The 237,840-nt window shown below is 42.0% G+C and overlaps 11 protein-coding genes and 1 long non-coding RNA gene across 14 annotated transcripts; 8 read left to right on the top strand and 4 right to left on the bottom strand.

Moving 5' to 3' along the window:
- The first annotated feature begins 22,465 nt into the window (after window positions 1–22,465).
- mrpl51 (mitochondrial ribosomal protein L51) lies at window positions 22,466–25,368 on the top strand. Its single transcript, XM_080858635.1, has 4 exons — window positions 22,466–22,588; window positions 23,016–23,105; window positions 23,191–23,298; window positions 25,036–25,368. The coding sequence occupies exons 2-4, from the start codon at window positions 23,021–23,023 to the stop codon at window positions 25,230–25,232; spliced, it is 390 nt and encodes a 129-aa protein (XP_080714761.1). The 5' UTR covers window positions 22,466–22,588; window positions 23,016–23,020; the 3' UTR covers window positions 25,233–25,368.
- A 158-nt stretch (window positions 25,369–25,526) lies between these two features.
- On the bottom strand, window positions 25,527–27,808 carry tfpt (TCF3 (E2A) fusion partner). The gene is made up of 6 exons (XM_080858634.1): window positions 27,595–27,808; window positions 27,266–27,490; window positions 26,950–27,020; window positions 26,771–26,840; window positions 26,258–26,410; window positions 25,527–26,115 (listed from the first exon to the last, which is right to left on the bottom strand). Exons 2-6 carry the CDS (start codon window positions 27,488–27,490, stop codon window positions 26,041–26,043), a joined length of 594 nt encoding a protein of 197 aa, XP_080714760.1. The 5' UTR covers window positions 27,595–27,808; the 3' UTR covers window positions 25,527–26,040.
- Window positions 27,809–27,842: 34 nt separating this feature from the next.
- On the top strand, window positions 27,843–29,424 carry ndufa3 (NADH:ubiquinone oxidoreductase subunit A3). The gene is made up of 4 exons (XM_080858636.1): window positions 27,843–27,892; window positions 28,308–28,379; window positions 28,571–28,648; window positions 29,226–29,424. Exons 1-4 carry the CDS (start codon window positions 27,883–27,885, stop codon window positions 29,315–29,317), a joined length of 252 nt encoding a protein of 83 aa, XP_080714762.1. The 5' UTR covers window positions 27,843–27,882; the 3' UTR covers window positions 29,318–29,424.
- A 3,302-nt stretch (window positions 29,425–32,726) lies between these two features.
- On the bottom strand, window positions 32,727–49,841 carry LOC308380990 (BAR/IMD domain-containing adapter protein 2). Its single transcript, XM_080858472.1, has 11 exons — window positions 49,782–49,841; window positions 39,744–39,815; window positions 38,439–38,576; window positions 37,047–37,199; window positions 36,479–36,658; window positions 35,788–36,373; window positions 35,376–35,598; window positions 34,764–34,829; window positions 33,906–34,089; window positions 32,963–33,003; window positions 32,727–32,864 (listed from the first exon to the last, which is right to left on the bottom strand). Exons 1-11 carry the CDS (start codon window positions 49,824–49,826, stop codon window positions 32,792–32,794), a joined length of 1,761 nt encoding a protein of 586 aa, XP_080714598.1. The 5' UTR covers window positions 49,827–49,841; the 3' UTR covers window positions 32,727–32,791.
- A 13,702-nt stretch (window positions 49,842–63,543) lies between these two features.
- Window positions 63,544–68,622, top strand: LOC308380327 (neuronal pentraxin-2; the record flags this gene model as incomplete). Its single annotated transcript, XM_080857628.1, has 5 exons — window positions 63,544–64,233; window positions 66,428–66,824; window positions 67,327–67,577; window positions 67,786–67,965; window positions 68,413–68,622. The coding sequence occupies 5 exons, from the start codon at window positions 63,544–63,546 to the stop codon at window positions 68,620–68,622; spliced, it is 1,728 nt and encodes a 575-aa protein (XP_080713754.1).
- Window positions 68,623–86,270: 17,648 nt separating this feature from the next.
- LOC308380130 (C-C chemokine receptor type 5-like) lies at window positions 86,271–132,405 on the top strand (the record flags this gene model as incomplete). Its single annotated transcript, XM_080857400.1, is given in 6 exon segments — window positions 86,271–86,276; window positions 91,467–91,709; window positions 131,423–131,911; window positions 131,915–132,054; window positions 132,056–132,334; window positions 132,336–132,405. Coding segments are annotated over 6 exon segments (1,227 nt in total).
- An 8,382-nt stretch (window positions 132,406–140,787) lies between these two features.
- Window positions 140,788–145,951, top strand: ubxn11 (UBX domain protein 11; the record flags this gene model as incomplete). Its single annotated transcript, XM_080857401.1, has 13 exons — window positions 140,788–140,855; window positions 140,954–140,991; window positions 142,219–142,319; window positions 142,662–142,713; window positions 142,865–142,929; window positions 143,411–143,537; window positions 143,758–143,975; window positions 144,368–144,445; window positions 144,587–144,731; window positions 144,825–144,928; window positions 145,041–145,114; window positions 145,345–145,494; window positions 145,825–145,951. The coding sequence occupies 13 exons, from the start codon at window positions 140,788–140,790 to the stop codon at window positions 145,949–145,951; spliced, it is 1,347 nt and encodes a 448-aa protein (XP_080713527.1).
- Window positions 145,952–146,140: 189 nt separating this feature from the next.
- Window positions 146,141–164,267, bottom strand: cep85 (centrosomal protein 85). 2 transcript variants are annotated; one of them, XM_080857834.1, is made up of 14 exons: window positions 164,172–164,267; window positions 162,805–162,873; window positions 162,500–162,631; window positions 157,707–158,464; window positions 157,086–157,216; window positions 156,231–156,348; window positions 153,765–153,950; window positions 152,800–152,952; window positions 150,798–150,952; window positions 150,491–150,608; window positions 150,200–150,250; window positions 149,892–149,999; window positions 148,869–149,124; window positions 146,141–148,344 (listed from the first exon to the last, which is right to left on the bottom strand). In XM_080857834.1, exons 2-14 carry the CDS (start codon window positions 162,842–162,844, stop codon window positions 148,181–148,183), a joined length of 2,370 nt encoding a protein of 789 aa, XP_080713960.1. In that variant the 5' UTR covers window positions 162,845–162,873; window positions 164,172–164,267; the 3' UTR covers window positions 146,141–148,180. The 2 variants fall into 2 exon arrangements, with proteins under 2 accessions (XP_080713960.1, XP_080713961.1); XM_080857835.1 differs by lacking the exons at window positions 162,500–162,631; window positions 162,805–162,873; window positions 164,172–164,267 and adding an exon at window positions 160,273–160,598.
- Window positions 159,732–167,184, top strand: LOC308380477. The gene is made up of 3 exons (XR_013969015.1): window positions 159,732–160,097; window positions 166,179–166,205; window positions 166,893–167,184. It is a non-coding gene; the product is annotated as an uncharacterized lncRNA (long non-coding RNA).
- Window positions 167,185–171,321: 4,137 nt separating this feature from the next.
- Window positions 171,322–182,859, top strand: aldh5a1 (aldehyde dehydrogenase 5 family, member A1 (succinate-semialdehyde dehydrogenase)). Its single transcript, XM_080857470.1, has 10 exons — window positions 171,322–171,722; window positions 176,628–176,711; window positions 177,511–177,681; window positions 177,942–178,058; window positions 178,538–178,681; window positions 179,444–179,587; window positions 179,773–179,931; window positions 180,329–180,492; window positions 180,743–180,801; window positions 180,889–182,859. The coding sequence occupies exons 1-10, from the start codon at window positions 171,435–171,437 to the stop codon at window positions 181,098–181,100; spliced, it is 1,542 nt and encodes a 513-aa protein (XP_080713596.1). The 5' UTR covers window positions 171,322–171,434; the 3' UTR covers window positions 181,101–182,859.
- Window positions 182,860–183,256: 397 nt separating this feature from the next.
- On the bottom strand, window positions 183,257–194,247 carry kiaa0319 (KIAA0319; the record flags this gene model as incomplete). Its single annotated transcript, XM_080857618.1, has 20 exons — window positions 183,257–183,946; window positions 184,380–184,471; window positions 184,596–184,686; window positions 184,911–185,033; window positions 185,296–185,432; window positions 185,921–186,080; window positions 186,657–186,795; window positions 187,086–187,237; window positions 187,574–187,722; window positions 188,004–188,133; window positions 188,391–188,514; window positions 189,855–190,086; window positions 190,427–190,562; window positions 190,918–191,007; window positions 191,089–191,176; window positions 191,424–191,521; window positions 191,723–191,821; window positions 191,982–192,150; window positions 192,772–193,493; window positions 194,196–194,247. The coding sequence occupies 20 exons, from the start codon at window positions 194,245–194,247 to the stop codon at window positions 183,774–183,776; spliced, it is 3,156 nt and encodes a 1,051-aa protein (XP_080713744.1). The 3' UTR covers window positions 183,257–183,773.
- A 4,108-nt stretch (window positions 194,248–198,355) lies between these two features.
- tdp2a (tyrosyl-DNA phosphodiesterase 2a) lies at window positions 198,356–202,772 on the top strand. 2 transcript variants are annotated; one of them, XM_080857432.1, is made up of 7 exons: window positions 198,356–198,489; window positions 199,016–199,061; window positions 199,195–199,737; window positions 199,926–200,017; window positions 200,147–200,265; window positions 200,562–200,732; window positions 201,135–202,772. In XM_080857432.1, the coding sequence occupies exons 2-7, from the start codon at window positions 199,030–199,032 to the stop codon at window positions 201,414–201,416; spliced, it is 1,239 nt and encodes a 412-aa protein (XP_080713558.1). In that variant the 5' UTR covers window positions 198,356–198,489; window positions 199,016–199,029; the 3' UTR covers window positions 201,417–202,772. The 2 variants fall into 2 exon arrangements, with proteins under 2 accessions (XP_080713558.1, XP_080713559.1); XM_080857433.1 differs by having other exon boundaries at window positions 200,171–200,265.
- Window positions 202,773–237,840: the final 35,068 nt, after the last annotated feature.

The following is a 237,840-nucleotide window of genomic DNA, read 5'->3' on the forward strand; positions in this document are numbered from 1 at the left end:
TAAATATGATTACAAATATGATGACTCTCTCTCTCTCTCTCTCTCTCTCTCTCTTTCTCTCTCTTTCTCTCTATTTCTCTCTCTCTCTCTCTCTCTCTCTCTCTCTAGACTCGTTTGTCCTGGTGGATGTGAGTGATCTGAGTTGTGCTGTGAGTGTGTATGCTGTCTCCACCTCCAGCCCCGAGTGCTGCTCAATTTGGGTTTCTGCAATACAAAGTGCCCAGGTAAGCACCACCACATAACAAACACTAAATACCTTAACAATATCCTGCAGGTTTCACCGAATACTGATGCAGGAAAGAAGCATGTTTAATCACTGAGACACTTTCACATTGAATTTTACAATAAAAAATGAAACACTACCTCAAACCACTCATGGGGCAAAGCATGTGATGATTAGACACAGGTTTGTTTTTTACTGACAGGAATCTTTAAGGATACTGCGAGGGAGAAGAGTGAGTGAAGGCCCAGAGGTTGTTCAGATGGACACATTGGAGTCAGACTCCATGGTGCAGCAGGAGCAATCGCAGGCCAGTCCCAGCCCTGCATTGGATAAAATTGCTGTCAGTCCAATAGAGAGCCAATCAGAGGAAATGATAACACCTCAGCAGTTAACAGAGGAAGTTACATCAGTAAAAAACACAGATACAGTGTTTCCGGGAAAACGGTTTGGTGACTCACGCAGCCAATCAGTATATGCCAATCTTGGACAGCCAGTGAGAAAGGGACAAATTAATCCAAGGGCAGGGATGCTGACACATCCAGGCACACGGAAGAACAGCGAGGGCCAGCTGGCGGGCTTGACTGAGATTTTCGTGCCTGGCATTCAGGAGAGGAGGGTCACCTGGAGTCAGTCACGTCAAACAGCGTCAAACACCCCCCATACTTTGCTGTTGAGTGGATACCCTGAAGAGGCCATCATACCCAGTGAATCAGTGCCCAGCACTTTCTCAGTGATCACTGAATATGTCAGTGTTGAGCCTGACCTCAGCCAGTCAGACAACCTCCGGGTGAAGTCAACTCAGAGATCAGTCAGATCCGACCAATCAGACCAGTCGGAGGAACAATCAAGCCGCGACTCATGGTACAGCCAATCAGGTGAGGATGAGTCTTTGATTGAGTTGCGGAGGTTTTCGCGTAAACTGAAGTCTCCACGGCTACGAAGGAGGAGGCCAATAAGCATCGAGCCGAATGTCCCAGATGAGACATCACGGCGTGAATCAGAGGACTCTGGCCGTGCTCCAAAACACAAGAACACAAACTCCTCATCCAACTCGGACTCGGACAGCAGCCACTGTCAGCCTGGAAAACCCTCCCACCGCGTGCTCAAGCTGAGCTCCCTCAATAAGAACCGAGGTGTGTTCTGGAACGTGGAGGAACAGCCCAGGCTGTCCCCTGAACTGCACACGTTCTCAGACCCAGAACTGCCCAAGAGAGTGCCTGATCAAAAACCTCATAAACTTCCACTGAAGACCCAGAGGAGCTTGTCCACCCCGGATATGATGTACCACGGACCTCCACTCCAGTATCCACCTCAAAAGCACCCTAGGCCACCGCCCGCCCCCTCCCCGCCATCTGGCGACTTCCAGCTCAAGGACTCTCCTCTGCAGAGCCTCCTGGAGCGTGCCAAAGGGCGAGGGAAGGAGCGAGAGGGTGTGAAAAAAGGTGACAGGAGGAAAGAAAAGCCCACTGCACCTCCCTGCTCCCTCTCCACCACCCCCTCTCCGTTGCTCAGCGATGGGGGCCGAGAGAAAGAGGGGGAGGAGGTGGACTTCACCAGGCTTCAGGTGACCAGGCTCTCCCACGGGTGGCGGGAGGGAAATGTAGACGGAAGTGATGACGAGAGGAAGAGCAGGTGAGATCAGATCAACATAGTATAGAGCTTTATGAATGAACAGGATATGTAATATATGAATGATGTGAAACTACCAGAATGAACATATGGAACTACATGAATGAATATGATATAGAACTGTGAGACAGTTGGAGTCTTCAGTTGGACTCTGTAGGATTTGTACTTGCAGGTTTCTATGGGTAACATAAGTCAGTTTCGGTAAGCTGCAAGATGTAAGCTGCATAAATCATCGGTAGACCAATATATGTCAGTATCCAGTACAGGCTAGGAAAGGTAAGCTGCAGAAATCATGGGCAAAAAAATGTATCTGTCTCTGAAATTATAATAAAATGTAGAAATGTTCTTGATATCTGCAGTGTACTGGCAATGACAGGATATGCAGTTATATGGAAACACAGAGACGGTGTCACAGTTACTCAGTTATATGTATATTCATGAAGGGAAACTATTATGTCAGGAATGGAAATCATCTTGAAATAGCTCTCAGATCACATTGTCTGCCTGTTCCACTGGTGATAATATGACTCTAACAATACCGGTTTTAATGGACAGTGGAAGTAATTTTTTTTGTTAAGATGTACCCTTATTAAAACTGTCACGCCTTGAAGACATCTGTAGACATTTTGTCTTTTGTTAAATGTCACGTTGATGGAACCTAAACTGAACACCCCCCTTTCTCTCATCTTGTTTTTTCCTCTTTCAGCCCCGCGGGGGCTAGCGTCGACTGGCCGGGTTGGTGCTTCGATGATAAAGAAATCATTCACTTGTCCCCAGATAACGACGATGGTTGGGGCGACTTAGAGAGAACGTTGACCTCCATGGACGTCAGCTACAAAGTAGAACCGGAAGAGGTCCAATGCAGTGAGGTCTAGATGGTATAGACCTCGTAGTTCAAGAAGTAGAAGAAGGAGAAGAAGAAGAGGTTGTTTAAATTACAAAAGCACTTTGTCTAGCCCGGGTTAACATTTGACCATTGTCAATTTTTCCATAAATGTTCAGAGAAAAATTATTTTCAAATCTGTTTGTCTTCAGAAAGATGTGTTATATCAAAGCGTGTTTTTAGAGTGTATCTTCAGCTGTCTTTCACTTTTAATGTGCATTAACACCTTCTGCAATTTCCTTGTATATATTAAGATGTTTGTAAATATTCTGAGTGGCTCTATTTTTGTAATATAATGTTGTACATCTTGGATGTCAAATAAAACATGTTGTATATATCTGTGGATGTTTTTTTATGCATCTAATACAGCAGGAACTTATAGGAGTGTAAGTGATGCCATTGTATAAAGTTATTTCGCACACTTTCAGAATAAATGAACATATTGGTCATTAACTGCACATGAATATGAACGGCCTTTATGACTAAGAGGGATGTCAGAGCGCAATATTTCACCACGGGTGCCCTTTCAGCATACTTATAATGATGGTTCACACACACACACACCTCTTTCAGCATACTTATAATGATGGTTCACACACACACACCTCTTTCAGCATACTTATAATGATGGTTCTCACACACACACACACATGAATGTCATTTTTAACCCTTTTCGAGGATAAACCTCAAGATTTTCAAATTATATTGACTTTGAAAACAGAAAATGTAGTTACTCTCAGTGTGATGCTTACATACTATGTCTACCCTAATTTATTTAGGGATCATCCTTACAATTACCTTTGATTAGAAAAATAAGAAAAGAATGCAGGCTGTTTGATAAAGTATGATAACGACATTATATAAATCTCATGAAAATTATATATTTATTTAATTAATATATGTACAGGTGTTATAAGATATAAAACAATACATACAAATAATATCCTCATAAATGTTCACTGTTATTCGATTTTCAAAAAAAATAAAATGTATATACATAACAACATTTCTGGAGTGAACATGTATTAAACCGTTAGAGACAAGGTATAAAATACATGCCTGCTACATTTGTTTGAGCTTTATGTTTCAGGATACTAATAATGAGCAAAGACCGCATGCATGTTCGCTCAAACACACACACACACACACACACACACACACACACACACACACACTCTCTCACACTCACACACACACACACACACACACACACACACACACAGACACACATATACATATGGTTATGTGATATATATAACAACGCATTGGGTAGATAAACTTGATATAAATGTTTTGTAACGCTGAAGCTGGTGTGAGGTTATCTACTTCACGGCTGTTATTGCATTGGCTCAGTGCTCTTCTTCTCGTTCATTCGCCGCCTCTCTCTCTCTTCTCGTTTGTTGGCGAGTGAATGAGCAATGTTCTCCAGGGCTGGGTAGGGAAGGATCATTTTCCTCTGAAGACACACAATGAACACAAATTAGACTAGCCATCTAATTTGTTTAACTAGCTTGAATGAATTTTAAGATAAAAATGAATATTAAGATAAAAATAAACTAAATGAACAAAGCGTAATGTGTATAATGTCACATATCATCAACATATGTCAACATCTTTAAAAACTATTCCCAACAATTGTAATGTAATTATGTTCTGTTTAAGGTCATTTGTAGGTCCAATTGCACAAAGGATTAACAAAAAAAAAGATTTTTCTGTTTATTAATTAAAGATTAAGATCAATGTGAGTATTTTGTGATGGTCAATTCAACTTTAATTGAGTCATTATGAGAGATTTTTTAAACTTTCCCAGCATATGCCCTCCTTAAACATACAACTGCATTAGTGTAAGACAAAGATAAAGAGGAGAAAGGTGTAGGGACAGGATGGAATCACTCACCCTGCGGTGGTTCCTGTACATCTGGAGTGCGATGAGGAGCACCAGAAGCACCAGGAGCACGGAGCCGATGGCCAGCGCCGGTCTGTTGGAGGTCTGCTCCTCAGACCTTGCTGACTTCAGACCACCTACGGAAGCCCAGAGTTAGTGAGCAGACTCCCGAGTACACAGTCTGAAACTAGTAATCTATCTAGGCCCTCATAAAGGCAGTAAGGATCTTCTAATGAGAAATTATTTGTGGTTCTATGGAATATCATTTAAATTTCATTTTCTTTGAACTATATTTTGCACATATTGACAGTGTTTTTACAGTGACATTATTTTAAAGTTTTTCTTTATTTAATGTCAAATAAGAAATGCTATTTTGTCCCCACATTATGTTATGTGTCTGTAACTGATGCACTTAATACTTAATTAATTGATTCAAGTACACATGTCCATGCCATTACAAAATGTACCTCAACCTAGGGTTTGGATTAGGTTTGGGGTAAATAATATACATATGCTAAATATAAGTATGCCTACTATAATAATCATTTAAATTATTATTTTTGCAATACTATGCACTATTTCATTTTTGTGAACTGCATTGCCATGACCGAAAATTAAGTGGGCCTGCTGTCCTTACCCATGATCTGTACGTGGTAGGTGACGTTCCCCAGTGGTCCTCTATCTCCATGGTAACGGCAGACCCACTCGCCCATGTTGTCCTCTGTCAGTTTGGTCAGCTTCAGAGTTCTCCCCTCTTCCACAGTGGTCTCTTTGGCAACCGAGCCGTTGTCATAGGTGACACGGACCCATTCATACCTGGTCACTTCTTTGTCATTGCTCAGCTGACATGTCAGAGTCAGTGGAGTGGTCCTCTTAGATTGGGAGGAAGTCAGCACTGGGGTCCAAAAGAACATAAGATAATGTTTAGTTAATCTTGTCCAGTATAGGGAACTGTGTATTTTCTATTAACTGTCCATTGTTTTTCAACTGTAAATGAATAGCCTAGCATTTATCTAACGGGTTTAATTTATGTAACAGGCTTGCTGATAGTATTTTTCCCTCTCTCACCTCGAGCAGTCACCAGCTCCATCTCTCTCTCCACCAGCTTCCCCTCCACCTCTCCTGAACACCTGTAACTCCCCTCATCACCCACCTCCACCCTCTCCAGCCACGCGGACTGATCCCAGTGAGAGAGGGAAGATGATGACGGACGAATGAAGGAGAGTGGAAGAGGGAGAGACAGATGACGTGAAAGACCACGAGGACGAGAAGAAGAGGGAGATGAGGAGGAGGAGGACCCCTTGGAAAGCCTCTTCCAGGATGAGTTGAGGGTCACGCCCTGTGTGAACACGCAGGGCAGGGTGGCGTTGGAGCCAATGCCAGCGTACACAAGGGCTTTGTCAAATGGTGGGTTCTCTATGCCTGTGGGGAGAGAGAGTGGAGAGGTAGAGGAGAGAATGGAATAGGGAGAGAATGAAAAGGGAATGGAGCAGAGAGGACGTCACATTAGAAGAGAAAGACAAGTTCAAAATGTATCAAGCAAACTCTTAAGAGTCAGACACTATGCAAAATGCAATTAAAGATAAAACACATGCTCTCATAGTTCATCGGATGTGATCGCCACGGTACCTTTTACTCTGAGGGACTGCGTCACTTCAGCGGTGGTGGCCCCGTAGCGGATGAGGCACGTCCAGTTCCCCTGGTGCCTCTGAGATACCCTGCTCTCTCTGTTGGTCCGGAGGAAGCCAGGCCGTATCTTGCTATCCACACCGTTGAGCTTCCAGCTGATAATCAGTGCGTCTGGTTCAGGAGTAACGCTGCAGGCCATCACCAGCGAACCTCCTTCTATGGCCTCAGGAGGTGAGAAAGACACTAGAGGGAGAAACAGAAACACTCACTATATTTGCAGGTGCATACATTTCAGGTGCATCATATATTTAGTTGGGAAAATAATATAACTATGTTTAGTCAGGAATGCTACAGGTTTTGAACTCCATATTCAGTTCTCAAGATTTCTCCTTTGTTAAGTGTATTCATTATTAAAAATGGCCTACATAAAACCCTAAACCCTTTTTGAAATTCTAATCTGCACTTACGTTCTATAAAGCATACAGAACATTGTGTGTATTTAGGTTCTTTGAATTATGTTTTATATTACGTGCTAGACTGACACAGTCTATAGGAGGGGAAACTAAAATGGTGAATAGTGTTGCTGCCTCTGGGTTGACTGTGTCCCAGATCTTGAGGAGATCAAGTAGAGCAGTGGCAGGTCCACTCCAGTGCCAGCTGCTGGGTGTAATTATAATGACTGGACCTCTCACCGAAGCTCACCTTTTATGATCCTTAGAATGACGCCAGTCCTGCCTCTGCCCGGCGAGCTGCAAACGTATTCTCCCGCGTCCTCCTCCCTGACAGCATCAATGTGCAGACTGTAGTCCCCGACCTGTGAGTCCGGGCAGTGGCTGCGCTGGCCGAGCTCCGTGTTGCGGTAGATCAGGCCACTCTTCCTCCGATGCAACACCGTTCTCTCTGCTCTGAGGGGACAGAGGGATAGGATCACAGCGGTCAAGTCTGCCGTGAGGGGCTGGAGGGGTTATGGGTTATTATCGAATGGATGAGTGGAGAAAGAAAAGAATCATAGGGAGAGTCAAGTCGGGGCATGGTATTTGTTGGGAAAGAGAGAGAGAGCGAGAGAGAGAGAGAGAGAGAGAGAAAGAGAGAGAGAGAGAGAGAGAGAGAGAGAGAGGGATTTAGAGAGAATTACCTCTCACGTATCCTGATCCAGTGGAAGGCAGCAAAATGTGACTGTGGTGAGAGTGACATGACACAGGGCAGCACAGCCTGCGACCCCTCCTGTGCCACGACCTCAAGCAGTGCTTGTTCCATGTATGCACAGTTCCCACCTGTTCTCCACACACACACACACAATGGAAGAATTATGATTAATTATTTTAATGAAGGGAATATCAGTCACTGCAGGGGATTCCCCACATCAGCAACCACTATTTCTGAGCAATTCTGTGAATTACTTCAAATTAGTTTGAGTTTGAGTTTAAACATTTAGAACAAGAAGTACAAACATTATTTTTTATTAAGTATTTTTTTAAGTATGTTTCAAAAATATTTTTAAATAAAAAAATTCAAATTATATTTCAGCTTACAATTTATATTTATTTCTTGTCATTAGTGACCATCTCACCTGTCATAGCGAGTGCAACACCCAGAAGTATTAACAGCATCTTTAAAGACTGCACTTTGTCTCTCAGTAACTCAGTTGTTAAGTCCTATATTTTTCCTTTTTAATTCACCGTAATCCGACCCTTTGCATCTGTTTTCCTCTCTGAACTCTTTCTCTCCTCTCGTGTGTGTGCGTGTGTTCTCTCTGGGGACTGTTTTCAGTTGAGAACCGTATTTTATATTTGCGACTGTGGGTGGCGGCAAGGTTGAAGGTAGTTCCTCTGTGTGAGTCACATGACTTCTGCTTCTATGCGCCTGATGTGGTTTGAGAATCTCTCACTGACGCAACTCGGAAAACTAGAGGGTAGCAGAGAGGGTGACCCACACTCTCCCACGGAATCCCTCCTTCTCTCAGGCTTCTCATAATAACATGTGCGCACAGCCTGTCACTTTTGGTAATGGACGTACACACATTTGAGTGCATTACTTGTTTGTTTGTTTTTTGCACACTTTGCACAAGTCTAAAAGTATCTATTCAGTCAATGGACAAAGTCACATGTCTATGACAGCAGGTTAACAAGGATGTTTTTCGTGAATTTTGAGATTAGAATTAGAATGTAGAATTAGAACTATTTTCCTTTATGTATTGATTTAGGATTGCTTCTCTTGTTGTCTTAGAGAAGCCTCATATTCACCATAGTGCATAGATTTACTAACGTGCTTTCAGCATGAATAGTAGCACCTGTTCCAGGAAAGCATGGCGTGAAGGGGTGCTCTGCTTTGCTGCTTCCTTGGAGTATGCAGATGAGAATGACTCAAGTTCTCTCCTCCCTTCTCTTCTTTTTGCTCATATTTAATTTGTTTTCTCTCAATGCATCTGCATACTGGTGTGGGTACTCTAGATCTCTAAATCTTATAACAATAATCTCACATGCATCATATAACAAGCATGGTGCACTCTGTGTGCGAAGTGACTCCATTTAAAATGAAGACAGACAGATATACTGATAGTCAAATAACTACACAGACAGTGCTAGATGGATAGCTAGATAAACAGACCAGCAGCTTTAAGACTCTAGAATCTGGTAAACATTTCCCCAGAACACCTCTTTCACTTCCTTGCTTGTTTTGATTCTTCTCTGACCCCTTTACATCTCCTCTCTCCTCCTCTCTTCCCTCTGATGAGGTTTCAGTGGTGGAGGGGGAGGAGGGGCACAGTGAGCTGTTACAATGATGGGGTCTTTCCTACAGCTGATCTTTTGTTGAATTTGAATTTAAAGTGAGGTGGGCTACCAGGGTGGCCCCCGGGGAGAGATCTCCCTATTATGGAAAAACATGAATGTGCGTGTAGAAGAATGTATGAATAACAAAGATATTTAAAAAGCGCCTTGGACGGAAAATATCAGCCAACATTGAACATTGAGAAGCACTATGTCACTCACTGACTAGCTCTTCTCTTACTTCCCGTCTTTCTGATCATTTTCTTTCTAACTATAACATTGGTCTTGCAGACTAACTGTAACACTGGTCTTGCAATAAATCTCATCTCTAGATGTTTCTGTAGAGCAGGGTGGAAAACTGTGGGACTGTGTTATCTCGATGACTCGATAAGGACATGGCCTCGGTGTGTGCACAAGCAGACGTTCCAGCCTGGTCAGCAGAATTCTCCTACGTTTACTGGTGACGCTTACCGCACGCAGCCTCATTTCTACACCACTTGCAGCGCACGCATAACTGAAACATCAACATGGAAAATGCATTCAGGCTTTTGTACGTGGCATAAACAAGAAAACACACATTACTCTCCAAGAGGCTAAATATGTCAGCAGGCAAAACAATACCCTGGGAGATCTTTCAGTGCCATTTGTGTCACGGAACAAACATTTGATATGAGCTTTCATCAAATCACCAGAAAGACCACATCGCTGATAGTGCTATTTGTTTGACATAACAGATTATGTCAAAATATGTCAGATTATTGTCTCAGTCTATCAGCACTGTGTGTGTGTCTGTGCATGATGTTGTCTGAGAGGATATTATAATTTCATGCATCAAACATACAACCACAATGGGGACTCCGAATGTATGGTTCTGACTCAGCCTCAACAAAGACAAAAAGAATGGAAAAAATAATGACTCAGAAGTAGATGTTTTGATGGAAAGCAGATAATTTAAATAAATAGTATACAAATGATATGCTGCTTATACCTAGGATATCTTTTACTTAGGAAACCTAAGTATAAATACCAGATTTGCAGCATGATACACTAGTCTATATTGCTGTGAAAGCATCCATCATTCAAAGTAGTTTAACAAGGCCACAATATGCTTTTCTTTGAATAACCCTCTGATCTGATTTATAAATTGTGTTGTTTTAATATATTTTCGTTCTGGGCATCCCAGCAAGTCATTTTAGTTATACACACAATGTTAAATTCCTTGTGGTATTGGTAACCAACCAAATATCCTGAGAAGCAAGATACAACAATGCACAACTGGCTGGTGACAGCCGCAATACGAGCTGCTACGTATGCTGTCTGTGGCCCAAAACTTTTAAACTCAATAACGTGATTGCCCAACCACAGAACCTGAGCAGCAGGATGCAACAACAACAAAGCTGCCTTTGTGAGCATTTCACTGGGGTTTTCAAACAGGCCCCTTCCTTCATCAGTGTTTCATTGAATTAGGCCCATGACACCTCCAGAAGGCTCAACAGTGGTGTCTGGCATCCCAGAGCCGACCCGCTCCATACTCACGATGATTAAGGACGCATGCCACTCCTCAACTCAACCTCAACTTCATTATTCTCAAACAAACACACAAATGATTTTAAAAATTGGAAGAAAAAGGGATCATGTTCTACTGTTGCAATGCAAATCATTACAGTCTCAGCAAACATTGCAAGTTGCCTCGGATGGACCATCCGAGGCAACTTGCAAAGGCATTACTACATGTGAAACTTAATTTAAACAAAGTATTTCGGCTTCGTGCAAAGACCCAAGCTATGGATTTTGATTTCATTTGATCAGGGAATCGGAAGGATCTGTAAGCATGTGTGGCAGAGTGGGCTATGCCTCCACAGTCCATCCATGGAGTGTAATTAGGAACACTGATTACTGGGTGGGCTTGTATTTTGATACAAGCCCAGCATAGCTCACCGGGAGGTTCTTTATCTGGACCTTGTTTGCTTCCGGGTTGCCCATGCGTTAGTATGGTGGTGTGGGCTGGCAAGGTGCACTGTTTGGACTAACACTGATAACGACGCCGAATGCTCGTGGGAATCAGCTGGAGCCGAGCTAACAAAGCTCCGTTCGTTCCGTGGCATGCTCAATCTTCGTTTATGTGTTTTTTGGATTTCCTGCATGCATGGGGCTATGCTGGGTATGCTACCTCTCATCTCCGCTTGCACTGCCTGATTGTTTTTTTTGTTTCATTAGATTTTGATGCATGGGGCTATGCAGTGGGCTGCTGCTTTACCTCTCCGCGTGGCCTGCATGTTTTGTTGTTTTGTTCTAGTGCTATGCTAACTACGGTGGTGGTGATTCTGAATGTGACTGTTACTAGCCTGACCGTGTCATTGCTGAATTACGTTCCTGTGTATCTGTGTGTGTGCATGTAGCTAAGGTAACCCAGATTACTGTGACCAGGGCTGCTACTCCCGCTGACCGTCGGAGCTACCAGACCTAAGTCCCTCCGTTAAAGCTAAGTAGCCTCAGTAGGATAGCCACACTATTAAATCCTCTCCTTGCCCATTTACTGTCAAGGGTTTTGCTAACCCCAGTGCCTCTATCTCTCTCCCTGAACAGTTGTAGAGGGTTTCACTTGAGCGACAGGCTGACCCCCAGGTGGTGGAGCACCACCCACCCTCACTTTTTCTTGCTGTGTGCATAGCGGTTGCCCTATTTTGGAGTGCAGTGCTTATTTGTTTTATGCACGTGTGTTGCGTGTGTGAGTGTGTTTTCTGGGCCTCTCCTGTCCCCCCTCTCGGAAAGTCCTGCTTGCTGCGGTAAGCCTCTGCCCTACTAGTCCTGATCACTGGTCCATCTCAGTAAGGCTTCGGCCATCCCACATGCTCATATTAGGGTCATAGCCCACTGGCTACCATTGTATGTGTCTATGGTATGTGTTATTGTACTGTGTATACTGGAAATAACTCTGTTTGGTTGATGTGTGAGAGGCAACAGCCTGTACTAGAATTGACCTGGACCTCTTTTACTACTGTTTGTATTCTTGTAATAAAATGTATTTATGGAACTCATGTATCTGGCCTAATAGTGTTACGACCTTGTGTTTGCCTTGTTAGAGCAGTAGTAAAGCTTAGTCTATATCTGTCCTAGGGTGACTACCTAGGTGGCGTAGTCGACAATTAAACTTGTACTAACAATTTACCTCGCCACCTTCACATTTGGCGTAGTCGGCAGGATTTCACTCAATACAGGCAGGGACGTGAGTTCCCTTATTGGTGCTGTTTACGTGTAATTGTTTTGTGATTTTCACCCAGGCTGAAATTCCCTTTATTGGCAGCAACAGAACAGCAGTCTCTCTTTTCAGGGGCCCCATACAACTCGGGGGTAGGCTACATTTGGTTTGTATTGGGTGGTAGCACAGCCTTCCTGGTTAGCATGGAGGAGCAAGTGCAACAGTTGAAGGATTTAGTCACACAGCTTATGGCGGATAATGAGCGCCTTCGTCAAGAACGCCCTCTGCTTGGGGGGTCTGCGTCTGATTCTGAGTCTCATCCCCCGCCTGAGCCCGAGCCCAGGGCTGCACCCTCTGTCTCTGAGCGTCTTTTGGTCATTCCTCGTAATCGGAAATGTCCAATGTTCAATGGCCTTGACATAGCAGAATGGATAGAGGAAGTGCAGGCCTGTATGCATGCTAGCCATCTTTCTGCTATAGATCAGGCCTTCTTTATTTTTGACCATTTAGAAGGCGAGGCAAGGAAGGAGATTAAGTATCGCTCCAGTGCAGAACGATCAGATCCCACTAAGGTTCTGGCTATTTTAAAGGAGTTGTATGGGTGTAGTCAATCTTATGTGACCCTCCAGCAAGCTTTCTATTCTAGACGGCAACAGGAAGGGGAGACACTGCAAGAATTTTCCCTAGCTCTGATGGCTTTGATGGAACAGGTTAAACAGCGTGCCCCCAGTGGTGTGCCTAATGCTGATGTTCTCCTTCATGACCAATTCATTGAGCATGTCATGGACAGTGCTCTCCGTAGAGAGCTGCAACAGCTTGTACGCCGTCAGCCACTCGCTACTTTGCTGTACGTTCATAGGGAGGCCATTAGATGGGAACAAGAGGGATTTCCGGGTGGGGCTAGGGCGCGTAGTTGCTCTCTTCCCACGGCCTATGGCTTACAGTATGGTGTGCAAGGCCGTTCTCGCCCAGTTTCTCCTGTATCTCCACGGGGTGGTGAGTGGGGAGAGTTGAAAGAGCAGCAGGAGCAGCTTAACCAGCTCACCCAGACTGTCACCTCAATGCAGAACCCCCCATTATATAACAGGGCCCCACGCAATGCTCCCTTGATGTCGACGGTTGATGCTGACCCTTCTAGGGAGGAGGACCTATGGCTCAGGGTTCTGGACTCACCCCCAGTCTCCTCGGCTGGCCCCAGCTCATCTGCCCCTGATGGGGCCATTGAGCCGTTACCTTTGGGAGATCTGACGATTTCCGAGGACTGTTTCATACAGGAGGGGAGCCTAACATTGCTTGCCCCTGAAACCCCTCTGGAAACTCCTAGCCCCGCCCAACCGGTCCTGCGTCGGACTGTGCTTTCCACTGCCAGTCAGCACTCGAATGCTCATCATCTCCCAAAGCCCGCTGCAAATAATGATGTAGAGTAGGTACCTTCACCATTGGACCCAGTGGTAGCCAGGCGATTTCATGGTTCACAGATTGTCGTTGGGGCGACGACTCAAAAAGGGGAGGGTAGAATGTGGCAGAGTGGGCTACGCCTCCACAGTCCATCCATCAAGTGTAATTAGGAAAACTGATTAATGGGTGGGCTTGTATTTTGATATAAGCCCAGCATAGGTCACCGGGAGGTACTTTCTCCGGACCTTGTTTTGCTTCCGGGTTGCCCATCCGTTAGTATGGTGGTGTGGGCTGGCAAGGTGCACTGTTTGGACTAACGCTGATAACGAAGCGTGATAGTTTCATTGTGGCTGCCTAAGCCAGTGTATCTGTTTCTCTGACGCCGAGTGCTTGTGGGAATCAGCTGGAGCCGAGCTAACAAAGCTCTGTTCGTGCTTCGCTGTTCCTGGGCATGCATCAATGCGGCTCGGTGAGGAATCGCCAAATACCTTTACACCAAGGAAGGCTGCTGTTCTGTTGTACGGTCAAAATGCATATTAAGGTATGCTACCTCTCATCTCGGCTTGCACTGCCTGATTGTTTTGTTTCCATGTCTCTGGCCTAATAGTGTTACGAACTTGTGTTTGCCTTGTTAGAGCAGTAGCAAAGCTTAGTCTTTATCTGTCCTAGGGTGACTACCTAGGTGGCGTAGTCGACAATTAAACCTATACTAACAATTTACCTTGCCACTGTCACACATGCTCCAAGTGCTAGAATGGCAACATTTTGCAGCCCAGTACCCAGTCCCATACTTCTGCCATGAAATTCCTCGCATACACAGCCTCTCAGGTTTTAACTTGGACTTAAATACATCATTGAGCTGCTATGATGATTAGGCATGGACAGTTGCCAATGGCCTTCCCACGACACTATTAGATAATATGGCAAACGACCAAGTCGGGACCAGGGGTGTCACTCTTTCACCAAAGGGAAAATGCCTGGTTAAGGGGAATCCATACAGTATAGACTGCATCTCTTAATATATATTACAGGGAAACTAGGGCATTTAATCAGTCGAGGAGTTTAACAGTTGAGCCACACAACATAAACCATTTTTATTTTTTTATTTTACAGAAGCATTAACCATTTTTAATATGCAATGCATATTTTTTGCATGTCTGGTGAGCATAACATTGATTCAAATGAACAGTGTAATTTGCAGTGCTCCTTGAATTTCCATTGACGTCAACGGTTGAGTGAGAACTGACATAGACAAGATTTCATTTTCTTTAACTTGAAGATAAATTCCGTTCAGCTGATCTGCAGAACATAACAAACACTGTTTACAGTAAGACTGAAACCATCATTTTTTTCTCTCTTTCTCTATCTCTCTTTCTCTCTCTCTCTCTCTCTCTCTCTCTCTCTCTCTCTCTCTCTCTTTCTCTCTCGCTCTCTCTCTTTGTGAGTGATACTGTTTTAGCATGCACCCAGTCTTCCATTCTCGCTCCTTCATTCTTAGTTTTAAGCAGATGTGAGTAGTAACGAGCTACTTTTACTCTGGTACATGTAGGCCCACTTAAGTTTTTCCACTTTTTTTGCCATAAATTGTACTTATATGAGTACATTTATTGCAGAATCCTTTTCACTCTTACTCGAGAACATTTACGATTTAAAAATGTGCTTATACTTTAGGCTTCACAGGTCTCGCTACTTTTATATACTTTTAAAATAATTTCTACTCACACCTGCACAACTTCCAGCCTACAACATATACGTAGACGCCACATTGGCCTCTGAACCAGGGAACTTTGTTTAGTGTAGCACATTCTTTAATAGTAGCTTATTAGGTTCAGCTAACTTAAACTATGTTCCAGCCAAAATCAGCAAGTCCTCCCATTTATAATCTTGGTAAGAGTCCAAATATGAGAACCTATTTAGGGTACCTAAACCAATTTACACCATAAATCAACATATCATCAAACAGCATCAAGTTGGTAACTTTTATTTTTTAACTGAATATAAAAAAGATGCACAGTATGCATAGGATCTAAGGATTAGCTAAATATGTTATTGACATATCAACAGAATAAAGAAGAGAATATCTGTACAGCCTTTCGGTATATGCCTTTTATTTGCTTTAGTTGTTTGCATTAACATTCGTGTGACATTCATTTTTTGTGTTATTGTTTACATATTACGTATGCTAAGAGATAGCATAACTACCCTAACTATAATAATAACAATTTTTATTTTTATTTATGTATCTGTTGGGGTTGGCACCCAAACGGCAAGAAGCAGCCCCAGCTTCAGCCTACAATTACATTTTATTTTTCTAAATGTGATTTACTTGAACCTGCAGGTGGCTATGCTACATTGTGTTTATTAGACAGATGTTTTAAAATTTTATATTTTGGGCATCTCCCCACATTTTAATGTAATAAATATGCCTCAATGGTGTAAAAATATAATCATAGGAAGTTACTCACTACTTGAGTACTAATTTTATGAGATACATTTTTACTCTTACCAAGTTATTACATCGATCGGTACTTTTACTTCTACTTGAATCACTATTATAATAAAGTAACAATACTTTTACTTGAGTACAGCTTTTGCTTACTCAAGCCACCTCTATTTAGCAGCCTGCTAATTATGACTGCTGCTTGGTGGTCTTATAATGTTTGTCGAAGTTTTAAACAATTCCCACCGATTTTTGGTTGACGATATTATATACTTCGACTTCACCAATCTACACGAAACTTGGCATGATTGTAGCCACACATGGTTGATACGGAGGCTTGTGTCCCTAGGTGGGTGTATCCCTTCGTGCCAGCGCCCCTAGAAGTGGGATAGGCTCAAAGCACTTTTTGGGCAATAGCAGGAATAGCAAGACTGTTTCATTGAAAAGTTGGAACTTTTCATGGCAACTTGGCTTCTTGGAGGCCTCACCTTAGCGACCATTACAACTCATTTCATTAGCAATGCCACCTAGGGAATAATGTCCAATGCGAAAATGTAGCAGTTGGCCAATATGTTGGATATAAAGGTCCAAAGCTCACAGAATTTGACAAGCAGCATAACAACCACATTCTTTGGATGCCAAATTTTGTAAAATTTCGTTCACAGGGGCACTGCAACTTGACAGATGTTTTGCCAAAAATTACAAAACTTTTAGGGCAGGCTGGCCTTTAGAAGGTGCATTATCCTAGCTAATTACGACTTATTTGTGGAGAAGGCGCCACCTAGTGAATAATGTTCAATGCAATAAACTACCACTTAACTAGCCAATATCTTGTGAATTTCATCTATAGCAGGTGATTAAACTGACAAGTTTCAGTATCTAAAGAATGTCGTGAGAAATGTGGATGCTTATGCTTGGCTACACTCTTTTGATGCACACCAATTGTTACATTTTGTTCATGTGCAACTTACACATTTGAATATCTCAGGAACCCCTTAAGCTTAAATTTGGAAATGTGGTATTCTTATGTTTAGCTACATTTGCTCACATCTCCTAAAGTTCCATTTGGCTTGCTAAATAAAATGGTTGCCTGAAATTCAGCAGCTAAAACATGGACAATTTTTATGAAATTTTTTGGGCTCATTAATAATGGCATGTAGAAGCTATTTATCCAATTTAAACATTTACAAAATCATTCAATATTTGCTACTTGGTGCAGTTTGCACGTTATACTTGGACCCAGATCATTGCTGCTTGCGGCTATTTTTCTTATTTATGATAATATGTACCCCTGTTCTGAGTGTGCACAAACAAATAGTGTAATTACTTCACATATAGTGTACAACTAACACAGTAACAAAGTGTAGTTCCTTAAATTATATAAGCTAAAAACTTTACAAGGTGAAATAGAAAAAGAACCGACCCACATGAAATTCCAAAATGTTTCAAGGTCGTATTATTACGAAATTCCAAAATGCTTCAAATGTGATGAACAATATGTTTTTTGTGATCAATAAATTGACATCAAGGCCAGGGGCCGTATTCACAAAGAGCTAAAAGTAGGTCATAAGTGGCGAATTTAGGAGAAACTCCTAAAAATAATGGCCGTGTCAGTCTTAAATGTAGGACTCCTAATTGTTTTTACTAAGAGCAATTCACAAAATATTTTATCCCTAAAAGTAGCACCTAAGTCTAGGACAGCTTAAAACTCCTCATGAGGACTCCTAAATCACTAAGACCTATTCACAAAAAATCGTAAGATGGCTGCAGCCGACTTGGAATTGATAAAAGACATTGCTTAAACCGTGAAGGTATTAATATTGTCGTAGAATTAGCGCGGGATGCAATGACGCCTTTAAACAACGATGTGTCCTGAAGTGAACTGTTTGGAAACATAAAGATAGCCTATTTGGCTTCGCGGAAAACGCAAATGACGACACTGGGAATCATAGGTCAGCCGTTTAATTCATCAAACTATCAACGCACTGTAGACCCCACATCATCCAACAGTTTATCCAGTTGCTTTTGGACAATCGCCTATTACACAATATCAAAGTAAATTCCATGGCGATCGCAGGAATGTCCAGTGACGGGACACACATTACAATAATTTGTCCACCGTGGCCTGGATGTACCGATGACTCGTGCATTTCAACGGAGAGCGGTCGCAGGTTTTTGAGAACTTACCAGCTGGATGCCGCTGGGGTGACAGTGGCTATTGGTCCTGGGACCAGTAGGCTTTCGCCTAGGCTACGGTTCACGTTCGTTTCGCTTTGATCAATTACGATTGGAGGGCTTGAAGGGCCGTATGTGCTGATATTTGAAGTGGTCAAGGGCTGGAAATATAATAGCCTAACAGTTTGCTTGGTGCTTTAATTATTACTGCCTTGATTACATGCAATTGCCATATTATATATTGATCGCTTTCTATTTATCTTATCGTGCAAATTGTCATTCCCGTTGGATGCACAAACTTGTCATCATGCGTGTGCATTCTGCTAACTGCACTGTCCATAACTATTTAATATGACTTAATTTGAAGCCTAGGTTATTCTCTTATTTTCAGTTGATATAGTGGGATTGTTAGAGGGACGTCACAAATGAGTTTTTAATGAGAGAGCCTGTCAACAACCAATCACCGTCCTCACCCCTTCTAAACTCGTGCATGAGAATCGTCGTCATCCATAGCAACGGAGTTTTTATCTTAAGCTTAGGAGTTGGTATTATCCTTAGTATGAGTAGGTCTCAGAGCCGTTGTGAATCACTTTTAAGAAATTACTCCTACGTAAAAGGTTTTAGCGTGAGTTAGGAGCACTCCTAGTGGTTAGATAAAAGGCTTTGTGAATACGGCCCCTGATGTATCAAATATGATACAATAAAACATCATGGGCCGTATTCACAAAGCTTTTTATCTTACCACTAAGAGTGCTCCTAACTCGCGCTAAAACCTTTTTAAGCTTAAGATAAAAGCACCGTTGCTATGGATGACGTCGATTCTCATGCACGAGTTTAGAAGGGGTGAGGACGGTGATTGGTTGTTGACAGGCTCTCTCATTAAAAACTAATTTGTGACGTCCCTCTAACAATCCCACTTTATCAACTGAAAATAAGAGAATAACCTAGGCTTCAAATTAAGTCATATTAAATAGTTATGGACAGTGCAGTTAGCAGAATGCACACGCATGATGACAAGTTTGTGCATCCAACGGGAATGACACTTTGCACGTTAAGAGAAATAGAAAGCGATCAATATAAAATATGGCAATCAAGGCAGTAATAATTAAAGCACCCAGCAAACTGTTAGGCTATTATATTTCCAGCCCTTGACCACTTCAAATATCAGCACATACGGCCCTTCAAGCCCTCCAATCTTAATTGATCAAAGTGAAACGAACGTGAAACGTAGACTAAGCGAAAGCCTACTGGTCCCAGGACCAATAGCCACTGTCACCCCAGCGGCATCCAGCTGGTAAGTTCTCAAAAACCTGCTGCAGACCGCTCTCCGTTGAAATGCACGAGTCATCGGTACATCCAGGCCACGGTAGACGAAAACGTCCTCATCTTTTGATGGGGCAATTATTGTAATGTGTGTCCCGTCACTGGACATTCCTGCGATCGCCATGGAATTTACTTTGATCTTGTGTAATAGGCAATTGTCCAAAGGCAACTGGATAAACTGTTGGATGATGTGGGGTCTACTGTGCTTTGATAGTTTGATGAATTAAACGTCTGACTGATGATTCCCAGTGTCGTCATTTGCGTTTTCCGCGAAGCCAAATAGGCTATCTTTATGTTTCCAAACATTTCACTTCGGGACACATCGTTGTTTAAAGGCGTCATTGCATCCCGCGCTAATTCTACGACAATATTAATACCTTCACTGTTTAAGCAATGTCTTTTATCAATTCCAAGTCGGCTGCAGCCATCTTACGATTTTTTGTGAATAAGTCTTAGTGACTTAGGAGTCCTCATGAGGAGTTTTAAGCTGTCTTAGACTTAGGTGCTACTTTTAGGGATAAAATACTTTGTGAATTGCTCTTAGTAAAAAAAAAATAGGAGTCCTAAATTTAAGACTGACACGCCCATTATTTTTGAGTTTCTCCTAAATTCGCCACTTATGAGCTACTTTTAGCCCTAAGATTCTTTGTGAATACGGCCCCAGATCTCTAAACTACTATGTTTTCTTTTTCGTGTATTGTCAAAAGGTCCCGTAAACACTGAAATATTTTAATATTCTTGCTATCATTGGATGTGTCAGTCTTTACAGGGTTAGATTACTCACATATATATAAATATAGATGATTCTGCCTTTTTATGTATTTTTCAATACTGTTTTTAATTCCTAGTTTCACGTCATTCCTGCTCATTCATTCACTGTCATGTGAGTCATATTTCACACCACTACACTTAATGGGCAATGTGCTCTAGAAAGCTCTGACCAATAATACGATTTTCTAAGTAATTGGGTAGTCCTTGATAATCATCCTTCACACCATTCCTCAAATTAAGTGAAATTCTCCTCACCATCCTCTAGCTGTCCAGTGTGTGTGCTAAAAAGAGCCAGTATTTGTGTACAATCCTGTCTCTGTAAACGGGAAACAAACAAAGTGGCTTAGAACAAGCCATAAACTATTCCAGCCAATAAAAGACAAGGGGAAATTGTGCTCCAACGTTACTTCTGGCACTGGGAAGGATGGGTATATTGATTGGATGTTGAGCTCAGATACCAACAACCTTTTGCTAGGATCGAGGACCTCAACTTTAATGTGTTGACAATTTATTTTGTTGACGTCCCATGCACCGGGTCCAAAAAGAGAAGGTATTTCTAGTGGATCACACTGCTTCACTTTCAGTGGCCAGAGAGCCTGTTGACTGACCTACACATTGACCTGACAATAACAGATGGTTGTACCATAGCAGAGTGAAGTTTATGGGTAGGTAGCTGGATCTGAAGTTGATTTTGTCACATTCATCAATTAGGTCCTTGTCAAAGAAACTGATGTAGCTGCGTAGGCCCTCTGTTATTTATCAGGCAAACTGAGGAAAAGAGAAAATTGTTTCAAATCACGCATGTTTTTCAAAAGTTAAATGAACTCTTCACAGCCAGTGATAGTAAAAGTCTGGCCAGATTTGCATTATTTAATGCTTTCATGTTTTTCCCCTGACGTAGATGTAGGCGTAGTTTCTTGAGGTTGGCATCTCAAGATGAAGAGGACAACAGATGATCTGTACCATGTTGTGGGTGGACTGACTGAGACAGATAGTGGCACCATAGGAATTAATTCAAGACAAATTCATCACATTTTCCCTTTACACTGGGTATTTAAACAATTTGTTGAGTTACATTTTCAGTATACTCAATTCAGAATATTTCTGGAAGCTTAACTGTCCAACATATTGATTTATTCTCCTATCAATGTGGGTAGCCTTCTAGACAACTGTTCTGTCTTAGGATCTGTAGACTGCCTCGGGTTTAGTTTCATAATAAAGGGACAGCTGTAGCTGCTGTTTTACACACTTAAAATCATCAAACATCACGTACAATATTCAATTCAATTGTATTTATATATAGCCAAAACAATAAACTAGTTTAAAGAAGCTTTTATAATATATAAATATTACAGAAAATTATGTATTTCTATGCTTGCTTTCCGACAACAGTCATGCATTTACCTCCTTGCAGTACACAAGACGCGAAAAGTAAAGGTGACGGAAGTGGTTAACCACTAGCACACACACTCGGTATAGTCGCCCCATAGACATGTATAGATAGACGCCGCCTCCACTGCTTCAGCCCGTTGCCAATTGCACTGTTCAAGGTTTCTTAATGCACATACTTGAAAAGGAACTATTAAACTATGAAAAACACACTGACTGCCAGTTTCTCACTATTTGATGTATGCTCTTTCTCTTAATGATGGTCAATACGTAGTAACTAAAGAAGCACTATTTCGATAGTTTATAGATCTTCTCAGTATTTTCAAAATGCACGAGCTTTGCAAGAAAAGTGAGCGTTTATCATAGACCCATGCACATGTATGACTGGCGATTTAACTAGCGAGATTCAAAGTAACGTAGAGGCAAATCTTTTTCACACACTTCACGTAGAGCATAAACCATTGAATACTCCATGAAATTGGTTGCGAAATGTAAAAGGTTATCGTGATTTTTATCCAGATAAACCGCAGCTCCTGGCAACTTGAGCTTGTTTGACGCGTCTGACAGACCTCTGACGGCAGAGAGCTCCTTTCCCAAAATGGCGGCGACGCGTTTCGCCGAGAAGCATTGGAGGCGGCGTCTACCTATACACGTCTATGAGTCGCCCACCCACTTATCCCTCACCCGACCAGCATTTTTACAGATCTGCTTTTAGCAAAGTTACGGTAGTTCGCAATGCATTCTGGACATTAAACTACATGCCCTTGCTAAATCGTCTTGAAGCTAATTTCTGTTGTCAACTATGTCTGTGCTGGTGATATCAATGTAGTTGTATGCAAAACCTTGTATATATTACCCTTGCTCTGAGGTCCTGAGGTAGGTTTAGTTTTATATCGTGTTTCAAACATAATGGGCAGAGATAGCTCGCTCAGATACATTACTTAGACGTGCATAGATGACATCTTGGGGACATGCTTGACAGAGATGTTAGCATTTTAGCTGGTAGGCTAAATGGCTAGGTTATATGTGGTTTTAACATGTACATGCATCTGGTGTAGCCTAGATATGTCATACATTTAGTAAGTTAATAAACCTCTCTTCATATTCATATGTAATACATGTTGTGTGGATTGTTCCGTTTAATTCATTAATTGATTGGTTAATTGAGGACGATTCAGTGTTCTGTTTTCATGAATGAATTTAATATCAGAGATAAAGTAGTCTTACATGATTTGATGTCTGTAGTAGGTATGCGATTGGATTGCTAGCCAGCATTTATTTAACTCCGTTAACAATGTCACAGGAACGATGTCTGTCTGGGCGGCCTTGGTCAGAGGTGGACTCACCGTCTGCCAGTCATCAGTACAACAGTGCGCTAGACAGTTCTCAACAAGTAAGACCTTAAACGTTCTTTGGCGTAGACTGTGTGGACTAGGTCCTAGCTGGGTGACTAACTTTCTGTAATTGCTGCTATACAGGTATGTGTGCTAGAATACGGATGCATGCCATCCCCACGCCAAAGGTGGTCGACCGATGGACAGAAAAAAGAAGCATGTTTGGAATTTATGACAACATTGGGATTCTGGGTAGGTGCACTTGTGTTCATTTCCTTCAGTCAATAATTTCATTCATTGGTGTAAGGCTATTAAGTTAACCTCGTCAGATAAGACATTATTATATCAGCTTGAAGCTGCTCTACAGTGCTACTTGTGTGTAAATGTGACCTTAGAAATTATCACCTAAAAACTGATCAGTTGTCGGTTCTCGCCGCTAGATGGCACTGTTTACCCGATTTCCCGAGCTATGTTTCATTATTGCTGAAGAAGGCAAGCGGTCTGTCGTACAAAAATCGTGGAAATACTGTACACACTAAGCCACCGTGGTAGGATTGTTTGTTAACCAGTCATTATCACATTATCAGGAAAAAACTGCACCTTTATTTACTTAACAAATAATAATAATAACAAACAATTAAGAAATATATGCAAATTTGCTTTAAACTTATAACTTGTAAAATATGTTGCATGTGTTAAATTACCAATATATAATATACAAAATAAATAAATAAATAGTACAAATGAACTTTCTCTCACGGACTATTTACATTCCACTCCCTATCATCACACTTCATGGGTTACAGTGCAATCCTTCTGGCCTTCCTTGCTGCAAAGTCATCAATCACATAATCGTTCATGTTCATTCCCATAAACCAACCTTTCCCATAGGGTAGCGTTTCATAAACCCACCCGGTTTCGCAAGAAGGAAAGTGCAAGTCGGCAGCGCTCTGGTTTAGTTGTCTTTTTGTCCGCTTACTTTTGTCTTACTATGGCCCATCTAATATTACATTTTATTTCCAGTGACATCTGTAAAAGCAATAGGGATAATTGGCTAATAATACTCAAGTACTGAAAAACAACTACATTTTGTATGTCTCTCTGTTCAATTGTTTTACTTGTGTTTCTCATTGTTTGCCCATCCCAAAAAACATCCATTGTCTTAACCATAAAACCCACGGTCTGCCACTGTCCTCAAACAATTCCCAAAAGATTGTCTGGCATGGCACATAATCTTCCTGAAAGAGCCAACTGTTATGGGAGAACACTCCCTAACATGAATGGGTGTAGTGGTCAGCAACAATGTTTAGGATCCAGGTTTTCTAGCAGAACATTGCCCAGAACATCACACTCCCAGCTTGTCTTCTCCCCAGTTTCCTTTTCTTGGTGCTAAAATTAAACAATGCACACTAAAAAAAACGTACGCTTCATATTTTACTGCAACATTAAGCCTTTAGTCAGTTCAGACCAAGGATAGACTATGTTGCCATGGCAGCCAATTGACCCATCTACAGGATGTTGCCTGTTCCCCCATTTGTGTTGGTAGGTGTACGCCATTGCTGAAAGGGAGTCCCTCACAAGCGCTTTCAGTAATGGTCTGACCTCGTTTTGTGGCCCTGACGATTTAGCCTGTCAGTCACGCAGGTCCTTACCACTTTTCTTACAGTCTAATATATCCGTGGCCTTGACAGACATTATAACATACAAATCAACAATAGTTGGTACACTTGTGACTGGTTATACCGTTTTGGCTTATCTGTGTGTTAGGTTATTTAACCTGTCCAATTATTTTCATGCTGCTGGATCCTGGAATAGGGATATCTAATACTAATAAATGATGTCTAATACTGAACAGATTGTAGGAAGTACCTAGTGCCATGTTTTACGTGCCACAAGGTGTACTATAAACTTGCTTCATTTTGTTCACTGTGCTCAGGAGGAAAACCTCACTATTCTGATCAGTTATTGAATGGATTTGTGTTGATACAGGAGATTTCAAAGTGCACCCCAAGGACACCGTAAGGGCACCTGTCTGGCTTAAAGGTTTCCGTGGTATTGAACTGGAACGGTTGATTCGGAAGAAAAAGATGGTTGGAGACCGGATGATGACAGACGATCGGCACAGCCTGGAAAAACGCATCCGTCACCTGTACCGTCACTTCAACCGTTATGGGAAGCACCGTTAATGTTATTAAAGGATGTGGTTATGAATTGGACTGATATTTTTTTTTTTCAAGTTTATTACAGAATGTTCTTGCATGTTTTGCAATTAAGATTCTGATGTACATGTCCTTTATATTTGTCTTGTAAATAAAATCACAGCCATTGTTAGAAGTGTCAGTATTTCATTATACTTGTACAATGTCAAAACAATTTCTACAAATGCAAAGTTTATAAATTACAACAGGGTTATTACAAGTCAATCTGATCCATATTTATTCTATTATTGGAGACTGACAGAAAAATATTGCATTTAATCCTCAGTTTTGTTAACAGAAGTGTCAATGCTATCTATGCTTCTTGTTGGGTTGTGTCATGTTATGTGGCTACATGCTTACATAGTACAAAAACAGTGAAAAGAAAAAAAAAACCTTTGTTAGTGCTCAACAGCTAAAACAATACTGCAAACGCCACTGTAGAAGCACTGGTCACTAACAGGTGGATAACAAACAATACCAACTCAGATGAGTACAAAAGACTCATTTTTGTTTCAAAATTCATAGAACCACTGGCAAGCCTGGACATCAGTCACAGTTCAGAAAGTAGTTTTATCCTGGATACAGCTTTTGATGTCCTCACTTGTCCTGCTGGTCAAAACTAGTTTAAATACACTAAACGTGAAAAAATAGACTTTCTGTACTGGTTATTCTAGCACATCTTAATCTAAATCACAGACACACACACACACAAGATGTTCAGCAATGCATTAAGTGTCCATGCGTTTTGCAGGAAGATTTGAAGGTGGCACATCGGGTCTAACTTGTCCTAAGGAGGTCAGTGCGAAAGTGAGTTTGGGCTGGGGAACCCTGTAAATTGAGAATCAGCAAGCATGGAGAGATCTGTGTCCGCCTGTCGGTGGGGGGGGGGGGGATAATCATCATCAATAATCCACAGTAATAATCATCCACAGTAGTTTGATTACAAATCTGGTTATTAATAATAATAATTAATAATGAAGACAATGTTACGCCTGATGTTATTTTATAATCACCTGTGCCTCTTTCTCTTTCTCCTTGGGAATGCGATGCCTCTTCTTCTTTGTCCCCGCAGTGCATTGTGGCAGAGAAGGAGAGGAACTAGCGTGGCCGTTTGGCTTGTCATCCTCTGCTCCTGGCAGGCACTCTAATGTGGCTCCAACATCATCCTGTAAATCACAAAAGTCGTAGTTCATAGTTCTAACATTCAATACGCATGCCTGGCTGTAGCAAAGCTTAAAAAGTTAATGTATGTAACAAATGGGCAATCTCACACCATCAAATGTTTGTATTATAACATCCAACATCACTTAAATCAGTATTCAACCTCTTTTTAAGACATGAACAGTGATCCATACTGCAGATTGTAAGTCAACAAGTTATCATAAGTACTTCATTTACATACATTATTTGCAAAAATACGGCTTTAAAATTCAGGGTATTGGAAAGGGGATATTGTTTTCAAGCTTTTTTGTTTTAAGACTAAGGTTAGGGTTGTGTTGGTTGCTCAGTGGTCTGATAAGTCTCACCTCGAGGAGAATGGTTAGCTGTGCATTCCTATAGTCGTCTCCATACGAGTCCAGGGTTTTCATCAAATACCTGTGAAGAGGCAAATAACTGAGACCAGCAGATTCTTAAAGTAGTGACTGAAGAACACAGTATTCAAGGATGAGTTAAAGCATATTCCTTTCAAAAAAATCTGGAGCACCTCCTTTCTTTCTTCAGTCGCCGATTTATTCTTTGTACCTGGTGGAGGCGTCCGAGAATTTTCTCGTTCACCTGCAATCAGGAGTAAATTCAGACTGTGAGTGGCCAACAACGCTTGCCAGTATGTTAACATCATACACCACAACAAATAATTGCATGCTTTTAAAGACTACTCCCTCTCCTACTATAAAATTGCAAAAAGTTGTTATGTGATCCTCAGGGATGAGACACCGTTGCAACGCCTTATGTCTCTTCATTTGATCACTATCAAACACTTTAGGTCTGGTTTTCAATAAAAGAAAGTTATTGTCACTTACCTGCTCTATCTCTTTGCATCTCTTGCTGAGTACAAGGTATTTCCTCTTGTCAAGCTCTCTTCTTTCCTCTTCGTCTGGCCCTGGCTCTCCACTATCTAAGAGCTCTCCTCCAGGTCCCAGCTCTACCTCCCCTGGTCCGAGCTCTACTTCGTCAGGCAACTCCGCTTCGAGAATGTGGCCCCCAAAAAGAGGGGGCAAAGCCAGTCCAGAGAAGTCTTCCATCATCTACGTGAAAATTAATATTAAGTTGAGAACATTATTGACCGTTACCCACAATTTGATATACATATAATAAATACACGAATATGAAATATTATTATTTTGCCTACCTTTACCGAGCTAACGTGACTAACGTTACCGCTAACCACTTCGTCCTTTCACAATATGTTCAAAACAATGCCATTCTCCACACTTTAGGATGTCATAATGAGCAGATAAATGAACGTGAATGCGTTCAACTAACAAATTAAAAGATTAGATTAGATTAAAATTAGCTTCCTTTTATTTCCCAAGACGTGGAAATGTTCATTTTGATCATTTACACACACTTCGCGTCGAATACACACGACCTATCTGACTGACGCTTTGTTTATACGTCATCACCAACCTGAAGAAACATGGCGGCCAGTGAGTATAAGCTCGGAAGTTAGCTTCAGTAAAGTTGACATTTGTGTGAATAGACAGTGTTCAGTTGCTGAAAATACAGAGTGATGGAACTCACTACGCTTGGATAATAAGATTGAACTATTCAGGTCGAACAGAATTCTGTGAGATCTAAATGTTTTGACTGGTGACCTTGGGCTAGTTCTCGTTGGTTGACGTAAACGTTACCTTATGTCGGCTGATTAAATAGTACTTGCAGTTTTGCTCTTTATATTGTCATTAATATACTTTATGGGCAAATTAAACGTGTAAAATCAAGACAGACGAGATACTACAATAGTAATGAACGGTCTATTTAATGTTGATTAGAGAGGACCCGAATGCTAGCTGCCACTGCAGTACTTCATTGGCTAACCAAGCTATCTAACGTTACTTTCAGTCGGAGCTTTCCTTAAAAATGCCTGGAATAAGGAACCTGTTATCACAGCCTCCTGTGGGATCGGATTATTAGGTGAGTTGCCATTGGAAACATCTGTTATTAGGATTAACGGACCGTTATTTAGTAGTAGACCAGGTCCCTTTGGTATATTCTCTGTGTAGTGTGATATTGCATTGGCTCGGACATTGGTGTCCAGGCAGCATAGCAAGGAAATAATTTCTCAACGATTGAAAATTAAAACAGTGTTTTTCTTCATTCCTCAGCGATTATATTTCCATTCGTGAGCCCCTGGACTAAGTATTCTGGCATGATAAACAGAGCAACGCCATACAACTATCCAGGTATGTTTCCAGCTACCTAAAATGCACACACATAACACGGTGTAAGCGCTGTCATCCATGCACCAAGTGTTTACACAAAGCTAATGGTTAGAACATTATCTTAGAACATCTCAGAACATTAACACCTGGAACGGTGTCCTCTAAAGAAATACCATGTATTTAATTTGTACAATGACTTTGATTTGGTAAGTGGCTGCCACTACTTACACTATTTTGTAAATTATGTCTCTTGTATAACAAGTAAAGCAATGCACACCTGATGTAGTGTTTAGTTTATAAAACATTGCACAGTACCCTTGTTGCTAAGAAGAATATGTGAGGTGTATATAGCATGTTGACATCAACCTCATTAACCTCAAGTGGTTAAGGTAATGTTAACAGTAAAAGAGGAAAGCCTCTCAGCGTCCAGCTCGTGTATATGAATCAGTGGAGCACTCGTTATGTGCTTTATCCTGTGATCCAAATGCGTTGTGTGTTCCCTTTATTGGGCCATACTTCATGTGTAAAACTTGACTCAGAAAACATTGCATGATATCTGTGGCTGATTCAACTGTCTTTCACCCATGTCCCTGTGCAGTCCCAGTCCGAGACGACGGAAACATGCCAGATGTCCCCAGTCACCCGACTGATGCTCAGGGCCCTAACCTGGATTGGCTGAAGAACTTTTAAGGTTCCTGACATACTGACTCTGTATAGACCACATGCCCTTCCCCCCCGCCCCCGCTAAATGTTTGTGACTGGGTGATGCTGAATAAAGTTCCTGTTATTTAAATACATTCACTGGGTTTGAGTTCTTGACACTGAGTCCTCACGTAAATTCACAACAAAACTTCAGTAACTGTAGTGATTAACATACTTTATTTGAGTTCATTTAAAAAAAAAAAAGAAAAAACATACAGAAATAATGGAATAAAACAATCGGTTTCCGACTCTTGGGTTAGAGTGCTTATAGTATCTGTGTGACCCAGTGCAGAAAATAACGAAGCCTTGTGCTCTAGAGTGCACTGCATAGCTTATCATACGTCAGTTTTTTTTTATGTCACCTTTACATTGCATTAAAAAACTGACAAGAAATGTGTACGTTAAAATGGTAAAGTTCAGATCCTGTTTAACTAAAGGCATGCTTTTGCAAAGGGTTCTTAATCCAAATGCATGTACTTACAGGGTGTATACAAGGCGTGTTATTTTGCTCAACTTAAAGATAGAATGTTTCTTACACTCTGTTAGTGTTTTCATACAGGCAAATCTTTAGTAAATTAGGGACAGAAAGTTCACACCATGATAAAAACTCTGTAAAGAAACCTTTGATATTAAGAAAAATCCAGCATTCAGGGTTCTACACAGAGGGAGCTGAGTAATCACAGAGAAAAATGCAAATAGGTATTCCCATACAATTTAAGAGCAATAAAAAATAATCGGCTAAATGTCATCTTGACCGGTAATCTACACTAAATATACTCTGTAACATGGACCTGGATAGATATAGGTATGGTGTTTTTAACCTACAAATTCAAACAGATGCAAAGCACAGAATTATGCAAACTCCCAAATTATGCATCTTGAGGAAAATCCGTATTGTCTGACTTTGATTGTTTGCAGCTCAGGATTTCCTTGAAGAGATGGAGAAAATGGGCAAAATGACATTGCTGGATTGCTGGTTAAAAGAACCCATCCGTTTGTAGGACCCATTTTCATTAAATGCCCTTGTAATTGTAATTTCAGTTAAAAGCCCTGTAAGCAATAAAATATATTTGTTAACATTATCGAGCCCAGCATCTAAACCATTCTTTAGAAACTTCAACAGCTTAAGTTGAAAGACACACAGCAAGAATAATAAAAATCTATTGGCCTTTCTTGAAAACATAATGTATATAGGTTGTCTGTATCCAAGTCAATTTCTTGGCATTAAATACAAACTCTGAAATGACCTCTAGTAGTTTTGTTACATTTTTAACTGTTAAATAAATGACTTTGTTGACTGTTAAGGCAAAATGATCAGTTACATGAATTATTCACCTGTCTGCTTTTGACACTGTCATATCAGCTTAAACACACAACACTTATATTTAAACATTTGTTTTCTTATGAGTCATGAGAGCTCCAGCAACAAGCCCAAGGTGGCTGTCCATCCAAAAGAAAACGGTAAATAGACTGTACATATTTAAGAGTCTCAGAGAAGCTCTTTCAAAATCAACGGGACGGATTGTACATTTCACTCGCATAAACTCTTAACCTGCCGAGAAGGCTTGCACACTACATCATAAAACAGTACATTTACCTTACTCATGAATGTTACTTAGCTTTCTCATTGGACAGGAGAGAAGAACACTGACAATGAAGGGAGAATAAGAATGCATATACATCCTACTAGTGACTCTAATCTGAACTCTACTTAACCTTATACACTTACGTCTACACTTTTCAACATTCCAGAACATTCCACACTTTCTGAGTTACATTCCATTTATTACACATCTCCAACCTTAGCCCTCTTACCACTAGCTTTTGACCATGGTCTACCTTCAGATAGCCACATGTGATATACAGTTGTACATCGGAAGATAGAATATGGTCTGTAGTTTCTGTTCAGTCCACACAGTTGATGATCTATCAGGTCTGACCTATGATAGTGATCTGAAAACAAGCTAAGAATCAACAACAGAGACAGTGGGGGGGGGGGGGGGGGGGGGGGGAATCATAAAGACTAGTGCTGATATCCATCTTATTTCTTGCTTTCATTTTCAACACCACAACCAATAAAAATGTCCAAACGTCCCTTTCCAGCCAGATAAACTGCATCCTTCCACATCCATCAACTTGCTTCTTCCCAGTCCATCAACCATACAAGACAATAATTAATTTAAAAAAATTGGTTGGCCACTTTTAACAAATTCAACACATTTAAACCATTTAGTCTCTTTTCTACTTGTGTGGGTAATAAAAATCATTATTGTTAAATTGAAGTCAACACTAAAAAGCATGAGGAAATTAGCAGAAGATATTAGCCTACCATTGGCCTATGAATTCTGACATCTATGCTTTAAAAAAACAAAACTATTAGCGCCTTATGCTGAAACATTTCAAAGAACATAATTATGACAAAAAAGTAATAATGCATATGTTATGAAAACTGCTCAACAATTTCATATCTATCTCCAATACTGTCCACTTAAGCTAAATATATGTGCTACATTTAAACAAACCTTATAGGGGATTGATATATTTATAATTTACCCAGTATGAGGCTATACGTAGTGGACATAAACAAGATAAGTACATTTCATATGCAACACTTCAGGGGTGTATTCCAAGTATGTGGTTTAGAGACAAACCTGAGAAAGTTAACTCAGAGTAAGTGGGAAACTGCCAAAAAAAGAAAAGCCCTATAGCTTTGTTTTGGTTTACCACTAACTCTGAGTTAACTTACCTAGGTTTGTCGCTGACCCATGTACTTCGAAAAAGAAAAACCCAGAGGGCAAAAGCCTCGTTTATGAAAGTGTCTCAAAAACAAAAACATATATTTACTTTCAACAGCTCACCAGCCTTAGTGCTATGCTATACACTGGCTCTTAAGCTTGACAAACTGCTCAGTGCTCCATTCAGGGCCTGGTCCCCGAGCTGACAGGCTTCAGGCCCCTCCACAATATCTACTGTTCCATGGAAATAAGAAATGTTAATGAAACAGCCATACAGTAAGATTAGGCCAAAAAAGTGTGATGTCTATTGCTAATTCCAGTGTGACAGTAAAGAATTAAGTAAAGATATTATGCTTCTATAGCAAATACTGTTAGCCATTATTAAATATGGTTCCTAATAGCAATTTAGTTTTGTCTTTTCTTTTCTTGTACAATTGCTTGATTTGTTTAATTTTCAAAACATTTTCCCAGTTTGGGAAAGAAAGTAACTTCAACTTGAGCTAAGTTTGGAGATTAAAATCAACTCTTCTGATACTTGATTCCTTTCTCTACCAAAGTTAGAGTATTTGACTGACACTGTCAGTATTGGACTTGAGCATGAGAAGCTCTTACCACATCTCAAAGCACTCTAGTCACAGAACAAGCATTTAGAGTGTATTAGTCTTAATTATTTTGTGGCAGTTTCTTCTAAAGATTTCTCAAGCCTGGCGATCTGATCCCTCTCCTCCTACTCAATGACAGGTGCAGAACGGTCGTTGGTCACAGTCTTCCTGAGGCGGACGTGTGCAAAGGGATTGGTCCTGTGTACAGGAGGATATGTGCGTTACAGGAGAAATGAGAGACAGTGACCAGAATGGCAAGTTTAACGAAAGTGTGTGTAACTGCTGTGTAACTATACCTGGTTGGTGAGGGAGGTGGTGAGGCAAACTCAGAGGAGATCTATGGTGAGAGGAAGGGAGAGATAGATTTGGACAAAGGCTTAGATTACCTCTTGGTTTGTTCATGTTAATGTAGGATACTGCAGCAAGAATTCTGGTGACCATTAGTGGTATGCTAGGGAATAGAGTTGGGCAATATACTGGATTAACATTTTAAAAAGCATTACACACACACACACACACACACACACTTATCCCACCATTTTGCTGACAGTAAATCATACAAAAGATGCAAATCAAATATCTGCTGTTCTTCCAAAGCGCTGATACATAATGGTATCACCTTCTACTCTTACTTGGCCCATCTGTAGTCTGTGGGCTGCTTTAGCAGTTGTTGCTGTTGGGCAAAAGTGAAGGGAGAGAAAGCAGAGAGAGAATATGCTACCAGGGTTTCCTTCAGCCTCTGGCAAAGATAATCCCACAGAATTAAGGACATGCATAAAAAAATGGGACTACAGTGCAATGAGTTTAATCATGAATAATTCTGTTAGGGGTAACTTGTTTAATCCTGAATACATCTGATGGTGGCTCTGTTTACACTATGCATATCTACCTCTAAAATAGATCAAGATGGTCTGTGGGACTCTTAGGTTCTTTAGCACTTAAACGTTTCGGCCTAATGTGCATGCATCAACTAATCAGAACACTTCCAAAGGGAACCTTTCCAAAATCCCTGCATCCTTTACTTTGCACGAGTGCAGCACATGGAGGGTCACATCAATGTCTGTCTACCAGGTGTGAGCAGAAACACATTAAGAGAAATTACTTACTGCATCTTAAAGTGTTTAAAGGAGACGGTAATGCAAACTGTAGTTCAATCCAGTCATATAAGAGGATTGAGTTTGAAAAATTCACATTGCCCAGCCCTGGATGGGTGATTTAGAACGTGGTGCGGGCGCATACCTGGTTGGTGTCTGGGTTGACCATGCTGTAGGGCCGGGGCCTGAAGCTGCTGATCCGCTGGGAGGAGACGGAGCCCTCGTCCTCCGAGTCTGGGCTCAGCTGCATCGGGCCGGACGGAATCAGCTTCTCCAGTTTATCCAGCTGCCCGGTGCTGGTGCTGTTCACCTTGGACAGCAGGAGAGAGCTGGGGGGAGCGCATGAGGGGAGAGGAGATGGGAGGAGAGATGGGAGTTTTGAGCAGAGGTTTTATACAGTGGTTAGCTTTACAAAACAAAAACAGGCGATACGTAAATAAGGGAAGAAAAAGCCTAGGGAGAATCTTTCGCCCCTGGCCTAGAAAATCATGTATCAAAATAAACCTACGGGGCAAGGAGCTTTATCGCTTCCGTAAGTAGTAACTTTTTTTTCCATGCTAACATTTTCTTTAATTGATTTTCTGCATCACAGGGAATGATAATGTGGTTTATTTTGCCTTGGCCCTATCCCCTGATAGCCAAGTACTGCTGCGTTGCTAGAAAGCCTTGTGCAGCAGAAGAGAGCTGAGGTATCCAGAGAGGACACAGGTGGTTAAAGCAGTCCTCTGATAACAACAATAAATTAGTAATACAGTGCAGTATTTAGGTACTGTATGAGACTGAAACCACCATACTCCTGGTCCACGAAATTAAAACTGTTTCAGCAGAGATCACTGAGAAGGACCTACAGATTTCTCAACTATTTTCCCATGGATGGAAATGACAAAATACAGTGATTTATCCAGCTGTGTTATTGTCTCCATAAAGAATGCTGCTCACCATCCCTTGTTTTACCCTCTAAAACCAGACACAGTAATGCACACATACTTACGTATTTCCGTACCTTTGCTCCTGCTGATCAGCTGAGCTTGACAAAAGTCGAGTGTAAGAGAAGGGAAACCAGCCTTTCCTGCAGGTGAGATTAGTAAACAAAACAACAGCATTTCAAAACGTGTCAACTGAAACACAAAAAAGCTCTTGAATAACTTTGGATATACATTTTCTTTTCACTAATCACACTGGTTTCCCTGACTGGGGTGAGGGATTAGGTTTGGGGAGAGGGATTGGGTTTGGGGTGAGGGATTGGCAGTCGTATCCACTAAAGGCCTCTTAAAAGTACTGAACCGGACCTAAATTGGCTCAAGTTATCAAATGGTCCAAAATCTACAACCAACTGATTCAAATCTATGGTATCTACACAACATCCATGCTGTGTGATTATGTATGTGTGAACCAAAACATTTATCATATTAAATATTGATACTTGGAGTAGGTGCATATAACTGCACAAACTCTCAAGCATATATTTATGGTAGTATGTGCTTGAATGAACATATATTCTATGCTTGTGTTTACATGTGATAGCTGTTTGGGTGTATATTGTATGTGTCTAAGTTAGCTGATATTTGTATATGGTGTGTGTGTCTTTGTGTGGTTAAGGGAAGGGGCCCTGTACCGTCCTGTCCTCTCATTCTGGCCGTAGTGCCAGCCCTCCCTGGGCTCGCTGATGAGAAGGATGAGCATGTCTCCTGGGAGGAAGGGCAGCAGACACGAGCCCCCACCCCCAACTCCTCTTCCTCCTCCTGGTCCGGCCCCGATGGTGGTGGAGGGGGCGTGGGCGAACAGGGCCTCCACTCGGGCAGGGGGCGACAGAGGAAGCACTCTGGGAAGGGTAGAGCCTGAGAGAGAGAGAGAGAGCGAGAGAGAGGGAGAAAATGAGGAAGAAAGACACATTTACGTTAACAGGATGAAAAACAAAAGAACAGTATTCTTGTTAAATGAGAATGCTTTGCCAGGATAACCCTCAGGATTTCACAACCTGCTCCCTGTTTTAAAGATACATGTGGATATTTAGAGAATTCCCTTACCCAGTCCTCCCATTCGTGCTTCACTAATGGGTCTTCTGGGCAGAGGCAGTGTGGAGGTGGCGTACATCTCCCCCTTCATCACCTGGGGGTTACTGATGGGCAGAGAGCTTCCGATGCCATGGTGCCCAGAGGGCACTGGGGTCATGGCCCTGGAGAGAGGGGCACTATGAGGCAGCGGAGGACTGTGGGGGGCGGAGGTGAGTGACAGGCCCTGCAGGGAGCTGTGTGAGGATGGGGGTCCGGGGCTCAGGGTCAGGACGGTAGACATAGACGTCAGCGGACACTGCAGGCTGGAGCTGCAGGAGGTGGTGATGTGCAGAGGGACATGCTGGGATATGCTGGGTCCTCCAGAGCTGCTGGGGCTGGTACTGGCGGTCGTGCTGCTGCCATTGCTGTTGCTGTAGGGGGTGTGGAGTGGGCTGCTGCTGGACGGTGCTGTCAGGGCACGGAAGGACTGGGGCCCAGGGGAATGCTGGGAAGGACTCTCGCTCTGGGAGGACTGGGTGGTACGCTGTTGCTGTTGTTGCTGAGAGCGATTGCTGCTATCACCATTGAGTAGAGGTGGGACTTCCTGCACAGATAGTCTCTAAGAAGGAATGTGCAGGTGAGGGAAACATCATTCAAATATGGTATGATCAGTTTTTAAAACCTAAATTAAACAGGAAATGAAGAGAACTGATTGGCATCTCACCTGCTCCCCTGGTTGTGCTGCCCCCAACTTAGCATGCCGGAGGACCTCAGCTATCCCAGAAGCCCCAGGGGTCTGATGGGCGGTGTGACGAAGCAGGTTCAGCGCTCTCTCTGGAAGCTTTGTGGGCTGAGAGCATGACTGTTGCCATGATGACAGTTTCTGAGAAAGGAGCTCTTTCACCTGGTGGGAGTTAAGCAATACCAGAAAGGGCTGAGTGCAGAATGCTGGGAAATCTTTGGCAGTAAAGTTTCACATTGAAACATTGACCAGGTCAACTGACCTCCAAAGAGGATGTGCAATCTTTCTGCATTTTGAATAAGTCCTACTTGACCTTTCACCCTGCTGCCAATCTACATTACCAAACATCATGTTACATATAGAGGTAGCCAGCCAGAGGTTTTCTGCCTTGAAGTGAAAAGTTAGTATCTAGTATTGGAGACTTCTCAAATGATGAACAAATAGTGAATAGTGAGCCTTAAATTCTATAGAAGTAGTTATTTGGTTCTTTAGGTTTCTGACAGTGCCTGTGTGTGCAGTGTGTGGTGGTTCCCGTGGTTCCTTTCCTCACCTTACAGTGATAATTCATGAGCAGCTTGGTGACAGCACACTGCCGGTCCACCAGGAAGCAGTACCTCCGCCTCTCCTCTGTCAGAGCGGAGCGGTAACCCACGGCAACCAGAGTGTCTAGCTCCCCCTGTCGTCTGCTCATCAGCTCAACATACTGACAGAGTAAGGGGAAAGACAGAGAGAAGGAAGGAAGGTAAGAACGAAAGATAAAAAGGCTGTACTTATTGATTATACATTTACTATTAGCACATATAATTAGATGTACCTACAGGACCATAAGAACTTCCATAGAGCTGAAACAGATATGCCTGTTCTTTTTCACTAAACATTTACACTGAGGGCTGGAATATACTCTTTTACAGATGGGGACCTAAATAGGAACTGATTAAGGGGAACATATGACATCACATCCTGTCTGTTTAGCAATGATACCAGAATTTCTATTACAACCAACCCCCCCCAACGTAACCTTTTCTTACAGGGTTAACTCCCTCTCCCAGTCCTTTCTTTCCTGCACAAACTATTGTTCTCTTTGTTTCTTTTCTTCTTTCTTCTTCTGTCCATTTTGTCATGAACACACACACTCTTACTCCTTCTAAATCTCAGCTTTTCACTCTTTGGCCTCAAATCAGCTGAGCTAGATTTCTGGTTAATCTCATCCTCTTTGCTTTGTCTGCCTTTGTCACACACACACACACACACACACACACACACACACACACACACACACACACACACACACACACACACACACACACACACACACACAGAATAAGTCATACCATATATAAACTTGCCAACCTGCAACCTCAAAACTATAAACACTCTTGGCAACAGTTTGAGAGAGAGTTTACAAATATTACAGACTTTTATAGGGAGTTGGCATAGTTTTTGGCAAATACATCTGGCCAAGAAAGTAAAGCCTTTGCTCATAATGCAAGAAAAAAGAGACTGTTCTTAGCTCCAGAGCTTAGAGGTTTACTCAAGAATTAAGAAAGGGATATCTGCTATTACACGGCATACAATGCAGTTCAACAGGTAACCACCTCTAGCCTGAATACCCTTTAACCTTCCGTCAACACACAGGTGAATCACATTTGAGTGAAAGTACACTGCCCTTATCTGGACGCTTATGCAGACACTTGTAAAATGTTCCATTCAGATCATCCCCAAAACATGTGTCCTGTTCCGATTATCTTCTCATGCCCCAGTGAAAGGTTGGAATAATGTTGGCCTTCATTTTAAAACCCTGCAGCTGACTTCTGTCTGAGAGCTAGGATAAGTCCAGGCTTAACAACATCTAAACATCTATGGATAAAACGTCTCAGTGGCAAACTGCTGACTTAAACTTGTGACAAAACCACTTTGGGTTCCCACAATGTCTTGCATGTACCTGCATCTCTCTGTCTCCATATTTGTTGGGGTGTCTGCTTCCCTGGCTCTTCCTGCGCAGTTTCTTCAGCTGTGATTGGCAGCGCTCGATGGACTCCACCTTGGACTTCCTCTCGCTCTGGTACTTCTTCAGCGTCGCCTGGAAATGGACATTTTTCATTTGTTTAACCTCTCCTTTATTTTCCCAGGAAGACCCTTGAAATGATACTGAGTCTTTGGCAAGGCCGTACAATTCAGTGGGGAACGCTAAAATGTCACTGTAAGGAGATAACCAAACTTCAGGAAATGTCAGTTTGAAAGCCACTGTTGAAGTAAGGCAAGGAAAACACGACTGGTTGTTTTTGAGTGAACATTCATAAATGTTTCACCACGTTCCGCCACCCACTCCAACATCAAAGTGTAACTGACCATCTGAGAACAACGAGAAGAAAAACAACTAGACTACAACAGCAAGTTCAAACGGACATTTGTTTAAGTACAATGTCTGTGTCTGTGACCTTTCTGCCTTTCTGTTTAGGATTATAAGCAACTGTTGTGTAGAACAGACCTATTACATACCCCTGTTATATAAACATTTACTCTTATACTTGACACTAGGGCTGGGCGATAATTTTACAAAATGTATGATAATTTCACAATCATTTTTGTTGTATTGGCAAATTTCAGAAAAACACTATAATTCATGCCTTTGGGATGAGTGTGATATGGTAGATATCTCTAGTACTCAAAACTATTATGAAATTTGTGCTGTAATTTCTATTTTGTATGTGTTATAATTGTACTTCTATTCACAACCTGCCATCCCTGATTTCATAATTTTGATTGGTAAGGGGTCAGAAATGATCAATATCAGTAAATGTTTAGTTCAAGAGTCAGTCAACAGCCAATAATATTACAACAACCCCTTCCATGCTCCTGAAGCAACGTTTTGATTGGCTACAATTGTTTATGGCTCAATGTGATTCACTATGTTTGATTCTCATTTACAGAGCCAAGACTGTGTCCAAACACCAGAGTTTTTTTGACAGCTGGAGGACCTTAAGGAGCAATTCGCTGACTTTGACAAAAAAGAGGATTGGATTACAATTGCGGACCGTAGCTCTACGTGACACATATCTGAGTAGCACTACAGAAGAGCAAAACAGTACAATATCTATCCGCAGGTCATGTGGTCAGTCTTTATTCGTTCCAATTTCTTATAATAGTGTTACATCACAATGAAGAGCCTCTTTTTTTTCTTTTCAGAAGTGTGTGACCTACTGGTGTGAGGAGCTGGACTAGTATTCATTGATTCAGGCACACTTACAGTCAAGTATTTGATGTCCAAGTCTAACTTCTGCTCCAGCTGAGAGAGGAGTTCCGAATGAAAGAGCTTCAGCTGGCAAAAGACACAAAATGCAAAATGATGGCCTAATAATATGGGCACATTAACACACGCACGCACGCGCACGCGCACGCGCATGCACACGCTCACACACACACACACACACACACACACACACACACACACACACACACACACACACACACACACACACACACACACACACAGGGATAGAGGAAAACAGAGACTTGGACAGTACACTGCATAAACTCATGAAAGATTTGGCTTATGGATTGGAAAGTCTTTGCAGTTTTCCCAGTAGATCTGATAACTTGAAACATGAGTCACCCCGCATGTGTGAACAAATTATACAGCACCAAATGCAATGCCAACTTACATGGCATATTGGGATTACTCACCTCAAGATAATATATAGCAACCCTGCTGCACACGCTTCAAAAATGATATTCAAAATATATGAATATGATATGAATATTTTAGTTGAATATAACTGCTAATATATATATATGTGGGTAAAATGGGTACCATTCTCATTTGGGAGTACCAGATTATGAAGGTATCTGACCCAGTGAGCAGGCGCCGGGTGAATGTGGGTGCAATTTGTATGAATTGTGATATTGTCTCCACGAGGGCCACCAAGACACACTGGTGCTGTCCTTGCAACAGCAACAATATGTTGGTAATCTCACCCGATTGGACAGGGATCAACCATTCAACACAAAGGCAGATCAATTAAGTTGATAATCCACAAATCAGTCTCATTAAATATATCAGTCTCATAAAATATATTATACTATCAATTTGGAACTCTGATTAATAATTACATTAATAACTACAAACAAAGTTACCTTATTAATAGTATGGTTGAAGGTCATTGGAGTTCTGAATAGAAGAGGTTGACAACGTCCATTCTTGTGTAACATTAATTAAACCAGCGTATATAAATCAAAGTATTTATTTACACAATGATAAGAAAATAACACACAATATGTAATCTAGCTAAATGTATCTAACTAATGAATTGAAGAAGTATATGTATGTGTAAGGGAGAGGGAGTGTGTGTGTGAGCGAGCTTGTAAACTCGGTGTTGCGCTTTTAGGAGCGCGCCTGAAAGTATGTGCGTGTGTCCCTTTGTCCTGACTACCGTAGTTCCGCGTGCATGTGTATGCACGTTCGTGAACATACAAGTGTGGTATGTAAGGGACGAGCCTATGCACCGCGAAATTCGAGATAGTGCTTCGCGTGTGTGGCTATATGAAGGCCAATGTATTTGTAATCGTATGTGATTTAAGATGCCATATTAGAAGAGGGAAGTGGTTAGTAACGCATGCAAGTCCCGATGTATATGAGAAGCAATCATAACGTTAACCCTTAGATGGTGTGGCGAAGCCAACTACCAACTAACAATGAAAGTATATAACAGTTATGTTCGGTAAACAAAACAGATACAATACATGAACAATGGCATATGTAAACAGTCCTATGCTAAGCCAGGTTGTGAATAGCTAAATGATAGCTAGCTGCCCAGTCGATGATTTTACCAGTCCTTTGGAAACGTGTTGTGCTGGCGTATCCGACGCTGAGGAGGCAGAGAAGAGATGATGCTGTCCGGAGATGGAGAAGTTGTCCTTGCTGTGATGTCGTCGGTATTACACTGCAGCTTAGATCGGAGGATTTTGATCGCTCGGAATGTTGCAGTTTCCGCGAGGTCTCTGTTGTGCTTTGTTCCCGTTGCAGAGTTAGCTGGCAGATCTAATGTTAGCTGCCTTGCTAAATTTACTTTGTCTCAGTTAGCGGGCAGTGTTTGGCTAACGAGAGATTGTCTTTGTTGAGAACATAAGAGTAGGCCTTCACCAGATGACGGTGGAAGGACAGATGTGGGCCTGGCCAAAGCCAGTGGAGAGAGAGTGCGCAAAGAGAAAATGAATGTATCATTTCAACGCAGTTTATAGTGAGAAAGTGCGTCACGGTTTGTAACACCTTGGTTGCAGCCAATGCTGTCTTGCAGAATGCAGATTAGAAAGTTTAGGTGATAAGGGAATTGTGGGTAATGAAGTCTTTGGTTGGACTACCACCGACATCCCCCCTGTGGTCAGTTGATTGCACCGGATGTGTGATCCAGTGAGCACAACTGTGCATAGTCCATTTGTGGAAAGTGTTCATTGGTGAGACAGTCAAAGTTGTAACATCAGTACTGGGCATTTGTTGATACTATCTATTCTGGCTAAGCAGGTACAAGGTCATCAAGTTACAAAGATAAAATCTAAATAAACAGTAATGACAATGACATAGCATACAACAAATAAACCAGTGGGTCTTCTACTCATCAGGGTTAGTGAGAATAGGAAAAGTTAGTGATGTCAACTTGTTAGGCTGAAATGCAGAGATAGTGGCACCTGATACAATGATAAAACCATTTCTTGAGAATCCAAGAGTGTGTTTGTTGAATCACTCAATAGATTGGATGACAATACTGACTAGTAGATGACTAGTGACTGACTAGTCTTGGCAGCCTTTGCTGTTTTTGTCCTTCAGGCATGTTCTGCTGCGGAAGGGTGTCATCATGATCTCAAAATCTTAAAGCTCAAATGGCTGTATCAAGGTTTGTGTGGCAGTATGGTAATGTCCTAAACTTGTGTTTGATGTGGACATGTGCATGACTAGCTTTGTCTGCGATGTATGAAGCTAGTGTGCTACTGCGGTAGTTTAAATGAAGTACCAGTTCAGAATAATGGAAGTTGCTGCTGTTGCTAACAAATCCAAGTTTGGCCTATACAACTACAAGAAAAGTGAGATCCCTGAGCAAGCATTTGTCTTACTGTCAGTGCAGGGTGGCTTGTGTTGTTTGGCTCAACAGACAGTTTAGTGGCGAACTCTGGAGTTCATGCGCTTGTAGTGTCGGCTGACTCGTGGCTCAGGGCTATAACGCTCGGGGTAACCATAGTCAGAGGGACAGTCAGAGGCACTATCACTGTCTGTAGCCTTGCGGCCATGGTCTGAGTGTCGGTCAGTGTACCGGTAGTCATCGTCCGTCGAATCTAGGGGCAGGTCATGTTTCTGGGCCATGATTTCGGAATATGGCCTTCTGCTGCTTCTAGGGGATGTATTTCCATTACGACGCTGATGATGGACATGGCGGTTACGCTCAGTGTCCCTATGAGGCCGTTTGTCACCCCCCTTTGGTCTGTTGTGAGGGTGAACTTGTGAGGCCGTGAATTTGGGAGACGCTTTAGTATCTGAGCAGGTAGGCTCAGTTGTTTTCCCCCTTTCTTTGGAATTGACAACAGTTTCCCAAGCCATCTGTGTCATCTTCCTGATCTCATTCATTGAGGGGTTACCTTCATGCGTCATTAGGGAAACGTGAGTGCGCACACATGGGTGCAGGTTGCGCAAGAACAGAGACTTGAAGGTGGAACTCTCTTCTAAGCCTGGTGCATTCTTGCCCTGGAAGTATGCATGTCTCAAACGTTTATAAAAATCCCTAGGGTGTTCTCGACGGGTGTGTTTGACTTGGGAGGCAGCAACCAATGATGTGATCTCGTCAGCAGGAGAAGAGTATTCTTCTTTTAAAGCATGACAGAGCTCGGCGTAATCATTTCTGATACGGGGAGGTTGTGCCTGAATAAACTTGTGGACTGCTTTAGAGCTGGTTTTCCACATGAGTTTAATTTTCTCCCTTTGGTTTGCATTGGGTAGGTCAGTCATGTTAATGTCTAGTTCCCTAAAGTAATCGTCAATGTGTTGATCACGATGGTCTGGGTCAAACATTTTAATGTCCTTAGCTATGAGCTCAAGCTCTTCTAGACGGGGAGTCTGTAAGGTCTTTTCTGAAGAAGGCGAGACTAATCTAGCATGGGAACGGACATGTCTATCACATTCTAATGTGCTTCTCTCTGGGTGAGAGGCAGATGCTGGACAGCGGTACTCACTCTCGTGGATGTATGGAGAGGAGGCTGAACAGTCTGTACATGACCTAGTCCTGCCTTCGGAGGGAAGGGCACGGAAGAAAGTGTTATTTAACAGGGGCTGAGAAGAAGGATGGGCAGTATATCTACTGGGGAATAAACTACCTGTTTCTTCTGTATCTGTTAGGGGCAAATGGGAAGTCAGGCTGTTAACTCGGTCTCTCAGTGGAGGTTGAGGAGCTGACTTCATTCCCAAGGACTGATGGTCAGTTGGGAAGTGTTCCCATCTGAATGAAGGAGGGGTAGACCTTTCGCCAAGGGAGGAGTGTGAATCAGAGTAACCAGACTCACATCGGCTGAACGACTGTGGTGGGGCAGGGTGTTCTGACCTAACCTTCAGTAGCTCCTCCTTGTGTGAACAGAGTTCTAACTCTGTTGAGTGTAGGTCTCCTAGGTAGCGCATAGCTTTCTTGTTAGCTGTCTGTACCTCTTGGAGGAGACTAGCATTCTGCGCTTCTAATGCTGCATTGTTCTGAAAGGCAAGGCTGGTTTGCCTGTGAAGGTTCAGTAGCAAGCATATTAACAATGGGTCTTTGGATGCAGTCTGCGCATCATACCTGTTATTTAGTAGAGAGTCTATCTCCTTCCTGCATTCACTGAAACTCAAACTGTTAATGAGTTCAGGGTAGCCGGGTTTTAGGCTTTGTGCTACGGAAGAGATAAACTGATCTACACAGGGGTTATCCATTGTTATGTTTAGCTAGAGGGGTAAGCTAAAGTAATGTAAAAATAGGGTAGGTTATGAATTTAACTTAGGTACTTGGCTATGGTGTTGCAGTGGCAGACACCTTGTAGTGTAACTTGGGCAGTACACTAGCCTAACCTAGAAGTGTAGTTACCTACGCTATGAGGAGTAGCTTCCTGTGAATGAGATGTAGCTACAGCACCATCTAGTGGGTCTAGTGGGCATAAAAGTTTGGGCACACTAACTGTTTGCAGGGCAATTACAGTCAGGGTCAGTCACAGTTACCTAAATTCAAGCTGGAACACGTGGTGGTAACAGCTAGGTACACAAGTGTTTCACAGGGCCGGTAGCTCGCTGTGGCTCTCTCTCAGTCTCTATTCCGATTACTGGCTGGAATGCGTGGCAGTAACAGTCAGGTACAAGCTCTCTTTCACAGGGCCGGTGGCACGCTGTGAATTAATTAAAAATAAGGGAAACAGTTTGATTAAGCACAGTTACAGCTGACAGCTTGACAATGTTGCATTGAATACGTGGTATTCAAATGCTGGACAGAAATTCACAATTCCTACAGAGTAGGTTTAACCTGAATGGCTAGCAGCAATAGCAAGTTCTAAGATTTCCAAGGTTTGGAAAAAATGATAATTCACTAATAAAATATCAAAGAGCTTGTAAGCTCAATTTGATATATAAAGCTTTGCACTTATTTGTAAGTACAGCTAGGGCTTAGTCCTATGACAGACTAGTGGCGGTGAGTGTTCCGACTTTTAGACTAGTTTAACACTAGAATATCAAATTCTGAATTCGGCCTGAAATTAAGCGGTCATTAATATTACACAAATAATGAATGATTGCCAACAGTACTATCCTCACGCAGGGGCGCCATATTATGTGGGTAAAATGGGTACCATTCTCATTTGGGAGTACCAGATTATGAAGGTATCTGACCCAGTGAGCAGGCGCCGGGTGAATGTGGGTGCAATTTGTATGAATTGTGATATTGTCTCCACGAGGGCCACCAAGACACACTGGTGCTGTCCTTGCAACAGCAACAATATGTTGGTAATCTCACCCGATTGGACAGGGATCAACCATTCAACACAAAGGCAGATCAATTAAGTTGATAATCCACAAATCAGTCTCATTAAATATATCAGTCTCATAAAATATATTATACTATCAATTTGGAACTCTGATTAATAATTACATTAATAACTACAAACAAAGTTACCTTATTAATAGTATGGTTGAAGGTCATTGGAGTTCTGAATAGAAGAGGTTGACAACGTCCATTCTTGTGTAACATTAATTAAACCAGCGTATATAAATCAAAGTATTTATTTACACAATGATAAGAAAATAACACACAATATGTAATCTAGCTAAATGTATCTAACTAATGAATTGAAGAAGTATATGTATGTGTAAGGGAGAGGGAGTGTGTGTGTGAGCGAGCTTGTAAACTCGGTGTTGCGCTTTTAGGAGCGCGCCTGAAAGTATGTGCGTGTGTCCCTTTGTCCTGACTACCGTAGTTCCGCGTGCATGTGTATGCACGTTCGTGAACATACAAGTGTGGTATGTAAGGGACGAGCCTATGCACCGCGAAATTCGAGATAGTGCTTCGCGTGTGTGGCTATATGAAGGCCAATGTATTTGTAATCGTATGTGATTTAAGATGCCATATTAGAAGAGGGAAGTGGTTAGTAACGCATGCAAGTCCCGATGTATATGAGAAGCAATCATAACGTTAACCCTTAGATGGTGTGGCGAAGCCAACTACCAACTAACAATGAAAGTATATAACAGTTATGTTCGGTAAACAAAACAGATACAATACATGAACAATGGCATATGTAAACAGTCCTATGCTAAGCCAGGTTGTGAATAGCTAAATGATAGCTAGCTGCCCAGTCGATGATTTTACCAGTCCTTTGGAAACGTGTTGTGCTGGCGTATCCGACGCTGAGGAGGCAGAGAAGAGATGATGCTGTCCGGAGATGGAGAAGTTGTCCTTGCTGTGATGTCGTCGGTATTACACTGCAGCTTAGATCGGAGGATTTTGATCGCTCGGAATGTTGCAGTTTCCGCGAGGTCTCTGTTGTGCTTTGTTCCCGTTGCAGAGTTAGCTGGCAGATCTAATGTTAGCTGCCTTGCTAAATTTACTTTGTCTCAGTTAGCGGGCAGTGTTTGGCTAACGAGAGATTGTCTTTGTTGAGAACATAAGAGTAGGCCTTCACCAGATGACGGTGGAAGGACAGATGTGGGCCTGGCCAAAGCCAGTGGAGAGAGAGTGCGCAAAGAGAAAATGAATGTATCATTTCAACGCAGTTTATAGTGAGAAAGTGCGTCACGGTTTGTAACACCTTGGTTGCAGCCAATGCTGTCTTGCAGAATGCAGATTAGAAAGTTTAGGTGATAAGGGAATTGTGGGTAATGAAGTCTTTGGTTGGACTACCACCGACATATATATAATATATATATATATAATATACCTTTTATAGAACCATATTACCCAGATGGAAATCACATAGCAGCTGTACTACACATGATCCCTTAAGAAACGACCAACTAAAAATACATATTTGGATTTAAGTTCTAATCTATTCGAAGCTACACTATCCTGTCATCACTTTTTACTACCCAGAATGCAGCTGATTTTGTATTACCCAGAATGCAGTTGATTTTGACTCCAGCCCTGCTATGGGCTTTGTCTTTTCCCGGGTGAGCAGCTGTGTCAGGTATCATCTGTTACTTAGGCCGGCCTGTCTCAGACAGGCCTTCTCCGTGGACTTAACACTTCCAACCCAGAGGGCTTTTTTTGACTCTGTTAGGTAGTCTGCCATGCCTGATATTTGTGTATATTTCACCTAACTAAAAACCATTAGGCAAAAGTGGAATTTATGATTATATTCTAGAACAACTCAGCAATAATAAAATGAGAGTAAAAGAAATGTAGTAAAAAAAGTTTTTTATTAAAATTAAATCTAAAGACACTAAAATTAACTCTAGCTTTAGAGGTGCTCAGACTTTTTACAAAAAACACATTGTAAATATTTTGGAAGTTTTCTTTTTTACTCTGAACCTTGTAAACATATGTGTTTGCTCCACATAGGTGAGTTTAGCATTCAGAAAGTGTGTGTGATTTCTACACTTATTATAAGAATTTTACAAGGTGACACTTTTTTCCACCTAGACCACTATGCATATTGATGAAAGAGGTGTAAACTGCCCTGTGAGTGCCCCTCCCCAGTATGGCTCACCTGTCAGTGGCCCACTTGTCAATGGCCCTGGACTGTCATTGTGGCTATCTCTCCCCCACAACCATCAGCTTTGAAAGTAGATACAAGAAATTGCAAACAAGCTTGGTGCATAAGAAGGTGAATTTAATAAGGTGCATAAAAGTAAAGGCATAGTAGGTACATAAAATCAGGTGCATAAAAGTAGGTACATAAAGGTAGGCATCATTCACCATGTCCTCGCTTGGGTCACTCATGTGCACATTCCATGATATGGTTTGGTACCTGTCTCTTACCATCACATCTGCCACAAAAGGGATGGAGAAGTTGGTGTTTCTCCTCCAGTAGTCAGAAATGTGATCCAGCTTGATCATGCACATGCAGAAACCAGTCCAATGTATCTGTAGAATTCAGCAACTCCAACATCAACCCATTTGTACTTTACACCTCTGGCAATGCTCCCAGCAGCTTGCTTGTTGGTGTTCTGGCAGAGGGTTTCCACAGCATCCTCTGAAAAGAACAACTTGAAGAGGTCTAGAGGAGTGTGGTTGTCTGCTGCATTCAGCTGCACACCAGGCTCCCTTGCAGGAAAAAACCTCAGTGCTGATGGAGTTGCATCATTGTCACCCTCTGACTTCCATGACGACAGATCTGGGTTAGGCTGACAGCGTGATCTCTTCCTTGGCGGTGTAGGTGCAATGTTCTACAAGTTTCTGTAATAAAGTAAAATAAAATTAACTGTTGCTCTTTCATTTTATGTTCGGGCATTGTAACACATATCACTTTAGCGCTCAAACGACTACAGTTTCGATCACAAACACCTCCTAGTTTTGATTCACACCTACCATACGCGTCATAATTACACTAACGACTACCCACAGTAGTAAGACACGTTTTTAGCGATTTCAATTTACATCATCCGCTGCAATATAGTCACCATGTAGTTCTATGTTTTAATAATCTCAGAACAGACAACAATCGTTTATATGTGCAGCCTGTTATCATTTACCCAACTCTGTTAATTAAATATGTTTTCTACTATACAATAGTCTTAGCGACATAAAGTGATTTAATCGCTCTGCAAATAGTAGCATAGGCTACTAAACATTCCATTCAACTCATAGCATACCGACGTGCATTTTACTCGCTATAACAGTAAGACACGTTTGCATTTTTACATCAATGGCTGCAATATAGTCACCAAGTATGTTTTACTTACTGTATATCAGCACAGACAACCAACTCGAAACGTCAACAACAATCGTTGATATAGCCTAACATCATTAACGCAACTCTGAGAATTATATTCTACCACAATAGTCTTAGAAGCATAAAGTAATGTATTCACTATGCAAACAGTAGCATACTAAAATATTTCGTTCAACTCAGAGGAGCATTTTACTCCCTATAAGTTAATCAACAGCATTCATTACAAGAGCTAGGTGAACAAATAAACAAATAAAACTTACTCAACAGGGATATCCTCAACGGGGTAAAGACGAAGCTCAAAGTGCATGTGTTCATCTTCCATATCGTCATCGCTCTCATCCGAGGATGTGGTTTCCTCCTCGCTGACTAGGTCTTCTTGAATTTGGCGCAAGGCTTCGGCAGCAGAGAAGGAGTTCGCCATCGTGTATCTCTTCAGTCCAAATGTAAACATCCTAACATGCTGCCTTGTTTATACGGAAAAATGGGGCGTTTTCTCACGTTTTACTGCAACGTCATTACCCAATAGCGATCGGAGATTTACCATGATCTTATCATATGAATAGCCCTAATCCGCTAATGGGTGGGCAATCACAGGTTGCTTATACACTCTGAGAGAGAAATATGCAAGGCTTTACCTGTATTCTCCTTACAAAGTGCTCATTCATTTGTTTGTTTCGAACTGGATATATTTGAAAACTAGAAGATTCAAGCTTTCTCAGGGTGTTGGTTTTATGTTTGGAGGACAAAAACTCGCGGAGATTTTACATTCTATTAATAGAAATACCACCAAACGCCCCACGGGCGCAGATCGTTTTGGAAGGGTTAAACCTGACATGACCACGACTGAGGCCTGAGTGTGAGTGTGAGTCTGTTAAAGACATAAGACAGATCATCAGATGATACTCACCACGTCCTCCAGCTGGACTTGGATTTGTCTGTGCACCTCTGCCATTTGGAACAGTGTATCACCTGGAGCACACACACACACACACACACACACACACACACACAAGAAAAAAATAACATGCAAAACAGAAATTAACTCAGACAGGGAGAGACGTACGAGTGAGCCATTGGAATTATTACATGCAGGCCAACAGTGAAGCATTAGAAAGCAACAGTCCCTCTTTGCTCTGCATTGTTTAGCATTGATTGGCTAAGCACTATTTTGGGGAGCACAGTGATGGTGGACTGGCATGAAAACAGCCTGCTGCGCTTGCAGTGGAAATGATGATTTCACCATAGCTCCAATGTTACTGTCCTAACTTGTGTCTCAAACATCTGCTTATAGCGTGGCTGACTGCTCTAACCAGATAGCTGAGTTTACACCACAGAGCATGTGAGTGTGTGTCTAGCCACGACTAGGAGAGCTGAAGTACTATAAAATCCCTGCCTGTAAAGGGGCATGGTATGTAAGCAACCTGTCAGGACTTCAAAGAAAGCCAAACAAATTGAACGGCAAAGCCAGTAATTTGCTTGCTTCAAACCACTTGTTGTTTGCGGATAATTTGTGAACAATATTAAATTAACCTTAACTTAGTCAGGACTCTGTCACTGGTCCAACTCTAACTAACCTTCATAAGAAGGAAAGGTTTTTGGCAGAGGCATTATTTTCCCCCCAATTTGTATTTGCTTCTTGATTTAGAGCACTCAGAGGCCTCCATATGGAAGTAGCTCTCTCCATGGGATCCAGAGTTATAGCCCCAGTCTGGAGGGTGCTGTGTGCATTGACTGGGACCCCAGGCTGTCTGAGCGTTCATTTGTAGGCCAGTTTGTTTTGGGTGTCATCCTGCTGGGCTGGACGGTTAGCTGGGAGCTCCGAGCAGCGAGGCTCCCACTGAACTGGCTGTGTGTGGGGTTTGGCATGTCTCCCTTTCTTTCTTTCTTTCTTTCTTTCTCTCCCTCCCTCCCTCCCTCTCTTACTCCCTCTCTCCCTCCCCCACTGTTTAGAGCAGTACAATGAGATCATGTGGTGTTGTTAATCTCTCAACAATGTCCCCTCTCTCTCTCTCTCTCTTTCTCCCTCTCTTTCATTCCCTCACTCTCACTCTCTGTTTTCTTCCTTGGTTTTTCATTCACTCTCTTCCCTTATCTATAGAGACCTCTTTCTTCTCATATTCTTCCATTATTTTCACCTATTTACCACTTGTTAATTTCTCTCACTTTTATTTTCTTTCCTTCCTCGCTTGTTATCTCACCCCTCCCTCTCGCTCCCTCTCTCTCCCTCTGTCTCTCTCTGTCTCTCTGTCTCTCTCTCTCTCTCTCTCTCTCTCTCTCTCTCTCTCTCTCTCTGTCTCTCTTTTTCTTACCTAGCTCCTTTGATCCTTGGCTGTCACTGGACAGTTCTCCTAGTTTGACCAGTGCATCAAAGTAGCCCTTGGCAGCCACAGTCACTCCTGTAAGGAAGGCAAAGGAGAGAGTTTAGGACACTCTGTGACTAACGCTTCAATAAAACCACTTGTTCATGCAATGTTTGTTTTTTTCTGTTTCCAACATTTTTTTTTCTTCTTATCTTTTCATAGAACATCAAGGGCACCATTAATTTCAAACCACAGTAAACAACATCAACAATAACAGCAATTAAGCCTCTGTCTGAATGAACAACAACAAAAGCTTCCTCAACGAAACAAACAGTGCAACCAGCTATACATTAATTCCACAATGGCTCAAACACCATTCTGAGCGTATAATGAGAATGCATACTGATCGTGGAATATATACTGTATGAACATTTAAAATACAGTACATATAACACAGTATTCTGCAGTGACCTGGAACCCCCGACCCATATGTTTAAATAGTTCCCACTGACTCATCACACTTCTCTTGTGTGCAAGTGCTGTATAGGCTGGAGTCTCTTCAGGATGTTAATAGATTGTGACGAAGAGTAACTGAACTGAAACTGAAGGAATCCCAACATGATAGTGTCCAGATCAAAGAGACAAGTTCCTAGTGTTCCTGAGTTGAGTTATCTCTACTGAGGAGTGACATGAAGGAATGATATCTGCTATGGTTTGGAATATGCTGTTTCCTGATTAGCTGTCCGATACTTGCACATTCGGGACTTTATATCCGTGTTATGGGGTTCTTGCCTCCAATGCACCTAGTGTTTTTGTAAAACAGACCACCTTGGCAGCCACTGTCACTTTACATGCTGCAAACTACTATAACTCTAATATAGCGATGTACAGTAAAGCTTTTGTAAGGTGATGAGGCCCTTACCTGCAAGGGCTTTTTCATAATGCTTCCCCATGGCAACAAAGTTCTTCAGACTGGGATTGAATTGGTCAAGGATCCCCTGTACACACAAAATTGAACTAACATGATTAGTTTATAAATTACCAAGAGGATAAAGCTATTTGCTTCCACTGTTATAAATCTCAAATAAGGCAAAACACCTCTTTGGAGGATTTGTTTCTAAGAGCTTTGGCTGTACTATAATGCCAACTGGAGTCTCTTTTGAGGAGAGTAAGGTTTTACTGAAATAACATGATGCTACAGAACATATTTCACTTGTTTCATTTTTTTGAACGGCAGTGATTTCTGTACTTTTACTACATTAAATCAGTCATTCAAACCCTCATGCAGGTCATCAGACAGGACATCAGACATCTGTACCTTGTAAACGTTTTCAGTCATCTTGTTGACCTCGTCAGAGCGAGACATGGTGTTTCCCCTGTTGTGCCCCCAGCAGCCTCTCAGACAATTAAATTAGACGTTATGGTAGTGGACTGTGCAACCCTTAAATAGGACATACAGACAGAGAACAGTCAGATCGCTTAATTTCAAAATCTGATGCAGTGATTATTTGCTAGATACCATTAACCAATCAACCAATTTAGTATGACACATTCATGGACCTTTTTAAGCAACCCATAGGAAAGCAGAAATCTGCCATCCAATCAATCAATCAATCAATCAGAAATCAACTTGCAGATAGTTCTTATGATGCTGTGTCTCTGTGCAATGAACATTGACAATCACTAACAAATGCACTTGACTGGAAAAGTCCCATTCAGAGTGACAAAACCAGCAGAGCCTGACAAAAGCCTTTCAACAAGCAAATTCTTGATAGCACTCCACATAAACCAGACAGTTTCCCAGACGCCTCTTGTCCTGATAGCACAAGTATCACAGTCTTTCACCTTTCTGAGCAAATGATTGGAGTCTGTAACGTTTTAATTTCACTCACAGTTTCAAACATTTAATGTTTCAGCCCCTCATATAAAATTAAAGACAGACATTTAAACATTACATGTGCGATGTCACAACGACACCATTTCCTTGTGATCGGCTTATTATCAACAATTACCAGCACAGCATCATGGGAACTGTCAAATATCACAAATTTGAGAGAAAGTTAGATTTTTTAAAAGGACATAAAAAAAAGAAACATATTACAAAAGGAAGAAAGTTTTAGCAAATGTTATACTCATTAAAAACAAGTATACTTTTCAAGTAAAAGTATTCAAGGTCACTAAATAACGAACATGATATGTTCAGTAATCATTTCTGCTTACATTACTATGGAAGGTTATCTTCATTTAAGATTAGATGACCCAGCCAGTATTATCAGTGAGCTTTAATGCTGTTATTTATTATACTTTGTCAGACAAGTCCTAGAGTCTCTGATGAGAACAATGGCCATGAAAACACCGGCACAAGTGTCAAACTCCTGAACAAACAGCCCAGCATGTCACACCGTTTTCCTTTGGAAAGATCTGCTGGAATATGCCAGCCAAAGCCGAAATTCCAGCCGGGATTACACGATCGGATCTCACACAACCTCTCCTCCTTGGGTTCACACATCTGGCACAGTTGGTGTGTGTGTGTGCGTGTTATCTAAGTGAGATTACGGGGAAACTTTTGCCCGCACCGTAATAGAGCAAGGCCGAAAGAAAACATTCCCACTACTCAGCTTTCTCTCAGTCACCCTGACTCCCTCTCCAGTGCTATCTCTCTCCCTGTTTATTTCACTCACTTAGACACAGACAATCCATCCCCACACCCCCACCCCCACCCCTGCACACACTCACACAGAGCGTACTGTTCTCCCCCAAACTTAACAGGATGCTCACCAACATTCTCTGTGGTAGAACCCTTTCAGTCGCTTCATTAGCAGGCACTGATTCTTACATCTACCCTGAGCAGTTCCAAGGTTTTAGAACAGGGCTCCATTTGGCCCTGGTGTTTGGGTTAAAGCTCCTCTTTCCCTTGAACTGAACCACAGTTATTTTGGTGCTTGGTGGACTGCAATAAATCTCTGTGACTCAGTACAGGTATGCAACCAACATAAATATTTGGGGAACACGGGGGCTTTTGCAAGAAAACATGCTTTGTGCACTCTGGACGCTGAAAGTGCTGATGAAACTGCAGGACAAAAAAAAACACATGCCTTAAATCACTGATTGGAGTGTAAGCTACTCCTGGGTGTGAGTCTTTCAGCTGTTAGTCTTGCACAGAAAAAGTCACAAACCCATGGTTGAGCAGATATACTATACAATTTCACACATGACTTACATTTTAAATCAGTCTAGTCGGTATGTTTACATAAGTAATTTAGCCTTTCTCCTGGTTTTGATCTTGCACTTTTCATGGACTAAATGCAGAGGCCTTTTGCATCAGCATTTTGGACATTCTGCAGCAAGATCAGTCAAGAAGACAGACAAAATCTGATTTAAATGTCATTATGGAAACAAGAAAATAGTCTAAGATCAAAGATTTGCTGCAAGCCTATGTAGCACGTTAGAAAACTTTGAACATGGGCACTGGAAACAAATCCAGATACTAGCTCTGACACCACCTGTTGATTTGTATCAAACTGCCTACCGAATCAACTCACAGCCACTACTGATGGTTGCAATCCGACTTTCAATGAGTGCTTACCGTCTCTCTGATCATCGTAGAAAAAGACGATTCGTTATAACTCCGTTCGGCTTTGTCTACTTTTTTTCACTCGACTCTCTAGCCTTCCACTTTCCCCCGTCGTTTGTGGGGGGTGGATGGTTGAACCCACCACAGCACTAAATCTCAATTCCCCCCCTTCAGTGCCCTCGTTCGCTTCACCCTCTCTCTTTCTCTCGCTCTCTCTCTCTCTCAAGCCTTATTGACTCAAATTGAGGTCAGATTTTTGGTGCCGTTCTGTACCTCTCTTCATTGTTGGCCAGATTAAACTCATGCCTCCACGTTCACACAGCCCGGTCAAAAGATTGAAGAGAAATCGCGGTTAAATCCCAAGATTTACATTCCCACTTTAACTAGTAATCTGTAGAAAACGATCATTAACGGGCAAAACCTCTGCTATGCATTTTACCTCTCTCCCTCTTCCCGGACAATGTCTTCTCTCTCTTCCCCCCTCACTATCCCTCTCTCTCTCCCTCGCTCACTCTCTCGGGTTGAATAACAATGAGCTAACGGGACTGCGGTCTGAATAGCGGTGCTGAGAATAATGACTTGAACTTTTTAACGCAGAGCCGCCCGGACTTGTAGCAGCTCATCATTGGACCAAATCCACCGCCCCTCTCCCACTCTTTCATTCACGAACAGAATGAGCTAGTTCTGGATACAACAACTCTCACGGGGTCATTATTAACAATGTTATGTTTCTATCGGATGCCAAGAGCAAGCTTTATTTCACTGGTTCCCAAAGCATGCCACACTGAGTGTCGTTATAATATAATATAAATATATATGTATTAAATATATAAATATACAGTATATGAAATGTCGAAAACTGTAGGCATAGTTTAAATAAATACAATGCATAATAATGCAAGGAACAGTTTTTTAATCCAAATTATTTTCAGCCTGGTCCTAAACCAGTGAGGCCATCAGCATTCTGGCAAAATAGGCCTGTTGCATGTTGCTACAGCCTGGCCCATTGTCAAACAGCGCTCTTCATGGAGCCCACCAATTAGTAGGCCCTGAATACTTCCATTGAAGTTCTCAAAAACAATATTTAGTGTACAAAACTTAATTATTATTATTTTGTAAATGGATTTCCATCATATCTTACGATAAGCAAATAAAGCATCTGACACTAATGCCCATGGCTTTCCGTATTATGTCTTACATCTCACAAACAGCAAATAAAGCATGCAACACTCATGCTAAGATACATCTTATCAAAGGATACCACATAGTAAGGTGTTTTCCAACTGTAGGCCTCCTGTGGCAACGGAGTACTACCTTACCTACTTACTTACTTACCATGTGGCCGACTGATCTATCAAACCTGATAGAACTCATTAGCTAACACAAATGTCCCCAGTTAGCCATGAACACACACTCCTAATGACCTTAACACGTCTGATAAGGTTAAACGAGGGCATCAAAGTTATCTGATGTGTTTAATCAGACATCAAAGCATTCAGTTACAGGATTGCTAAATTGAAAGGAATTGCAAACCTTAAATAGAATAATCAATGGATTCATTAAAAGTTCATCAGGTTGAAAAGTTTGTTCTTGTATTCCAGACCTGATCTTTTAGTATTGTCCCCTTTCTTGGCAGAGGCAATGTGGCTTTGGCAAAGATAGATTCATAAATAAAAAGCGTAATAAATAAAAGACATATGTCAACTTTCTGTAATGAACGACTAGCCGATGTAATTTACAAAGTGGTTAACAGCAATGCCGGCTATGTATGGAATAAATCCAATCCCGGATAGGGCATAAGTCTAATAACATGCAGTCTTTAAGACCTCAATAATGACATTCCCATCTCGATTAAACAAATGTTTTTGTTGTTGATGAGTTCTCTATTAAAAACCACCAACCTTACTGGTCACCACATTGATAATGACAAACATACCGTAAATCCATGTGCACATTTATGTACATGTATTGTGTGAGATTGCTTGGAAGGTGTTTCCCCCCTGTGGCAGACTGGATTTACAATCCTAAATTGTTTGTGGGTCATTAAGATTGCAGGAGCAGTTCAGCATTTGTCCAGAGGGTTGCGTGTGCTCTCAGCACAGAGACACCAACCACATTACATGCAGACGCCAAATTCAGAGAGTAGACAGAGGAAACACTATGTCTTGTAAATTACGTCAGGAATTAAGATTAAGAGCTGCATGTCTCACATTTAGCAGCTGTAACTTAATAAAAGTCATTGTAACGCCATTCAAACACTGTGAATGAAGAGAATGAAAGCAGTTTACAGAGGCCCAAAATTATTCTGAGAACCAAGATTTGTTGTAAAATGGTTGTGAGGAGATTGTATCACACTGTAGTTTTTAGACCCAGGGAAATATTTTTAGTTTGTATTCTTGTTTAGTTAACGGACTCACCTCACACAGTCCCTGTTTATGGGCCACTAAACGCCTGGTTCTTAATGTGGAACAATCAAGAGTAGATTAGAGTAAATTAAGAGTAGGTCAATTGTGTATGAATACCCCTGTGAAGATGGATTATAGTGAATGTTTTACCTAATTTGAAGGTTCCACCAGAAAGAATGTTCTGAGAGGACCTCTGTGAAGTGTGTGTGTGTGTGTGTGTGTGTGTGTCACAGCCACCTGTTGTTGTACTTCCTGTAATGAATTAAGGCACAAACTAAGGGGATTGCATGAAAGCATCCCTCTGTCTGTGCCCTACTACTTATTCTCTGTGTGTGTCTGTCTGTCATTTTATCCTCTTCTTGGAATTAGATCTTGGCTTCCTCTGTGTTTCCGTGCCTCTACATGTGTAGTCTCTATCATTCATGACACATGTCACGGTCGGTCGGTCGGTCGGTCGGTCGGTCGGTCTGTCTGTCTGTCTGTCTGTCTGTCTGTCTGTCTGTCTGTCTGTCTGTCTGTCTGTCTGTCTGTCTGTCTGTCTGTCTGTCTGTCTGTCTGTCTGTCTGTCTGTCTGTCTCTGTCTGTCTGTCTGTGGGAAAGATATTAGAGTGTTTGGGTTAACATGTGTAGTGTCTCTTCACATACATTTTGTGATACGTAGAGATTTGGCCACTTGGCGTCGACCCAAAAGGTTCACCCTCCAACTGATCTCTACCATCAGTGTGTTTGCATGAGATTAAGTGTAAAGAAATCACACACAAACACACAAACCCACAAACACACAAACAACACAAACACACCTGCAAAAACACCTTAGCACACACACACACACATACAGTGCAGTTCACACAAAAACATGTCTCTTTGTCTACATCAAATTAATGAATGACAGTCCTCATTGGACAGTGTTTAATTTATGCATTGCTTGTGTCATACAGCTCTGATGAAGACTGCCTCAACATTGCTCATCGGTTAAATAAGTGCCACATTGTGCTTTGTGCGGTTCGAGAGTATCCTTCATTTTGCACTGTCTGTATCTTCTACATCGGTGTAATATGGTTTTGTCTGAGAACTGTACAATGCAGCTGCATAAACATGTTTCTTTTGTCACCAGCTTCTCGGTAAAAAAATCAAAGTCGGGCTGGTAGAGACTGTTGAAGGTTTCTATTTCCTTCAACAGTATGGTGTTCTGTTGAGGCTGAACTAATGGCAGATTATCCTTACACCTACAAACCCTATTCTAAAGAGGTTGAGCAACAAGGGCCACTGCATATAGAAATGATCTGTGAAGTATAAGTATAGAATAAAGTAGAATATAGACATTTCGGAAGTGATCAAGCATACACTGTATTGCTGATCTGTGGAAATGTCAGTGTCTGCGAGTACCAGCCAATAAAAAGCAGTCTTAGCGTGACATGGATCACTGCACTATGACCTCCTACTCCAGTGCCACAGACATCTGAGGAACTGTGTCATGGAGTTCTGCCAAGGGGCAAAGGGTGATTAAAATGACGGCTACCTTGGTGCTCGGAGACATATGTGCTTCACTGATCCCTGAACCAAAGAGCCGTTATTGGGAAGACGGATGAGGAGCGTGTTATTTTTCATGAAACATCTGAAAATGTGTCTGTACAACCTTTCCCATAAAATGGATACTGTAGACGGATTAGTGTGTGCAGTATCTCAGGTACAAGCCGATATAAAAAGTATTTCTTTTTTTCCCTTTATATGTGATTTTATATGTGATTTTATTGCTGTTCTTTAAATCCTTTTCATAATGTATTGAAAGTAAGACTACCATATCTTCTAGAAAGCCCAGTGTCTATATTTGTCTACTCTTTTCCTGACTTATTGTAAGTCTGACCTGTAACAGTATTGAATAGGGCATATGTGTTTTATGTTCATTCTGTATGTTCTCTGCATTATAATGAGTAAATAACCAAGATGTAATAAGTATAATATAAGTTATTATTATTAAGTGTCTTTGAGTTTTTGAACATGCTGTGCTGTTCTCTTGTTCTGTGTGCAGTCCACCTCATTGGCAGGAATAACACTGGCCCGCAGTGTAAAGGCTACCAATGGAGTGTAATCAAAGCGATTAAAGTGCTGTTGGCCTAGTCTGATACCTGTGTTGTTCTGTAAATACTTTATTGTGAGTTACTAACTCTGACAATCTGCACACCATTTTATTATTTGTAAATAAGTCTGACCTGTCACAGTATTTAGCTGGACACACACACATGCGTGTTAAACAAGCTGAGGGCCAGGAGTGCATGGATGACTGTGACCTGAATAGGGGTCCATCTGTCGCTGTAGTGACAGAGGCTGGATTAGTGCGTGGATAATTGGGCCAATTATCTTGTTAAGTTGCACATGCGAGTATGCTATACTGCGTCAAGAAAAAATAAAGTGCTGCAGTTCATTACGTTGGCAATATATGGTATTATTATAATTAATGGTGATATTTTAATAGCTTTTTACATATCACCGTGCTGCACTGGACAGTAAATCCTCTATGGTAGAACAATAAAATTGTAGAATCAACTTTTGTTTGACATTACATTTTTCAGTCTTCAGTAATAGTTAAAAGAACTTCTTCCTCTGTTCCAGCTGTACTCTGCATTTGTAAAATCATTGTAAAAAAAATGTGATGGTTAATGATGATAAACATTCACAGCGCAGTTAGAATACAGGGCAACAACCATAATGACTGAAGAAATATGATTATGTCTTACTTCTCTAGAAGTGTCATGTGCCAGTAGTAACTATTGTAAACACAGAGGAAGAGGGCAGGGGGAGGGGGAGGGGGAGGAGGAGGAGGAGAGGGAGAGGGAGAGGTAGGAGGAGGAAGAGGAATAGAAGGAGGGAGAGAGGAGTTAAATGATTCCACAGTAGTAAGGCTCCCTCAACGACATCAGTCACACAGGTGGACTAACTTCTTAACTCAGCTTTGGAGAGGCACTGAAATATTTCCCGCCGGACCATTTACAGGTAATTGCCCATCCTGCCATTTCTGACTGTGTGATTATTCTCCAGTATTCTCCTCAGATATGTGTCATTCCTGTTCTTCATTAGAATGTTTGGAGTGCAATGATTAGCATTTGTAGAAGTTCAGCTAATGTAGCTTTGGCATTGACATGAGATAATCAAATCAGACTGGCTACATAGTAACCCACACTCCTAAAGAAAGTTCCCTGTCAATTGTAACGTGTGGTGACCTGTTGATTTTGAAGGCGCATTGCGAAAGTTTGAAGGACGTGGACATTTTATATCACAGGATTTAGTTTTTTTAGTTTCTGTGGAATCTTAAGCTCTGGGCAGGGATCTACAGAGGAACTGGGAAGTGTGGTCTAGATGAATGGTACGAACATGGGATGACAGGTATACTTCGCATGTGGAGAAAGATCAGTGGACTAAGACTCAGAATATCCTCATGGTAGCGATCAATATGGGATGGGATGCTGGATACAAGACATTTTCATAGTGCAACTAAAGAACATTATTGTCCAATGGAATTTGTTAATTTGTCTAATTCTACATCCCTGCACCCCTCTCTCTCTCTCTCTCTCTCTCTCTCTCTCTCTCTGTTTCTCTCTTTCTTTCTATCTCTCTGTCCCTGTACCTACAGAGACAGTTTGTGTAAACATGTTTTCTCAAGACCCCCAGTGGGTTATTTAATTGCTTTAGTCAAATTGCTACACTAATTCTATGACCTCTTTATCCACTTTTAATTAGCAACACAAATCTTAAGCATACGTCTCCAGGACTTTAATTAAGATTGTACACTTTCAACAGAACGGGCTACAGATATAAGGGAAGATCTGTAAGTCATAAAGCCCTCATCAGGCAGACTAATGACTTGGCCTCACCAGTCTCAGTAATTAGGTAAACTGGTTGGATGAACAGGGGATAACATTTAACGTCAGACTAGAAGGATGGAGGGGAAGAGTGCGGATTGACACTCTCAAACGCAGAGGCCATCTGTGCTGGCTTTAAGCCTGAGGGGAACAACAATGTGAGGTGGTGGCACGGACACACACACACACACACACACACACATTGACATACATAAGCACACGTTCATAATAAAACACATACACGCTGACACAAACACACATATATGCTGACATCAGCCATGCACCATACACAGCATGGAATTGTGTGAGTGACAGACATAACCTGTGTGTGTGACTGGTATGACCACTGTAGCTGGATGTATATTGGCAAGAGGTGTTTGGTGTTGTAGTAAGTAATATTTCAGTAAATTGTGGGGTTAGTAAATCATATATGGCATTGAGTTACACTTTGAATGACAGCACATGCATTCAGGTAAAACCAATAACAATACCAAGGCATATGATTACAATTACAAACCAAGCAGTCCTTGAGTCGGAGCATCAGAGTTTAGTGACAGCTACTGTCACATGAGCTCAGATATGACCAGACGGTGTTTGAATGGGTCAGAATCTCTTGACGTGTGACCTGATTATTATTATGCGACCATCGAGGCAGACAAATACCATAGAGGCAGAATGGACTGGCTTTTGGTCAACAGTAAAGGACGCCACCTGAGCTTGTCTGCAGACACTCTTTCTTTAATCTCAAGGTCAGCCACAGGAAGCACTTCGCACCAAATGAGGCGCTGGCACACTGACCCAGGGTCACCCGTAGTCTGACTGTGACAGCAGCAGGTGGTGGCACGAGCCAAAACAACTAACAATGCCATGTAATCTGCACATTCTTAAATAAAGTGACCTCCCAATTAATCTATCGGTGATTAAAGGTGTCTGGTCACTTGAGAGAGAGACGGTGATGCCAGGTTGTGGAAACAGGGGAGTGGTGGTAAGGCAGGGCAGTGGTTTAAGGCCAGGACATGCCAGCTGTCCATGCGAGACTTGGAGGAAATAGGAAGGGGGGTGGGAGATCGTGTAGGAGACTGGCACAAGTATCCTCTGCCAAAAAAAAAGAGGACAAGCTGTGAACGAGACTCTGTGAGCATTTGTACTGTATTTCGTCAAGAAACCATCAGTATCCATGAGCCTGAGTTAAGATTTTAAAGTTTACAAGGTAACTTCAGCTGATGTATTCATAATGTTAGCCTAATGTTGAGGCATGTTATATTTTTTTAGGAAACTAAAGTTACTAAAAAAGGGAAACATTTGCTGAATGAAACATGCCAAAAACATTAGTTAACACAAAATATTCATGATGGGAACAAAGTGGTTTTTGATGTTTGCATTGCAGATACTCAGGTTGTGTGCACATCTACAAACCTTTAGATTCCCTGCTGGTGCAAGGCCAGTTCCTCAAGCAATTAATCCCCTAAACCAATTGACACATCACTTTGTGAAGAAGGATTGAAAGCCTACGGGACTACTCTGTTTGAGTCTGTAAGACAGGATCGGATTTGTGCCACAACGTAGCAGTCTGCTTCTTAAGCTCTGGACTGTTTCCCAGCGCTTTTGCCAAGGAGATCAAGGTTGTGAAGATGGGACAGTAGCCATGGGAATTACACACAAAGTTACAGCGCTGAAATAGCCATAGTGAAACAATACACATTGAAAGTCAAGGTCAATGAAACACAAAACAAAGACATTAGGCACTCTTTAATCCTGGATTGGTGAGGGGTCCATGCACATCAAACACATGTACACCACAATCCTCTAAAGGCCTTGATTAATGTATAAATGGATTGGTTAGTGGATTTAATGATTGATTGCTTGGCATAGGTTTATGTGTCTTCTTTATGCACAGTATATTGGTATAATCAGTATAATCTGCTGGTATTATCTCTGGCCAATAATAACTCTGTCAATCAGCAGAAATGCACATGTTGAGTTAGAGTAGCTCTTTGAGTGAACGTCCTGGTTGTGAGCTTGCATGACAAAGGAGACAGCAGTATGGTAGTTTAAGGTTAAGAGCAACAGCTGTGCATATCTAATGTATGTATGCTATAAGAAATAAATAATAAGTAAACGCACAGGTAAATAATAAATGTCGTTAAATTAAAACCTCAAAAATTATGTTTTCTACGGGTGTCGAGTTCAGGGATTTACATGAATGATATTGTTTCTTGTCATGAACTTTATTCTGACACGTGTCTTTGCGTTTCTTTGAAGAATCTGGTGGTGGAGACTCCAGGAGTGTACTGCCTCATCACTGGACTGGATTCCACTGTGTGAGGGTTTCTGCCTCATTTCTTTCGAGACGCACACGGATAGGATCAGGTCTTTGAAGACATTAAAGATCACCTGGACTGGTCCCACACCCTAAGCAAACCAGTGACATGACATCTGAAAGGTAAACAAACTAATATCACGAAAGAAACCATCACACCCATCAATTAACCAGCAGCTGCACATAGAACCTGTGTCACTGCAGCCGGTCCAAATGCCAGGACTCGTGAGAGGCCTAAACCCCGGAGGACTCTTCCCAGTCTTCCTTAAGACTCTCCTGCTGGTGGCTCTGTTCTGCGGCAGTGATGCCAGTGGGCCAGAGTATGAGTACGTCACTCAGCCACGCTTCCTGTGCACTCCCATCCCCCCAGACGCCGACCCCGGCTGCTTCCCCATGGCGGCGGGGCCTCTGGGGTCCAGCACTGGGGCTCCGGGGGGTGGGCACCACAGCGGGGGCCATGGCAGCAGCGGGAGCCACGGCAGCAGCGGGGGAGGCGGGGGAGGCAGTGGAGGCGGCTGGTGGGGGCTGCCAGAGGAGGCCAAAGCCACCATCCTCCACCTGCGGGAGAGCCTGGTCCAGCAGAAGGAGACCATCCTGGACCAGAGGGACAAGATCAGGGAGCTGACGTCCAAACTGGCCCTGTGCGAGGGCTTCGGCCGGGGCATGGGTCACCACGACCTGGGGCCCTCGCCTCACCTGACGCACCACACGCTGCCTTACCCCGAGAGCAGTCACCACGGGGACCCCGAGGAGCATTACCCGTCCATGGGCCTGGGGGGCCACCACGGGACGGCAGCCCTCGGGGAGAAGCACGTCAGCGAAATGACGCCCTCGTCATCGTCATCGCCAGATCAGCTGGAGAGGATGCTGCACGCACTGAAGGAACGTCTGGAGAGTCTGCAGGTGAGAGCAGGGGACGACCAATCACACAACCAATTACACACAACCAATAACACACAACCAGTAATAACCAGGGAAGTAATGTGTCTGATCTAAAGGTTACAAAATGACCCTTTCTAAGTTCCTTGTGTGGGGGGAGTTCAACCCCACCCCTGTTTATAGTGGAAGACAGGGGGGATATGAGATAACAAAGACAACAAAGGATGAAGCAGGCAAAATAAAGCTCAAAAAGCTCCATGAAAACCGGGTTATAATGTTAAGTCTGAGTCCTTGACCCATCAGAGGCAGATATGTCCCAGGGCCAGCCGCTCTCTGACCAGGAGCCAATTCTTCTGTCTTTAGGGTTTGGACAGATGGGTTGCCAGGTTCAGCATGTCACATTAAGTTTAGGCTTTGTGGCAACTATGTCAAGTATAAATCTTTAATCTAGCCATTAACATAGTAACACTAACACCTGTGAGAGGCCCGGCCACGATAGTGTCAAACCATCACATGGGAGGAACTGAACACAATTTAAATACAAAGTCCCTAATTTTTCTTATGATATTCTTGCATTCATCTCAATTTACCTTGACATCATACAATATCCCTTGAGTGTTGAGGCCTTAATAAGGGAAAAGACAGTATCATATTTTCTTCTTAATCTCACGCTTACTGTAAGCCAACACCGTTACTATACCTGACTTAATACACAAAACGTATTGTCTTGTGAAAACTGCCTAGAAAATTAGGGGTTTCATTGTCATAGTGGGGAAAGTAGTATGATATCCACTTTGTAGAAAAGTCAATTGCAGTTTTCCTCATAACTTGACAAAATAATGGAAAAAAAATGTGGGCTCTGTAGATGATTCTAATGAGAGTCAGACGGAGAGAGAGAGAGAAAAAAAAAAGAGAGAGAAAGACAGGGAGAGGGAGAGAGAGATAGGAAGAAAGAGAGATCTTTCATTTCCTTTTTCTCCAGTCCTCTGCCTTTTTCTTCACCTTTCAATGCCCCTCTTTCTTTTCGTTCTCCTTCATCCCTCCTTCCGTGTAGGCTCGTGAGCTGCACAAAGATGTCAGGGACAGCAGGAGGTGGCTCCGTGACATCACAGTTGATTAGGGTGATCTCTCCTGACGTACAGTAAGCAGGGCAGCCGCTGAGCAGGAGCAAAGCAGGATTTACCTAGAGAGAGTGATGGGTAGTGAGCGAGAGAGAGGGGGAAAGACAGAGATAGAGACTGAGGGAGAGACCGGGACAGAGAGAGAGAGAGATGCACGGGTTATGAGAGACAGTGACAGAGAGAGAGAGAGGGATAGAGAGAGTGAGAGAGAGAAACAAAGAAATCATTATTGGGAGAGAACTAATGGCAGACAGGAGTGGAAAAAAAGAAAATAAATGGATACAGAAAAAGAGCCCACCAATCCAACGTTCACAGTGATCAAAAGACAGAGTGGTTCCCCTCAAGGTTGGATCCCATCACGCTCCTGTCTGTGTCAGGTGTCCAGAAGTTGAAGGGATCTTGACATTTTAAATATTTAAATATGTACTTGAATGGTGCCCTTGTTGTGACCTATTGCCATTCTAATAGACTGTAATGAAAATAACTCCCCCACCTCCCCCCAATACTGGGTCCTGATATGCAATGAGTTTAGAGGGGTGCCTCAGCTTTCTTAGGTCCAGTAGTACTTGGACTTTGGATCTATTCCAGGTTCTGCTCAAGCAACACAGGCCCTCTATGAATAAACAACCCCCACTCCTGTGTTCAAACAACACAGTTATCAGCAGAGTATAGAGGCAGCTACCGAATCACTCTAGCTTGTTCCATCGGAGGTCCAAACTTATTCAGGCTCTCAGCAGTGCTCAGTACAGACACAATGGGTTGGAGGATCAGCGCTGGCACAGACAGAGCAGTTGGCATAGGCTGAGATGGTCAGTTCTGCAAAGGGTGCCTAGATCTTCTGGCAGCGGCACAGACGTCATTCATTCTGAGAAGGGTGGGCAGTGATTACAGATTTCCTTTCTTTTGGTGGAGAGAGCTATCTCATGGCCCAGGAAATCCAGAGTGTTTAATTGACAGCCATTTGTTGCCTCCCACGTTGTGGTTCCAGAATGGTATAGCCTAGTTTAATTCAAGGACCCCTGCAGGTGTGCTGCAGCATGTATTGGCAGAGTGAATAGTGTATGAGGTGCTGAAACTGTTTGTGTTTTTGTTTGCAGACCCGTAACACCTCCACCACCTACTCAAATTCACTGAAAGACCTCCTGCAACGGAAGATTCAGGCTCTCGAGCAGCAACTCAGCCATCACACCACCTTGCACATCAGGGGCCGTGATGATGATGGACATCCTGACAACAGTCGCTATGATGGCAATAGTGACACTGACGACGACATACCTCATGACCTTGGACACTATGACGCGCACCGTGCTGACGGGAGTCACGACGACGGACGCCTCGGTGGAGAAGAAGATGAGGGTGATGACAGTGTGGAAAACGACAATGAGACGGATGGTGCATACCCCTATCACACACAAGGACAAAGGACACCCAACAGCCACAGCAGCAAGCTGGAGGCAGTTCTGAACCACCTTCAGCACAGACTCACAGACACAGGTAGATAGAATACACATCCCTCCTCGACCTGTGTCATGACTTATGCATTTATTAGCTACAGGGCACCATGGTTTACAGCAAATGAGGCTTAGAACTGTTCCAGAATCAGTCTGAAATTGACATAGAGACAGAAGTGTGTTTTGTATGGCTGCATTTGAACAGGAAGCATCTGGGTCCATTAAAAGCAACACTAGGCAAACAAACTCAGACTCTGACATATGTTATTCTGTAATCACTTGCTCATGTGGATTTCCTAAGAGTTACTTTCCCGGGACCAAACAGCCAAATTCAAGATGCTTTCAGTTAAACAGTGACTGGTGCTATCATTGTAGTTTGGACTCTTAGTTCATACTGTAGTGAACCTACTTTGTGCTCACAGTCTTTGTCAAAAGACCTCCGCCTGACAGAACACAACCAAATTATACGTTTTTAAAAAGAAAATTATCTCTTGGATAAAACTGATCCCTTAACAAATAAATAAATGCTTTATCGCTTCTACCAGGTTCCCGCAAAAAGACCAATGTCCCGGACGGCTTCCAGATTGGGTTCCCCATGCGCACAGACTACATGTATGGACGTGTGAAGCACACCCTCCAACATGAGATCTTCGCCCTCACCCTGTGCCTGTGGCTGAAGGGAGGGGCAGGGCAAGGGCTGGGGACCCCCTTCTCCTACTCAGTAGCCGCCCAGGCCAACGAGCTGGTGCTGATCGAGTGGGGCAACAACCCCATGGAGCTGCTGGTCAACGACAGGGTGAGTGAGGGTGTGTGTGTGTGTGTGTGTGTGTGTGTGTGTGTGTGTGTGTGTGTGTGTGTGTGTGTGTGTGTGTGTGTGTGTGTGTGTCATGTAGGGAGAGCCAGGAATTAAAAGAATCTTTGAGATGCACAGAGAAGCAACACATTGGGTAAACTATGGACACTGAAAATAACTGTTTATGTCTGTGTGTGTGTGGTGTGTGTAGGCGGTCACCCTGCCCCTCTCACTGAGTGACGGCAAGTGGCACCATGTGTGTGTGACGTGGACTACTCGTGATGGGCTGTGGGAGGCGTACCAGGATGGTGTGAAGAGGGGATCAGGGGAAAACCTCTCTGCATGGCATCCCATCAAGGCAGGAGGAGTCTTCATCCTGGGACAGGAACAGGTGCGTCTGAGTGTGACTTGACAACTAACATGACAAAACACATATTCATATCTAAGTAATGTAGAGACTCAATGTCCGACTCATGTAGAAAATGTTACTCAGGAACATCCAAAGAAACTGATGTAATCGCATCAGTATAGTAGCAGAGAGCAGTTATAGTAATTGTAAACCGAAAGCTATACTGATTATACTGATATACAAACTATTATCCTACTTATTGGTAAATACATAATTTCAGTATTTTCGATTAACATTAACTTTACAAGAACAGAACATTGATGTCTTCATTGATCAAAAGAAATCATCATGTCTACATTGAACACAGTGATATTAGTGTTTCTAAATCTTTGTGGCCACAATATTCAGTCAACTCACCAGATCAGGTCTCCCTAGTGGTTCTCAAAATCCAGCAGTGATTAGAAATAACACGTCCTGCTCTCCCCTTAGGACACACTTGGCGGTCGCTTCGACGCCACCCAGGCGTTCGTGGGCGAGATCTCCGACCTGCAGATGTGGTCCCACATCCTCACCGGCCACGACATCTACAGTCTGGCCTCCTGCAGCGGTCACATGGCCGGTGACATCATCGCATGGTCAGAGTCTGCCCTGGAGCTGCATGGCGGAGTCACCAGCTACCCCTTTGACCCCTGTCACTAAGTTCATGGGTCAGAGGTCATCACACATAGGCTCCTGAGCTGATGACAGTAGTGAATCTCATGCCAGGAGACTGAGCTGGTAAAGGTGGCACATGAGGTCTTTCGTATCTATATGCCCATTATCCACAATCAAATCAAACGATGGCCTTCTGAAGCTTTTAACATTATCCAACTGTCTGATGTGTGTGTGTGTGTGTGTGTGTGTGTGTGTGTGTGTGTGTGTGTGTGTGTGTGTGTGTGTGTGTGTGTGTGTGTGTGTGTGTTGTGTGTGTGTGTGTGTGTGTGTGTGTGTGTCTTTGTGAGAGTGCGTGTCTACATATGTGTTTTTACTGAGTTGTTTTCTTGCACATATCTTGTCTTTGTAGTTTTGGAGCATCTAAGATAGAAGTATCGTTGCTAAGTGTTTTAGTAACACATGGAAGAATATATGACATATTGTCATTACAAAAGGAGTAGCCTCTAAATATCACTGTATGCTACCCATTAAAACTTTTTTTAATATACATCTCTTGAAAGTAGTAGGCTGCAGTGAAAAGTGGGTAGATATGAAAAACTGATCATTCTTAATGATTACTTAAAGAGAAAGAAAAGATTTTTAAATAAAGTCTTCAAAGAATACAGCAATACCAAAGAAGTTAGTTAATTTTGTTATTTAAATTGTTAAATGACACCTATGAACTCCCTCCCCTTGTGTGTAGTTGCCATTCAACCAATTGAATCCACTGCACCTAGTGTAGACCTAACAAGCAACTGGATGTGTGACCATATCTAGTGGCTCCACACATAAAATGTTCTGGATAGAACTTAAATCAAATTGTGTATAGATATGATTTGCAAATCTACTTTGGGTAATAGCTGCTCAAGGATAATAATTGTGTATACACTACTGATATACCCAGAAGGATGTGGGAAAAGTGTTGGACCAGTGGTGTCTTTATGTCAGACTTGCAACTCAAATCACGTGTGTGCATGTTTCTATGTGTTTATGTTCACAGAAGGTTATGGAACACATATGTTCTTCTTCAACCTTTTATTTGTGTTTCCTTTTTCTCTTTTTTTTGTCATGACAGGTTCTCTGTCTGTCTGTGTTTCATTTCCCCTTCATGTTCCTTTGAGTGGGGGAAATGGCCATTACAGTTAAATTCACTTAGGACGATTAAGCCATTGCAGTCAAATTATGTTTTAAGACAATTAAGTAATTTCTTCTTGTTAGGGACTGTTAACATAATAGATATTTTTGTACTTCTTTTCATGTCTTTGGCAGTGATTAGATTCTACATGCTATTTTAATATACAATCCTTGTACATCTATGTATAATTGAGTGTTTTATTTCTCGAACTTATTGTGGGGTTGGTTTTTGTTGGTTTAAATGTTTGGTGTCAAATTATTGTGTTAGTGTCCCTTCATTTGGGTTTCTTTTTGTTTTGTCTTTCTTTCTGTCATTGTGGTGAATTGTGTGAGAATGCTGCGAGGTCCTCTGTGCTGATAAATGTTGGAAAAATATTATTTTGCATTTTGTAAACAGTTGTAAATAAAGGTTTTCAGTAATAAAAATATTGGAGTATTTGCCTTTAATTGAATTGTTCGAATTCTAATGTGATTCAAAACCTTTATCTGGCATGCTGGTTAAAAATTAACACTTACATCCAATGGCGTCTTTTCCCTTTCCATATAAAGCTACACACCTTTTAATCCAACAGGTGGTTGTGTGCCTTGCACAGGGTTACAGCCCCACCACTATCATTAATCGCATTAAGTATTAAAGCCCCTGGCGTGAGACTGTCCTCATCTGACATGCCCTGTCTGAGGATTTCCTGATGAAGAGTTTCTCAGCTCGGCCTGAGCCTGTGCTCATCATCTCCAACACAGCTGTACCGTTTTCAATGCTACACCAGATACATTGGCATGTTCCTCATGGCTGCCACCTAGTGGTCACATTCAGACCTGCTCAATAGTTCAAGGAGACAAAAACAGCTTCACATATCATCTACTGACTTCCAACTGTATGAGGAGCAGTGTCAAATGTTGCTAATGTCAAATGTTGCTTTTGGACAAAGACATGTATTTTAAAATGTCATTTTAAAAATGTATTAAAAACACAGAGCTAAATTACCATACATCAAATCTAAAATGCTGATGCTGAGTTTATTATTTCCTTTTCCACCAGGTGGTTACTCCACAACCCAATTAAAGTCCTAGGGAGGATGTCTGTCCTAAACAGAGAACCAAGAGTAAGGAATGGAAACGAAACAAAAAACCTTAATACCAAAAAAACATGCGTCTCACCAAATGTTTCAGTTTCTCTTTAAACAATGGCTGTCTTTGTAGTGGTGGAGGATACAGGCTGAGATTGCTTCAGTGCAAGTTACTGTGTATAAGAGGGTCAGTGTCTTCTTTCTGACTTGATTTTTTCAACCTGATTCATTTTTAATAATCATGACCAATATTATAAAAATACTGGTATGGGAGGCACTATTATACATTTTATATTTAATCATCTAGATGTACAGATTTGCATTTACATGCATATGTTGAAATAGCATTCCTATGTATCATAGGCTTTTAAAATGGCACGATTCCCTTACTGGTGGATTCTGGATTTCTATTCTGTTCTTGAAATTCTCATTCTCAATAGATACATTTACAAATGCAAAGGATCTTCCTTATAGCGGAGAAAGTGTATACCTCAGACTTAGCAAGGCCAATTAGAATAACAAACCCTTGTTTGCATTTTAAGGGCTCAGAGGGACATCACAACAAAGTGACTTTGGCTCCATGGGCTAAATTCAAATGTCATAACATACCGACTCAACCGACACACACACTGGGATACATGTCAGACAGTAAGGACTCAAGACACACTGGGATACATGTCAGAGAGTAAAGACTCAAGACACAGGAGGGGCAATTAAATTATATAGCGGCAAAACAATAAAAAAGTCTCAAGGTGCTTTTCAGTGTCCCGGCACTAGGCACAGAGTACAGGAGTAGAGGTGATGACAAGTCTAATGTGTGCCAGTGATTGTGTTCCTGGCACATGATAGAGATTATATGGGGGGGCGTTAAAGCAGAAATGATTCCTTCATGATGCTCAGTAACAGCACATTTCAATTCCTCTACCTGAACCACATCTCCATAATTTAGGTTTCTATGCCCTGTGGAAGCGAAAAAAGAATGTCTGTGGAGGCTATCCTATAAGCCTCGGAGTGGACGGCAAATTGTTCTCAACTCGTAGCAAATTTACTTTGTCCAGGCATGAGCTCTCTTTGGGTGGTGTTCCCCTTTATTATAAAGTTAGAGATATGTACATAAAATTGGTCCTTTTCACCCAGTGCTATTTGCATATTAAAACAAGATTCTGTGGGTGAAGTGGGTTTCAGGCTACGGTAAGAACCGTGTGTTCCCAGCCATCCACACCTTTCCCTAATTGGGTAATCACACCTGTAGAGATACCCAATTCCCAGTGACGTGCCACACCCAGTGCAATACTCCCCCAAGTGGCTAAAATAAGTAACACTAAAATAAAACTAAAAGGTGGATAGAAATGGCTCCTACAATGTCTTATAAGTGACCTGGTATAAATAATTTAGAGTGGGCACATCCGGGGTACATCAGATACTACTTCTGTTGGTCCAGCTTGGGGCTAGTCTGGCATTCATTCTGTGAACCTGACAAGCAAATGCTGTCTGGGTGTCTGAACGTGGCCACTCAACAATGCCATCCTTAGAGGAATATGGCTGTAATGCATTTGAGTTCCTGTGTCTACACACTAAAACAATCTCATCTTTGCCTAGGTTTAAAGTTAATCCCTTTCGAGTGGGTGAGGCATAGGGTGGCCCCTCTGTGCGTGTGTGTGACTTTGATAAGCACTGTGTGCATGGAACTTGTAAAGTTACTGAGTAAATAATGTATCACAGCTAGTTCAAGCCTTGAAATGTATGGGGTTTAATTTCACTGTGTAGATATAGTTTCTATTAATTTATCTGGCACCTGAAACCGTTGGTGAAATAACACCTCCACACCTTCAGCTCTTTACTTCCCATAGTTGCAGAAAGAGAGGAGATCATGTCTGAAGAATGGACTCAATACCACTGGGTGTCATAGAAACTCATAGGCTGTATAAATAAGCTTGTGTTTGCACACATTCTGGGCTTTGTAAATGGGTAACAGAGAAGGTGGCTCTTACTGTCACTGTACTCTTACTGTGGCTCTTACTACAGAATCACAGACTGCACCTTTAAGTTTCAAGCTATTCATGTGTATTTGCTGAGGTATGTTTTGAATCTTATACTCTTTGTTTCCCGAACTCAAACTGAGAGGGTAGGTTCATGAGCGCACAAGACACACACACATACACACACACACACACACACACACACACACACACACACACACACACACACACACACACACACACACACACACACACACACACACACACACACACACACCTTAGACAAACACATACTAACACACATATACTCTAGGCGCTCGCACACACACACACACACACACACACACACACACACACACCTTAGACAAACACATACTTACACACATATACTCTAGGCGCTCGCACACACACACACACACACACACACACACACCTTAGACAAACACATACTTACACACATATACTCTAGGCGCTCGCACACACACACACACACACACACACACACACACACACACACACACACACCTAAGACAAACACATACTTACACACATATACTCTAGGCGCTCGCGCGCGCACACACACACACACACACACACACACACACACACACACACACACACACACACAAAAATAAATAATACACGTAGAACACAAACACACTCAACCTATAGTCAATAGTTTGGAGAGGTTATTACACCACTAAAACGTCACCACACCATCATATATTTGTCAACTATAAACCTCTATATACACAACAATGGCAACTGGTGCTTTCAAACACTGAAAGACAACTGTGCTGTTAATTTTCCAATGAGAAAACTATTACAGAAATAGCTATTGGAACAGAGGCCCCTACACAACCAATGTAGTCTTGAGAGAATATTCCAAACTCCACATGGAGCATGGTTCCAAAACATTCTCTTCCCAACAGGCATCAGATCACACTACCCAGGTGTGTGAACATGTGCTAATTCACAGTGATCTATCTCATAACCCCTCAGTTAAGTGTGTGTGCACTGGAGACAGGAAGAGCCTTTAACACGAAACAAAACAAGAGAAATGGGAAATGTCTCTAGGTTACGCAAACCCAACTGGGAACGGCTAAAAGAAAAACACCTGGCAGTCACAGTGTGAAGTGCGGATGGAACCAAGTCCACTAATACAGCAAGAGTTACTGATAGGGAAATATGAACCTCTGGCTTTAATCAATGATTGTGTGTAAAATCATACGCCTTAGTTAGCTGAAACATGACCTTTCTGTTTCTGCATATCTTTGACTCTTAACTGTCTAAGGTCTATATCCCTCGTACGGGATATTTTTATTTTTTTGTCAAAAAAAATGTAAAGCTCCGCGAGTTTTCGTCTTAGAGACATAAAAAGAACAACCACGGAAACATTGAACCCTTTTCTTTTATAATATATACAGTTCAAAATTTTAAAATAAATAAGCACTTTGTCAGGGGAATAGAACTGATGTGGTGCACTTTCTAGTATCTGAGTGGGGTTTCTGCTGCTAAGGACCCACCCATTAGCAAATGACAGCTATTCATATGATAAGGAGATGGTGATTCAGTGATCTCCATTGGGTCATGATGTGGCAAGATTCACTCCGGGGGGTTTGGGCCACAAAGACATTCTAGGGCCATTAGGATATGGCCTTTGTCTTTGCGAGAGGTGTCACAGGTTTGTTCACACCAACTCATCAATATGCATTTGTAGGGGCACAGATTTAGGAATGGTACAGGACACTCTGAAATTATAAATATGTGGTAGTGAAACAAGACATACTTTCTGAATGCTAAACTAACATGTGTTTAGCCAACACCTATGTTTACAAGGCTCAGAAATAAAAAGTCTTGTGAATAAATCTTTACAATGTGTTTATGTACAAAGTCTGAGCACCTCTGAAACAAGGATTTTCCAAGGGTATGTTTACATTTGATTTAAATTAAACTTTTTTTTACTACATTCCTTTTACTTACATGATATTATTGCTGAGGTCGTCTAGAATAGAATCATATATTCCATTTGTGCATCAATGTTTTAAGTTAAGCAAAATGTACAAAAACATCAAGGCATGTCAGACAACTTAGAAAAGTCTAAAAGGCCTTGGACCTTAGAGTGTTAAGTGCTGACCTTTCTAACTCTGTTTATGTGTTTAAATGTGTACCTTCTGTGTGTGAGTAATCAAGCGCTGATAAGAAAAACTGCTTTTCTGCCTTGCTGATGTATAACGTTGCAAAAAGTAAGATGACCTTGGACACCAGAGACCCACCACGTGATTATCCCTGCTGACAATGTGTTTTGCCGTCAGACAACTTCCTATAGAAACCTTGCGTGATGTGTTTAATTTGCTTCTCTCATCTGCTGGAGCCTGGGAGTGAGCACAGGCTCTCTCTCTTCCACTCTCTAAGAGTGGGCCTGTGCCTCTCTCTGGCCTTCTGTCCCATTGGTGAGCCTGACAGGCTTGTTGTTGTTGTTGATAAATAAATATACTTATATACAACTCAAGAGTCCTGAGGTTACTTGAGTGAATTTTCACCTTATAGTTACGGTGTTCACACAAGATGCATTTCCACCCAAAAAAAAAAAAACTATGTCATTACCACAGTTGTTGCAAACCAACACAACCATGCAAACCATGTTCCTACCAAGTCATGGCCAAACATGTTCCTAGTAATGGCCAAACATGTTCCTAGCAAGTAATGGCGAAACAATGTTGTTAACAAGTGATGGCCAAACAATGTTGTTACCAAAAAAAGGGCCCAACCATGCCTGGAATGCACAATGTAACTGATCTATGGCTGACTGGTCAAACACAACAAAATGTCAATGACTACACCTCAATAACCTAAAAAAACAACCTTGGCTAACAGCTGGCATTTACAAAGGTGATCTGATCTGATGCTGGACTGTATTGAGGAAAGAGGAAGGAGGAAGGAAAAAGGAGGAACAAGGAAGGTGGGCACATACAAACCACAAACTGCCTAAGACTGCCTCTGGGTGCGGACTGTATGTTTCAATACCCGGTTGCAATGTTTAGTCGGTCTACATGTATAGACATGTTAAGTATCTGTTTGTTTAGTGTACTAACACACCACTATCTACCTGAGGCATGATCAAAATGTGGACGGGTACATTCTGTGGCGGGGGGCGGCGCCTCCATAAAGATGTTATGCAGATAGGTTGACACTGCACTGTCTACACATGTTACACATGAACACACAGGCTAATCCAGATCCTGTCACACTACAATCACAAGGGCTTACATTTCTGTGTGTCTGTGTGTGCACAAGTCTATGGCATCAGGTCACCACAGCTACATTATGCAGCTCTGCAAAGCTGCTCAGCCGTTGATGACCTCAGTTGACAATTTGGTAATACTGTCATCAACGGAGAAGGCCAATCTGACTTCAATTTGGAAATACAGGATTGGTGGTCTTCCTGCCGGGCATTTCTGCCTGACGCACCTCCTCCGGTGCCATTGGAACTCAGGTGTACCTGAACATCATTTTGGGCATCAGCTGGGGACCACCGGTCATTGATGTTTCGCTCCTTTAACCCCAGGACATAGACCGGTGGCGGAGCGATGGCTGGGAATTCTCCCTGCCAACCCCTCTGATGCCCTAGGTGTTACTCGACCCCCAGCTCCTATACTTCCTCCACAGCCACAGCCAGAAGCTGCCCTTCTCGGCCTCCTCCGCCAGCTTCTTTGTCGCTCTCCGATGGCCAGCTACTGTGCACCCCAGGTCTCGGAGCAGGCGAGAGGTTGAAGAGCCAACAAAGCCCCTACACCCCACCTCTACAGGGCATATAGTGGCTTTCCAGCCAGCCTCCCTGCACTCAGCTGCCAGGTCCGAGTACTTTGCCTGTTTCCTCTCATATGCAGCTTCCTGTCCCCCCTCCCATGGAACAGTGAGCTCCACCAAGGGGACCGTTTTGATGGCCACGGACCACGGCACCATGTCTGGCCGTAGCAATGTTTCAGTGATCTCCCTGGGGAACTGCAGCTGCTTTCCGAGGTCGACTTTCATACTCCACTCGCTGCCGGGTGCAAGGAGCCTTCCCATGTTTAATGGGCGGGGGGCTTTGATGTTCTCGCCAGCCCTTGCAAACTGGATGGTGTGCCTTGCTGGGGCAGCTGCCCGGCTGTTTGCTTCCCGCCTGCATGACTCGGCCACCTCTGCCAGCTTCTTCAGGTCAGTATTGTGCCGCCATCTGTAGCGACCTTGGGACAGTGCTGTCTTGTAGCCCGACAGGATGTGCTGGAGGCTAGCATTGATGAGATTGCAGAGGGGGCAGATTTTGGGGACAAGGTAGGGTGTTGTAGGTTGCTCGGATCCAGAAGCTGATCCTGGCTTGGGGCATCTTCCACAGGTCGGGCCATGACATCGGCCTGTCCAAGATGCCTTCCCATGATGACCAGCCCCCCTGCCGGCTCTGAGACACCGCTTTGATGGTATAGTGTTCCTGCTCAGACCTTGCCACTTCCAACACCACCATGGCTTTCCTCTGTTGCTTGGAAGCCTTTGACCAGAAGAGGGGGGTCTCGCTCCGGCCAAGACCTGCTCGACCCACTTGGACTCGGCCAACCACCTTGCGATGGTTTAGCCTCCCGATTGCCTTGTCGACCTCTTCCTCTGCCTTCCACTTCCTTCCTGTTCGTACTTGGGTGCCCGCTGCCCTGACCATAGGGTCGGAGGATTCTCTCAGCTCCAAGACCATCCGAGCCTTCTCCTGTTTGTATCCCAGGCTGATGGAGTGGAGCGGCAGTTGGAGTGTGTTCCGACCAAAGAGGCCCAGATCTGAGAGGCATCTTGCTTGCCATTGAGGAAGGGACCTCACTCAACTTCAGCGGCCACATCACCCGGTGGTAGAGTATGTGCTGGTAGCACCACACCTTGTACTTGCCCGGGAGCTGGCTCCGGTGGATCCTGGCAAGGCCGTCTGCAAGCTGGTTCCTCACGGCCTCTCCCACCTGCTTGTCAGAGAGCTCCGCTGAGTAGGATCGCCCCAGGCTGCGGATGGGTTGTTTCGAGAGCAAAGGGATCTCTTCTCCCCCTGCAGTGAAGATGGTGTGGTCATTTCTGACCCCTTTCCTGAGGGACAGGCTTCGTGACTTGGACGGCTTTATCTTCATCCTCACCCAGCCTACAAGCTCATCCATCCTATTCAGCAGTCTTGTTGTACATGCTGCTGTCTGGAGGATGGTGGTGACGTCGTCCATAAAGCCTCTCAGCGGTGGTAGCCTTTGACTGGATGGCAGTTTCATTCCTCCGACCACCTTCCTCGCCCCAATGAGGATGATCTCGAAGGCTGCGATGAACAGGATGGGAGATATTGAACATCCCATTGCTATGCCCAATTCATGCTGCTGCCAGCCTGTGGTGAAGTCCTGATGGGCACAGCACATCTGTAGGTCAGCAAAGTACTTGGTCACCAGGTCTTTGATGCAGTTGGGGGTGTGGAAGAACTCCAGGGCGAAGTCGATCAGTTGGTGTGGAACGGACCCATATGCGTTGGCAAGCTCCAGCCACACAATGTGCAGGTCGCTCTTCTCTCTCCTTGCCCTCTGGGTTTGCTCCCAAATGACGGCTGAGTGCTCCACGCACCCTGGGAATCCTGGGACGCCGGCCTTCTGACAGCTGGTGTCTATGTAGCTGTTACTTGTGAGGTAGCTGGTCAACCTCTTGATTTTCCCTTCTACGTTCAATAGCGCGATGCTCCTGAATTGGCCGATCGAGTTGGAGTTCTTCTCCTTCGGAATAAGGACTGAGAACGCTCTCTGCCATTCTGAAGTGAGATGTTCTTTTCCCACGCCACTTTCTGGAGTTTCCACAGGATCTTTAGAACCCCTGGGCAGTACTTTTACAGCTTGTACGGTACGCCATTGGGGCCAGGGGCTGAGGCTGCTCTTGCCTTCCGAACCACATCTGCAACCTCACTGAGTTTGGGGGGAGCAGTGTTGAACGGGATGACTGGAGGGGCTGGGCGAGGAACATAACCTGAGGATCCCAGCGGGGTGGTTTTTGCGGGGTCGCTGTATTGATCCCTTATATGCTTCTCGAGCTCTAGCTTTGTGATCTCCAGTTTCCCACTCCTCTTGTCCTCCAGCAGTTGTTTTGCGTGCTTGAAGGGGTTCTTGAAGAAGTTGCTCCTCTCTTTCTCCTTCCTCCTCCTGCGCTGGCGAATCCGCTCTGCCCTCCTCAGGTTGGAGAGGCTCATCCTCACCTCCTCCCACAGTGGCTTCAATCCCTCTTTCTCCTCCTGGCTTGCCTTCCTCCACTGCTTTCGGAGCTGGCGCCGCCTCCACACCAACTGCTCAATCTCTTGTTCCCTCCTTCCTTTCTGCTTGGGGGCTGCTTTTCGCCTCTCTGCTACCACTCCAAATCGGCTCTTATACTCCTCGTACAGGATGGCTCCCAAGAAGTTAAGCTTGGATTCCACCCGGCCGCGGAGAGAATGCTCCAGGAGGACCGTGATGTCGTCGTCCAGCTTCTGCCAGACTGCGGACTCGTTGGCTTTTAGCCACTTGATTGCCTGCCTCCACCCGGGTTCTTTCTTCTCCCTTCTCTGGCATACTTGTTGGTAGTTGACCCTTGATGTTCCTGGTGTGTTTCCGGTGCCACTCTGTAAGGGACTGCTCTCCACCACCGGCCCTTCTGCCTCCTGCCTTCTGTCAGCAGAGTTGGATCCTTCTGGTCTGCAGTGCTGGACAGTAACGAAGTAAATGTAATTCGTTCCTGTACTTAAGTAACATATCTATGTATCTGTACTTTACTCAAGTATTTCTATTTGGTGAGACTTTATACTTTCACTCCACTACATTTCAAACTGAAAATTCTTACTTTTTACTCCATTACATTTAGTAAAACCTCTCGTTCCTTTTTACCAAAGCGAATCAAATAATGATAGGTCAAAGTGAGTTCACAATCACACCAATCAGGGATTAGCGCTATTTGCTCTGGAGTATTTTCGGTTTTGTCAGTTTCGTTCGTTCGTTCGTTGAGCGCGAGCTACGTTGAATTCTGCAGCATTTTGAAGCTGTTTTATGCTCAAGCTTAGCCTATGTAACGCTACATAAATGATAGAAGAAACATACACAATCAACTGTGTTTCTGCTCAGGCTCACATTTAAAAATGCTTGCCTTTTATCAGGGCACACGATGTCGCAAACGTTTATCATGCAGTTCTTGACAAGCGCCCTCGGTAATTTTGTGCAATTTATGCAAAAACTAGTTCCTGTAATTAATTTTTTTTTCTTCACGTTTGATCTGAGGTCAAGTGTTTTGTTTTGTACCTAGGGCTGTGTCTGTAGGGAATATCACTGCTAACAATAGTCTTCAGCACAAACTAGTACAAAACCACATTATCTGATTTTGTGGAACTAGTTCCTGTAATATATCATACTTTGAAACATAAATCAGGATTTATGAGTTTAAGGGTAGCACAGACAGACAGATGTGATATAGTAAAGGAGCTTATGTTTAACTCCACATTTTTTTATAATTAAATGTGCAACTTAGTTACAAATAAATGTAAAATGTACTAATTGTTCTCTTGTATTTCATAACCACTTTGTCTTACCTAATGGCAATAGATAGCTTTCAATGTTTTGTGCTTATACACTTTGTAATAGACAAATTTAAGACACTATTTAAAGATTGGCATTAGAATTTTCATCTTATATCAGTTGATTGAGCCGGAGCGTTGATGTGAAAATGATAAAAGGCCATTAGAACCATAATTCATTAAGGTAATTTTACTTTTAATACTTAAGTATATTAGCCTGACGATGTCATACTCATAATTCTAGTCAGAATATGAGTCTGAGATCGGACAATTGGGCTGTGATTATGGGGCGTGTTTCAACGAACCAGGAAAGAAAATTCCTCTTCGCTGAATTGGATACCTAGAACCAATCAGCGCAACGTAGTATTACCATCTGACAGATTAAACTTTTACCTGCTCCCGTAGGAAGGACGGCAAAAACATCTTTTCAATCGACAAATGCCTTGATCGCGTTTCTCTGTTCCTCTTTCAAAATGAATGCGCTGTCAATATCTGCTGAGATATGCCTGCTCACGTTACTTAATTAGCACTCAAGGCTAGAAGCTACCATTAGTTTCAACGATTAATTTGGCCAACGCATTAGCATAACCGATCAATAATGGTCTAGAGTGCTTTAGTTAGGACCTAAAATCCTCGGCAACACTCGTTTTGCGTATACACAACTAACCGAGTCAATGTAGACATAAAAAAGTCGTGTAGATAGCTTAAATCATATAAAATATGTCCCACTAAGCTCCCGAGACGGCGCCATCTTTGTTCGATGTATATTCCGGTATATTCTATCTATATCTGTCCATCAACGTATAAAGCCCGCCCTTACAATTTGATTGGTTTAGATTGCGTTTCAACCTTTTTGAAACGTTAAATCTCTCCCAACTAACTCGATTCCAGACTGAATCTCCCAGCCCAAAAATTTTGTGGGCGGAGTTCAGGCTGGTATCCAGGCTATAAGTATATATGAAGGCAAATACTTTTATACTTCTACTTAAGTGGAAATTCAAAGTGCATACTTCCACTTTTACTGGAGTAATATTTTACACCAGGTATCTATACTTTCACTTAAGTACGTAGTTAGTGTACTTCATCCACCACTGCTGGTCTGTGGTTTGAGACCTGGCTTCTGGTTCCTAGTGTCTGACCTGCGGTTGCAGCGCACTGTTGCTGCTGACCCTTGCTATGCACCCCTTCTTTCCTTGGTGGATTCGCAGTCCCCTGAAGGTTGTCACCTTCTCCCACCCACACCTGCATTTCCTCGTTATTCTAGAATCTTTGTCCGGTTCCGTTCCAGTCGTTGCTGTGAGGTCTGTCCGTTTTGGCCCTTCTTCCACCCCGCCTCTTGGAGGGCCGTCAGGTTGTTTTTCATTATTTGCCTTCGTAGTAAGTTAGGGTGTCCTTTGCAGGACAAGTGGGTTGGCGAACTAGCCCGCCACTCCCGGAGCAGACTTTCCTGCGGTCATCCAGTCTTTCCTGGACGTCTGAGAAAAATACAATCCAGAATCAAATAACCACCATGACATAAAATGTATTTCCATATTATTTAGTTTATATTATTTTTATATATATAATATCATTTTGCACCTAATCATATTATCTTAAAATTAGTTCTTTCAGTTTAACGCGTTATTAACGGCGTTAACGCAAACCCATTTTAACGGCGTTAATTTATTTATCGTGCGATTAACGCGTTATAAACAAAACAAAACAAAATTAATTAATTTTTTAATTAACTTTTTGCCCTCCCAAACTGTGTAGTAGGCTAACGTCCCGTTTGAGTGAATGATGAGCGCGATACGGCGAAATGGATGATAAAAGTTGTGTTGTGCAAAAGCAGCGAGCTTCACTGTTGTCTGAAAATGTCAACAGGCAGCTGGTTGAAAGCACAGAAGTAGTTGGCTTACCTTTTATTGGTAACCTAACTGTTAGGGTTTATTGTTTTTGAAATAAGCGGCCTGACTTCTATGTTCACAGCAAACTTGAAAAAAAAAAAAATATTAAGCCATGGTTTAACTGGAGTCCTTGTTTATTTTAAATGTGCACTTTATAATTTTATTTTGTACCGGCCTGTTTGGCAATGTTGTTTTTCAATCAAATAAAACATTGCTTAAAGGAAGCCAATCCACTTTTCCATGTTGATAAGAGCATTAAAATAAAATTGATGGAAAAAAATTATTGAAGGGACATTTAGAATAGATAAAAATTTGCGATTGCGATTCATTTTGATTAATTTAATCGCGATTAATTTTGAGTTTACTGTGACAAAAATGCGATTAATTGCGATTAAATATTTTAATCGTTTGACAGCACTACTTAAAATATATGAATACAACCAAATCATATTATCTTACATGGTTTAGAGCAAAAAAACTTAACCTTGTGATTGTCAGCTCTTGATATTCGTGTAAAAAAAAAAAACTTAAAAAAAAAAGAATCAATAACCACATCAACATTCTCTTGTTATTTAGAGGCTTCTGCACTGAAAAGAAAGAAAAACCTGAAGCCCTGCTATGGGTTGCTGCTGATTACTGATATGGGTTTTGTCTCTTAACGCCTGCTTGTGTAACAGTAACTATTATAACAGCGACCTTAGGACTTTAATAAACTACAGTAAGGTATTAATGGGATTGTAAATCATTTAGCAAGGCAAGCTGAGCTCTTGTATTTGCTGAATCCTACTGACTTACCTTTTCTCACAATGACATTCATGAGTTTGGTAAGGTTGCCATTGACATGCTATGCCTTAAAGGCATCGACTACTAATATGTTTTGAACAAGCAGTCGCTCCAATCCAGCACAGGGTGGGTGGAGTTGGTGCTGCTGTTGCTGGTGCAAGTTGCCGGAACACATTCAAGCAAAACACAGCTATATGCAAGGAACTTACTGCAAATGCTGCCTAATGTACGACAGGTAGGCATATAATATTTTTTCTGCTTATGATTTGCTGGTTATGATGTGGTCACATTGCCTTGACTGTTTTGACTCCTACCCTTGCAAAACTTCCTTCTGTGTTGTATGATGTATCCTAGAGAAAGTCAGGATTTGCAGAGCAGTAAAAAGTAAAAGTAGATTGTCCTGTTGATCTGACAGGACACAACTGATCTGCAGGGATGTGTATTAATGGAGAATTCTCAGCAGAATTTGCATTTCCGGTGCATATGCTAAAAACCTTAACCAAAACCATATTTACCCATACAATCATTGCTGTGTCTGGGTATGTAATATGTAAACAGGAATAAGCATGTGCATGTAAACAGGAAGAAGAAGCAGTTGAAGGTTTTTCTTGCACTACCTCCTATACTGTACTTTGTGTCCAGGAATAGCACAGCATTTGCCTATAGAATGTCAACTAGACTGTAAATGGTCAATGTTGGCAAGGGAGAGTGATTGTATGTATTTAAATGTACACATGTGTATGTATGTATGTACGCATGTATGTGTGTATGTATGTATGTGTGTATGTATCAGTGTTGGGAAAGTTTTCTTTCTACATGAACTAGTTCAGTTCATAGTTCACAAATTTAAAAATTAACTAGTTCAGTTCTTAGTTCATTATTCAAAATTTTGAATTAAGTTCACAGCTCCAAAAAATGAACTAGTTCAGTTCTTTTTTTCAATATGTTGCGAGCTAAATACATTATAAACCTCTATATGTCTGCAATACCGCTCTCGGCCTCTATACAACTTTGGCGCTCTCACACTTGCCAGGAATAGACAGTAGGCCTATAGCAAGCACACACGCAGCGATTGGATACAGGGCTGTTAACGGTGTATTTTTCACCAGGAAGTCTCTAGAAATCTGGCACCTTATGAACGAAATTAAAAAGAGTGAACGTGCCGTTCACAGAAACCAGAATGAACGCGTTCACAGTATCGTTCATCAGGCAATAATACAGAACGTTCAGTTCACGTTCACCAAAATTATGAACGAGTTCATGAACTTTCGTTCAATGAACGCGTTCAGGTACAACAGTAGCCTATGCATGTATGTGTGTGTGTGTGTGTATGTATGTACACATGAGACGGTTGCGTTGTTATTCATGAAGTAGTTTAAGCCTGAAGAGCAGGTGGATCCCGAAAAACCAGTTGTAGGCCTACGTGGCGTTGAAAGAACCACATCAGTCCCCTAGGGTGTCACGCTAAATATCATAAAGTTGCAGTGGAATGAGAGAGTGCACTCTGTACTAGTACAGTGTGCTGTCTCTGTTCTGATCAAATCAAAGTACACTGGGTTACTTTGACAGTTACGTGAACTAAATGCACTGCTAACTGCACCACGCAAACATCATTGTGTAGGTGTTAAGGCTTCCCCATCAAACGGCCGTGTTAAAGCAATCTAATGTCAAAATGAAATGAAACAAAGCATGGAAGTTTGAGATACACATACTGAAACACTGGTAACTGAATGAAAAGGACTGTAAAAGGTGAGGTTCGAGTACAGTATGTTGTTGTTGTCCTAGTGTGTCGGTAAAAGCACCTCTGTAGTTAGAATGCCGTTTATGGGTTTAATTCAAGAATGCAGGCAGCACAATAATGCACAGGACTCAAATCAGGCATAGCCAACAAAACACAGACACGTTTTGTATGTTTGTGGTCTAGAAAAAAGGAAATAACTGACAAATTATACATTGGTTTAGATAAATAACCTAAAAACAACAATAATACATCACATTGTTAATAAAAACAACAATAATACATCACATTGTTTATATATATATATATATATATATATATATATATAGGCCTATATATATATGCACAGATCAAAAACTAACACAAGATTTTGACAACAGTACAATTGTAGTGGTTACTGTGTGACTACACTGCCATCTACAGGTTAATCACGTCCATTTTCGTAGTCGGGAATAATTCAACAGTGATACCACGCTAATGTGTACGTACGGAGCCCCTAAAGGGACATGGAGGGAAACTTTTTTTTTTGCGAGATCTTGCAAAACTATTGAGAGATCTCGCAAAACTATTGCAAGATCTTGCAAAAAGTATTGCGAGCTCTCGCAAAAACTATTGCGAGATCTTGCAAAAAGTATTGCGAGCTCTCGCAAAAACTATTGCGAGATCTCGCAAAGTTCTGTCCTACTTCAGTAAACCGAAAGTAAAACAGCCACACAGCGTAGCCATCATCATCCATGCAGTGTGCTCTATTGTGGGACCAGAATGGTAGAGCACTGACGTACGTTTGTTTGATAAAAGTGATGGATAGACACATAGCACTTTATTTTGGGATGGGGCTCAAATACGATGACATTCAGTCGGCCTTAGACATGAGGCATGGTTACCGCATAAGCCTCAGACACCTTAAGAGGCGGATCGCCGGACTGAGGCTCACCCGCAGGACAGGCTACTAGACTTTGGGTGTCTCATTCGTCTTATGTCCTCTTTTGGGACTTCTCTAGAGTCCATAAAGCGCTCCAAATCCTCTTCCATGGTTGCAACTACGGTCCCACAACAGAGCACACTGCATGGATGATGGCTACGCTGTGTGTCTGTTTTACTTTCGGTTTACTGAAGTAGGACAGAACTTTGCGAGATCTCGCAATAGTTTTTGCGAGATATCGCAATAGTTTTGCGAGATCTCGCAAAAAAAATGTTTCCATCCATGTCCCTTTAGGGGCTCCGTAAATGTGCAACATCACGTTCTAAATGGAATCCTTACTCACGTTGTAAATAATAAACGGAAGTTGACAATCATCAAACAGCACATCAAACAGTTTTAACATACTCACTAACATCATTAACAATTAACCTCAACTGTAATCAAAGTAGCCAGGAATACACTACTATTATCTCCACATACTAACACCTACGACGTTATAACAGTACGGAATTCATTTGTACGTTCATCCAACAAAGAAAACAAACTTAGTTTGCCAGTGACGCAAAAACGTGATGCAAGTAAGTAAAAATGCAGTCCAACATCCACCGCTAAAGGGGCCAGCATGCTTCTGCTAAGACTCTGCCATGCTGACTCATCAGGTGATTTCACCCTACTCACCGAGCTAAGGTCTTGTCTGCGAATTGGTACATTTCGCATGTGCGAGAGTCGCCATTCGCTTGGCACAATTCGCTTCACGCGAGAGTCGCCACTTTGTGAATGAAGCGCGCTTCACTTAGGACGCGAACTACAAACAAATAGCTACACGTAACCTATAAACGTTGTTGAGACTTTTATTAAAGATAACAATAACAAAACAGAGACAAATAGCCACACGGTCAAGCAATGTAATTTATTACGTTCTACGAATCCAACTGATACAAACATGTAGCCTACTGTTCGGGTAGTAATCTACAGCAACTCTTGACTTCTATTGAAAGAGATTTTGAAATCCTCAAAACCTGGTTTGATGTTAATAGATTCTAATTCATGGTCTTTGGAAATCGAAAAAGGAAATAGGTAAGGACATTCAATTAAAAATAAGTGATGCTGAACGAGTGACCGAGATAACATTTCTAGGAGTGGTCATTGACCATAAATTAACATGGAAACCACATGTTTATTATATCAAAGGAAAGATCTCTTAGATGATAGCAATTTTGTACAAATCAAGAAGCATGTTAAACGATAAGGCCTTACATATTATTTACTGTTCACTTATACTTCCCTAGTACATATCATATTGTGTGGAAGTCTGGGGATTGACATATAAAACAACTGTCAATGAAATCATTATTTTACAAAAACGAGCCATAAGGATAATAAATAAGGTTGATTATTATGCACCCACTAACCCATTGTTTATGAAATCATTTGTTATGAAATTTAATGATCTGGTATATTATAAAATAATGCAAATAATGTATCGAGCTAAATCAAACCAACTCCCAGTCAGCATACAAAGGTTTTTCTCATTTCAAGAGACAAAATATAATCTCAGAGATGTCTGTAAATTTAGTGTACCAAATGCCAAAAAATTAATTAAAAGGAGATGTATATCTGTTGTTGGAATTTCATTATGGAATGATGCTAACATAATCTTAAGAAAGTGTAAGACATTCTTTGTTTTCAAAGGGATGGTAGCTAAAGCAATTTTTGAGGGCTACAAGTGTCCATAATGTATGCAGGATTTTGTGCTGTTTATTTGGGATCTTGCTTCATTGCTCTTCTTGTGACTAACTTTTTGGAGGCAATTCTTTTGTTTGTTTTTTATTTCCATTACATGTATTACTTGTAAAAAATAAAATAAAAATGCATATGTTGATGGGTAGCTTAAATTGGTCAAACAGGACAGGCTTAAATACAAGCATTATGCTTCAGCTTGTGCCTTTTCAGTCACTTTGAATGTATTATTATTTGTGTTGAACTTGTTTGTTGTTACTGTGGGTGACTGAATAAAAACATAATCAATATCAACTTACATTACCACTGCACACTCACAACCTTACAGATAATGTATTGTATAGCATTTGTATTCAGTATGATATGACAGCGCAAGATATATGGGGTATGAGTAGTTGTAACATTGGCAGCAATAGTTGGTCATTAGCGCAGATATGATACAGGTACAAGTCAAGTCAAGTCAAGTCAACTCTTTTATTGTCAGATACACAGAACAACAGAGTTGGACTGGGCACTGGAATGCTTAAGACAGGACACCATACCACACTACCATAGATACTAAACATAAATACACATATTAAACAGATACTAAACAGATAAACAATCTACATGAGCTAAACTGAACATGAGCTGGACTGAGAAAGTAGTGCAAACAGCAGTAAAAGTGAGCCAGTGAAGAGTAAAGTGGCAAGTGTAAAGTGAGGAGTGCATTATTGTTCATTTAGGAGTCTGATGGCCTTAGGGTAGAAACTGTTCTCCAGTCTGCGGGTGCGAGACCGGACACTTCGGAACCGCCTACCAGAAGGCAGCAGGGTGAACAGTCTGAAGGATGGGTGATGACAGTCTTTTAGGATCCTGCCAGCTCTTCGGAGGCATCTTTTAAGGTAGATGTCCTGAAGGGATGGGAGTTTCCTGCCGATGATGAACTCAACGGATCTGACCACACTGCGTAGGGCCTTACGGTCCATGGCTGTGCAGCTTCCAAACCACACTGAGATGCTAATAGTCAAGATGCTTTCTATAGTGCATCTATAGAAGTTGGTGAGGATGTCTGGATTCATGCCAAACTTCCTGAGTCTCCTCAGGAAGAAGAGGCGTTTTCGGGCAGCTTTGACCACCTTGTCAGTGTGGGCAGACCAGGTGAGATCATTGCTGATGTTGATATGATATAAGTACAATGCAACGGAATCTAACCAAAGGAACCATAGCAGAAGAGTGCAGAGTATTCTGCATAGTGGTAATATAAAAATAAATAGATGGGATGTATACAGTATGATATGACAGTACAAGATATATGGGGTATGAGCAGTAGTAACATTGGCAGCAATAGTTGGTCATTAGTGCAGATATGATACAGGTACAGGTGAAGGTAGCAATAGAGGTTATGAATGAGGTAAGACATGATAAGATATATAGGCCTAAGTACAATGAATATGAGGTAAGAGTCATGAGGCATGATATGACATAAATAGATATGAATACACTATAAAATGTTAAGTGGCTGAACAAAAAAAATACCAATTCAACACCCACAAGCTAGTTTACACAGCACCAGGTTACAACCATCAAGGCGGCTCCTGGCCTATTGTTTAGGTTGATGGGCCATCAGACCTGGTTCCTGGCTTTTTTGTGTCTTGGAACCAGAGCTCTTACACTCTGATTGTTTGTTTTTGAAATAAATGACATGAAATGACATTGCTTGAACGTGTAGCTATTTGTCTCTGTTTTGTTACCGACTTTCAACCACGAGAATGAGTAAAATCTTGTTTTGTTACCGACTTTCAACCACGAGAATGAGTAAAATCTTTAATAAGAGTCTCAACAACGTTTATAGGCTACGTGTATTAGTTTTGTCTTTGTGAGTCAACAACGTATATGTCTCATATGCGCCCGTCTCTGTGCAATTCTGTACCGACTTTCAACCACGAGAATGAGTAAAATCTTTAAAAAGAGTCTCAACAACGTTTATAGGCTACGTGTAGCTATTTGTTTTGTCTTTGTGAGTCAACAACGTATATGTCTCATATGCGCCCGTCTCTGTGCAATTCAGATCGCGTGTCTTTGTGAGAATTGTCAACAACGTAGCCTATACTGTATGTCTCATATGCGCCATACTGTATGTCTCATATGCGCCCAAAGTGTCGACTCTCGCCCACTCGAATTGTGCCTGATTCGCGTGAAGCGAATGGCGACTCTCGCACATGCGAATTGTACATGCGAATTGTACCAATTCTGAAGCGAATGGCGACTCTCGCACATGCGAAATGTACCAATTCGCAGACTTGGCCTTACCTGACTCACCAGATGCACGGCGAAACAGATCTACACGCATGCAAACAGGGCAATCTACTACGGTCACTGGCCTTTCTAATACATACACTTACATCACAGAATGCGATGTCTATATGCAATGACTAGAATCTGGAGGCATGTTTTTTTTCTCAACATGAGACGGTAGGAGTAAGGGTTAAGTGGACGACAACATCCAAATTTGTGGCAAATATTTTCAGATAGTTGGAGCCTGTATATTGGTCCTTAGCGTTGAAACCAGGCCATGACACATCAATGAAACAACCCCTACAATCTGCTAGGTTACTTCCAACCTTGTAACATTGACAGACAGGGTGGTGTATTTTTAGAGATGGAAAAAGAAAACCGATGCATGGCAGATCTTCTTGTTGAGTCTTCTTGCGACACAGCCGCACTAATGGAAAAAATATGAGGAAGTTTGTATCTTCTCTGTGTGTGTTTCCACTGAATCCCTATAGCCTACAAGATACAGATCTGCACTGTCTTCCCCCTTGAAATGTTTTCAGCGTTATACATAGTGGGCCCCTCTTGGATGGATCCGTATACTTTCCTTAGACAATTCTATTTACACTGACTCTTACAGATTGGTGTTTCAGGTCTCAATGACTTTTTGATTGTTGGAAGTTATTGTGGCATAAAAGGATCAGTCCAAGCATTCAAAGCATGAGTTGGAGCCTGACAAACCCAATACTCCATCTAACATTTTTAGGCATTCTTCCAACTTAGACAAATGGTTCAGAATACAATGGTTTAATGGTTCAGAATAGACCAGGCAACTGAAAGCAGCACTAGTTTATTACCATCTAAAATATGTTGTGGGAATTTGTGAACTGTGCTGTCAATATTTCACATGACTGCTCACTCAATTCAGACATATTAATTTGACTATTTAAATATGATTTTGAGGTTGTTCCAAGGCTTCTACCTTAGCAAGTGAAACACTCACGTTTAGTCATATCAGTGTGTGACATTTCACCATAGACATTGAATGACAGGAAGAACATTGCAGTTGTCGCCAACAACATACAATTCAGCCCACTGAAACACTTGAAGCAAAAGTCACCATATTCAGACATGCTTTAGCAGTCTGTTTTTGGGAAACTTCTTATTTCGGGGAACTTTTTTGTCCACTAGATAGCAATTGTGTTACAGTGGATGACATTTTATTCAAGCTGCTTTGTAAAGCCTTGGGGGCTCATTAGTTTGGTTGGAGATTGATGAGCATTCCTGCTGTATTGTACGGACAGCAGACCATTTTTTGTCATTTCCCTGTCAGTGCCCCTGCTCACCTTCCACGCAGACAAGCTGTGATTGTGAAAAATTACAACATCTCATCTTCTATGCTACACTAAATAAGTCTGTAGTCAAGATAGCATACATGTAGACTTGCATGCAATGGTCTGTACCAGGGTTATAGTGCTCTAACTCAATACTGGACCGATTGTTTTTGTCCCTGGTACAAATTTGGACACAGAAAATCTCAAAAAATATCCCAAAGTTTATTTTAATAAAAATAAATTAGGTAAGTCTTGAAAATGGAATATAATTAAAAAAAAATACATTTCACAGTCTAAAAAACTGCAAGAAGAGCTCCGATCATGTAACAGTAGAATGAAAATGTCTCTCCCGAAACCATCAACACCGGTTGCCCTCAAGGCTGTGTTCTTTCCCCTCTACTCTTCTCCCTGTACACCAACAGCTGCACCTCCCGTCACTAGTCCTTCAAAGTCCTTAAGTTCGCGGACGACACAACTCTCATCTCTGGTGGGGATGAGACAACCTACAGGTGGGAGATTGACCATCTGTTGACCTGGTGTGGACAGAACAACCTGGAGGTCAACGCTCTGAAAACAGTGGAGATGATTGTAGAATTCAGAAAGAACCCAGCCCCACCCACCATCATCACAGTCGAGACTGTGGAGTTCTTCCGCTTCCTGGGCACCATCATCTTCCCGTCTGCAGTTGGCCTCATCATCAAGGGGTCTCAATGTTACAAAAAATAAATAAGAACACTATGCACTTATGATGCTTGAATTTTTCAGCATTGCAGTTCAATTTCTTAAAATACAATCATTATTCAGCAAGTAAAATACAGCAATGTTTTGCCCTAACAGAAACAAATTAAGGTGCTGTTATACCTTCATACAGAGTAGCAAACAGCCATCTTTAAGACAGGCCTGTGCAGCCTTGTCACTATTCGCTGTGGCTTCGTAACATGGTTATGGCCTTGACTGTACTGACTGATACCAAAGCAGTTTGAGGGTGACACTCGATAGATGAAAGAGTCGCCTCTCTAAACAGACATGGGACCATGTTTGTCTTCAGTCTCTGCACAACTTAAGGTAACTGGTTAAATAGCATTGAAGCACCCGTTTTACTCCAAACTGTATTTTATGTGTAAAACTAAGGGGTACTCACTGCCCTGGATCAGTAGACATCTCAGTGGGTACCCTATGATGTTCCTCACGCTGTCTGAAATAACAGCATGAGATCAAATTAAATCTGTAAAATCTGTAGTCATCTATATCCTGACGTACAGTCAAATCACTGAAACACATGATATGAAAAAATCTGGATTCACAAATTAAAAAAGAATGAGACAATTTCTTTATAATGCAAGCATTTGTATTTTATGTATTTTTATTATTTATATATTTATATTATTTGGTACACACATTTAATATAAACATATAAAATACACTCACCCATCAAAATATGGGTAACAGAAATAAGCCACAGCACAAAGACCAGCCACCAAGAACACGACTGCCAGAGAGATGCCTACAATGGCTGTCCATGCAAAATACAGAGAACATAAAAAAGGGTGATTAGGGTGTGTTTAAATGACCCAATGTAAGATATGAAGATATGACAGAAAGACACGCAAATATTATAGATCAGACTAGAGTAAAAAGAAGTTAAATGACTAAATCATGACCATGGCAATGTATGTCAAAAGCTTTATCACACTAAAAGGCCTGTAGCCTCCCTATCCCTTTATGGTCGTCTGTTGACGGAGAACCAGAAACACAGGAGAGCCCTCTCCGACGTTGCAAACCCTCTCTGAGCACCTGTCCGTGGCCTGACGATTTTCAGCCTACTTGATTCACCCATTGGCCTAGTTACATGCCTTGGGTGAAGCAACCCGAAAACCATGCGTTTCTTTTTTAAACACAATTTAGTAGTCTGCTCTTATCGGCGCACTTTTCAGCTACGCACTTCGGAGGGCTGTACAAATTCAAGCACCACTACAAGGCGAAACACCATATTGCATTTGAAGTCGGCAGTAGGCCTAGCTCTAACATTATTGTAAGTGTACAAATTAAAATGACAAAGTTTGTCAAATTTGGATCTGTCCTTGCTTCTGGTTCATTTCAGTGGGTGGCTGGTATGATGCACATATTTTAGGTCACTTTCAGTGGGAAGGTGTTTAATGACTAAAGTTAATTAACAGCGCCTTGAGACAGTTTTATTGTTTGGGCTCTATACATATAAAATGGAATTGAATTAACAGGCCGTGCAGCATGATCCCAAACTGAGAAATTGAAGCATACATTCCGATGTAGCCTACCTTCTCAACGGTGAGTTTTTAAATCATGAATACACCTCAAACACGTCTTTAAATTGGCCTCGCAAATGGGTAACGGTCAGTTAACTTATGTGTTAGTTTTATGTTCATAAGTTTTAATTTGTGGTTATTTGTAATACAAATCTCTCCTTGCTTTAATTTTCAAAATAAATGTTTTTGATTTTGTTTTCCATGGATTTTAATGAGATTTCCAAGACTAATGCGAAAATCAAATATTCCATGTGATTCCGACAGCCAATAAAAACAAGGTTGAGACTCAGTTTATGTCTACTTCAAATAAATCACAACTTTTTAATGGGCCCGCTTTCATTATGAAGAGAATATGTGTAACTGAAATGTGTTTAACTGGCTGCACACAAAAAGGACTTTCAAGCACTAATGAGAGAATACGGCCCTTATTTCGCTCATCACCCCCTTACTGCAATATCAAAGAGTGAGGGAGCCAGCTAGTCAGGGAACCAAGTCAGCCATAGTGCTGATACACAAATCACTCATTAGGCATCACTAATTTCTATGTGAAGTGTTTAAGTGCACTGTGTCACTCTGTGGTGTGGTTGTCCATATGGTGGAAGCATTTTGTGAAGGCAAGGTCTTGCAGTTCTTCTCCCATTCAGTGATTTGGTCATCTCTGTATTTTATTTACATCTAATAACTCCATTAGTAAACAACACCTTGATGCCAACACCATGCATTCCTGTTGCTCAGCTCTCAACTGGCAGCACAGGGTCCTAACAACACCAAGGTCATGGGCTTAATGTTTTTGCTAGATGTGCTTAAAGTCACTTTGGATAAAAGTAACAGCTAAATGTTAATGTGTCCATGGCTCTCTATGTTCAGCAGAAGATGCTGGAGCTCAATTCCATGGATGCTCCTAACAATTACATACTTCCATCACACACTAACAGCACAAACAGCCTGGCTCAAACCAACTCTTGTCTTAGCCATTTATAGAAGTTTAATAAAAAGTTAATGTTGACAGCAAACGTACAGCGTATGTACCGGTATGTACACATGTGGCTCTACTACATCATCAAAACTTACCAGCTGTCGTCAATTTACTCTGAGAGGCGGTTTCTCCAGGTGAGGTAGGGCCAACTGCAGAAACAGACAAATATACACAAAAACTTACACCCTGAAAGAGAATTCGTTAGAGGGCAGTAGCATGATGAATTTAGTGAAATTTTGATGAAATCTTGTCGGATAGGCTACCTTTCTTATACTTTCTATCAAGACTCTGAATTTTAAATTCTGAAGGGAAAGGTAACAAAAGGGGAGGCATAGCCAATTTGTTTATCTTCTCTTCTAAACTTCTCTTTAGTACACCATTTCACAAGTTAGAGTTCCAAATATGCCTTAAATATGCAAGCAGGAAGCATGTTAGCAACAACTTGCAGACAGAAATTGAAGGCTACAACAAGACAACAACACCCCCAAAGATGCAAGCAGTTGAGACAGACATGTATCATGGTTTAGTTAAATATCTAATAAAGTCCCAGATTTAAGGCGTTTCAGGATTAAAAGCTAAGTAAAAGTGCTTTAACAAACAATTTGATGTGATGGAGAAGCTGACAGCTTGTTGAAACTCAGTTCAGTCGGTGTTAACTGGTACAGGTTACCCATGAAATAAGCAGGTGGCTTAGATGTGCAGTCAAATTAAGGAAAGGAAAAATATCTAAGCAATGTAAATACTATGTGTGCTCCTACCAGATGTAGTGGAATTAGTCTGTGAAGCGCTTCCACCTGGTGGGGCTGGGACCACTGCAGTGAAATACAAATGTGAAAACATAAGAGAGAGGATGCATTACAGTAAAGTGCAACATATATCACATTTTCTTCAGATGTTGCAAACCACAATTATGGAAGCCATAAAGTTCTAGCACTTTAAGGTTAATTTAGATCTTCGCAATTTAATCTCGATCTTGACTTCAATATCTTGAGACAATGAAACTCTCACAGTGAACTCTCACCCAGTGAAACGCCACCAGTTTTTTTAAGCTTAGGAGGAAATAATAAAACATACAAGGTTTATTTTATTTAATTTATATCCGGTCACCCATTAAACCTCCAGGCAGTAGATGTTCTTAGTTACAGTATCAGTTGTTTACAATTATGTCAATGCTTCATTCAAGATGAATAAGTGATTTTACATGTATTATAAGGCAGGGAGATGGTCAATCCTCCTGTCAAACTCACGCAATTCAAAAGTCGACAACAGCAACTTTTCGGTAGCCCATACCATCCAACCTCGCGACCATGTTACCGATTGATCGTTGGAACTCTTTTTGAGAAACACCAAAACCCTGAACCACGGCTGTAACGTCGAAGGATGTGACGATGGTACGACAACAACGCTTTCGAGAAACCCACCCCAGGACAGGACCGACACTGTATTGGTACCTTCAGAGCGATGTATTCCCCCTGTGAACACTTGTTCTTCTTTGGTTGGTTGTCTTTGCCTTTTCTATGCAGCAAGATATTGCAATCGAGATTGTATATTCTCCCATTTGTGGTTCCTAAGTGGTGGCCTCAAATTCTGTCCGGTGTATTCCTTATAATCGGCGCACTCTCATCTTGTTGTGGGTTGTTCCATTTTGTTTTATTTGGATAAAAGCCCCTGCTATAGGCCTACAAAAATTAAAAGTTGATATTGATGGTGATAAATGGGAGAGAATGAGAATGCATTGATCCAAGATGTCTATGATAAACTCGGCTTGACCTTCTATCTCACGTTCCTCACTAAACTTATCCGAAACAGGCACATTCGGCCTAATACTGAGCTGACATATAATTTACAGATGAACATTTACAACCAAGTCTATTAGACTTAATTGTGCTGCTTATACAAGGCCTATGCAAATTATTATTTTGCCTGTGTCATGCCAAAAGCATCCGAAACTATCCCCCAAAAAATGTCATGTTATGCAAAACATAGTATGAATTCATGTTAATGATTTGATATGTTAGCCAACACTATTTATTTATTTTTTTTTTTTACTTTTTAACCCTTAAATGGTGTTCGCCGTTAGGATTGATATGCCTGATAAAAAAGGTTTTTGTAAACTTTTGATTTAGATCTATTTGACCTAAAACGTAAGTTTATCATTTATGACCGTTTAAACTATTATAGGCTATAGCATTTCTAGGTTTAAGTCTCTTCCTTATCTATTTCTCACTTATTCACTTCACAAAATATTTTACCATATAAAACTAACCTAGTGCAAATCTAAATGTCATCATTATTAGTGGTCGATGTTATGCATTAACAATAAACAGCATTTAATATATAGGCCTACATAAAATTACATCATGAAATTATTTTGTGTAACATTTTATCCAACGTAATAACACATCTATCCATCAGGTCATATTACCACACGATTTGAAATTATAGCCATTGGTTGAAAAAATATAGAAAAAAATATATAGTCTATAAAAATACCTACGATTTGAAAACCTCTCATAACATTTTATATTTCAGATCAAAGAACAAACAACGTACGATACAACTGAGTCTTACCATATAATGCTGAATATTTGTCCTGAAACGAATGAACGAATATCATTAAATAAATCACATTCAAATAACAAATGGATGTTTCTACTAGCTGCAAACCTGGTATATTTTTTTACAATAAAGTGAAATAATTTACTTCCAATCAGTAGGCCTAGAAGATGCAAATATCACCCCGGTCTGCAATCCCGGTAAAATCACCAAAAGTACATACCGAATATCGGCCGGAACAAGAGATAAACCATGACAGATTCAGGAGTCTCGTCGTGGCCAAACTGTTCCGTGTAACATTAATGTCAGGGTCAATGACGCGATGATTTGGGTATACCCCAATGACTGTGTTGTCCTAGAAAAAATGATTTTGATGTGAGAGCATTCCCGTGTCTGTGTGTGCAACATCATGGAGGGGGGGGGGGGGGGGGGGGGGCACTACGGATCATTAATCGTCATGTAATATAACGGTTGAAACATTTAATAAGTAATGTCCAAAGGCTAAGAATTTTTCGGTTTTGCTGCCCATCCTTGCCTTTGGCCTGGAGTTGTGCTGTGTTTTTCAACTACGTGGCTATGCAGCTTTAATTCTCCTAACTAAAACGCCTTGACTTCCGCGTCGCACAATCTGTGCCGGACTTGGAATTGCCCGCTTCCACGCTCACCAAAGTGGACCCTCCCTGCTGAAAACTCCTGGTGACAGTTACCTTAGGCCTACATATCAAAACCAAGTTAAATGAAGATGGGTGGTTTGGCTGGTTTATCATTTAATAGTCAAATAACTTGTTTCCTCCTCTCCTCTGTTGCTATTCGTTTATCTCCTAAAGATTCTTTTTAGAATTTCATAAACTCCTCACAATGATCTCATCTCTTTGCTTTGTGTTCTTGGTAACGAACATCCATGTTGATACTATGCTCTCACACATCTGAGTTCATTTCTAAGCATATCCACAAGTGCTGCTCGCTCCAACTACTCCTCCATCATAGATGGTGCTAAGACTGGGCCGACTGTTAACGAACAACTCCAACATCCTTGTGCTAGCGTACCCCAATACAGCTGAGCAGTGTCAGGCTTTTTTTTCTTTTTTACATTTTTCTTTCTCTTCCTTTCAAATCTGATTTAAAGACTTTTCTTCTTCAGAAACATTTCTCCCCCTCCTTTAACTGCCGAGCTAAACGTGACATTGAGTCCATGTGAAAAGTGCTCTATAGATATAACTTATTTATTTAAGGCTAAAACTAGTCAATTGAAAATGTACATAACGTTGACCATAGGCATGGGGTTACTACACAAGAAGTACTACTACCGGCACAGTGCTCCAGTCCTGCTCACACCCTGGGTCGTCCAGATGGGATTCTGGCACATTCTGCAGAGTGCACAAGATGTTCACACTGGCAGCGATTGCAATGCAAATTATTACTGGAGCAGCCATGGTCTGCAAAGACACAAAGATGAAACAAAAGTAATTACTATCCATCCTTATTGATAGAGATTATTTCCAAACACTGTTAATGACTTAAGAATATAATTTGTCTACAAAACGGTAAAAATGCGTAAATTAATAAAAGAATTGTTGTTGTAGCCTTTTATGATAGGCCTATCTATAAAAGGCCAATGACATGTTATGGAAGGAAGGACTCCTATGCTTGCACGTGTTGTCTCTTGTGTGTGTTTGTGGGCGGTGGGGATCAGATCATATATATTATATAACATCATCATATTATATAGACAGGCACGACAAAAGTCCTTGCATTACTATTACAAAGCTTATACCTAGATCATACATGAACTGTTTCAATTACATTAGAAAATCACACTGACGTCAAATTAACTATTTCTTTATTTGACATGCCTTCCGTATGTATTCATATTAATGCATCAGGTCTTTGCTAATCCACAATACCTCGGCCATGTCTCCGTGCAGAGAAAAAATGCTGAGTTATCGGGTCATGAAGTGGGAGAGAATTACGCAACGGAAATCACAACCAACTTGTGTTAAAAATCTTGCGCAAAACTGAAGAGTTACAAATGTGCCCCTCAAAGCAACATCTGCCTAACCTTAGAGACTGACACACAAAGTGAAGGTTTGAACGCATACTGATGCCTTCACACATATTGTCCCCACATTACACCACAACTGTCCCCGCGTATTACAACTGTACCTGGCCTGAAGTTGTGGCAAGTGGCAAGAATACGCTACAAGCAGAAATTCTCAGACAGAGAAGGCCTATAGGACGACTAATGCTACTTGAGCCTCCCTACCACAGCCAAGGGAACAGGCTTGGCAGAATACCGGTTGGTAAAATGTATGAAATATGTAATACTTAAATATAAGTGTTAGGCTAACAATTGCAACATAACAGTCAACCACAGACTAAAATGCTAGATTCTATTCCTTTAACTTTAACACTATGTTCTAAATAACAGTAGCCTTACCTTTCACGAGTTTAATCTGCGACTTCCAATGACCAGTTCAGCGGCTGCCTTCTCGCGCTGATACCACCCGTCAAGCCCTTTTCTACTACACTTTTGCCTATACGGAATTGCCGTTGACTCCGCTAGCAAAAATAGTTCCCAATGGTACTCTAGTTCTCCAATTCTACTATGAATTTCTGTTACGGAAAAATAAATGAAAGAAAGAAGGAATTGAAAGCAAGAATTGTAAGCACAAAACCCTTTGCACTTCAAATGTTTTGCACTTCAAATATCGCTTCGTTTCAAGTGGGCGTGTAGGCTACTGTCGCTCAACATTCTCAATCCACCAGGGGGAAGCATGTGTGTCTTTGAAGCAACACTTTCATGTCACAATCGCCTTCCTCCAACAGAAATGAATGGGATTCTAGGGACAATTTGTAGGTTATGCTGGATTTTACAACGGGTTTTAGCCAATCACAATCAAGGATTTGAACAATATAACAATACAATATATACAACATAACATTCTGATGATAACATTCCATATTACTGCGCAGCGAATGGCAAGGCAAGGCGATTTTAATTCATAAAGCGCATTTCATACACATGAGGAGCAACATCATCTGGGACACTGACTGAAGCGTCAAGGATACCCCTGGCGCTGCACCAGCAAAGAGGAGCCCGTTTGAAAACTATTTCAACAATTTCACTATTAATGGCGATATACAAATTAATGTTCGCGTCGTGCCTAACAACTCCCCTTACCTATTCTAAAATCAGCGCAAACCACGGCCTCTTGGGGCTTATTACTTAATTCTAAAACCGATTGTTCAAATCCTTGATCCTTCATGATAACATTCCATATAAATGCGCTGTCGCGTCGTGCCTAACAATTCCCCTTACCTGTTCTAAAATCAGCGCAAACCACGGCCTCTCGGGGCTTATTGCTTAATCGTTTCACTGCTTCGCTTGCATGTAGTCTATACGGCCCTAGTTATTATACGGCTCCTCAGAATGTTACAAAAAAAATCAATTGCTATTCCAACCGTCAGAGGTCTGTTATTGGACTGTATGATGGGATAATGGCTCAACTGATCCAGCAGAGGTTTTTAAGGGGATGGCCGGCCGGGAACATTTAATATGCTCATTATAAATTCACAAATTATATTGTGTGTGCTTTGGTGTGGTTGTTTGGGGGGCTGGGGTTTTTGTGTGAAGTTACTGATGAGGGAATTGTGGGTTTAAAAGTGTGAGGGAGACGGAAATCTTCTTTTTATTGGGTGAGAAAATTGAGTGTACGTGGTGTTGTGCCCATTGCCTTGGTGACAGGGAGTGGAGCAGTGATAAATCAGGTTTGGCTTGAAAAAATACTGATGATTTAATAAATTATCCACCTTGCTGAAAACCCCCTTGTGGTGTCCTTTGAACGCTGACAGTTCACAACACACACACACACACACACATACAATTCCATCCAACTTGGATGTGACTCAACTCTCTCTCTCTCTCTCTCTCTCTCTCTCCCACACTGTCTTTCTCTCTTTCTACACCAGTTGTTCTCAAACCTTTTCTGTCATTCCCCACTTTGAACAAGGGGGCCTTTTCAAGTCTCACCTCTCCCTCATCGCTCCCATGAAATGGTATGCCAAGCTTAAAATTGTAAAATGTATTTAAATAACTTCAAGTAATAAGAAAAAACATCTTATTTAGGTCAGCAAATGTATAGCTATTGCTTGGAGTGATTTCATGTATCATGTTGTAGTGTATTGTGGTTATATGGAAGGATTATGAAACCATTGGCCCCTGGGCCTGGACAGGTAACAAAATACACTGCTTTCAACCACAAATGAGAGATACATTTAAGCCAACTTTATTTTTAATAAGAACAAAGTCTAAAATCAATTGACAGCAAGCAAAGTTAATAACAGCGACTTCACGCAGAGGCTCTGGCTTATGACCTCCATGGTCCCGTTCGTAATCCATCCCTGCACGCACACAGTAGGCTATTGTATTGGTTTCTGTTGACGGACTTTTACTTTGACATCATAAAGGCTCGTCTCATGGGAAAGGGACAGCTGTGACAGTTAAGTAAAACAATTACGCACATACCTAGTAAGCCTCTATTGAGTTATGCTTTTCCTCGCACCTTCGAAAACAATGACTACGTTTTTTTTGCTGTTTCACACTGTGATAGATATGTTTAGTGACCTACGTTCCAATTCTATGAACTCTGTTAGTGAAAGGTAAAATGTAATTGTGAAATGTAATTATTAGTCAATTACGTTACGTTCTAATATGTTACCGTGGCGTTTGCACACACCATTCATCCATAATTCCGTTGGTGGCTAACGTTAGCACTAACTAGCTGTGCTGTAAATTGTTGTTGCTGATTCTTGGTGTAATGCATAACTTGTTGTGTTTAGTTAAGATACATTCTAAGTATTTTCCATTTCTTGTGCGTAATAGTTACACTCATAAGTTTTCCCCTGCCATCAGTTAAGGAGAAAGGCGTTCGCTACCTGGCTGGTGAAATCGATATATCCACATAGCGGGAACACTTTCATGCTCCGGAATTTATTTTTTAAATTGTGCCCCTGCAATTAATTAGCCAACGTCAATGAAAATCTATTGTCTACAAAGAAAACCATTGCTACAGATCAATGGTCAAAAAAAAATCTCCCGTTCATCGGGTCAATTCGCGGCACACCTGTTATGTCTCTGCGCGCGCCCCACACTTTGAGAAACGCTGCTCTTCACTAAAGGCCGTTTTTTACTTCCAGTGTTGTTTTTGGCAGGCATTTTAGATTTAGTTTTAGTCTTAGTCTTTTTGACAAAATGCTTCTTAGTTTTAGTCCCATTTTAGTCATTTCTATCTTTGAAAGTTTTAGTCTAGTTTTAGTCCGACGAAAACTCCAAAGGTTTTAGTCTAGTTTTAGTCCGACGAAAACTCAAAAGGTTTTAGTCAAAAATCAAATATACATAAGATGCGTGTATTTATTTAATAGGCCAATACATTTATCATAATGAAGCACACTGATACTGATCTAACTTTCAAAAGGAGGGGGACACAATGTGGCTCCTAGTGCAATTCTACTAAAATATGAGGGGTTGGGGAACAGTAATTATTCTGCCCTAGCAATTACGTGCATGTAAGGCGTAGACAGATAGACAACAATCCAGAGGGTGTATGATGTTCAGGTCTTTACTTTCTGATGCTCTCATTCCCAATGTATTTATTGTAAAACTATAAAACAAACACAGCAAATTACCATATGTCCAATTTATCCCGTTCAACATGTTTCGTGAATAAGAAGCTAGTCACCAGACACGTTAATTAGCTTAACAGTTGAAAATAGCTATCCCTCCCAACCAAAGGCAAACTACGCTAATTATGAATTGATTTAATTAAATTAACCCTCTTATTAATTACTGCACACCGCACATAACACATCCCACAAACATTACATTTCAACTTACGGACGTTCCACTCCAAAGGTCGGACGATTTGACAGCTTCCATGCAGCTCTTTGAACACGTTAAAATAACTGACTATAACTGAATTCTCGCGGGGGAGACGTAACAAATGCACTCAATGTGCAATACCGGAATGCACCAGTAGGTGTCCTTCTCGGACAACAAATTATGTTAACAAACATATTAACAAATATCAAGTCAGAACACTCTTTTTACGACCACCCGCACCCGGCACATGTTTTGAAACTTTGTTCGTCCACTCACTAACAATTTAGTCTCGTCTAGTTCTCGTCTGACGAAAATGTCTACATTTTTCGTCACATTTTAGTCTTTATATGGCTTTGGTGACGTTCGTCTTAGTCTCATTTTCGTCATGGAAAAAAGGGGTCTGACGACGTCATTTTCGTTTTCGTCTTGCCTGACGAAAACAACACTGTTTACTTCTCCAATTCTCTCCGATTCGGTCGTAGAGGGACACTTTGGCACGCCTTGGTAACACCTTCACCCAGGTGTTGACGCCCATCCAAGACCTCGGAGAGCTGGTCGGAGAGGAACGCTTTTTTCTAACTTTTCTTAAAGAATCGGAGAGAGTCGGATACCCCCTTGGCTGTGATTGGCCAGCTAACAACATCATTTCCGGAATCACACATGTCAGGACCTCACATTTTCTGTTTTCTGTCAAAATGTTTTAGTACGACTCTGATAAACTACAAAGCCGCACCGCTTTTAGCATTACGGCTGCCGTATTTTATATAAACCCTCGAAAAGTACATTGCTCCCGACCACTGTTGGTCTCTTGGCTGGTGGCTTGGTGTTGAAAGTGCCTTCTCCAACCAGCTTGAACTGACATCTAACGTAATTTGCTACGGAGTAATGCTGGCAGCTTTTTACTTTGTATCCATTAAATAGGAAATGTATTTCATGTATGTGTAGAACCTATTTAGAATGGCTGACCTTACATAAAACGGCAGTGAAAGACATTTGAGGCAAACATTACGTTTGCCTCAATGAGGGTGGCGTGTGAGAGCATATCAGCACGCTAACGTTAGCAGCGAGGCTAGCTAGCTACTATGTGTTTCAATGGATTTTTGGTATAAGCGTTAGCAGCACACTTTTGAGAGTTATTGTGAATACGCTAACGCTTGATTTTGCGGAAAATCTAGTAAACGTACATACCACCTGCGCCTCTGTCTCCTGTTCTTGTTGTAGTTGTCGCCCAAAAAAAATCGCTACAAGCACGTCCTCTGCTAATAACTCAAACTAGTCCAGCTCCACCATCAACCGTTGTCTGTTAGTTTCCATCGTTCGCTGTATGTGAGGAATGCCAGGAGGAGGTATTTATACAATAAACGACTACCACACACACAACGATTTCTCTAAGATCGTCTTCTTGAAAATTGGGCATTAAAGGTGTCCAGGTAGAGGATCATAAGTGAGTGTGCTCCTGTATGTGTTTCATCATATTCATGGTTGAAAAGGCAGTCTCACAACTGTATGTTGAGGTATCAGAATCAGAATCATGTTTATTGGCATGTATGTGTATGCATGCTCTTGTTGTGTGGCTGATATAACTATGCATGTTGATTGGTTTGATGATTGCAGTGGTTTATTTTTCTGGCCCTTTCCTCAGAGTTTGGGGGGTAATTTTGTTCGAAGTGTGCATGCTTTGTTTCATAGTGACACATTCACTTCACATTCATTGACAAGGGCAACCACCTTGTGGCCGACAATGAGTGAGTGCGTTGTCATAGTGATGTAGTGATATAAAGCGAAAAATCACGCACCATAGGCTACATATTAGGTTACCCAGAAATCATTGCAAATCTAAATGTGACAAAAATACCAAAGAAAATAAGAACGTATTCATTTATTGGATCGTTTTATAATAGTTTCTATATTGTATGTAAGATAAGCATATCGTTTTGTTGCCTTCTCAAGTGAATATATAGCATTAGACATGCAAATGTTGACTAAGTTACATGTCTCCAAGGCCAATGTAACGACACCTGCTCGACAGTTCTGGAGGTAACCTACCTGTCAGGTCAGTGACAGATGGGAGGAGGGAGGAAAAACAATCAATGACTTCTAACAAAGAGGTAATGGGTTATCTCCGGCCTCGACAAACAGTTGTTACCCCACCCAGCAGGCATAGCCGTCGGAGTAGTATGTAGGGCCGATTAGTACGCTCAAATTTTTCTGAATCCACCGCCCACCCATTTTTTTTTTCGAGGACGGAGAGGGATGCAGAAGTATATTGAGGCCTTAACTGTTTTTCTGGTTTGCATGCCCTAAAACACAAACACACACACACACACACACACAACTGGTTTATCCACAAATGGGCAAGGTTCCTTCCTCCTTTCCCCTCGACCTCTCGAAAACTTGTTTTGGGCCTTGAAGATTTTAACAGAAAACTACCTAGACATATGATAGAAAGCTGATTGTGTATGGAGATTATTTTAACTCTCTTTTAGTCATCCGTTGCATTGCACTTGGTAAACAAATCTCTCACCTGTCTAGATGTTCTGTAACTACTGATACGTGTAGACAGTGGTGTAGAGGTCCTTGGAGTCCCTGGTGGGTATATTCTTATACCCACCAGCAGCCCATACAGCACAGGATAAACGCCCTGTTTTGAGAAGTGGGTATACGTAATGCTGACTGAAAAAAAAGTACAGCGGACTACACCACTGCGTGTAAACGGTTCATCAAAGGATCTGGATTGAAAGATTCAGTCACCCATGCCCTCACTGCCAGTCAGCTGGTCAAACACAAATGTGCACACACACACCCTTAGAACATCTACACACACACACACACACACACACCCTTAGAACATCTACACACAGACACACACCCTGGTACATCTAAAGACACACACACACACACACACACACACACACACACACACACACACACACACACACACACGCTTAGAGCATCTACAGACACACACACACACACACACAAAGGTACTTTTTGTGACTTGTATTTTGGGTTTTAAATATGTTCAGAAGAATCGTTTCAATTGTCAGTTAATGAATGCCCTTTTTGGACAAGCAAAGACGGCAATTCATGGTAGTTGCAGACATTTAAAAAAATTAGCAAATCGTGAGGTCTTGTATATTAAAGCAGCACAACGGATCAATAGCTATTTGCTAACGGTATGCTAGCAGCTAAAACTAACAAAATCTCTTGAAATGTGCTGACTTTGACATTATGACAAACTAGTTATTCAACGACTGTCCTTACACAGTCAAACATCAAGCAAGTGCAACACAAGACAAAGCAAGACGGCAAATAAGCTACTTACTAGTTCGGCAGACAGTAAACAAGTCGGGCTGCCACAGGCAAAACTACAGAACGAAGTTATATGCCTATGGACCCTGGTATGGCAATGGCACGGAGGCGATTCTCCATATTAAAAGTCTTGTAGCGCCCACATTTTTTTCAAGTTGTTTTTTTTAAGGTAAAACTGCGTAAAACCCTAATCCTGAAGTATAATTGTTGCATAGTGTTACTTTAATTGTTTTTTTTTATAAAGCAATTCAAGATTTTGAATCTTTTAAGCAGATATGGTGTTACAATAGTGTGTTGTGTGTGGTTACAGAAGATGAGATGCAGTTTTTTACACTTCCTGGAGAATGATGGATCCTTTGACTAAAAAGTATGATTTCTGCATTTTGCATTTTGTGTAGTGTACTGGCTTGTTTGTTTTAAGATTGTAATAAATCAGTTTTCAAAATTCACTCCTTCTATTTCTCTCTTTCTTTCCCTCTTTCTTTGTATGTCTCCCACTCTCTCTCTCTGTATCTATATTTTGTGCTTAATAAAGAGCAAAACAGGTGGCATCAGTGACACACACACACACAGAGACACGCACATCAAATCAAATTAAATCAACCTTTTTTGTACGCCGCATTTCATACCAGGAGGAAACACAATGCGCCCACACACAAACACACAAACACACAAACACACAAACACACAAACAACTGGTTAACCAAATACTGCCAGTCAGCTGGACAAACACAAATGCAGCATCTACAGACACACACACACACCCTTACAGCATCTACAGACACTGACACACACCCTTACAGCATCTACAGACACACACACACACAACCTTTGATTATCTACAGACACACATAGAGCATCTACAGACACACACACAAACGCACACACACACCCTTAGAGCAGCTACAGACTCACACACACACACATCCTTAGAGCACCTACAGACACATACACACACACGCACACACACACACACACACACACACACACACACACACACACACACACACACACACACACACACCACACACATCTTTAAAAACCAAATACTGCCAGTAAGCTGGACAAACACAAATGTACACATACACACACACACACACCCTTACAGTATCTACAGACACACACACACACAACCTTTGAATATCTACAGACACACACACCCTTACAGCATCTACAGACACACACACACAACCTTTGATTATCTACAGATACACACACACACACACGCTAACACACACACACACACACTTAGAGCATCTACAGACACACACACTGATTTACACACACACACAGACATATTCACACACACACACACGCCCTAAGAACATCTACAGACACACACACTGATTTACACACACACACACAGACATATTCACACACACACACACGCCCTAAGAATATCTACAGACACACACACCCTTAGAACATCTACACACACACACACACACACACACACACACACACACACACACACACACACACACAACCTTAGATTATCTACAGACACACACACACACGCTAACACACACACACACACACACACACCGTTAGAGCATCTACAGACACACACACTGATTTACACTCACACACACACATATTCACACACACACACACACCCTAAGAACATCTACAGACACACACACCCTTAGAACATCTACAGACACACACACATACAATCAGTGACTCATACACTTGCTCTGTTTTTGTGTGAGCGTGTGTGTGTGTGAGAGAGAGAGGGGTGGGGGTGGGGAGAAAGAAAGTTTGTATCTTTTATCAGGGTTGCACAACTACACGGAAGGAACTATTTCATTATCTGAATATTTTATATAAAGAGAATTATCATAACCATTTACTCATTTAAGCTCAAGTTCGATGTTATCACTAATATGATCATTATTACTGTATTATATCATTTGGTCCCATGCCTGTGCTTATCTGATCTGGTAAATCATTGTAGCTGTGACTCAAATGATACACACTGAGCAATTTAGGTGACAGCTGTAGCTTATAATTTTTTTTTTCTAGAGACTGTTTGAGGATTTAGTTAGCACAGAGCAAAATAGATCATTATATTTAGGCCGGAGCTGACTGTAGGAATTAATGCTTTTCACAGCCAAGGTTCAGTAGAAGCATGCGGTTTGTTTGTTTGTTCAACATCATGATGGGATCAGCTAAAGGCTGAGATATGCTTCTACTACTTACTGTGTGGCCACGCAATGTTACAAATAGTCCTGTATTGCTTGTTTGATAATTCTATTGACTCAATTTGGTGGTTTGAAAGCAGTACTGGTCTGGGTAGGTTATATATTAGTGTTTGTAATGAACTTAGGTGGCTCACTTCCCCCCCACTTTCCCTTCCGATGCAGGGCTGTCTCAGGCCACTCTCTACTCCCACACCTTCCTCCTCTGCAATTGGCACACATATTGACTTGTTTGGGGCCTTGAAGATTGAACAGAACTGTCAAAGCCCCTCCCCATTCCCCGTCCTACCAGTGCCTTATGAATCAATGTCGTGAGGGCGGCTGAAGGGGACCCTGTGCCCCCCCCCCCCCCCCCCCTGCCATCCCATCAGCTTTACCATTAGCCTTCCCAACAGCATAGACAGCGCTAGCTCCCACGGTTACACGAGGACAGAAAAAGAAAACTACTGGAAATATTACCATGCCATCTCATTTGTGATCGAAAGCTGATGCGTAGGGAGGTTTATTTATCTTTCTTTTAGCCATCCCATGCATTGCACTTGGTAAACACAAATCTTTCATCTCTCTGTCTAGATGTTCTGTAACTACTGTTAAGAATGATACATGTAGACTGGTCATCCAAGGATCTGGACTGAAAGATTCACGCACACACACACACCCTAAGAGCATCTAAAGACACACACACACGCACACTTACACACCACACCACTTACACAGCTTGCCACAAACATCCACTCTATTTCCTCTCCCTTTTCCCCCACTCCGTTTTGTCTCTCTCCCTTCTCCTTGCCTTCACTCCGTTTTGTCTCTCTCCCTTTATTCTCTCTCTTGGTAAATCTAACGGAGGGACTACTTGGGGTGAAAATCCGGAAGTGTGGGGGTGTTTATAAGTTGTCAGCAAATTCTGATGATGATGCTTCCATGCTTGTGATACATTTGACAGTCATTGACTGCTTGTCATTTTGTATATTGAGACAAATTGATTGTGTATGTTTTAAGACTGTAATGAAGGAGTTTTCTTTCTGTCTTTATCTGGCTCTCTTCCCCTCTCTCCCTCTCTCTCTCTTTCCCTCTATCTCTATTTGTATCTCTCCTGCTCTCTGTCATGTGCTTAATAAAGAGCAAAACACAAGGTAGCATGAGTGACACACACACACACACACACACACACACACACACACACACACACACACACACACACACACTCATACACTCACACACACACACACACACACACACACACACACACACACACACACACACACACACACACACACACACACACACACACACACACACACACACACACACACACAAGAAACACACACACACACACACACACACACACACACACACTCACTCACTCACAGACACACACACATCCTTAGAGTAGGAGTGGAAAAATGTGGACCAAAAAGTCCCACTCCACCTGCCTTGAGGCTAGCCAGAGTTAGACTCTGTAGTTTGTATATTCCTTGACTCTGTGTGTATTAGATTCATCCTTAGTTAAGATCAATAGTTATTCCCCATTTATGTTTACCAGCGTTAGATGCTGAGGATCTTAGTTTTGTTAAATCCAGTTTGCGATTGCCAGCATTAGACGGCTGTGTAGATCGTTTTTGTGTCTTTTGTTGTCTAGTCCATAAAAGTTAAGTCTTTTATACTTCAGAACGTTTCCCAATTTGTTCTTTAGTCCTCCCTGTTTGTGTCCTAATCCCCTGTTCCCTGGCTGTATTGTTATAAACTCTGCTTATCCCGAAACCCCCATCTGAGTCCTGACGTATTGTGACACAGTGCGCATACACTTTCTCTATTTGTGTGTGTGTGAGAGAGAGGGGTAGGGGTGGGGAGAAAAGGTGTTTGTATTTTTTCTCAGGCTTGCACACACGGAAGGAACTATTTACAGTTTTTTACGATCGGATACACACAATTTTGACTGCTTTGTTTTGCTTTTCAATCGCCTCACACAATAAGCACAACCACACACCCAATGAGCAAAAACATCAGATCCATTGCAAAATGAAACACTCTTGTAAAATCTATACACTCATTTAACAAAACCATATTTTGTTACCATATGAAACACACACATTGCATATACTGAATTCTGTTTGTACCACTTACACACTTCTGTTATAAACCTAAAACACTTTTAGCAATACTACTTCTCAGTGATTAGAGTAGTGTAAGTGAAGTAAACAGAGAAAGTGAAAATACACAATACAGTTAAAACACTACCCAAGACCAATGCAGATGAAAATATTATTTACATAATTCTCTCCATATACCCAAATCAGTCAACATGTCAACATGGAAAATCACAACAAAACATGTCCCAGTTTTCATGCTAATTCAGTAGTGTGCATAACACTGTAAGCTCAGCAAATATCAGACAAAGGTGAAAAGATGTTTCCAATACAGGTTACAATTTCATTTACAGTAAAATGTACAGATTTGTCAGTGTCACCAGTGTTGACTGAGAGACCTGATGGATATTACTGTACTGTATTGAAAATGGCATGGTCACGATACGTAATGTTTGCTTGAATTTCTCTGAGCCTGATAGCATTACGTATTTGCCAAAAGCATGTTTATGATCTCTATATCTTGTTCTTGCGTGAATATGGGCCTGTCCTACTTTCAAGTTTACTGTATTTGATACATTTGGTCTTCTTCTTCTTTGAGCACATTTTCCTCCTGCTACACGTCTTCCTTTTCCTCTACTTCCACCTTGACCTCAGCCTCATGGCATGGCCTCGGCCTCTTCCTCCTTCTCCTCCTCTGTGGATTCCCCCTCTCACCCTCACTCTTCTTCTTTTGACTCCTTCCATTTTGGTTGAAGACAGATTACAGTTACTTATCTGCTGCATTTCTATAGTGCTTAAACCTGTTTGTTGTGTCTACAATTACAGTTTTTCCCAATCGTTTTCAGGCATTTAGCGAATCATGGGTCAACTTCATCTAATGCTCACATCTTCTTTGCACAGCAAGAGTCTTCTCTGGCGAATGGGTTAACCATTTCTCATTGCTTTCACACAAATTTCTTTGAGTTTTAACACACTTTTCAAAACAGTTTACACACTTCTCAGAGAAAGACACAAAACCTAATTGAATAACCATGTCAACACATTGCAGACACTTAGTAGCAGCCTACTGGCACTGCTCTCTATATTCTAAATATCGTCAGCACCTGTGTGAACTCTCTGTGCAAAACTAATCAAGCAGTTCTCAACCTCTAAAAAAGGGTCAATAGATCGAAGTTGATACTACAGTAAGCATGTATCGAATAGGCCACCAGGATCAGGACAAGGAAGAGGTTGTGGTAGAGGTAGAGGGGCCCCTGTCAGGGGATGTGGCATTCGTGTAAGATGCTCAAATGAAATTAGGGCAAGAGTCATTGATCTATAGTGAATCATGACCACCATGAGAGAGGCTGGCCAAAGGGTTCTTTCAAACCTGAGCTGTCATACTGTGGCATCAATTGTTTGTACGTTTAGCAATGACAATGACACTTTGCTGGCCTTCACAGTCAATATAATGTATTGTGCTTCACTATATTTGCACTCTTGGTAACAACAATTTCTATACTTTTGTAAAGTATGTTGTCACAATACAATGTATACTGTAGTTTCACTAAAGTGTTTTACAACATATACCGTCGAATTCTGATTACTTTACGTAAATGTACAGTATTTACAGCCTATTGCACTATTTTTACAGAATCAACACACTGGCCCAAACTGGTGGCAGGGGGAGATTGTTCACTGCAGAACAGAGTTGACCTCATTTTAACGTACAGAATATACATGTAATCAATGTTCCCTCTAAGCTGCGCGCGCGCGCAATCGCGCAGGCCAGTCGAAGTGGCCGCGCACATTTTTTAGTGGCCGCGCACATTTTTCAGACGGCACAAATATTTTTTTTTAGGGGTTAAAAATCTGAGCATCAAAGTGGATGTAGGCTAGGTAATAAACATTTAAAATACTGACATGTCTGACAACCAAGCCGGATGTGCGTTAGAATGTTTACATACAAAGTATCCTTTAGCTCTCTTGGCGGGCTCTTCTCAGCAGTTATAGGCTACCATGGCGAAAAGAAAGGCAGAGCAGGTGCCGCAGAAAAAGGTCTGCCTAACGTTTAAACATGAGTGGATAGATGAAATAGTCCAAACTGAGGTAGGATAAAACTTTCAGACATATTTACATATGAAGAAAGGAGTGGCGTGATCTGCACATTCTGCTCGGAGGCAAACGCGAAAAGGGAGTTCGCTGGTGGGAAAACATGCAGTAAACACAAGTGACATTATTCTGTTTGTCCGTAAAATTTGTGAGCACCTGGATGCCCGCTTCCCTGAAAATTAGCTGAGTTGGCTGCCTTTGAGCCGGATACATTGGGTCGTGCAGTTAGTGAATTTGATCATGGTCTGAATGACGTGACCAATCTGGCGAAAAGGTTCGAAGCGCTTCTGGAGGAAGCATAAATGCGGTCCCGGGAGGCATTTGTCAACAATACAACGAATTCAAGTTCATGGTTAATGAAAAAAGTAAAAGCGGGCTGCTTAAGTCATTTTCTGATATTGTAACCTGGTCGCTGAAAAGTGAGCTTTTTCCAGATCTGGTACAACTTCTTGTCATTTGTGGCACATTCCAAGCATCTAGCGCCGACTGTGAACGCGGTTTCAGTCTAATAAATATCTAAGACAAAATTGTGAGGCGAGAGAAGATTTGAGGAAGACATTTCCAATATTTTCAATTAGACTTATTAGGTCTTATAGATCTAAGTGATCTTGATTACTGCAACAACAATTTGACATATGTTTAGTCAGAAAGATGTGTCTTCCATAGGCCTGCAGACAAGATGAGCCACACAGCCAGATAGGCCTACCTCCCTCAATGAAATTCAAATGACTTGTTTTGTAGCCTAGTTTGTTACAAACCACTCCGGTTATTACATTATTTATAAAGGCTATGAAAAATACACCATAATTACTATATTTCTTGTAAAGCACTGCATTAGCATTTTTCTTTAAATGAAGTTCCACTTAAATGTTTTACCTGCTGAGAAATGACTAAACACCTTGGATACTTTTATTTTGTAAAATATATATATATAAATATCAGTATCATTCATAACCAGTGAACCAGTCATAACCTCCCTAAACCTTATTTATTTTCAACCAAAGATCCTTTAAGTTCAACTAAACTGACTGGTAAAACACCATCAATAAAACGTTCCAAAGCCCAGCCATTATAAAGGATATTGAATAAATATCAACCTTGTAGACATATTGATGCATTTGCTGTCATCTCTTTGAAAACCTATTGCTAACGCAGGCTCGTGGGCGTTTTCGGCAGGTCGCGTGGTTTAAGAAATGCTCACAGTGCTGAAAAGTGCGCTCAGAATAAAAAATATTTGCTCAGTGCTGAAAAAAATTAGAGGGAACATTGCATGTAATGTGGAAAAAGGACTGCAATACTGTAAAAATGTTGTGTCAGAATCTTTGCCATTTTGTGCACAGTAGAACAAATGTTACGTACTCATATATACATCATGATATAGTGTTTAGCAATACAAAAACAGAAATACAAAATTTTACTGTATACAAATGTTCAGGTTTCGAAGACAGTATTCCTTAAGCAAGAGTGCTCAGTACAAAACCCAAATTGTAGTACGTTGTCAGTGGTAAAATAGTCAATACTGGGAGGGTGTTGCACAAAAGTTGAAGTGATGCTTTCATCGGTTGATATTGAAAGCTGTATTTTGAGTTTTGCTATCCATTGTTAAATAAATGAGAAAACATACATTTTCAATTGAGCACAAATTGTAGGTTTTGTAGGAATTGTTTGGTTTTGATGGGTGTGTGATAAGTTTTTGAGAAGGTAGTGTCATTCTGCAACCATCATATAGTGTTTTGGTCATTTCAGCTTCAGTTAAGGGCTGTGTGTGAGCTGTTTTGAAAAAGTAAACAGTGAATGGAAAAATTCGCCAAAGCGATTGAGAAAAACTGTAAGCAATCATGTGTTTGGGCACTTGATGGCTGTGTTTATTTGACCTGCTCATAGGTGTGGTAACTTGACAGAGTGTTTTGGAATTGCAAGGAAGTGACCTCTTGATATACGTCTGTGTCTAAAGCATGCAAGTGTGTTTAGTGCTTTGCAAATCACTTGTGTGTATGGTTTCGCAAAAAGTGTGATGTTTAAATGTGCTTATAGTTGTGCAGATATGAGCCGTTGTTTTGCTCCTTGAGTGAAGGTTTTGATAATTGTGTTACACTTTTGATTTTAGTGTGTATCCGATTGTAAAAAACTGTAATTATCTGAATAGTTTATATAAAGATAATTATCTTAACCATTTCCTCATTTGAGCTCAAGTTTGAGTGTGTTATCACTAATATGATCATTATTACTGTATTATATAAGTTGGTCCCAGGCCTTTGCTTATCTGATCTGGTAAATCATTGTAGCTGTGACTAAAATAATTTGTTTGTCTATAGCAATTTAAGTGACAAACTGTATGTTACAATTATTCCAGAGAGGATTTAGTTAGCGCAGAGCAAAACACATAAAGTAATACTTACATTTTGGCCGGAGCTGACAATAGGAATGAATGCTTTTCACATTTAAGATTCAGAGGAAGCGTGCGGTTTGTTTATTTGTTTAACTTGTTGTTAAGGGTTGTTGTTTCAAGTAAGTGATTAGGGGAATGTGGTTTTAACTGTGTAAGGGGGATGGATATTCTTTTAAGTGGGTGGGAAGATGGTTTGTGGTTGAGTGTGTGTGGGTGTGCCTGTTGCCTTGGTGAAAGGGAGCAGTGATAAATGTAAATGTTCTGCAGTTCCGCACCACACTCTTTCTCTCTATCTGTCTCTCTCTCTCTGTCATGTGCTTAATAAAGAGCAAATCACAAGGTGGAATGAGTGACGAACACACACACACACACACACACACACACACACACACACACACACACACACACACACACACACACACACACACAACACACACACACACACACACACACACACACACACACACACACACACACACACACATACTTCAGTCGCAGTTGGGTGTGGCTCAACTGTTTCTCTCTCTCTCTCTACACTAGCTGTATACTGTCCTTAACTGGGCATCTTGACTTGGGTTTCTATACAATTGTGAAAAAGTGCTGGATGCTCTATTTTACTTATTTTTTATTTGCTGTAGTGGGACGGATATTGATGAAACTGGGGTTAATGTTTACAAAGGGCAGTAGCGTTATATGATGGCAAACTTCTTGGTAGGGCAGGTAGGTAGGCCATCCTTAAGACACACACACACGCACACGCACACACACACACACGCACACGCGGTCATATCAGAAAGAGCGAGAGAGAGAAAGTTAAATGGGAGAAACAGAGTGTGGGAGAGAAAACAATTTGTAGTACCTCCATCCTATTTCTAGCCTGTTAACATGGAGCCTCTTTAACACGGACAAAGCCACACAACAGTCAGTGAGCACTTGCACATTCTCTGAAACTTGCAGTAATGTAATGTGTATGGACACTCACAATTCTTATTATCAAATGTCATCAGCTCAGTCTCTACCCTGCCCATAATGAAAGACAGGAAGAGGAGACTAGTTTTACCAGAATCCACAGCCTGATCACTCTCTCTCGGTCGTCCACTCATTGCTCAATCACATCCAGGGTACTTTCCATCACCCCCACTATTTGTGTTTGTGTACACATTCCATTCCCGACCTTCCAGACACAGGTGTCGTTATACTACAATCACTTGAGACACATTCACTGCACACTGATCCCAATTTCACTAATTGTGAGACTTTTAGCACCAATTGGCTAGACCTCTGTTGAATTAGGTCCGTCATTTTAAAGGGGGTGAATACTTATGTAATCACTTCTTTTTCATTACATATTTTTAATGAATTGACATAACTGTGTAGAAATCTGTGTTCACCTTGACATTAAAGAGGGCTTTTTTGTGAAAAATTCTACTTATATTGACCATAATTGATTTATAAAAGCAATAAAAGGGTAAAACATCCAAGGGGGTGAATACTTATGCAAGGCACTGTATGTGTGTGTGTGTGCAATTAGATTTGCTGGGGAATGAATGGTTAAAATGTCATGTCCCAACATGTCCTGTCACATTAAACACAGGACCCACCAACAACACCACCAGGCACAGCTGCAATCAATCAAACATGAGTTTTCTAACACAGTCCTGTTTACTCTTTTCATTACTTTCATAAACCATATATAATGTAGCCCTACTACAGAAGAGCAGGATGAGATGGAGAGGTGCTCAGGCCCATGGTGGACACTGCATGCATGTGACGCGGAGTGAAATGACCGGGTAACACACAGGAAATGGTGTTTCTGAGAAGGGAGGGCAACTCATACTTTGCAGGAACAGAGACCTAATAGGAGATCTGAGTCAAACTCACAATCTCTCTTTTGGAGATACAGAGAGCCTTGCAGATATTGCTTTTTTGATGGACAGTCTTAGACTGTAGAGTTGATGGACATTATTTGACCTGGAAACATCATGCCTTCAGTACCGCAGAGGTGCCATTCACTTTACAAAACCCTTTCCAATTCTATTCAGTTAAGTTAATTATATTCAATTAGCTCTTAATTACCACAAGCTTTGAGTTTAAAGCTTTTGTAATGCACTGCAGTGTCTATGTGTTGACAATTAATGCCACATGTGAATGTAGCACAAGGAGAGAAGGCTCCTTTGTTAGGCGCTGGCTTCAGAAAGAATTTTTCCTCTCTCCCTCGGAAAGCCACAGGCTTCTAACTCTTTTTTTTGGCCACAGGCTCCTAACCAGGGCTAGCCCTAGCCACACAACTGTCAGTGAACCCTTGCACATTCTCCTAAAACGTATAGGACTTGCAGTAATGTTAAGTGTGTGGTTTCTCACAATCATTTATTATCACATGTCCTCAGCTCAGCTTGAATTGGCCCATATCCAAGACAGAAGGAGGAGGAGACTGAAGTGAGAGTGTTATCCACAGTCTCAACACTCTCTTTCTTCCTCTCAGGCACATGCTTACGGTGCTGAGCCCCATAGGTCAATCACATCTAAGGGACTTTCCAACTACACTATTGTGTATTTCTATACACCTTCCGATGTTCCCTTCCTCCAGTTCCTTGCTTTATTCAAACTGTTGATATGTAGATGCCATACTGGAAGTTTAATAATCCTGCAGCACTGGTTAAAAGCGTGGCTGCTGTATAATATATGAATGTTTTAATGTGGTGTAACCCCAAGGAGTAAAGAGCTGTGTCAAGGCTTCCCAGTCTTAGCCCCAGGAGTAATACATTAATCACATAATGACAACTTTGCTCCGTTTACTTCAACAGCTGAGTCATCTCATGTCATCCATGTGATGGAACCGAATATTGCTGCTTTACTGTTGTAAGTGGTTGTTTACATGGTCATTCTTGTGTGAGCAATGAGTAATTGCACATTCTCTGAAACTTGCAGTAATGTAATGTGTATGGACTTTCACAATCCACTAATAAAGAGCAAAACACGAGGTGGAATGAGTGACACACACACACACACACACACACACACACACACACACACACACACACACACACACACACACACACACACACACACACACACACGCGCGCGCGCACACACATACTTCAGTCGCAGTTGGGTGTGGCTCAACTGTTTCTCTCTCTCTCTCTCTCTCTCTCTCTACACTAGCTGTATACTGTCCTTTACTGGGCATCTTGACTTGGGTTTCTATACAATTGGGAAAAGTGCTAGGTGCTCTATTTTACTTATTCTACTTGTGCGAAGGTTACAGCTGAAGGGATGGCCTGACACAATTGCAAAACTAGCACTTGTATTTGCTGTACTGGGAAGGATATTGATGAAACTGGTGTTAAGAATACAATGGGCAGGAGCGTATATGATGGCAAACTTCTTGGTTGGGCAGGCCAAATTGGCCATCCTTAAGACACACACACACACACGCACACACACACGCACGCAGGCAGGCACGCACGCATGCATGCACCCATCTTATGTTTCATGTTGCTTGTTCATGAGCTTACTTGTTGTCTCTTTCCAGCTCCTTTCCCTTCTCTCTCTCCCTCTCTCTGTCTCTTTGTAGTGGCTCCAAAATCCACCCCCTCTTTGTCTTTGTGTACACCTTCCGTTGCCTTCCTCCAGTCTAGTCAAAGCTGTTTTATTTAAATTGTTGATATTGATCACTGCCATACTGTAAGTTAAATCATTCTACAGCACTGGTTGAAAGCATGGCTGCTGCATAGTGCATGAATGTTTTAAAGTGGTGTAACCGCAAGGAGTGAAGAGCTGTGTCAAGGCTTCCCAGTCTTAGCCCCGAGAGTAATACACTAATCACATAATGACAACGTGCACTGTTTTACTTCCTTACCCCCATGTTTATCCAGCTGTCAAACAACATATTAATGGCAGTTACACCAAAAATGATCTTTTCATTATCTATTCTGCTCTGTTAACGCTGACAGTTGACTTTGGCAACAGCTAGTTGGAAGTCATTGACATGTTTGTGATTAGAGAATATTCTTTAAATGTGGTCCTCATGTTGAGGTGCATTCCAGTGTAGACTTATTCTCCTGTGTTGCTGAGTTGCTTCAGAGCAGTCTGTTCTGGATAAACATCATTATCATTTCTCACTCTCTCTCTCTCTCTCTCTCTCTCTCTCTCCTTCCCCCGTCATCACAATGGAAAAAGTGAAAAATGACTCACTGCATGATGATGATGCAATGAAGTGACTGTTGTGCTTTTTATTTTGTAGATATAAGTTTTGCTCCTGATGAATCTTGCCAGAGAAATGCCTGGCTGTCATATTCACAGTAAGGTGGAGGGACTTGTACAACCATGGAAGTAGTGTTACTTGTAAAATAATTTAATGCAGACCTCACTCTTCGACCTCCAGACACCTGAATGTCATGGGCCATATAAACAAACTCTTTAATGTTTAATAACGTGTGCAAACTGAAATAGCAGGGCTTCTTAAACCTCAAAAACCACACTGAATGTGACCTGCTTAGGAGCCCAACATCTTCTGGAAAACATTTTCTTTTTTTTAACACTTAACATATACAGGATATGAGTCCTTCTAATTTCTCTTGATAAAGTGTCCGCTTCCGCTTCTTATCTCTTTTCAAACAAGTTTGGCCTCAAGCCTAGAATATGAGTCAACTTCTCCTTTGTCCAAAGTTCCTTTATGGTGTCCATCCACTGATTCTGGGTAGGAGATTCAGGTTTATACCAGCTTCGAGTTATAGTTTTTCTAGATGCTGCTAAAAGTGTCTTTGTAAAGCACTGATCCTCTGTTAGTATTACAGGTGTAATGTGACCCAAGTACAGTGTAGGGTGTCTGTTGTGTGTATGGTTAATTGCATGATTGTGGTGTATAACTGTGTGTGGTTTGATTATTATTAAATGTGACTTGGTTTTGTAATTATGTGATGCACTGACCTGTCTGGTTAATCACCCTGTCAGATCAATTTTAGTTAAGGTTTATTTATTGTTGTTGTGTTGTAACACCTGAGTGCTAGGGTCTTGCTTGATTTTTCCTGCCGTATTGCTGTATTATAGTTTTGAGGTTTGGTTTTACACCGAAGGATTGAGTTTGGTGTTTTAATTTGATTTTGATCCATGTGAAATCGCTGATTTACTTAAGGTTTGATTATGGGTTGGTGTAGCCGGGATGATCCTCGTGGCGATGGAAATAAATGGAGGCAGTGTCTCGGATGTTCGTGGTACAAAAATGGCAAAAGTTTAATGGCCGTTGGTACCTATTAGGCAAAGAACAGCTCGTTGTGTAAAGGGGTGGGAAGTTGTTCCCCTCAGACTCATCGCTCCCAAACACCTGTTCTGCGCCGGTATTTAATTACCCCGGCCTGAACCATTACACACATCGCACTAAAATCAATCATCAATAACAAATACCTATTTCTACTCATTATCACTAAATACCTTTCTCTATACAGCAATGAACACGGGCTGACACACAGACAATCGTATTATAAGCATTCTAAACAGATTACAATTCATCACACCCCTTTGGCTTGTTCACGTTAGACGTTCCATGCCCCCACAGTTCATGTCCTTCCCGACTTTCCATCTGGTTGCACTTCTGGGCTGCGTCTAGAAGGCCACACTCCACTACACGGCCAGCACTCCGCTGCTGTCCAGCCCCGTATCGCGCCTGCCACGCGCCGAAGGGAAGGCTTTTCAGTTACCGTGATGTGATGTGTCTCTTCACAGATGCAGTCCTGATCGAGGTGAAATCTGCTAGTGATGTTTGTGTGGGAATAAACTGTGTACATATACTCCGAGCCGTCTTGTCTTCTGTGTGTATTTTAGCCCCGCAGTATTCCGACAAGGTAACGGGCAGCCACACCGTTACAGTTGGGGATCCTCTAATTTGTTGTGTTTTATTTTGGTGGTTGATCTCAGCAAGCCATAGATGCTTAGCCCCTTGAAGACCTGTACATCAAAGCAATCGTACCAGTGTCAGTGCATCTGTGAATGTTGTCCTTTTACCTTATACTTTGATTTAAAATAAACTATATGCATTTGGGGAATTGCGCATATCTCTGTGTCATTCAGTTGACTGGCCTGTGCTTTATAAGTATTTGAGCCATAACTTGGCTTTAAATGGGGCTGCACAGCAAGCTTCAGAGAGGCCTAAACACTGTGCAGTCTTCCCATCACAAATGAATAAACAGGGAATTTGGCATCTCTCTGTGCAATTGGCACTTAATAGAACGGCCCTTGATTTCACTCCAGTCATAGAGAAAACACTCTGGGTTTCAAGCAGATCTCCCTACATTACAAATTGCAAAATACACGCTTGATGATGACAAGGGTTATGACATTATGACAGTATGGTAGGCTATAGCCCAGCAGTATTCTTCTAACTAAATAAAATAACACATAACCCGGAAGTGAGCGAGAGGGATGGGAATCATCCCCAATGAAAGTCTGTCTGCGCCGGAAGAGACCAACTCTCGACCCACATCACACACCCTGCTCCCTACAAACTTGTGGAAAAAATAAATGCAGACACTTACTAATCAAGTTAGCACCAGAACCAGAAATTTGTAAGCACACCCCTCTCTTCTCATGGCCACCCGTTCCTTTCCAACAGGCCCATAACTCCTTCCATTTTTGATCCCTGATTTGGAGCCTCTCCTTGACTTTTATTGGTGAGACCTCTGAAGGAAAATGCCTCCGTAATCCTACCCCTTAAGGAATATGTTTAAAATATTTTCACTCACATACAGTACTTTTTATTTTCTGAAGCATATTTCAGACAAAACAAAACTCACACACAGTACTTTTATGATAGGCTTAGACAAATATGGGTACAGAGAGGGCATAATCATGTGGTTTTTCAAACAGTCAGTCAGCCAGCTAATATATTATATGATATCCAAAGGTTGAAACACCATTCAAAAAAAATTAGAAAAAAAAGCACAAGGAAAGACAGAAAGACAACCTAGATCTGCAAAATATTGAAAATAGAAAATGAGCAATAACGGAAGTATTAGGAAAGATGATCAAAGTCACAACACACACATTCTCTCTCTCACACACACACACTCCCTCCCTTTCAGACACACCCACACACACTCTTTCTCGCTCTCTCTCTCTCTCAGACCCACGCACACATGCACACACTCTCTCTCTCCCTCTCTCAAACACACACACTCTCTCTCAGACACACACACACACACACACACACACAAACACACACACACATGCACTCTCTCTCCCTCTCAGACAACACACACACACACACACACACACCGCAGTCCAAGGCGTCACAGTCCCAGGCGCCCCATTCCCAGGTGCCCCGGGCACCCCAGTTCCAGGAGCCCAAGTCCCAGGCGTCCCAGGCGTTCACACTCCAAGCTGCACGTCATTCACATCCCTTAATCACGAATCACACACACCTGACACTCCCCTATATATACTCTCCAGTCCCCTCACTTACCTTGTTGGAAGGAACTATTTAATTATCTGAATAGTTTATATAAAGAGAATTACCGTAACAATTTACTCATTAAGAGCTCAAGTTTGAATATGATATCACTAATATGATCATTATTACTGTTAACTATAACTACGTATATAATTTGGTCCCAGGCCTGTGCTGATGGTCTGGTCTACGGAAAACAATGTAGCTGTGACTAAAATTATTTGTGTGATTACACACACTGAGCAATTTAGGTGACAAACTATTAATCCAGAGAGGATTTAGCTAGCACGGAGCAAAACTCCGTAAAGTTATGCTTACATTTTGGCGGAGCTGACAATAGGAATGAATGCTTTTCACAGTCAAGTTTCAGAGGAAGCGTGAGATTCGTTTTTTTGCTTAAATTGTTGTTAACTGTTGTTGTTGTTAAGGGTTGTTATGTCAAGTAAGTGATAAGGGGAATGTGGTTTTAACTGTGTAAGGGGGACGGATCTTCTTTTAAGTGGGTGGGAAGATGGTTTGTGGTTGAGTATGTGTTGGTGTGCACATTGCCTCGGTGAAACGGAGCAGTGATTAATGTGTGCTTGAAGAATGTAAAACCGCAGTTCCGCACTGCACTCTCTCATTCTCTCTCTCTCTCTCTCTCTCTCTCTATCTCTCTCTCTGTCTCTCTCTCTCTCTCTCGGTCATGTGCGTACGTAATATATAACAAAACACAAGGTGGAATGAGTGACACACACACACACACACTCACACACACACACACACACACACACATTTGATGGCAAATGTCTTGGTAGGGCATCCATTGGCGCACACGCACCCATCCCATTTCCCTTCCCTTCTCTCCCTCTTTGTTGTAGCTCCAAAATCCTACTTTTAGCCTGTTAGCATTGAGCCTAATTCACAGGCACCCAACAGTCAGTGAGCACCTGCACATTCTCTGAAAAGATATAGGACTTGCAGTTATGTAATGTGTATGGTTTCTAACAGTAATGTATTATCAAACGTCCTCAGCTCAGTCTGTAAGTGGCCCATAATGAAAGACATGAGGAGGAGACTGCAGTTTTAGCACACAGTTCTAATCCACACCCTGATAATACTCTCTCTCTCTGTCGTCCTCTCAGACACAGCCTTACTGTGCTGAGCCCCATTGCTCAATCGCAGTCAGGGGACTTTCCAACAGGCCCTCTCACTAGTTGTGTATTTCTGTACACCTTCTCGGTGTCTTAGCTCCAACATTTTGTTTCTTTTCCTCCTCTTATACTTAACATTGCTCTGTATGTCACTCTCCCTCCATCTCCTTGTGACACTTTGCATACCTCAGCAAGAGCATCCTGAGCTGTACAGGCTTCCAAGTCTAAGCCCCAAGAGTAATCACATAATGACAACGTGCACTGTTTAATTTCCTTCCTTTAATATTTATCCAGATGTCAAACAACATCTTGCTGTAATTGACACCAAAGGTGATCTTTTTTTTAATCTACTTTGCTCCGTTTACATCAACAGCTTAGTCTTCTCATGTCATCCATTTGATGGAACCGAATATTGCTGCTTTGCTGTTGGTCTTGTTTACATTGTGTGAGCATTCAAGTTCTCCTTCCTGCTATGAACAACTCCACCTCCCTTCACCTTTTGTCTTCTGTTCTCACAAGCCTCACCCCTCCACCCCCCTCAGAGGACCGGCTCCCCAACAGGTGAAAAAAAAGTTAGGAGGCTCTGGTTTGTGAGGTATGCTTGCTAATACTGATAACTCAGATCGACTGCAAGCGAAAGAGAGAGGGAGAGAGAGAGTTTTTCCTTCTGAAGCCAGAGCCTTACCAAGGAGCTTTCTCTCCTCGTGCCACATATAATCATATGTGACAGGAATTGTCATCACATTCATTTATTACTTTGCTGTTCTCACTTTAGGTCTTTGATTGTGGGTTAGGTTTTGGACTCTTTCATGTGGTTTAGTGGCGGATATAGGTGAGAAATGTCAGGGACTGTCCCATGAATATTAATCTCCTTTATCTTCTTTTCTCTCCTTTATCTTCCAAGATGCCTCACATGATTTTGTTTAGACCCAGTGCCTGAGCTTAGCAGGCAAACAGTTTACAGTAAAAGCCAATCTTCTTTCGCATATTTCTTACCCTTCTCTCTCTGCTCCTCGCAGCGGTTTGCAGATACGGTCTTCAGGGAGAATGCCAACAGTCAGTGGCGGCGCCAGAGATTTTTTTCTGGTGGTGCTATGGGGGTGCTCGGCGTTTTACTGAGGGTGCTATGAAATTAGGGTGATAGCATATGAGTCTCATTTTTCTCTACTACAACACCTCCCCACCATATCGTCACATATGTTTACACGTTTGATCTCTAACGCGTCTTTGGGGTAGGCCTACATAAAAAGCGTCATTCAAATCGATCGTATTATTACTATTATCATTAGGCTACTTCTGACGGACGCGCACAAAGCCGCGTTCATCTCCGACGGTCAAAATGGATGCAGCAAGTTATAGATAACGTAATCCCAAATACTTCATTTACTTCAGTGTGTGGATTAAAGTTTGCGCCAGATGACTAACAGGTCACCACTACCATGTGTGACAAATTAAACTAAACATACCAAGTTCAATACACTTCTAACTAAAAACGGCAGATTAGAATATCAGATATAGCCTAATTAACTTAAACAGGCAAAGAGTCAGAAATGCTTTCAAAAAGTGTATATTATTTTAAGTCACAATCAATAAAAACATGAATGAGACCAAACAGTAGGCACTCAAAACCACAATAATAAGAGATCAAAAAGTGTATCAAAAAGTGCACAAAAAACTATGCCTAAAACATCCCTTAATTGTTTCCTAATCATTTCTGCCATTACATTGATGATCTCATTCTGCACGTCATGGTGCACATACTTTGCATTTGACGGGTTGTTATCTAACTTTTTCTGAACGGTTTTATCCAATTTTCCAATTACAGATAGCAACTCGCGGACATTACCCCTGTTTGCTGAATCCTCATCTTCAATGTGGCCTCGCTGTGAGATCCCCTGACAAGCAGTGTGTAGCGCAAGCTTTCCACAACATTTTTGTAATATTGGTCTTTTCGGACCATCCTGGGCGTTCATGCTTAAGTCACCCAGGGTGCCAGCAGCATGGCTAGCAGCGCCCTCAGTAGAGGTGAAGGGTTAACTTGGACCAGGTCGTTCTTCATTCAAACTTTGTCGCGTAGGTCTTGTAAAGGACACTTAGGCTATGTATTTTTCACTTTTCTAAACTTTATACTTTTTAAGATATTAAATAAAAACGAATCTAAATTTTCCCATTGACTTACATTGGGCCATTATGACATCATAATAGGGTCTTTAAACTGGCTTGCACCTGTGCTTCACTGACAGCTGCGCCAAATCAAAGGAACCTCTCCTCTGTCCCTCTCAATTTAACTGTAACTAGGAACATTAAGACACCTTCCATTCTCTACCTTTTTTTCTCCATCTCTCCATCTTTCTCTCTATCCCTCTCAGTCTACTTTCTCTCACACTCAATCTCTCTTCTTCACTCCATTTGTATCTCCTTTTTTCAATATTTTCACTCTCTTTTTCTCTTTCACTCTTCTTTCCTTCTTCCACTCATCTTTCCTTCTTCCACTCTTCTTTCCTTCTTTCACTTTTCTTTCCTTTCTTCACTCTCCTTTCTTCTTTCCTTCCTTCACTCTTCTTTCCTTTTCTTCTTTCATTCTTCAACTATTATGTCCTTCTTTCACTCTTCTTTCCTTTCTTCACTCTTCTTTCTTTTCTTCTTCCACTCTTCTTTCCTTTCTTCACTCTTCTTTCTTTTCTTCTTTCCTTCTTTCACTCTTCTTTCCTTCATCCTCTCTTCTCTCCTTTCTTCACTCTTCTATCCTTTCTTCTTTCCTTCTTCCACTCTTCTTTCCTTTCTTCTTTCCTTCTTTCACTCTTCTTTCTTTTCTTCTTCCTTTCCTAACTTTTGCATTTCATGCACTGGTATTTCCTTCAGGAAATGCATTTTCTAGTTTCAATCTGTTATTTTCTTTTGTGATTAAAATATTATTATCACACAATACATTTTATTAAGAACTCAGAATGAAATTAAATAACAATAATAGGCCTAAATAAACCATTATTTTCTTGGGGGTGCTATGGGGGTGCTATGGCCAATCTAGGGGGTGCTCTAGCACCCCCTAGCCCCCCCCTGGCGCCGCCACTGCCAACAGTCTGTTCTGAATAAACCAGTGTTGTTTTTCATGGGACATAATATTTGTAAGTAAGGGTTCCCAGTAGGTGTCGCCTGCCCTCAGGCCTCCATTTGTAAGGACTTGCCTAGTAGGATATTGTGTTTGGAGCAGGCTAATAATTGTCTGTGAGTATTTATTTAAGTATTTATAACATAAAACTGAGATACAATGGGCAGGTATGGATAGGAACCAGTCGCCTGTACTTGGTCAAAGCCCATGAAGTTGCTTCCAGACCATAATATTTTTTATTTAGATATTTCCCAAAATGCTGCTGCCACAACAGTGCCTAAGGGGACTGGATACGTTATTATACTGATTTAGCCCAAAACACCACATCCATCTCTCCAGCATGTAGGGTTCACCGAAGTTGGCCTAGGGAGATCCATTATGCTAAATGGCTCTTTGTGTCTAGTTCAGAGGGTTCCTGAAAGCTCCTACATGAACACAGGCAGAGAGAGGCTGAAAGCCTACAAAATGTCTCTTTATTCTCAGCTGCTGTCACCATAATAGAGTATGTCTGATCAGGACTACATCAATTTGATAAACAGATAGAGAGATACATTTATACAAGCAATTAACAATAGGTAACATTTTCACTTTATCAGTATTAATACTTGAGTGTAATATGATAAAAAAGTAGCTAAAAAGAGTGAGGGAGAGGCTACCCGACATGGTGTGTGGTAATTTTGTCTATGTTTAGTTTTAATGAGTTATGTTTAGTTATGGTTGGCTGACATGGTGCATGAGAGTGTTTGTTGTGCAAACTCATCAATCCTTTAGACCCAGATCACCTCAATATCATTGAGTAATTTCCTAACGGTCATCTCTCTCTCTCTTTCTGCCTGTGTTCATTAAGGAGCTCTCTAGAAAGCCTCTGCACTCAAGAGCAATTCATTTACATTTACCTTTAGTCATTTTGCAAATGCTTTTGTCCAAAGTGATGTTCATTCAACATGATGGATCTCCCTAGGCCTACTTCAGTGAACATTGCATGCACCAGGCCTTCCCCAAGTCAGTTTGTGCTTGTATACACAAACACACACGCATATATGTATACAACCCTTCCCCGTCCCTCACACCCACTAGTCTGTATGCTACAAAAGAGGGCAGTCTTTGACAGTCTGTAAAAGAAATTAGTTGTTAATGTATCACAATCGCCATTAGTCATGTCTAGTGTTTGTACCGTACAGATCTTCTGTATGATCCAGCATTCCTTGCCATAGTAGAGACTGCACACAAGTGGGCTGTGCACTTGGGTTCAGCTGCCTTGAGCTTGGTGGAGCTGGACACACAGCACCTGCTGAGGGGTGGGGGCCCAACATGGAGAGATCTTTCAGCCCTGGTTGCTGGGTGCTCTGGGCTCATCCGTATGGGAGCTGAACACACAACAAAGGCTGGAACTGGAGACCCAGCAGGGTTGGGGGTCACTATGGCCAAACATCTCCTTGCCAGTGCCGTGTTTTTTAAAGCCATACCTGGTCTCCAGCATACAATTAAAGAAGTCAAGTGTTAGACTTATAATTGTAAAGGAACAGTCAACCACAGGCTAAAATGATTGTTTCTTACTCTTTCAATTGAAGTCTGTGCTCTAGATAGTCTAGTCACTGTTACTTGTCTTGAACTATGCAATGAGAGACAGTTCAGTTTAGCAACTGCCTTCTCCCAGAGTAAAACTGTACTGTGTCTGCGTCTCTCTCTCTCTCTTGAAACTTGCCCCAAGCATAGAGCAGAACTGCATTTTTAATTGTAGTTTGGACAGGATGAGAATAAACTGTGTAGGTGAGATTCCTGAAAAATGCCCTCTTCAAGGGGAAATACAGTGGGTGTATGGGTAGTGTAGAATTACATTCAGATCTCAGCACCATGCAACACTGAGGTATGTAATATAGTTTATCAGCCTCAGACACCACCATACAGAACAAGCCCAAAACCAGAGCAAAAGCATTCTCTATTATTGTGTCCCCCCATTCTTATTTGTTTGTTTTCCAAAGCATAGAAAACAGTATAGGAGCTGTTTGGGCAGATGGGTTTGTAGTACTATGGTATACTTAAACCTTGCAGGTATTCTGTCCGGTCTAGGGACACTCTCTTTCTGTTCTCGTGTAACCATGGGAACTAGGTGTGTTTATGCTATGCTGTTGGGTAGGCTGATAAGATGGCGGGTGTGCAGCTTTGATTCATAAAGCACTGGTAGGACGGGGGGGGGGGGGGGGTTAGGGGGGTGAGAGGCGGATTGGAAAATTTGGACTTTTGGCCTTAGCTTCTGACAGTCTGATGAGCCTCAGGATATCTGAGTGTATACGAAAGCTGACTCATCATGATCATTTCTTAGTATTGTGATAAAATTAATATTAAAAATATTATTTTGTTTTTGTCATTGAATACAACATTCAGATTATAATGCATCTAATACTTAAGTTGTCTTTATGCAGTACACATTTTTTCTCTCTGTTTTATTTATGACATACCTTGCATGTTGAAAGGCATTATGTCATTTTAATATGTGCAAGCAGTTTACCACAGAGTTTGTACATTTTAGTTTTTACTGATTTTTTTCATTTGGTAGACATTAGACACAAAGCGTTAACCTTTTTTTTTGCCAAAGAGTACAGGGGAAAACATTACCAAATACCACCACGAACTGCTGTAAATGTGGCAGCATTAGTCACTGCACAACAATTGAGTGAGTGAGTGAGTGAGTGAGTGTGTGTGTGTGTGTGTGCAGGGCCAGGTTAAGGTCATCTGGGGCCCGGGGCAGAAGCTTCCCCGAGGCTCATTTTAATATGTGCAAGCCGTTTACCACAGATTTTGTACATTTGAGTTTTTACAGATTTTTTTCATATGGTAAACATTAGACACAAGGCCTTAACCTTTTTTTGCCAAAGAGTACATATTTGTCACTGCGCCAAAGAGTACAAAGGAAAACATTACCAAATACCACCACCATGAACTGCTGATGTAAATGTAGCAGCATTAGACACTGCACAACAATTAAATCTCAATATCTGCTGATGCTGTGTGTGGGTGTGTGTGTGTGTGTATAGTTAGTATAGTATTATAGTATAGTTAGTATAGTATAATTTAAAAAATATTATTTTGTATCTAGGGTTATTGAATACAACTCGCAGATTGTAATGCATATAATCTGTCTGACAGCACGCACATGTTCTGTCCTCTTTTGGCAGTATGGTTTTCTGTTTCCTGTTTCCTGTTGTGGTCTCTAAGCCTGTACATGGTTAGGTTTTGCCTCTGCTTCAATTACCCCACCCTTCCAAGAATGATACGTGTAGGCGGTTCATCCAAGGATCTGGACTGAAAGTTTCAGACATTCATGCCCACACTGCCGGTCAGCTGGACAAACACAAAAGTGCACACGCACAACCTTAGAACATCCACACACACAGACACACACCGAACCCTTAGAACATCTACACACACACACACACACACAGAAGGATTGGAAAAATGTGGACCAAAAAGTGTGTAACAGACTGTACTAGCGAGCTAGTTAGCAAAACTTGTCATTCTGTTAAAGTAATCAAATGAGGAAATACCTAACATACCAGGAACAAAAACAACCCCTTACAAGGCCCTCCAAGCTTCTTTTTAGCAAATTAAACGCTCAAACAACACCATTTCAAAACGTCACAATCGCATGCCTCCAACAGAAATGAATGGAATACAGAACCTTGCTTCGCTGGCATGGATCAGTACCGGTAGGCCCACTCTTTCATTTGATACCCCTTTGAGATGAAGGGGTGCTCAGGCCCATGGTGGATACTGAATGCATGTGACACGGAGTGAAATGACCAGGTAACACACAGGAAATGGTGTTTCTGAGAAGGGAGGGTCTTAGCCCTTAATTACTACAAGCTTTGAGTTTAAAGCTTTTGTAATGCACTGCAGTGTCTATGTGTTGACAATTCATGCCACATGTGAATCTAGCACAAGGAGAGAAAGCTCCTTGGTTAGGCGCTGGCTTCAGAAAGATTTTTTTTCTCTCCCTCGCTCTTTCGCCATCAGTGGATCTGACTCATCAGTAGCAGCAAGCATAACTCGGAAAGCCACAGGCTTCTAACTCTTTTTTTTTTTTGCGACAGGCTCCTAACTAGGGCTAGGCCTAGCCACACAACTGTCAGTGAACACTTGCACATTCCCTGAACACGTATAGGACTTGAAGTAATACAATACGCATGGACTCTCACTAATTTATTATCAAATTTCCTCAGCTGTCTCATATTGGCCCAATTTGAAAGACAGGAGGAGGAGACGGTAGTCTTAGCAGAATCCACAGACTGATCATAGTCTCTCTCTGTCTTCCTCTCAGGCACAGTCTGATCATACTCTCTCTCTGTCTTCCTCTCAGGCACATGCTTACGGTGCTGAGCCCCATAGGTCAATCACATCTAGGGGACTTTCCCACCCCCCTCTCTATGTATTTCTATACACCTTCTGATGTTTCCTTCCTCTAGCCTGGTCAAACTTGCTTCCCAGTCTTAGCCCCTGGAGTAATACATTAATCACATAATGACAACTTACACTGTTTCATTTCCTTCCTTACTTTTATTCTTAGATCTCTATTTTTAGATAACAGCTTAATACATTCTTGAATATGCCAAGGGGTATGACACATACGCTAAAGTAAGCTTTCTGACATTAGTGTGTAGAGCAATGAGCTGTTTTGGTATAGAGATAGGTGTGTGATGTTGAGAGGTCTGACCACTGTGTGACTTACATACCGTTTAACCATCAATAAAACAGTTTTTGAAATGTGTCCTAGTTTATTAAATCTAGTTCAGTTTGGCTTCATAATAGAGTGTCATCTTTTATGCTGACATTTTTTTTTTCTTTTTTTATAGAGTTGAGCATTTTGGAAATATTCAGGATGTGGCATCAGCTACCTGGTGAGTGAAATGCTTTCCACCCATTCTCGTGTCCCTCTCTGTTGCAGTACTACGACGTATTCAACCCATTCTACGACTGCTCCGATTCCCCAGACACACCGTGTTACCTGATAACATCAGCCACATTGGAAACGGCCTTCCGCTGTCTGGTGCTGTGGACGGTGTGCGTGGTGGGGTCACTGGGCAATGGGTTGGTTGTATGGGTGCTGCTACCCTGTCGCGTGTGGAGGATGGCTGACCTGTGCCTGCTCAACCTGGCGCTGGCCGACCTGCTGCTCTCCCTGCTCCTGCCCCTCTGGACCCACACGGGCGCGGGCAGCGGCCCACTCTGCCAGGCCATGACTGGCTTGTACCAGCTGGGCTTTGCCAGCGGCCTACTCTTCGTCACGCTCATGAGCCTGGACCGTTACCTGGCCATTGTGCATGCCATGGCGACCTCCGCCATGCGCAAGCTGCAGTCCAGCCTCCTGGCCAGCATGGTTGTCTGGGCAACCGCCATCATGCTAACTCTGCTCAAGGCCATCTTCGCCGTGAGCTGAGAGGGGAAATGTATTATGGACTACCCCCCTGAGACAGCCTCAACGTGGAAACTTGTGCACAACTTCGGCGATAACGTCTTGTACCTCGGGCTCTGCCTGCCTGTCGTTACCTTCTGCTACGCCAGGATCCTGGTGGTGGTGTGGCGCCAAGAGGGGCCGTGCCATGCGACTCATCTTCGCCATCGTGTGTGTGCTCACCGTGTTCTGGGTGCCCAACTACGTGGCTCTTCACGCCACGCAGGGGCTGTGGGACTGGTGTGAGGCCTCCCAGGGGCTGGCGGTGGCCGTGGAGGTGACTGAGATCATCACGCTAACACACTGCTGCGTCAACCACATCATTTACGCCTTTGAGGGTGAGAAGTTCAGGAAGAGCTTTACCCTTGTGTTTGCCAGGCATCCTCATTGCGTGAAATTCTGCCTAGTTTGGACCTGTGACAACTACGTACCCCAAACCCTCAGACAATGAGACCCCAAACACAGCTGGATTATAACTGTAATGTGATTTTCTGTATAGCTGTTTTTGTATATTTGGGTGTTTTCAGGTCATGTACTGTATGCTTTGTATAATCAATCAGAATACACCCTAATGGATATAATGCTAGTGTTTGAGGTGTTTCTAAGCTTTCTAATAAGATAGTGTGGGATCATGTTGTGGTTTACAAATGTAGGTGCTTAGTCAAGATACGTTTTTTTTTTTTTTTTTACTGTTTGTGAGTCTGGAAATATATACTCTTCCTTTTGGTCTTAGTTCTTAGAAATGCAAAATACATTTTAGTGCACAGTTCAAGTCGAAGTTACTTGTAGAGACATATCAGGACTATGGCCTTTTCTCTGAGACCGGCATCTGCAGGAACGATTACTGTCAAATAATTGACACTTGAGAATGGGTGTGGTTCATTGTTTTGTGAAGTACAACCCAAGTCAAAACTTCCCATAGGACAAATTGCTAGACTGTGTGTATGACTAACGCAGGTTCCATAATGCATCTATTGTTTCTATAAGGGATGAGCTTGGTCCACCCATACTTGTGTTTGCTCTGAGAAAGATTCCACTAGGTTAAAGCCCAGATAATGCCAGTTGTTTATCTTTGCTTTGATGTGTGGTGGAGTCGCCTAGTCCTGTTTAGAAACAAGAAAATTTAACTTTGCATAATACATTTGAACAAGTATGTCATCTCAGAAAAACAACTCTCCTCTTATTAGACTAGCTTGATGCAAACATGTTCCGCCTGTTTAGTTGGATCCAGGTTTATTTTGGTTTGGGTTTTGAAGCACATTTCAAACAATACAAAAGTTATACACAGTTTATTTATGGCAGGCTTAGACAAATATTGGTACACAGGCCCTAATCATGTGGTTTTTCAAACAGTCAGTCAGACAGCTAATATATTATATGACATTTTACGGATAAATAGTCATAAAATAAAGTAAGAAAAAAAGCATAAGAAATGACAGGAAGACAACCTAGAATGAAAAAAATGAGCGATAAGTATTAGGAAAGGCAAACCACTTAAGGAACCTGTTTTTAAGGCATGGCACGTGTCAAGGAGATGAACTCAAACAGTGGTGAGACTAGTCACCTAGTGACAGTACATTGGGTTTGAATCGTTAACCGAAGTGATAACATTTGATACTTGAGTGGGGTTTAAGCACCTGAGCTACAGCATCCTTATTTGTAGCTTCAATGGAGTTTCATCAGGATAATCATTGATCATTACCACCGGACCGCCATGGTCCCTTATATAATAATAATAATAATAATAATAACAATAATAATAACAACAACAATAATAATAATAATAATAATAATAATAATAATGATGATGATTATTATGAATATAGCCTTCATACATTCATTCATACATACAACATTTATATAAAGGATCTATTGTTATAATAACATTTCATTAAATATATGTCCTATTTTCTCTTTCCATTTCCGTCCATCATATATTTCATAAGTTATTCTTCTGTATCTTCCTCTTCAACATGGTCTTGGCCTTCAACATGTCCACCATGTCCTGATACCACTGCCACCCAACTTCCTGTGGTAAATAATTAGTGAGAGTTTAGTTAGGTTAGGTTTAGTTTAGTTATGACTTAATTAACCGGGACTTAATTAAGACCTCTAAAGGTCCAAAATCTCCTGAACTTACATAGTTTTGATATGATCAGTTACAACGACATCGGATCAGCAGGCAGACAGTGAAAACTGCCCAGAGAGAGGTGACAATACCTGTCACATCTGTGGAGAAAAAAAAGAGGCTGTGCTCAGAGACTAACTAACACATTAATGCAACAAATCATGTATATATTATAGCTGTCAACATTAACGTGTGAATTTTGTGATTCCTAACGCACAGTGCAGTATATGCACTGGTTCTATCTGGGAACATCCAAGGTAGACCTCATATGGAGCTTAATTGAATTCACAAGCACAAGTTTATTGAGCACTTTAGCTTATAATTTACCCAACGAGCTGCACACCCTTTTCTCACTACTAACTGGCTGACCTAAAGCCGCTAGCTCCCGACAAAGTAGCTCCCTCCCCAAAAGTCCACCCCTCTTCTTTTCTCTTTCCTGCATCTTCAACACAATCCTTGTTTCAAAACAAAACTCTCTTTACACTTTATGTGCTACACATATAAAAAATATTCCTTTCATGCCGACAGTCAATTTTGCGCCCCACCCCTGTTTTGCAGACAACCCGCATCAGTCCCCCCCCCCCCCCATTGCTGTCCTTACAGTGGTTGCGGTCATGCCTTGTCTCCAGAATCGGCAGGGAGGTGATGGCCTCTGAAACATGAAGTAATAAGACTGTTATTTGACAATCTGACCAGAAAGGCATGATGATACAGTGGAGTGTCTTCACATGTGTATGTTTTAACACTAATCTAGTTCAGTCTAATTAAACTAAGGTTGGGGACGTGGTTGGCTTCACATGGATGAAACTGAAGGAAAATCCACTGTTAAGAACAACATTTTCAGAGCTGTTGGAAATTGAGTTCACTGTGTTAGGTTATATCAAATGCAACATTGGTATGCATATCACAGAACATCTGGGTACACTGACCATTTGGGGGCACGGGGGAAGTAAACTTTGGGGCCAATGTAGGGGTCACACCTGTAAACAAATGTACACAGTCATGATCACAGTTTACCTGTTTCCAATTATTGTTTTCATTTGAGATTATTAAAGTACATTTAAAACAATAGGGAGTACACTTACACATATAGACTATGTCCATCCTGAACTGTAAGTCAAAAAATAAATATTTGAAATAAGTACACTTGGAATCGGTTAAAACGCATCTTTACAAAAGTACAACTAAATGAACCAACTGAAACATCTCAAACCAAATCAAATCAAATGCTGAAGCATTCCATTTTGCTATGAATACTTTACTTTGGTTGTCACTCAGGAGGCAGACACAGAGGGTTTCAAGGTTGTGGCTCCATACATGAAGGTATCTGCCATTTTTAAATAAAAATGTAACTACAGACCACAACAAAGTGACCAAAGACATTCCCTTAACTGAAAATGTCACATATTCAGTGATGTGGTCACTGTGGTAGCATGCCTGTGCCAGATTTAACCATAATACTGAACACATATTTTTAGCAGGTTCATTTGATAATCTCTAACATAAAGGTGAAGAGAGCATATCTGAAAATTATTCTCTTTTAAAGTATCAGATTCTAAGATTTCAGTGAAATTCCTGCACATTCAGATACATCTCGGTCTGCAAAAATGACACTTTAAGATAAACATAAACAAATAGAGATTTTTACCCCCGTTCCGTTGCATTCAATTAAGTATCTGGCAGTGTGGGAGCAGGTGTCAACCGTGATTGAAGTATTGGTTAACTCTTTCACAGAAGGCTTTCTTTTGATGACGTCTTTGTCTATGATAGCAACCGTCTCATTCTATAAAAAGTGTGTGAGACAGAATTGTTGATGGCAAATGCTCTATGGTAATAAGGGTAGACATGTGCTTTAGGTCCAGGGACAATCGTGGGTAGTATACAGATCTAGTCTTTGTGTACTGTAGTCCCTTAAATATCAGCATATGGAATAAAATATCTTCTCCTTCAGTGTATTTTTAAATGCATATGAAGGAAACATACCACAGTACAGAAAAATGAGTACCAGACGTTTTACTCACGTCTACAAACCACTGTGTGTCACAGGTGGGGTGGTGAACCTCCATGAGGAAAGAGGGCGGCAGGGTTAACTTCAGCCAACCATCTGCTTGCAGGGTTCCTTTGAGCTGAGGATCCGTTGTGGCCACAGCTGGCAGCAGGTTGATGCAGGAGAACAGTACCAAAGAGGCTGTGACAAAATCAGACAAAATCAAAACACAATAAAGTTAGGGCCACTTCAAATCAACGTTAGCTGATGAGTCCTGATAGTAGGGAATGCCTCATGAAGCCATTGAGGAACAAGCTCTTTAGCCATCATGGTCATTTGCTGCAAAGTGATTTTATGAGCCAGCTGTAAGCAAACACATTAAGGCTGAACGTGGAGGATGGATTACTATGAGGCATGTAACGATTACAATGAAGAAGATGAGAGAACAAGCTGGAGAATGCCATCGATAACAACACATTCACTATGTCATGTAATACTAAGGTTCAGTTGATCCAATATAAAGTCCTGCACAGGGCCCATATAACTACGAAGCAACTCTGTCAGATGGGCTTTAGTCAAAACAGTAATTGCCCACACTGTCCAAATCAGATCGACGACTATTTCCATGCTCTTTGGGGCTGTATATATATAAAAACTTTCTGGATAGAAGTGACCAAAATAGTATCGGATGTAATGAACTGTGATATTCCACTATGCCCTATTATCGTACTTCTTGGAGACTTGTCTAACCTAGAGGCCAATAAAGTAGATAAGCCCTTTATTTTAATCGCTTTAACCATAGCAAAAAAATGTATTTTAATAAACTGGAAAGATAGGGAAAAAATCTCTATAAATCAATGGCTTAATCTTTTGGCTAGTCACTCGGGTTTGGAGGGGCTCACTGCAGCTTTAAAGAATAACACAAAAGCTTATGAAGAATCATGGTTACCTTTCATAAAATATTTGAAACGCAAAAATTGCTACACTGCTAATACATAGAAAGTTCTTATACGAGTGCATGTGTTTGTCTAAATGTGTATGTCTAAATGTGTATGTGTCTATGTGTGCATTTATGTATATATGTATGTGTGTATATATGTGTCTATGTGTATATGTGTACAAATAAAAAAAAAAAAAAAAAAGAATGCCATCGATATGTTATCGATATAAACAGTGTTTAATTAATCAATTGGCATAAATGGAAAACACTGAACATGAATAAAAGCAAACTCAGAAAGGTCGTAGGCATAATGTTTTTTTTAATCGTCTGTTTCTTTCTTTTTAACGACGCAGCACGACCGGTGTTGTACCCGATTCAGCACCCCCGTCAGAATATGCACCCCCTTGACGCACCACTCGCTTGCCTAAACAAACGCAGGGGAAAATACTATACTACGATTTCATTATTTGTGAAAGAGATGGAAGAGAAGAACACAAGTGATTACAGTCTTTAGAACTGTTCTAAAGAGTACAAACAACCGATGTTTTTCTATGCACCCCTTGACGCACCACTCGCTTGATCGGAAAGGAAAGCAGTTCGCCTAAATAAACGCATGGAAAAATACTATACTACGATTTCATTATTTGTGAAAGAGATGGAAGAGAAGAACACAAGTGATTACAGTCTTTAGAACTGTTCTAAAGATTACAAACAACCGATGTTTTTCTTCCAAAAACCTCGGATAATAGCGAACGCAAAAGAACACCTTTTTGTTCTGTGGAAATATATAGCCTATCCCCAGCCATGACTACAAAATGAATTAATGTAATTTTGAATTAGCAAGTTGAATGTATTTGACACGGTGTTTCACAAGACTAAATAACGAAATGCAGTTTAGTATCTAACAGGAAGTGCAAATAAGCAGAAAGTGCAGAATATGTGCATATGAATGGCAGTGGTATATACATAATGGGATAGTATAAGATACAGTATGATACTGTACTCTGCTTACTCATACTAGTCCCATGTCTGTACTCTGAAAAGCATTTGATGATCGGATCAACAGAATTCTTTTAAAGGGGGGGGGGGGGGGGGGTGCATATCACGACCCCCCCCCCCCCCCCCCCCCTTAAAAGAATTCTGTTGACTCCAACATCAAATGCTTTTCAGAGTACAGCCAAGGGACTAGTATGAGTAAGCAGAGTGAGTTTCATGCATGTGCCACCTTCCTAGTAGAATTGAACAGGGGGGTGCTTATTCTGACTGGTGTGAAAATAGGCCTGTCGTGATATGCACCCCCCCCCCCCTTTAAAAGAATTATATTGATCTGATCATCAAATGCTTTTCAGAGTACAGACATGGGACTAGTATGAGTAAGCACAGTGAGTTTTATGCATGTGACACCTTCCTAGTAGAATTGAACAGGGGGGTGCTTATTCTGACTGGTGTGAAAATAGGCATGTCGTGATATGCACACACCCCCCCCCCCCCCTTTAAAAGAATTCTGTTGATCCGATCATCAAATGCTTTTCAGAGTACAGACATGGGACTAGTATGAGTAAGCACAGTGAGTTTCATGCATGTGACACCTTCCTAGTAGAATTGAACAGGGGGTGCTTATTCTGCATGGTATGAAATTGGCCTGTCATGATATGCACCCCCCCCCCCCCTCCCCCCTTAAAAGAATTCTGTTGATCCGATCATCAAATGCTTTTCAGAGTACAGACATGGGACTATTATGATTAAGCAGAGTACTGTATCATACTGTATCTTATACTATCTCATTATGTATACCACTGCCATTCATATGCACATATTCTGCACTTTCTGCTTATTTGCACTTCCTGTTAGATACTAAACTGCATTTCGTTATTGAGTCTTGTGAAACACCGTGTCAAATTCATTCAACTTGCTCATTCAAAATTACATTAATTCATTTTGTAGTCATGGCTGGGGTAGGCTATATATTTCCACAGAACAAAAAGGTGTTCTTTTGCGTTCGCTATTATCCGAGGCTTTTGGAAGAAAAACATCGGTTGTTTGTACTCTTTAGAACAGTTCTAAAGACTGTAATCACTTGTGTTCTTCTCTTCCATCTCTTTCACAAATAATGAAATCGTAGTAGGCCTATAGTATTTTTCCATGCGTTTATTTAGGCGAACTGCTTTCCTTTCCGATCAAGCGAGTGGTGCGTCAAGGGGGTGCATAGAAAAACATCGGTTGTTTGTACTCTTTAGAACAGTTCTAAAGATTGTAATCACTTGTGTTCTTCTCTTCCATCTCTTTCACAAATAATGAAATCGAAGTATAGTTTTTTTTCCCTGCGTTTGTTTAGGCGAACTGCGAGTGGTGCGTCAAGGGGGTGCATATTCTGACGGGGGTGCTGAATCGGGTACAACACCGGCAACTGCCCATTGTAACACACTGCAACTGAACAATCACTTCAATGCCGCATTCCAAATACCTCCGTAATAAGACTATAAAGCATAATGTTCGTCAGTATTATAAGTGAAAACATCAAGTTGATGATATTATAATCAACCAACATGCATTATAGGCTACGTTATCAACGCAAAACAAGACGTCACAGCGGAACAGAACTAAACCTAGGATATTCCTTAAAGGCTTAAAAGACATGGTCTGTCGTCGAACTTCTGCCCTGCTGACATGGGCTACTCTGAGTTGACGCTTAAGGTAACGCTATGTCCGAAAACTTACCAAAGACGTTTACCATGGCAGTTCTTCCGGGGTTCCTCTCTGAACTGAGAATTACACTGCCAAGCATCGGTTTATAAGGCATCTCTCTCTCTCTCTCTCTCTCTCTCAGACACACACACGCCATTAACAACACTGCTCAAGTCAACTCATTCCTGGCTCTGCTGTTCTCTCTTTCTCATTTAGTTAATATAGACTTGAAATAGATAGTGCTGCCAAATCACACTTGGGGAACAAAACACATAGGCTAAATATAGGCTATACAGGGTTACCAATAGTTTTCCCTTTGTCACACATAAAAACTCAATATCTAGGTAGATTTCCCTTCCCAATCTACCAATGACGATCTACCAAAAACAAACAAGCAAGCAAAAAAAGAAGACAAGCCCCAGGCAAACTTGACTTAACCCCTGACCTTTTCAAAAACTAGAATTAGGCTATGTCTCTAGTTATATCAATAAAATCCTACTTGACTCTTGATATTCAAATACTTCAGAAAAACGTTTAAACAGTGAACATTAAAAAAAAAATAAAAAAAAGACATCAAGCACTAGCCTACACATAAAACAAAATTCGCCCCGCTTCGAGAATGCCAAAGATTGACCTTTATCGCCATCTAGCGGAAATGCAAGCAAACAAAAGAAGACAAGCCCCAGGCAAACTTGACTTAAGTTTAAATATGTGTTATTTGATTCAGTTTCTTGCTTAATATTTCAGGGAAACGTTCAAAATACGCATTTTTTTCTAATTTACACAAATGTAAATGAATACAAATAGCAATTTAGACAAATGTTAAATATACCACGCGACAACAACACAGGCCGTGCCCCCCCCGTTTCCCACGGTAACCAACCCAAACAAAGGCAGCTGGAGAAGCGTCAGCGTTCCATTAGATTTTCTCGTAGAATGTAATTAGCAAATGATAATCAAGTAGGCCTTTTGGTAAGTTAGTTGAAACATTTTCACTTTCCGCATACTGCAATGACACAAATGAGACGTTGTAAACGCAAAGTGCAAAGCAAGCCGTATTTCATTTGGGATTTGTCCTACCCTGACCCATGCTGTTCCTTTGCTTCCAGGATGGTGAGATGAGTTCCCCTTTATCTCTGTTAGGAAGAAATCGCAGAGCACCCCTACCTGGATCTCCGAATGAAGGGTAAGCCGATGCGAGACACTTTGTTCGTGAACAGACGGCGCCCTATAGCAGTCTACAGCAAGCCATGCCTCATTAACCTAATACACAATGTATTGCAGGAAGACCAGAGTGCCCTTCAAGCAAAGTTCAACCGCTGGTGAGGTTATAAGTATTTCAATATTTAGTAACGGTGCAGTCTATTTTATTGTCCAAAGTCCATTATCCATTCTGAAGCAGGTCTTGTCTTAAAGTCAAAGGACAGTTCCCGGTAGGCATGCTATTTCTGTATTCTCAAATCGTGATTATTTGGTGTTTTATGCGTTTGTTTAAATTTCACTGTGAAATTTTCACATGGTCAGAAAACGACTGAAAAAAAAATAAATATTGAGAACCATTAGCAATATTTTAAATAAGCATACAGAACACCAGTTTTAATTGTGGGCACATTGTTCAAAAACTACTCATTATGTGTAATCACTACTTTTCATGAAAAGCTTGTAATGCTATGCAACCTGCTTACTTACATTTTGTGGGCTGGAAAATCCCGCTCAGAGATGGATTTGTTGAAAGACATTTTCTCCAGAAGGTGTCAGCCTCACCCCTCATACCCTGATGGTGGTACCAAATCAACGATGACACAAAGCAGGAGAACACTTTTGTCTCTATGTATACACTTCCAGCTTCTGCTGCTGCAGATGGCAACAGTTACTCAAAACCAACAGACAAAGAAAGCCACATCCTGTCTACTCCTTGATGTGCACCAGATGAAGCTACTGATGAGGCCCAGTTTTTTTTTTTTTTACTTAACTCAAACCAATGAAGCTTGCAAAGGAAGAGGTGGTTAAAAGAGCTCCTTTCAATCCTTAAGCTGTCAGTTCAGTGTGTGCACTGATGTAATTGATTGGCTTTTGAGAGCAAATTTCAACAAACCTTTGCCATAATCAAGGACTTTACCTGTAAGTGGATGACTTGGGCATGAAGGGTTCCAGGTTTGTTCCCAACACCTTCTGTTTCTGTCCTTGAGACACTGAACGCCCTCCTGTTGCTGATGGGCAGGCTTTTGTAACTGTCTTTGCCATCAGTAGGCAACGAGTGGCGCCATTAACTGTAAAACACTAACTGTCTTTGCCATCAGTAGGCAACGAGTGGCGCCATTAACTGTAAAACACTAAACACACTGATTTTGACTGCGATGTGCGGCTTCCAGTTAGGTGGCACGTGGTAACATTGTGCTGTTGGGTAATCTATAGTACTGCTGTAATTGTAGGTTGGTTGTTGTAGGAGGATGCATAAACCTACCCGTGTAATTTGGCAGGTGGGTGCATTGTCCTACTCAAAGATGTACTCACTGTGACCCCCCTCTCCAACCCCCTACCCTCACCAGGCACTCCTCCTACAGACTTTGAACTGATGTCCACCATGATGCAGAAGCTCGCCCAGCTAGAAATCAAAGCGAATGCACAAGCCTTGGACATTCGGAGAAAGGCAAGATTTCTTAGAGACCAGACACACACAAACACACACAGCCCCACCCCCACCCAAAACAAACCCCAAAAAACAGGTTCCACACCTCCACTACAACCACATCTTTCATGCTCCATCTTCAGGATCCAATCAAAAACATGCATGCGGATAAACCATAGTGCCACAAGCTGCAGCACAGGATCGGGAGTTTCACAGAGCATGTGGTTTAAAGCACATTAGGGCCACACACAATGTCTGATCACTACACGACTTTACACAACCCAGTCATGATGATGATGCCAATGATATGTGTGTATGTGAATGAGTTAAGCACTACTATGACTGCCTTTTTTCAACCAAAAGGAAAAAGTAATAGCTGTTCTGGAAGACAAGCTAAAGCTTCAGAAGTCTAAAGGTCATTATTCACATTTCCTTTTTTTTCCAATTAATGACCCATCTAATCATTTAATTTGCACAATACAGTACTGTCATTTCCTTCCTCTTGATGTCCCCTTGATATGATGAAGCAATTTCTCATACTCAACTTCCCTATTGTTTATATTTAGTGACGGGTGAAGAGGAAATGGTCAAGATGTGTCACAAGCTGCAGAACCAAGTGTGTGAAATGGAGGTGAGACATGAGTCCAGTGAGACATGTTCATATTATGAGACGTATAATGAAATAGCAGTCTCTCCAGGTAGACAAAAGGTGTGTGTTGTTTCACTTTTGCAATCACACACAAACACACGCACGGAAAACCCCTCAGTGCCACAGCATCTGGAGTTACATTGTCATTTAGCAGATGTTTTTATTCAAAGCGACTTACAAGATTGTATACATATTACATCTACATACACTGATGGCGCACTGCACACAGGAGCAATTAGGGGTTCAGTGCCTTGCTCAAGGACGCTTCGAGAATGGGAACTCGGACTAGCAACCGTCTGATTACTAAACGACTTCTCTACCTCCTGGACCACTGTCGCCCCCAGTTAGAAAGTGAGCTCAGTCACCACACCCTTTTGTAGCAATGGACAGATGAACGGATGTTTATTTAGACTAAGATTTGATTCAGTATTTCTAGAAATAAAATGGTGATGTCCCTTCACAGCATTTCCTGAGTGATTATGGCCTGATCTGGGTTGGAAACAGTGATGGTGATGTCGGGCATGCTGATGAACCCAGCCCTGACACAGATGAGGCAGACAAACACTCCAACCAAAGCCTATGGGCGCCAGGTAGAAGTGTGTTCACACTGGTTTACATACAAGTCACTGGATTTACTAGTGAAGTTGGACTCAAAAGTATACTGTCAACAAAATTCATGTGGTAGTGTAGTTTGAATGGCTGTATCTCATGGCGTTTTCTTCAAAACATTGTCAGTTTTCCTGGGTACGTGTATTTCATCATGCATTAGCTTAGAATGTAGTCCTCAATCAGTCCTCTCCCTCTCTGCAGCAACCTCCATGGTGAGAGAGTTCAGGATGAACTTTGACCTTGTGCTGGAAAATGTCATGGATCTGAATGTGCTGGCAGGGGAGGGGGAGTCCTATGTGAAGGCTGTACCCGGGGGCGCTCAGCTGGCCCAGCAGTCCCCCATTCCCTTACGGCTGTACAGCAACGGCATTTTGATGTTCAATGGGCCCTTCCGCTCCTATGACGAACCCTGCACCCAGGTAGCCCACAGTAGAGATGACAATAGGCATCAGGTCCATGCCAGAGCAAGATCAGATCTCAGTCAGGGTCGGCTGAGATCTGGGAGCGAATGCCGCAGCCAACATAAGCTGCCCCTTTAGCATATTGTAATCGTTTTGCATTCCACCATGTCTGGTGGGTTCCGTGTTAGTTATGGGGCTTCTTTTCTTTTGAAATTGTAATTTTCACAGGATGCTGGCAGCAGCTGTAATCATTCCTTGTTATGGCGAAAGTCTTTAGTCATGTGATTGATCTGAAGAGGCACTATAAAGAGAGCATGTCTGCATTAAAGATAACTGAAGAGTAAAAACACCTAAAGCTTTCTTGTGACTTGACTTCTTCATGGTTCCCCGTCTGTTTTTTGCCTTCACAGCAATGTATGCAGGATCTGATGGATGGCTATTTCCCCTCAGAGCTGCAGGACAGGTTTCCAGATGGCGTTCCCTTTCAGGTGAGTTAGCATGCTGAAAGGTGTGCTGTACCGTGCGTGAAAGGAGTTGTTGCCTCCCCCTCCCCTGCCAGCACGTTCAGATCCGTGCTACATATTTTCCTCTTGTTCATTGGTTAAATGGTTGACTGTTGACACTCGTAGATACAGGACAGGCGAGCAGAAGAATACAGAGAGCGGAGAAGGCAGGCAGACTTTCCTGGTGAGGGTCAGGTGGTGTGTGGAGCAGCCAATCAGGCCTCAGCTCAAAGCCCTGCCACACAGGCCCAAGGGAACTCAAATGTGCCAGGTCTGTGTGTATAGCACTTTCTGTGGAGATGATACCAGTTGGTAAATGCTAGAGGAACCATATCATTCCTGTGTTTGTTGCTTGGCCTCCCAGGCAAAGGCCTCTCCACAGAGCAGTTCTTAATGAAGCTGCCGAAGACGGTCATTAAGGGAGGAAAGGTTATCGACATTCGTGACTCGTTAAGAAACCATTTAAAGGTAAGCAGGATATGGGATTTTAATGTTTCAGGACTTCTTCTTCTGCATGGATTACAAAACAGCTATTATCTGTCACCATTATTATAAGTCACCATCTCTGTGCCATGTGTAGGGTTCTGCTGGGGAAGCACACAACCATTCTGTGACCATCATAGACACTCCGGCACTACAGACTCTGCAAGCCAGGTAATGAGATACAATCACACTCCCAATGCAAATGTGTCAAATACTTCAGATCGCAGGGATAAGGACTTAAGTAGGCAGTTGGTAGGCAGTAAGGACTTGTTAGTTGAAGTATGGAGCTGTGATTGAGGAATTTCAGAAATGAAAAGGAGGAATAACAACAATCATAAATTCAGCATTGTTATTGTCCATCTCCTCAGTGTTCAGGTGTCTCAACACTCCCTGTCTGTAAGGTTGGATCAGCCTGATGGAACTCCAAGTGAACAGGATGGTGACATCAGCACCCTGCGAGTAAAGTCTGAGGACGGTGAGAAGACTTTCATTCTGAAGATGCGAGTCACGCAGACGATTGGACATTTGCGCCAGTACCTGGACAAACACCGGTGAGAGATGTAGCATAGGTTACAAATAATTATCATTTATCAAATACTAACACAAATACATATATAGCATACACACACACTTGTGTGTTTGTATTGTTTCATAATGACAGTTAAAATACTTTTTTATTTTTCAATTTCGTTTATAAATAAGCTCTGGGCACCTAAAGTGAAATAGTTTAGAGTCAACCAATACCTGTATCATTACATGTTTCAACTTAAAATATTCCAGTCTTATATCTTTGATTTTAAAGAAGCAGTTTACCAATGTTAGCATGTAGAGTGGAGTTTGGATGCTGATCTAACAGTTCTACATGTGCCCACAATCACTAGATGCTCTGGTTCCCCTGCATACCACATCATCAGTGTGTTTCCACGGCAATGCTATGACGATGACACCCAAACACTTGAAGATTGTGGCCTCACACCCAGTGCTGCTCTGTTGCTTCAACCTCGCTGATAGACATACACATGGAGAGACATACACACGCATGCATTCAGCCAGACAGACAGACAAGAGCATGGACACATTCACACGCAGCATCTCTATCCTCACAGCAAGTGTATCTACAGTTCACACATGACAACCACACTGTTGCAATGTTTCCTAATGTAAATAAAGGAAAAAGCAAAGATCAAATGACTCCAGTTATTGAAAACAAACTTTATTTCTAAAATATGTGAAATTTAAGACAAAAAAATAGATATCTTTTAGTGTTGCAAAAAACAGCTGGCTTAAAATGGTTATTTTAGCTGGTTTGTTATTATTCCCTCACACGCTCACACAAAAACATTCTCTGTGCAGTCTGGTGATGAACCTGGACTTTGTGCAGTACTTTCCCAACATTATTTTAATACATTATTTCCAGACATCACTTCAGTAAGGCATGTTATTCAAGTTTTCATTGAGGAAACCTGAAGCAAGTACAATGAACTTGTGCCCCACTCATCATGCCACAGTCATATCTGCTACTAGCCAATAGCTTGGCCATTTACAGTATTTAAAAGGCAAGGCTGCGAAACAGTCCAAAAATTATTGAGTTCTTGGAATCCAAACCAGAGCCTGGAGAGGTGTTACTTATTATTTACCACAGTGCACAAAGATTCCAAGAACTTGATTCGGCTCCAAAATGAAACAACGTATATAGTTCTGCAGTTACCTGACACACATTTGCATCAAAATGCAGCTGCGTGACTTGGCTCTGCCCTATGGGTGTTTGCACACACTGTCAAACAAAAATGTATGCATTATTGGACAGCTAACTGTCCTTTCCCCTTTTTGCCAATGCAAAACTGCTAACTGGACACTGGTCCAGCATACTATACATAAGAGCCATAAACATCTTGAGCAAGTAGGAATTACTTAGGCTGCCCAGTAGTGAGTTTGTGTCAGTGTCATCATTGCTCTAAATTGGCGCACACAGGATATGGCAGTTGATATTTGAGGCACACCCATAACGCAGCAGTGTGAACTCTTACTGAGTAAACCTCGCCAAACACCAAATACTGCTCTACAACACACATGTCAAATAACACATTCAGTACATCTGTAGAAGGGAATGTTAAGGGCTGTTTGCTGGCATTTTTTTCCAAAGGCAATAGAGAGGCCACTCTATACCAACAAGAACATCTAAAATGCTGCACACACAAACACACACACAATAGAACTTGCTGCACACGATACCGTCAGTCATCACTTTGCTATAGAAGATGTGCTTTAGTCGAGGTGACCATGTTGAATATAAGGAATCTATAAGTCGGAGGAGGGGTCTTTTCTCAGTGAGACTACTGTCTGTTGAGATAACCATGCGGTCTCAGAGAAACCTGAACTCAGCAGGAGAGAAAAATAAAGAGAGGGAGGAAGAGAAAGAGAGGGACAGAGTCCCTGATAGCCCTACTGTAAAAATAACTCTACTAACAGTCCGCTGAAAGACCCCTGTACCATAATTCTCTCTTCCAGGGTCTGAGGCTGAACGATACACTTGAAATAACAGTAGCTTAGGAACACTTACACTGCCGTGGGTAAGTGAGAGAGATCTGCACATTTTCAGTTGATTGTCAACCACAGCTAAAACAAAATTTCCCTCAAAGAGGAAGATCATTTAAAATAAATATAGTGTTGATGCCACCACAAAAACAGACAGAGAGAGAGGGCAAAACAGTAAGGACACAATGAGGTTGTTTACTAAGAAAAACTAAAAACAAAAAAAACTATTACGATTAAATAATCCACACATATACAAAAAAGCATACATTAGTGTTCCAGTAATACTTGGGGTCCTTCTAATGGCAATCTACTGGACATGAACACAGATTGCCCATGGCTTCTCCTTGGATGGGATAAAGAAGATGGCAGGCATGAAGCCTACCCAAGGCCAGTTGAGTTGCAGGTGTCTGTAGTGCCCTGTGAGCTTGTGGCTTTAAGGGCTCTGGGCTGTGTGAGTAACGCATTGCTTAGAATGGTGTCAGGCATGTTGCGATGGCAACTAGGACAGAAGACCACAGAGTGATCCAGTTAATCCACAGGAAGAAGTTGGGGTGGAGATGATGGTGGTTTGTGTGTGTTTAAATGTGGTTGTGCGCTTGTACCACTGGATGTCCCAGTTCTCGCCATTGTCCTGCGCGTAGGGATCAGAGACCAGGTGTAGAAGGTGTATGTGGTGGTTGGGGGTGTGCCAGAGAGCATGGCTCACTGGGTAATGCAGTTCTCGCCCATGTCCTGTGCGTAGCGGTCGGAGATGGTGGTCCTGAGCTGCTCCACGTCCCGCCGTAGCTGCTGGGCCTCAGCCAGCTTTCTCTGCAGCACCTCCGAGCTCAGCCAGTCCTCACAGGAGTCAGCCAGCGGGGGAGGGGCTGAGGGGAGCATGGGAACACACACACACACACACACACACACACACACACACACAGAGAAACAAACACACGCACAAACATGCATTGACAGACACACACACAGAGAAATAATAGCAAATGAATATCCTCAACACAAACGAACACAGGTACACAACATACTCAACAATAACAGTGTCAGTAACCCGTTACCTTATCTCACTATCTGGTTACACATGCACCTATAGGCACTACATGCATAGTTATGAACACCACAGATCTTGAATGAATGAGAGTTGAGAGAAACAGCTGAATTGCAGAATAGAGTGACAGCAGAGAGAGATAGAAAGAAAGTGAGAGAGAGAGAGATAAGTGAGGGCACAGTGAACCGGATAAAGAGAAAGAGAGGGGCTTACAAGAAACGAGAATGGGGCATAGATATATCTGTAAGACAGAGAAACAGAGAGAGAGCGAGAGAGTGTGTGTGTGTGTGACGTGTGTGTGTGTGTGTGTATGTGTGTGTGTGTGAGACAGAGCTGGGCTCTTACAGCCGATGCCGAGCAGCATGGAGAGGTTGGGGTCCTGTCCCTGTGTGCGCTGGGTGAGGACACTGCAGAGGGAGCGCAGGTCGCACAGACACGCCTCCATCTCTCCGTGCAGACGCTGCGTCAGACGTGCACTCGCTGCCTGAGGGGGCCCCCGGCCCCGGCCCAAACCCGATCCGAACCCGGCTTGATCCGCCTCCTCCAGGCGCTCCTGCAGGGTCAGGTTCTGATCCAACAGGTCCTGGTTCTGAGAGGACAGCTGGAACACAGCGAGAGGACAGGGGTTAGAGAGGACAGGGGAAAGCAGTGACTATAACGTGTGCATGCAGCTAAGGTTTAGTCACAACCAATCATAAGAGACAGAACTCATAAGTGGTTGTCAAGTGTGTGGGGATTCAGTCACTTTATGTTTAGAAAAGGTCCAAATGTCTTTTTGATCATCACGATTATTTTAAAGAGTATTTAAAATAGTCTCTGTACCATTTAACAATGTTTCAGCACCTAGATAATATAAATAATCTGTTTTCATATTTTTGAGCAAGCTGTCTGCTGATGAGACAAAAATAATTACACATATTACAGAATTAAAGTAAAGTAGACCAGTTACCACCAGTGATCACTGGCATTTAAAACCTATGCCATTTAATATCTACAAAATCCACCACTCAAAATAAGTGATCATAAACAACACTAATACCCAACAGTGAGTGGTGGTTGCATTTCTCAGGATAAAAAAAAATAATACATTCAAATAATCATATACTAAAACAGAAGGAAAGAAAAAACTGGTTTCAAAAAGATGACCTTCCTGTTAAAAAGCAAACACCAGGTTGTGTACGAGCTTTCTGTCAAATGACCATAATAACAGTACTGCTTCAGATGCCAGCATCCCACTGTTGTTCATCACACTTCAGGACCTGGAGCTGCTGACCCACAACAGTGAGAAACTCCCAGTGACTGTGTGAGAGAATGTGTGTGTGTGTGTGTGTGTGTGTGTGTGTTTTTATGTGTATGGAAATGGCTCACCTCCTTCATTGCCGATCGCACCTGCAGCAGACCCTGCTCCTTCCCCATCAGCTCCTCCCTCAGAGCCTGGCTGCTGCTCTCCTCCAGAGACACTTGATCCTCCTGCGTCTGCACCAGTACACACACACACACACACACACACACACACACACACACACACACACACACACACACACACACACACACACACACACACACACACACACACACACACACACACACACACACACACACACACACACACAGCAAGGTTAGTATGTTTCTGGCAGGTATATACACATTTAAATGAGAGTGTTTGAGAAACGCACCCGAATTTGTGTACCCAGCTGCTCCATCATTCGCAGCTGCTTCTCGATCACCTGTCAGAGCGAGACAAGGAAGCAGCATTCAGTCATGAGGAAACCTGGACCGATTAGTTCAGAATAGTCTGAAGGCAACACCATAAACATCACACTGTAAAGCCTACTTCCAGATGTTCTGAGGACCTGATGCTGCATGCAACTAATGCAGAAAGAGGATGATGACACTGAAAACTATGCTGGGCTAACTAAAGTTGAGCGGGTGCAAAAGTGAGGTGAGCAGCAAGCGGAGAGTCGGACCTTTTTCAGTCGGTGCTGTTCCTCCTTAAGGGTGGTGTTTTCCATCCTTAGCTTTTCTAGGTCCAGAGACGGCAGCCTGGCTCCATCCTTTAGCTCCTCTTGCACACGCTCCTGGAGGCTACACACACACACACACACGGTAAGTTTATATGTAATGGAAGACATTTTGTGTGTATATGTACATGTTTGTGTTCTTGTACTTGTGTTGTGTGCTTCTGTGTGAACCGGGTGTGTGTGGTTGGGTCTTTTCCTGTATGCTGTTGGTATGTGTATTAAAGTGTGTTAGCGTCTGTGTGTCTAAATATACCTGGTGACGGTGCATAGCAGCTCTCTCTCCCTGCGTCTTTGCTCCTCCAGCTGTGTGTCTCTGTCACGCGTGGCTGAGCGTGACTCCTCAAGTCGAGCTTCAAGTTCCTCCATTGTGGCCTTCAGCTGCTCAGCCCTCCGCTCAGCCTCCTCCAGCTGACACAATTAAATTCAATTCAGTTGTTCAGCCAAGTTCTTTTAATTCTACCACATTCAGCTGTTCTGTGCAATTAATTCCATTGAATTCTGTTTTCAGCATAGCCATTTGCAAGGCACACAGGCTCAAGGTATATGCTAACCAAAGCCTACATCACGAAGAACAACTCAAACACATGGTTCAATAAGGTATTGCCATGTAGCCGTTGACAGAATGTTAGCAACTAAAACAACAAAGTGACGTTTGTTTGAGGGGTGCTGCACACTTATGTTGCAGTGCCGGTGTAAGCCCAATTAAGCAATGGAATGAAATGAAAATGAGTGTTCTGTATTTTCGTATTGTATGAAACGTACATTAAAACTTTGGTCACCATAACTGACGAACTACTGTCACAGGCAACCATGGGACATGACTTCACAAGTCACCACTGCCAACTACATTTCACAAGTATAGCAACAACAAACTGCTTTCCCCACATCTGTGTATGTGAAAGACTTCTTGGTTAGGGTCAAGCATGAGAAGCAAAGAGAGCAAACAAATCAAGCATCACAACTGGTGCCCTTATCATGATGTGGCTCAGATTCATCAGTTTGAGGAGAATAAAGTGTCGTTTACATGGAGCCTAGTTTGTCAAACTGATACGGATAGCTAATACAGATAGCCCTATCATCCATACGAACACTCTCTATCCGCACCTCGTTTCTGCAACGATCGCAGTCCGGGGTAGAAAGTGAGTAGATTTGAATCGGTACGGGGGCTGGTGTTCGTCTGCACGGTTTCACGCAACCTGATGACGTCACTGCCCCACGTGATCTTTTCCGCCATCTCCAACCAGTATATAAATAACTTGTTCTCCCTCAAAATCTCACTCATGGTGGGCCTCGAATTCACTAACATTAACCCAGTCTTCTGATTTTTGATTAGCCCCCTATCTTGATCTTATTCTTCTTATTCAGACGTAACATAACTTTCATGACCACAAATATAAATTGGCCAGCGATTTAATTTGCTTTTTTATTCATAAATGTATGTAAAATGCTCGGAGCAATGCATCATGGGAGATGGGATGACAGACATGTCATGTTACTGTTCCAAACTCTTTATTATCAATAGAAAAAAGAATTCATTTTCGCATATCCTTTAGTCTGACCACTGATTTTATTAACCATCATAATGTAATGTTGTTAATTGGAGCTTGAATGTCTTGTGTAATTTGTTTATCCGTTTGCTGCTTCCTTTACCTTGTGCTTTTGAGTCTCTTCTTCTATGTTTTTCACGTTTTTTCAGTTGTGTAAATAAAGCGCTAAAGCGCCACCCACAGGCGTGAGGTATGTACTACAGTCGGTTCACCGCAATCTGCTGCCTCCGTGTTTACGCAAATCTCTCGTTGCCAGCCTCCGTATTTACGAAATTAAAAGATTCGATTGGTGTGAAAAGTAAATCCGATTCGGAGGCCCTAGACTTCGTGTGCATAGCACCTAACAGACTGTGGCTTCCTAACACTTATCAGCCCTCAGATAAGAGGGGATATTGACACGAGTTTAAGGCCAATCTCTAACGCCCCAAGCACTCAAGCACGCGGTCTCATTGGAAACGCGTGCTCCATAAAAGTTTGGGGACTATCTAGGATAAAGGCATGTGGGCATGGTTGTCATGAGTTTACTTAAGAACCCTAAACAATACTTAACCGTTACCACAAAACGCTCCACTTCCTTCACACCTTAATGCCATACAGGCAGACAAAAAAAAAACTTTCCACAGGAAGTTAGCTGTAACAACAGATTCTCTGCAGCATTGCAACACATAGGGTTGAACACCTAGCATGGCATGTGTGTGTGGGCCTCACCTGCTTGCTCTGGGCCTGGTAGTCCTCCATTGTGGGCAGGTCGGCCAGGTAGCGCTCCAGCGTCTCGATACGCTGCTGCCGCTCGCGGCTCTGCTCTGTCTCCTTTTGGCACTTTTTCTTCAGGTTGTTTATGTGTTTGTCCCGGTTACGGATCTGAAGCAAGATATTAACAGAACGCACCATAAACCACCAAACTAAATATACACATGAGCTCACACAGAGCTGTCATTATCTAATGAGCTCATCCAGTAGATCCTTGGCTCTAGCCATTCAGGGATGGCCAACATATCCACAGGTTACTGATTATTGGACTCCTTCCACAAGTATCCACATTTAAACTTCCACAATCATCACTGTGCTACAAATGACCTGAAGGTTTGCCATAAATCCTGTGTACAAGTATGTGTATTAAAGTCTGTCTGTCTGTCTGTCTGTCTGTCTGTCTGTCTGTCTGTCTGTCTGTCTGTCTGTCTGTCTGTCTGTCTGTCTGTCTGTCTGTCTGTCTGTCTGTCTGTCTGTCTGTCTGTCTGTCTGTCTGTCTGTCTGTCTGTCTGTCTGTCTGTCTGTCTGTCTGTCTGTCTGTAGCGTGTCACCTCATGCACACCTCAAGTGAACGCTCGTGCTGGGCCCCCCTCCACTATGTACCTGTATGGTTATGTCTTGCATATTTGTTTGCCTTTGTTGTGAAAAGAGGCAGGTCTCGAAGTAACAATGTATCGACAATGTAAAATGAAAATGTGACCAAATGACTAAATGGCAGAGTGTAAGAGGCTGTTTTCCATTCTGGCCAAACAGAAGTCCAACATTCCAAACATTCTTAAGTTCGCTGTTGGGTTTAGTGTGCATGACCTCATTATGGCCACACTAACAAGGTCGCTGGATGTTAGTGTTTGTGGGGTGAAATGAAGTCATTCTGCTGTGTTTAAATGAGAGGAAATGTAGGTATGTGCGTGACTGGTGCTCACTCTCTCCTCCTGCCTCTTCAACTCCTCCGCATGCTTCTCGTCACTCTCCCGCAGCGACTCTGTGGCGCGCCGCGTCCCGGCCTCCACTGCACCAAGACGTCGCTCTGCCTCTGCCTTGTCTTTGGCGAGACCATCGCTGCGCTCGGCAAACTGAGCCCGCAAGAAGGCGTTCTCTCGCTGCGCCTCCTGCCATAGAAAAACACACACAACAGGTAACCAAACTGTGCTGTTTTAAGTTAGTCATTCAGTTTCAAAATGTTACATGTTTTAAATATGTGCCTCATCCTCTTTTGACCTTAAAGGCCTACTGATAATACTAAACAGGTTCATTCCTAACAAGTTTGAAAAATGAAACAAGTTGGCCAATCTTTCACCATTAATATTGAATGAAGATATTCCAGTCCTAAGGATTGATCAGTTCTCTCTCTGTTTAGTACTCTCCCTTTTCCTTTTTCATTTGACAACTCACAGATAGCCCACTCACTCTCCTCAGAATAACTTTGTTACTACACATTCTCCTACATATATTGACATACAGTATATTTCCTCAACTAACCACCTTATTTACCGCTAAGTGTTAACTATGACAAAATATAATGTTTATAAAATATAAATATCAAAATAGCCCAAAACCCAACATTCCTGTGGTGCTGGTTTTCCACCAGTCCACTTCTATCTATAGTAGCTGAATTTGGCGAGAGCTAACATCAGCTAGCAAGGTACAGTACGATTATCCTTTAGTTCTATAAGCAGGATACCGGGTAGGTCAGCGATTCCGATGTCCGGTAATTGCCGGACTTTGTCCGGATTTTTTTTTAAATGTCCGAAAATATAAGATCTCACCGGTCAAGTTGTCTGATTGGAATTTCTTAAAAATCCTGTCCCGCAAACACAAACTGAATTTGACAACAATCCTAATATTTAGTAGCCTGGATACCAGACTGAATTAAGCCCCGCCCACCACATTTGTGGTCTGGGAAGTTCAGTCTGGCACTGCTCCATTAGGGAGAAATTCTCTCACCAATCAAATTGGATGGGCAGGCTTTATACGATGATGGACAGATGATCAACCAAGGCTTGAGTTGAATTAATGGTAGATTTGAAATCGTACCAAGATGGCGGCGTCTCGAGAGCCTGTTCGTGGAAAATATTTTATGTGAATTAAGCTATCTACACGACTTTTTTATGTCTGCATTGACTCGGTTAGTTGTGTATGTGCAACACGAATGTTGCAGAGTAGTGTAGGTCTTAACTGAAGCTGTAGACCGTTATTGTTAGGTTATTGCTAATGCTTAGACCAAAAATCCATTGAAACACATTGTAGCTAGCTAGCCTCCCTGCTAATAAGTATAACGTGAGCATGCATATCTCACAGATATTGACAGCGCATTAATTTTAAATGAGGAACAGATTAATGAGATCAAGGCATTTTTCGATCGAAAATATGTTTTTGCCGTCCTTCCTACGGGATCCAGTAATAGTTTAATGTATCAGATGGTCATACTACGTTGCTCTGATTGGTTCTAGGTATCCAATTGAGCGAAGAGGCATTTTTTTCCCTGGTTCGTTGAACACGCCCCATAATCAAAGCTCAATTGAGCAGTATCAGACTCATATTCTGACTAGAATAATGAGTATGACATCGTCAGGCTAAATATTTAGGCCTACTACTGTCTATGCCCGTGCATGAGGGCGCCGAAGTTGCATAGGGGCCAAGAGCGGTATTGCAGACAGATGGAGAATTTGAAAAATTATAGCTCGCAACAAATTGAAAAAAAGAACTGAACAAGGTAATTTTTTGGAGCTGTGAACTTAGTTACATTTTTTTTATTATAAAATATGAACTGAACTAGTTCATGTAGACAGAGAACTTTCCAAACGCTGAATACCTGAAGCCCTAGATGTTCGAACAGCTTCACCAGAGAAAAGGCTGAAGTGTCGGGAGTTTATGTCGGAATGGAAGTTCCTTTGGCTAAGGTGCAAGGTAATTGATGGTAACAGTAAAATGTTCTGTTAGCACTGCGAAAAGGCAGGACGACGCAACGGATTCACAAGAGGGTCGAATCATTTTAGAATCTCTGGTGTCATTGAACATAGTCAGAGCAATTATTATGTTGCGGTGCTCAATTTAATGCCACAGCAGGTTGCGATTAAAGGCCACTTATTGACACGCATCAGACATTTATGTTTTTTTCCCCATTGTAAACTTAGGCAAATCAACACGTTGCATTCTAAACTACCTGATTATGTAATTCTTTAAGCTATGCATGCCGTCAGTTTTCTTCAATAGGCTAATTTAGAAGCAGAAATAGACATTTGACCGGCTTATCATTAAAATGTCCGGAAAATGAAAACTCTGCCGGTCATTTTGACCGGCAACATTTTCCTCTAACAGAACCTCTGGGGTAGGTAGCCGGAGTGTAAAATGTGTAATGTGAGAGTAGATGAGCCTTGATTGTCCCTCACCTGCAGGCGGAGCAGACAGACGTCTGTGTAGGGCGCTCCCCGCCCCACCATTGCACTGTGGACCTGCAGCTCACTGTCTCTCAGACGCTGCTCCAGCTGAGCCATCTGCTGCTGCTGCCTGTATGCACACACACACACACACACACACACACACACACAAATATACACTCATTAAACCGCATCCTGCCGCATCCTGCCCAAGGATGCTGACTCACATAGAAAGTTATGCTGTTTTGATGCAAGCAGTGGCATGACCGAAGGATGCTGGCTCACATAGAAAGTTATGCTGTTTTGATGCAAGCGGTGGCATGACCGTTGGCGGCGCTGGGTCATAATAAGGTTGAAGTCTGGGCAACTTTATGGTAATGAGCTGTGATGCTGTTCAGTGCCAACCAATTTGAAGGACAACGAAGCCTCCTGTGCGAACTTTTGTGAAACATTTGTGTCATTAAGTCTCTGTAATAACGAGGATGAGAGGTCTATTAAGAGTGGATCTGTTAAGGACTGTATGTGTGATATGGAAAATCAATAAAACAACCAAGGTGTCTGAAATTGTCGTGATTACTGATGAATGCATGATTGGGGAGGTACGTTAGTGAAGTTAACATCTGGCAATTATCCTCATTTCAAATTCAAAACATTACATAAAATCATATTACGGTACATTCATTTGTGTATACCAAAGTTTTTAAACGGTTCCTTAAGCCCTCAAGTAGATGTGTCCCATCAGTTTCTCCATGCCTCTGTCACCTTGTGTTTGCTCTAGGGGGTTCAGGCCTTAAGACTCTGTAAAGCGCTTTGCGACAATGCCTGTTGTTGTATATGTAAATGCATAACATTGAATTGCTCACAAACCTCTCAATAAGCAGCTCTTTCTCCTTCAGCATGCTCTCGTTGGCGTTGACCAGGGCCTCCCACTTACTGCCATCTGAGTGTAACGTAGATGGGTAGAGAGAGGGGTACTGACTGCTACCTGAGGTCAACATCTACACATAGCAAGGAGCAGGAGAAAGACAGAGGAAACAGGACACAGAGAGAGAGTTTGAGAGGGACAGATAGCCAAGGACAGCAAAAAAAGTGGGAGACACAGAAAGAGAGAGAGAGAGGGAGAAAGAGAGAGAGAGGGAAGGGGTGAGAATTTAAGCACAACACACTTCTTTCACACACATTATAGCAACCAAACCTACAACCACATTGCTAGGTGTGACACACAAGGTCAAGACAAGGCCACCCTATTGCTGACATTTCTGTGCCTGCAATACAAGCTAGGTCCCAAAGTCCTAAATCGACAGTTATCTGTAAAAGGCTGGGAAACAAAATTCCTTACACAGTAATTCACCATAATAATGTGCCAACAAGAATAATGGCATAGTTTTAGGAAATATGTCTGTATTAGAGGCAGTAGGCTCTGTACCCCCACTTGAATGCTGCACTAAGACTAGCTGTGCTGTGAAACATTTAGGAAAAGCTCCGTGCCTGTGCATGCTGGGAGTAGTTCCTCATCTGCATCTGTTCCACATGCAGACGGAGGTTCTCCAGATGCTGCCAGTTGTTGAGCTCCGCACAGCGGTCCTGCAGCAGGGGATCATAGGCCTGGGCCCCCATCTGCAGCCCCATGGAGTGTCCAGAGCCCAGTGTGCCTAGCCTCATGGTGTATGGGTCCGCCGACCCAGCCACTAGTCCTGGCTGGGCCTCTGGGAGCACCCTGTAGCTCTGCTCTAGGGACGGGCGGTAGGTGTCTCCAATCACCACATGGTCCGCCCGGTCCCCAAACCCAGTCATCTGGGGCCGCAGTCGCATGTCCAGGCCCAGGCCCCCTAGCAGTGCGGACTGGTTGAGAGTGGGCTCCATGGTGGGCATATCGAAGTGTTGCAGGTCATCCAGCCGTGTGTGCTCGCCGGCAGGGAAGAGCGAGTGGTCCAGGCCGTTCACCATGCTGCGGTAGCGGCTCAGGCAGTCAGGCCTTGGCATGCCGGCCCTGGCGTCCGCCCCTGTGCCCTCGGCCTCCAGGTTGGGGGAGGAGGCCGACTTGGAGAGGGAGGACTTGGAGCTGGAGGAGCTCGAGTTCCTGGAGTTGGAGGACGAGGAGGCGTGGGGCTCCTCGTTGGGTAGGGAGTGAGGCTGGGCCTTCGAGGCCGGGGCGCCGGCCGTGGAGGGCATGACATGGGCGGTGGGGATGGGGATCTGACTGCGGATGGGCTGGAAGGACAAGCTGCTGCTGGAGCTGCACAGATCTACACATGACAGAGAGAGAGAGAGAAAGAAAGAGAGGGTTTAGCACCTGTTATTGTATCAGTCTTTAAATGTTTACAAATATTTACTGCAAACCTATAAAATCCACCTGTATTACATCCTCATTTAGATTCAAAACATTTTGAGAAATCCTGTACTGAAATTTCATCTCTGTGCAAGACGAGAATCTGACTTAACAGTTGGACAAAGCCATATGCCATTGCCTCATGTTCGAACACTATTTAGGCATATTATTTCACAACTGAACACAAGGCAGAGTAACACAACGCGTGTAAGTACCTCATTTAACTTTTGATCCAGCTATGTGAACATCAAGCGAATGTCTAATACCAATCCATCACTCACCTGACACCAAATGAGTGGGACATTAAGCAGTGGCAGAGGTTGAGCCAGACCGTGTACCTCCACCAGGAGGCCACAAGAATAGAAGATAACTTATGATTTAAGGCTTATTTTTTAGTAATGTTATGCAGTTCATGCGGTAAATAAGAAAATGTCCAGCATTGTGAAAAAAAAGTTGTAAATTGCTGATTTCACGTGTTATTCACAAATCACTCAATAATAAACTAAATCACTCTGCATGAGTAGTGTTACTGCTGCATGAGTAGTGTTACTCTGCATGAGTAGTGTTACTGCTGCATGAGTAGTGTTACTGCTGCATGAGTAGTGTTACTCTGCATGAGTAGTGTTACTGCTGCATGAGTAGTGTTACTCTGCATGAGTAGTGTTACTGCTGCATGAGTAGTGTTACTCTGCATGAGAAGTGAAACTGCTGCATGAGTAGTGTTACTCTGCATGAGAAGTGTAACTGCTGCATGAGTAGTGTTACTCTACATGAGTAGTGTTACTCTGCATGAGTAATGTAACTGCTGCTACACCATGCTGCTCTTCTTGCCTGAAGCTTATTCTCCTTTTTGAGAGTTTAATTTACAATAAAAATGTTCTGCTTTGTAAAGAATCTCCTTGTATTTTGGCCAGTGTACGAAGAGCATACAACACTTTCAACATTTAGGTGAAAATATTTCTCATTACTATCTATGGTGGAAGTGTAATAGCACTTGGAAAGGAAAATGTCCAAAACAACTTTCATCTTTTAAACAATAGATTACTTGGGTGGTAGAAACAGAACCACTTTAGCTCTAAAAAAATAATTTTCAACCAATAGAGAGCTCTTTTGGGAACACCTTCAATATGTAGACCAGACACCAAGTAAACACACCAAGAATGTGCCCATGTGAAATTTGGGCCAAGTGGCTTTGATAAGTCAACCAAGTAATAGATTTTAGCATTAAAATGTAACCAAACAAACGATCCAAACAACTGTAACAAGTCTAAACACTCTGTCTTGGACTTGCCTTGTGCTTCTGCTTCAAATGGAAAAGGAAGTAAGGAAGCTCTTGTTTACGCTCTTAGACGGTGAGAGTGAAACCCATCCTCTCTATTTTCAGGTAGTGATGCAAAGTATCCGTGGCTGGCCTGGGCTTTGCCAAGCTCGAAAAAATAGCACCTATGGTGCAGACTAGCTGACTTCACCCACAGATCTGGATCAGTCTGGATCAAACTTCTGCATGAAGGCTTAAAAATGACACCAAAGCTTCTCTCTGGACAAACAAGGTAACTAACTATCCTTTTCATAACCAGCTTAATCCACAACATGCAGATGTGTTCTACCCAATGCACAACTCTAAAAGGCAGACTGCAAGCAATCAACACCCATAAACAGGCACTAAAGCCTCCAATATTAAGCAACAGAAGGACAAGGCAGCATTGATGATCCTGACAGACTCACCTGGAATTCACTGGCACACAGGGTAAAACCCCTGAAAGCAGGAAGCATTTTCAGGGGCAAAACCTGGGTGACAGAACAAACCAACAGAGAGTCCTGTCTGTTGCATTTCTAGCCAGAGAAATACGGGAGGAAGACATGGTGGCGTAGGTCAGGTAGACAGAAGGAGGCAACGCCCTGTGCCTGAGGGAACATTGTACTACAGAGCTAACTGCTGCACAGCACGCGCAAGGTGAGGTCTGCCCGCACTCCATTCAGGAACGAACACCAACACAATAACACACACACATTCACTCATACACACTAATGAATGTAGAGACACACAGAAAGGTTAGGGATATTTATAGCTCCCTTCTCAAATTACAGGGTGATCTGCATCAGTCTCTTATTTAAGCCACCCACCCCCCAGCACCCCCCCCCCCCCCCTCCCTCCCCAAACACACACACACACTTAGTTGAGAGCTGTCTCTTTAATGAGAAGAAGTGCATTTATGCAACAGCTTGGAGGGGTCCCAGGTTCAGCTTGCATTGGTCTGAAACAGCTAGGCTACTAGCACATGCCAGAGAAAATATGGATGAAATACTATAAGCAGGGGGAAAGCCATGAAAAAGCTTGTTGATGTTAACTCCAAAGCCGCCAGGAGCAGACTGCTGATTCCCCGCCCATCCAGTGAATTTGGTCTGGACAAGTTAGAACAGCTTTTTCAGTGAGTAAGGGATACTTGAAAATGCAAATGTGGAAAACGAGGATCTGGGGTACACTTTACTGGAACTCCAGTGTGGTTCGTATTTGGTGTTAAAGCTATCAAAGCAAGAGGAACACCTTTAGGTGACAGCCGGATAAAGGCCTGGATGTAGGCCAATATGTGTTGGTGTATTTGAATGACTTAGCCCTCAAAATACCCTGAACCGAAGCGCAAGAACTTGAGCAAGAACTTGTGGTCAGGCACAGCAACACACAGCAAGACCTTGAGGTCAGGCACAGGCTTGCCTGCGTTGCCATTGCACTGGGCTGAGGACTGTGCAAGAGTTCAGATGATTTGACTGACATGAATGGCAAAACAGAGTGATTAGAAAGTTAACGCCAGCCGCTCACTTACTCAACTCCATCACCCAGTTGCTCACCCAATTATTTTAGCTTTTTCTGCAGCTGTGATTTGAAGCTATTTTAATTTTTTTTCATTTATGGACAGTAGATATTTTGGACTGTTCTGTTTTTGGGACATTCTGCATTCACTGAACATCAACATGAATTCCCTTCCACATGTTTCAGTAACAGTCCCTTTGTATAAACAAACAATGTTTGCCTGAGAACTGACAGAATGTGAGATTATGTGTGTTATATAGTTATATCATTATGTATTTTTTTAAATATTGTTTCTTCCATTTGGGAGCAGTTCCAAAGACAACAATAGACTATTACACAACAAACCTGACAAGCATTAACCACTGAAACGAGGACACTAACAGTCAAAACAGTGTGAGCCAGTAACAGTGTAATGTAACACACAGGCCTTCAGTGAGTCCAGCAGATACTCAGATCTCATTTCCCAGGGACACCCTTAGCTCAGCCCAAGGGTACAGCTAATCTGTCCGCATTACATGTTACACAGGGGATGGGTAGAAGGCCAGCTAGAGAGGGACCAGGGGTTCAAATTTTCCAGTGGGCTTTCCAATTTTCCCCATTCCGACAAATCAACTCAGTGGAGACGAAACCAACATGAGCGACACTACCGGCCTATGATGCAATCCCCATTACAGAAAATCTCATAGGAACACCAAGATCACACCAGCCAGGCCTATTAATAGAACAGACACTGTGTGCAGGCAGATCACAGCAACACAGTGGAATCAAATCAGGGGATGGGAAACAGTGAGACTGGCTATGTTTTACCTGCCGTTCTCATCCTTGCGCACAGTGGTGAGTGCAAAATATGCTGCTGGCCCTGTTTTCGTTTTAAAACAGTGTAGAACAACAATGCACGACCAGTGAGGGTATTCAGAAAAACTATTGTCCTTTTTTTCCCTTACTGTAACAATAATAACCTTATAAGGCTTTGTTCCACACAGCATTCAAAGGAGCCAACAGATTCAGATCCTGTAAGGGGACATTGGAGGTGTCTTTTCAAGCGCCCCTCCGGTCTGCGCGGGTTACAGGCCTATTGCGCAACAATCACATGAATGGCAGCGAGAGGGTATGTGTAGGGAGGTGATGCAGAAAAGGTCTCACCTTCAGAGTAGTCAGAGGGGGTGGCACCAAACCCTGTGTCCCCACTGTCCGCTGTGCTGGGACGCCAGCCAAAGCGTCTCTGGAACTTCTCACACACAGCTGGTGTCTGCCACTCCATATCTTTGTACCCCACTGAAGAGAATGCATGTGAGAGAGAAAGAAAGAGAGAGAGAGCACATACAACACAAGCAGAGTAAAGGTGTCAATTTCATCAAGACATGGTTCCCAATTCTGCAATGTTTTTAAAAAGTCTTGCTCCTGTGGAGGTCTTTATGGTTTTCAAGCTTTACAGCATGGATACATACCGGATTCTTTGATGTCTTGGTGCCTCTGTGAGGTTGTCATGGCACAAGTGGAGTTTGCAAATGTCCTGACTGAGTAAGAAAGGACAAATAATAGTACATCATGAAAATGTCAGCAGTACTATAGTAGCGCCGAGGTTTACCTCACTATCTGTCCAATGTATTTGCCTTTCTCACAATTCGACTGCTCTGTGCTTTCCTGCCTGTGCACCTGAACGTCAACGCTAGCAAACACAAATCTTGTATAATTTGGCTGAGATTTCGGTGCTCTAGACCAGGCCAAACAGTTTTCCTTTCTTAATTTTGCAGGCCGATACCGCCGATAAGTTGAAGACAGTAGTATTACTGGCTGCTCATTTGTTGATAGTGAAGTTGCTTTCTGCCAATTTAGCATCATTGCAAGCTTACATTTACCATGTACATTTCAATGCAATGCAATTCAACAAGCTAACTTGACAAGATAACAGAATTCTCACAAATCGATGCAAAGAGTATCATTGCGTTACCTCAACCAATAATTTCAGATTGTGTAGTCAGTATTTTTCACAGTTTTATTTTAAGACAGGCTAGCATCACATGCATCTCAAACTAGCCAACTTTACTCTTACCTGCTTAAACATAACAGAGAGTAAACGATACTTGCCGAACATCGACACAAGTTAGTGAAAACGTATGTTATCAAGATAGCTTCCAATAACAAATTAGTTGTAAGGAGCAAACATTACAATAACGTTAGATACCTAGCGACAGTTAACGTTAGTAAACTTCATATGGCTAACTACCCTAGCTAGCTAGCATGGCAAATGCTATTTTAACGTTCCTGAAGCACATATCTGCATCAACTAACGTTTGACAACCAACTTCACACCAGAATAGTTATATAAAAGGCAAACACAGTTAATATTCCAACTACAAATTATACAGAAACGACAAAGAAACTATTTCACTCAATTTAGCAAGCTTTAGGTAAAGTAACGTTAGTAGAAACTTTTCTTCAGTTACCTATCGATAGTGATATCAGGCATGCTAACTACGGGTAGCTAACAAAGTGATGCATGGAATTCCCACTATTGCTACAAAACGTTGGTGGTTTCGATAAATAACACGTCCTGCCCTGCGGAGTACGACAGTAGACATAAGTCGTCAGATTGACTGTGTTTAGCAGCAGAGACAATATAATAATAATAAAATATTTGAGGGATTTTGCTCATCCAAGCCTCTAGCTTTGTTATATTGGTTAACGTTCGCGGAGTTAGGATAGTGACTAGGGATACTACTACGAATAACATAAACTTACTAACTACATCTTTAAATAACTGATATATTAAATTAAATGACTGTTTGATATGGCTGATTTGCTTTGTACATACCTTTATATTATCCAATGGTAAATTGGTACCCAGTAAATTAAAACAAAAACATCACTAGGTAGACCACCTAATTATAACGTTAGAAGTGACTCACTCCCAAACACAAGCCGTTGAAAAAAAAAGCTGACAATCTCCGCCCACTACAGTAGCGTTGAGCTGCGTAAGTTTGGCGCAATTTTCTAGATGACAAGAAATTATTATACTAATTTAGTCTAGCATAGTTTATTTACGCTATAAAAAGCACAGGTGTAATAGCACATTCCTTGAGATGTTCATTTTTACATCCCAAATTATGGCCATAGACAAGGGAGTGGGTAGGCCTACCTACAAGGACTTTAGTAGGCCAACATAGGCTACTGCATTACAACGACATTTTCTTTTCTTTTAGCTTTAAATCCGAAGTGCAACTGAAACAACAATAGGTACAAGTGACGTAGCCCAGTACAAATATTAATACGCAGGACTGACTTGACCTGGGCACTCTGCATTTAGGAGCTGGCCATGTGTTGCAGGACCGGCAAAGATATTTCAATGCCCTTGCACTCTAACCAAAATAAGGTGCTTATATAATATAGCCAGGACCTATCCTTAAGCATATGTTAGAAGAAAAAGCTATCCTAATTATTTATACAACAATTCAACATTAGCCTATCTGATTGATCACGCATATAGAAGTTTAAAATGGTTGATACATTTAAAAAGTTGATCTGCTCAAATGTAGAAACAATCTGTTGGGGAAAAGCTATGCATCTGCTGATGATAAATATTTTCATTGTCAAAGGGGGCCCTGCCATGAAAGGTTTGGGAACCACTGGCCTAGGCTACTGGTCAACAGGTGGCAGCTGGCCCTCAGCTGAAGTGGCAAGATTCTTGAAAACAGTAGCTAGGCTACTCTCCCAATAAGTAGTCTTGAGAGTATTTTACTAAAAAGCACATTCATCAGAGGTAGCCTATTTATAAAGAGCCGCTATTGTTCCAGGAAAAGTCTCAGACACAAAAAAGATAACACATTTTTTGATTTTATTTAAAAAAAAAAAAAGAGTGCTTAGTTCATCACCCACAAGCAGAAAAACATCAATTTGACAGATTTAGATTCAATAATTCAGTCTATCATGGTAGTGATCCTTTGCAAATGTGAAGGCTGTTAAGTTTCATTTTGGGCTTTGGGCAAGTGTCATTTTGAATATGCTGCCCTCGCATTGTTAAATGATGTGAGCTTGGCAGCAGGAAATGTGTTCACCTCATATATAAGTGCAGCTGCAGAGGGCTTTGCACTATTTCTGCTTTTTTGCTCTGACGGATAACAGTTAAGATGAAACCACTGTTGTGTGCCTTTTTCTTCTTGCTGGTGTGCTGCATGTTCATCAATGCTGAGGTAACTATATTTTGACAACATTGTGATTATATTGGGTATAATTTTAAAACCAGATTTAAGCAATAGTAATCATTATACAAAACAACAATAATAATAAAAAAAAAAATTGTTTATGCTGTTCAAAATATTTTACACTTCTTGTGTTAAAATAATCAAAGTCAAAGTAGCTTTATTGTCAACTACTCTTCACATGTGAAGACATACAAAGCAGTCGAAAGAACGTTTCCCACTCTCCCCACAGTGAAACATATAAAGTGCACAGGCACACCAGATAAACATTTCCTAGAACTAAGTAGTATACAGTATGTTATACTGTGCTAGTAACAAGATTGAGAGATTACTTTCTCTGCCATTTGGGGGATTTTGATGAATGTATGTTTTTTCTGTATTTATTTTAAAAAGAACACAAATAAATACATGGCATATTTCGCATACAATTAAAGTAATATATTTTAAGTACCTCAACCTTTTAAGCAATTAGTGTTTCTCAGTATAAAGCTTGTGCATCTTTCTGACATTATGACTCATCTGGAATTACATTTGTTTATCTTTTTGACATTGTATCACTATTTTGAATGTTATCCATATTGGATGTTATCATGATAAAATATCACGATTTTAAACATTTTCAGGGAGAAGTTAAAACAACGCCCCCAAAGGTATGTTTATTTCAGTTTCTTAAGGTTCATCTGCTCCTACCTTTAAAAACCTCCTGCTGAATTTAGGCTACTTCATTTCTTTGTTCCCTCTCCCCTCTACCAAATTGCTTGCAGGCTGCCATGAGACACATGCATCATACATTGTGTAAATGGGCAGAGCCCTCCAGACAATAGACAAATTAGATTTTCTCTGAACACTTATTATGTAAAGACTGATTGTTTAAGTGAAATTCCTATGTTACATAAAAGGAACCAATAAATAAAAAGTCAAGCATGTGGAGACTTCACATAGCCCTACCTCATTCCAGTGTCAAATTTCAAAATGTTCTAAAAGTTGGACCTTAACACATACTAGTCAGCCCCATGGCAAGTAGGCTAATTATTACTACCGAAATGGAAAATGGTGAAAATACCTATTTCTGCCAATTGTTTCGCTTTAAACCGTCGCTTAATAAGTTGACGGTAACGCCGCCAATGGACGTTTCAGAACATCCGGTAGCCTACATTCCACAACTCCCCGCCGAACATAATTTTGTGTGCAGTGATGAATTCACTCAACTGATAACTCTGATGACTCACTATCTCAATGAATGGCAGATTGCATATATATTTTAAACATATCACATCTGCCAAGTTCACAGTATAAAGCACATCATTATCCATTGATTAACATATGTGAATTTTCAGGAAAATGTAACGACATCTGGTGCCAGCAATATGGATGGACTTTCCGCAGTGCAGCTGCTGATGACCTTGATTCCTGTTCTCCTCTGCAATGTCTTTTAACGGTTGTTCATCTCAGGCTATGGCATGAAGGACCCACGTCATCAAAGAAAGGATTCCCTATACAGGATTGATGTGATTCTGACTGAGATGGAACTTAGAGACACGATTGGTAAAAAAAACAACACATACATTGGGTATGTTAAAGTTGTGAAATTGTGAAATCATAACAAAGTAAGACAAATAAAGAGATGTTTTGACGGTAACACAAATAAAAATGACTGAATCAATCAATTTTGTGTTTGTATTCCACTGAAACATAGCCTACTCACTTAAAAGTTTTAGAAATAGTTGAATAAATTGCGAGGATAACTGTTGCCCCCTTGTGTACACTTTGCTCTAAAACAGACCTGGGCAAAGTGCTGCCCCAGGGCCATTTGCGGCCCGCGGAGGTCAATGGTAAATTAGAAATACCTGTCTTATTATATAAGCAATGTCATATGTGTTTTGACTATGCCTGCCCCACATTTTCAAAACCATACAATTTAATGCTTTTTATAAGGAGCTAACATGTATATTGAGCAGAATTGAGTTCAGCCTATTGGTTCGGCCCTCCACAACAGTCCTACTTTCTCATGTTGCCCCTTGGGAAAATGAATTGCCCACCCCTGCTCTAAAATAATCAGGCATTAGGTGAAGCTGCTGTTAGAGGTACAGCATCATTAGGGTGTGGATTTACTTTTTATAGATGTCAAAGATATCTAATAGAAGATTTTTGATTCTTCAGTAGTGTAGTAGTGTAGTAACATTCATTCTGGTCTATTGCACCTGTCAAACGTTAGTCAAAAGCTTGATGACATCCAGTGTCATAGCCTAGCCTACTTATTAACCAGAAAACTATCATGTGAAATGACCAGTTATTCTCGTATTCTTTCGAGTATGTAAAGAGTGTGGCGATATAGTCAAGCTTCTATGATGCTTCCTGTATTTTATGCTGGGCCATTTTTATCAATGTACATAAAGCCATTGCAAAACAGCCAAATAATTCACTCAACACGAACAATCAATCTAAACATTTAAATTAATTGAATGTATTATTCACTATGCGCAAAAGAACAGTCCATATGTAAATCAATGTGCTGAATATGGTTGTCAGTGAACATTGTAGTTTTATGTGGTTATTTTATTGCAAATAAGACATCATGTCGAATAGTTGGAAATCATGCGGTTACACCCACAGAGTGGGTAGGGGCAGCCATGGCCTACTGGTTAGGCTTTCGGGCTGGTAACCGAAGGGTGGCAGGATCGATCCCCGACCTGAGGAAAAATGTGGGCAGGGGAAGTGATAGAGCTCTACTCTCCCATGTCCACATCCACGGCTTGAGCAAGGCACCTAACCCCGATCACTGCTTAGGCTGAAAAGTGACCCCACTGGTTTCAACTGTCTGTACCTCTGCCTTTGATGCAGGTTCAGAAGAGCAGTGGCAGCAATAAGTATTTTCAAATCCACGTTTCGGTGCTTGGATCCCAGTTGTTTCTGCGAATTGCTTCTCTTTTTTCAGCTTTCGGTAGTCTGTAAAAAGACAGCTCTGATATCTTGTTGAATCTATTTGAACAGTCAATCACACAGCTTTTTTCCCATTTTACATGCGGCATTCAAGCTGAATGCTAACGTAGGCTTCACTACCATGGAAATGAGCCCTAGTGACTAGTGACTATGGTTATGGCAGAGATAGTGACACACACACTCTGAATTCTATCTCTGCATTTTACCCATCCAGGGTAGTGATACACACAGTGAAGCTAAGTAGATAACTTGTCATCTGCAGAATTGTAAGATAGAGTGTGAACAGTATTACAGACAATATAGGCCCAATAAGAACACCAACCTTTGTTGCTTATAATTAGTAGCGACATCTGTAGAGGCATTTATTACCAGTCGCTATTTCTTAATCAAAATGGCACAGCCTAGACATTGAGAGACAACCCAATGCGTGAGTACTTTTACTTTTAAAGTAAATTTAAAAGTGAGTACTTTTTACTTTTTACTTAAGTAGGATTGTTGACGTAGTACTTTTACTTCCATTTTCCTGGGTACTTGTACTTTAACTTAAGTACTAAACTTCAGTAGGCTACTCAGTGGCGCGGGAAGGGGGGTGCTGAGGGCGCTGCAGCTCCCCCTATAGCTCCAGGCCCGGAAAAATAAATAAGCTCTTACTCATTATTATGTATTAAATATATATTTAAACGGTTTAATACATATTTTTGCGTTGGGGAAGAAAATAAATGTTAAACAAATGGGTTTGCTAGTTCTTAGTTATCACAGGCATACATGGAGATCTTGCTATATGAGGTTCACGTGTGTGTGCTGAAGTTGGTACTGTAACTGATGAAGAAAAACGTATTTTGGCAAGAATGCGACTAGTTAGAAGATGGAGATGCTGCAGCACCTTCTTCTACTTTCCACCCATGCATTACTGTCGCAATGACTAACAATAAGCCAAAAAAATAAGACCAAACTTTCGAATTCTTTATTGTGGATTCACAGGAGTTGTGAATGTTAATGACGTTTATAATGTATGCCGAGATCTGGAACATGCCACATAATCGATCGTGTTGTATGTTTTGTTGTTGTTGATCATTTATTTTTTTGGATCTGTTTACATGTTTAGATTCTCATTGGCGATAGGCAATACTTGTAAGTGATGATCCCATTTTTGTAGGGGGGGACAATGTATGGTAACATTTCAAAGAGTATGTGAATAAATATTGCTCACTTTACTGGAAAAAAGATTGCGCACTTTACTGGAATAAAGACAGACTGCTGCATCAACCACAAAAGAAACTCCCTTTTTCTTTCGAACACAGATTGCTACATCATCAAGAAACTTCCTTTTTCCCAAGAAAGCGCTGGCGGGCCAGAATTGGTCCGGGGGCTGGCTGCTGACGACTCATGGTGTAGGCTACAGGGCTGATTGACTGAAACTATATTTCATATTACTATATTATTCAAAATTATTTATTTGTGTTTACAATTATTGTTGGGGGGGGGACGACAACTTTATAGTGGGGGGGGGGGGGGGGGGCACGTCACAGCACCCCCGGCATGAAAGAGGTTCCAGCGCGCCTGAGGCTACTTCTTCCACCACTGGTTAGGGAGCCCATTTATCTTTATTTCAGGAAAGATTTTAGGGTCAAGACAAGCGAAATGAGGCAAGTTTTGCATTTGCTGAAATCCTCCTATCCATGCTACCTGCCACAGTGTCCAAAACAACATTATGGACATTAACTTCAAAGGCAGCATCAGATGAGGCTACTGGTTCATCATCTAAAATTTCCCCTGGCATTCTTTTCTTTCATCAACACCTGTCATATACTGCTCTTTCACATTAAATAACTTGAATTCATATGGTTTACTCTGTTATCTCTACCTGTAAGTGTAGTTATGGCCTCCTCATTGCAAATTTCGGGCTCATCATTTTCAGCAGGAGTCATTTTTACACAGATCAAGTTTGAGTTTTTGTGTAATATTTGCGAAGTCTATGGATCGCCATATATTGGGTATAAAAAGGCTTATTTAATATTTTGCTTGCGAATAGGTTTACAACGCTGCAACGATATTAACCAACGCTTCAACGTTAGCCGAATAGTTACGTTGCTTATCATTAGGCATGCCTCTCTACCAGTTGCCACTTGTGTTTGTCCTCTTGAAAATAAATCGGTAAGGGCAGCATCCTCCTCCAAAGCCTTTCTTTTTTTCAACCTGGCTTTTTCAGCCCCCTCCTGGCCTTTCCCTCCCATCCATCCTCTCTGCCTCGTATCGTTGCGGTAGGTCGGTCCATCGGTAGCCTATCTGAGAAAACTTTTTTGGAAAAGACGGGCTATGGACCCAACCAACTGTATTTGGGAGGGGAGAACTTCCTCGCATGGTACAACCCATGCAGAGGCTGCTGTGTCATAATGCACAACGTGTGTAGCCTACTTTAAGAGAAGATGGACTAACGTGACAATATATAAAAAATAAAAAAAGTGAAGCGGCCCACCGGGAACTCTCCCGATTCTCCCGATTACACACCCCGGGCCTGGTTGAAACCGAAGACACAGAGATCCGGGTAGAGGATGGCATCTTCTCATTGCATAGACGATTAAATAGTTAAATAGCCTACTAAATGTCAAGGAGAACGATACAGGTTGTGCAGATTTCCTAGCACCTCGTTGGCTATTTGTTTTCGTTACTATTCAAATCTGTATGAAATTTAATATGTGAATATGTTTGCAAAGGTGAGCGACACCCCTGACAACACAAATCAACTGCAAAACGCTTGTGAAGCGGCCACAATAATGAAAGATCACGTGTTTGTACGACCGCCTCCAAGACCGGTTCTATCTTGACTGAAGAGTAGACATATCCGTTTTGTAATGCACGGTTCTCAGACGACTGCTGATCTAAATCGACTAACGACTTCACACTCGTTGATAGTCTGACGCTAGCCATACTCTCTAGTAATGGGTACATTCTGCTTGATAAGAAGTGGTTGTTTTCTTCGTCAGGCTGTACCCGGCCTGCCCTCTGTGATGCATCGTCAGTATAGCCTCGACATTTCTCCAGCGCTCCTCCGCACTCAAGGCTATATCGATGGGCGCTGGGTGTCTGCACCGTCGACATTCCCAGTGCTAGACCCAGCAACTGGCAAGGAGCTGGCCATGGTAGCTGACTGTGGGCCGCGGGAGGCACAGGACGCTGTCAACGCAGCCTACAAGGCATTTCACTCTTGGAAGCGCCAGACTGCAAAGGTAGCCACAGTCCAGCTGGTCGTTCTTGTTATCTTCAGTATGAAGCCAGTTTTATAGTTTGAAATCGTTGTAAACGGTAGAAACACTGTCCTAATGAGGACCTTTGAAATAAGGTGAAACTACGGTCTAATAGATTAAAAACAATCTCCGTGCAGCTAACCAGCTAGCTTTATGTTTTTGAAAACAACCTTGATCCCAGTCTTGTGCATGCCATGTTACTGAAACAATGAGCTCAATTCATTTTGTAATATGCAATCTTTTTAAAATATAGCTTTCTTATGCCGATGTTGAGCACAGACATCTGGGCATGTTTCATATGTTTACAGTGATCAAGAGTGGTTTATTGAATCCATTTCTCTGTGCACAGAGAAAGATCACTGGTCCATTTGGAAAAAATGGAATCCATTTATTAATCTACTTGGCCTATTTATTTCGTGTATTTATTTTCTATGTAATTCATGACGTGAGCATAATAATGTGTGATAAGACTACCATTTCTTACTCTGGTATTTTACCTAAGGCACCTGTAGATGATGGTGTCACCTGTGGAGCAATTTTGTATAGCCTAATAATAAGATGAGCTGGTAAAAAAAAAAAAAAAAGATTGAATGCAGTATTGCACTACTCAAAATGCCTTTGACCAGTGCAAACACTAATCATAAACTCACTTTCATGTAATATGTTACTCAATGAAACATTTTGTAAACCAAGCAGAGATTTAACTGTTCATGGATCTAGTTGTATCCAGTTTAACCAGTTCTGTGATGTTTGTCATACCGTATTTTCCTGTCTATTAACTGCGGAATATAATCATTGATTTTGTCAAATTTCTGCAGCCCGGTGGGAAAACAGTAACTCTACTAGGTAGAATGGGTCGCTCTCCCTCTTTCACATATGAATCCCATTAAAAACAACTTGGAATGGAACACATTTGTATTCACTCTCAGTCTTCCATAACGATAAAGAAAACGGTATGTGTATTCCCTATGTAACAGGATGCTACGGAGGTCAAATCTCCACGAGAGTTCTGGCTGTAAAACATGCGAGGTCTCATGCCATCTTAACAGTTGGTAGTTGCTAGTGTGTGTTTTATGAACTAATTTTTATATGAACATACCTGGCTGCTCAGAAGATGACTACACACAATAGTGCTGGAGGCTCTGTTTACAAAATGCTCGAAGTGATATATTCCCCTTAAGTACCCATTTAGTCCTACATCTGGTATAATAATAAGTCACATGGACAGTGGTTTCTCTTGATAAGGATCACTCAACAGGCAAATGGAGGGGGTTCTCACCGAAGAGGGGGTTTGCCCCATCCAGAGAGAGGTTACCTTTCGACTAACAGAGACCAGAATTCTCATGTCTCTGAAATCCATGTTAAGACTTATCTATGCAGCTGCCGGAATAAGACTCTACCACTCAGACTGAGACCATTCAAATAAACCCAAACAAGGACAATCATCTTTTAATGCAATATCTCATTAAGTATCCCTAAATCCATTTTCCTGTCCCTAGTTTCACCCTTGCATGGAAAGGCACAGGGAGAAAACCAAAAGAGGGTATAGTTAAGAACCTCAACAGGGGGTGTGAGAACGACATGGAACAATGCAGTTTTGGAATGTCTGTTAGAGGCACCGTAAAACAACATACAGTGCCACTTTAAAGTATGTGAACCTCTTGACCACTTAGGAGTTTTCTGTTGTTTTACCATGATTTTTCATTTTTTTCATCACCAATTTTCCATAGAAGGAATGTCAGGTTTATGTTTATCATTTGCATGTACTTTTTTTAGAGGGAATTGTTTGAGTAGCCAAAAGACTACATGAAACATGGAATTAGTCCATTTCAAAAGTAAGTGAACCCCCAGCTGAATTGGTAAAGTCAAGCAGGTAACAGATTCAGTGAAACTTATTTGGGTGCTTAATTAGTCAATTAAGCAAACCGATCATCTGAGACATCCTTAGGGAAAGGTTTGGGCAACACAGATTAAAAGAGGGAGGAAACCAACCAAACTACTGTAGTGCCAAGGTGTACCCACACAGATCAACAATGCCGAAAGGAAACGAGATATCCGAGAACATCAGGAAGAAGGTTCTGACAGCCCATCAGTCTTGGGAAAGCTATAAGACCATCTCAAAAAGATTCCAGCTCCATCCATCCATCCAAGACAAATAATTTAGAAATGGAGGGCATTCAACATGACCGCATCTCTGCCTAGAAGTGGACGCCCATCAAGACCATCACCAAGAAGCACCAGAAGAAGAATAAATCAGGTAAAAGTCAACCCACACATCACCTCTAAAGAGTTTCAGACCTCTCTGGCAGCATCTGGGGTAAATGTACATGGGTCTACAATCAGACGAAAATTGAATAGACATGACATTCATGATCGGGTTGCTAGAAGGAAGCCTCTGCTCTCAAGAAAGAACAAAACTGCCCGTTTCAACTTTGCCCGAGAGCACTTGGATAAACCAAAGGCCTTCTGGAAGTCCCTTCTTTAAACAGATGAGTCCGAGATAGAATTATTTTGTCACGATCAAAACCAACAATTTTCGTCTGATTGTAGACCCATGTACATTTACCCCAGATGCTGCCAGAGAGGTCCGAAACTCTTTAGAGGTGATGTGTGGGTTGACTTTTACCTGATTTATTCTTCTTCTGGTTCTTCTTGGTGATGGTCTTGATGGGCGTCCACTTCTAGGCAGAGATGCGGTCATGATGAATGCCCTCCATTTCAAAATTATTTGTCTTGGATGGAGCTGGAATCTTTTGGAGATGGTCTTATAGCTTTCCCAAGACTGATGGGCTGTCAGTACCTTCTTCCTGATGTTCTCGGATATCTCGTTTCCTCTCGGCATTGTTGATCTGTGTGGGTACACCTTGGCACTACAGTAGTTTGGTTGGTTTCCTCTCTCTTTTAATCTGTGTTGCCCAAACCTTTCCCTAAGGATGTCTCAGATGATCGGTTTGCTCAATTGACTAATTATTCACCCAAATAAGTTTCACTGAATCTGTTACCTGCTTGACTTTATCAATTCAGCTGGGGGTTCACTTACTTTTGAAATGGACTAATTCCATGTTTCATGTAGTTTTTCAGCTTCTCAAACAATTTCCTCTAAACAAGTACATGCAAATGATAAACATAAACCTGACATTTCATCTATGGAAAATTGGTGATGAAAAAAATGAAAAATCATGGTAAAACAACAGAAAACGCTTAAGTGCTCAAGGGGTTCACATACTTTCAAGTGGCACTGTATAACCCACACCTAATGAGTAATTACAAGTGGAAGAAGGCCATCAGTGTTTTCCCATTCAAAGATTCCCACCCTGCCTTACAAACTCATGAAGCTGCACAGGCACTAGGGATGCAACGGTACTGTGGGCCCACGGTTCAATATGTATCACGTTTTTCGGCCACTGTAACGGTACGGTTTCGCTATCTTTATATTTAATAAAAATAATGAAATCACCCTTTAAACAATTAACAATTTATTTTGCCTCTAGACAAACAACTTTCTATGCAGAAAAATGTCTGCGTTTTTGGCTAGACCTGGTTTCTGTCTCTACTAAAGTGAGGTTAAGTTCTCTATCAGGCGACATAATCCTGTGTCACAAACCACCGAACAGGACTGCAACTCTTTGGCTTTGAAAACTCCTACTACTTTTGATATAAACCTCTGGCAAGGTTTTCTGTGCAGTTGGTTTGTTAGTTTGTCAATCTCTAAACGGAATTATGCAAAAGCTACTGACGATTTCCATTAAAGGCTTCCATGGGCTTTACTCACAGACACACCCATTACATTCTGGAGCTGATCTGGGAGGGTGGCTCCACGAATTTAGTTTCACTTTTGTAAAGGTTGTGAGATTGACATTTGGCCTAGGCAGAGGTCTTGGTTCTCCTGGTGCCTCTCTAGTTTCTTTCTTTCTTTTTAAACAGTCACAAATTATTGCTGGAAAGCAACAGTGTGAGATTGTTGTGTGTTCGCTAGCAGGTGGACTGTCCTTGCTATACCTGGGACAGGGCCGAGTAATGGCAATGTGAATAAGACATCATGTTAGAACTGTTTCCTCTGGAGTTGCCAAAAGTGGCAAAGCAATGCGTGCAGACTCTACTTTGTTTGTTTACAGTCCTCTCATCCTTGTCATTGTATTGAACGCTGAATCCAAAACGTTCAACAAAGCGGATTTGAAAGACGTGGTGCCTCTTCAAATTTGCTTGTCTCTGTCTAGTTAGCATTCACAAAGTTTAATTTCTCCAAATCAGCTTACCAGTAAAAAGCTACATTGAGTTCAGACCGATCACAGCCACTTGTAGATGATGTTAAATGGCTTCACATACTCATTAAACAATCCTTAGAGAAATAATGGGACTTAAGTGGAGCAAGGGCTTACTCTGATATTAAAGTCAATAGAGGGGATGATATCCCCTCCTCCGCCTTTAAAGCCTTGACTTAAACATTTAGCATCCATTCCCTCACAACACCATAACACAAAAGAAATGCTTAATAAATGCATGGTTTTCACTGAGAGTGGGAATGAGGTAGCCTGTATGTGTATGTGTGTGTGTGTGCGTGCGTGCGAGCATGCAATGAGAGGGTGTGGCATTTGAATTTCAAGCTCATTGCAAGCACCATTACTTACATGCGGTGTGGTCAATACTCAGTTTTCTTTTAAACACATAAAATACTCTAATGCCATTTAAATACTGTGGGATTTATAGTCGGGAAAATAGGGTATTGTCTGTTACCAGCTTTGTCCCCTCTTGACGGTTGCTATACCCCCCATGTGTATATCAAATCAAAAATATTTCCCTCAAGCTGTTGTGTTCCCCCCATAGGATGATAAAGTGTACTTCTTTTGATCTTAAATACAGTAATGTAACCTCAAATTTTCATTTCAGGAAAGGAGCGTCCTCCTACGAAAATGGTTTGATCTCTTAACCGAACACAAGGAGGACCTCGCTAAGCTAATTACTGCAGAATGTGTGAGTAAATTAATTATGTTTGTACAAGTAATGTCTCATTCTATCATGATGGCTTTGGCTCTAGGTGGCTTTAAATATTGATCACACATTGATGTACAATGGTTAGCCCACATTTGTATGGGATAATTGCTGCAGAGGTGTGGTAATGTATGTACTTGTATTATGTAGTATTTAACGAGGAGATGACAAAGTTCTAGTTTCATCAGAGTTACCTCCACCAAGGAAAGATGCAGAAAGAGACCAATCCACAGGCAACCTCAGGCTAATTATTCGTGTTTGATTTTGCTGAGGCCTCAGCAAAACTAAAAACATGGATTAAATGAATACCTGTGACAACGATGAATCACAGGGTGTAGTGTCTCTTCTCACATGCGTTGTTGTCCAAGACTGTTAAGGCAATCCTTAACTACTCCACAGCAGTGCTGGCTCCTTGCCTTTAACATTAAATCAGAATACTGGTATGTAATAACTTAATGAAGTGATTGCTCTAAGCTACATTTCTAATATCAAACATTAGTATTGGCTATAGAAATTATTCCAGTTCGTTGAAATGACATGATTTTTTTTTTTCTGTTGACGAAAAGAGTCATAAAAATGGGCTAATTTGGTCTTGCCTGAAATAAACCCATCTACATTGAAGTAATGTAAATATTGTTAGCCTGTGTCTTGCTGTTGAAAAACGTATAGTCCTAGTCTACTGCTTGCGTCGGAAGAATTCAGCAAACACAACATCAAATCAGTGGGCATAACATTGAATCCCTACAAACTATTGACCGCACTCAATGTGTCTACAAATCAGGGCAAACCCATGAAGGAGTCGTTGGGGGAGATTGCCTACGCTGCCTCTTTCCTGGAGTGGTTCTCTGAGGAGGCACGGCGCACGTATGGAGACGTCGTCCCCGCCGCAGCCAAGGACCGCAGGATCCTGCTGCTCAAGCAGCCCGTGGGCGTGGCCTCCATCATCACCCCGGTGAGTGTCATGGTATCCTAATTGGGATGACTGGTAGCAGTCAGCATTAAATGGGACTGTTTTGTCATTGACACATTGCCTTGTCCTGCAGTCAACTGCGCATTTAAGGTAACATTTGTAGAACTTTTATAGTGGTAACATTGTGATCCTGAGCTGAAGCAATGTACATAAGAATTGTCCTATAACGTGGCCTCAGTTGCCTTCAATCAAAGCTGAGTTTGCTAAGAAAATGTAATGATAAATGTGAATTTCCTTTGTAGTGGAATTTCCCCAGTGCTATGATCACCAGGAAGGTGGGCGCTGCTTTGGCTGCGGGCTGCACTGTCGTGGTGAAGCCAGCTGAAGACACACCACTCTCTGCGCTGGCTTTGGCCGAGGTCAGTTCTCTCTGCTTCTGCAATGGCAGTAAACAACATATCAAATCATCACTTTTTTTTTGGCAAAACAGCCAGGGATAAAGTGCTCTACAGGTGCTTTTAGAACAACATATACCTGGAGTTGATGACACATGGGGCAACTTTTTGACCAACGTTAACGGGCAATCACATGGCCAGTTCCTAATGTTCTGATTAGATGATCGCAACAGGTCACCTACTGATGGTTAAGGTTCTCCAGGTGAAAAAACATGTTGCCCATATTATTGGGAATAAGTGGGATCAGTTAGAAAGTGCCGCAAAAACATCAGTCAGTAACCTTGCCTGGCAGCATTGCTCAAAAAGTTGTCTTGTGTATTATCATCTTAAGATGTTCTTTGAAAGCCATAGACCCCATTCATTTGCCTACATCTGTTATTTCAGGGCTACCTCACTTCACTTCATACGTAGTTGTTAATATCCTTACTGTGTTCCCCCCATAGCTGGCTGATCAGGCAGGCATCCCTGCTGGGGTGTTCAACGTGGTTCCCTGCTCAAGGGAAAAGACGCCGTCTGTGGGAGAGCTCATCTGCACTGACCCACTTGTTGGAAAGGTCTCGTTCACTGGCTCTACAGCCACTGGCAAGGTAAGGGCATGATGGCGAGTCATGGTGAATTGCGCATAGACTGTGGTTGCGCATAGAAGAGATATTGAGACCTCACACCCACACAAAAGACAATCTAGAAGAAGTGTACTGAACACATTTTTGTTTTAAAGGTGGAGTCTGGGATTCTGATGAAAGCTTATTGATATTTAAGCGCAACAGCTTATCAATTAACTCCTCTCCCTTCCGGGCTCCTGAAGCCACGTGTTGATTCGCTGGAATTGTTTATAGCTCTGTCCATGCCACTATACTTGTTTCCCATTTACCAGTACTGAGTACCAAGTGAAGAAAATTTCCATACCACAAATAAGCTCTTTTTAATGAATTTGAAATTTAAGTCAAAGATGTCACAACACAGCTAAGGGCAGGTGTGGCCTACTGGTTAGGGTTTCGGGTTGCAACCGGAGGCTGGCCGGTTCAATCCCCGACCAGTAGGAAAAATGTGAGCAGGGGGAAAGTGGGAGAGCACTGCTCTCCCATGCCCACATCCACGGCTGAGGTGCCCTTGAGCAAGGCACCTAACCCCAATCACTGCTCCCCGGGCGCAGCTCACTGCTCCGGGTTAGTGTGCTTCACTGTTTGCTTCACTGTGTGTATCACTGTGTCTATCACTACCCTGGATGGGTAAAATGCAGAGATAAAATTCAGAGTGTGTGTGTGTCACTATCTCTGCCGTAAACAGTCACTAGTCACTAGGGCTCATTTCCAACACATGGCATATCCGGTTGTCTCTGAATTCCTCAGATTCTGCTGAAGCATGCAGCAGGCACAGTGAAGAGGGTATCCATGGAGCTGGGGGGACATGCGCCTTTCATTGTGTTCAACAGCGCAGATGTGGACAAGGCTGTGGCAGGAGCCATGGCCTCCAAGTTTAGGAACTCCGGCCAGGTAAGAAGTTGCACTTGGATTTTTCACGGTCTTAACAACGATACTTCTGATGACTGTAGATTGTGTAGATTTTCACCTTGTCTGTCTGATAATTCTAGAGAGGGTGTTCTTGTAGGCCAGCGTCAGGCTTTCCTATCTGATTCCTGTCCATTCTGTGCTTACTCTCCCTCCTTTTTCTCTTTCAGACGTGTGTGTGCTCCAACCGTTTCCTGGTGCAGAGTGGGATCCATGATGTGTTTGTGGAGAAGCTGGGGAAGGCCATGGATGCTGAGCTGAAGATTGGCCACGGCTCCGAACCCACCACAACCATGGGACCCCTCATCAACAGCCGCGCCGCTGAAAAGGTGCTTTCCCCAGTCACTAGCACTCGCTACTCTTGCCTTATTAGCCTAGATTTGGATTCTTAATTGTCAATCCACTTCTGTAACCTGACCAAAGACAAAAATGCAGTTAAAAACAGCAGGAATGCAGTGTTGTAGTGTGTAGCTTATGTAGGATCAGTATGCATATTTTATTTAATGTGCTTTTATCAGTACAGTGGTTATGCATCTTCCTTGCATTGGGCATTAGGGCATTTCACTATATTACAGATACATTTTCCTGGTCATTATTGTGGACTTGCTTCATGTTATCTAATGATTTTAACATGACTTATCAGATATAGATTGTGCAGTACTCGGTGCAAAATGTGTTTTAATGGCGTTCTCACACTGTCATTAAACCTATTGTTCTTTATGTCAGGTGGAGCATCAGGTCCAGGATGCAGTGTCCCAGGGGGCTGTCATCTTGAGGGGGGGCAAGCGTCTGGAAGGTTCCTTCATGGAACCAACCCTACTGGCCAAAGTCACCACTGACATGCTCTGCACCAGAGAAGAGACCTTTGGGCCCCTGCTCCCTGTCCTCAAGTGAGTAGGATTGATGAGAACGGAGTCAATGGCATAGTATTATATAGAATGCAAAGCAGTGGAACTGTTTTGTGACCACTGATATTGATTTTAAGTGAATACAAAAATGATGGCATAGCTTTGCGTAATTTGTGGCAGAGAGTAGGAGGAAATGACTGGGTAAGGATGTTAGTGCAGTTGTGAGCATTATTTTATTTGACAAGTAAAAGATGAAATTCGGGCAATAGTTGAATTATGTATATTTTTACAGGTTCAATACAGAGGAGGAAGCTCTTGCCACTGCCAATGCCAGCCATGTTGGCCTTGCAGGTCTGTGTATTATTTAAACAATTTCACTCTTTTCTATTGACCTCTGTCCTGAAGCAGACCCTCATGCTTGTTGGTATTTTCCTGTAGGTTACTTCTTCTCCCAGGACATTAGCCAAATCTGGCGAGTGGCAGAGGACCTGGAGGTAGGCATGGTGGGGGTCAACGAGGGCCTGCTCTCCACCCCGGAGGCCTCATTCGGCGGGGTCAAGCAGTCCGGTTTAGGGCGGGAGGGCTCAAAGTATGGTATTGAGGAATACCTGGATGTCAAGTACATGTGCTTCGGAGGCCTTACTCCCTGAGTACCCATCTTTGTGTGTGTGTGCAAAGGGAGGCATCGTTAGGCAACACATCATTCATATATTACAAAGTCGTAGGAGTAGACAATCATCAAACAATGCTATAAAGATAACACTGTGAATTCAGTCTGTCCGTATCTCTGAGCTGTCCATTTGAATTACATGCTGTTTAAAACATAAAAGGCGGTCAAATTTAGGATTATGGAAGTGTAGGCCTATCATTTTGAGCATGCCTCTCCCCACCAGGAAACAGGGAAAATAAATCTATAGCACAATTTTACATGTATTTTTACATATATTACAGGACCTGGTCTTATAACAGAAAATATGGCAAAAAAGAGAGACTGTCAATAGGTCACTGATGAACACTTGAAAATGAATACTGATTAAATAATCTAATACTGAGTAACTTCACCGTAAAATCAACAAAGAATGCACACATTGCAGTGTAGTCATCAGTATTAGGTTGTTATTAGTGCTGTCAAACGATTAAAATATTGAATCGCGATTAATCGCATTTTTGTCATAGTTAACTCGGAATTAATCGCAAATTTTTATCTATTCTAAATGTCCCTTCAATTATTTTTAATTAATTTACTTATCATGGAAAAGTGGATTGGCTTGCTTTATGCAATGTTTTATTTGATTGAACAACATTGCCAAACATGGCGGTACAAAATTAAATTATAAAGTGCACTCAGCCTATAGTGCAGTTAAACCATGGCTTAATATTTTCTTTTTTTCAAGTTTGCTGTGAACATAAAGTCAGGCCTCTTATTTCAAAAACAATGAACTGGAACAGTTAGGTTACCAATAAAAGGTAAGCCTACTACTTCTGTGCTTTCAGCCAGCTGCTTGTTCATATTTTTAGACAACAGTGAAGCTCGCTTCTTTTGCACAACACAACTTTAAAGGTAAACTTTCTATTCAGATGCTTTTTATCATCCATTTTGCCGTATCGCGCTCACCATTCACTCAAACCGTAACGTTATCCTACTACACAGTTTGCGAGGCCAATAAGATAAGTTTAACTACGCGTTAATCGCGCGATAAAACTTTTTACGGCGTTAAAATGGGTTTGCGTTAACGCCGTTAATAACGCGTTGAACTGACCGCTCTAGTTATTATGCAACATCTCGTAACTAAGTGAAGTGCAAATACCACTGGTGTGTGTATGCTTGTGTCTGTATGTCTGTAACCTGATCCAGAGTTGTATGAATTGCAATATTTTTGTAGTAAGTGAATTGACTTGCAACATCCGTGAAGGTTTGTAAATGTTATGTCATGTTGACTGTTTAATTTCTTAGGGTAGCCTCTATTTAAAAATGTCATGCTGCTAAAAGTTAACATTTTGCCCACTTTTTATTAAGTGGCTTTAGATAAGGTGACCTGTAATACTAAATTGATTACTACTATTAACTTTTTGTTTGGTATTTGTTGCAACATGTACTTGGGGCTATGATTGGTAGCTATGTGCTTGAATGAGAGGTACATAGAATTAGTCATTACCTTGGTACATTGTGTCAGGCCAGTAAATATAAAGTGGACTAAACACTATTTAGATAGACTAGATAATCTTCTCAAAAAGTCCTCATATTGTAGTTGAAACGTCCATATTTTGCTTTTTGCCAAACATCATCCCTGAAGTGCCATGTTAAATTAGTTTCAGCATGTTTTTTCTTCCATTGTGTCCTTAATGTACATTTCTAACTTTTGTAAATAATAATTACTGTTAATTATTAAAAATGTGATTGAACTTTTATTGGTATTCACACAAGTGAGGTGATTTCTGAACACTGAAAGAGACGATCGAGCCAACCTTGCTAAAAGACTGTTTATTTTAATGCTTTTTGGAAATAATTGACAAGAACAGCAGTTGAAGCTTTCATTTGGGACTCAAAATAAAAAATATCTGGAACTTAAGACCGTGCATAAACACAGGCATACTTACATACATTACTAAAATAGGACACAATTATTTTTTTCCCTTTCCCTTTGCCTCGCTGCCTTTGGTCCGCATGTTGTTTTTGTTTAATGTAGTTTTACGTTCCTGGGTAGACTCATGCTAAAGCTTGTGCCATTGCACAGACCTTTGTACGCTTTCTTTTCCAGCAGTACAGTACAATATTCCAACCTGAATTATTTTGTGTTCACCAAGTTACATGGCTAGTGTTTGCAGCACAACTCTTGCCCAATACAGATAGACAAAACATTAGAGGTACCGTTATAAAGGGTTCAAACAGCTGCAAGTGTTAATTCACAGGATTTGGTTTTTAAAGTGCTAAAACAAATGGACATATTTTCATAGAATTTTCTATGAGAGACGTTCACATTTCTAATCTTGTTTGCATTATGCACTGCTCACTGACTGCACATGGGACAAATCAAATAAACCATGATCGAAAAGAAACATCTCAGCCCTCGAATCAAGAAGTAAATATGCAGTTCACAAGAGACAGAGTTTGAAGCATATCAAGTTAGCAGTCAATCATATGCAAAAGGAAAACCTTATTTACATTCACCAGTCTGTCTGTTTAGATGTCTTCAACAGGTGAAGTCCATACATTCACAGGCTCTCTGAGAACCTTCCTCCTGGGTAGCCTGAAGAGGCCCCGGTGGTGTTTCCAGTTCTTTGTGCATTGGGGTGGGGGGAAGGGGTGACTTGCAACCATCCACTCAGCCATCCACGGGGCGAAAGCTGAACGCGTCTCCATTCCTAGCGGAGCCATTGGAGCGGTTCCTGGGCCGGTCGGACCTCTCATGGCTGAAGATGGTGTCCTGCTCACTGTCAAACTCCGACTCGGACATCATCAGGCTGGAGTTGTGCTCTGTGCTCCTGTGTTTGATGTCTAGGGGAAGCAGAACCAAATTATTTGTTATGACGGACCATTCTATCAATATTGTGAGAAAGTGTCAGTAAATAATCTGTCAGTAAATAAAATAACACAAAAGACAAAACTGGGCATGCTAATGTAGCTCAACAAGTGGAACATTATGCTGGACATAGCATGGCCAGTACCAGGATTCAATACATACTGGGAAATACTCCATGGGTTGTGGAGTGTTTGCCTTATAAATGATGTTAAGAACCATTACGCTAGCTTTGAGTATTTATCTGCTACTCCATTTGGTGTTATTGTAGTCATTTGACACATCTCATCTGGAACATTAGTCATCGTTCCACAAAACCTTTATAACTGGATATTATGAGAAGACTACACCTCTATTGTTGAAGTCCTTTTAACTGTGAAAAATATCCCAAACTAGGCAAACAAGTCTTACGGTATTTTGGCCTCAGCTCCATCCTCTCCTGTTCATCCATGTTGTCTAGAATGGTGTACTTAGTTTTCTTCCTCACTTTAGTGCGTCTGCTCCTTCAGAAAAAAAAATAGCAACCAATTAACAAGATGTCAGAAAGAACCAGATAAAATAGCCTGATGGTGACATGCCCTGCAGCTCTATCGCCACGGCAAGAAGTCATATGAGAGTCATCGGTACCTTTTACAGCAGCAGAAGCAAGTCCAACTGACCGAGAGGATGAGGACACTGCCCAGAAACACAGTAAGGACGACATAGAGCACATTCCATTCTGGGGGGGGAGAAGGCATTAACAGGTATGTCTTATTTATTCTTCACTGACATCAACTTCAAGTTTGAAAACAAACAAGAAAGACAGAGATTGATGTGATGATGTGAGACCCCAGTACAAGATACAAAATATGACTGTCCTGTGAACCCCAGGATGTCTGGATATCCTGATGCTTCACTTCAGCTTTGTAAAAGGAAGGTGTGTGTGTGTGTGTATGCACTCACCACAATTGCTCTCTCCATCCTCCAGGAGGCGCTGGAAGGGGTTCTCCATCCAGAGGGGGTCGCAGGCGCAGCTCTTAGTGACAGGGTCACACTGACCTCGCCCAGAACAGTGTAGCAGGCACACTAAGAACACCACACAAAACATAGACATGTCTTTGGTTCCTTTAAATACCCCTCTGCACACACACAGCAAAGATCTCTAGTGAAGACACAGACCAACTGTTTTAGATAAAGATTTTTGTAGTTCCCAGTGTAAATACCAAAACAGAAGAAGAACTATGGCATGCTTATTGTATTTAGACCTGCATGTTTTCAGTTTAAAACAGTTAAATCTATATACGAGTGTGGGAAATGCTTCAGCTGATATGTGAGTGTGCGCACTCACTGACAGTGTCGACTCTGAGAACTTTGAAGAGCAAGAACTCTGTCTTCTCTCTCAGTAACTGACTCCTCAGTAACTTGGCAAGCCGAGGTCCTGGGATTGTTCCATCCAGTCCTTGTACTGAGAACCTCATCACTGTGCTGGAACCAACACACATAAAAACCCGTGCACAAACACAAATGTCACGAAAACCAAATGATACAATACGCAGCCCACCCGTAGTTTTGATTCATTTGAATTACAATGTTTATAGTTGCTGTACACCCGTGCACAAACACAAATGTCACAAAAACCAAATGATACAATACGCAGCCCACCCATAGTTTTGATTCATTTGAATTACAATGTTTAGAGTTGCTGTAAGTGGTGCTCCTGTTCTGTCTGACTGTTCTGAGTATTGCATGGGGGGGGGGGGGGGGGGGGGGACACACGCATTATGGCTAAAGTTGTCTGCTGGCTTGTCTCCCAAGCTGACGTGGTTTTGAGTTAAAAAGCATTTTTCCCTCCTGAAGTCCGGTAATTCTGAGCAAGCTATTTCAGCCAAAGGGTCAGATTGGGTCTCTTCCTGTTTCTGAGGCCTTGACCCTTCAAGTATTACCTAACACCTTATTGGCTCTTCACATATTACCTGATGTCTGATTGGCCGTGCAGGCCTTTGAGGGCGATGTCAGCATCCAGCACATGAAGCAGAGCTGCCAGCTGTCTGAGCACCGTGTTCTTCTGCTGCTGGCTCACCTGGGCTACACCCACCTGCAGTTCAAGCTCCACCTCCTCCCTCTCACGTGGGTCTGAAAGAAATGGGCAGGGAAAAGCATTTAAACTTTTAAGTCTCTACCCACCATGCCAGCACACACGAAAAATACGCATGCACATAAAACTCCATTTACATACATAAAACTGCTATGATACTACCTGTAGGCCTGCTGCCGATTGTGTTCCCCTCTATTGTTTGGTCGGAAGTTTTATTACTGTTGTTTTGCCAAAGCGAGCACCACTTGGCAACTCTTCGCAAAACATTCAGATTTAAGTTGTTTCATGATTGCCTGTTTGTGAAGTGCATCATCGTCTGCTTTAACCTCTTCATGTGGCTTTCATTAATGATTAACAGCTATCTTGCACTTAATTTTCGCCAGTGAACTTTGAAACGTGTATCCACGTGCACTATCTTGAACCATTGGATTAAGTATAAATGTGGTCTATACCTGTGTAAAAAACATCATTCAATACCTGCTCTGAGCAATGAACATAGACCCTTAACCTAATCATGTGATTCCAACAACATATTTGTGCTGAAAGAGATAAGAGACAGTCGAGACCAGATCAGTCAGAGTGTAGGCATGGTCTGGATGCTGGTTGGGTCTTACCGGGACGCACTTCCACAGTGGCAGTGGCTGAGCCGGATCGCCCCAGGGCATCGCTCACACGCAGCTGGAAAAGGTAGGTGCCCTCCACCAGGTTGGCCAGGTACAGTGAGGCCGTCCGCTCTGAACCATACAGGATATCCTGAAATCAACACAGAACATGGGAGACGTCACATAGTGTTTCAATGGTGTCTGTTTCTGTGGAAATTCCATAGTAATTAAGAAATCGGATTAGTTGAATGGAGAATAAAGTGGCACAGTTTTATCTAACACTCTTGATTTTTTTTCTCACACAGTGCACGAGTTTCTGCAGAGTGAGCATTTGTATATACTATGTCATTAGAGTTGTTAAAAATAGAACATTAAAATGAAAAAAATGTATTGTTGAACGATGGTTTGCAATTAAATTAAAGCATTCCCAGCTCAACTTACCCCAGCGGCTGGGCTCTGCTCATCTCTAACCCACAGGAATGAGACGTTTGCTGGGCCAGCATTGGACACAGAGCCCCAGAGGACCAGGGAGTTTCTGGGCAGGGTCAGGGTGTGACTGCCACTGGCGTGGGCCACTAGAGGCAGACTTCTGGCTGTGGGGGTGATGGGAATGGAACATTAGACTGACGATCGATCAATGTGCTGCTGCTGCTCAAAGGATAGCAGAAGGAGCACTACACATAGCCAAGAGTGCACACAGTACTGCTAAGCCTTGCTTCACTTGTGTAAAGAGGCTACTTAACAGAACGGCCTGCTTCCCACTGAGATATGCTGAATGACTACACTCAAATGAAATGCAGAGGTACAGGGGTTATAGTTTGGAAATAGTAGTAATGTACTGTACTCAGTCTTTACTGAAATGAATGTATGCTAATTGAATACATATACAGATATAACTGGAGAACTTCAGAATCGACCTGCATCCTTACCCTCTTTGACAGTGACGGTGAAGGAAGCGGTGCCTGCTGCCCCCTGCAGGTCTTTCACAGTAAGCAGGAACTTGTGATTTCCTGCCCTTAGGCCAGTCGCAGTGGTTACTGCCTTGTTGGCATCCTTGATTTTTGCCCCCGGTGGACCACTGCAAAATGGTAAGAGTGATCAGATGCAGTTCACAGTTCACAGTGTGTGTCCACAAAATCTGAGCAATAATTTTCACACAAATCACTTGCCATTGTCAAACATCCACATGTTCCAACATAAGAAAACTAAATCGTTCCACATTCTCTTGGGCCAAAGTACTAATCCCAGAAAAAGCAGAGAGGAGAGGCCCTGACAGAGTATCTACACCTATCAACATGTTGGCTTCCTACTGTAAATCCTAGAGCGGGGGCTGCAGATAGCACAGGCCTACTATGGTACCTGACAGTGTCCCAGTGAAAGCTGATGATGCCACGGTCATCTGTGCTGCTGCTGCCATCCAGAGTGATGCTGTTGACCGGGAGGATCAGCTGCCTGTCTGGGCCTACCACAGCCACCGGTGCAGAGTTCTCTTAAACAGCACACAAAAACACACTTCATTACACTGAAAACAGCTACTGATTCTTTACGCAGTATAGCAATGTTATTCACTATCCACACCTTTTTTACTGTCTGAATTGCTACAACTCTGTAAAAACATAGCAACATTAGCATACACAATGTGTATATAACACAAAATCCTCAGCTAGTTTAGTTTAATACAATCCCTAAGCTTTCTTAAATGTGCGTTTGATAACTATAACAGATTTGTGAAGCATTGGTGTTTACCGGGTAGTACACTGACAGTGACAGTGTTGGAGTCCTCCTGTCCAGCGGAGTCTGTGACGGTCAGCTGGAAGGTGTACTGCCCCTTCTGAAGCCCAGTGAGTTGGAGGAATGGCTCTCGCACTCCCTATTGTCCACAGACATTTGTAAATACTACAGTACCTAGGCAAGGCTACTTAATGTATTTGGCACATTTGACACAGTAGAATATACAATAGAATGAAAACAAGTGATTAAAAGAAAGTAATACATTACAATTTACAAAAAGGAAAATACTGTGACTAACTGTAAGCCAATGTAAAGATTTCAAAACTGGAGTACTGTGCTTTGTTCTCTTGGTTTTGGATATAACTCTAGCAGCAGCATTCAGAGTGAGCTGCAGCTGTTTAATGGTCTTTTTGGCAAGCCAAGTTAAGAGACCATTACCGTAGTCCACCCTACTGGGGATAAAAGCAGGGTTGAGCTTCTCTTTGGTTTTCTGGGACACCAAGCCCTTGTTTCTTGCTATATTTTGAGGATTATAGAGGGCTGTTAAGGTGATTGCTTTGATATGGTTGGTGAAAGTGAGATCTGAGTCTATTAAAACGGCAAGATTTTGGACAAGAGTTGAGGTGTTTACCAATACGAATTATTTTTGTTGCTAAATACAATAATTTCAATACAACAACATTCTGGCTCATCCAATTATTTACTTGCTTTAAACATTGACAAGGTGAGTCTATTGGGCTGGTTGCCTGGTCAGATACCCAGAAGTATCTGTTTATCATCTGCATAACTATGGTAATCAATGTTGTTGTTCTGTAGAACATGGCCCAAAAGCAGCATACAGAGACTGACAGAGGAGGTCTGAGAACTGATCCCTGGGGGATTCCGCATGTCATAACGTCCCTATCAGATTCATAACTGCCAAAGGTGACAAAGTAACTCCGGCCTGCTAAATAAGACCTGAGCCAATTAAGAATCTAGTAAAACCAGAAGTGTTTGTATACGCGTCAGTACTGTGGTGAGATCGGAACCCTGAATGATATTTGTCAAATGGTTCTCTTGAGTTCTCTTTTTTAAGAGTGGCTTAATGGAAGCTGTCACCGTCTCCTCTAGAGTTTTTGGGGCAGTTGAATTAAATGATACCATTATTAGAGATAATATACAGTATATGTCCCTACTATACTAGTGTAAATATCCTTGGGTCTTTCTTTTTCTCTCTTTATGTATATACATAGGTATGTATACCATTTGTGGTAGAAAAGATTGCACCTCTCTGTGAGCTAGTAGCATAGGTTCATATCAACACAGCTCTCAAGATATACTGCCAAGGATTTCTAACTATACATTTGCTTTATTACCTCTTAACTCATATGGGGAATTAATATACTTGTCTGATATGGTCAAGGAGTACTTCTCTGAATACTGGTACTACTGTATTCTGCTGCACTTTGACTGATTGTTAACACACAAGAGTCATGGTACCTGCATGGTGACCGCTTTGTTCTGGCTGCTGGGGACGAGGGTCCACAGGTAGCTTTTGACACCCTGATCATCGCTGCTCTGGTTCCCCCTGAGGACCAGGTGGTCCAGTGGCAGGGTGATGAACTCATCAGGGCCTGCATTGGCCACCGGGGGACTGTCCTGTCTCTGCTCGGCCACGCTCACCAAGGCAGTTGCGCTGTCAGCCAATCCCTGAGCGTCTGTCACTGTCAGCCTGTGGAGAAAACCAGGACGTGGCACATGCGCACCTTTATTAGGTCAGGTCAAATTCACATACCCACCAGGGGACAGAATCCAAACCCAGCAGCAAGTGACAATTTAACCCTCTGGATGAGTTTTCCTAATAGGTGAAGCAAAAGAAAATGACTACAACTGAGATCTGGTTACATATTACTGCAGAATATCATTAACAGAGATTCAGCAGCTACAAAACCACAGGCCAGAGCTTGTCCTCAAGGCACCTCTAAAGGTCAGTTAGCACCATGTCAGGGCTTCTGTCCAAGAGAGCACTGGGTGTTATGGATATTCTGCATGCCTCAGGATGATATTCTTACTTAAAGGAGTACTCTCCAGGCTCCAGGTCGTGCAGATGGAGAACAGACGTCTCTGCAGAGCTCTTGTTGCCCAGCGAGGGGCCAGCCACCTGATCCCAGCGATAGCTGACGATGTCATCGTCATCGTCCATGCTCTCTGAGAGTGGGCAGCACAGGGAAAAAGCACAGCCGTCATGAAGACAAAGCTATAAAACCGTGTGAACTTGCTGGTGTCATCGTCGGGCGTTTCAAAACACTGATTCAGTACATTTCAACACCCGTGTTGCGTATCTAGGGAAAGAATTGTCTTGTAGAATGTCAACACTGAGTGGTAAACATTTTATACAGAAATTCAATTATGTAAGTATCGTAGTATCTACAGTAATGCAACAATGAACCACCAATGACAGCCCAGTTCACTTGGAAAGACCAAATCAACATCTTAAGTATATCAGACACCGAATACCAAAAGACAAAGGCAATCATAGAATGAACCTGAAAATGAGTCTTACCACTGCCATTGATGATAACCAGATCAACTGGGAAGGTCAGGTCCTGCGTTGGCGGGTAGATGATGGCTTTGGGAGAGTTATTCATCCCATCTAAGAAAGAGACTGAATGTGAGTCTCACTGCCGGTTAGCCATACTGACACCAGTGCAAAATTTGAACTGAGTAGCCATACCTGCGTGCACTGTAATGTTGATAACACTCTCCCCGTAGAAGCGCTCTCCACTTACAGTCACCTTCACTGTGTACAGGCCTGTGGAGAGCTGTCCAAAACACAGCAAGAATAAGACAGAGATTAAGTCCGCTTATTCCTCTGTCTAGCTCATCATCATGTCTAAACTACCTAAAACAGTACATTTATAGATTATGGCAGGTCTGTTCCAACATAGAGGAGACATACTAAAACATAAACAAGAGGTTTCATTCAGACTACCTCCAAAAGAGTTTTGGATTAAAAACAGCGTGGTGTGATGGATGAAACTGCAGTTGGCAATGTAATACTGCTTTTACCCCAATGATTTCAACAGACTTGCTGTTTTCCCCTTCGATTATTTCTCTGTGGTCTTCAGGCGAGCTGACCAACCTCCATCTGTATGTGTAAGAGCTCTCTACATAGAAGACACAAGAACAGCTAGCAGGACGCGGCTGGAGAAAAGGGAAGTTCTTCATCTCCAACAGATATGAACTTACAAAATTACTTTGAAGTCATCTTCAAGCTTACTGAATACAGTATGCATGTGCTATTAGTGTATGTACTATTAGTATGCACACTGTGCTGGTTGGTTGCTCAGTTTCTTATGAGTGTGTACCTGGTTGAGGTGCTGCTGAGACCAAAGCTGACAGTTCCACAGTGTTGACAGGGAGTGTAATCTCAACAGGACCTTCGATAGATACCAGCAGAGCTCTTACTAGGGAAGACAAATGGAGATTAATGTTGATGAAATAAAGAAGAAGGAAGCAAAAAAAACGAAGAGAAAAACATCACAGAGACTACTCTCTCACTTTCAAACACAGTCAAAGGCACTGGGCACATTCATTTAAAATGTAGTCAGTGGCGTATTGCAGTACCTGGCTCCACTGGCACAGTCTGAGGTGAAGTGCTGGGTGCCGTTAGCAGATCCTGAGTAGGAGCAGATGTCCTTGTTTGACTCAGCTGGACAAGATCTGTGCTGAAGTTCTGCGACAAGGCAGTTGGTTCTGTGTTGGTGGAGGAAATGTTGGGTAGATGTTCAACAACCTACATGGGCAGAAGAGTTAAAAACAGAAGCTATTTATGTGGTTCTGTCAAGCTGCATTGGTGTACACAGCTTTACATCCTTACACCCTTTATTTAACCCTCAGCCATCAAAACGAATGTTTATAAAGCCACAAGGAAAATTGGTTTAAATCACCCTTCATTATCCTGCATTAGAAGAGACTGACGGGGCCATAGTGATTATTTTCATTTGCTTAAAAGATGACACATAGGTCAAGCAGCGATGGGAATGACTGCAGCAGCAGCTTGGCAGGGAGCAGGACAACAAGCACAGCCTGCCTTGATTCCTCCCTCTGACTGTCTGTTATGCTATTCACTCTGTTCCTTAAAAGAACTGCATCTGTCTAACAAGAGAAATTACAAAAATAAATGTGTCTTTATGTGGCAATTTCATTTTGATGTAAATGATTCAACCCCAACCTGACCCAGGAGCATCAATAACATTACCCCTTTTCATTCAAGAGATGTGATGACCACATTTTACATTCTCTGGGTACCAAAGAAATTCCCAGCAGGCAAAAATCTAGTCAACCGTGTAACATCAATGCAATCTCTTATTGCCTTACAAGGCTCAGGTCTGATCCTGCGTATGCTCACACTCACATTCAGGACTGCTGGAGCAGACACAGAGGGCCTCAGGGTGGGTCCTGTGTCACTAGGAGACGGCCCACTTTCATTCCTCGTTGTTTGGGAGGGGCTGGGCTGGACTTGGCTGCTGTTTCCAGGAGGATCCAGTGCAGCATGCTGTTTCTCTTTACCATCCTCAACATCTGACAGGTTCAGGGCCTCTCTCGAGCCCTGGACAACCGGCCAGTCTAGAAGCCCAGTCAGCCCTCCCTTTAAGCTGTCCACATCTCCGTCTCCGCCTTCCTCCTCCTCCCCATCCGCCCCCCTGTAGCTCTCTGGGTACCCCAGCTCTGGGCCGTCAAAATCCTGCTCACCCTGCAGCATCGCCAGGTCCTTCAGGGAGTCCTGCCGGCCGCGGTGGTGGGCCAACTGGGGCCAGCGCCCAGGGAAGGGCTCACCGCGCACCAGCGACTGCAGCACCAGGGTCTGCGGAGGGCCGCGCTGCAGGAAGGTCAGGGAGGAATCCGTGCCCAGCCGCTGCTTTGGCTGGCAGTTGTCCTTGCGCCAGCAGCTCAGCACGTAGCAGTGGCGCTCGAACAGCCAGGCCAGGTCGCAGCCTGGTAGGTCACAGCAGGCCCGTACGCACTGGGCCAGAGACGTGACCTCGGGTACACGCAGGATGCTGCTGCTCTTCAGGTCAGGGGAGATGATGGACTCAGAGAAGGTGGCCCCTTGCCAACACTGGTTGGCCAGTACACCTGTTGGGCAATAACTGCAATTACTTCCAGGATTTTTGTGGTAAGTCAGTCAGATTGTTAGTTTGTCTTTCTTTCTATTCCTGTGTCGATGTGATTAATGCAGTTGGGTTTTTGGAAAAGTTTGGATTGAAATGGAATATAAAATATATAAAACATATGTACAACTGTCTTAACATTTAGAGTTCAGACCAGGTTAGCCTTCTTTGAAGCAGTACTGTGACACAAAACTACACCACTCATTAGCAAAACGCTATTACTATTTACCACCTCAGACTGAAGCCTCCACAGTCATGCACACATGCAAAATTGCAGCTTTGACACTGCATTAATTTGCATCTACTGGGCTATCTCACTCTGAGTTTGTGATGCTCTTCTCACTACCAGCTGCCCTGCTATGACTCTATCAGTAAACAGATGGCAGCATCATTGAAAGGAACAAAATAAACCCATAAAGAATCATGTGTCCCCTTTTCGTTAGCTGCTCTAGAGAGACTGATTTAGAATATGATATATTATTTCACAGCACTCTATTACATAATAGAAAATTATAGATACTTATCATTTTTAGCATAAAATATATCTAGTATTTACAGTAAACTATATAAAAACACATTTACAGCATTTCCAAGAGAGTGAAAGTGAGATACACCCAGACTATGTAACATAACATTAATATGCTGAGATGTGTGGAACCAGAATTACCTTTCATGACATGCAGGATTGGACAAAGAAACAGGAAAAGTCCAACTTTCATGGTGCTGGGGAACCTTTCCTTTTTTCTTGCAGCCAAGCTTCATGGACCACCACCACTATTCTCTGTATGCTGCGGTAAAACAAAGACACCACTGTGATGTTTCCCCCTCAATCACTCACAAGTGAATACAGCAAAACAACAGATCAAAAACCCAATAACACTCTTCCGTTAACTTTGGGAGGAGTGCGTGCGATTGTGCCCTGAAGTTCCTCTGTGACAGAAGAAAGATGTGTGTTTGAGCCTGACTCATAAAATGGTTGCTGTATGACCCAATTTATTGCCACCCTGGCACAGATGACACCGCACGTCTTTGTCTCATGCCAGTTGAGGGTGATGGGACGGGGCAGCTGTTTGGGGGGGAAGGATATCAGAACAAATGAGAGGCCATGAGAGGCCTTACTGTAAGACATGCAAACATACTGATATGGATATATCCTTTGCCCTTACCCTGACTAATTACTGATAGTGTGATGCCAAAATCCATTTAAAGGCATCAGATCCTTTGTGACTGTTCAGAACAACTTTGAGCACAAGGAAGTATCTAAGATGAGAAAGACAACAAGCTCAGGCCCTTGTCACCTGAGAACATTATGAACATGAAATACACGCTCCCTCATATCTATGAGTTACCAGTCTATGAATTTTAATATCCTTAGATTAAGCCCAGTGTGATTTTCTGGTGCCACACAGGAGTCATGCCCCAGCCTGAAGATGGGCTCTGTAAGGGGAAAGGTGTGACTGAGGTTACAGGAGGACATTAGGCTAATAACACCCCACACACACCAACTCATATCAGTACAGTATGGCAAACAGGTGTAATACAGTAAACAAATAGTGTGTACATGGACATGATGATCACAAGGAACCTTGTGGACCCAAACCTACCATAATTTTCATTAAATGACTTAAAGCCAGGCCTTTGGCTGAAATAAGCTGACACACAAACACATTTTATCGACTGTAAAACAGGTAGGTAGCAGACTGCACCTCAAGTGAATATCGTTTTACAGATCAAATAGTCAACAGACTAATTGTAAACTGCATACTTATAACCGATTTTTCTTCATGTATTATTATGTTAACGTCTAATGTAGGCTACTGTAGCGCACTGTACTGTAATATAGCCTAGCATCACCAATGTAGACTCAGCGCATCACTAACATGCCTTACCCCAGAGATGTTCTGAATGTTGCGTTTATGCTAAACCAGCATCTTTCCCCGTCGTCGTCTTTTTTCAGTCTCAATGACGGACGGATGTATCTCCCGATAAACCGAAAATAAGATCACGGCATGGCATGGTTTTGATTCGGATGGAGGGATGCCGCTGTGGCTCTATCGTCCGAGGATGGAAGGGAGTGTCTACCACGATGAGCAACAAGGGAGGGTTAGACACGTGGCTACTGCTGTGTGTGATGCAGTAGCATACCCATGTTAGATATATCTATCCCACCCCATGTAAGTGATAAGAATTATCCCTTAATTTCTCTAAAGCTTTTAGGACTCATATCCAATAAATACATTTTAAAAGGAATGCTGCTGCAGATGATGACAGCTGCTGCTGGCAAACCTTGCCTTTATTTTATTCCATCTTTCTTTTTTAGGTCTGCAGCTCTGTTTGGTTTACTATTCCTGATAAGTCATACCGTGGTTCTATTTCGCTGGTTGTTAAAGTTGTTGTCGCCTTCCAAAATTACATAAGTTTGCAGCTATGCAAATATCTGACTGCAGAACAGCCAGACCAGCATTTTCAGTGTTACATTCTGAAGTGGTGATTCTGAAGGGTTGTGGATATTTGAGCTTAATCTTACATAGTAATGCATGAGCCAGAAGGAGTCTGCACCTCTATGACCTGGGGGTCAAATACACTTATCTCGGGAGCATATGCATTATTGCAACTTGAATCTAGTGGCTTTGAGATTTTAGGTAATTGGGCATGCATATTTGAAATTGTGTATATGTACAAACATGTGTATATAATAATGTGTTTATTTCGCTGCTATAAAAAAAATATAGAAAGCAGGTGTTGATGGTTGAAGCTTTGTCAGTAGCTTGATTTGTATGCTATGCTAGCCTATTTGCAGATTCTGGTCCTTTTTTCTTAATGATGGTCAATTATTAGTATTTAAAGAAGCACAATTTCGATTTCGTTTCAGTATTTCAAAGAGAATGAGCTGTGGGAGCACAAGAACAGTGAGCCTTTAACAGCGATTATCATAGACATATGATGTATGAATTATGTCTATGGCGATTATAGCCTTACTATCAATATTTTAAGTAACAGAGAGGGAAAACTTTAGTTTGTTCCCCACGTAGATCATTAACCCTTCAATATATATACGACTCAATGAAATTGGTTGATATATAGTGGTGGCCAAAATTATTAGAACACTAGGCATATTTAAGAGGTTTCAGTTGTTTTTGTTGAATTGGCCATTAAAATACCCTTAAAACTTATGAAATACCTACAAAGTCATCATTATGCTCTATAAACCATAGAATAGAGCCATCATAAGTAGATTAAGGTAAATTTCCGTACAAAAAACAGCTAGGCCTATTTCACTGTCAATGTCACACAGTCATGTTCCTTCACAGAAGAAGCCAAATGACTTATCATTGTCAGGTGTGATCATGAGTAAATTGATGGTGATGCAAGAGTCTTAGGAGACAGCTCAGTGATTCTTTTGAATGTACAAGGCCTATCTTCCGCATTTAGTGATTGGTAACATCAGGGTTTTGTTGCTCTTTGAACATGGCTAAGGTGAAGAATGAGCTAATGAGTGAGCAACGCGTTCGAATAAAGGCCCTTTTTGACGCTGGCTGTAGTTACCGCCGCATAACCAAAGACTTGACATGCAGTCCAAGCACTGTAAAGTACACTTTAGACTGCCATGCCACCAGAACCGAAAGGGGAGAGGCTGAAAAAAAAAACTTTCAGACAGACAGGTGAAGCATCTCAGAATTCTCAGTCTTAAGGACCGAAGACAGACTTCATGAGAACTCTGTGACGAGATCAACACCACAACAACTTATGGTTCAATAGTGTCCTCAAGAACTGTGCGTCGGAAGCTGTGAGAAAAAGGACTTTTTGGCAGAATAGCAGCACAGAAACATTACTGAAAGAATTTGCAAAAGAACACAAGAAATGGACAAAGAAAGATTGGTATAAAGTGTTGTTGACTGATGAGTCCAGGTTTGAATAACTTGGCAACAAGCGAAGAGTGTATGTTCGACGAAGTGAGGGGGAGAGGTATAAAAATGAGTGTCTCTTGCCAACAATTAGACAAGGAAGGGGAAGTATTATGGTGTGGGGTGCCAATTAATCCTCAGGAACAGGTGACTTTGGCAAAATTGATGGCATCATGGATAAGAAAGTATACCATAACATTCTGGTGAGGCATGGAGTACCTTCTGGGAGAGGTGTTAATGGGCCGGGATTTATTTTCCAAGAGGTCAATGACCCTAAACATTCTTCTAACTATTGCCGGTATGACCTGTGACAGAAGGAATCTTCTGGAACATTGAAGATGATGGACCGGCCCTCTCAAAGTCTGGACCTCAGCCCCATCAAGCAATTTTGGGCGAGTTGGAAAATAAACTGGACAGATCTTGAGGCTTGAGTTGCAGAAGGCATGGGATAACATTAGTGTTGAAGTTCTCAAGAAATATATTGACTCTATGCCAGAGAGATGTTCTGCTGTAATTGCTGCAAAAGGTGGACGTATCAAATATTAAAGTTAAAAGTCGATTAAAACAGCAGGACTCTCTGACACTTGTGCTCAGAACAACCATCTGCATGTTTCATTTACATTATGCAATTAAATCATGTTTTGGAGACAAAAAAAAGGGTCAATATTCTCAGATCTGTCAGATGTTCTAATAATTTTGGCCACCACTGTATGTAAACGCTAAAGTTCTTTTTAACCAGAAAAGCTGCAGCTTCAACGTTCACGTGCGTTTGTTTACAGGCAAGTCATCACCGCCTCAAGATGGCGGCGAGTTGGCACGTTGCAGCATCGTTCTGAAGCAAGGCGTCTATGTATATATGTCTATGACTTGTAGTGTATCATGTGACAGATGTTACGTCACTTGTCCAGTCAAAGAATCGAAACCTAGCCTATGGAGACGGGAGATACTGTAATTAATTATAGGAATAGTCGAGTGAAAATTATTCACCTATTCAGCCTATGTTGAAGCAGTTTTAATCGTTACTGACACCTTCATGAAAGTTGGCTTATCGATTCTGTAAGTACTTCAGTATCCATCAATAAGTCGTTTTTTTTTGCAAATTATCCAGGGAACGGATAAAAGACAAATTAATTTTGTTCCTCCCCAGTTGCCATCTGGTCAAAATGATAGCATGTTTAATAGAAACTTGTACTAGGCCTACTAGCGTGTGACACTTTAAAAGTTTATTTGCAGATGCATTGTGTTTTACCACAGTGTTTAATTATGTTACTGAGTGAAAGAATTAATAGCTTTTGGTTGACATATTAATGGGCAGATGATTGATGAAGTTTTGGTTTGTCCAAAGGAAGTTTCATTTAAGACTATATGCTAGGTTAATAATGGTCAGAAGTTCATAGAATCCTGCTGAGCAAATTAAAATGTATAATTATAAAAAAGTTTTTGTTCGTGTCATTGAGTTGAGTATGTCAAGGAGAAACTACACACGTCACCACAGTTACTGTAATCTGCTAAACAAACAAGTCCACCCACATTTCTTTATTCTAATTTACTTATTTAGTTACTAATTTATTTTCCATCCAAGGTATTCAAATTTAAATGGAAGAAGCCCTGAACTCTGCAACACAAAGGTGAGTATACTAGCATCGCCATTGATGTGAAGTCTTTTTTAGTTTAAAAACAAAGCAATATTTCAGTATTATGCCAACATGCATTGCATTTAACTTCATGTCAACCCATCTGTTGTCCTTGTCGAACCTGGAGCCCTAACAGCAAGGTAGAACCAAGTGACACTCGGGAGAATGGAGCTGCTCATGAAACCACTGTCACCAAGAAAAAGAGGGGGAAGAGGAGGGAAAGAACCAGGAAAGCAAAGGAGATCCAGGTGAGCCAGCCGTCTACCAGCCATGATCCATCCCCCCGCCAATGCACCAAGGCCACTCAGACCGACAATGGACAGCCAGAGAAGACCATGGCAACAGCGGAAACACAGACCCGCTCGCCATTAGTACGGGACAAATCCACGCAGACGCCAGGGATTCAATTCGCCAGAGAACCACTGAGTACCCCCCAGGCTCTGGCAACCCCAGCCCAACTTCCAACCCAGCCTCCCCTTGACCAGCTCCCCCGAGATCAGGTGCCTCCAAGCCCACCAGCTTCACCTCAGGGACCCCAAGAAAAACAATCTCGACGCAAAATTAAGATGAGAGACCCGAACGAACTCTTTGTGCTGACATGGAATATCGATGGCCTTGATCAGGAAGATATGGATGAACGGTTCCCCAAATTGCTCTGCTACCTTTCCAGGTGAGTCATGTGAGTCATGTGAATATAACTGCTGGAATGTGACCATTTTCTACAACTATTCAGTCATTTCTTTCTGCCCCAAATCATGGCTGTGGCACTGAGATTCTTGTTCTCTCAGTTACATGTAATGTAGAGTTATTTCCATGTATGCTTATGATATATTACTGTACTTAACCTCTTTTTTTTAGAATCCGTGCAGATATAGTTCTGTTGCAAGAGCTTATATCACCCATTGCAGATGTCCTTGAAGAAATCATGACAGATTATGACTTGATAAGGGGTAAGTGATGTTGGGCAATCTCCTTTAAAATATAGTAAATCTCCACTTTATCACATTTTCCAATCAGAACCAGTAGGTGAGTTATGTACTCTGATGTTTTTACTCTTGTACTGGACAACTCCATGCTAGGCAACAACAGTGGGTATTTCACAGGAATACTGCTGCTTAAGGCCAGGGTGAAACTACTTCAGAGCAGCGTTGTGAACTACCCCACAACAGAGATGGGCAGGAATCTACTAATGGCACAGGTGGGCCCTGTCATCTCACCGACAGAAGTGCAGAACATCCAACCACACTACTGTCATTCCCACCCACGCATTAATGTCAACATGGCTAGCAATACTGCTGTGCAACACAAAGGAATATAGTGACCTTTTGGTTTGGTCTGTTTGTGCCTGTACTTTAATACCAATTGAAATGACATTCACATACAGACAGGCATTTCATAGCTGGAATTGTTTGCCTACGTATCAGGCCATGGGTATTAAGAGTTGAACCTGAAGCATTTTCCTGTCGTCTCTTGTCTGTTGCTGGCCATGCTTAGTTGAGCTTCTCAGGTCACCTGCTGTGGGCAATGACCTCTCACCTGGAGAGTGGTAGACCAAGCTCTCAGGAGCGGATGAACCAGCTGCGCAGGGTGTGGAAGAGGATGAAGGAGGCTCCTGACGACCACGCTGTCATATTTGGTGGAGACTCCAACCTGAGGGACAGGGAGGTTAGTGACACTCACACACTGACTCCTGGGTCTGCTCATCTGTCTCATTACGTATTAAAGCTGTGAAAGTGTGCTAACGGGATTCCTCTGCTTCCTGTACATTCTCTTAAAAATGTCCTTTTGGCAGACTATTTGTTTTTACATAAAGTGACCTACATTTTTTTACAAAATGTTGATCGGTATGTGTGCTTTCTTGGTATCATACCCATGCTCTTGGCATTGGTAGCACATCACTCTACCAATTGAGCGACAGGAACCCCCCATCACTATAATCAGTCTTTGTAAAAGTATAGATTGAGGCTCAGATGGTAAAGTGGATCTGGTTTAACTGATGACATACCATGGCATTGCCAAACCCATTGTCATTTTCATATACCAGCAAGCTGTTTACTGTGCTTGTAGGTTAAGTGGCTTGGTGGTCTGCCAGAAGGCATTTCTGATGTCTGGGAGCTTCTTGAACAACCAGAAGACTGCAGGTACACCTGGGACACGGCCACCAACAACAATAAGGATGTCGACTTCAAGGCACAGCTGCGCTTTGATCGAGTTTACATGCGGCCTGGGAAGGAAGGGGCGAAGGTCACCCCGGTCAGCATGAAGCTAGTAGGCCAGGATCGGCTGAAATGTGGTCGTTTCACAAGTGACCACTGGGGCATTCTCTGCAAGTTCTCCATAGAATTGTGATTACAGTTTTTTATGATTGCTAAAAAACACATTTCTTGAAACAGTCACCCATTTTCTCAAAACTGTAAACTCAAAACCTCATCTTCAAACACAAAACCCCTGAATCTTCCTGCAAAATGAAACTTTCGCCTCAAATCAGTTTTTACCTGTGCTCGAAATCAAACACTGCTCTCAAATCATAAACAAAGTGATCAAAATGATCACTCAGTTACACTTTCAAGCAGTCAGTAAACAATACACCAAAAAATAGAAAACACATTGTTCAAAACAAATAGTTCTCAAGGAGAAGTACATTTTTACTGTAAACTGAGTTTAAATTTCAGACTGTGGCAATGAAAACAATATATAAATGTATGCAGCCATCAGCTCTAACTGTTTGACTTATACACCTGAATTTGTTATGAAATCGGATTGAAATGGGAAATAGAAAATGTTTGTGCTAAATAACTTAAACAAAACTATATAATGTTTGATCTGATTTTGGTGGTGCTCCATGGAGTTTTAATATTTTATATTGTGTACATCATTTGGTAGCGTCTTTCATTCTCAGGGCATAAGGCTGGAAAGGGTTATTACTTTCAGAGCTGTCAGACTTTAGCTCTGAATCCCTTCTGATTCTGATACCATATCTCCATTAGCTACTGAGTTACCACTTTGCATGTTTTCATTTTGGTTTCATTTTCATTTGATTCATCAATTTTGTTTTAAATTCAAATGGCTTCATATTGTGTTCTCACAGCCTCACTGGATTGCATCATCCACCTTATGTTCTTAACCATACCATCATTGTTCACTAGATGGAGCTCTAACCACGTCAGGAATTTATCTCCTCCTGTCAGCACGGTTTTACAGAACAAATGGTTCTCACAGAATATCTGTACACTCTTACATTCACAACCAATACCACATATGGCAGTTGGCAGATATGAGGTAACCTCAATATATGTTCTGCATCAGAGGTAATACAACTGTTATATCTGGATAAAAAAGTGGACTTACATTTGCACCCAGAACACCATAATACTAAAGCCTTAGAGTAATGTTTCAGACAATGTCTTACATCACTTTATTGTAGTTTACATTTTACTTTTAGCAATATGTGATGACCTCTTATATTCATTTACTGTCATACTTTGCTACAGATAGCTATGAGGAAAGCAAATAATGTCTTGTTCATGAGAAATAGGCTGTATGTTGATGAGACTGAGGCTTGAAAGGCAAGCGTGATGCTTTCATATTTGAATTCAATGAACCCTTTACAAGCAATGAAATATATCTAACATGGTGTAGCCATTTAGAAATGTGCCTATGTCATTATTGGAAATGGAACATAAAGAATGTGTGTGTCGTAGGTACTACTGGAACTCCACAGATGAATAGTGTGCAAGTGGCATTTTGTATGCTGCATATTATCATTGTTGCACAAGATCTAAAAAAGATTCATGAATGATGAATTTATTATAATACATACCCCTGTCCTGCGCGTGCACAATGATAAATCCAAAATATTTGGCAATTTGAGTGCTGTGATGAGCAAAAAAAAAACATTTTTTCTCAATTTTATTGTAATCAACAAATATGATGCTAAATTAAAGCGTCATATATGAATACTTTTGTAAAAAAAAAAAGTTCAATAAACACTTCAAGTGGCTAACATTGAAAGTGTCAGTCTTAACAGGGTTAAATTACACTTTTTATAAATTACATGAACCGATGCTTTCATACAGTATCTACGAGTATTTGGTGCATATTCACGTCATGAAATGGGTGGCCCAGCCCCCGCCTGTGGGTGTGAGTCTCATTTGCTCATGAATTCACAGGAGATTAAGTACACCCCCTTATTCTGGTGCCCCATGTGAGGATGGCACGATTGTCCTGACAATGTGTGTATGTGTGTGTAAGAGAGAAAGAGTGTGTGAGAGAGTGTATCTGTGAGTCTATCCATGTATATCTTCTTTGTCATTTCAATGCTGGGGTGCTATGTTTTAGCTGTCTTTGCTGGGAGCAGTGAGCAATCTCGTGGAGATAGATGGATGGTAATATCCTCTTTGGGGAAAATAATTTGAAAATAGGCCCCTGTGTTTTCATTTGGAAAATTGATTCAGGGTTCATTTTCTCAGCTGTTTAATCCAAACAGAATTGAAATATGCCAGTACAGTCATCTGGAAATTAGGAAAGATGGCAAGCTGTCAGCAAGAATAATTATTTGTTATTGGCGTAGTCTCCACATTCAGGTTAATGTAAGAGTATATATATGTACTAGTCATCTAGGCCTCTGCATGAGCCTTGATGATATATTGAATACGATAGGTGCAAACAACATTGAGTGTTCCTTCCTTTAGGTTTTATTTCAGAGATATTTTTCTTTAATATTTTATTGTTTTCCCATGTCCTTGTGTATGTGTGGTCCCCTTCATAATTTTTGTGGGCCATGTAAACCTGTTGTCTTGACATTGACTCTTCCCAAAGAATTTGGATTTTGTCTTATTGTGTGTGTGTGTGTGTGTGTGTGTGTGTGTGTGTGTTTGTGTGTTTGTGTGTGAGTGTGCATGTTTTTTTTATTGGCTGGTCCTTCTTTAGATGTTCTACCTACTCCAGGATCTTGCCTGTGAAATCCAATACAGTTGGATGTTTCACAAATACATATTCAGATGTATCAAGATAACTGCAATGTCCATGACAAAGATGTGCAATACAATCAAGGAGGTGATTTTAGAACATTAGTCGTTATTTATTATTATGTTAATTCACAAGATATAACACTGATCAGGTGATGGAACACCACAGTTGAGTGGATACATTGTAGCATTAGACGTTTGAGTTTATAGTACAGGACTCATTTGTTGACAGGCCTGAAATATTTTGTATTACTATTTCCTATTTAAATCTTTTCTATTTTGCCTGTACTGCTGACCAATCAGTAGGGGGCACACTAATGTCTGGCTCATGTTAGTGAATTAGCAAGGGAACTGAAACTTTACCTACCAATGCCACTAGATCCAGATTATATTTATTTTATATCTGTATTTGTATCTGTTTAAAGATTGAGGTACAGCATAACTTTACTGTCGCTTGAGGTGCTTCTCTTTCATTAACAGTGATTATCTGATTGAAAAGATTGAAACCGAAATGCTTTGATCTGGTAGAGAATTTTGACATGCATAACCAACTAATGTACTGCATTGGTTTTCAAAGTAAACAGATTGCATGTAGGCTATCTCTACATCTACTCGACATTTGTCCCTGTCATCTCAGCTGTCCTATAAAATTATTCCCTGCTTGACCATTTGACCCCGTTTTCTTTTTTGGCACTCTTTGCATAATCAATCGTCCTCTTTGCTCTGCATACGCATTTTCTCCATACTGTCCTGTAAAAGTTTCTTTATTTATAAATAACCTGAATCAGCAGTTCCAATGTTCGCTGGCTGTCATTATGATACAACCTCCCCAAGGGGTGAAAGTTCTCAAGACAGCAGTCTTGCACGGGAATTTGAATCTCCACGAGAATTAGCTTCCCTTTACTGTTGTGGGTCGTAAACATATATTAGACATTACCGTACGTACGTATTTGCATTCGCCTCAGATGTGACAGTGGCCACAGATGTAGGCTATTCATGGAAGTGACATTGTGACCGTAAAATGCTGACATAAGAAAGCTTTGCCCCTGCTCCTGTCGTGAACACATTCTCAGCCCATATTAAAATAGAGAGGGCAAGAGGTGTGTGTTTACACACTGGTGATGATGAAATTTGCATTATAAGATCTACCCAATCAGTGGTTATTACACTGGGTAATGGAATCGCCTGTCGTTTGTATTGATGGCTAGTGTAGGCATTGCAGGCTCCAAGCTTATCCATGGAATTGATTTCACCACCAGAATATCACCCTAGAAACCATCATATTTAACTCTGCTGATATGCTATGTGTGTGTATGAGTTGTTGGGGAAATTGAATTGTGCAATTTGGTCCTCAGGGGTTATTTAGGCTGTTCAGTGAGATTCACCGACAACCTTCCCTGATTGAGTTCTCTGCATTTCACCCACAATGTGTCAAGGCCATTCAGGATGCTACATCTGTTTTTGGAAACTTACTAAACGTTTTTATAAACTCCACAGCCTTCTGCATGCGAAAATACATCAAAACTTCTCTATTCCATTCTAGGCCTATTCAGTAACACAGGGACAGTTGTGCAGCAGGTCATCATTCTTCAGCTGTTTCCAAACATTAGTGAGGTCAACTGCTTTTTTTTTTTAGTTCTTGCTGTGCCTGGCATGCGAGGGGAACTTTCATGTGAAATGTACCAGAATCCTACTCTCTGGGTCCATTACCTCACGCTCGCTTGCTGTTGCAGTAGCTGCAGCACATTGCAGTCATCTCATCGTCAGCCACCCACCCCACCCCCCAAGAAATATGAGCTGTCATTTGCCTACTGACAGAGAAATGAGAAAAATGTACATCGCTGGACTTTTATGGTGGTGCGAATGACAAGGCCAAAAAAGCTCATTGAGCTCACTTGTGCCAGCGGCAGCAATTAAATTGATTTGATGCTGCGATGACAGTGCGGGCGTTAAGTCTACTGTTATTCTCCTGTTGGGCTGCCTCCTGGTGTGTTTGGTCTGTTAGTGGTTAATTACATCCTAACGTGCCAGCACCAAAAAACGAACTCGGAGTCGGGTCAGCCGTCTCCGCTGACTGCTGGCATATGTTTCCCCATTTCACACACTGTGCTTGCTGTGTTTTTAGCAGCCATCTGCAGTTAGGTTAAGGTTAAAAGCAGTCAAGAGCATATGTCATTGTGTTGTTTGACTTCGAGGCTTTCTGCTGGAAAGTCTGCAGATGCAAATGCAAATGCAAGTGTTTATCATAGCTTGATAATACTGAAGATTCTTCTGACACGTGTGTGCAAACTATGACTCCAGCCTGGCTCACTGCACAACTCCTCAACCGCTGGCTCACTCTATAGGCACAACTCCGAGATACCTTGTGAGATTTGGAAAAAAGAGACGCCCCTCTATTGTTCTTAATCTACTTCAAGTGATTTAAAAAGGGGTTGGGTGACGTTCCTTAAGAGCTTATCTTGACTACGGGCTACTCACATAGTAAGAGTAGAAAACATGCTGGGAAACACTCCTGGCCAGTGGCCACAACACGCTATAGAGAGAGAAGAGGGCAGATGTACGTACGCTAGAATTACTTGGTCAGTCCGTAGAAAACACACACATGGTTTTCCTTTTCTGTAGAATGAACTAAACCTGCAGCTGGCCCTCTAACCATAATTTGTAACGCCCACAACTGAATGCTATACTTTAACCATGGGCACAATTGGAAGGTATCATGGAAATGCCGAAATCAAAAGTCTAGCGATCAGAAAAAATATATATACATGCTACAAATATGTAATCAAACTGAGAGATAAGACAGTGCAGACATTCTGCCCCACTCAAAAAAGATTGTTTGTGCAGCTGTATAAAACAAATTCAATAGCAGATATCTACACGTAGCCTATGGGGAATTGGCAAGACAAAAGTAAGACAAAACAAAAGTAGCTAAAGGTTTGAAAACATTTGAAAACATGGTTCAAATGAGTAAAACTAGTGCTCAGAATAGTTATTCCATTGTTTCCGAAAGTTTCTTCTATCCACGCCTCTGACTATCAATCTGGGTTATGCCTGCTTTTAAAAGGCAGATAATGTTCACAGCAAAACAGACGTGCGCTGTCCCTGCAGTTTTCCCACATACAATCTAATAGTAATCAATCACTCCTTGCGCTTCTCCTCCAATACTTTTGCCCCCAACTGCCACTTTCCCCACGACCCTCCAACATGTCATTATGCGCTCCTCTCCCTACATATCGTGCCCTGTTTTAGGCGCACATTGCGACTACATTACTACTCATTCGGGCGCTAATGTGTCGGTACAGAGAGAGAGAGAGCAAAAGCAAGAGCACTATCCAACCTCGCTTCCAAGCAGGTGGCAAGTGTACTCTCCCCGTTTCCATGGAGATTAAACAATGATGTCATGGCACTGACAGGCCCACCTGTGCCAGGGTAGATGAGCAGCAGAGATAATTCCTGCTGAAAGTTTAGGTTTTTTTTAATCTTCTGCCAGACATATTTGTGATTTGATAAGGCAGAGCTGTCAATAAGGATCAGGGGCAGAAGACAGATAAGGTGCTGAGAGAGGGAGGGAATGAAAGAGAGAGGAGAGGCAGCAGATAGATGTGGGGAATCTCAGCTCAGGAGCAGCAAACGTGAGATTTGGTGAAGGAAAATAACCCAATTTAGGAAGGATTTTCAAAATCTTTTGATGGGTGTTTGAGGTCTAAACACCTTCATTTTATCATCTGGGGAACTGTTATGATTCAAGGCTCCCTGTTCTTCAAAAGGTAGATCACACCTTTCACAAAGGGGGTCATATCATCCTGACTGTTTGAAATAAAGCAATTTGATGCACCATACTGACATACTTTGCCTCTCAAAGTGCCATGGCCATTTCCGTCACATTCAATTAACTTACAAATGAGACTCACACATAAAGAAAGCTTTGTGTTACTACTGGACTTGGTAGTCAGTCCGGTCCATTTGGGTTGTGTGACTGATACATAGTGGTGTATTGATTTATTGTTGGATGATGTATACTTGGCACTTGGATGAAGTGATATATCAACAGTATTTAGTCCACATTAAACAAGCAATGAAAATCTTTTAGATTTATTGGCTTTTAGTCGGATAGATCCAGGCAAACTGTGAGCCGTTGAGTATTCATTTTCACAAGCATTAAATTGCTTTCTCTTTGGTCATAAATGCACTGGGCATCACTTAAACTCATTCATTTTCATTCTGATGACATTTATCTGCAGAAAGACTGTTTAATTTTGACCATCAGAAACTGCAACAAAATTTTGGCCAGAAGGGTCAGACATTTAGATCAGATTTGGTCATGAACAAACATGAAAATGTAACCCAAACGCTTATACACTTTGTAGCTTGGTCGTAAGCAGGCATTAGGTGGGTGCCATGTTTACATTGTTCTACTGAAAAACATTTGGCCCAAAAAGGCTAGTGTGTTTCTGTGTGTGTGTATCAATTCTCTTTGCGATGTTATTCCCTGCTGGTAAGATCAGCACCATGGACAGCACCTGAATGTCAAAACCTCAGGTCAGTGGTTTGACACTAGTATGCTTTAATGGTGTCCTAACTCCAAATGGTGCTTTATTGACTGATTCATCCAGCAAGTTAATAGAGCAAAGAGTAGCTCCTGAGATTTTGGAAACTAGACATAGTGTTCAGACTAAAAGATTTTCTGATTCTCTCTTTCGATATAACTTCAGTCGATAAAGCGCATACATTCGAAAGAGTGAACACACCCCCAATGCATTGCACATTTCCCAATCTCTGTGTCCTGCTGTAAATCCGGGAGTGAGAGTGGCCAAGCTTCAAGAGACAGTTCCTGAAGGACAACCGCTGATTATCCAAGGCTGACATCTAAAACTCCCAGCGTTTTACAAAAAGCAAACAACAAAGAAAACATTTTCAAAGCCATCCACTTCTGCAGCATCATTCATCATCAGTTGTCTGAAAAAAACCATGGCAATTGTCACTGAAACGATTCCCTCACATTGTCTGCCCATGTGGCAGGAAGCCCTCATGGATAATGCTCTTGATTCAAACCTGAGTTCAAACTTATGACAGTCCTCTGCTGATTGTCTGCATTTAAGAGAGAGAGAGAGAGAGACAGGGAGAGGCCACTTTTCTGCAAACCCGTTATTGCAATCATGACATTGCGCTCAGAGCAGTTTTTAGTTCCTCTTACAGCAATCAGAGCTCTTTGGTTGTCATGGCCTTTCAGGGAGACTCTACCAGAGATTGGACCTAAACCGCTGGCTCATGCAGACTCGGGAGTAGAGAGGATGTGTGTGATTTAGTGTCTAGTAGAAAATTAGCATGTTCTTTTCTTGTGTTGTATGGTGTGTAATCTGTGCATTGCTGCGACATCCTTGCCAAACATGGGACATTATTCATGTCAACCAGAAGATCTAGTGCTTGTAGGGAAGTGGATTTAATGGGTTTACGTTTTACATCAGTAAAAAAACACAAGGTCCTTCTGTGCACTGGTTCATCTTTGTCATCTATGACGACTTGATATCATAATTGCATCAAAAGAGGAGATACAAATGCTCAGAGTTGCACTGACTGATGGTACAGCTGTGTATGAGATAGCTGTGAAGAGAATTACCACCTGCGTTTCGAGGAACACTCTCGACTTAAGCTGAAATGTGGGCCAGGAGAGGGGATCTGTGGCCCAAGTAACAGCAGAGGGAGATTATCACAGCAGAGTTTACCCATAATGGAGTGTCTCATCAAGTCTTTTCATCAGCAGGAAAATTAGCTTCCCAACACCTCCTTTTTGCAGCTACGGCCGCCAACATTCATTTTCGGGCATCATCCCTGTCAAAAACTGTTATAAAAGAGCTTGTGATTGCCTTAATCTTATGATTCATCATTAGTCAGGGAAACCTGCCAATGATTGAGAAGATTTGGAATGGAGTTTGGCAACTGAGTAATCTGTTGATGTGCACACAGCCAAACACACACGCGAGAGCGGCACATTGGTAGTCCACACACCGGACAGAATGCTGATGTGTCAGTGTAGACAGGCTGATTGATTGCAAGCATCTCGTTTGGATCGTTTGTAATTACATCAGAGCACTTGTCGCCTCTTCTAGCACATTGTGAATGAAAGCGACGCCGCACAACTCTGTGAGAAACAGAGATGCTGCGATCACATGATCTTTTCTCTCCCCCACTGCAGACAAGCTAGACCTTTAGACCTCCAAACGGTGAATACTGTCAGAAAATGGAACTGTCTGTGGTTTGCTCAGCTCCTATTTTTGGAGCAGTCGAGTGCTTCTCCTGGGTGGGGTTGCCATGAACACCGTTGCTGCGGTGCCTGACAAGACAGATATCACCCCCCCCCAACCCCACCCGCCCCCCTCAACCCGGTAGAGAGAGAAAGAGAGTGTCCAGTGAGGAGTGCTGGCTAGCAGGTACCAACTTGTAACATTTACTGCCTGCCCTTGCTGCACTGCCAGCCTGAGTCTCTGCTCTTGATGGAGCACACACACGCACACACACACACACAAACACACAGACACACACACCCACACACACACACACGAACACACACACACACACACATGTTTCAATAATGCATTTGTCTTCTGATTTGTTTCTTCCATTATGTGTAAAAAATGTATTACAATGAACACACCCCAAATGTCTCCCGTAGATCATTTTTCACTCTTATGAAGGGAGGGTTATTCAGTCAGTCTTCTCAGAGTTGGCCAGTGAGAAGGGACATTGAATACCAACAGTCCTACATCACATTACACTACAAGTGGTATATTTGTCACTGTGACCAGGGAAAACTACAGCAAAATGTATTTTGATATAAAATAAAAAATACAGCAACCACTACATGTATTTGAAAAATACAAAAACATATTTCCATTAAATCACAAACCTCCACTCTAGGCATATTTGATCGATAATATTTGACAGCTTTTCACTGCTTAACAAGACACATTACAAATCTGTTTTGAGAAGCACTGTGACATAATGGAGAGTATTCATGCCAGCTAGATTACTGTAGCCATGTCAAGATGGCAAAATACATAAATAACATTTCTTGTCGTCCAATCAGAGAGAGCGACACTGGCAAGGCAACATGGCATCATATCCAAAACCTCCACTCTACTAAGGCTGATTTGATCACTGCTTAACAAGACACTTTACAAATCTGTTTAAAGAAGCACTATATCATATTAAGGAGTATTCAAGCCAGCAAGATGACTGTACCCATGTCAGGAAGACAAAATAAAATATGTACAAATTTGTCATTCGTCATCTGATCAGAGAGCAACAAAAACGTACAATGTCGGCACACTTTTGTGCATTCAAAATTGAACATGCAAGTCACATGGTCTGCGCCGCCCTAGCAGACACAAATTCTGTCACTTTTACGTCAGTTTGTGTTGAGCAGTGCTTGTCGCCTTGACTATAAATTGGCCTTTACACTGAGTCTGAAAAGACAAATGAGACGTCAGTCTTTCACTTGGCAAGTGTCTTAAACAAGCATGGGTAAAGAGCTCAGCACCCCATCTCCTAATAGATGCACGCAGATGCGTACATGTAACATCACCACATTTACAATTTTAGGGAATGTATTTAAATGCAAAAATATTGAGCACTATACTAAATAGCACATCAAATACAAATGAGAAAAAAATACAATTTTGTAAAAAAATACATGTCTATAGAAATACTGTCCATTCCTGACAGTGACACATTATGAGACTATAAGGACCACACTGATATCATGATACTCCTCTGTGCATTTGGTGACATCCATTCCCTGACAGAACATATCAGCCCAAAGGCACAGCATGAACAGACAGCCACTGTTGTTTTAGTTGTTTTAATTTATTATTCATGACCCCTCCCATCAACGAAATAACCCAAAGAGATGGAGAGCAGCCCCTACGTTTTTTGTAACCTGCTGAAGAATGAGCACATCCAGTTATTATCATCATCATTATCACAATCTATTTCCAGAGACTGTAATCTTCTCCCCCAAATCTGTGCTAAATTACATCCACACTCATTGAGGCTGTGATTAGGAGCCACAGGGAAACACAACATTGATTTGATTATTTGGTTGTCTAAAAAGACCTCATAATGTTCACTGTTTCCTGGTAAAAAATAACTCTAATAATATAGAAACATGACCTTAAACGTCCCATCTATTCAATCGGTTCCGAATTGAAACAAAACTCAATCACTCCTTTCCATTCCATGACCATGATCTTTGTTTAGTCATTTCTGCTGTTATCCAGGAAAGACATTTTGCTTGCAATATGATTGTAAGGACATCACATTCCTTTTTTTTAATGAGCAATAAAAGGAATAACACTTTCTCTAAATATGCACTTTAATGTTAGAGAAATTTAAAAAGAAAAACCTAATGATTTCAGGGATAGAAAGCCTTTACCACAGTCAGCATCTGCAACAGTGACATGTTAGTGTTTTGCTGGCCATGGCAGAAGCATTCTAGAACAATCCCTGTGCGTGTTTCTCTCACTCACTCCGTTCAGGCTGCTGACATCCCAGTGACATGGAGGGAATTGAAATGGGAGGCTTTGACAGTTAACAGCCAGTATGATTTACAGCCCCAGGTTGTCAAGGACTCAGAACAAATGACATGTCCAGTTCCTGATAACATTCCTGGTCTTGTCTTTACCTTTAATTAGTGCTGCATATCAATCAACATCATAAGCAAAAAGACAGATGTGTTCACATGTTCAACATGTCTTCTAAATGCAAAGCAAAATATTGCCTTTGTGAGAAGGTGTATGTGAATTAGCGTTAGACTTCCTGGATTGGCGGTGAGGGTCTGGGAAAATCCCCACTAGGCTGTGAATCATTACACCATTAAACCTCTGTAAATATGAAAGGCAATAATGATGTTCATCAAAGTGAACCCACAATGTTATACCACATTGATTTCAAATGCACATCATATGTTTATGACTGTAAGTGCAAGCTCATTGATTATGTTTAGGTTCACCTCCTGTGTATGCGTGGGTGTGCATATGTGTGTATGTGTGTGCTTGTGTCTGTTTCTGTCTCTCTCTCGCTCTGTGTGTGTGTGTGTGTGTGTGTGTGTGTGTGTTTGTTTGTTCATGCATGCATGTGTGTGTGTGTATGTGTGTGTGCATGAGGGCACAGAATGTGTGTAAACAGCAGCCTCTCCATTCATCATGACAAAAGAGGACAGTGATTACCCCTGCAGCAGGCCACCCATAACTCCCGCCCCCGTCAGCGTTGGACACGCTGTGCCTCCCTACCCATCTCTCAGGATGATGGACAGTTGAGTAGACCTGTCAGAGCTGAGCAGCCCTCTTGTCCCTGGGCTCTCTGTCAGCTGCCACAGTGAAGGCCAATGTAAAGTGAAGTTTGGTAGGTGGGAACTGCAGCTCGAGCTGCTGCAGCTGCGTTAGGGGTGACGAGTGAGGAGGCGAACGCCAAGGAGAGTGTGGCGGATCCCAACAGTTGAAACATGCATGGTGTAGATATTGACACACACATACACACACACACACACACATTCTCATAAACTCACACAGAAAGAAGTACACACGCATACATTTAAACACAGAAATGCTTGCTTGTTCTCTACATGATCTTACTCTGTCTCACATACGCGCACCCATCAACTAACTCAAACAGTGCTCCTGTGTCACTTCCATTGTGACGTGGGAGAGTGTCACCACTCTGAGTGAGGAAGGCCGACAGCCAGTGACCGAGGCCATGTCTCCCCCTCTCAGCTGACTACATGTGAGGGCTGCCACGGAATAGCCATGGACACACACGAACGCACACGCACACACACACACACACACACACACGTGAAGTTGACAGGAAGCAGTGAAGCCTGCTGCTGCTACCCAGATTAGCTGAGTGATGTAATACCTCGCTCACACACTTCAGTGAGTGTGGTCACCAGTTCTTGCAGTTGTTGTAATGGTTGTTTCTATGTATTTCTATGTGTATGTGTGTTTGTGTGTGTGTGTGTGTGTGTGTGTGTGTGTGTGTGTGTGTGTGTGTGTGTGTGTGTTTGAAAGAAAATGTATGTTTTTGTGAATGTGTGCATGTGTGTGTGAGAATGTGGCTTTTTGTGGTCATCTGTTTCTGTATTTGTGTGTGTGCATTTGTGTGCAAGCAATTTATGTTGGTTGTTTTCTAACATCATCTCTCTCTCTCTCTCTCTCTCTCTCTCTTTCTCTCTCTCTCTCTCTCTCCACTCTATCCCTCCATCTCTCCTCCTCCTCTATGTCCCCATCAGCAGCTCTATTTCCCAGCACTAACACAGACGCACAAATTCCTATTGCCCCCTCTGGCCCATGCCTCCTTGCAGCAATCCGGCCTGTAAATAAAGACCGCCATGTTGGGAGAGGGAGATGGGGGAAGGAAATGAGATAGATTTTCCACGAGATCGGCACGCTGACACTTGTGCCACGGGGCAGAAAGCTCTCAGCTTTCTCCCCTTCTTCTGCAACCAATAAGGGAATGAAAGCCCCAACAATGTCAACAGCTCCAAAACAACCCACGCACACACTCCATCGCACCAGACCTCCGAGAGCCGATCAGTGCCTTCAGTGGCCTTTGTGCTGTACGCCGAATGATGTGTGTTTGCATTGTTCATATGCACTAAGCACGCTTGAGATGCTGTAAGGTCATCCACAAAGAAAGGGCACAAGATCAATGCAGCGTATTCTCACCTTTGTTATTTAAACATGTCCAAAATAAATAATTTTATCCAACAGCTGTGGCATATTGTGTGGAGTTCTGAAACACAGAGGGTAGATTGTGGGTTATGGATTGGAACCAAAGTATTGGCCAGTTGTGTTTGATTAATGTTGTCTGGGAAGAGGATTCATATAAATATCTGCAGTGTATGGGTCAGCAGTTTTGGATGGTCAGAGAAGCATCTATGTGATTCAAGGAGTGTGGGAACTGCTCTGTTATTGAACGTGTTGCTCTCGTAACAATTCTCTTGCAAAGGGAGCTGACATCTTGTGAACCAGATGAAGATTAGCGACAATAGAGAACAACAGACAATGCTGAATGGTTGGATCAGGATTCCTATCTTTCTCTTTCTCTCTCTCTCTCTCTCTCTCTCTCTCTCTTTCACTCTCTGTTCCTCCTTCTACGACTGCAGTGTTAGTTTCCTTGACAAAGAAATAATTACACTGTAACACAGACCACAGAGTCGCTATAAATCTGGCCCCACCATTATCCATCCAAGATCCTAAATAATCAGACTGCCAAGAGGGAACACTTATCACTTCCATCAGTGCTCTCATTCTGGACTGCCTGGCCCTCATTAACTTCCTATTGACTGTCCTATTGACAGGTTTGGAATTCCTTTAATTCCAGATTATCTGCCTTTCTCAGCTTTAACAATGAGTGGTAAATGGAAGGCGAAGTTGAAGCTGAAATAATTTATGCCTCTGGAAAAAAGGAGTCCTGCTAGCAACGAGGAAGGTAATTACAGTCTCATTTTCACTCTCTGTCACATTTTCCTTTTGTGTTCACTATTTTCATTTTGCACTCAATGGTTGTTCAGCTCAGGAGAAAATGAGAATGAGAGAGAGAGAGAGAGAGAGAGGGAGAAAGAAAATATCCTGCAATTCTGTAGCTGTAGGTGCAGGCTTTTGGTGTATGGTTGTAAAACATGCTTCCACCTATGATGCTGCTATGGGAGATATGTCAAATGGGGGCAGCGGATCGTGGAGACAGATGTGTCAGAGAGGGCAGCTCCTGCCTCACGTGCTGCCATGTGATTTATTCTTCAGCTGCGCATAACATAGAAGGCTTACAGCTCAAAACTCAACCCAAGAGCATAGATGGCTGCTACCAAGTGGCGCACTACCACAAAAAGATAGAAAGATAATTTTTGTCTTTTCAGACACCAACTCACATATTTCCTTTTCTTTTTGTTTCTAAAAAAAACACTTCAAATAATGAACTCACCCTGTTTAAAAGAACACTACAAACAAGATCCTTGATACTAAGCAAACTTGTGGTCTCTGTGGTAGCAGGTTAAGAAGAGGTCCTCTGTTCTGGCAGATTTAGGATATGGTTATTATACATGTAGAGCAAAAGTAAGCAAAGACACAGGCAGAGCCCCTAGACCATTCTAGACTGTTCTGTTCTAAAGCAATTTGGTGGCCTCTTTTCAAGGCTTGTTGTGTCAGGGTAATTGATGTGTTATTGTCTGTGCTTTCTCACCACGGCCTCTCCTTTAATATGAATACCTTTTCCATCAGCCACCGCGCAAATACTGTCTTAAAGTAATAGCCCAGGAAGCTGATAAATATCAAAGCATTTGACAAGGAGGGTAATAGCCTCAACGCTGGTGCCATCTCTGTGACCCACCATGGTAATTTAGAGAAAGTGCCTCCCCATAGTCGCCAGAGACTGTGAGAAAGCACACGACAAAGCAGTGAAACAAAACCCGACAGTAGTGTTTCATCACTCTATGGTATAAATGGGTCTATATGACTTATATAGAAATACAATAGGAGCACTATTTCTGTGGTCTTTTATTTTGATAGCAGAAAGACACTGAAAAAAGGGTTCTTAACAGGGTTTTATATTTTAGACACTGCTGGCACACTTTCTAAGCTTTGAGGCTGGATCTCAACACACCTGTGTTTACCGCGTGGGGTTTAACACCTGTGTGTGTGTGTGTGTGTCTGTGTGTGTGAGTATGAGTGCGTGGGTGTGTGTATGTGTGTGTGTATGTGGGTCAGGGACTCTGCAGTGGCCAGTTAGTTGGCCCAAGCGGCCAGCCGGCCGACTGAAGCATGCGACTGACCACGCGTGAAATTACAACACTGGGGAGGAAACGCTGCAATGAGTTGTGCAAAAAACATAAAACACACACACACACATACCATAACGGCCTGACTGTACCTCTCACTGGCTCCCTTTGTAACAGCTGAGTGGAGGGATGTAAGCCCCCCTCCCCTCCACCTCCCCTTGTCCCATCTTATCCCATCCAGCCCTCCTGCAGGACAGGACAGCGGATGCGCTGCTCCGATCTCAGCATGTCGACACAGAAGATGCTCCCAGTCACGTGAGAAGACAGTGGCAGCTTAGTTCCGGAGTGGGGTTCCTGGGGCACTGAAAACAACAGTGGCGCCCTACAAAACACAGAGGAAGAGAAAATATGAGCACTATGAACACTGAGAAATATGACTGTTGGCCATGGGGGTTTTTAATATAATATTATACACAATCATAAGCACTTATACAGAAATGCTGGCAAGGACTTTGGTCCACCAGGGTTGTGATCGCACCTCTGAATGGGGTGGGGCTCTACAAAACCTATAGTATTCCTTGCAGTGTCTTTGAGTATCTTTGTGTAGGTTTGGTCCATACACCAATGTCCACCTTAACCCTCTTACTGTATAAGCAGAAAAAAGGGAAAAGATGGATTGTCAAATGTACTTAACCACATTACATTTGAATTGTACAAAGTAGTCTTGTTTCTTTTAACGAGATATGATTTTGTTGAACCATCTAATTCGGACACACTGTTCACATTTGTCAATTCAGGCGTAAAGCATTAAGATGTCATTGGGTCTCTGAAGAACCTTGCAGCCACAACTTCCTTGTTATATGGATTGCCATCAGCCTTTGTAAGAACATTGACTTCATCAAGCTTGAGATATTAGCGTTGCCAAAACTGTGAATATGCGTTTAATGTTGATATTAGATACCAAATGACTTCAGGACATGGGCTGGGTCTTCATATTCTGCTTTAAAATGTGTGAAATGTGCCATCCTTTATTTTTACCATGATGATGTCAGGTACTGATACTGATTCAAGGTGTTAGTGGTGTCATTATTCTGTACCCTACACAGTAATGAATGCTCCTGAATACTGCTACATGATTTATTCAGAACATGTTGTTTCTAGGAACAGTGACATTGCAATAAATTGATCTGGTTGCAGTGACATGCAATATCTCCAATACAACCTGTAAGATTATACTCAGTATGTGCCTGCTTAAACCTTCACAACACTACAGTATTGAGGTTACATGATAAAATAACAATATATTTAATGTAAGCTTAAACTGTTTAATTGGAAACATGTTGTGTCTGTTTTATAAGGGACCTCAATACATTTTGTAAATTGAAAGAGAGATGCTGTGCTGATTTAACGCATTTTATTCATGTGCAACTGATGTCCACATTGAAGTTAAATAAATCCAACAAAATATTTTTTCAGTGTAGATAACCTGTAGGCTCCACCCAGGATTTTATACCCATGGTATTAGAGAAAGAGAGTAGTGATCACAGATTTTTCATTTCAATCCACAGGTGAACGACTGTACCATTTAGGTGAAAGTGTCAGCTAAAGTGAACATTCACACCTATGTGGTAGTCCTTAAATGAAAGCTGACTATACGCATCTGTCAGTGATCTCCTAAACATCGTCAACAAAAGAACAGAGGGAATAAAGGTGGAAGATGATTTCTACAGAATGTTTCTCAGATATTCTGCATTTGACTGAGACTAGCTGAATGGGCTTTGATACACCAATAATAAAACACCTCTTGGCTGGCTTCATTAAAGGTCTTATCAGTGGGGCATTAGAAGCAGTAAAAGATTGCTTTCATCTTATTCAGGCTAACATGAGTTAAAATGAGTTAAAGTGTTCTCCTTGTTTGACATCTCCATTACATGCCCCAATGTGTACCTGACACATATGTCATGGTTGGAAATAAATGGAGCCTGGTTTCAAACATCTACTTCATGAGAGATGAACCCCACCTCCTCCCTTGCTCTCGCTCTCTCTCTCCGATGGCTGAAGATTCAAATTTATTTCTCAAATGCACTGATGCGAAGACAAGACACAGTCTTCATTTTAATAAGCACCCTGGGTGGCAAACTCGTATCATGATAATATCTGTTATAATAATAATAATAAAAAAGAAAAAACGCTTGTGTCGCTATATGCACAATGGAAAATCGCCTATTTTGAAGCCATAACAGCCATTCTATACAAAATTATTTAAAAAATATGCAGAGCATTGGCAATGGAAACATAATTACAGAAATGAGCAATCTGAACACTGAATGTTCAGTTCTTTTAGATTGAAGTAAAACTGAAATGTGACGCGTTTCTCTGGATTCGTATCCATTCATAGGCACTTAGTGGCTTTACCTGACGTGATTTGGACTGAGGTCAGCCACCTTGACTGTATTAATCCATTGCTCTTGGACCGACCACCGAATGGTCGGGGAGCGGAATTGGCACTGAGGGGGCAGTGAGGCCCAGACCCAGGTGGCCATAAAGGGAAAAGAGATGGGATTTCAAGCCCTTTCTAAAATAAGAAATCTCTGCACCGCCCCCCCCACACGCTTTCTTTCACTGTCGCTCTCTCTTTCTCCCCCTCAAGAAACATGTCCATCCTCCAAGGTTAGTCTTTGTCCAGTCTTCAAAGGTCAACCAAATCATGAATTGTGGAGAGACTTGTCCCAGTGGTTTCCAGTGCAATGAAGACATTTTGAATATATCTTAAACTTGAATGCTGTTTCAGTTTAACTTGTTACCTTGTTAGTTAGTTTTTCCCAAGTTATAACGAGAAATATCTTATCACATTACTGGTGCTTTACCGAATAATGTATTTGGATTGAGGTATATCACTAATATATTCATATGTTCTTAATTTAATAATTATACATCACTATCATAGTATTATGTATTAGAGAGGTCCTTACCTGCGCCTTTATGTGAAGTCTAAAAGTAATCGATATTAATACAAGAACTGTGGATTTTATCTCACAAAACCTCAAGCCAAATCACATGGCGACTTTGATTCCCCCCGATGATGAAGTGGTTCATTATGAGCGATTTGGTCCAATGGCATCACATTCCTGTGGGCCTCAGTTAAAATTTCCGTTCTGCAGAATATCCCAGATGGCTGTTTTTGAGGCAACCAGCCACCATGGCATGGGGCTAGGCAGCAAGCAAGGCTGAGGCTGGCATGCCGGTAAAAGGGATTAGCCTAATGAATTCCTCTATTTACCACTTAATTTTCTTGTCAAACGGTGAAAGGCGTCTAGAGACTTCTCGAGTGGCCTCATCCCTCTACCTATGTGATCTCGCCTCCCGGACGTTAATTTGGGGCGGCTGACCTCTTGCCAAAATGACTGCTCTCCACCACAGCAGCATTTTAAGCGTCTGGCATTTGGAGAACAAAAGAGGCCCACACACTCTGAATGGGCTTGATGTGACTACTTCTAAAGAGGCCTTCTGCTAATGGTATTGAAATTATTCAAATGTATGCAAAGCCATGTGCAAGCTCCTGTTCAGGAAAGCAAGGAGCAGAATGAGTAACAGTCTTGAGATGCTTAACATTAACCTTTCTTCAGGTGTCAACCAGCCAGACTATGCAACTGGTATCATTTCTTAATTTTAACAACCAGTGTTCCTGTATAGCAGCACTCCTACATATCTGTAATTCAAAGCCTCTTGAAAGTAAATTGAGTTGAAATTGAAATTGGAGCCTGGTGATTGAACGTTGCTGTAGTAAAGTCTAGAGACAAATGAACAATTCTGCAGAAAAGAACACAATTGCATGCCTATCTAAAATCAGAGCATGGTGTATGAGAAAACATTTACATATGTCTGCCATGTAGCAATTCTATTTGCACATCAACGTTCTCAGAACACGACTGTCCTTTCTAGATATGATCCATTTCTCTGATAGAGTTACTACAATCCTTCAGCACCTGCCTACTCTGTGGCAGTGGCTCACCACAGCATGATCCCCTCATTCTCTCTCCTGTCAGATTAGCCCCCAGATTTTTTATTTTCTCATTTTCTGATACAACCACTGCAGGGAGCATAGCGTATCATACCCCCCGAGCTGATTTCACGCCTGTGGATATCCCTCATGAAGGATAGTAGAGGTAGTAGTAGTGGCATCACACATTTGAGGGGGCTCTGTCACCCCCTCATCACTGTGACCCCCACCACACACACACACACAAACTTCAATCTCTGATCAGATTTACAGGACTGCCATCTGACAGAGGGGGTATAGGTTGGGGAGGGGGTCTTATGACAACCTGGGACAGAGGGCCAGCGTGCTCAGCTCACCTACCCCCCCCCCCCCCCCCCAGTTCCAAAGCTGTGCTGTCATCTCTGCAGAGAGAGACATCTACTGTCGTGGCTAATCTCTTCTGTCTTATCAGTGATAGCTGACTCGGGGGTTTTGTGGCGCGGTGAGAGATCAGCCATGATGCCGCCTCCCCCCTGGCATTAAAGGCCTCCGAATGTGCAATGCCGTAACGCGATGATGTGAAAGCTACCCGACAAAAACAAGTTGATGGAAAACTGAAGACCTGCGCAAAGCCAGTGGTTGCCAACACCCCTCACACCACCCCTCTGTGTTTCTCTCTTTCCACGCTGGGGGCAACAACAAGCACCTTTTACTGACCCCTCGAGTGTCTCCTGTGGTTTGTCTCTGTGTTAAATCGCAGTTTCTGCAACAATTTCCTCCCCAAGCATTAACGCTTTTAAGATTAGCGACACAAATGTGAAAACACTTCAGACAGAACGCCATTACTGCTGAGATGCCGAAATTAGAGGCATTTATCAAATCACACTTGATTGTTTGTGTCGGGGATGTATTCGCCTGAGAAGCGAAGGAAGTGATTAAAAATGCAGATCCTATTTTTTTCTATGGCTCAAACTCTGGGTTGTGGTGTTAATGTCTTGTTGGATAAAATATGGCAGCCCATGCTCCAGTGGTCCACAATGTCACAGTTAACACCAGCAGTGTGCTCTCTTCCTCTCTCTTTGTTTCTCTATCTCTCTTTTTCTCACAATCCTCCCCTTGCTCCCCCTCTCTCGGAGACACCCATTACTGAGAGAGATCCACATTAACAGAAATCAAATGACTACACACACTCTCCCGTCTTGCACAGTGTAAAATCCCCACTTCGGGACCAGCATCTTTTTGTGTTCAGATGCTCTCAAAACCAAGCATAATTCATCAAACAATTTGTCACTTTTTTCCACTAATGGGATTTTGAATGAATCTTCTTTAATTTCATTTTTTGGAATCGGCTATGGACACGTTCACTACACTCACATCGACACTGGATGTAAGTATACCAAACACAGCAGAAGAGGATGAACACTAATAGAGTGATATGAAACAAGAGAAGGAAGAGTATTTGACATCTTTGATATCTTCTCCCATTGGTTGCCTAGGGATAGTCGAGGGTAGTCAATCTAATACAAATGCTTTTGTGCCCTCTTGAAGGGTACCTGCACTCCAGGTTTGAGTCATATCCCTCCACATCACAAACACAAGCATATAAGCTCTAAGACTGCAGCCTACACTCAATATGTCTACTCCGCTTTTTATGATTTTTATTCTTTATTTTTAAAGATGCCTTAGGAACTCGTTACACTATAGGAAAAGGGATCACTGCTTTATCTTCTTTGCCCATGCTGCCAATCGGCTCCAGAGGTCTAATCAGGGCTCAACTGAAAATAGGAGAGAAGAAAGGAACAATGGAAGACTGTTGTTGATCTCAGTTGGATTCACACACTAAGTAGTGATGAATGTTTCCTGAATAATGTATATGCTACGAGAACCTAATGTTGAATTCGGTGAAATAGGTGAGAGCTTGTCGAGGCAGTTTATAATTTTCAAAACCTGATAAGTTGCAAATATTTGTACGTTTACCCTATTTTGTACTTTTTCATGCACGTCTTTCAAGATTGCCGGCATGATGTGAGTAAATGAGAACACTTGGTTTAAGTGCTGCAGCATTAAAAAAAACTACTAAATGCTGCACTTAAACCAAATGTGCATGCTCACTGACATGCTAAAGAAAGTGTTAACCTCTAGTTGAGACAAAACATTAAACAACCAATGCAAAATGCCTCATCAAAAACATCAGCCATAGAAAACAAAACAAAAGAAACGCTCATGGGCCTCCACTGCCACATCAATCACTTCCCTTGATAACTTCAAGGAGGAGAGCCAGATATCCCAAATACAGATGAAGGGAAATGATAAATTAAGGAGGAACGAGGTGCCATAGAGCATGAAATGGCACCGCACTTTGGTAAGAGCTCCCAACTGCAATGCAGCTAAATTCTGGAGTGGAATCACTGAAGCCTGAAGTAAGGACGCTGGTGTGTCCTGAACAGGTAATTATAATTCTGCTCTACGGGCTTAAGTTCAGTAGGGAATACAATTTTATTACGTGTTTACGGGTTATACGTTTTTACGTGTTTGATTCAGTGACTGAGCCGATGCATCATGACCTATATGGGCAAACGGAACAGGTGTCTGTGAGCGGTGCCCCTCCGGAGGACTCGTCGTTGCCATGAGTGCATTGTAATCCCTCTCTGCTCAATAATACACATCAGATATTCTCCAGCCACTATCCAAATGTCACTCCACTGATCCACGATGGGACCTTGTGAGTTTATCCCATGATCCGCTGGTTGCCCCAGGATTAGCTGCAAACCTTGAGACCCTTTTTTTCCCTCCATGACAAAGCACCACAACACGCCTTAGCATGCAATCAATCAGTGAGCTCCAGGGGCAGACTCCGGCGAGTGTTTCTAATTAACCCCCCAAAGCATTCCTCCTTGCCTCCCGAGAGATAAGGGGAAGGAGAGCATAAGCCACTTGCCTAAACAGAGGACCTGAACGAAACAATTCTTCAATCTAGTCTGAACACATTAGGGCAATACATGCTTCTGTTGATGAGTATGAGAGAACACATCAAATATTGTTTTTTAAGTTACTGCAGAGATTATTGATTGATAATAGTTATTTATTGCACAAGAGTACTGAGGAATTAGTGCCCAGGAGTAGAATAGGTATCTTAAATAAACATAATACATAATGCTTTGTGTCTGCAGAAACATAAATAAATGACCAAATGCCCCAGGAAGTGAAAAAGAAATGTGAGGGGGTCTGTGAACAACTGCTTTGGCTGAGGAGGCTACAGCATCCGTGTGCTTTCTCCCCTCTTCACCATCTTCCCCCTCCCCTCCTTCTCCTCCTCCTGCTTCTCTGTGTTTTTTTTCCGAAACACCAAAATACCAAAGACTGCCAATCACCGCTGACTGCCCCTCGGAGGCAGCAGGTGCTGGCATCCTGGTTCACTGTGGTGGCCTCATTAGGGAGTCGAATATTTCAGATGGTCTGAGGTGATGTGGGGAACTGTTGCTTCCTCCCTACCTCCTCTCCTTCCCTCTTCCCCCAAACCCTTTGCCTCTTTGTCTTTTTCCATTCTTCCTCTGTCTGTCTAAAGTGTTGCCATTTTTTCTCAATTGCTGCATCTCTCTCTCTCTCTCGCTCTCTTTCTCTCTCCTTCTTCCGTCTCTTCCACCAGGTTGCCAGGGCAGACTCATCCCACACAGAGCCGGGGTAAATAATAACATTGGGGAGCAGACACGGTGAATCACTAGCACGGTCTGAGTGACAAGTCAAAGCCCCCAACGACACCATGAATTTTCATTACCCACCCTCTCATGCCCAGACAAAGGAGACAGACTGGCTCATTTAAATATTGCCATGGCTCTCCTCAGATAGGAGAGCAGGCAGAGCGCAGCCATATTAACCTCTCCACTAGTGGCTCGCTCTCAGCTGGCTAATAATTTTCGTAATGAGGCAGAGCATATGGCATGGCACTCTTGGCAGAGGGTCACCATTTGTTTTTTTGCCACCCCATGTGATGGTCTTGCTGATGACAGCGGGTATTTATTGTATTCTGTATTCAGAGGTGGATGGTGGAGTGTTTCTCGCTGTTTCTAATTGTCAAAATATGACAATGTGAATTGTTCATTAGAAATCATCATTATGCACATTTCTTGAATGAAGCCAGATGTTTTCATGAAGACTGTAACTGTAATAGTGTTGTAATGGGTTTGAATGAAAGAATGCCAACATGTCTACGACGCTTTAACGAAAGTGCCCAACATATCACAAGGGAGCACGCCATTACCACTACTGTGTAGCCTACATATGAATGACGCCACAGCAGCCATTATACATCAGGATGCTCATCACACTGTGGCTGGCTAACGTATGAACTAACCAATTTCATTGTACTGAAAATAATATAGATGTCTTGATTGTAAATCAGTCCGTTTTGGCAATTTTGGCTCAAACACTCAGATCACCAACCCTCCTCATTATGATCAATGACTTGGAAAGTTTTTTTTAACTATAGGAGGTCAGGACTTCAGTTTTACATCTCTTCCCAAAATTCTTTGAACAGCAACACGTCTCCCGCTACAGTCACTGGCCTGTTAACTTTGATGGATTGCTATGGTTGTCAGCAAAGGGAGGGCTAGGTGATAGCTAGTTTTGTTGTGGACTTTTACTTCTAAATTCATCATGTTAATATTCCTCAAATCAAACCTGTCATTAGGCACAGAAAATATGACCTTCTCAAAGCCTTGTGGCTAACCACACCGCGTATCATCTCTTAATGTTTACGCAAAGATGAATTGCTTAATGTTGTTTTGTTTTGTTAACAGAACTGCTTAAGTGCTTAAACAAAAATGATGGACTCATCACTAGTGGAGGTGCTTCCCTGATGTGAAAAAACTTCTTTCATACATTCAGCTCTTTGCTGCCGTTTTCCTTCAGAGATGAGGGGACCTCTGACTCTGACAATTTTTTTTGATTTACCAGCTAAATATACCATTCAAGGGTCATTAAGCTTTTTTGAGAGAATGTAATGTGGGTTCTGTGACATTAACCACAGTATTCTGCATGGGGGAAATTTCTGTCTGGAGAACATTAGACTGCTATAATAAATTCCCCCCTCACTCTCGCCTTGGTGATTGAGGAGTGCATTTATTGTGTATACCAGCACATTTGAGTGCATACATTGTTTATCACCGTAGAAATCAAGAATAAAATAGAAGGCGATGCATTTCACTTTCATCTCCTTGGGAGACTACCTGAACAAGTGGATTACATGGTTTCAATCCTGTTTCAGTGCAATATACCTGAAGTTTCCCTACTAATTCAAGCCAGGGGGAGTCATGTTTATTTTCCAACTCACATGAGATTCCATGTACATGTGTGTAGACATGCAGTATATGTGTACTGTTTGTATGTTATGTGTACTGTTTGTATATTATTACTTGTATGGTGATCTGATTTCTCCTATTGTAGAAAAATCTGTGAAGATTTTAGGCAGGTAATACAATTCCACTTTGAGAGACTGAGGACAGGTTTCAGAGCTGAGAGAATTTATTGTTAAGGCTATCAGTACTTCTTGCATGGTAAATTGAAAATGTGGTGCTTGCAGTTTTGGCTTTTGCCACACATGAGGTTGCCTTTGACTGCGTATGAAGTTGCTTTTTCAGAGGTAGAGAAATCTGAAAGAGTCATGATTAAGGAAGTTAGTAAATTGCTTGGGGTTCCATGTTGTACTGTAGGTTGTATGAGCAGAGCTGAGAGAATTTATTGTTAAGGCTATCAGTACTTTTTGCATGGTAAATGGAAAATGTGGTGCTTGCAGTTTTGGCTTTTGCCACACATGAGGTTGCCTTTGACTGCGTATGACGTTGCTTTTTCAGAGGTAGAGAAATCTGAAAGAGTCATGATTAAGGAAGTTAGTAAATTGCTTGGGGTTCCATGTTGTACTGTAGGTTGTATGTAAAAGGAATTTTGGAGATATAAAGAATAACTTGGTTGAGCAGTTCAAATGTGCTACGACCAGCCTAGAGATGACTCTTTCACAGTCTAAGGATCCAGTAGTCAAGAACACTGCTCCTACGGTTAAAATAGGGATGAATTGAAATCCACGAGAAGCGGTTCAATATGCACAAGGCACATTACACCATAGGGATATCACTGGGCAGGTATAGAGTTAAAGAGCAGGGTTTAGCTTCACCTGCAAGTAAGAATAGGAAAGTAGACAAGCAGCAGTGGCACAACTTGTGGCGAGTGTTGTGACTGTCACCAGCCAGTTGAGCATTGTTGTGGTATCCTGCTGCTCAGGAACTATGTTTGGGCAGTTGTCATATTGGTTAGGTTAGGTTGCAAACGCTCTATTCCCTCTGCGTTTGCCATACAGAGACAAAATCAGTAGTGACTCTGATTACAAACAAGCACATCATTATACATTGATTGAATGCTGTGTATATGGGCACAGGATAGTTTCATGTCATTAACATGAAATAAGAATTGATCCAATCCCACCCCCTCAGATCAGTGTTTATGTGGTCCCTCCAGTTGGGTCTTTACCTCTCACTATGCCATCTTGAGACGGTCGTTTTGAACGCATCATTAACCTTTGACCTTCTGGTAATGACATAGGTCACAGCTGTAATTATAGGTTTCTGTGAGTCCACCATGCTGATGGGAATCAATCGGGTATGTCTAATTAACCCCCCTGTGCTGTCTTGTGAGGAATGCGTTACAAAGGAAGGCGAAGTGGAAGTGTGGCCAAGTGACATACTGTTTGTTGTGCTCAGTTGCTACTGTCAAGGTGGTGCTTAGTAGCTAGAAGCAAAAGGCTTAATTACAGAATCAATGCACACTGTATGTTGTCCTTCATACCTGCTGCTTCGATGCCTTGCCCCAGGAATGGCTTGACAACTGAAAATGGCAACACAAGAAACAAAGGAAGCTCTACGGAATAATTAACGCAACAAAGTTCTGTTTATCCTGCTATGACATGAGAAAACATGATTTGCATCATTTCACAGTTTGTAATACGTAATATGAATAGAAAACAATGCATAAAGTTCACTGAATACATGTCTTCTTAAGGTTCCATTGGAAACCTTAGTAAGTCATTTTTATGGGTTTTTTATGGAGGCACCATAATCCCAGTAAAAAGAGGACAGTTGCAAAACAATCCTGCATGTTGCACGTGTGTTGTGCATAGGATGTAATCTATACACAGATCCCTTGTACAAAAGTGCCCCCTATTAAACCTCTGGTGGGGCAGTAACTTTAGGTAACTTGTAAGTTTTAGCTATCTCCACACAAGAGGATGACTGGTGTCAGCAGAAGTCTATCTCCTCAGTGTTGTTGATGTTCAACTACAGCTCCTCATTGTTTTGCTGTCTGACACACGATTCCTCTGTTAGACATTGCCAGGCATTGAGCCGTTATCAGAGAACTAAAGTTGTTGAAAAGACCCACAATTTCTGTATTTGGGATTAAATTAATTAAATTAATTAAAAATGAATTACTTAAATTAATTAATTAAAAATTCAAGACTGAATTAAGGCGTGTCTTCTCTTCACTTAGTCTATATTAACTGATTATAGAGGAACTGTGGAATTATATAGACTGTTCTGCTAGCTGGGCCTTTCAGGACAACCCAGTTTTCAGACACTGGTTTAAAAAATCATGGTACTTGTGTGTACTTATTGGTTTTTATAACCAATATGATCTCACTAAGGAGGAACAGACTGCTTTTTAAGAGCCTGTAGCAACAACAACAAATTTGGAAAATAAACCAAATCACCGAAGCAGGTTTTTCCACAGCACATCTCCCCATGAGGATCATCCCCATGCCAGAGCTGGGAGGTGAAGAATCTAGTCACAGTAGTGGAATTGATCAACTCCAGTGACGTTAGTGCTGAATAACACACAGTGGGGGCCCCAGTGTCTCCTGTGGAGAGTCCTTAAGGGGTGTGTATGTGTGTGTGTGCATGTGTGTGTGAGTGTGTGTGTAGGTATGTGTTTGTGTGTGTGTGTGTAGATGTGTGTATGCGTGCATGCGTGTGTGTGTATGCATGTGTGTGTGAGTGTGAGTGTGTGTGCATAGGTGTGGGCGTGTTGATGTGGAGGAGGGGGCACTGAGAGACAATCTCCTGGAACAGATTCCTCACACTGTCAGGTCTTTCCTGTCAGGATGATGCAAACAAAGGTTACGAAGAATGAACAAACAAATTAACAAACAAACTATCTATCTATCTATTTATTTATTTGAACAGAAAGGATGATCCCACAGACCCCTACATTGCTTGATGTGCTATATTGTGGCTACTCTCTCTTTCTCTGTAACTGAGTAACTGCTCTTGCAAAACAAACAATAGCTCAGCGTTTGACACTGTAAATCATTACAGAGCTGTCTCAGAAGAGAGTGAATGAACTTTCCTAAACCAGGGTTCTCTCCTCAACATCCTCTTCATTCAAAGGACTGAACTTGGGTATACTGGAGGGTCATACAGAGTGGATAAAAGTCTTATGATCTGCAGTGGTGCTGCCGTAATGAATGAAAGCAGATTGGAACGTATTTATCTTATCTACTACTCAGACAAGGAAGATAGTGAGTGTCTTCACGTGTGTCTCCTAAGACTAATTGCTGAATAATGAAGTCTGAGGGGAAAGAACAGATGGGGAGTACGCTCACACTGTGCACGGACACACACATACACACACACACATACACACACACGCACGCACACACACGCGCACACACGCGCACACACGCGCGCACACACACACACACACACACACACACACACACACACACACACACACACACACACACACACACACACACACACACACACACACACACACACACACACACACACACACACACAAACATACACACACACACACACACACACACACACACACACACACACACACACACACAGTTTGGCAAAATACAGGCACACACGCGAGTGTTGTGTTATAGATAGATAGATAGATAGATGGATACTTTATTAATCCCAAAGGGAAATGTAGGTTATCAAGTAGCTTATACACTTAACTCACAAACATACATACATAGCAGTGTTAATTTTGGCAGCTATTTTAGATTTAGTCTTAGTCTTTAGACGAAAATGCATATAAGTTTTAGTCACATTTAGTAATTTGTATCCTCCTTAGTTTTAGTCGACGAAAACTCAGAACATTTAAGTCTAGTTTTAGTCGACGAAGTCTCATTACATTTAAGTTTAGTTTTAGTCACATTTAAAAGTCCATCTTATAGCCACATTAAACTCCTTTCTGTCAATTCTCAGGCCTAGGGCCCCCTGTGTTGTGTCTTCAACTGCATAATAGTCAAGCTTGCAGTACTTAAATTGTGGATGCAATTAGTCTCTAAGATACAGATCTCCTAGTATATGCCTAAAGCTGAATTCCAATTAATTCAATGTAAATAATAATTTTAAAGCAATACTTAATTACAGTTTTTTTTACGATTGGATACACACTTAAATCAAAAGTATTACACAATTATCAAAACCTTCACTCAAGGAGCAAAACAACGGCTCATATTTCTTCAACCCATATGGAAGGAGTCAGAAGAAGAAGAGTGAGAGGGGGAATCCACAGAGGAGGAGAAGGAGGAAGAGGAAGAGGTGAAGGCCATGCCAGAGGCTGAGGTCAAGGTGGAAGTAGAGGAAGAGGAAGACCTGAAGCAGGAGGAAAACGTGCAGAAAAGACCACATTTATCAAATAAACTTGAAAGGAGGACAGGCCCATATTCACGCAAGAACAAGATAGAGAGATCATAAAGGCAAATAATGCTATCAGGCTCAGAGAAATTCAAGCCAACATTATCGGTGACCATGCCATTTCAAAACAGTAATGTCCGTCAGGTCTCTCAGTCAACACTGGCACACATCCTAAAAAGACATCAGGGTAGAATGAAACGACTTTATTTGTACTGTATTTTCATTTTTTTCTGATCTTTTTTTAATGGAATTGTAACCTGTACTGGAAACATCATTTCATGTTTGTCTGATATTTGCTGAGATTACAGTGTTATGCACACTACTGAAGCAGCATGGAAACTGGGACATGTTTTGTTGTGATTCTCCTGTTGACATATTGGGCCTCATTTATAAAACGTACTTACGCACAGAACTGATCTTAGACTGTCCGTGCGATCAAATCCACGTCTAAGTACAGATTTATAAAAACCGTCTTAGACGTAGAAAAGGACGTATCTCTACGTCTGGTTTCAGTTCGTGTAAGTACATTTCCTCGCGGCAATACTGGAGTACTGCAGGAATTCAGGACTCTCCGAGCGCCGACACGCAGTTTCATCTTCATCATCCTCAGCACCACCGTCACCATTTGGGCTAATGGTGAAAGGCCAAATTAATGTTTCGTTCAATAAAATCAAATAAACTATTAGAATAATTTACACATGAATGAGATTCACATCTTATAGGTATTCCGTTTTAATTTCACAAGTGTAAAACATTTTGCTCAAACTTATAGCCTATAAAAAGACTAATAGTGGCTTAGTTTTCAGTAGGAGATATGGCTGCATTGGCGATGTTAGAGGATATTGCCAACTGCGCAATAAGCAGAGAGAGGTTTTTTTTGTGATCGCGCATACTTTTTGACACAGGATGATGTATGTCTGATAAGCAGGTACCTCTTGCCGAGAGCGTTGTGCCCAAATGGCCTCTCGTCTAGAGAGGCGCACCAGAGGCAACCAGGCCATACACGTTCAGATATTGTCCGTTCTTGGATTCCTGGGAACGTTCCGATGAGAAATTGGAGACCAGTCGAGCAATCCCCGTCATCATTAAGCAGAATTTTGCCCGATGTTCTTCGCAGTAGCCTATACCTACCTATCTTCCATTCCATATGCCCGCAATTTATTAGATTTCCATACAGTGCCCAGCAAAATGTGAAAGAGGATTTCCTAAAACAGGGTTCCTAATGTATTCTCATCCAGATTTCGCACACTCAGAAAGCCTAGGAAGCCCACTTCAATACAGCACAGGTCGGTAGTGGAGCGCACCAAAGCCTTGGTGCTGCTGCCGCAGATGCGGCTTCTGGGGCTACTCGTGCCGCAGGTGCTGGTGCTTCGGAAACGTGTCTACTACATGTCAAATACTATTCTTTTCCCATTACGCCACCAGACAGGCTTTCTAACGATGTTTTGGCCCGCACCTGCTGTTCCATCAGCAGAACGTCGATGTCAGCCTCACTTTAATTCTTCTGTTTACTTGTTTCTTTCTTGCGTGCCACTGTCACAGAGAGTTTGTGCATTGAGGATGCGCTCTGTTTGTGCATTGATAATATGCTGATTAGATTAAATAGGGGCGTTTTGAGGGCGGAGATTCAGTTGCGCACAATTTCAGGATTGGCGTACACATGTTTTTTGTGTGTACGTCTGTTTTCTGTGGATCTCACTTACGCTCATTTCAGGAAATGTCTTAGACAAAATGTAGGATGGTTTCTATGCAGTTCTAGACCATTTTTACTAGGGGGGCCAACAGGATTATATTACTTACGGCACACCCACCACGGCATCGTCTTCCTTCCCCTCCTGTAAGCCGGGCTCCCCCTGCCCTGAGCGCCCCTGCCCTGAGCGCCCCATGCGCCCCTGTCCGGAGAGCCCCATGCGCCCCTGCCCTGAGAGCCCCATGCGCCCCTGCCCTGAGCGCCCCATGCGCCCCTGTCCTGAGCGCCCCATGCGCCCCTGCCCTGAGAGCCCCATGCGCCCCTGTCCGGAGAGCCCCATGCGCCCCTGCCCTGAGCGCCCCATGCGCCCCTGCCCTGAGAGCCCCATGCGCCCTTGTCCTCGCCCAGAGCGCCCCTGTCCTGAGCGCCCCATGCGCCCCTGCCCTGAGCGCCCCATGCGCCCTTGTCCTCGCCCAGAGCGGCCCTGTCCTCGCCCAGAGCGCCCCTGTCCTGAGCGCCCCATGCGTCCCTGTCCTGAGAGCCCCAGTCCTCGCCCAGAGCGCCTCAGTCCTCACCCCGAACAAGGCTCCCAGTCACCCGCCAGACCATCTGCCCCGGTTTGGCTTCCCACCTGGCCGGCTACCAAAGACTCTGCCCCGGTTTGGCCTCCTACCTGGCCGGCCACCAGAGACTCTGCCCCTGCTTGGCCGTCCACCCTGCCGGCCACCAGACCCTTTGCCCCTGCTCGGCCATCACTCTGTACGGCCGCCGGACCCTGGGACCACCGATTCTCTGCCCGCCTATCGACGCATGATCGCCGACCCAGAACCGGTGACCCCCAATCTTCTGCTCATGGGGCGGCATGATGCCCCCCACCCCCTTCGAGCAAATTTGCGCCACAAATTTGGGGGCGGCTGTTCAGAAGATTCACCCTTTCCCTGTTCCCTCTCACTCATGGCCACGCCCCTTTTCCCAGCCTGTTAATTTCCCCACCTGGTTTCACTCACCCCCAATCAGCCTGATCACCTGCCACCCTGCCACCACCCTTTATAAACTACACCTGTGCTCACAGCCCCTTCCTTCCTCACACAGTCTTTGGATTTTGAATACCACATGTGCTCCTTTGTGTGCGTTCCTGACTTATGTAAGTTTATTTATTATTTTCATGGACTGATATTGTTTTAGTTGTGTAAAATGTGCCCCTAGCATTGTTTGTTAGCCCTGATTTGTTGACCTTGTTTAACAGTTTGATGTGGCACATTGTTTGTTCCATGTAGTTGTATCTGATTTGTATATCCTTCCCTTCCTCTCCTAGAAACCACACACCTTCCCTCCACACACCCTCCTACCTTCCCTCCCCGCACACACCTTCCTACCTACCTGCCTTTTACACACACACACACACACACACACACACACACACACACACACCTTCCTTCCTGACATACACCTTCCGTCCTGACCACACATATCATCCTTCCACACACCTGCCCTCCACACACCTTCCTTCACCTGCCTTCCACAAACACCCACCCATCCTACAGTCCGAAATAAAACCCTGAATTGTTACACCTTGACTGGACTGTGTGTCTCATCCACCACCCCCATCGGTCTCAAACCAGCCACCCTGCACCTCCTCTATTCCTCCTTTTCACCTCTGGTGCGCCTCTCTAGAAGAGAGGCCATTTGGGCACAACGCTCTTGGCAAGCGGTACCTGCTTATCAGACATACATCATCCTGTGTCAAAAAGTCTGCGCGATCGCATAAAAACCCTCTCTCTCCTTATTGTGCAGTTGGCAATATCCCCTTACAACGCCAATGCAGCCATATCTCCTACTGAAAACTAAGCCACTATTAGTCTTTTTATAGGCTATAAGTTTGAGCGAAATGTTTTACACTTGTGAAATTAAAACGGAATACCTATAAGATGTGAATCTCATTCATGTGTAAATTATTCTAATAGTTTATTTGATTTTATTGAGCGAAACATTAATTTGGCCTTTCACCATTAACCCAAATGGTGATGGTGGTGCCGACGATGATGATGATGAAACTGAGTGTCGGCTGTCGGCGCTCGGAGAGTCCTGAATTCTTGCTGTACTCCAGTATTGCCGCAAGGAAATGTACTTACACTTACCTTTTCTACGTCTAAGACGTTTTTTTATAAATCTGTACTTAGACATGGATTTGATCGCACGCACAGTCTAAGATCAGTTCTGTGCGTAAGTACGTTTTATAAATGAGGCCCATTGTTTGCTAGGCAACACCTGAAATGCACTGTGTCGTGAGAAGACTTGAGAGCTGAACAAAACGACATGTTTTCTATTTACAATTTCCATTTATTGTCAAAATGAAAAGAGCTAAAAATGCCATATAATAAACAACTTAGTAACCTCGACCGTTCGGCCATGCAGGGAAATATCAGACTTCAGCTTTGCCGTATCAACCTCGCTATGGCTATGGATACGTTACAGCCCCAGTCTGATATTTCCCTGCATGACCTCACTCTCAGTTAGTAAGTAGTTAATAAAAATCACATTAAAACAATACACATAAGGGTGCTTACAGATACAGGATAGATCTGACCCTATATTACAGTGTGCATTGATAGTAACAGTGTTGATGTCCACGAGCGAACAAGTGCAAAGAGTGCAGATAGATATTGTTCACATATAAACTGAGACAGAGGGACAGACAGACAGAAAAGCTTAGAGAGAGAGACAAAGAGAGATTTGAACTCTGTCTCTCTAAGGATTTTTTCTTGTTTTGGGGTAAAGTGTATGGTGATACTTGCACAGTCATATGTTTGCATCACCTGTTCCCTGGAGTCTAGAGGTTGTTTGCTGTCCACAATGGCCTTGAGTCCCTGCTCTCTCTCTTGCTCTTCCCCTCCTAACCTGTGTGTGCTCACGTGTGTGTGAGTTTGTGTGTGTGTGTGTGTGTGTGTGTGTGTGTGTGTGTGTGTGTGTGTGTGTGTGTGTGTGTGTGTGTGTGTGTCAGTCAGTGACACGTCAGGTCAGACAGCAAATACAGTCAAGGCCAATGGTTGTGGTCAGCTCCAAAGCACATTACAAGTGATGTTTGGCTAGGCAGGAATTTAAACTCATTCCCAAGCATGCTCCAGACATTGTCAGTGTGAAAGAGGTCAGCATAGGTTCTGCAAATAACTTTCTGTGGCATAATACCATCAGGTGATTGGGTATAATGTTGCATAATGTTATAGTCAATGATGATGCTGTTATTCAATCAGTTCTTTTTCTTTTCACAGTTTGACGTCTTGTATACTGACCAATTGACTGGTACGTGTCCTCATTGTCACTACTGTTATGGTTGTTACACCATAGCAAAATTATTATATCACACTTAAAGTGTAACTTCAGCCCCAGCTGTGAAATGCTCACAGAGTGGGCAAGGGGCAGAGTGGGGCTGAAGGGGGCATGGTTAAACTCCTGTGAATGATGAGTCTCGATCAGCCAATTCAAATGAGACTCACACTCATGGGTGGGGGCAGGGGTAGGCGAGCAACCGATTTCATGACGTAGAGCAGTGCCAAACGGTCGACTCTACATCAGCATCGGCCTTGTGAGGTTCAGGATGATTTTAAACAGTAGCGTGATGAGCCGTTTCCAATTTAGAAAATGTACATTTTTATAAAAATGGTAATGTTGTCACTATGAATGTTTCATCACAGTACAGTCATGAAAGGTATAGCTAAAAAAAACACATTCAAGTGTGCAGTACCTCTTTAACAAAATCAACTGACTCAGAATCCCTAGTGGAATATTCTTTGTGATCTATCATCATTTGCATTCACAATACAATTGCAAATCAACAAAGAGGAGTTTTCTATTTTAATCTCATCTTTAGTATGTAGCGTTACTACTACATACAGTATGTGTGCTGTTTTCCCACAATGTTCAGTTATAGATGAAAAACCTACAAAATGGTTGTATAGTGTTTGCTGCATGTTTCGATTGGGCTGTTTCCATTGATGCCGGTCCCAGCAGTAGAATATTTCAGAAGTAAGAAAAGTGTCCCTAATTGAATTTATTCCACAAAAAATGTGTGTGAGTGGAGGGGGTGGGGGGAGGGGCATCCTTGAGGTGTGCAGTGGGCAAATACAGCAAATCATTGACAAACACACACACACACACACAGACATCTGTTCACCATTCATCTAGATAACCATGACAGTGTGTCCTGGATCAAGAACGCCCCTGTGTGTGTGTGTGTGTGTGTGTGTGTGTGTGCGTGTGTGCATGTGCGTGTATTTGTGTGCATGGGTGAGTGTCTTCGCCTGTGTGTGCAGGTGAGTGTGAGCTTAAATGATAAAATGCATGTATATGTGTATGTGTCCTTGTATATTTGCATCCTCCTGATTGCATTTGTATGGCCAGCCAGTGTGGTACCACCATCATGTTACCTCTATCTCCTTATCTTATGTGTCTGTCACACATTGACACACACATTACATCGTCCTCCACCCCATTTTGTCCAACCAACTAAATCCGGTCCCTCTGTAAGAGTTAAAAGCTTTTACCAGTGGAGACCTGACTCAGTACAACAAAAACACTTGAAATGTACCATTTATCTCTCCTGCACGAGGCACAGATCCTGTTACCTCACATTGCACAAGTGCACGGTTGTGACATACAGCCCAGTGCTATATGAGCTATGAGGGAAGGGGGAGTTTTATAGACTTCATAAAACACAGTGTGATTAGCTTTCATTGTGGAGCACAGTGCTGTTCGATAATGGGCCAGGGACCTGCCAAGCACATTACCACCCAGAGGTCTCGTTCAGGATCTATACACCATGGAGCGAAATCCCCTCACCCCTTAGTGGCAGGGCCAGCAGGAGCATAAGGCTGTGCAAATTGAGGATTATTAGACATTTATGTAATCACCTGCTGTCGCCCGCCGCATGGATTAACCCATAATTACACTGGAGCTGCCAAAGCAGGTGATTTTATATGAAATAATGAGCATAATGGCTGAGGAAAATGGCGCAGTCTCACTCCATACCATGCAGTATTTACTGCACAGGATCTTAAATCAGGGTCCCTTAGTGGCATTTTCATACACTTATACAAACAATGTTTCGAATGTGGGTCTGTCTTCTTTGTTTCCTTCTTTTTCATTCATTTCATACTGTGTTGAGGTGTGGGATTGGGTTTACCAGGACTCCTGAATGCAAGGGCAAGATTATTGGTAGCATAATTAACATAAAGGTAATTCAAAATCACAAAAAAAAAAAAAAAAAGATGGCTGTCTCACCTCATATTATGTGTACTCATTACAGGGCTCTTACAGTACTATAGACAGTGTACTAATAAAGACCATATGCTCCTCATGTGAGTACATGTCATTACATATTTACATTATTAACTTACTAGTGAGGTCATGCTGGGAAATATCAGACTGAGGCTGTAACGTAGCGACAGAGGACTATCTGCTTTAGCCCTGTCCACTGGTAACACTTACAGGAATGTGATCTGACACCTCACAGCCTGGACTTTCAGCCCCCAGCATTCTGGAAAACCAAGGAACATATCAGACTTCCTCATGGACATAGTGATGTAGCCCAGAGAGAATCAGCCAGGTAAACACACACACACACACACACACACACACACACACACACACACACACACACGCGCACACACA

This window comes from Sprattus sprattus (genome assembly GCF_963457725.1).
Source record: "Sprattus sprattus genome assembly, chromosome: 19".
Taxonomy (NCBI): Eukaryota; Metazoa; Chordata; class Actinopteri; order Clupeiformes; family Clupeidae; genus Sprattus; species Sprattus sprattus.

What these genes read in the sequence shown, in the direction of transcription:
- mrpl51 (XM_080858635.1), top strand. Translation starts at nt 23,021, where the DNA reads ATGTCTGTCTGGGCGGCCTTGGTCAGAGGTGGACTCACCGTCTGCCAG. An exon ending in CGCTAGACAGTTCTCAACAA is followed by an intron (nt 23,106 to 23,190) that starts GTAAGACCTTAA and finishes GCTGCTATACAG; the next exon opens with GTATGTGTGCTAGAATACGG. An exon ending in TGACAACATTGGGATTCTGG is followed by an intron (nt 23,299 to 25,035) that starts GTAGGTGCACTT and finishes GTGTTGATACAG; the next exon opens with GAGATTTCAAAGTGCACCCC.
- tfpt (XM_080858634.1), bottom strand. Translation starts at nt 27,490, where the DNA reads ATGATGGAAGACTTCTCTGGACTGGCTTTGCCCCCTCTTTTTGGGGGC. An exon ending in CGACTGAAGAAAGAAAGGAG is followed by an intron (nt 26,841 to 26,949) that starts GTGCTCCAGATT and finishes GCCTCTTCACAG; the next exon opens with GTATTTGATGAAAACCCTGG. An exon ending in AGCTAACCATTCTCCTCGAG is followed by an intron (nt 26,411 to 26,770) that starts GTGAGACTTATC and finishes TGTGATTTACAG; the next exon opens with GATGATGTTGGAGCCACATT.
- ndufa3 (XM_080858636.1), top strand. An exon ending in CTGTGGGATCGGATTATTAG is followed by an intron (nt 28,380 to 28,570) that starts GTGAGTTGCCAT and finishes TTCATTCCTCAG; the next exon opens with CGATTATATTTCCATTCGTG. An exon ending in AACGCCATACAACTATCCAG is followed by an intron (nt 28,649 to 29,225) that starts GTATGTTTCCAG and finishes GTCCCTGTGCAG; the next exon opens with TCCCAGTCCGAGACGACGGA.
- LOC308380990 (XM_080858472.1), bottom strand. Translation starts at nt 49,826, where the DNA reads ATGGCAGAGGTGCACAGACAAATCCAAGTCCAGCTGGAGGACGTG. An exon ending in AAGTCCAGCTGGAGGACGTG is followed by an intron (nt 39,816 to 49,781) that starts GTGAGTATCATC and finishes GTCTTTTGCCAG; the next exon opens with CTGAAGCTCTTTCATTCGGA. An exon ending in CCACCTCCCTCACCAACCAG is followed by an intron (nt 32,865 to 32,962) that starts GTATAGTTACAC and finishes TCCTGTACACAG; the next exon opens with GACCAATCCCTTTGCACACG.
- cep85 (XM_080857834.1), bottom strand. Translation starts at nt 162,844, where the DNA reads ATGACAACCTCACAGAGGCACCAAGACATCAAAGAATCCG. An exon ending in TGAAGAGGCAGGAGGAGAGA is followed by an intron (nt 152,953 to 153,764) that starts GTGAGCACCAGT and finishes ATCTTGCTTCAG; the next exon opens with ATCCGTAACCGGGACAAACA. An exon ending in CTGCTATGCACCGTCACCAG is followed by an intron (nt 150,609 to 150,797) that starts GTATATTTAGAC and finishes GTGTGTGTGTAG; the next exon opens with CCTCCAGGAGCGTGTGCAAG.
- aldh5a1 (XM_080857470.1), top strand. Translation starts at nt 171,435, where the DNA reads ATGGGTACATTCTGCTTGATAAGAAGTGGTTGTTTTCTTCGTCAGGCT. An exon ending in CTGCGCTGGCTTTGGCCGAG is followed by an intron (nt 178,059 to 178,537) that starts GTCAGTTCTCTC and finishes TTCCCCCCATAG; the next exon opens with CTGGCTGATCAGGCAGGCAT. An exon ending in ACAGCCGCGCCGCTGAAAAG is followed by an intron (nt 179,932 to 180,328) that starts GTGCTTTCCCCA and finishes TCTTTATGTCAG; the next exon opens with GTGGAGCATCAGGTCCAGGA.
- tdp2a (XM_080857432.1), top strand. Translation starts at nt 199,030, where the DNA reads ATGGAAGAAGCCCTGAACTCTGCAACACAAAG. An exon ending in CTGAACTCTGCAACACAAAG is followed by an intron (nt 199,062 to 199,194) that starts GTGAGTATACTA and finishes TCGAACCTGGAG; the next exon opens with CCCTAACAGCAAGGTAGAAC. An exon ending in TTGCTCTGCTACCTTTCCAG is followed by an intron (nt 199,738 to 199,925) that starts GTGAGTCATGTG and finishes TCTTTTTTTTAG; the next exon opens with AATCCGTGCAGATATAGTTC.